The 288358-nt window shown below is 38.6% G+C and overlaps 2 protein-coding genes across 2 annotated transcripts in view; both read right to left on the minus strand.

Annotated features, from left to right (window-relative positions):
• Nucleotides 1-20035: 20035 nt before the first annotated feature.
• LOC306855463 (inactive N-acetylated-alpha-linked acidic dipeptidase-like protein 2) lies at nt 20036-229112 on the minus strand. The gene is made up of 9 exons (XM_079394206.1): nt 228957-229112; nt 125097-125589; nt 85857-86118; nt 73981-74100; nt 65124-65262; nt 41404-41541; nt 24653-24745; nt 22640-22845; nt 20036-20401 (listed from the first exon to the last, which is right to left on the minus strand). The coding sequence occupies exons 1-9, from the start codon at nt 228997-228999 to the stop codon at nt 20222-20224; spliced, it is 1674 nt and encodes a 557-aa protein (XP_079250332.1). The 5' UTR covers nt 229000-229112; the 3' UTR covers nt 20036-20221.
• Nucleotides 229113-278079: 48967 nt separating this feature from the next.
• Nucleotides 278080-288358, minus strand: part of LOC306855032 (neuroligin-1-like) — a gene marked incomplete at its 5' end in the record, with an annotated part of 138153 nt that continues 127874 nt past the window's right edge. Inside the window, 3 exons of the mRNA XM_079393418.1 lie at nt 278080-282143; nt 282853-283642; nt 287238-287450. Coding sequence (XP_079249544.1) covers nt 281297-282143; nt 282853-283642; nt 287238-287450 — 1850 coding nt within the window. The 3' untranslated portion in view covers nt 278080-281296. The remainder of the gene's footprint in view (nt 282144-282852; nt 283643-287237; nt 287451-288358) is intronic.

Here is a 288358-nt window from a genome sequence, read left to right on the forward strand (position 1 = left end):
CGATGATGGTCCCGTCCAGCCCACCTGAGTTCCCGCTGGTCCCGTCCAGCCCGCCTGAGTTCCCGCTGGTCCCGTCCAGCCCGCCTGAGTTCCCGCTGGTCCCGTCCAGCCCACCTGAGTTCCCGCTGGTCCCGTCCAGCCCACCTGAGTTCCCGCTGGTCCCGTCCAGCCCACCTGAGTTCCCGCTGGTCCCGTCCAGCCCACCTGAGTTCCCGCTGGTCCCGTCCAGCCCCGCGCCTCCCGTGCGCCCTCTAATGTCCGCGCTGCAAGAGCGCCCTCTAATGTCCGCGCTGAAACAGCGCCCTCTAATGTCCGCGCTGCAAGAGCACCCTCCTGCGTCTCCGCTGGTCTCGTCCAGCTCTCCTTCGTCTCCGCTGGTTCTATCCAGCTTCGCGCCTCCCGTGCGCCCCCAAGTGTCCGCGCTGCAAGAGCGCCCCCAAGTGTCCGCGCTGCAAGAGCGCACTCCTGCGTCTCTGCTGGTCCCGTCCAGCTCTCCTTCGTCTCCGCTGGTTCTACCCAGCTTCGCGCCTCCCGTGCGCCCTCAAGTGTTCGCGCTGCAAGAGCGCCCTCAAGCGCCCGCTCCTCCAGAGCGCCCTCAAGCGCCCGCTCCTCCAGAGCGCCCCCAAGCGCCCGCTCCCCCAAGCGCCCGCTCCTCCAGAGCGCCCCCAAGCGCCCGCTCCTCCAGAGCGCCCCCAAGCGCCCGCTCCTCCAGAGCGCCCTCCAGCGCCCGCTCCTCCAGAGCGCCCCCAAGAACCCGCTCCTCCAATGTGGCCCCCAGAGGGGAACTTTCCCAAAGAATTTTTTGGGGGGGGCCATATAACCACAGTTTGTGTGGCCAGGCCAAAGGCCAAGGCCACAAAGGACCCCGATCCGCCATGGCCTCCCGAGGACCCCGACCTGCCGAGGCCACCCGAGGATCCAGATCCGCCGAGGCCGCCCGAGGACCCAGATCCGCCGAGGCCGCCCGAGGACCCAGATCCGCCGAGGCCGCCCGAGGACCCAGATCCGACGAGGCCGCCCGAGGACCCAGATCCGCCGAGGCCGCCCGAGGACCCCGATCCGCCCAGGCCGCCCGAGGATCCAGATCCGCCTTGGTCGTCCGAGGACCCAGATCCATCATGGCCTTCCAAGGCCCCTGATCCGCCATGGACTCCCGAATCTCCAGATCCGCCATGGTCTCCCGAATCTCCAGTCCTGCCATGGCCTCTTAAGGCCCCTGATCCGCCATGGACTCCCGAGTCTCCAGATCCGCCATGGTCTCCCGAATCTCCAGTCCTGCCATGGCCTCCTAAGGCTCCGGATCCACCAGGGATTCCCAAGTCTCCAGTTCCGCCATGGCCTCCCGAATCTCCAGTCCTGACATGGTCTCCCAAGGCTCCTGATCCATCCTGGAGGCTTCACTGTCCTGGCCTGGTTCTGCTCCAGCCTCCAGGACGCCCGCCCCCCCTCCCCGATGTTACTGTTGCGGTGCGGGACGCACCTTCCGGGAGGGGGGCGATATCTGTAACAGAACTGTTTGTTTAGTTTCCTTTTTGTCCTTATTTGGTTCTTCCTGCTTTAGTTTCTGACCTAGTTATGTTAATTAATTATCGTCATCACCTGTGTTCTGTTAATTACCTTGTTTCCTCGTTTGTCCCAGCCCCTTTATAAGTCCTCAGTTTTGCCTTTGTGTTTGTCTGATCTTAAGTTAATATTGGTATAAGTGTGTTGATGCTTAATAAAGTCTCTTTTTGTTATTCTTTATCGTGCGCTCCCGTCTCTACAACCACCAACCGTAACACAAATATTGTAACTATAGGTCAAAGAAAAAAAATTCTCACTGTATTTAAACAATGTAGCGAATTCATTGTTAAATTATTTATTTGTGTATTTATTTATTGCTGGATTTTAGTTCTATCAAGCTTGCAACCATACTTTTATAATATAAACTTTATAATTATTACAATTAATTGCATGTTCTTGTAAATAACTATAACTGGAGTTATAATACCTAACAATTATTCATTTAGTATATTCATTTTTACATATTTACATATTCATTTATTCAATTATTCATAACTTTAGTCTACCTCAATGTAAATGTAGTTTAATTTGACTAAGCAAAAGGTTTTTTTTTTTTTTTCATTTATAAATGATAAAGGCCACAGGAACTGAAAAGTAAGGGAGGGGGGCACGTAATAAACTGCATTATCAGCTTGACTCATTAATATTAATTATGTGACATGATGATTTGCAAAACAGTCATATAGAGACTTCCCGTTGACAGTATACAACCCATCTTCTCATTTGTCTGTCTATTTTTGCACTGTGCATGGATTACTGTAACATTCAGTGCTTCATTCTGAAAAAAGTGGACTCCATCTTCATAGGCAAAAGCCATTAAAGTCAAAATTAGCCACAAATTCAAATGTGACAGCAGAAACAGCTTGGGACCGGCAAGAAAGAGGGAGAATAGGTAATTTCTGCACAGCAATTCTTTTTCCCCGTGAGGTGAATCAATATTTAATTTCTCTGTCTGCAATGATAACAAGATGGCAAAATCATTGTTTATATATTTGAGCTTGAATAGACCTGTGGGTAGTGAGGAGAGAGAGAGAGAGAGTTGCACTGGCAAACAGCCACAGCAAATGAAATGCTCGTCCATTCAGCTGATGGGAAGCAAACAGCATTGCCCGCTAAAGACCATTAGCAAATGAGCAGGCTTTTACCATGCCATTGTGATCACTGTGATCCAGTGACTGACAACTCACACATCTAAACACACATAATCACAGGCAGCCAAAGGAAAGATGCAGAACAATTTAGGAAGGACGGTCAGTGGCATAAACAGTGTCTCTTTAACTACAGGTATTTGTCCTGGGGGCTGAATTAGTTGAATGTTTTTGTATGTTTTCATAAATAATAATTGTAAATGGAGTCACGATACCTAACAATTATTTTTATTTTTATTCATATATTTATGTGTGTGTGTGTGTGTGGAAAAATGAGTCTCAATGATTTATTTTTTTATCACATTAAAAGTCTTTCAAAATGATATATGATTTGTTGGAATCAGATGAAAAATGACTGAGCTACACCTGTTTGAAGTCAACAAAGTCATCAAAGTCAATTCTAAGAAATATCAAGTTGAAGTTTTCTGAAGGTTCCAAAGCAAAACCACCTAGCAACGTTGCATTGTTTCCTCCACTTCCTTTCTTAATATCCATTAATCCATTAATTAACAACAACAACAGAACAAAAATAAGAAAGAAACAAATCGGCATAGTACATTTTTCATTTTACATCTAACGCGTTCAAGTAAGAAAAACAAATAATCAAATGTAAAAATCACTTCAGTGTGTCCATTACAAATAAACTGATTATTGGAAACTACAAAAGCAGTTCAATTAAGCGATATTTTCTTTTATTGTAAGATTAACATTACTGAGACATTATATTAGATCCGTGCATACAGTAGGACTTATTATGTAGGTTATATAATATAGTAAGTCCTACTGTATGCACGGATCTAATATAATGCTACACATCAGATGTTTTCCCCAACAGTTCCCCAAACATTCACTTAAGACATAACAGTTTATGTTTGCATGAATAGCCTACTTAAATATTATAATTATGTGTATAGAGTATGTGTATATTTATTGGGCTCATATGACTTAAGAATCGTGCACATAAAGGCGCTTCCACCAGCACGCAATTCATATGTCAGTTGGACTTGTAACCCAAAGGTCGTGGGTTCGAGTCTCAGGCTCGGCAGGGATTGTTGGTGGGGGGAGTGCAGCTCAATACCATGAGTGAGGTGCCCATAAATGGCTGCCCACTGCTCCAGGTGTGTGTTCACGGTATGTGTGTGTGTGTTCACTGCGTGAATGTGAAAAATGTTGATTTTAGTCAAATTTCAAGTTTTCACAAAAATGAGTTCATTAAGCTCTCTTCTATTGACTTAATTCTTCATATTAACCTAAGATGGCGCCACAGATGGCAGCAACAGTGCTTTGCTCTTCAGTGTTTGTACTGTTTTTGTTTCTTTTTCCTGTTTTTTGTTTCTCAAACACGATCAGTTTTACCAGGGATGACCTGCTGAACATTCGGCAGAACACACCACAAAATCTTTTACCAGATTTTGATTATTCGGACGTTTTGCTGGACATTGTAGTTGGCGGAGCCGTAGCTCTGGTCAAACGCTTCAGGATACGCAGACGGGGGAAGCAAGCCAGCGCGCTTGTGAAGCTTCATCAGCGCGGATTTACAACAGCATTGCCTAGCATCCATCTAGCGAATCTCCCCACTCTACCCAACAAAATGGACAAAATCCTTCTGCTCTCCCGGACAAACAAGGATTTTTCAAACTCTGCTGCTCTGTGTTTCACGGAAACCTAGCTGAATGACGCCATACCGGACAGTGTGCTACATCTGCCTAACTTCCAGCTGATTAGAGCAGATCGCGACGCAGAATCAACGGGGAAATCGCACGGTGGCGGGACGTGCTTTTACATCAATGAGAGGTGGTGTACAGATGTAACTGTGTTAAAGAAGATATGCTGTTCAGATCTAGAAACGCTCTTCATTAACTGCAAGCTGTTATATTCGCCGCGGGAGATTTGTTTGTTCATTCTTGTGAGTGTTTACAATCCACCGCAAGCGAACGCAAGATCAGCTTTACAGAATCTCGCTGATCAGATCACAGACACAGAACAAAAATACCCGGACTCTGTTTTAATAATTTTCGGGGACTTTAATAAAGCAAATCTCTCCCGCGAACTGCCAAAATACAGACAGCACATCACATGTCCCACCAGAGACAGTAATTTATTGGATCACTGTTACACAGCGATAAAGGACGTATATCACTCTGTCCCATGAGCAGCTTTAGGACTCTCTGATCACTGTTTGGTTCATCTTAAACCAAGCTACAGGCAGAAATGAAAAGCTAAACTTACTATGCATCATCTTGAAATAAAGCTTAATTTCTTTAAGTCCATACTGTATGTAATCAGTTATTTCTCTGAATAAATTGTGTGTATATTTTTAATGTCCTGATTGAGCAACATCTATTTCAGACCCTCCAAGATCGCGCAAATATATTTACTAGCATTACCGTTTGAATGTAAAATGTTATGCATGCTAAATTAATAATTAATTTACCTACCGTTTAAATCATTACCTGCTTCAAAATGAATGCTGTTAACAATATCATTTGTTGAAACACTTGCAAATAGTACGAATAAAAACACTATAACAAAATTATATAAACAATGAATAACTGTAGAAGGCGAATAGGTATATGTGTATACAAAGCATAAATCTTTCTTCAGATTTCAGAATGAGCACTTTTTATATTTTTATATATATATGTTGAGGTCGTGTCCGTCTGATGTTTATTATGTTCATCTGATGTTCGCTACACTAATGAGCGTAAATTTTTAATAAGCAGGGGAAATTCCCAACATTAAAACAGCTTCACTTTCATGACGTCAGTTCCCTTTCAGTCGGTCACTCCGAGTCACGTCGGTGACCGATGAATTGGGATCTCGCTTAGAGAGACCAATCCACTTTGAGTGTAACTAAACGAGCTAATGCACATTGGCATGCGATGATTACATCCATCTGATCACAGCGTGAGTATAAGTAGGCAGCAGGTGCAGTGCATATTCAGCTTTTTGTTTTGGAGCCGAGCAATCACATAATTTTGCTCTACTGAGAGAAGACTGAACGCTCTTTGAAGCTTTTGGTGTTGGCGTTACGGCGCTTCAGCAGTGGTGGTTTCCCGTGTTGAGTGGGTTGCACACATCAGGCTGCACTACCCCCTGTTTGTGTTGCACGCGATCATCTCCCCTGTGCACGCTAAAATAGCTTTTTCCCTAAAAGAGCATTCACGGGTGCATCTTTTTAAAGACAACATTGCATCTGTAAAACTCTGCATCTGTACTCTCTTTGTAAAGACGATTTGGTCTTGCTATAGACAACATGTCACCCATGCATTTCTGAATGCGGTCGTTACCTGGCACCGGGTGATGGTCATGATGATCATTTCGGAGTTGCGGGCCAGGCTCCGTTACCTTGACAAAGGGGCGGAGCTCTGTTGCCTCTGCCTCGATCTGGTTCTCGTTCTGACTGCAGACAGGCGAAGACTACTTCAGGTGGTGGCACGGGTGGTCTGAGGATTACAGTGGTGGCAAACCCTCCAGGGAACCAACCCTCAAGGGACCATCGCTCCTCTTGCGCACCACAACCAGTTGAGCTACCAATGGAATGTGCTGTGCCCTCTACAAGGAGCGTACCAGCAGTATCCTTGGCACTCCTCCTGACGATCGGATGTCGATCACTGCATCAGAGGGTGAGCCAGAGCTTTCTGGAGAAGAAGATTCGGCTGCGCTGCTGCTCCGGCAGTAGCAATGCCTGAGTCGGATCTGTAAATAACGGCTATGCTTTCCCAAGCCGCTAAGAGGGTAGGGCTCGAGTGGAGACCCTCGAGTTTGGACAACTGGTTTCTCGGGGTAGCTTGCACTGGTTCTCAGCGCCCTGCCCTGGTGCCTCTCTTCCCAGAGGTGCATGGGGAGCTTATCAGTTCGTGGACGGCACTTTTTACTGCCATAAACCAATCTGCTAGCTCCTCCTCCGTCACCACCCTCGATGGTGGTGCAGCTAGGGGGTATACGGGGGTCCCTCCGGTCGAGCGGTCGGTTGCGATGCAGTTGTGTCCTAATACCGCCTCCACCCAGCAGGGAAAACCATGCCTCCCCTTCCGGGCCTGTTGGTACTCGTCTGGTCTAACCGGCGATGCTTATGTGGCCTGTGGAGAAGCTGCCTCCGCCTTACGCTACGGTGTTACTGCAGGTTCTTCAGGCTAAAAGCATTCAGGCTAAAAGCACTGGGGGACCTGCACAAGGGTGGTCACAATCCGGAAGTTCTGAAAGAGCTCCGAACTGCAACTGACCTCGCGCTCCGAGCGAAGAAGGTCACCACGAGTTCTCTGGATTGTACGATGTCCACACTTGTGGTCCAGGAGCGTCACCTCTAGCTGTGTCTGGTCGACATAGAGACGCCAACAAAGTTAGGTTCCTCAAGGTCTCGGTGTCCCAGACTGGCCTCTTTGGCGACGCAGTCGAGAACATGACCCAGCAGTTCTCGGCTGCACAGGAGCAGACTGAGGCAATCCAACACGTCCTGCCCCGACAAGCAGCTGCTGCCTCCACCCGTCTGCAGCGCCCCAGCCTGCTCATCGCAGACGGCGGCCCCCTGCGCCCGCCCCTGCATAGTGGATAGTGGATGCCATCACCCTGGCTTATTAGGTACAGGGTGTGCCCTGCCCGTTCAGGTTGAGAGCTCACTCTACTAGAAGTGTTGCATCCTCCTGAACGCTGGCTCGTGGCGCATCGCTGGCAGATTTTTGTAGAGCTGCGGGCTGCGCGACCCCCAACACATTAGCTAGATTCTATAGACTTCATGTGGAGCCAGTATCCTCCTGTTCTCACCTCAAATAGGTAGAAACACTGAGGGGCCCCGGCTTTGGGTCAGCTTGCTAAAAACTGCTCCAGAGAGACCGTACTGTAGACCCTGTCGAGCTCCTCCATCCCGTCGGCAGCCTTAGACAGGCTTGGCCCCGCATCACTTCTTGCAAGTTATATTGTGGTCTTGTTGCTCTTGTTCATGATGAAATTTGATTTTGTTGCAATTAATTTATAGAATTAACAAGATGACCAGTTGCGTTCATTTTGGGAGTGATTGGGATGTATTTTTAGTCCAGTGCCTGTATATAAGATTAGTATTGACCAAGTTCAGAGGCTGTCATATGTGGATTAATTTAGTTTGTTGTGTATTTTCAACCTTTTCAATATGAAAAATAACTTTTATATTGATTCAATGGATTTATTGCATTTTGAAAACAACAACAACAACAAAAAACAACATGTCATGGATTTATTGCATTTTGGGGAAAAATAATCAGTTTTTATAATAAATCTTTGAAAATCAAAATCCGGATTTGAATTCTTAATGTTATTATAACCTATAGGTGCTATGTGAAAGTTTGAAACAGAAAATAGCGGTTTTCATCTTGCCACTTTCTTGGTAAAGAAAACACATTTTTACTCAAATTAATCAAAATGGATTTATAGCGTTATGAAACCAAACTCTACACACACACACGTTGGTTTTTGTGTATTGTGAGGACATACCATAGGCATAATGGTAATGGCGTAACCCTACACCTAAACCTACCCCTTACAGGAAACTTTGTGTATTTTTACTTTCTCAAAAAAAAAAAAAAACTATTCCCCATGTCATTATACAAATTTGTGTCCTCATATGTCACAAAAATGCGTGCTCACACACACACACACACACACACACACACACACACACACACATATATATATATATATATATATATATATATATATATATATATATATATATATATATATATGTTGCCCCCCCAACCTTCATAATCGTCAGTCACGGAATCTCTTATGTCAGCCCAGGCACGGTTGTACTAGACGATGCTAAATACCCTCAAATGAAGGCACAAGCAATTAAAGATCTGGTAAACTATCCAATGTGTTTTTTACGGCATTGAGCAACATAGCCAATCACAGACATCTGTTGATTTCTTCAACGCAATGGCCAATCAGAAACGTTAGAGTTTTCAGAATTCACTTACTGCTGAAAGCGCCTCTCATGAGTGCAGACATGATGTAAATCAGAGATTCGTTGTGTAGTTTAGAGAGCTTTATTATAACAGAACTTTGTGAGATCGCGATGATCTTTGATGAGTGATGCTTTTAGTGATAATAAAGGGAGCGCGCTTTGTGTTTTCAAGGCTATAATCCATTCAAAATTGTAATAGTTTTACGGACACATAGGCTACATGCTGCAAAGTTTTTGGAATGATGCTGGATGCTCGAAATATCAGTGATAAGCAATAGACGGGAAAAAAATGTCTCTGTGATTTAATTCTGAAGTCCTGGCCAAACTTCCACAAACAATGTGCGTCCTGAGCGAGAGATAAGCAAGTAAAGTAAGATCCAGTTCACGGAATAAAAGCGCGTGTAAATTTTATTGAGATCGGGACATATCAACCAGTAATTTCATTTCCAGTAACGGACGGTAGAAAGTGAATTGAATGGTATGTGATTTATGACAGAATAATCCCACAACCGATCGTTTATTTTTTCCTTACGTGCTTACCACAATGATTCAAAACGGACACATCTCAAGTGACATGGGAAAAAAAGACGGAAAACTTAAATTAACATCAGAAAAGCAGCACGCACATTTCTGGTTAAAAATGAAAGGCCATCAACTGACACTTTAAAAGGGAAGCATCACTATTCAAATCAGCAGCAGTCAACGCTCCACAGTTCAGTAAACGCAGGCAACCTCTTAAGGTTATTCGTCACTGCACTGTATGTATTGACACATTGCGTTGCAATATGGTAGCGCATTGTTTTGATGCATACATCCGAAAGAGATTTCTTTATTTTTTGCTTTTTTTTCAGACAGACAGACAGACAGACAGACAGACAGACAGACAGACAGACCAGACAGACCAGACAGATAGATAATAGTTGAAGAAACACCCAGAATGGCCAGATCTTTCCGTAAATGCTTTCTACTGTTCACTGTACACCGTTATTTTAGTCAGAGGCTGTGTGTGCTAAAACAATTTTGGAATGAATGGAAAAATCACTGCATACAGTAAAAGGTACCTGAAATAATACATCAAATCACAGCTGCTAAATGACTATTTGTCAAAATATGCCATTAAACTAAAATTTCTCACAGCACAAAGATAAAACGACAGCGAGACAGGGGGGAGAGAGAGAGAGAGAGAGAAGGGCCGGCAAATCTGCGAACAAAACTGTTATCTGGTTCTGAATGCGCTGGAGACGGAGAATGACCTTGCATTGTGGAGATAATTTATTCTCAGAGAAGGTGACCTTTGGAAATTACATTTGCAGAGAAGTGGAATTGGAACCGCTGATACATTTATAAAAAGAAGAGACAAAATGGATGAATAAAACTGAGATCATTTAAAAAAAAACAACAAGAAGGGTGTCACTGTGCATAATGTGAGAGGTCTGCCATCACTGCGCACTGGAGCCTTTTAAAATGAGAGGACAAATAAAGCTTCTTTTTTGCCTAATGCATCCATTTAAAATGAAAGAGTAATGTGGAAATCATTTGAAAGTGTCTCCATTTGAAATGTGATGCTGTGATGCTCAATAATAAAAAAAAAGTTTTTCCTGTTTCACGACAACTAGTTATTAGACAGAAATTGACATTACTGCTTTCTGAATGAAACCTAGTAATTAACAGCTTTTAGTGTCTGCTCTGTTTTCATGCCCATCATTCATTCCTCCTAAGTGACCCTTTTTTTAAACACAGAAACATCCATTTGTCTAGTACCAAAAGACCTTAAATGTTTTCTCGTGAAATATTTGTTTAATTAAACACCTGGATACACGTGGCAAAACTTCGAGCTTGAGCTGCCAGCGGAGCGGGTTAGATTCCTGATGAAAAACAGGTTCCTGGGATAAACAAGTGTAGTGCGAGCTGAAAGAGGCTGCTAATTTGTTGCCTGTTGGCCAGCAAGAGGCTATTGATTGGGAACTAATTGATTGCCAGCTGAAGTGATAAACCATGTGCTTGTGCAGACAGCATCACTAATACAGGAAGGGAGTGCCTGAAATCACATCGTGGCCTCCAGTGTGGGAGCAGAGCCCGGCCGTTCCGCACATGCTACAGTGATGAATGAGCTCCAACATCTGTGATCAGGCCCTGTGCTGCACTCTTTATTCAATCGATGAGATATCTGTGTGGTTAAGCACAAATCTAAGACGGTTAATGCAAGGAAATGATTTAATCTAATACTAGGCACTGCAGTGTTTCAAATGCAATGCATTTGGCTGGAAAAGGGTCCACAAATTGCTACAAAACTCATTATAGAAGTAAAACATGCCATTTTTGCCTAGTCATGATTGCAGAGAATGTAAGCAATCAAATCTCAGTGAATGCATGACTGATGTAACACAATGTAAGCGGCATTTACTACAGAAGTCATTTTATTTAATTTCATTCTGTGAGGGACAAAAATCCCTCAGTTTAATGACAACATTTTAGTGTTTAGTGCTTTCAACTCATATAAGAGACAAACAGGGCAGAAGCTCTTTTTGAAAATTAATTGAAAATGCTTACATGAAATACATTTTATGTTTCTGCCAGTGGCGAAGTGGGAGTGAGGAATCACAGATGTGCTCCCAAACTACTATAAAAGTGCTGAAATACACAATTAGGAATACAAAACACAAAATGTTCAGACTTCTACATTTCTAAGTACTATATCTACTATAGAGTTATTATTAGTTTATCAGAAGTCCCGCCCATTTAAGAGCTCAACCAATCATACAAAGAGGTCAGGCTTACAGATGTTCACTAACCTATGAAATATACACACATACATGGTTTCCACAAAAATACTAATCAGCACAACTGTTTTCAACACCAGCTATGTTTCCATCCACCTATTTTTATGCAAATTTTGAGATATCGCATTGAAAAACAAAAACAAACACGCAAAACATCAAGATGTGCTAAATTCTAAAAATGCCCATAAAAACATATGCGCTCAACTAAGTCAGATAAATTTCTTATCTGGTAAGAAAACATGCACATAAACACTTTTACCTAATAAATTCCTTAATGTGCATCAAAAAAGACAAGTGACTTCGCAATGTGACAGCGTAACTGGACCAACCAATGTTAATTCAAAATATAATGTATTCCTGTGTTGGCAAAGCTGCATTTTCAGCATCATTACTCTTCAGAAATCACTCTAATATATTTTTATATTATACACTTTACAGTGAGACACACAAAATGGTTAAAAAAAGAAATCTGACATGATGTCATTTAACCACAAAGGAGTAATCTATCTTCCTTTCATTGAAAAACGAAAAACGAATACAGGAAGAGACAATTGGGGTGGTGATGGCACAGTGGATAAGACACATGCCTTTGGTGTGAGAGACCCGGGTTCGAATCCACTGTGAGACACCAATGTGTCCCTGAGCAAGACACCTAACCCCTAGTTGCTCCAGAGGCGTGCGACCTCTGACATATATAGCAATTGTAAGTCGCTTTGGATAAAAGCGTCAGCTAAATTAATAAATGTAAATGAAATGTAAAATGTACAATTGTGTAAATAGAGCTGGGAGTGACAATGAACTCACTGTTACAGAAATCTAAGCCTGTATGCATAAGACGCCTTCCTCCAAATGCTTTCACTAATGGCTTGCAATTAGCGTGTCATGGCACGCACACAAAACATGCATTATCTTGATGAAATCCCAGTGAAAAGGGTCTAATCTAGAGAATGGTGGATGATGTTGTCGTGCTGGGGACCTGACCGGGCTTTTATGAAGTGTTGAGTGGCAGGACCATGGTACCACCGAATGAAGAGTTACAGCCCAACAGACTGCTGGGGGCAGCTGCGCATTCGTTCCTGCCACATGATTTCCTTAGAAGAGTCCGCCCTCAGTGGCCCTGCCTTCTGTTTGTGTCATTGGCTATACTGGCAGATCAAGTGTGATCAGTGGCTCTTGATGCACAAGAAGGAATTCAGGTAACAGGAACAAAAGCGTGCCGAGCTGTATTATCAGATGTTGGGGTTATCAGATGCATGCGAGTCTGAAACACAATCCTTGGTTGGTTTTTACAGTATTGACCACGGGTCTGCTAAGGTCAGTAATCTATCATTCACAAGCTTGCCAAAAATGTCAGACTGCTGTTTTCCAGCTCGTCTTATTTTGTTGTAGTCCATCACTGAGATGTTTTGACCAGCACTTGCACTGAGTCTGAGGCAAAGCCAAGCTTTTTAGACCGTTTCAAATAGAGTAAATGCTTAGAATGTTTTTCATTTTGAGATAAATAGTCTTTCAAAGAGTATTTCGTCTTCTTTTCAAATCATGAAAAGAAAGCCAGTGTGCACTGATAGAAAATGAAATGCAACACGTATAGGTGGCTTGAATTCCAATTCTGCAGAGGTAAAATGCTGAGATAATACGGTTGGTGTGATATGTGCAGAGGCAGATGATTACTCTTGAGAACAGAAATTCACATTTAGCTAGATTACGTTTTTATTACAAAAGCCTGAAAAATAATACAGAATGCACTTTGGTGAACTCAGCGAGAAACAGCAGGCATCTACACCACAGATGCAGTCTCAGCCTCCGACGTCACGCCCACGGGCCATTGGTTGAATGTCTGATGCATATAAGGCAAACAAAATAGAAACATTTCGGGAGTTTCAAAGTTGTCATCTGATTGGTAGAATTAGATTTCTAGGAGATGCGTGTGTTGTGTTCTTTGATGGTCCACGTGAAAACAAAGCCGTCATGATGGCAAACCAACTCATGAAAGAAAAAAGCTGTTGTATTTACAACTGTGACAACAAGATCAACTTAACACTGGATTTTCAAGAGTACAGTATGTTAAGTAAATTTGCAAAACATTAATAATTTATCGGTTGTGTGCGAGTCTGTTGTTGTAGTGACATTGACTTTACATTTTCACACCCTAAAGCAGAACAAAATTAACTGTTATCGGTTGATTTACATGTTCCTGGATCAACATCCATGTTGATCCTGGAACAACATTCCAATCAACCAATCAGAATTGGGGGATACGTTTACAGGAAATGTCAATTTTAGCCTTATAATCAGAGTTAGGTGCTTCTACACCCTTGTTATTCAACCATCATTTCCCTCTGATTTTAGCGATGAATTATGGGTAAGGTTAGGTTTAGGGTTAGGGATAGGGTTAGGTCTATATTTTTGGACAATAATGTTGATCCAGGATCAAAAAAAGATGTTGATCCAGGAACATGTCTTACTTTGGCAAAATCACAGTGACCGTTGTTGGTTGATTTACATGTCTGTCAGGCGGCCTCTTGGCCCATGAAAGGTGAGATCCAGTCCAAACCTTTTTTCATCAGTCTGAAGGTCTGGCTACATGAGACTACTACAGATGAAGCTCTGATCAGAGACCATATATAATAGAAATTGGAACGTTCAATACCCAATATGGCGGCTCTGGTGAATTAAGTCACAGCTTCCGATCAGAAACTGGCAAAGTCATCATTTGGTTTTTTTGGACAGTTTGCCAACACTGCTCTTGAATCTTCAGATATTATAGAAGCAGTTCTCCCAGCTAACAGGGAACATTCTCAGAAGTTTGGCCAAAATTCTGGCAGAGTTCAATCAAAGGCCTTAAAAAAGTTCTTCTGGTAAAATTGATAGAACATTCATTCAAAGTTAATTTGTCCTTAATAATGTTCTCAAAACATTAGCATGAAAACATTATGTTTACATTTTTCATGGAACTTTGTTTGCTTAGTTGGATATTTTTAAACGCTACCATTTAAAAAACGTTAACATTCCCACAATGAGAACATGGAATGCTCCCTTAAACAAGAAAGAATGGATGTTTTTAAATTTTCAGTGAAAACACACAGAAATAACTTAATATTAACTTTTGCAAAACTTTAGCAAAACAACACAATTTTGTTAGCTGTTGCAACATGGTTGGCATTGTGAAACATTGTGAGCTGCACTTGCATGACTAAAAATAGCTGCCAGAGTGCATTCCCAAGCATTGAAAGGACTTTGTCTCTGAAACTGCACTTGAAGGGAAATTGAAATCATGTGGAAACTGAGCATTCACCAGTTTCACAAATGCTTAGATTTTTTTTGGTCCACGTCCATGTGATTCACCATCCGTTGTAAACTCTAGTAGTGTGTGGGCATTTTGACTGCACAAAAGCAAAAATAGTTTCCAATCTCAAAGCTATGCTTGGCTTTGATAAACACATTCAGACTCCTTGTATAGCAATCTGCATTTCTCTATAATCAAAATGGACTTACTTTTTAGTTTGTTTTTTTTTTGGAAGAGGATTACATGTTATACTGATGTTCTCTAAACATTTCACATCTGAATAAAATTGTGCTGTCAGATTTTATATAGGTCAGATTTATGTGAACTAATATGAGGTATAGTGTGGGAGGGAATACAAGGTGGGCCTTGTAACAAATCCCAAGGTTATTACTAAGAGCACAAGATGTGATGTCCTTTATCTGTCAGAGACAACAGCGTGTGCTGATATATATTTCTTAGGACACATAAATAATGTAACAAACTTGCCTTGATCATTATTTATTGCAGCTCACATTAAGATCATATCAGATTTAAACTTGAAAAGAAAAATATCATGTAGTATTGTGGCAAACGTTGTGTACATTTGAATATGACCTATATTTTGAGCTGTATGGAAAAAAAAATCTATGAAAGAGACTACTGCCTTTTACTTGGTGTAAGAGATGTGGATTTTAGAGAGGATTACCTAAAGCTTAACAGGTTTTAAAATACCTAATCTAGAAAAAAAAGTTACACAGTCAGCTGTTTGTTATCCCAATAATCCACAAGTAATTCACATGACTTGATCAATTAAAGCTTTGTGAAGTAAAAAAAAAAGAAAAAAAAACTGCATGTCTGTAGGGAACAAATCCATTGTTAAGGAATTTAACTGTAAACTGTCACTTCTGGCCAAAGTAAAAGTCCATATTCCATAATTCTGCTTCCTCCAGTGAAAAAATCCTCTCACATCAAAATCCAACAAAACATATTTGATCAGAACAGTTTTCATTTGTGAACTGTACTTGATCTGTGCATATTTCTCTCCTGATTCAGACAAGATGTCCTTTTCACCGGAGAAAGCAATATTATAGAAAGGGGACTCATATTTAAGCCAGAAGTAATGGTTTGAAGTAAAAAAAAAAAAAAAAAAAAAAAGGCCTTCATGATGGATTTGTTCAGTACAAACACACAGCTTTTTGCTTCACAAAATACTAATTGATGGACTGGACTGGTGCGGATTACTTTGGATTATTATGATGTTTTTATCAGCTGTTTGGACTCATTCTGTGGCACCCATTCATTGAAGAGGATCCATTGGTGAGCAAATGATGTAATGGTGATGTAAATTTTTAAGTAAATTGTCATTCTTTACTTATTCCTTTAATCCTGTTAAAATACAGAAACTGGTACATTGGTATATCCTTTTCGAAAATAAATACTTTCTGAGATTACTGGCATAACAAAAGCATATTCAGTTTTTAAGGTACTGCATAACAGGATCGACCCACTGTGTTTAATGAATAGAACCATTCGGTGGAATTTGGGATGGTCGAATAAACATACTTCCTTCCAAATCAAATTACACCATTCCACGTTACATCAAAACTCCCAGGTTTTCCCACTCAAAACATTATACCTCATCTTTTGCTCTTCTCCCTGAGATATTTCAGTTTAAAATAAACAGACACGCACATGTTGCTACAACAATACCCAATTAAACAATACAAAGTATCTCAATTTACTTTGTGTTTTGCTCTGTAATGCCAACAGAAGTACTTCCTTTATTATAATTGGTTCCAGAGCACCCATTCAAAACATCACCGCAGTAGCATCTCTATTCCAAAGACAGCTGCAAAGCAAGATAAGTTGAAAGTATTACTTCCATAGCTCTAACATGATTTATAGTGTTGTTACCACGTCTCAAAATATTGAAAGTGTTGTGGATACCTGATGCCTCCAAGAGAACGTCTTCGAAAGATAAATTGCACAATTGCAGCAATCCAAGATGACTGGAAAAACTGCATGTACAATTAGAGGCAAGAGGTCACATAAAGTAAGCGCTGGCGAGAGATTTTAATGCCACCAAGGGACAAACTGATGGCTGAAATGAAAAACCTCACGTGATGCATCTGGTTAATAATATAGCACTGGGACACTGGGATAAAGGACTGTGATATTGATTTAAGCAGAATAAAAGAATAACAATCACTTCATGAAAACAAAAATGAACCTTTCTTTTATTGCACCTGACAATTGGAAGTCATTCATCCAAGTCATCCTCAAACAGTCCCTGTGCATCTTTGATTGGATGGTATTCCATTCAATTAGCATGCTAATGAGGGCATCTTGTGTCTCATTGCGTCGAAGGCTCTGACAGGACAACAGCAATTAGCATAAGCCATTATCAATTTACTGAGAGACAGAGACTGATTGGTGGAGGGGAGGCATAGGGCCACGAAGCTGGATTTTTAGACTTTTAATGAAAAGTGCTGATGCTAAACGGTTTTCCTCCTTGTTGTGAACACACTACAAGACAGCAGGTAGAATTTGCATATCGGATAAACAAGAGGTTGTGCATTCACATTCAAGGTGATTATATTTGATTTTATTTTTATGGACATTTAACTTTTGTCTGTCATTTATCTCAAACTTCAAAAGAGACCTTGAATAGCATTCATCTCAATGAAAGTACTTTATGTGAGTGTGTAGAGTTCACTGAAACTAAAAAACAGAACTATGCTATAATAAATCAATGGAATCAGTGAATGGGCCACATATTTTTGCTACTTTAAAAATATTATTTCAGGTGTTTTTAAGAACCACTTCAACAATTCATGCAGAAAGAATCTGAAAACACTATTGAGCCCAAACCTGTGACTCAGAAGGTATGCCAATGAAATGCACGAAACATTTGCAAAATATTTGCAGGCCTGGTTTGCATTCCACAAATTAAAGAAGCCAAACTGAGCTCTGTGTAAGCTAAAAAAATAAATAAAATAAAATAAAATTGTGTACGATGCATATTTTTGCTCTTATCAAGTACGTACTTAAGTAAAAGTAAAGAAACAATAACAAAATATTACTCCAGTAAAAGTATAAGCACTTTTCCTTTCATTTTTACTTAAGCAAATGTACTAAATTTTTAATCTACTTTAGTAAAAACATTGGTAACACTTTATTTTAGGGTCTCTTAACTAGTTGCTTATTAGCATGCATATTACTAGTATATTAGCCATTTATTAGTACTAATTAAGCACATATTAATGCCTTATTCTACATCCCTAATCCTACCCAATACCTAAACTTAAAGGGGTCATATGATGCGATTTCAAGTTTTCATTTCTCTTTGGAGTGTTACAAGCTGATTGTGCATATATAAGATCCCTGAAGTTGCAAAGAATAAAGTCTCAAAACCAAAGAGATATTCTTTATCAAAGTTAAGACTCTGCCACGCCCCCCTAAAACGGCTCATTTAAACACGCCCCCAACATGTCTACGTCACGATGTGGAAATATTTGCGTAAGGCGGGGTTTCAGTAACAGCAGTAGTGTTGTTTGCATGTCATCTGTGTGTGTGTGTGTGTGTGTGAGAGAGAGAGAGAGAGAGAGGGTCACATCACAGTGGAGTCAGCTGTCTTAACCGCGGCATGTCAATATATTCTGTTACACCAAATACACAAAATAATGAATTTTAAAAAAAGCATCATATGACCCCTTTAACAACTACCTCACTAACTATTAATAATCAGCAAATTAGGAATTTATTGAGGGAAAAGCCGTAGTTAATAGCGAATAAGTGTTCCCTATTCTAAAGTGTTACCAAAATATTTTTATTATTAATATTTTACTATAGTAAAACGTCAATTTAGGTAACTGATAATTTTCAATTTAAGTGACATATTTTACAAACATATAATATAAATATATAACTAGTTTTATAACATTTGAAACTGCTATGTCAGCAGGGAAGACGCATGAGCATTTCATGTGCCCTATTTTTAAACATTATTTATCATTTATGATAAAAAAAAAAAAAAAATGAATGAATATAAATGTAAAAACGTTTTTTGGAACAAGTGGGAATTTTCTAAACATGCTTCAGCTCTTCTTTTGTTACATTTATGACAAATAAATCAAAGCCTGCCATTTCATAAGAAAGGAGCAATAAGCACACATATGCACACAATTCCATCTCTAGCTGCTTTTCAAACAGGTGCTTAGTGTTATGCAAAGCATACCAAAGCCATATTGCAAAACTTCATCCTGAGTCCTCTCTGCCTATTCACATCAGATCACAGTCTCATAAATTCCTTCATCCCCAGTGAACTACTTCACAAATATTATGGCCAGATGATAAGGGAAATAATTATTCCACTGAACTCATGCCATTTCTTTCTTAAATGTTTTGCAGGAGAGATTTCCATAGTGGCAGCGGTGCAGATCAGAGCTTACTTTATTAGGTTGAAATGTCACAGGTGGACTGGCATTTAGGTTAATGAAGAAAATTACTGTATTGTCTGGTTTAAAATAATAGGGCATGCTGTCATTGGATCAGGGCCTCTGACCTACAGCACGCTATACAAAGCAACTGATACATTGGCAATATTTAAATGTATTAAACTTTGCTGTTGCTCTATTCACATCTGGTACAATTACCTGATGCTAAAGAGGCTGACAGTTTGAGTTAAAACTCACTGAAGTTGCCTTAAAGTTACACAGAGTTAATAAGCAAGGCAATACTAAGGTTATTAAAGAGTTTAGTCATAATTTCTGACAAACTACAATATATTCACACAAATCATAAATTAACCTGTCAGAATGAGTAAGACGCTCCATATATCTGGAAACTTGAGCAGAACACAAGAGCTATATTAAGGTTAGATAAGTTAGATGAGTTATATCTCGCATTATTGGAAATGCCATCTAAATGCATAACTCAGACTCAGTGTTCACTGTAAATGAGATGCAGCAAAGAGGTTTTATGCAAGAAGTTGGGTGCACACTGTTCAAATACCAAGACCTTGTTGAGTTCATTTGCAGTCTAGGATAAGTGTCAATTCTGCATTCAAAATCCAATTCCCCTTAACTTTAATGTGTACAGTAAATCACATGCCACTTTACATATAAACAAAATAAGATGGTGCCCTTTGCCAAGACAATTTCTTTTTCTTTCCTACTACAAATATAATAACCAAAATGATTGTATTTGCACTAAAAATAGCAGACAGCAAGGAGAAAATAAGGTGATATTACATGTAAACAACTGAATTAAATGTATGACATTCTCAAAAATAGATTGTATGTACACATTCTAACAATACTGCCAGATTATATTTTTCTTTGACCATAACAATTGAACTAAGTAAGTAACTAAGCCTTATATCTTTGGGAGTCTAGGCCATGTGCACAGATTTGTTGTAGTGCAAGTCTTAATAAGAGGAAGGCCAAACAGCTACAGGCATTAATGATAGTGATGGTAGGGTTTTCTGTAAGCTTTCCGCAAGTCTTCTGTAACATATGCATCTACTCTATTTAAAGTATCTTGTCCAAGTGGATATAAATGAATATTTAGAAAGTACCTTTTGGGTTTCAGTTGCCAGTTGCTGAAGGGAAGGTGACGCTATGGCCTGCAGGGAACCAGGGGCTCTGACGGGACTGTGCAGGCTGACATAAGCCACTGCCCTGCTCTGAAGAACCACTGCATTCTCCTGTACAGACACAGAACACAGCCATCTGCTGCCAACTGAAGATATGTCAGAGCCTTGACAGATATTTTGGCATAAAAGCCTGAGTAACCCCCAATGAGACACTACAATTTTGTGAAATGAGCATTGTGAATAATACGAACCATTACTGTCTTTCTCATACTCAAAAACGATAATTTTATTGTGACATTATAAGGGGCTTCTTCGGATTAATGATGATGTTTGCATTGTACTGATTAGAATAAACTCTTTTGCTGAACAGAATAATTTCATTAACACTCGAAAATCATCTATCTGTCTGATTGAATCTTCATGGCTTGCTGATCATGTTAGCAAGCTTTTGTACAGCTGCTCAAGGCTAATCTGTTCTATTTGTGTTTTTCCTCCATCGCTTTAGTTGTCAAACTGAGGAAGCGAAAAAGGAAAGTTCTTTTGACCTAACTTTGGGGTCATGACCCAGGTATCATTGGCAGATATTTATTTATAAAATATGCAGCTTATGTTTGTAAATTGTAGGCTATAATGTGACCCGGATGTCGTGTAGGAGTCATAAAGTGCACATGCTCATTTATCTTGTTCCTACATGAGTTAATGTACTGAGGTGATATAATAACAGGCTGATTTCCATCTTGAAATGTGTTTAAGGATGTTTAAGTAAGAAATAACCCAACTTCAAAAACAAACTTGTTCATACAATTGACTACAGTGTCTAGCTAAAATTAACACTAGAGACAGTAAAATGTCAAGAACCATTTCATACAAATTATGATTACAGGGGAATATTACTGATCAGAAAATACTCATTTTGCATGGTTCCTTGCATATTTAATGCTTTTACCTCAAAACACTTTTTGCATCACACAACCAGCTTCCTTTTGATAGTTTTCACATGACGTCACATCCTTATAGGAACACCCACCTGCACTCGTAAAACTGATGTGTTCGATTTACTTAAAATATATATGCACCCTTTTTGAATCATACTTTTTAAGTAAACCCAACTTGTTTCTTTTAAGTAAAATAACAAAGATAATTTTTGTTATATGAACTTAAATATTTGAGTTCACTCAACATTCTTTACTTAAAACATGCAATATGATATAATCTACTAAGTAATTTCACGTTGTGTTAACTTAACATTTAAACTCATTTATATTAAAAATATAATTTAATTGAGATAACCAAAATAACATTTGAACTTATTTTAGATCTTCAACTATTGGTCTGCTTACTGCACTGTTACATTTCACTATAACATTTACTTAATATAGCACTAGAATATAACATGCTATTAAAACATGTGGTTCACTTGCAAACATGACCGTAAGCAAGTAGACAGCTTTTTGAATATGTCCACTCAATATAATAATTACCCAAATTAACACAGAGACCTCAATACTTGGTACACCATACACAATGACGGTGACAATCAGTGGATAGTGTTTGAGTACGAATGGGTCATTTTTGAGTAGAAAATGAACTCCAGATGTCAGAAAACAGTAAATTACTAAACCTAACAACAAAAGCAATCATAAAATAGTGTAAATACAACTTTAAAACAGTGAAAACTTTTACCTTTTTAATTATTTATGCATGATGGGAAAAACGGGACCATAACTTAAAGAATCCTTGTAAACGTAACAAACAATTCTAAGTAAATTATACTTATAAGTTCCAACTTTAATTTCTACAAGCTTAAATTGAGTAATATTATAGAATTTACTTAAATTTTTTAATTATTGCCTGAACTAAATTATTTAATGTAGAAATTACATTTGTTTTTATGTAGTATTTACTTCACCACAAAATCATTTTTCTCAATGTGGAGGGCAAAATGAAGCTTCGCTCCACTGACCACCAGTTATTTTTTACGCAGATTGCATCAAGTAATAATGTAGTTGTCAGACTTGTGCCCCTGTGTCCTGTGTTTTTCCTCCCTCTTGTTTCCTCATGTACTTATATGGTCTACTTTGTTCCTGTCCTAGTTTGGTGTCATTAGTTCATTAGTCTCCGTCTGTGTTTGATTACTTCTCACCTGTTTCAGTTCTTCCTCGTTTGATTTCCCAGGTATCTGCTTCAGTTTATTGGTTTTGGATAAAGCGGAATGTGCTTTTAGCATCACTCATCGGACATTTCACCTCAAACGTTTTGTAAAATGTACAAGAAATGTAATATAATTTAGCAAAAATGTCACCCAGGCATGTTTTACCAATAAGCCTGTACTGGAATAGTCAAACATACCTTCCCCCACTCAAAGGAGCCGATGTTGCCCAATGAGGTTCCCCCCCAGGAGCAGAAGACGATGGTGCGGTCGGGCTGCCAGCCCGCACGGATTTGAGCCTTCATGGAGGCGATGATCTGAGTCATGACTGCAGAGCCTTTCCCCCAGTCCGCCAACGCACCCTCATACCAGCTGCCATGACGACTGCCAACCAGTACATATCGATCTACAAGGGGAAACAGAGCAGGAACACTTACACACAAAACAAGAAACAAACAAATGCTCATGCACCAACAAACATGTTCATGCAAGCGGAGCGTCAATCAACTACTACCGTATGAGGATCTTTTTCTTTTTAAATTCATATTTTAAATAGATGTCCTGCCATTTGGAACCTACTATTACATATAGAATAAACGAAATACCAATTTAACAGAAACCTGTTAATTCGCTAACTTTACCATACTGTAAAATAATGTAGTAATACTCAATTAAGTTGCATTTTCTACCTAATCTGACCATTACATTGAGTTTTGCTAGTGTAGCCTAATGCATTTGTGTTTATTAAGTGAAGTTAAACATAAAACCAAATGGATAAAATGTATATTATAATTAACAAAGTAATATTTATACTGTACTAACTATATATATATATATATATATATATATATATATATATATATATATATATATATATATTTATAAAGATTTATATCTCAAATAAATGCTGTAAAAACGACTTCCACAAAAATATTAACCAGCTGTTTTCAGCATTGATAGTAATAATAATAATCATCACTTTATCAACAAATCAGCATATTAGAATGATTTCTGTAGAATGGCTGCTGAAAAGTCAGCTTTGTGATCGCAGGAACAAATTACATTTTAAAATATATTAAATTAGAACAGAGTTATTTTAGAAGATAATAATCTTTCACACTATCACTCTTTTTCCTGTATTTTTCCAATCAAATAAATGCAGCCTTGTTGAGCATGAGAGACTTGTTATAAAATCTGTATGCATTGTACACATATACTGTAAGAGTTATACTTTCTCTAGATTTGCACACACTCTGCCTTCACGTACACCAACACACAGACCAGAAAAGAAACTATTTCTCAGGCAATTAGCCGCGGGCTATAAGCGGCACTGGGCCACCTCTGACAGCTAGTGAGGGTAGAAACAGACTCATCGAGCTGACAAGAGCAAAGAACTAAGGAATATTGTAACCCACCTGTACTCAGGAGTACTGCTGCGGTCTTAAGGGAAGTTATTAAAATGACATCAAAATGATAAATAAACAAGACAGTCAACTGCCAGATAAATTAAAGGTAAACATGTTATAAAAAGACAAAAGTCAAGGAGAAGAACGCCTCTGCATGATTTGTGATATGTAATTAGTGACTGGGCGACCAATTATGGCAGGAAAAGAGTGCCGTAAATCTGGGAAGTAAATCTTAAAGGGCTTAAATGCATAGACACAGTGACTTTTACAGTCATAGGGGCGGGGGTGAAAGATTAAACGCTTTCATTACATCAGACGTATGATTAAATCATCCTGAAGGTGAAAATAGTGGTCCATAATTAAAAGCCTATTTTCGGCAGCCAAGTGACCAGTATTTGGACAGTGGCGGCAGACGTTGTTTTAAGAGATTAGTTTGTCATAGCGCTGGGAGGAAAAGGGGCTGTTTCAGCACGTGGGCTCAGATTTGGCTTTATTCGCCCCCTGGACTCGTGCTTTTTCAGTGGATGAAGGAGAGAATGCTTAGATTGCACTCTTGTTTCGCTCTGCTATCACGAATACAATAAAACACTGTGACAAAGCACTGTGTCTTTGTTATGTCAGACCAAAGAGTGCAGCGGTTTAGGACTGTGCCTGGGACACGCTGGCAATATCACGCAGTTAAAATGAGAGTGATTTGTTATTTAAATGAAATAATCTTTCATTAACTATGACAAAAAACCCTTTGGGTTTGTAAAATGATCATTTGGGTTACAAAAAAAGCACTGTCTTGGTTTTGTGCTGACCTACCTGGATTGGTTTTGCCTTTGAGATATCCAATAACATTGTGCACAGTCTTGAAGGATGCCTGGTTTTCAATGGTGAGATTTATGAATTTTCTTGCTGAGGAACAAACAGAAATTCCAAACGAATTAGTCAGGGTTATGGGACATTGACCGATCCAAACGTTCAAATCCAGTTACAAGAAGAAAATGAAAAGAAGTTGAGATTTCAATCTATTAAAAAGAACAGAAAAGGAACATTTTTAAAATATTGGTACTAAATCCAAAAATGCATACTGTAAATTTAAATTTTTAAGTACTATTTAATATTTAATAGCAACAAAATAATAATAACTAATAATACATTTCAATTATTCAAATACATTTTCAGAATTTCAAATAAATGAATAAATGATTCTTCTTATTAGCAGTATTATTAAAATTTCACATTTTAAACAAAAATTCTATTATTACAACTATTCAACTAAATGGACACAAGCAATTTATTAGATGTAAAAAAATATTATAAAAAGATAGATAGAAAGATGATAGATATATATCGTATAGAACAATTGGTTACACTTGATGTTGATAGTCCACTTTAGACATTCTACTAACTACAAGTAACTTTGCAACTACTTATCAACTAATTCTCATTTATACAACTACATGTCTACTAACTCTCAAGGTAGACTGTTTATGTTAGGTTTAGGGTTAGTAGAATAAGTTGACATATACTTGCAAAGATTCTTATAGTCAGTATGTTGTCTGTTGTGGACCCATAAAAATAAAGTGTAAGAAGATATTAAGCAGACAGTCTACTAATACTATAATGCTCTAATACTATAACTGCTAGTTGACATGTAGTTGCAAAGTTGTTTACTGTCAGTAGAATGTCTAAAGTGGACAATTTCAGAAAATGTTTACATTTATTTCTCCTAATAATCACATGCTAAATTAAAAAACAAACCAAAAAGTTAGAACACACCAGTAAATGCTTATTGTTCCTGAGGTTCACTAAGTAACTGCCCATTTTTGTATCTTATGGCATCTCTTTTAATTATTCACTATTTTAATTACCCCCCCCCCCCACCCCTTTTTTCCCATTTAGATACACATAAGTCTTATTCTACAGTATATTGATATTATCACTGATCATATTGCCCAGAAGAAGCTTTCCATTGACTTTGACTTTCCATTTGGAATATCACTTACAAAATTTTTGCACATCCTTCCCTGTTAAATCCATTCCTATTATAGGTACAGAAACTATAAGACAAAGAGCAGATAGCCTTTGCTTTCACCATTCGTTTGCGTGTTGCAGAGAAAGTGTACACCATCAGAGCAGCTTAAAAGGGTGCCGCCACTGTTCGGCTCACACTCTTACCAATTACACATAAAGGCTCGGTGTGATGGAGTGAATATCAATGAGGCTGATATCCCAGCAGATAAAAAGAAGAAACACCTGGCCCTGGTACACATCCCAAGCCACTCTGTCTCCCACTCGCTCTGTCTCACAACCAAGCTTCTTTATGAAAGCCTTGGGATCGCAAGCAGATGTGTCAGCCTTGGTGTGTGATGTACACAGTAAGAGATTTTTATTAGTTCCTGGATATGTGAATATCAGGGAATAGATGAGGTTTGGTACCTCAGACGTAAGATGTAAACGCCGCTGATGTGTACAGATGTGTTTGTTTTTTTTCTCTCTTTGAGAGTAATCAAATTCACAAAAAAAAATTCAGTGGGCTTCACACAGCCCCACAAACCCCATTTATCACCCCTGACAACAGCACAGATGACTTTGGGTAAAGAGTAGAAGATGTATATGCAGTTGTAAGGGAGTGTTTAAAAGTGCTGGCGTGCACACGGGTCGCAGTGTGACAGATTTGCCCATTAATCATCAATAGGTATATGAGAGGTTACCGGCTATTGAGAGAGGTGAGCGCCTCTGCATGAGCAAAGTGAAAAAGTGATCTTGTAGGAAAAGAATGAAGTCGTCGACAGCTGCAGGAGCTCATGTTTTATAAACGACCCTGAATAAGATGTTCCTTAGAAGTATATACTGTATAAAACATAGGAGCACATTTGCAATGAAGAACACGATCCACAGACCAGAGAAGAAGCTGATTCACAACCAGGGTGAACGCGCATCAGCGGCTACTTAAGGCTGTTGAGAAAATATTTCAAATTTGTTAAAGGGTTAATTCACCCAAAAATGAAAATTCTGTCATTAATTACTCACCCCCATGTCATTCCAAACCCGTAAGACCTTCGTTCATCTTCGGAACACAAATGAAAGTAGTTTTAATAAAATCTGAGTGTTCTCTGACCCTCCATAGAAAGCAACGCAACTGTAATGTTCCCAGGTCCAGAAACGTAGAAGGGATATGGGTAAAATAGTCCATGTGACATCGGTGACTCAAGCGTAATTTTACGAAGCTACGAAAATACGTTTGTGCGCAAAGAAAACAATAATAAATCCCTAAGTTACCGTCTTCAACCATTTTGGAGAGTACCCCAGAACGTAATCGCGCATACTGAACGTAAACAACGTTGATTACGTTCTCGGGTACTCTCCAAAATGACAGAAGACGGTAACTCGGGGAGAAGAATTGTTGAATTAATTATGCTATTATTGTTTTATTTGCACACAAAAGTATTCTCGTAGCTTTGTATTGTTGTCATTGATGTCAATGTCACTGTTAATAAACGAGTCATTGCGATTGAACCAAATAATTTAAACGATTGATTCATTCAGGAATGAAACACCGTCATGTTGCTCAGAGACACAAAACAGAGGCTGCGTCCGAAATCGCATACTACTTGTGTAGGTACTACATTTGAATTCAAACGTACTTCTCGACCGTTAAAAAAGTACGTTCTATATAGTATGAATGAGGGTAGTATGAATGGAATTCGGACGTACTACATCCGCCATGTTCATGAAGTCATTTCATCGATTTACAACGTTTAAACTTTAATAAGTCAGCCGTTTACTTTGATTATTTTAAACAAGTGCAATTTAACCACAATGAACAACTTTTTTCCTTGAGGTACTTGCACTTGAAAACAGCTGCGTCGCCGCTTTCCGCCATTTTTCGAATATGACGCCTCCTCTCCCGTGGCATCATGGGATAGTAAAGTGTCCATCGTATGCCTACTACAGAATTCGGGCGGAAGTAGTAGGTCATCGGGGTAATTCTCGCCTACTGTTTTTCGAATACTATGAATTCGGACATACTACTCGCCTCGCATACTGTTTTTCGCATACTATATAGTAGGGAAGTATGCGATTTCGGACGCAGCCAGAGCTGTGGCTGTGTTTGGAATTAATTTTGTTGTAGAAATAGAGCAAAAGCAGGACATATGGAGTCTAAAACATAATTATCTTAATATGAACTTCTTGTTTATTGATCTGTTGCATAAAATCAATATCACATTTGTAACCATGCTGATTTTTTGAGAAAAAAAATGGCACTCTTCGTGTGATATTAACTATATGAAATGATATAAATATAGGCTATACATTTTCTGCCCCCATATCTTAAATAACGTGATCATTCTAAATGTATTTTAATAGACTGAATCGTGCAGTGAAACTCGTACAGCACTAGTTTAACCTGTTAACTGATTCATTCTCTGCCAGCAGGTGTTGCGTTTGGCTGAAATATAACGGTTTTCCCGGTAAAGACAGAACACAAAGCCGCTCAGCACCGGACTTTGAACTTGTAGTGCTCATGTTTATTTAATGAAATCATAACCTTTTGAAGTTTAATCATCACATTCAGCCATATAACAATTCTTGTCTTTCCGTCTCCAAATTTAAGACCTCTTGAAATCATAATTAAGACTTTCTTGTACAATTTAAGACTTCTTAAGGACTTAAATTTGATACAACTAAATTTAAGACTTTTTATTTATTTATTTATTTTGACTGTATGTGTAAATTAAAAGTATGGAGAACGTTCCCGAACTAAATGAAGATAAATGTCTTGGCGAATGATGTGTTTCTTTGAACCAATCAGATTAGGGTAAATGGAGAGTCAGCGAGAGCCTCATTTGATTGGCTACAAGGTGGCCCCACCCTCCCCCTCACGCTTGCAAATCTCAGTTAGTGAGAGAATCGTGCCAAATCTGTGAGCACAGAGAAAAGAAAGATGGAGCTGTACGTATCGAATTATTTCGGGAATTTTTTGCCCTACATACACAACAAGTCATTTAGACATTTGACAGTCAATTTGACATACAGATTGGTTTTACGCAGTCAATCCATTTTGCAATTCTTTAAACTGTTGTTTTCGCTTGCAAATCACTGTTCACAGGCTTGCAGTGCTTTTGACCGTATTTTGGCGAAAAAAACGTGCCAAAAGTGTAAGTGCGGAAAAATGAAAGTCATAAGAATGCAGATCATATTTATTTTGCGCTAGCATGAATCTGCAGTTTCACAATACATGAATTACACTTACAAGTAACAGTAAAATGCTGCAAATAATTTTTTCTTGCGCTTGAAACGCGATTTACACCTTTACAAAGCTTCTCTTGCGCATGCAAATTTAATTTACGCTTACAGTCTTATGTACACTTTCACAAATTTTACCCTGCACATGCAAATCTTTATGGCGTCAATTTACCTTCATAAACATATTTTTAAATAAATAAATAAAAAGTGTCCGAGTTACGTCCGCCTGTTCTGATGTCATGCTGACTCTCGCAACGGCTAAAATGTTTTATTTAAAAAAAAAATCTGATATCATGTGATTGTGTATTTATTTTAAATTATGCTTGCATATTAGCAAACTATGACAGTGCGATCCCTGTGTGAGATATGTGATTGTTGTCATATATTATATTTCTATAAAAATCTAAAATACATGTTCTGATGTACTGTCGATATAGTTGGCATAATCATCATTAAAGTGCATTCTGGGATCTGAGGTCTTATATCACTGCATTGGTTATATCACGTTGCGTCGTTGGGGAATCCTGGAGTGTGAAGTATGAGGGGAACCCCAGTATTACAGCACAGGGTCACACAAGCCATGATACAAAGTTACAGAAACTAAGCAACTGAAAGCAATATATGTCTTCCTCAGATGTAATGTTATTTCTGTACTTCAGAGCATTATAATCTCCTCTGTGTGGTAGAGAATGCTGCTTACATGTAGGCTACGGGAAACAGCAAAGATGTTGAATTAAACATACACACAATCAGCTTTTCCACATGTTTATACTGGCCCCGATAATCAAAACTTCTACCTTCGTCAACAGCCACTTGCACCACCTGCTGGTGAGTGGCTGACATCAGCTGAAGATCATGCATCGGTGCTCTACTGCTATTCCTGCGGGTCCCAGATGTGCACCGCTGAATTTTCTGCCGAATTTTAACCACTGAATTTGTGACAGCGAATTTGGAAATTTAAATAAAATGACCGAAATTTTCCTGTCAAATATTATTCATCGCATTTTTAAACAGACTGAATATGTTGGAAGTGAATTCTGGAAGGTGAATATAAATGATTGATTTTTTAATTATGAAAATGTGTGTGAAATATTTTGAATTGAAATATTCACAGCTTAAATAAACAACTATGTTAAATTTCAGGACCTAAAAATGCAAGTCCTGGAAATACAATGCAAGCACTGTTAATTGCAATGCATCTTTTTTTTTCGATTTGTGGAATTCAGCATGCTTTATATGTTTCAAAAACTATTGTCATTATTCTGCTTCCATAACAGGGCAAATTAAAAATTCAGTTCAAAAACAGTGCCAATGGACGTGGAAATTTCTGCAGGTGTTTTAACAACGCGTTGCAACAGCTCATTTGCATAACGGCAAACGCAATATACCAAGCGCAGCGCAAATTAGTTTAGTCGCAAATAAAGAATATAGAAATAAAGGAGACTATGTTCAAAAGAACCGGAGGCCAAAAAAAAAAAAAACGAGTGGTTTTGATAGACCTGGTATTGCTTGATTCCTAGTTCAGGGTTCCAAGTCGTCTTTTATTTCCTGAAGCAAATTAAAAATAACATGGCTGGGCAAAAAATATGTTCGAATAATGTGTTCTTCTGGTATTCCAAATAAATTGTGTGTGTAAAACAACCCTCATTCTTCTGCTTCATCTTCTCTGTGGTGCCTCCTCCTAGCAACAACAGTTGCAGCCATTTCAAGTGCAAAATAGTTTTAAGATATGTTTTTTGGGGCTTTAAATAATGGCGCAAATAACAGTAATTTGGGAGCACAAATGTTAGTAAATTCATTTTATTACTCCCATAAATTGTGCTGTGAAAGGCAAACTCCTGGCAAATACAAGGCAAATACCTACTCCCTAATGTCAGGTATAACTGTACCTATATCAAACTGTAACTGTGTCCATGCCTTATCAGTGCTAATGTCACTGCGCAGCTTTAGTAAATCCTGACAGCACTATTTTAACGCCAGAAGACGGTTTGCGCTGACGCAAACTGTTAGTAAAACTGGCCCTAAATCTGTTAACTGGAACATCAGACTCAGTGAAAGCCAGTGTAACCAGCCCTCTATCACTAACCCTAAATCTAACATAAGACCTTCTATCAAAACCAGCAAACAAAAAGTGAATAATTATTATAAAAGCGCAAAATTGTTTGACCATTATTTCATGCCATATTTCATACCATAAAGCCATCATTCAGCGTTCAGAGAACTGCACGAGCGTGTTTTATTTCTCATGAGGTGGGAAATGGAGAGAACAAAACCGATATGGGACGGGTTACCTATGCACCGCAATCAATAGCATCATAATTAAAGGAGCGGGTGTGTTTCGATAAAGCTATTCCACACAGTTTTCTGCCAGTGAGCTATAATTGCATTGAAATTTATTATACTATGAGTTTTCATCTGGAGCGCAGTGAGGAGGGGAACACGAGCCCACAGACATTCAGAGAAAGTACTAATGTATTTGGACCCTATCTTGATTTGATTTCTTTACGGTGAATAAATGGATGATGGATCTGGCCGCCTGATCCACTGGAACAAAACACACACTCACACACAATAATGAATAAATGCCATTCGTTGAAACATTTAAGATCTTTTTAATGCCATTGACAATAAATTACCAGTCTCCTAAACACGGGCAGTAAAATTCAAGGAGAATTGGCAAAGTTTGCTGCTCACATACATACTTTTGCGGCTATTGTCTCATTTCCCTGGCAGGGAGATGCTGGCGCAATTAGAGCACATTTTAGTGATACAGTGAGCCTTAATTGAAAGGGAATGGAATGAAAGAGGGGAGACAGATGGAAACAAATGATTTGAAACCTCTGGAGTGGTCAAAGCTCGGCCCAATCAATAGAGCACAGATTACTAGCTTCAGAGCGTTTGATCCGGTTAATGGAAGAGAGGTGCAGGCTTGGGACCGGCCTTGAGCGGGTCACGGCTGGGAGCTTTCAGACTGTGAAGAGAACGGGAGGGGTGGGAGTGTGCTGGGGAGAGGCATCCCTTCCTCTCCACGGGATCGATGGTGCTCATGTTGCCGCTGCAGGTTTTCAGCAGACATTGATCGCTGGACATTGGGCTGGTGACAGAAGACAGGTTGTAGCAGCCCATGTTCCAGTCAGAGCTGGAGAGTGACACACACACTTATTCATGGGGTTTTTCTTTATTACATTATTTCTTATAAATCGAAGTGAAAAGCTGAAAACTAAAATATTTCACAAATATTTATATCCCCATATTTTGAAACTTAATATGGCCGTTAGTAGCACTAACTTTTATTCAAATTTTGAAGGGATAATATTTAGCCTAGAAAGTGTGCAAATAGCCTTTACTTAATAATCACTAAAAATATGTCACTTACTTCAGTTCATCGCAATCTCACAAAGTTCCTTTATAATCAATGATATTAACATCGTGCTGTGGGAGGATTCGCAAGTGTGCGGGAAAGAAATCCGGTGTATAAAGAGTGAATGCAATGGCCAATCACAAGGGTTCAAAAAATCAACAGATATGTCTGTGATTGGCTACATTGTCCAGCACTAAGAAAACATGTAAATAGAATATTTTGGCGATTTCCAGAGCCAAACACAAATGTGCACAGGAGCCTTAATTTGTTTCACCAATATCCTATTATTACAGTTTTAACTGAAGGTGCTTTTGAGTGCGTGAGAAAATGGATGTGTGGCATGAGAGCATGACAAAAGTGTCAATTGTGTGAGTCTCACGCTGAATGCAACTCTATTAAATGCATAGTTCACCCAAAAATGAAAATTCTGTCATTAATTACTCACCCTCATGTCGTTCCAAACCAGAAAGGTAGTACTGACATTGATAAAATAGTCCATGTAACATCAGTGGTTTAACCTTAATGTTATGAAGCTATGAGAATACTTTTTGTGCAAAGAAAACAAAAATAATGACTTTATTCAACAATTTCCTCTCTTCCATGTCATTTTTCGACACGTGTTCATGAGAGTATCACAACGCATACATGTGATGCTGCTGACGCAGGAGCATACTGTTCACCACACAAAGCTGATATGAATAATATGAATCTATGACATGAATTCTGAAGCCATGGAGTATGTACATATGCAGCAATTTTATGATGCTTTTATGGCGTTTTTGCATTTATTTGTAAGCTCGAAAGTCCCAATTCATTGTGGGGAAAAAAAAACAAAAAAACAGGCCAGGGCGTTTGCCAAAAGCATTGTAAGCTTAAGTACATCGTACACCCATTGAAACCAGTGGAGCTACGATCAACTTAGGCTTACAATGCTTTTGGGAACCGCAGCCCAGAACTTTCTTAAAATTTCTTCTCAAGTTCCAAAAAATAAAGAAATTCATACTGGTTGGGAAGGACCTGAGGGTGAGTAAATGATGAGTAGTTGGCATTTAGTGTTGAACTATTTCTTTAATGTCTGTTTCGGAGCTTGAAGATTTGTTTTTAAGCCCATTTCCTTTCGTTTTGACCTTTACTTTCTATCAAGCTAAGACAACGGCTCAGTCACAGAGATGGGGTCTCCTGGGCGACCATGCAAAGATAAGAAGTGATTTTCACTCAATAGTAGGAATTAGAGACTAATAACCCCTATTAAAATCTGTAGCAAAAGTCTCCCTTCACACACATGCACATGCAGCTGGAGGGAGAGACTGAGAGCTGACACAGAGCTTAGCGTATTTCTGTCTGCGTATGTGGGGGTGGAAGCCTGTGTGCACATGTGCATATGCATGTTCCATATAGACAGAATGGCAGGTTCTGACACCTATTAGGATTTGATGAAGCTTACACATACAAGTGTCTGTAGATGTACACACACATCAGGAAACATCACAAGCACACGCTGGCATAGTGTCACTAATTGTCATCTCATAAATCAGAACACCAACGGTGAGAAAAATGTTTCTGTTTTTTCTGACAATGCAGATGGAGAGACATCTCCCTCCACTTGGCAACGTGTTGTACAGTGTGATTCATCATTTCATCTGAAACAGAAACTGATGATGTGTAAAATTTAAAAAGGTTTAGATTAGATTTATATAAGATTATATAAATTAAATACTTGTCTTTAACCCCTTAAAATTATTGGGTGCTTTGGGATACTTAAGTTATTATTAGTACTGTAAAAATGAACGCGTTAATGCATGCGCTTAATTTCAGTTTAACACATTAAATTTTTTTTATTTTTATAGATAGGACAGTACAGAGAGATGACAGGAAAGCACTGGGAGGAGAGAGGGAGTGGGATCTGCAAAGGACCTCAAGACAGGAATCGAACTAGGGTTGCCATGAGCACAATTGCGCTGTATGTCAACGCACTAATAACAAGGCTATTTGCGCCGACGCATTAAAAATATTTAACGCAATTAACAGAGCTAGGGTTGGCTATCCCACACACAACTGTTGATTCCTTCTTTTTTCTTGACACGAATTGCATCTATTTAGACACAGAACGTCTTTATGGGATTATTTTCAGATGCGTACTCCACTTCGTTTAAGCGCCAGGGGCCAGTCAAGCGAGCATGGAAACAGTACAAGTGATGAGGAGCTTAAGTAGGCCATATGTCAGTAAAAACTAATTTTCCTGTCCTGTCAGCAGTTATACTGCACTCGTAATGCGTGCTCTTTAATTGCACGCACAAATGCGGTGAAAAACACTTACTGCCTATCATTTCATATTAAAGCATAAAAAACTACGAGCATGCATTGTCATAGTTATATGTCATGAAATCATGAAGTTACCAAAAAGGTGATTAAAGCCTCAAAGCTGTGCATGCATGTGTTGAACTGAAATGCAGTGGTTTTCAAAACTGTTCTGAAGTACCCCAGCACTGTTTTCCTCATCTAACACACCCGATTCAACTTGTAGGCTCATTAGTAGTGACTTTAAGACCTGAAGACTTTACGACTGATCTTCAACGAGCCCAAAAGAGCGCATGTTACACCTCTCTTCATCTCCTTGCACTGGCTACCAGTGGCAGCTCGCATCCAGTTCAAGTCACTGATGCTTGCGTACAGAACTACCACAGGCTCTGCACCCTCCTACTTCCACTCACTATTACGAACCTACATCCCCTCCAGAAGTTTGAGATCTGCTAGTGAGCGACGCCTTGTGGTACCATCACAGAGAGGCTCAAAATCACTCTCCAGAACATTCTCGTTCACCATTCCTGGCTGGTGGAATAATCTTCCCACCCCTATCCGGAACGCCGGATCCCTGGCAACCTTCAAGCAACAACTGAAAACTCATCTCTTTCGACAGTACTTGACTTCATCCTAAACTCAAAAAAAAAAAAAAAAAAAAAACTTTCCCTCCACCTACTAGCTTGTACTTATTTGAACAATGACTGAGACTTGGTGTTACGAGCACTTCCTCTGTCTGATTGCCTCTTCAAGATTAATCGCTTTTTGTATTCCCCAATTGTAAGTTGCTTTGGATAAAAGCGTCTGCCAAATGACTAAATGTAAATGTAAATGTGAAGTGGGTCAGAAATTGTAAAAAGTGTCAGATCTGCATCATGTTTAGCAGTGGTAGCTCTTAAAGTAATAGCAGCCAAAAATCCAAATAACCCAGCTGCTGTGATGTCTGTGATGATTAATAATCTATATTTAAAGTAGAATTTAGTGTTTGATAACATTTTCTGTATATTTTCTACTTGCTGAAGGGCACAGGTAAATATGACATGTATTATAAAGGGTTTATGTGAAGACTGTTTTAAGTTCAATTAAAATAGAAGTTGTTATTTTTTAACTGTTAAAATGAATAGCTCTCAATTAAACTGTAATGTTTAATGGTATTGGTATCAGTGATACTGGCCTTCAGTCATAAAAACATGCCATGCAACAAATATTAAATGTATACTGTCTTTATGTTGTTTCTACGATAATTTGGAGATTGATTGTGAAATTAATGTAATATAAAAGTTTATTTAAAAACGTTAATGTTAGGTGTGATTCATCACAATTATGTTTTTTGAAATATTTAGAAAAAAAGTGCAAATAATTAGTTATTTTTAAATCAATTGACAGCTCTAGTTACTATACACTTTAAAAGTATGAACACATACACATAACTTTTTTCATATGTGATTAAAGACAAATATTTAATATAATCCAAATGTTAGATATAACTAAGGTAAATTTGGCAATGTAATCCATTTTACACTAATCTTTGACTACCAGACAGTATTCATCCTGAAAAGTATATCTGTTGTTTTATTATTTAAAACTTAAAACTATTTATTTATTTGGTCAGAAAAAATGTATGCTTTTATGCTACTTCTTTACAACATCACTTTTTTTGATATTTTGTTACATAATGCGAGACATTCATTCACAGAGAATGGCTTAAGTTTGAGAACGCATTCAGGCATAAACAAGCATTTTTAAATATTAGAAACAAAATGCAACACTGTTCATGACATATGTTCACTCGTTTCAAGTATCCCGAAAACATGCTAGTTATATAAAGGTTGGGTAACAAAGTTGCTTAAAAACTTTGGGCATCTTCACTTTTTGGAGTATGCCAAAGACTTTTACTCAAAGATGAAGGTCAATGAGCAAAAGGACATCTGTACATTCACCGTTGGTCGATGAAAAGCATCATCCCACGTGAACGACTTTTCCCTGGAGGTTTGTTCACTTAAATTCAATTATGTTCCGATACATGTCATCTCCTCCATCAGTCATTTTTATTTAGCCTGCAGCAAATCCACCGCTGCTCCCGTGACCACATTCAACGTTACATTTGACCTCCCTGAAAGCTCTACACGAGAGAGGGCTGTAAGATGGCTGACCAGTCTAACTCTCATGGTTTCAATTAGGTCCCATGGGCACCCGCTGACTGATGTGGGTAATGGCCTTGGATATGGCTGGCCACAGCGAGGGCGACTTTAAGATGATGTGTAAAGCCTGTGTAATTTACCACACTCAGGAGTTACACTCCCACAGCCAAGCATAAATCAACAAGCCTTGGCTTTCCAAGCATACGACCTCTCTCATCAGGACCTACAGAGCGTCATACCATCTGCCGCCAGCAGGTGGAACACTGACGTCATGTGCTTGCAGCTGCTTTTGATGGTTAAATCCCCAGCAGAAGCATGAGACTGAGAAGACTAATGAATATCTCAGGCACAAAAGATTGTATTTCAGAGCTTAGTGGAGACATAAGGATTAACACACATAAGGAAGAAATCACAAAGCTTGAGAGACACTAACAGAATGGTAGTATAATCGGTTTGTGAAATAGTAAAAAAAGACAATCTTATAAATGTCATTAAAGATCTCAAGGTGAGAACCTAAACCCTATGAGTCAGTAACACTTCATAATAGCATTAAACAACGTTATTATGAATAATGGTTTGTTCAAAAATACATTTATGTCATCACTTACTTAACCTTATGTCTTTCAGAGCCTTTATGACCTTTCTTTCTTTTGTGGAATACACAAGAAGACAATTGAATAATGTCCAGAGAGTGCCCCCCCCCCCCCACCCACCCAATAAACAAAAAACAGTTTAAACATTCTTATAATCCACAGTGGAAAGTGAGTTTTTATTTTATTTCATTTTTTAATGTTTTAAAATTTCATTTTAGTTTTATTAATTTAGTTAGTTAGTTAGTACTGTTTCTTTAACACATCAGTATATCGTATATATTAGATTCATGCCATTTCAGTATGTCAAGTCACCTTTATTTATATAGAGCTTTTAACAATGTAAATTGTGTCAAAGCAACTGTAAAATATCAAAAAAGGAAAATAGTGTGTCAATAATGTAAAATTAAAATATAAAAAAAAAAAAATTTCTGTTAAAGGCATTTAACTGAATAGATATTGAATTCAGTGATGTCATCATCCAGCTCAGTTCAGTTTAAATAGTGTCTTTGCAATCATGTCGACAATATCGCTGGAAATTAAATGTCCCCAAATAAGCAAGCCAGAGGCGACAGCGGCAAGGAACCAAAACTCCATCGGTGACAGAATGGAGAAAAAAACCTTGGGAGAAACCAGGCTCAGTCGGGGGGCCAGTTCTCCTCTGGCCAAACGAACCAGCTGTTCAGTTCCAAACTGCAGCAAAGTCAGATCGTAAGGGCTCAACTGATTCCAGTGGTCTTTCCCGATGGCTGTCTAAGTGGCGGGGTCCTCACTGGGGATCTGTCTCTGGTGCTCATCTCGGTGTCCTGGTCTCCGCTGACGTTCAGGGCTGTAGAGGTCATCTCTGGGTGCTGATCCACCATCTGATCTGGATACGGACTGGATCTGGTGACTCCAGTGATCGGGTGGCTACGGTGAAATGGTGGCTATGTGTAATAACTAAAGGTCTGTTTTGCATTTTAATGGAGACCAGGGATAGTTGTCACATTTTTTACTATAATGCATAAATGGCTAATTAGATTTTTGCATAGACACATAAGTCTTGGTTACAAAACACACACACGCGTGCACACACACGTTTGTTTCTGTGAATTGTGGGGACTTTCCATAGACTTCTATTACTTTTATACTGACCAAACAATATTTTTTCTCCCCTATTGTCTATTTTTAATCTTTTTTTTCCCCTCATGGGGACCTCAGGTCAGTCCCCAGAATGTGACATTAACAATTACACACACACACACACACACACACACACACACAAAATGGGAACCTTCCAAAAATGTGAATTTAAAAATTTAATTATTTATGAAAGATAAATCATGTAAAAGGCAATATGGGAACCTGACAAAACCCTAATTCGGGAAAAATGTAAAAAGTAAAATAAAAATAAAATGTTGTACCATTATTTTTGAAAGGATTTATGCTAAATAAACAATATATAATAAAAATAAATGTAATATTTAATAAAACACATTTTTATTTTATTTTACACATTTAATTAGATACATTGTAAAATAAAATAAAAAATAGATACAAAAAAAGTAATCTCAGGGCTCCAAACTGCGACTGAAATGGTTGCATTTGCGACCAAAAATATTAATTTGCGAGTGAAGTTTTTGCTGAGGTCGCCACTGGCGACTATATATAATTTGCATGAAACGACATTTTCCCGATTGTTTTGCGCTCACATCTTTTGTTATGTTCACGTATTAAACTTACATAAGACGATGCGCATCAAAGTTTTACTGGAAAAGAGTTTCAAACAGTCCTCGTCTCTTTCAGGTCTCTCTCACTGCGTTCAGCAGACTGTCTGCTGAACGCAGTGAGAGAGACCTGAAAGGGCCTGTTTACACCTGGTCACTTCATGCATTTTCTCTGATCGGATATCTATATGATTTGTTAAAACGTTTCCCCATTTACACTTGGCCACATAAATGTGTCTTCGCAAAACGGATATAAATCCGTTCTTCAATTCCCGCTTCATATGCAAATATAACGGAGTTCACGTCAATGAAAGCAATGGATAATTTTATTAATTATCAGCTAATTTCAATATCAGAGACCGCAACAAGAGAGTGCGCGGCATCAGCACTGGAAAGATAGGCTAGTCTCGCTACTTTTAATGAAGAAGATTGTGTGTTGAGCGTCTGCGACTTACTTTCAGGTTCATTCAGTTTGCGCGTCGCTTGCTGAAGAAATACTCCGCTACTCATCCGCGGTGATGCTTGTTGCATTGCGCTGTCATATCTGACTATAACATGCCATATAGCCTATAAAACGCTCTCACACGTCTATTATTTTAATATTATGGGAGGAGCAAAATTACCATATGTGGTTTCAACAACCAGATGCATTTACACTTGTCCGGTTTCGCCCAGACCACCTCCTGAAGTGGTTCGAGCGATTGGATTTATATCCGTCTCGAATGCGTTTCGGACGGCATTTACACCTAGTCTTTTCAGGATCAGATAGCTATCCGATCAGGAAATAATGCATGAAGTGACCAGGTGTAAACAGCCCCAAAGTGCAAGTGCAGAAAAGCCGTGTCTATTTCGTGCACAACTTGAACAAACTTCAACAGGTAAAGCTGTCAGCTCTGTGGATACTTATCGAGATCTTAGTCTATATGCTGTGTTCTGTTAATGCATGGACTTCCTGTTATTTGAAGCGCACTTGCCATCCAGTAATCGCAAAAAGCTTTGTGCTGTCTTACTTTTTAATAAACAAAGTATCAGCTTTAAAATGCTACGAAATTCAAATGATGCGGTTTGGGTGCTCTTTAATGCGGACCACAAGCGCACACTTTCGGTAATATAAACACCAGTACCCCGCGTCCACACGGTCCGTGTATGCGTACGGATCTTTAGCACCTCAGTTAAAGCAGCAAGTGAACCCATTATATATTTCGATTTACTACTATAATATGAAATGAACATGATCAAAAGGTAGGCAATAAGAAAGCCTATAGTACAACTTACTGAAATGTTTTATGGAAAATCTCATTCAGTGTTTCAAACTGAGGAAATGTATAAAGCTTGTAAACATTGCATTGTAATACATTTACCTCAGAATAACCACTCAGTGTCCATAAACTCATCAGTCAGCTAGAAAAATAACTATAAAGAGGAGCGTTTTGCTATATTTATGCGCTGTTGCATATTAATATTTTTACTTATTGTGTTGTACATGATTCAACTCCTCCTATAAAATTGCATTTTACTAATGAAGAAAAACAGACTGAATGTGTGAAAGACGTGACAACATTTATAGGATGCACTGCACTCAGTTGCCAAGTGATGCTTATGGTCCATGATATTGGTACAGATTCTGTGTAACGAACAATTCTTTGTGACTGTATATTTCAAGTTGTAAAAGACACTTAATTCACACTTTAAGTGAACCTTAGTCCCCCGGTCGACCTGATCATCTACAAGATGGATTAAAATGCTGATAAAGCCTAGAAAAGATAAGACATAAACACATGACAAAATGATTGAAATGTTAAAATAGGGGGGAAAAATAAAATGATAATATTAAAATAAACCACTTTTATTCTGTGGCACCTAAAAAAATAATTTGGCGCCTAAGTTTTTCTTTTATAGGAGCCAATGGCTCCTTACTCGATTTTTTTGTCTGGAGCCCTGAATCTGCTATATAATAAAATAAATATCGAAAACATTATGTATATTACATCCTACTACTACTACTACTAATAATACATTAATTAGCTTTCTACTATAATGTATTAATATTAGAATGTTATTGATAATATTATTGAAAGTCATTATGAAGTATTTCTAACGCCAGAAAGTTTTTGAATTACAAGATTTGAAGCCTGTAAGCACTGATATTGTATGAGGCTGAAGAGGGCTGTCTGTTGACAGCTACAGTAAGTGCAGTAGGCGTTGTTTCTGGCCCAGGGCTTACCTGAGGTTGAGGGCATGGCCATAGGGATGCAGGGTCTTCCCTGCCCCATGGCGGGGACAGAGAGCAGCATTTTCGCTAAGGAGGCAGAGATGGGCTGAACCAGCAATGATGTCAGGTTGAGGTGACTGCCTCTTCCGGCTGTGAACAGAAACAAAGTAAAAACAACTGTAGTTCTTATTTTAGAAAGGCTTTTACACAGCTATATTAAAATGAAAACGCTAATAACATCATTCCATCCTCAGAATTTCACCCTCAGCATGTCATTTGCATTGATCATGACTTTGTGAGCATTTAGAGTGTGTCATGGGGCTCTTAACACCACACATGAGCAAACCAATTACCCAATCAAAGAGCTTTTCTGCTGGTTAACACCTCCGCTGAGCCTTCTCACACATCTTCATCTAGGAGGCAGATGAACAGCATTAGTCCGTTACGTGCTGCATAAATATGGCTGCAGTGCGGCCACACGAAGATGCGTGTAGTGATGTGAGGTGAGCGAGAAGGAGCATGCGAGGAGGTTTGTAATGTGCCGTAAATCAGACAGAAAAGAAAAAGGAGCGCTGAGAGGAACCTGAACAGCCAGACAGGGATGTATCAAAGTCCTTCCTTGCTGTTGATTGCAGCTCACGGGCAGCAACTAATAGGCCTGGAGATTTTAAGTTTGAGGAAACAGTTTCTAGCAGGCCAGTGGGGATTTATATGGACGAAATGCTCCATTGATTCAGCTTCATTAAAATGGTGAAACAGTGAGCCTAATCCTGCTTTAGGAGCAAATTTATTTAGGAGCTTTAATTTTCTAGCAGCGCTTCCGCACCGGTGGGATGGGGTACAGTCATCCACGAATAACAATCAGTAGACCTTTCTGTTACACAACATTCTATTACCTTCCACAGATAAATGTATTCACAGGCCGCAATTATTTTACAGCGGTTATGCCGGAATGAACGCAGAGGAAGGTCCCCTCGAAATCAGCTTACTATTTTCTTGGTCATATGGGGATACAGGAAGTGATTATTGGGTTTTGAAGTAACACTGTACTGTAAGTGCAATTATATCCCAAAGGTCACAGGGGTCAAAGCTTTGTTTAGAGAGAGATGATTATCTCAACTCATTATCTTTAACCTTCTAAATGTGATTTAATGTTAATGAATGTGTTCATAAATATGATGAAATTTATTAAATATAAAAATCTAACTATCTTTTTTTTAAATATCTATCCATCCACTTTTTTTAAATATCTATCCATCCTGTAGATTTTAAACCCGGAAGACGAACATAGCGCAAAAAAAGCTACAAATAAAAGCCTTCTCTTCTATGATGCGCAACAAACACCTCTGTTAAAATGTAGTTTAGTGTTTCTTAATTCAAATCAAATCGGTGCAAATCCAGACACACCTGAACCCGTTAGCAGCTGCAGAGTGAACTGAATAAATGGAGGTTTTGAGAGACAAAGTGAGAACATTTAGAGTACTCATTGATGTACCTTCCAAATTTATTTTATGAGCCTAAAAGAGTACTTTCATTTGTCTTGAAAAATAAAAAACAAACAAGGTTATGGTCAATAGCTTTCATCTTTTCCTGTTCTATCTGCAGCACAGCTAAAAATGAACACAAACAAGTTTAAAAGTACAAGATGCCCTCAAAGCCCATTAGGTTGTGCTCCAGCTGGAGATATTACAGCTTTGGAAATAAAGTAGTCCTGACCTTGATGAACTCAAAGAGTGTGTGCACACTCAGTCTGTAGATACCGCACAAAGGAGAGAGGAGTCCATACCACTGGGGTGCATGAGAGGAACGTTTAATACTTCACATGTCAACTAACATGTTGGACTCTCAGTAAGAATGATTCATGATGCCAGTGAAATACGCACAAAATCTCCTCTCCTTCTCCAGAGGACAGATGTGGTCTGCATGCAGAAGTTATGAGGGGCCGTGTGTCTTTTTCATTTTCTTGTGGTGGTGACACCCATTTGTTTTAGTCTGTCTAGCAGAGGGCCTCATTATATGTATATTCTTCCATACTTTATTTTGTTTTAGTTTGGAATGAACCTAAGGCTGATAAACACACTTTACAACACTTGCTCACCAATGGATCCTCTGCAGTGAAAGGGTGCCGTCAGAATGAGAATCCAAACAGGTAATAAAAACATCACAATAATCCACAAGTAATCCACACGACTCCATGTTGTGATTGTGATAAATCCATCATTTTTCACTTCAAACAAGTCCCCTATCCATTATATTGCTTCTCCAGTGAAAAAAAAGTTGTCTCGTCTGAATCAGGAGAGAAATATGCACAGATCAAGCACAAAAGGAAACAGTCTGGTTCTAAACAGTTATAAACAAATATATCTGTCACGTTGCACTGGGAGCAAGGAGCGAGGAGACACGGAGATTCCAATAGCAACGTTTATTGAAGTTCAAAACACGGTACGAGGAGCTTGGGGAATAGACGAACAATACAGGACATGGGAGACAGGGAGACACAGGGCTTAAGAACACAGGGAAATCAACGAGGAAGAACAGAAACAGGTGCGAAGTAATTAAACACAGGGCTAGGGACTAATGAACTAATGATTACAGGGAACGAGGACAGGAACAGGAAGGCCAAATATAGACACGAGAGGCGGGGAAAAACGAGACACAGTCTGACAATATCAATGGGTTTTGATGTGAGAGGACAACAGAGGGATAGACATTTAAACTGGTGGAAGCATTATTATGGATTCTTGTGGTATTTCGGCCAAAGTTAAAACGCCATAAAGATGGATTTGCTTCTTACAAACACACAACTTTTTGCTTTACAAAATGTTAACTGATGGACTGGAGTCATGTGGAATACTCGTGGATTAATATGAAGTTTTATTATCATCTGTTATAACTGATTCTCACCCATTTACAGCAGATCCTCTGGTGAACAAGTGATGTAATGCTAAATTTATCTAAATCTGCTCCAAAGAAGAAACAGTTATCTGCAACTTTCATGGCCTAAGGGTAAATTTTAAGCAAATTTTCACTTTAATATTAGCATTACATATAATTTAAGCATCCACTAACTGTAAAATGCAGGGCTCTTTGAAGAATAAAAATAAAAATTTTCTATATATAATTTCAATGATGATATAAAACTCTAAAACACGCATGCAAAGTGACACACAGAGTCTTTCCAACATTTTGACATGCTGTACTGTACTTCACACCACCTTTCAATGTTGCGGCTTCATTTCAATCACAAAGTAAGCTCCCTTATTCCACACAGAATTACTCACCTGAGCTCCATGTGAACTTTGTGCAGTACACAGATTCATATCACAAATCAATTGGATACGCCATGTCCGATACCATAGATGCTGATGCAACGGGGTATGTATGTGTAATTTCGGTATGTTGATTTCATTTAGGTAAGCAAGATTCATTTAGACTAACTAATGTCATTAAGAAGAAAGTAGATGTCAAGGTAGCACTCACTCACAATTGTACTTCACTTTACAGTACAAACATAAGCACTTCCATATAAAAAAAAAAAAAAAAACACTGAAGATTATCCAAAATAACTGCAAGAACATCAATTTTTTTTGAGCAAACAAGCCTCCCAGGAAGAGTTATTTGCTGAAGAACGATTACCCACAGGGCTTAGACTCATTCCCTCCACACAGAGATGCTCATGAGATATATATTACACGCCTGCGGTGGGGCCATATGTGCACTGTTCAGATTATAAACACTGCAGTAGTTCACATACAAACTTACTCATTCAGTCCTGATGTGTTACACATCAAATGACACGCTCATGTCGATAAACAGCAGGGACTGCTTTCATCCTTAAGGGTGAAGAGTAAGAACTTCAAAATATCATATTAACATACTACTAGAACTACACTTGACAGAAGTTCAGTGTGCAGTAGAACACAGTCCATGCACATTTACTTACTATACATGAAAAAGTAGCAAGAAAAGCTCAGTTTGCTATGTGTCTGTTTAATCTGTGTACTGAGATTTTTTAAATAAACATTATATAGGCAGATTGAACATAATTTGAGATTAAATTGTGCTACAGTTTAAATACACATATCTACTGTGCAGTCCTGCAATATTTTGTTTACAATACAGCCATTATCTTGTTTTGTGAGTCATTTAAAGCAAATTAAATTGATCTCTCCTTATTTTTTTTCTTTGCTTTAAGATATGACATGGAGACGCGGATTTACATGCAAATTGAATTTTCAAAAAAGCAGGTCATTCATTTCCATAAGAACAATGGCAGCAGTTTTCATGCAGAGAACTCACTCATCTCTCTTGAGTTCAAGTGGTTGTACAGACTTGCTTACATCCCTTCAAGTCTTTCATGTGCAAAACCTGACGTCACACAACCATAAATTTGCTTATTGTTCTAAACAGCTTCTTGCAGCGACTACAGCAACTTAAAAAAGACTAGCATGCGATCGTGGGCAATATTACATTGTATAATGCTTTCCTGGAAACTGAATGATGCATTAATGGTGATACTTCTTATCAATTAACATCCTCTTTCTGCTTTTGTCTTTAGTATATTTTCTTTTTGAGAAGATGAAAAGATATTTTATGATAATGAAAGTGGCTTGAGCTACTTGTGGCATATTTGATTATGTTTGAATATATTCTAAAAACCGCTGCACAATTACAACAATCTGTAGTCAAACATGATGTTAAAGACATGGAATAAATGACATTTTAAAACCAATGGAAATGATCCTGATCTTCTAGGAAGATGCTGTCATTGAATTTGTGCCCTATATGTGGGCAGCAAGGCAGCTCAATAGATCTGGACAATAGAGCTACTGAAAGGGATGTATAGATTCAGATTCTTGTCACTGTGCTTTATTCTGTTTCTAAGAATAGTCAGCGCTTCTCAGTACAACTCATAGTAAAAACTTCTCTTCAGTGAGCCTAACTGCATCCTACTTATAAAAAACAAACAAAAAAACAATGCTTTCACTTTCCCTTAATCTCTCACTGTTCTAACTTGTACTATTCTAAACAATGTCTGAAATTTTGTATTACGAGCACAAACTAATGGTTCACATATTGTATGGATAAAATAGATAAAAGTGTATGCTAAATGAACAAATAACAAAAAAAGAATCAATGGTTCATTAATCAGAGAGGGGAAAAAAACAAAACAATTATGGGCAATAATGTTTTTTTGTTTTTTTAATAATCCACTTACACTGATGATACAAATTGGCCCTAAATCAAATCAAGTAAAGGCAATAATTTGAGTGAATGAAACAAGATACAAATCGACCCAGAATTTAAATCCTTCATTTATCTTTTTGTAATCAATTACTAAATCTATCACTCTACTAAAATAAAATAAAATAAAATACATTTTGTTGTTGAAATGATATGGCCCCTAACATAAACATTCTTGGTCTTACATGGGGTACCTTAACTCTGATGGAGATTGGGGCTCATCAATGCTCATTTTCATTTCTTACAGACAGCAGTTTGAATGTCGAAGACAACCTTATGTTGTTTGCATTTTTGCCGTGTGCGTGGGTTTGTGAGTGACGTTTGGATTTATGCAGCTCAAGACAATCCTTGACGTCCAGTTCCACAGCTGATAAAGAAAGTTGGAACACAACATTCTTCACTGAAACAAACCTGTTATGAGGTGACTTTGTTCCAATCTCTCTGGACCTGCTCATCCCATTTCCAAAGGAAAGGGCCGATCTGACATAACAATACATTATGGAATAATGTAACATTTCGAAATAACCACTAACCTTCTGTGGCTGAAACCAAGTTTCATTTATTAGATAAATGTATTTGTTCAGATCATCCTTCAGATCTTTCCACTGCTACAAAATCACACTCTAGATATGACCAAACCAATCTATCATCTGTTATCCATTAGGCAGTATTCAGTGAATGTGTGTAGCTCCATTGCTCTACATCAGATGAAAAATTCACAGACGGCATCCATGCAGATGAAAATTACACAAGAACTCAACAGTAACCCAACCACAGATGTGTGGGCCAAAAAACAGACAAGGGCTCCTGCTCCTCACCATGACACCCGGGGTTTTTAAAACGACCCTACTTTCTTAACTGACCTTTATTATGATTAGTTGCTGGAGTATCAGCAGACCTGAGGGACGGCAAACTCTCATTTAATGATGATTAGGATTTAATGACAGAATAATAGCTTCTCTCTTTGTGTTCTCACCTGGAGGAGCCTTACACAGCGCACAGATCATTGCATGCCCTCAATGTCACACATTTCCACTTAATTTCAAGCAACAGAAGTTTGGTACACTGAAAAGCAACTTTTGAAATCATTTTCTCAGTAGGGTATGGTTTCTAGCTGCTTAACTACAGAGAAATAAAACTTTTAAGATCTCGGTTAAGTTTGCCTCAGGACAAAATCGATCTTAAGTAGCAGAAAAAGCCTTGCATCTGTGATTTCTCTTATTTTCTCCAGTTATGATATCAATAAAGCAATACCTCTTAAGGGTCTGACCACAAACAACATTCTTGCCAAGTTACATAACTTTTGAACATATACATATGAACAAAATAGTAGCTACAGAAGTTAAAGGATCCATTTATTTGACCAAAAATGGTCAAAACAGTAATGTTATGAAATATTATTTCAACTACTGTTTTTCTATTTTTATTTTCTATTCCATTTCTATTACTGTTTCTATTTTAAAACATACATTAATATTTTACAATTTGAGATTTTTTATGTTTTTGAAGTAATCTCTTTCTCACCAAGGCTGCATTTATATGGTCCAAAATACAGTGAAAACAATTGTGAAATATTTTTGCAATTTAAAATACCTGCTTCCTATCTGAATATATTTTAAAATTTAATTTATCCCTGTGATGGCAAAGCTGAATTTTCAGCAGCCATTTCTCCAGTTTTCAGTGTCACATAATCTGATTTGCTGCTCAGACAACATTTCTTCTTCTTCTTCTTCTTCTTCTTCTTCTTCTTATTATTATTATTATTATTACTATTGTTGAAAACAGTTGTGCTGCTTAATATTTTTGTGGAAGCCATGATTCCTTGATGAATAGAAAATTTAAAAGAACTTAATTTATTTCAAATATAAATATTTTTAAAATCATGTTCACATCTTGCTATTGGCAATATTATATATTCAAAAAGATGCATGCATAATAAATGTAAAAACATAAAAAAATGTTTTAAAACATACTGTACACTAGCAATAACACATAATATTGCATTGTAAACTTCCCAAATGCTCGCATGTTTATGGATATACACTAACTTCTATAAATTCTGGTGAATACAGCTTCTCTTGAGAAACAAAACAAAGGGGGAAAAAAAAGAAAAAAAAGCGATTGCAGTTTGAATTGAAAGCATGTTTTTAGACCATAGGGCATCAAAGCAGAAGGCACATCTCACACCACTGTTGTTAAAACACATTATCCATCTCCTTCACTTTGTGTAAACACACACACACACACATCCCTGCTTAGAGCGAGTGTACCGGCTTCTTCATTACTGCCCATTTGTGAGGTGGAGGCATGTGTAAATTCTGCTTCTGGCTAAAGCCATAATCACCTCACACTCAGCATGCTAAGAGAGGAATGGTTTCAGAGCCAGAGGGCTTGAAGAGAGGCACAACTGTAAATTCTTGTCTGGTAAAATTATTCCCTATTTGCAGAGGCTAAACTGTGGCTATGTCTCTCAGGATATATGGCACGGGCCGGGCCCTGCAGCAGAGGTTCTTGAGCGAGAGGCGGCTCGACAGCAGCAGTGCTGGACAAAAGTAAATAACATTAGAACTAGGTGATTCTATACATACTGGTCCGACTTTCGCAGTACACTAAAAGCAGAGCAACAAGAGGCTTTTCTCACTTATAACACTAAAGCTGTGTTCCTCAAACGTTCAGACCATGTATATATTTCCAAAATCAAATTCAACTAAAAATAGCTAGAATAAATTAAATGATAAAATAAATTGGCCTGAACGCTTAACAAAATTCAATGAGTAATGGAGGTCAGTATGTTTTACTGTCAAATTGTTTTTTATTAATCATCAAGAAAACTGTCAGCTCACAGAAATGAAAAATTACTTGACGTGTTTGTAACTGTGAGAACAAAGGAGAAATTAATTGGTGTAGCTTGAATGGCTGCTAACTGTATTACTTTTGGATAAACTGAAATTCTCATTTATAAGTCACAAACACTTCTGTGTAATTAGTTTTTATGTTAAAACACTGAATACTAATAAATCACTGAAATGTTTGACATCAAGTAGTATATGTCAAAGAGGTTAATTAAGAATGATATTAACCCTTGTGTTAGTCGAAACTGGCTGTATGTTCTTTATGTTAACCCATCCCAAATGCTACGTGTTTACAAATAATAATTCTACTTTCAAATAATTCTACTCTTTTTATATTTTTTTGTATTCCACTCATCTCTTCCACAAGCACTTAACTCATCCAAACCCATAGGTACTTACAATAATAAAGGCATTTACTATGTGAAGAAAGAAAGAAAGAAAGAAAGAAAGAAAGAAAGAAAGAAAGAAAGAAAGAAAGAAAGAAAGAAAGAAAGAAAGAACTAATTTCACCGCTCTAGCTTGTGTAATCTAGTTTATATTTTAAACTGTACTGAAATATTGTTGGCTTTCGTAAAATATTGATTGTGACACTCCTATTTGTAATATGCTTTGGATAAAAGCATCTCTAAAATGAACATGTTTTGATGAATTGTAAAACACAAGTACAAAAAATACCATAAAACTAATTCAAATAAACAACTGGAAGGCATGTACTGATACTGCATGCAAATGAATCAGAGCATGTTAGCATTCATTGCATTTATTCATGTTTCATGCCTGGGGTCTTATATATATATATATATATATATATATATATAATGTAACATTTGTAATGTAGCATTTTTAAGTGTGGTTAAATTATGTTTATAAACAGTTCTCAAAAGTTTAGGAAAAATCCTGAAAAAATCTGATACTTAGTGCAAGTGTGTTTTTGAGCTAGTAAAAGGGGTCTTTCAAAGTCCAAACGAAACAGAGATATTTTTCTCTCATTACCAATATTTTGTTGTGTACCCTAGAGCTCATCTGCAGCACTACAGAATCTAGCCTTGTGTATAGCCCTCTGTGTGTGTTAAATACAGCTCTTTGGATTTCTTGATGCAAAATGGCAGACCTACAGCCATCTGACAGGGGCCACATTTCTGGCACGGTGGGAGTCCGAGGAACAGGACAAACCAAGCAGCCCTCCCACCCTCTGCAGATGAGATAAGGTGGTCCTAGCCGGCCCAGGCAGGGGGCAGCGCCGACCTTCTGAATGAGATGAAAGGGAGCTTATGGCCCATCCTCCATCAAAAGCACATCTAAACCTTCCAAAATGTCATTCTCATATTCCCAAACGCTATGAGCGACAGCCTTTTATTTCAGTAGAAGTCCTATAAAAACATTCTTTCTCATGATACGTTGAAATTTTCAGCGCTTTCACGCTTGAAATGTATACTAAAAATTACATTGGCGATGACGGGGGGGGGGGGGGGGGGGGGGGTTGTTGAGAGGATGTATGCGGTTCAACATGAGACTGACATATTAATCACGCCAAATGGACAGAAGTGCCGCTACTGAGACAATGTAGCCCGGCAGAGTAATTTCCTCAACTTAAGGTCTTTGTGCACTTTGGCAAAGGCACTATCGCTCTCATACAAAGAGCTGAAGAAGTAGTAGCAACATTTCCATAATGTTATTGACCAAGTGCCACATTTCTGTCTGGAGTGCAATGCACCCTCTGTTTTATTTGCATGTCTATTAGCTGGAATACCAATCAAATGATAGCGATGGTAGAAAAGGCAATTTTCAGCCTGAGTGCATTCCAAATGCTCATTGGCTTAAGGGCAGAAAGTAAAGAGAACACATGATGATCAGCTCTGAGATGCGGGAAAGGGCGTCACTGCGGTAAAGCATTCCTTTAATGAACGCTACCTTAAAAAGCGCCTAGAGCCCAGGTAATCAAGCTACTCATCAAGTAAACGAACCACCGCTTGAAGTATAATTACGATACAAAAAAGTTCTTCAAATGTAATCATACGTTGCAGCACTTTATTTTCATTCTGTTGTGATGCTCTGTGTCTTTTCTCGGGAAAAAGGGGACCTAATAAGAGGAAAATAAATGGATGGAAATTATAAAAATCTTTATGAATTAAGGACTGAACAACTGTAACATGACGTTGCTACAATAAAGAAGGAGCTTTTTAACCTTGAGCTATTACGTAGAGTATAAATCAGATGGAAATGTGATTAAATGTGTTCTGGTAAGTAAAACTTTGTTTACTTTTAAAGTCTGTAGGATTTTTTTCAAATTTTCTTTTATGCTCACTATGGCTGAATTCATTAAAAAAGCAATATCATGAAATACTAAAACTGTAGTATTATTAAATATTATGAAAATAAAATAATTTCTGTTTACTTCTAATACATTTTAAGCAGTAATTTATTTATTTAAATGGAAAAGCTGAATTGTTATTTTTTTAAAGGATTCTCTGATGAATAGAAAAAAAAACAAAAAAAAAACAAGAAAAGTTTTGTAACAATATAAATGTCTTCACTGTCACTTTTGATCAATTTAATGCAGGGGTGTCAAACTGCCACAGCCCTGCATAGTTTAGTTCCAACCCTGCTCCAACACGCATACCATGTCGTTTTCAAAAAAGCCTTAATGACTTGATTAGCTGGATCAGGTGTGTTTAATTAGGGTTGCATCTAAACTGTGCAGGACTGTCGCCCTCCAGGAACTGAGTTTGACACTCCTGATTTAATGCATCCTTGCATAATAAAAATATACTTTTTTTCTTTAAAGAAAATATTAGTCACCAAACTTTAGTGTAATTTAAAAAGACAATAATAAATTGCTCTGGCTCTAAATTGTAATATGCTCCACTCAGACTGTCATTCAATGCATTAGTTGTGAGGATTTTTAGTGAATCTTTCTGACTGCATTATTACAAGTGGCTGTCTTTATGAGTCAATCGTTGAATCATTAACTCAATCCTATTGGTTCAAAACACAGATTGATTCAGGCAGAAAACAAATAGACAATTGTATTTTAGGGAGTTATGCTGTCTCTCCAAGTAACCTGGTTGGTTTCTCGTCAAACAGATCAGCTGCTCTCCGTGTAGGACAGTATTCATTGTTTACATCTATTCATTTTTTTTTTTTTTTACTCTTGGTGTGATTCCTGCATGAACAGAAGCAGTAGGAAATGACAACATGAAAAGAGAAAGAAAGAGGGCATAAAACAGAGATACCCACAGGAGAAGTCAGACCGAGGGGAGAGATGGGACACATTGTGATGGTTTTGACTGACATTGCACAGAGGACATTTCTCTTCCTAACAGCAGTGGTAAGCATTTGTTCATTAAAGACTCCTACATGTGTCCCATAGCTGCAGCGTATTTAAATAAATATGCAAATGACTACATTTCTATTCAAAGGCGTCTTCTCACTTCAACAAGGTTTCTAAATAACCCAGGGGACACAATTTGTTCCATGTGAATAAAACCACCTGTGAGCAACTTGAAATTAACATGTAAAAATTGTTTGAAGTTCCCCACATATTTCACATATCTCTTCCTCAGATATGTGCCTGGCTTTAAAGGTTAACAAAATTATGTAATCAAAAAAGAAAATGCAACAAGCCTGCAGAGCAAAAGGCGAATAAAGAAAGTGATGTTTTTTATGCCAGCGATCCGTTTATGTCCTCCAGCACCTTATTGACTCATTTCCCAACCAGGAGGATGGGAGAATTTATCCAAAATAAGCAAAATAAATAAGATAGAGTCATGGCTCAATAAAACTGCACAACACTTGTTCTCCAGAGGCCACAATTCAGGCACACAAAGCATTTCCTCTGATTGAACCAATGCACTTGGCCTTCTCTTTTGGCGTTAGAGACAAATGTTTCCATGTGAGCCTTAAAGGCATCATGTTATTTGTTTTGTTTCATTCATAAATCATAACATCTAAAGGCAGGTGCACGCCGTTTTTTTGTACATCTCGATTGTTGTTTGTCAGACTGTATGCTGTGACCAAGGCCGTCACAACAATTCATCGAAGCTAGTAGGCTATACACTCTCAGAAAAAAAAATGTCACTCAGTACCATTTCAAAGTACTAATTGTCAGCAGATAGACACAGGACACAGATGTAAGTGCAATACAATCAACAGGTTTATTGAGTAGTAGCAGAGGGGAATGAGATGAGCAGAATGTCCAAGTAAGCAGGCGGGGAATGTCTTTAGGGGCTTATCTGAGTGTGAATGTCCTTTTTCCTTTTCCAGGGGATCCGGAGGTAACAGTGGAGCGTGGAGACGGTGGAGAACTGGAGCGGTGGAGAACAGGTATAGAAACACTGGAGAAAATGGTAAGTAGACAAAAGGTAAGTGGGTCAGGTTAGTCAACATGGAAAGTTTGAGACCAGACAGTGAGTGAACGGGTGCTGGGATATAGTGCTGCTGATTAGTGCTGACAGGTGGCGGTGATCAGAAATCAGGGGATTGGGATCTGGTGAGTGTCGTTGGTGGAGACTGCGGTGACTGTGGTGAATCTCTGACAGTACCCCCTCCTCCAGGGGCGGCTCCTGGGTGCTGGACAGTCAGGGTGGTTCTGGTGAAACTCGGCCAGGAGAGAGGGATCCAGCACATCGTCCCGGGGCACCCAGGATATTTCCTCCGGCCCATATCCCTCCCAGTCAATAAGATATTCCAGGCAACCACCTGTTGCCGAGAGTCCAAGATGTCCTGCACCCTGTAGACTAGGGGCTCCTCGATGACCTCGGGAGGAGGAGGTACTGCTGGCTCGTCGAGTTCTGTGACAGAGGGAGAGACAGGCTTGAGGAGTGAGACATGGAATGCTGGATGTATACGATACCATGCAGGGAGTTGGAGACGGAAGGTGACCTCATTAATCTGCCTCTCGATGGAAAAGGGACCAATATAGCGGGGAATCAGCTTCCGGCAGGGCAGGTGGAGACGCAGGTCCTGGGTGGAGAGCCAGACCTTATCTTCAGGACGATAGACGGGGGTGGCAGACCGACGGGCATCTGCATGGGCCTTGCGTTTCCGCACTGCCTGCTGGAGTTGGACATGAGCTGAGTCCCAAACTCTCTCGCTCGCTCGGAACCAGTAGTCGACAGCTGGAACATCGGAGGGCTCTTCTGTCCAGGGAAACAGAGAGGGTTGGTAGCCGAGTATGCACTGGAAAGGGGTGACGCCGGTGATGGCTTGCTTGATGGAATTTTGTGCATACTCGGCCCACGGGAGGAAGCAGTTCCAGCTGTGCTGGTTGTCATGACAGTAGGCCCGGAGATATCTCCCAATCTCCTGAATCTTCCACTCAGTCTGGCCGTTAGTCTGGGGGTGATACCCTGAGGAAAGACAGACAGTGACATCGAGGAGTTTGAAGAATGCCTTCCAGACACAGGAGACAAACTGTGGCCCACAGTCGGAGACGACATCTTCCGGAATGCCAAAGGTGCGGAAGAGATTATGGAAGAGGCCCTCTGCTGTTTAGAGGGTTGTGGGTAAACCCCGGAGGAGAATTAACTTGCAGGCTTTGGAGAGTCTGTCAACTGCAACGAGTATGCAGGTATAACCTTCTGACTTCGGGAGATCTGTGACGAAGTCGACTCCGACGTGGGACCAGGGGTGACGTGGAATGGGTAATGGGACTAATTTTCCGGCGGGTAAGTGATGTGGAGTCTTGGAGATGGCACAGACTGAGCATCCACGAACATAATGGAGACATCCCGGGCCATACTGGGCCACCAGTACAGAACTTGGAGGAGCGAGAGAGCACGCTGGCTGCCTGGGTGTCCAGAGCCCGGGGAAGCATTGGATTGGATTGGATTCAATTTATTGTCATTGCACATGTAGGTACAAGGCAACGAAATGCAATAGAGAAGAAGAAATACAGCATAACATGAGGAAAGAGAGGAGAAAAAAAAGTGTCCTCGCACTGCGTTCTTGGAAGAGAACGCAGCGCGAGAACAGACAAAAAACCTCAGCATAAAGCACAGTCAACACAGGAACATAACTTGCATAGTAATCCTAGTTCAGACGAAACAGCCATCCGGCCAGCCGCCATTCAGCGCAAACCCACGGACCCGTTAACGCCTGACAGGATGAACCGACGAAGGCGTGGGATGGGGTTAGGGAGGTGTATGAGTGTGTGTATGTGTAAGTTCGTGTGAGTTCGTATGCCTTGAAATCCGTTTCGCCAGCACTCCAAACCAGTCGACTCAGTTCGCAGGTTGTGATGCGACATAGCAATTGCCATGGAAACGTCCTTGGACAGAGCACAAGCGCCCGACAATAACAAGGTGTTTTTGGGAGGAGGGAATGGAAGAAAGAGCGTCTCCCTGCAGTATTCACCGGAGAGTTGATACCAGAGCGGCCTTGCCAAGCCGTTCTGTTGTGGGAAGCCGGAAAGAGATAAGATTGTTTTGTCTTAGTGCGAACAGCTGTCTTCCAGTTTCACAGCTAATTCTCATTGTCCATTCTGATCTCCATGTCCGTCGATTTTTCTATCCAAAGCCGAGAGCTTAGCCGTGATTGAATCCATATTGCGGTTAATCGCCTCAGTCTCCGAGGCGACCGCTCTGCCTACAGCCTCAATCATGACGGGCAGCCGTGAGAGGTTTTGGACAGCCAGTCCCGTCTCCTTAATTTTCTGATAATTTAGGGCAACGCCTAATCCAAATAGCAGAAACCCAGTTATCATTGTTCCGAATAAGAAGATGTCTTCAATGTCCTCCACGGAGAGAGCCGCCAGACACACGATCCGCCATCTCTCCCATGCGTCCATCGTGTAGCCAGCAGCAAACGTCCCAGCGGGACATTCCGGTTCTCCAGATCCCGCTTTCCTAGTCGAGAAGATGGTGTCAATTGCATTTAGAGACCAGTTGATCAGATCCATAATTTCGGTTTTGCAAATAGTGCAGCGAGAGTCTCTTAAGAGGACAGGACAATACAAGAGAGCAAGCAGGGAAGTTCAGGAGGGAGGGAGGGAAGAAAAATGCGACCGCCTTCGAACAGAGCCAAACGAGCATGCAGGGAGCCCAGAAGGGAAGTCCTCAAGGAGGTGGGCACGTAGGTTTTGCCCTCTGGGCCTCGGTGATGGAGGCGATGCAGATCTGTTCAACCAGGGCCCACCAGATGGGGCTCACAAGGATGGCTGGAGGGAGTATGGGTTCAGGTGTTGAGGGTTCGTCGGGGGCATGGATACGTGAGAGGGAATCTGCCTTGACATTCTTGTCTCCGGGTCGATACGTGATGGAAAACTGGAACCGGGTGAAGAAGAGGGCCCAGCGAGCCTGCGGGGCGTTCAACCTCTTAGCACTTCGGAGATATTCCAGGTTTTTGTGGTCAGTGATGACCATAAATAAAGGGGTGTTGAGCTCCCTCCAGCCAGCGTCTCCATTCCTCCAGCGCCAGTTTAATGGCGAGCAGCTCCCGATTTCCAATATCGTAGTTCCGCTCCGCTGGGGAAAGCTTCCTGGAGAAGTAAGCGCAAGGGTGGAGTCGGGGAGGCTCTCCGTGGTATTGAGACAGCACTGCTCCCACGACGGTGGTGGAGGCATCCACTTCCACTATGAATGGGAGTTGGGGTTCGGGATGTGAGTGGATGGGAGCAGTGCAGAAGGCCTCCTGGAGCTTCTTGTGGGCGGCTCGAGCTTCGGAGTTCCAGGACAGAGACTTGGGTTTCTGACGGAGCATGGAAGTGAGGGGGGCTGAGAGGAGACTGAAGTTCAGAATGAACCTCCGGTAGAAAATTTGCGAAGCCGAGGAATCGTTGCAGTTCCTTTACTGACTGAGGCTGGGGTCAGTCCCGGATGGCTTGGACCTTCCCCTGGTTCATCTGGATCCCATCCGCACTGAGGATGTAGCAGAGGAACTGGACCGTGGGGCGGTGGAACTCACACTTCTTGAGATTCAGGTAGAAGTGGTGTTTCCTGAGTTGGGGTAGGACCTGCGTCACGTGATGGCGATGTTCGGCCAGGTTCTGGGAGTAGATCAGGATATTGTCTATGTACACGATGACAAACCGGTGGAGGAACTCCCTGAACACCTCGTTCATGAACCCCTGGAAGACGGACGGAGAGTTGGAAAGGCCATACGGCATGACCCGATATTCATAGTGGCCTGAGGGGGTAATGAACTCCGTATTCCACTCGTCGCCTTCCCGGATACGAACGAGGTTATAGGCGCTTCGCAGGTCCAGGTTTGAGAAGATGCGGGGAGATTCCTCGAGGGCAGCCGGGACCATGGGAAGAGGATAAGGGAGCTTGACAGTGTGATCATTGAGGGTACGGTAGTTGATGCAGGGCCGCAAGCCTCCGTCCTTCTTGCCCACGAAGAAGCTCGAGGCCGCCAGAGAGGTGGAAGGGCAGATTAACTGTTGTTGGACAGCCTCCTTAATGTAATCCTCCATCGCCTTGCGCTCCAGGATAGACAGGGGGTACACTCGACCCTTGGGGAGTATAGCACCAGTCAGCAGGTTGATGGCACAATCCCATGGCCGGTGCGGTGGTAACTTCGTGGCTGCCTGTTTGCTGAACACATCCTGAAATGCCAGGTAGTCAGATGGGATCTTCGGAACCTCACGAGGTTCGGGGCTCTCCACTAGGGTGGAAAGAACTTGTAGCTTCAGGTTACTAACCAGGTGCACAGGGACATTGAAGAGACAGTTTTGGATGCAGGATTTACTCCATCAGAGGATTTCTCTGGTATCCCATCTGACTTCAGGGGAATGTTGAGATAGCCAGGGGCCTCCCAGTATGATTTCGACAGTGGGTCCCTCCAGTACCAGAAAGGAAATCCTCTCCTGATGAAAACAGCCTACTTGCAGAATGATCGGCGGAGACTGGAACTTGATGTCCCCATGCCCGAGCGGTTTTCCCTGTATGGTCTCAATCTTCAGCTCGGCCTGTCTCTGGCGGGGTAAATCAAGCTGTTTTAGGAGGGCTTGTGAGATGAAATTGCCGGAGAATCCTGAGTCTACGAGGGAGGGTACTGAAATGAAATGACGTGGGGTGAGCAGTTGTACCGTTAGCAGTGGTAGGGTAGAGATACCAGGCTCCAATTGGAGGGTACTCACCGCCGGGGCGTAGGGGGGCAAGAGGGGCACACTCGAATGAAGTGCCCCGGAACTCCACAGTAGAGGCACAGCCCCGTGGCGAGACGTCGAGCACTCTCAATGCGTGAGAGGCGATTAGTATCCATTTGCATAGGTTCTGGTACCGGAGGACAGGCAGCTGGTGAGGACGGAGAATGAGCTGTTATGTCCGGCTGACAAGCCGTGAGACGTTGGGAGATCTTAACGGCCTTCTGCATAAAGCTCTCCAGACCGACAGTGTCATCATAGATCGCCATCTGGGCTCTGATCTGTGGTTCCAAGCCCTGACTGTAAGCAGTGAGTTGCGCTGCCTCGTTCCATCCACACGAGGCCATCAGAGTCCGGAACTGCAGTGTTAAGTCACTGGCCGAAGAATCTCCCTGACGGAGGCAGATGAGTTGGTCGGCAATGGAGAGTAAGCCAGTGGATAGACCGAAGACCTCCTTGAAGCGGGAAGAGAAAGCATCGAAAGGGTTAATTATAGTTGTCTGTGAGTTCCAGAGGGCTCGTGCCCAGAGCGATGCCCGTCCGGTTAGCAGAGAGATCAGGAAGGCAACTTTAGCCCATTCGCTGGAAAATTTATGGGACTGCATCCCTATGTAGAGTGAAACTTGGATTAAAAAAACGCTACATTCAACCGCCTCACCCAAATAGTTTGCAGGGATGTCATGGGACTGGCAGAGGCAGGCTGAGGGTGTGTGACCGGAGAGAGAGCTGTTCGAAGAGCGGTGTCCTTTTTCCTTTTCCAGGGGATCCGGAGGTAACAGTGAGGCGTGGAGACGGTGGAGAACTGGAGCGGTGGAGAACAGGTATAAGAACACTGGAGCAACTGGTAGGTAGACAAAAGGTAAGTGGGTCAGGTTTGTCAACGTGGAAAGTTTGAGAAAGCTTGTATTATTTGAACTGCAAATCTGTGTAAACAATTTTCATTTTTACATTCATTCTAAGGTTTGCTGAAATTTGTAAAACTGCACAAAACTTTAAAAGGTCAACAATGTTTTAACACTAAAATCATTTTAACACACATTGTTTATGTATTGTGGCTATATAATTCAAACAGTGAGTATTTTATGGTTTAATGATTGGCCCTGTTCAATTCTATTCTAAGTGCCTCATTGCAACCTACTGTAGATTTTTGTAGTACAGCATTTGTAGCACATTACACACACTGTGCAATGAGCTTAAGTTATACTGATCAGAACAAGAGTGAGAAATTTAAAAGTGCATTTGTGATAAATCAACAAGCAAAATTATCAATCAAGTGTCTATCAATCAAAATGTCTGACTTGCTAATTTGTGCAGATGCATCTCATTCATTCCAAAGTAAATATCCTTTTAAATGGGGCTAACAAATATTATCTAGCAGGGGAATAAGCAAGCATGTGTTATCAAAGACGTCTGCTTAGATTGAACATAATCTGTCTCAGTAGGTATTATGTCAGTACAACTAGGAGATTTTAAATTAAAATGCAAACAACACAACCATTACTGTACAGCTGAAAAATAAACCTAAACAAAGCATAGAGGAGCTCTCACAAACAAAATTCACTGCCAAACAAAAAAGTGTCAAGGACAATAGTCCTGTTAAATAATTAATGCTCCTCTGAACTACCACAGAGAATTCGGCAACTTCACCATGCACACGTTTCCTGCCGAGCACTCTGACATAGGGCTTTGCTGAAGAGAACACAGGCACAAAACATCTGCTAAGACATCTGTTTGCAGGCCCCATCGTGCCTTGACTCCGCGGCCTGCTGTAAGCCCACGCTATCACTCCAGTAATGACATGTCCCAGTGATCCTGCACTGCAGAGAGTCAGGGTCAGCCAGGGCTGTACTGAGGTCTTCTGTCATGGGCAGCACTCTTAAATACAGTAGTTTTGGTTTCAGAACCACGGACAGCGGCACTGCTGCCCAAACATGGCTGACTTTCAGCACCATTGACAGCAGCATTGCTGCACATTCACGGCTGACTTTCAGCAGCATGGACAGCAAACAATACTTACATGATGCCATCAGTAGATGCTTAAATACAGCACAACATTAAATCAAATTTATTTTAAACACTGTAGGAAACATATGGTGCTTCTCAAACTGAGAATATTTTACCAGGACATTATCCAGTAATTTTTCGGACATTTCATTTAACCCTAAAGCACAATGCAATTAAGTGCAAAATTCAAAATACAACAATAACACCTGCAAAAAAACAAATATGGAAAATACAGTACTGTACCCTATTTTTACAGACTTTGTAGAATCCCGCTCAGCATTAAACGCTACACTGAGATGGTCTAGTAAGTGCTCACGGATACAGTCATGGTAAGAAAATTCTATTCAAATTCTAATTTAACTAATATTTTATATGAAAAATATTAGGGGTGACCGCGAAAAGTCAACGATTCGATGCTTCGATAGGAGGAGCCTGATTCGACTCCCAATCTCACAGTCGAATGTTCCAGACTCTCGTTTTCCTGATCATAATGTTATAATGTGCTGTCTGTATCTGCTTTTTGACTTCCAAATTGGTGGCACCTGTTGACTTGAAGTTTATGAATCTCCAAGGAACACAATTACAGTTAAAAATCATCTTTAGTGTTCTACTAAAGAAAGAAAGTAGCTTACATCTTGGTTGGCGAAGGGTGAGTAAACTGACAGCAAATGTAAATTTTTGGTTCTTTTTCAGTGTGTCAGGTTTATACTTGTCGAAGTTCAAAATGTGTTTTTTTGTTTTTAACAGTACACTACAGATATCTTGGCTTAATCGCTTATTAATTTGTGCAGATCTGCTTCGAGATCTCAAAATTATGAACGTCAACCTGAAGAACCAGAAATAAAGTTGATCCCACAGGAAAAGTGTCTGAAGTACTGAGTCAGCTTTTCAGGATATGTGACGCTTCAGGTCAGTGGTTACTCTTCTTAATGGCTGATAAAGAAACTTTGGTTGATTTTGAGTGATTTTGGTTGTGTTGTTATACATACAGACGTTTTAGGGTGATGCATAGTATTGTGTGGCTGTGCTGATTAGATTCCATGTTAAATCAAGATTCTCATACTCAAGTCTCTAATTCTCACTCTGAAGGAAATATTGACATCCATGCTGCTGTCAATGATGTCCATGATGAGCTGCTGTCCTCTGTGCTCCCTTCGCCTATCTGCTTGAGGATGACTCCAACGTTCTAAAGATGTGGGATGTAAGTGATCATGTTGCTTAAGCCTATGAGATATGGGACAACCTTTTGAGCAATTTTGCTGGGCAAAACATTTGACACAGGGCACATGACCGATTGAAAGTATCTGGATAGAAATTTGTTGCCCATTCTCAATGGGGAAGTGCCCAAGCAACATTGCTCAAAAATGTTGCCCCATGTATCATCATCTTTAGAATCTAGAGAGATAGATCACTAAAAATGAAAATGCTGCCTAGTCCTCATTTACACTTTTGCAGAAGACCCAAAAATTACTACAATTATAAAGGATATGTTCAAAACCTGGAACTACAGCCTGAATGACATCTGAATGGCAGGAGAGATTGTTGGTAACCAAACCGTTTTTGTTCTAACTGGCTTCCATAGTACAGAAAAAAAATACTATGAAAATCAATGCAACCTGAAACTGTTCAGTAATCAACAATCTCACCTTCCATTCAGATGCCATTCAAGTTCTAGTTGCAGGTTTTGAATATAGGCTATAAATTATAATTGTAGTTATTTATGGGATAGAATGGTTTGGAGATGATGTAAATATATGTCACTTATTAGCAGTCAGCCTTTGGAAGTTTAGAGTAACATTACAGAGTAATGTCTTCAGATAGAACAATCTGATGAACCAGACGCTGATGATTTATCACTTCATTTCCTCTCCGTTAGAGACAATTCAACAAATAAAGTTGCCACGTTCTTCTGCTCAGAGAAGACTGAAGTTGCACTTTGGGTAACATAGTTAACTATTTACCTACATTGGCTCATGCATTTGTCATGCTTTTTGGACTGCCTTAAGCCTTGGATCTAAGTTCCCCAAAAGAGTTGGACAATACATTTGAATTTACCCAGAAACTCTTGATGGGTCTGGAGGATGGGAAGCTGAGACCCAGAGTGTTGAGTCTTAAAAATGAACTTTTGTCAGTAGAGTTTCCTCACAAGGTACTCCTTTATTTGACATTTCATGTAAACTTTAACTTCTGTCACTCTTAGTGCATTGTGTATTTATTTTTTAATTTTTATACAATATTTGTCTAGTATTTAATTTGCAGAACATTTTCTCAGTTGATTTTCTGTAATGGTATACATTCCATATACAGTACCATGTGTTCATCCACTCATAGAAATGACAGTAAAAAAAAAATAAAAAAAATACATTGCTCTATTTTGAATAGTATAACTTTTATATTTCTAAAGTTACTGTTAGATGTGAATTTTGGAAGTGTTCCTATTTTGGGGAAATGTTTACAGCTGGTTGATATCCAGATATCCATATTGTCTACTTCTAAAAGTGACCGTTATTATCTCAGCTCATTTCTCAAGGGCCTTGCACTGTTTTGGAGAATGTATTTCCATGTGACAAACAATTTAATGTTGATGTTTTGTTAATGATTTGTGGTTGCTTAATAAAAGGGTAACTTGCATTTAAATTGTCCGTGTTAACCCGTTTTTGTTTTTTAATTTTATTTCAGAATGAGTACAGTTGGTGTATAGTTATTTATTAAAACCAAGATTTTTACGAAGGTAAACTTAATTGTAATGTAACAAAACAATTAAGTCATCTTTAATTAATTTTATTTGGTTCAGTGAACCCAAAAACTCCTTATAAAATTAACTTGATCGATAATGTTATAGTAACTTGTAAGATTTAAGTTAGTATTAGTTAAAATGACTTAGTAACATTTCCTTTAAAAAATGATAAAAATTCGATGTAATCAGTTTCAACTATATTTTTAAGTTAAATCAACTTATCCGGTTTTACAGTGTATGAGTTAAATCCAATTGATTAAAAACCTGCTATCAGATGCTTCATTCTACTGGTCATCTTCAGCGCATGCAGCTCAAAACAGAAATGCAGAACAATAACTTCTGTCATATACATAACGTTATAATGAGAGCACTATTTAAAAAAAATACCTTTAATGCTATCTTTTCATCAAAACATAAAACATTATTTTTGTATCTGCGAAGTGTCCGATACACATTTTCCCTGTGTGTGTTAATGTCAGTAATTATGACTGTCGAATGTATTTTGCCCCGCCCCCAAACATATGATTCGACTATTGGCAAGATTCGAAAATTCCGATTCGACTATGAAAATCCTTAGTCGGGGACACCCCTAAAAAATATTTATATTAAGTGACTTTATTAATGTAGTAGAGGTAATGGCAACTGTCTGAATGATCTCCCAGGGGTTTACATTATGCACAATTTAGCATTACAAAATTAATTTACAACAAAAGAAAACATAATGCCATCTTCTCCAAAATATTTTTTTTCTTTCTTTTCATAACAAAATTGAATGATTTATTTTCAACAAATTCTTTTTTGAGAATTAGAAAGTCTGCAAAGGATGATACTATGGATGATAAAAAGATGTGAAAGACATCTTATGCATCCTTCACAACAGGCTGAATGAACGATGCGAAACCGAAGACTGCCTTCAAAGGATCCTTCAAATTGAGATGTCCTTGTGCAGTGCAGTGCTGGGCTGGGGGACCTTAATTTAAAAATTCCATGCTGTAGGACATTTGATTCCTGAACCATAGACAGCAGCACACATACAGTTGAATCTCGGCATCATGGACAGCATACACTGTAGGTTTTATAATTGCATGATGCTGCAGCAAACAGTAGATACTTTAAACTAAGTCATTTAACATCAGTAATTATGACTGTCGAATATCTGTTTTGACTCTCGGTAATGTATTTTGCCCCGCCTCCAAACATATGATTCGACTATCGGCAAGATTCAAAAATTCCGATTCGACTGAAAATCCTTAGTCGGGGATACCACGGACAGCTGCACACACATAGCTGACTTTCAGCACCACGCACAGTGCACAATATTGGTTTTAGACTTACACGATGGTATACTGCCATGAGTGGATCCTTTTTTATTTTAATATGCATATACTGTTAGTCTAGATTTCACAATGCAAGTTATGTCATTTTCTTTCATCATTAAAAATAATAGTCTGAAATGGAACGTGTTTAATTAGCGAAGAGGTAGTTTAAGTGTGCAGGCATCATAGACATTATCTTCCTCTCACTCACTGTTGCCTAATGTGACTTCTTTTTTGATGTGAAAATTATCAGCATAATTGCAAGCATTTGCCTTGAAAGTAAAGCCAAACCACCTGAGACCTAAAGATATGTTTGTTTGTTTTATAATAACTATAATTACATTCATGTCCATCAAGTCATTGCAGCAACTCTTTTTATTTATTGATTTATTTTCTTTTTCTTTTCTTAATATGGGAAGTTTTTGATGAGAGTATAAAATGTTAATACAATCTTAAGAAGGCTACAGTGCCCTGGTGTAAGCGCAGATACTTACCAGTACTGTCGTCTTCTTGAAAAAACGGGTTCCCACCTGGGTTCAGGGTTACCCCAAATGTCTTATTCCCAAATGGGGCATCACATGGATCCACATAGAGAAGACAGCCACTAAACCCCACTTCTGCCAGGAGAGAGAGCTGTGAAGAGATGACAGAGATGAACTCTAAATACAAGATATACTACTGTTAAAAGTTTGAGGTCAGTAAGATTTTTTTTTTTTTTTTTAAGTAGTCTCTTATGCTCAACATTTATTGGATCAAAGCTACAAAAAGTTTTTAGACAGACAGACAGTCTGTGTGAGTATCTGGGTGTGTTTGGCATATGTAATGTGGGGTTTGGGTTTTGTTTCTTGTTTAGGTTTCCTGGTCTTTTATTTTGGTATTTTGCCTTGTTTCATGTTCCTGTCATGTGTTCCTTGCCCCTCATGTGATCATGTCATGTGTTACTCTTGTCTGTGTGTCATGTTGTGATTGGTTGCTTTAGTGATGTGCCTTGTTTCCCATTGGTTGGTTTGTGTCATGTGACCCTCATTGTTTGATAATTGGGTCAATATCACTGTAGGGTGCCTTTTGGTGTCCTGTACATAAATAACTCATTTGCCATGATAACGTAACATAAAAAATGACTATGAAAGGGTGTGTTATATTAGGCTAAGTTTTTATATTCATAACAAAAGCATTACTTGGCTCTTTAGATACAATTTATAGATTTTTTTGTTTTGTTTTGTATAATAGGATGCTTGTTATTTTGTTTTGTCCCATGCACTGCTCATTATATTTGAATGAGAGAAGAATATACTCAAATCATAAAATAAAAACAAACAGTTCTCTATTAAAAAGGCCATCGGATGTAAAATTCACTTTTCAAGTTGTTTGAACATACTATAATGATAAAAATCCACCTGGTGTTTTTTTTAAATCCCCTTTCTCAAATCAGGCTTTTCTGAGAGCCCTGTCAGAATGACATAGTTCTGTACAATTTTGCTTTGAAGTGAATGCGCAGATCTGCCTAAATCCGTCTATGTTCGCACGAATCATTCGTGATCCAGTTTCATCTACAGAAGAAGTGAGTATAACGTTTTTTTGTGAATCTTTCCAAATTGTCTTTCCTAATAACGTGCTAGTTAGACAGTTTCACGGTTTAAGTAAACAGTACTGCTGGTCACCCCACGGAAGAGAGGGGCGGGGCTAGCAGAGTCATGAGCATTTAAAGCAACATGGACTAAAAAACGGCTTGATGAAAACAGAGCTGATTTTGACAGGGTACAGAAGGTGTTTTTTACACTACCATTGAGAAATTTTAACCAAAGTATGTTATAGACTTTTCATTAAGACCCTAAAGAATCATATCAACCTGTGGAAAATGGTCATCTGATGACCCCTTTAATATTTTGTAAAATTTTTGTTAAACTCAGTTTGAGTGTATTGATCATTTGGTAATACAAAATTGTATTTTTATTTAATAAAAAAAAAAGAAAAGGCCATCCCCTTTAGTGACATCAGGACAACAGATTTTATGTCCCTTCAGTGGCGGGAATTTCAACGGCTGAGGTGAGCAAGTTGGTGACAAATTTTCAATTGACAAATTTTCTTCATATAAGTTTGCCTACTTGCTTTGCCAAAGCTTAACATGTCCACCCTTTCGCCATAAAATATGCCAGACTTGATTAGAATACAGTATTTTAGAAATATGTAATTTTAAATATACCAAATTCTCTTCAACAACCAGACTAACTATTTAGCTAGAATGCTCAAAATGTCCACCCTGTCAGCCACTTAGACGTGACAGGGTGGACACAGCATTCATTTGTAGATAATATTGCAATTTATAGAAATTTTATATTGTAATTTATAGAAAGATTTGCTGTAGATAATATTTTGTAATTTATAAAAACATAAAATCATTGCTCTTTCTGCAGCAGAAATTGCACTACAGATGGCAATACAGAAAACTTCGGAATGCAAACCTCGAACGAGAGAAGCATACCTTAACCCTTGTATGGTATTCGGGTCTGTGGGACCCGTTTTCACTATTTGTCAGAAGAAAAATTATACAATTAATTATTTTTTCAAACTCATACTCATTGGCCTTGGCTCATTTTCTGTGAAGAACATATATCAGAACAAATTTTCAATGACCACACACTGTACAACACCCCCCTACACATTTATATAACATACAGGGTGTGATCCAAGCCTAATAAAAGAGTGGAAATTTTTGTCCTGTGTACCTTCACTCTGTCCTCCTATTGTCTGGGATTGCTATTAGTATGGATTATGTTTATGTGTGTGTATGTGTGTGTGTGAGCGAGAGAGTCTGCGAGAGTATGAGTGCAAGTGTGAGTTTCGCTCTGTTCATAATGTGGTGTTTACATGTTTTAGTTAAGATGCATTAAATCAATATAAATTAATCTGAACTAAAATGAATGGGGGGGGGGGGGGGGGGGGTATGTCAATGTGATTGAGAATGTAATTTTATAATTTTTTCGAGGTTAAATAAATGTTTCATTGACATTTTTGTCATGCTTTGTGTATTCTGCATTGTGTGTCCACCCTGTCATGTGCTGGTCCACCCTGTCATCTTGGTATTTTAAAATAATATTTCAAATAATAATTCAATCATATCTATATAATCCAGTGTGTTCAATAGCAAGGTGTAGGAGCAATAACATGCAAACAAAAAACTGCATCCAAATATCACAGTTTTCTCCAAATAAGAAAAAATACATGTGCAAATTGTATGAGTTTCTTTAAAAGCACATGGCTTACATAAAATCTTTTATGTATTTATAATTTGAAGGCAAACAAATAACCCTGTTTAGGAAAGGGACATCTTAACTTTCAGAGAATATAATTTATCTTCTTAATATTCTTCTTAGCATCTTAATATTGCAATGAAAACGTATTTAACAGTAATATGTATGTCAACGACAGGGTGGACATATCTTATGCTTTATGCTTCAAATAATGGCCCATAATTATCTAAAAAAAAAAATGTGTGGGAGCTCAGCTAATATGTTTCTATAGTACTCGAGTGTCTACTATTTATGAAATGACAAAGCAAATAGGAAATTAAAAACAACATTTTTGAGTATTGTGAGGGTTGAAAGGCACTCTATGGTGATATTGACCCAATTATAGCACTCATGTTGCCATTGTCTCTTGTTGAGTATTGTCCCTGTAACCTGTTGGTGAGTTCTTGTTTTTGTTTATGCCAAGTCATGTCTGTTTCAAGTCAAGTCTGTCCTTGCCAAGTCAAGTCAAGCCTATATGGATTATGTTTTCATTGTAAATAAAGCTGCACTTGGGTTCTCACTACGTTCACCTCCAGAGAACTATCATTACAACATAACAACTGGGAGCGCTGGGCAGCTCTTCTCACGAGAGCTTCCAACAGCTCTGCCAAATTAGCCAAACCACAGTATCTATCACAGCAACTTACCTTGCCATGGATGGAGGAAATGTCTCTTTTATCTAGTTACAAAAACCATAATATATCACTATATACTTCAGTGTACTTGGTGTTTCTTAGACAGATTTTATCTTTCTTTCTTTTTCTTTTGTGATGCTTGTGTATCCACTGTTATCAGACAAATGAAATAAACAAGCAAGAGTGAAAACTGTGTCTAAAGAGATTTTTTTTTCTAAAAGTCTAAAATAGCTGAAGAAACACCCACATAAAAATCAATGATCTCAAAGCAGAGCAAATAATTCCCAACTTGACTGAATTTGAACTTCACACTCACTTCTCCAGGGGTAAAGAATCAGGATGTAGCCGCCTTACATGGCAGTAGACATTTATATCATCTGAGTCACTTTTCAAAGGTCCCTCTTTGCCTTGAACATCTAGTCGATAATCTTGCTGCGACCGCTAATGGCAGCGTACACCATATGCACAGCGGCACATCATTTATGCTGATGTGCCAGCCGTGTCAGCGGTTAGACTGTGTGTCAAACAGACGGGTATATTTGGTGTGAAGGCAGATGCACCACTGGGTTTTGTGCAAATGAAACTCCCTAGCACCTGACATCCATATGAGAAGCCAGCCAGAAGCAGCTCCCCATGCACGATAAAGATAAACAGGCTTGTAATAGGCTTGGAAATCTTTTCTTTTCAATACAGGAGTTGTTCACAGATAGCAATCAACACCTTGTAGGTATTTCGGTTGCTTGGGAGCGTCAGCCGATGCTGCCACTGTGGATCATACCTCTTGCTAAATGCCAACAAGAGCCAACAACTTGTCCTTCACGGGAATACAAAGGAGCACAACTAAACACACAGCACTTGACATTTACTTACAGTCTCCAATACACACGCTGGCTCATAGAGTATGATAGGAGATGCATCGCTTAGCCAATAATCTTCCTGCTTCTAATTTTTTAATTACTTTTGTCGGAGTGCCGTTATTAAATGCACTGAAATTAAATCTGCTCATGTTCATTTATTCCATTATTGCTCTTCACAAATTTGTTATTAAAATCAATCATTAATTACAACCCAAACTAATTCTTAAAGATACAAAAAAAATCACATACAATAACGAATGGGATTTTTCTAACTTGTTCAACAAAGTTGAACAGCTACTACAATTTTCTAAGCATGACAGGAGTGTAAATTTATTGTTTAAAGCTGTTGGCCTATTTGTGATTTTTCATTCACTCAAAAACCCTAATTTTTTTGTGCCAGAAAAGTGCTTGTCCTACATATATCTACATGTACTTTCCAACCTTCCTTCAAGAGCAAATTTTGAGGGTGACATTAGCGTTAATTCAGAAAAAGACATTCTGTTCTTATCTGTTGATTTACTCAGGGGAGACATTTACAAAAATACAGTAAATGTGTATACTCCTAAAATATTTTCCATTTCAGCACCTTCAGGGGAGGACAGCAACTGTCGTGCACCCTAGGGAAATCTGCTGGGGAAAGTAAGCAAAACAGAAAAGCAAATAGAACGACACCAACAGAACCGAGACAGCCACTTTGGAAAAAACTGTTCTCTGCTACATGTACCCTTGTTCATTATATTACGTCAATGAAACACATACACTATCTTTCAAAGAGAACAGCCTATTTAGATGATTTTTTTGAGACTCTATTCTAAGGTTAAGGGCTTGAATTGAATATTAAAAGGCTTTTGGATTTACCTGACATATTGTTATACTACGCTGTTAGCTATGAATGTTGCATGCTGCCAAGCATAACATCATGAGCCATAATTCTTGTTTTACTGTGAAGAGAGACACAACAAAAGCCCATAAACCTTTTAAAAATCCTATAAAAGTGTTTCTACCAAAACTGAGCTGAATGCTGCAAGTCAAATTTGCTTTAGTATCTTCATTTGGACTGTGTGAGAGTGAGCCGTGCCAGCACTGGAGTGTGCATGGTGACAGAGATGGTAGATTAAGGTATCGGATCAAAAGTGCCATCATTCTCTGGGCTAATTGTCTGAGGAGGAGCAGTCAAAACGCTTGATCCTTGCAGACTGAGCATAAGCACTCGCTTAAAGAAAATCAATAACTCTTCCCAGACAAATGACACTGAGTGCCTGCCTGGTACAGGGCTTGAATTCCTATCAAGAATCTAGTGCTCCCAAAGGTCACTATTACCTGCATCATACAGTCATATCAATGAAATCTATGCTGATGAAATGCACATGTGCAAACTCAGAGACACTTCCTGTCAAAATTCAATGAGTATTATTGAAGAGAAAAACTAAAAGATTTTTATAGTTTTTAAGTTTTCTTTTGTGTTCCACGGACAAATTAGTTTAAAGGTTCTAAACTAATTAAAAGTTCTCTCTGTTAAAGCCTTGCATTACATCATTTCTGTTTCTTTTCAGGAACTCTTTCATGAATTTAGTTGTTTAATAGCATGGTTTGTAGGAGATAAGATATTGCAGCTAGAACTTTTCTGATGACCCCGTCATGGACACTTGAAAAGTATTGCATTTCTACATTCAACAGGAAATTACTTATGTGATATCAAAAGGCTTTTATCTGATTTCATCTTCTAAATGTTCTTATTTGTGCATCCTCGATGGAAGGCACATTTGTGAGTGACATTGAGTACAGCAGTAATGTGAAGACACTGTCCCAGATCTTACTGTGAATTAATCACAAAGCTACTGAATAGCTGAACTCTTATGAAATATGAAAACATGCTTCTACATTATAACCCATCCAGCTTTAATGATTTATTTAGAATTTAGAAAAAGACATCCATTTCTTTGACGTTAAAAAGAATACATGTATATTAAAGATGTTACTATCAGAAGGCACATGTGACCTCTAATACTGAGGTATTTTTTTTTGGTGGTGCTACCCTATAATAATAATAATAATATCCTATAATAATACCCTCCAATAATCTGACTGTCATCATTTATATTTATTAATTTAGCTGAAAAGCCATAAGGCCATCCTATCACATATCAAGGTAAAGACAACAGGCATGTGATATAACGCAGAAGTTTATTGACAGGAAGGGAGATGCAGATCGTGAGGAGCAACGTTAGGTCAGTAGCAAGCACAATGAACAGTCCAATGGGTCTTAGCTGAATACTGAGAGGTGATGTCCTTGCAGGTTTGTGAGAGATCAGGGACCTGGAACGGAGGAGTGCAACGTAGGATAATCATCAGAGGTTCGTAGGAGGATCTAGGGGTAAGTATAAGCACAGGAAAGGAGTCTGGCAGAGTTCAGGGTAGTGAACTGTAGACTGGCCGAAGAGGGAGTGTTGAGAGTGAACAGATATAGACGGGCTTGATGAGGTGCAGCAGGTGCAAGGAATCAGAAGACAGGTGATCAATAATGAGGAGATCGTGAACAGGTGAGTGTCGTGACTGGGCTGGTGACAGAGACTCCCTGACACATCCGATATATAGGCCGTTTCTCAATATGCGTACTTGTCTGTACTTGTGTTCTTGTGGACTTGTGAAACGTCATCAGTTGCTGCCCAAGTACTGTTCCAATTCAAAGTTCACATCTAGCCAAGTCCAGTTCAAATCCCCGGATGTGTTCTTGATCCGCCCCTTTTACCGAGGATGCATCGAGAGGTGACTTGTGCGGACTTGATACGGGCCATAACCCAGAATTCAGTTCGTCCTCCCGTCCTCGAGAGTTCGTTCTTCTGAGTCGAACTTGGCAAGTCCAAACTCGAAAGGACGGAAGTCCAGACTCTGCGAACTTGGTATTGAGAAACGGCCATAGATTAATTTGTTCCTTCATCACAACAGATTCAGAAAAACTCTTGCTCACCAACGGATCATCTTCAGCGAATGGGTGCCATCAAAATGAGATTCCAAATATTGTACATATTGTGCATATTTCTCTCCTGATTCAGATGAGAAGACTTTTTCCACTGGAGAAGGCGCTAACTGATTAACTGAAACTGTGTGAATTACTTGTGGATTATTGTGAAGTTTTTATCAGTTGTTTATACTCTCATTCTGATGGCACCCATTCACTGCAGAGGATCCATTGGTGAGCAACTGATGAAATGCTAAACTTCCCAAAATCTTTTCTGATGAACAAACAAGCTCATTTTCATATTGCATGGCCTGAGGGTAAGTACATTTTCCTCAAATAAATAAATAAATTAAATTAATTAAAAAGCTTTTACTGAATAAAAAATAAAAAATAAAAAAATAAAACTGCATGTGTTGTTTATAGTTATAGACGTTCGCTGAATAAACAAAAATATACACTCTTCATTGAATAAAATATCCCAAAATAAATGAATACATAAAAAGTGATACTGCTTTGCAGGAGCAATATTAAAATAAGTGTTTGCACAACGTGAAATTCTAGTCATTTACTCACCCTCATGGCAGTCCAAACCCATATGACTTTATTAATCAAGAAACACAAGGATGAGGGAGGAGAGGATGGTGATTGGAATAACTGAAGCTCCAAAAAGCACATTAACTACCACAATCTAACTCATCTGTGCAATGTGTTCCAAGTCATTCAATTGATTTGTGTCTAAAATAGGATGAAATTCAAATCTGTATTCACTCAAAGTTGTATTAAATTCTGGCACATACTAGATGTTACAATGTGTTTGCACTCAACACCAAATAAGCACATGAAAGCAGGGAAGAAATGAAACTTAACACACACCACATTGGTCCTTTCATGTATAATCAACACAGTATGAAAATGGATGAGATCTGAGAACGAGTCACATTTACAAAACCTACTTCGAGACCCCCTGCTCGAATGCACAGTAATCATGTATTAGGTTTGAAAATGATTCAAACATTCTAGAGATACTATGAAAAACAAAGCCAACAGGTGTCTTTCCTCAAGTCACCAAATTATAAGATATCACCTGTGCTTTACCCACTAATAAATACCAATTACAATAATCATATTACTTTAATGAAAATATTACTCTAATGATACAAAGACCTGAGTTTGAATTAATTATCTTGGTCAAGGTTTTGAGAGATGGTTTACACTGTTAAGTAATGGTAAATGATATGACTTGAGCTGTAATTATTTATAGCCATAGTTTATTGCTTATAGCCATAATTGTTATGCATTAATCACATATAATGATTTCCCAAACAGCTGCCAGTGATTTCATTAAATGAAATAACTTGCTTAAACCTCTTGTTATGATTAAATGCAACTTTAATAATCACGGATATTTGTTGGTCTAATGAGACTAAGTCAATCTAATTTAGTCAATCATGACTCATGAGTGACTAGCATCTCTTTGAAGGGATTAAATGCATCCACTTACAATTCTGATGGTATTTATCATTTTAAGTTAATTTATTTGTCCTTAACAGTTCAGTGATAATTTTGTCAGATAGACAGACAGATAGATCAACATTAATTTAACAACATACCTTGTACAGCAAAGGTGATTGTCCAAGTTTCAACAGTGCTATTTTATTGGTCACATTTGCACTGGCTTGGACTCGTCTCAAATCCTCTGGGCTCCCATACTGAATGTCCACCACCTCTGCCTGGGAAAAAAAATATTTTTTTTTTAAACATTTACTATTTTAAAATGGTTCAGGCTGACCTCTCTCACTGTCTCTTACTGTATGTGTGTGTGTGTGTGTGTGTGTGTGAGGAATAACAAGTCTCTGATTTGCAATGTTGTGACTCACGTAACTCACCCCATAAAGCTAGTTGTCACATTCATTACAGATAGCAAAGCATGAGTGAAAACAAAGTGAACATCACAGGCTGTGTATAATGGGGGACAAGTACATATATTAGCCAGTGCACTATAAATCACGCACAAACGCAGCATAGATGTCACAGCTCTGAAAATATTCAAGGCAGATTCATAGCAGCTACAGGCCTCGGCGTCCTTTTCGTCATTTAGTCTGCACTAGTAAACAAGACCCCAGTTTGTGAGTTTAAGAAAAGCGCGTGCCTCCGACTGACGAGGGTTGATGAGGTGGGGTCAAACTAAATGCTATTTAAGGCCCGGAGACACAAAGTGGAAATGCATTACCTGAGTTTGATTCATTTTTCTTTGGGCCTAGGGGGAAATGAAAAATGATTCCGGGCAGGAGAGTACATCTAGTTGGTATCACAAAACCACAAGTCCATTGAAAGATGGGATTTATCACTAATGTCTGCATTTACATTAGAAAAGTGTTCCATTTAACCCCAAAGAAGAGGCAGAAAATTGAGAATGGATGAGATTTGCACTGAGAGGCTGTCATTAAGGTAATGAAATTAACGAGGGCACGCATTGCGGTGAACAAATAGCTTTTCTAGAAGAGTGACGGCTCCTTTCACGAGTCATCTCACCTCCGGCGACTCGAAGAAGCTAGAGGAAAATAACAATTGTTTTCACATCTACATGACTGAGGAGCGGAAAGAAATACCCACCCCATAATTAAACATTATTTTGAGGAGAATGTTAAATACCACCCCAATCACGCGGTGCCATTAGAGGCCAGACGGCATGTCCTCTGTGAATAAAAATTGTACATTGCTCAATGCTCAGTTCTTTTTTCATTTTGCAAGAGGCCGTGAAGCATTATTACAGTGAGAAGCTCTTGAAATTTCAAAGGAATTCAAATTGCCCTTCTTGTGTCCATCTGATTGAACTTTTTGTAAATATCCATGTAAGATTACAATTTGAACTATGTTAATACTCCGGCTTTGTCAGGTGTTGCAGAAACATTTCATCATTTCACCGCTTTACTTTTTATATAACACTATCAATGTTAAATGAATACAAATGACCACTCCCAACAGTATAGCTCACGTATCAAAGGAAACACTCAGAACAAGGCGTTTCATGGAGCGCATATAGAGCAGGGTTTTTTTTCTCTCTCTACACTTCTTCATTCATCAGCTACAACATCAAATACTCTGTGCGGCTGATATGTTCTAAAACAATGGCTAATATTAGACATCTATGCAATTCTTTATTTATCAAAAAAAGGCTTAATGTTGTTTGTTTTCAAAGGTTTTTTGTTTGTTTTTTGTGGAAAAAACACACACACACACACACACACATATATATATAGCTATAGTCAAGAAGATAAAGTCCCTTACTCTTAAAATTACTAATTAATGTACAAGTATATGACTCATCAGTAATTATTACTTTAAATGCAGTGGTTCTCATTCAAAGGGCTGAGGCCCACTAGGAGGCATCAGCAAGGGGGCCTCAAGATTACTTTTTTCTTCATTGAATTAATTAAAATAGTGATTAAATAAATAAATGCTATCCTGTAAATCATAAACAGAAAAGTCCTGTAAATTAATTTGCTAAAAATATTCAGTTATGTAAACTTCTGGAATCCTGCATTTAATTTACAGAATCTAAGGTTGTTGTGCCATTTGAATATTACTGTAGGCAATGAGAGGAGCCAAAAAGATTAAGAACCACCATTTTAATGGCTTTGCATTGTAAGCATTAAAGGGAAGCAAAATGCATTAATATGAAACATGTTAATATAGGTCAATGATAAAAATGCAACACTCATTTTTGTATAAAATGGGTGTTTGGCTCAAATAAAAAGTAGAAGACCCATGTCTGTGAGTAGGCCAGAAACAAAAAAGAAAATAAGAGGAACTTTCATTCTCACTACCTAACCTCACTTTCTTCGTAGAGAAATTAAAGGCAGTAATTGCCCAGCGCCTGCACCTGAACATCACTAATATGGTGTGGAGAGAAACAGCCACGGAGCATGGAAGATTTAACTCATCAAAACTAATTACCCTCGGGAGCCCCCTCAAACTTATTACTGACCAGCAGTAAAGCCTCCACTCAAATTACCACAAGCTATTATATTACCTGCAGTTTTCTGTGTTTCTTGTTTAGACTTCAAATGATTTGGCTCTTTGAATTGAGCAAATGCTGGGGACAAAGTGACATTTATAGATTCCTTGAAGAAAAGAAAATGCACAATGGGATTTATTTGTTGACTGTGCTGTGTTATAAAAAAAGGGCATTCTTTGTTGGTACAAGCAAACATTTTCAGCATCATTTGACTGATAATTATCTGTTTCCACATGGTTGACTAAATGAAGATGTCAATATCTGTGCTAACGCACAAATAATTTGTTTTGGGGGAAAAAAATAGATGTGCATTAGTAAAAATTACACACACATTCCTGGTATTATTGTGCATGAATTTTCATCGCATGTTATTCCAAATAAAGTATTAAAAAAAAAATTATAAAAAGGATGAAGGAAGGAAGGAATGACATAAGATAAAAAAATTAATAATAATAAAGTGTAATTAATAGCAGAATTTTAGGTGTAGAAGACTCAAATTAACAAATTGTATTCACAACTCAACTTGTCAGGGTTGTGGGGAGAAGGGATGAGGCGAGGAGTCAGTACTGCAGAGAATGGGCTTTTATTAATGATAAAAATAAACAAAACCAACCAAAACTACCCCGTAGGGGAAAAACAGGACAGCTGGCAGGCTTGGCAAGGCAGGGCACGACAAGGCATGGCAAGGCAAGGCAAGGCAAGGGCAAGGCAAAGGCAAGGCAAGGCAAGGCAAGGCAAGGCAAGGCAAGGCAAGGCAAGGGCAAGGGCAAGGGCAAGGGCAAGGGCAAGGGCAAGGGCAAGGCAAAGGCAAAGGCCGAGCGAACTCGAAATCGCACGCTCCCCAGCAAGAACAAACCTGGAGCTTGAGTGTCCGAACCCCGACACGAAACCAGAACAGAGTCTGAACAAGACAGGAGTGCCGGGATCCGAACACCACGCCCCAACATGAAACAGAGCACGCAGACAAGAGAGCGCGCAGCTCGAGCACACTCGAAGCCGCGCGCTCACCAGAAAACAAGACAAGAAGGGAGTGTCAGGGCTCTGTCACAAACCCATGAATAAACTAGACCGAAGTGACAGAACCCTGACACAACTATGAAACCTGTAATTTAATGCTTCTTTGATTTTACTCAATTTACTGGGGGGAATAAAATACAATTTAAATGAAATCTATCATGACACATTCCTAAAATAGGGCTTGACTCTACATATTTTTCAGTACTTGATTATTACTTTATAATTGGCACAATTAGTTATACTGCTCTGCAGGTCAAAGCTGTCTGTGGATATGTGACTGTGGTAACGCTGTGCATCTCTATGTTTTCAGTGGAAAAGATGATGAATTTTTCAGCCCAGCTGTGGAGTTGGGAGTTGGTAGAAGTACATAATGTGAAATGGCCAGTGACCCATGAGCGGCTCAGGATAGCTGGATGAATCTCTAACGCCTCGGCACGAGAGCCCAGAGGATTTCATCCATCAAGCCAGTCATATTTGTTTTTCCCTGCTGATTTTTAGACATTGCAAATGCAATTTAATTTACCTCAGAGCCTTGTGTATGTGCAGAGTTTTGATGGATGACTTTGACCCCCCCTTGTAGAGTACGGCAAGAAAGACCGACTGTGACTGACTCCAAGAACTTTTTACTGAAGCTTATCCCTGTTAGATGAAGTGTGTCTATCTTGAAACGGATAATGGCAATGCATCTTCCTTAGACATTTCCTGTTCCCTTTAGAGACAGAAAGCATAACCTCTAAAAATAGCTGGAGAATATATCACACACACATGTGTGAAATGGGTTCAGTCTTGCATAATGGATTTGTTTTAACCTTCCAACAGGATGAAGCATTCAGGGCTGTGAAAGTGAGAGTGAGAGCAGAACGCTATGTAACATAATAAAACACGTAATATTAATATGTAATTTAAAGAAATAGTTTTAGCTCAAAGGGATTCTATAGGGAATTTGAACAGAATCACTGTTTTACAGCTGATTACTGAGGCGGCAGCGATTCATTGACCAAGCCATATAACATCAACTCTGCACTGTATATTAAAATCCAAAATATAGTGAAAACACTATTTAATAGCGAAGTAACAAGATACAAGTTAATGTCTTAATCTGCCTAAGCACAAAACACAATATACTTCTCTTTTCAATATAAATAAGATTTTATTTCTATAAACCGAAGACATAAACTAATCTAACACATGAACTCAAGCATTCACGCATTCACACATTGCAGAAAGAGAGAAAGTGAGGAAAGGATGAGTTTAAGAGAATGAAAATGTGATATCCCAAGTTTATAGCAATATGTGCTATTGCATAGACCTGAACAACCATCACTTATTTAACCCTCGCTTTGAGTTTCTCAATGAGGCTAAAATTTATATTAACTGCACCGATTCAGTTAGAACCTGGAGGTTACTTGCTTGCTTTGCTAAGGGAATCCCCTTTGTTGTCGTCCTTACAGGAAAGGGGGTTCCCCGAAGTGGCTGATTGGTTGAGAGTTCAGTAGTCGTTGAAGTGACGTCTTGGGCGTTGGCTGCAGAAGCGGAGTTGGTCTGGTTGAAGTTTGAAACAAGTGCAGTCGGAGCTGAACTTTGCAGCAAACTTACATGAGCACACGAAACTCCACGGAAAGAAAAGAAACTAAAATAAAAAGAATACGAATAAAAGGATGTAATGAGACTAGGTGGTTCCTCTTCAGGAACACGAGCTGCGTCTGGAGACGCTTTGGGGAACGCCTTCAGCGTGACCGGCTCTGAATACAAATTAAATCTGTCCAATGGATGGAGGGACGTCACGGGCGAGGTGACGTAATGACCAGCTGGCATAAAAGCACGTGCGGTGAAACCGGTGAAAGCGCTCTGGATCTCCGTGAGTATGTAGTGTTATCCAGATCTCCGTGAGTATATAGTCTTATCTGTCTGTTTCTAACATGGGAGCAGGGCGCAACACGGGCAGTGTTTTCCTCCTTACAAACGTTTTTGTGTGCGGTGGATGCACACGGCTTGGTGACGTAATGGGGCTCGAGGGGGCTGTTTGTCCGCGCGGGAGCCTTCCTCTGCGCGTGCTTTGCTCCCGAAAGTCCCTCCTCTCCGGAGGTGGGTTCTTTCTTTGGAGTTCCCCGTGGTGCTGGGGAGTGGCGGCGCTCGTGGGGTTCGCGGCTGGATCTGATGGAGGGATCGGAGACGAGCGAGTCTCTATCTCCATCCTCACCTGTCGGATCCCATGACCACTCCCCGAGTTCGGAAGCCTGCCTCGCGGATACTTCCCCTCGGGCAGCGGCCTCTGCGTTTCTCTTGTCTTCCTCCGAGGAGGTTGACATGGGAGGCGCCGAGTATGTTGCACCCCCTCTTTCACCCCAATATGAGGAGCTTGTGGAGTGTCTTGTCGAACCGCAGAGAGGGTTATATGAGGGTACGCGGCAGCAGGTCGGCCTGGCTTATGTCTGCACACCATGGTGGTGTTGTGGGCATGCCAGGCTGACCTGTTCAAGGAGTTGGATGAGGGCGAGGGATTTAGTGCGGAGGACATCCGTGAACTCTGCAAAACTGCTGATTTTGTATCTTTGGTTGACCCTGTCGGATTTAAAGACTCCTCTGGGGTCTTCAGGGTCTTCCTTCTGGACGCCCCACTTTGCCTTCTGGCCTTTTCGGTTCGGGAGGCAGGCAGCGGCGTTCCAGAGGTTTCTCCCTTGCCACTCTCTAGCTCACGCTCTCGCCCAGCAGCCCCTGCTGCGTGCTGGCTCCTCGTATAGGCAAGCTCGCCCCCGCGGGTCGAGGCAGTAAGAAGGGTGCGCGGTCAAGGACATCCCAGCCAAGCAGGCGAAGAGGTCTTCGGCCAAGAAGCCCTGATGTGAGTGGGATCAGGGCTTATGAGGGTAGCCCCGCTGGGGTAGAGCACGATTCACCGCAGCGTATGGTGCTTGTCTTCCCCCAGTGCCCTCAGGAGATCGATCTGCTAACCCTGCCACATATGGTGTTCCAGGGCGCAGCGATCTCCAGCGAGCACATATCTTAGTCTCTTCCGAACCCCAAGAAAAGTGTGCTTTCTCCATTACAGAGAACCACTTATCTGGGGGTAGTGGGGATTCGATCACGGTGCAGGCACGTATGTCTCCTGCTCGGATTGAGTCAATCCTCACGAAAGTCAGGAGGGTAAAAGAAGGCCAGTCACCCACTGTCAAGCAGTTTCAGATACTGCTTGGTCTGGTGGCAGCTGCGTCCAACGTGATACCTATTGGCCTGCTGTACATGAGACCCCTACAGTGGTGGCTCAAGACCAAGGGGTTCTCCCCGAGGGGAAACCCGCTTCGCATGATCAAGGTCACGCGGCGATGCCTACGTGCCTTAGACATGTGGAGACAACCTTGGCTCTTGTCCCAGGGCCCGGTGCTGGGAGCTCCGCGTCGCCGCGTACGCTAGCGATGGACGCATCCTTCACCGGTTGGGGAGCGGTCATGAGTGGCCACCCTGCCCACGGTCTGTGGAGGGGTCATCATCTCGTTTGGAACGTGCTCAGGCTCGAGATGCTGGCCGTGTTTCAGGCTCTGAAATACTTTCTCCCAGACCTAAGAGGTTGCCATGTGTTAGTTCGCACTGACAACACATCGGTGGTCTCTTATATCAACCACCAAGGAGGTCTGCGGTTTGCGCCCCCTGTACAGGCTGGCACACCAGATCCTTGTGTGGGCTATGAGGCAGAGCTCTCCTGGTTGGTCGAGCTAGCATTGCTCCCCTCAACTTTGAGGGTCACCTTTGAGCATGCCACTCCCTTCTGAGCGTCTGAGTTCCCTCTCATGCTGAGAGTTAAGTTCTCCGCTCTCCAGAGCTCTGCCTTGGTAGAGCTAGCATTGCTCCCCTCACTATAGAGGGTCACCTATGAGCATGCTGCTCCCTCCCGGCTCTCCTGTTGGTCGAGCTGGCATTGTTCCCCTCAACTTAGAGGGTCACCTTGAGCATGCCGCTCCCTTCTGAGCATCTAGTTGGCATCTCAATGTGGGAGCAGACAGCCTGTCGAGGCAGGGGCTGTTATCCGGGGAATGGATGCTTCGCACCGAGGTGGTGAAGCAGATCTGGAGAGTGTTTGGCCAGGCTCAGGTGGACCTCTTCGCTACTCAGACAGCACAATATCCCCTCTGGTACTCTCTATGTCATCCAGGTCCGAGGGGCTGGATGCCATGGTACAGACGTGGCCGAGGCTTCGTCTGTACGCCTTTCCCCCGATTGCTCCCCGGAGTTCTGGAGAGAGTGCGCCGGGACGGACTCCGGCTGCTATTAGTAGCCTCGTTCTGGCCGGGCCGAGTATGGTAGTCTCGGACCTGATTTCCCTCCTCGATAGCTCTCCATTGGAGATTCCAGTCAGGAGGGATCTCCTCTCACAGGCAGGAGGCACCTTGTGCATCCCCGCCCGGATTTGTGGAAGCTGTGGGTGTGGCCCCTGAGGGGGCACGGCTCGTAGCCTCCGGTCCCTCAACGAGGTTGTTGAGACCATTCTTCAATCCAGAGCTCCCTCTACGAGGAGACTGTACGCCCTGAAGTGGAGACACTTCACTTCAATGGTGCAGAGATCGCCAGCTCGACCCAGTTAACTGCCCGGTTGGTACAGTGCTGGAGTTCCTGCAGGCTGGACTCTCTGCAGGGTTAGCCCACTCCACCTTGGAAGGTTTTTGTGGCTGCAATTTCGGCCTACCACACCCTTCTTGGTGAACAGTCAGTGGGCAGACACCCGCTAGTTACACGTTTCCTCCGTGGTGCACTGAGGCTAAGGCCTCCAGTACGGTCCCGGGTCCCCCCTTGGAACTTGGCTGTGGTATTGATGCTCTCTGAGCCTGTTGAGGAGATCTCAGATGAAGACCGTGTTTCTTCTGGCGATTTCATCTCTAAGAGAGTTGGGGATTTGCGGCCCTGTCAGTGGCCCCTTCTCACTTGGACTTTGCGAAGTTCCTTCGGTCATGCTACAACCTGTCGTACTGCAGGCCTTTAGTCCTCCTCCCTTTCGGCAGCCTGACCAGCTAAAGCTTAACTGTATACGCATACGTCCACAGAGCTGCCATGTGGAGAAGGGCAGCCCAATTGCTGATTTGCTATGGTCCCACTGAGAGAGGTCTTCCTGCTTCAGGCAGACCCTCAGCGGTGGATTGCAATGCCATTCATTGGCCTATGAGTCCTCTGACCGCCCCTCGCCGATGGGAGTCTAGGCTTATTCCATGAGAAGTGTGGCGGCCTCCAAGGCCTCTCTCGCAGGTGTCCCAATCAGGACATCTGCAACGCTGCGGTATGGTCTACACACCTGACTTTTGTCAGGTTGTCTATGGCCTGGACATGCGGGCCACTCCAGGCACTTCTGTTCTCGCGCCCTAGATGTGCTCCGTACGGATACACACGGGGCAGGGATTGGGAAGTCTGGTGCCATGGGTATCTCGTTCCCCAAAGCGTCTCCAGACGCAGCTCGAGTTCCTGAAGAGGAACGTCTTAGGTTATGTATGTAACCCCAGTTCCTCGAAGGAATGAGACGCTGCTTCGTGAGGCCACACTTCTGGCATCCCTGCCAGCGCTTGCTTCAGTTTAGAAGCTGACGCCGGTTTCACCGCACGTGCTTTTATGCCAGCTGGTCATTACGTCACCTCGCCCGTGACGTCCCGCCATCCATTGGACAGATTTCCTTCGTATTCAGAGCCGCTGAAAGCGTTCCCCAAAGCGTCTCCAGACGCAGCGTCTCGTTCCTTCGAGGAACTGGGGTTACATACGTAACCTAAGACGTTTTTCTTCTCATTGTGGTAGCAGCTGGCACGTGGGCCAGAGCACGCTCAAAGAGCAGCGTCAAAACGCAGTGGCAAAAGAGAAGAAGAGGAGAGAGAAGAAGAGTTTGATGGTGTCCTGAGTTTTTCAACTCGGCTTTCAGACCGTCCCATATGGACGTCTTGACCAATTAGATACTGTCCTTGCTTGGGGTGTTTCTCTGTTCCTCCACCCGATCAATAAATCAACATGTTATCTGTTCAGTCAGAGGTCTGAAATTTACAGGATCTTGCAAAGTATACTTTTGAACATGATTTCTATAACAAGACTATGATGCATTTGACAAAGATTTGATTGGAAGAAACATTTAAAGCATGATTTTTAAAACTCATACATACAAACACGCATCTGAATGCTTCAGCTATTCAATAGTGATTAAAAAACCATACATATTATTTGATTAAAACATGATAATCTAATGTGTGGGTTACAAACATAATATAGGTTATTTCTATGCAGAGAAATAATTCATAAGTCCTTTGAAGATGATTTTTAGTGCATATGAAAATATTGTCTCTGTGTGGTTCTATGGAGAATAAGAGGCATGTTCTGTGACGACCAGAGAGAGGTTAAAAGGTCTCCTAAGGAATTGCAGTCTAAGTCTTTGTCTTGTATGGGAGGAGACCTGCCCAAGAGAGTCGTGATTACTTGCCCCAAATTTGACAGTCTCCTTCCTGAATTGGAATTATCAATAAGTGTTCTTTTGTCTCAAGGTTGTAAGCTGTTCTGTGAAAGAAGCTTGCTGGTTAGTTTGCTTGCTTCAGACTAGTTGGTGCTAGGATTTGGACAGATTTATGACATTGTCCTGTTACAGCTTTGAGGCCCCTCTTTGTGGAATCTCAGCTTCTCATGTTTCGATGTTCTGATCGAATCTTAAATTTGTCTGATTCAGTCTCTGATATCCTACAGCTAATTCAGCTGCAACTGCATTTATTGTGCAGTACAGTCAATAATACAAAAGGTCAACAAGCAACTTTGTAATCCATTATTCTTGTTACTCTATTAAAAATGATAAAACAGTTAGTTCAAGTCCTCAAAATTGATTGGTTGAGTGGCATTCCTGTGCTGATATTTATTGTGACTAACATTTATTTTCATGATGTTTCAGACCAGAGTATGTGAGTAGTGTGAAGTGGAATAAAGCAGGGATTTTTACCTGGAATGAAGCTAAAAAACGTGGAAGTTTAACTTGTAGTGTGGGGTGGTTGGGTTGGGTGGTGCTTGGATCAGGGTTTTCACTCACCAGTGAGCAGGAAATGGAAAACCAGGAATGGAACAGGTGTGATTATGGCGATCGTTAAGCATTAAAACGGATGCTGTTCCACTAACATCCTCAGTTTCAGTTTATGTGCTGCTTGACGACTTGCAAAGTTTTGACTTTTTTGAATAATTTTCATTGTTGGGGCTGGGTTAAATAAAGAAACCAAGTTACTGAAACATACATTAACCTTAAGCTCTGTAAGGCTGCATTTATTTAATCAAAAATAAAGTAAAATTGTCATACTGTGAAATATTATTACCATTTTAAAATGACTATTTTCAATTTTAATATCTTAAAAAATGTAATTTAGTCTTCTGATGAAAAACTTCAGAACTTTCTGCATCATTAATCCAGTCTTCAAAGTCACATTATCCTTTGGAAATAATTCTAATATCTGATATTAGATAATATGTCTTCTTATTATCAATGTTGGAGACTATTGTGCTGCTTATAATTTTTTTGTGAAAACCATTATCCTTTTTTATTTGACAATATTATTTTATTTATTTTTGTATTATTAAAACATTGTAAATTCCTTTACTGTCACTTTTGATCAGTTTAATAGATCCTTACTGAATTAAAGTATTAATTTCTTAAACAAAATTCAGGCAAATTGGGTTACACTGAAAAACTTAAAGAAAAAAAATAGTATGGGTTACAATATTTATAAATAAATCTTTGAAGTAACATCTGCAAATGACCACATTTTAGGTTTCGTTTGCATAATCTAATGCATTTAAGGGTGTGTACACGTGGCAGGTGCAGTTTATGTCTGCACGTTAAGTGTGAACGCTGCCATTCAAACCTTAGTGCACACCAAACAAGTGGCCTGAGACCCACCTTTTCATGTTTTGAACCAAAGACATCTAAACGAAACAAGATGTGACCGAGATGTGAACAAGAATGACAAAATGCTCAAGCACACCTAGTTCTTCTTGTCATAGAAGTAATGCTGGCCAGTACAGTTTGGTACAGATCTTGTATATGTGTGCAGTAACTCCTGGCACTGTTTTGACTCCTTTGCATATTTTATAAGCTCTTTGTGAGTTATAAGCTGGTAAAAATGCCACATGTACACACAAACAACTAGCACATGAAACCCAGCACACAGCATTTTTTTTAATTGTTGGGAATATTTTTATGCCTTTTGTTTTGTATCTTAGGTTTGATGTTGACAGTGTGAATGCTAAGCGAATCGGGACTAAATGTGTCGTTTTCTTTTTTGGTCCAAAAGAATCAATAGAGAAATAAACTACAAGCTGATTACAATATGAAGGGTTGATATTATCACATTATACTTTTTTTTCAATGTTCTGGACCCATAGCTAATATTTCAATCGCAATCGTTCGTATGTCATTGATCACTTGAGTATATACTTGAGTACAACTGTAAACATGTAACTCACCGCTAGATTTCCCATAGCCGAATAGGCTGCATATGCAAATGGTTCAGTCGTAGATGCGAACGTCTGGTCACACCTCGCTCCGCTGGGCAGGTAACACTGGTTTTCACTTATATCGGTGATCGTGCTGAGGGCGGGTCCGGGATAGCTCAGCAGAGCCATGTGATTGGTCACCTGGACATCTTTTAATCCAAGCTCCTGCCACCGCTGAGCGATGTACCGGACCTTGGACTCTTCCGTGAGATCAGACAAGCTGTCAAAGTCCCTGTGTCGAAGCAGACAAAACAGCAAGGAAACAATAAATGCCTCAAGGATTTTGAAGGCTCCCTTCACGACCCAACAACAAGACGACACTTAACAAAGCATTGATGAATATGCGCGAGCCTCATTATCATTAGCGTAATTAGCACATTGTTGACTTTAGGTTAACATTTGTTTCCCTCAAAGGTATTTACATGGTCTATTGACGTGAAGCTGCAGCTAGAAACGAGGGACAGAAACGGAGAGACGGCCTCCATAATTCATATTCCGGACAAGCTTCAGTTAATGTAACTGATGAATATGGCAGTACAGGGAATCAATTATCTCTTGAACAAACGGATGCACTATTAAAAAAGTATTGCCGGGAGAGAGAGTAAATTAGCAACAGACGGTTAAACATGAGAGAGAGAAATGAAGCGCTTCTAAGGTGCTCGGCTTGGCTTCGCTTATTTCTTACCCGTCACGGCACGTGGAAGGCACAAAGAGAAACACATCGTTATCTTGTAACTTGGAAACTTTAAGAGCTCTGAGGCCCATCAACATGCCAAAGCTCACTCTGTGATGTTATAGGAGAAACACAGCAGACCTGCCCATTCTCTCAATCTTCAAAACAAAGTGAGCCATGAGCCACCAGAAACTATAAATCATTGAATTGCACTTTTTTCCTCTTTATTCACCATGATGAATTTGCACAAGTTGATCATTGCCACGACACCTTTAATATCCTCTACCCAGACGCAAACTGGGACAGATTGTTCCTCTTCTACACTAACAAACAGTTTTCTATTTTAGTTCTATAACAGTTCTCTATTATAAGCTTTTTTCGTTGAAAAAAAAAAAAACAAAACAAAAAACTAATCAAAACAGAAAAGCGAAAACATCCTGCCACATTTGTACTGCCTCATATGAAAAATACAGACTAAATCAACAATGTCTGGTCTGCTTTCTACTAAGAGTTGTTTTATACACAACAAATATTCTTTACTAAATTCTAATCTCTGTTGTGTTGCTGTCTTGCAAGTGCTATGTGTAAAAAGGAGGTTTCACAGGATGTTTTCTTAGCTAAAGTTATTTACTTGAGAACATTTCTTGACTGAACTTTGATCAGTTGACTACTTAGATGAAGTACAATGATTTCAGTTTTACTAATAGTGCAAATTAGTCAGTATTGAGTGATTTAGCCTATGTTTTCTATCAGAAATATTGTAGGGTCACACAGACCTCAATAAAAACACAATTAATCACAAGATCAGAATCCAAGAAGCTGCTAAACTTGACCAGAAAACAAGTAATTAATATAAATAAATCACACAGATATTCAAATGACTAATTATTCATGCCCATAGCGGGTGCAAAGCCACACAAAACCAAAACAAATTCTAAAACACAAAACAAAAATAAAACACTAAACACACACACACACACACACACACACACAAAAATCACAAAAATCTAACCTTTCATTGAACTAAAACAATTGAAAATGGGGGAACATCTCATTATGAAATAAATGTTTTTCTCAAATACACGTTGGACACAATTATTGGTACCCCCTCTCTGAAGTATATTCCCATTCATATTCACAATTTTGAGCACTCCAGGGTGATTATGAATATGAAATTATCCAGCCATGGTTTCCTGTTTCACAGAAATATAAATAGGAGGGAAAACAAAGCCCAAAATCCCTTAATCATCCATCACAATGAGAAAAACCAAATAATATATTTCTGATGTACAGCAAAAGATAATTAAGCTTCAAAAATTAGTGAAGTGGCTTTAAGGAAAGAGCTAGAGCAGTGAAAATTCCCATTTCCACCATCAGGGCAATAATTAAGAATTTCCAATCAACAGAAAATGCTACGAAACTGCCTGGAAGAGGACGTGTGTCTGTATCGTCCTAATGCACGGTGAGGAGGATAGTTTGAGTGGCTAAAGGCTGTCCAAGGATTTAATAGAAAGACGGAGAATTGCAGAAAGGAGAATTGCAGAAAATAGTTGAGTCTCGGGGTCAGAAAACCTTAAAAAAATGGTCAAACAGCCCTTACATCACCACATGTTGTTTGGGAGGGTTTCAAGAAAAATTCTCCTAGCTCATCTAAAAACAAACTCCAGCCTATTTAGTTATCAGACACGACTGGAACTTCAAATGGGACTGGCTTCTATGGTCAGATGAAACTAAAAAAATGAGCTTTTTAGCAGCAAACACTCAAGATGGCTTTGGTGCACACAGGGATAAAAAGTACCCCATGTGTACAATGAAATATACTGCTGTATTTTTGATGTTGTGTGCCTATATTTCTGCTGGAGGTCCTGGACATCTTGTTTAGACACATGGCATCATGGATTCTATCAAATACCAACAGATAAAAAAATCAATAAGAGACTGACTCTGTTAGAAATCTTATAACGGGCCATGTTTGGATCTTCCAACCGTACAATAATCCAAACACAAACCTCAAAAATGGGTCACTGAGCACAAAACCAAGCTTCTGCTGGCCATTCCAGTCCTCTGACCTGAACCCTGTAGAAAAAGGAGTGAGGTGAACTGAAGAGAAGAAGCACCGTCATGAAGCTGGGAATCTAAAGGATCTGGAGTGATTCTGGATGAAGGAATGATCTCTGATCTCTTGTCAGGTGTTCTCTAACCTCATCAGGCATTATAGAAGAACATTCAGAGCTGTTAAACTGGCAAATGGAGGTTTCAAAAAGTATTGAATAAAAGGGTGCCATTAATTGTGGCCAACGTGTATTTGAGAAAAACATTTATTTCATTATGATATTTCCCCCCATTTTAAATTCTTATTATCCAATGAAAGGTTAGATTTTTGTGAATTTTTTTAAATAAAAGATCAAAAGCATTAACAATGCAGATTGATTTTCATAGCCTTCTTTGATAATATTTACGAAGGGTGAGAAGCTAGAAGGAAACTTGCAAAACTGCTTGCTTCCATAACGGTGGCACATTAAGCAGGAATACCAATGTGAGGGAATTAAAAAAACATTATTTTAAAATGAATATATAGTATGTTATTTTCTGGTATGTTTTTTTTCTCATATGGACAGAAAAGTTTTAAATTCCCTCACGTTGGTATTCCTTCTTAAAAATGCACCACCGTTACGGAAGTAAGCAGTTTTGCAAAGTTTCCTTCTAGCTTCTCAAGCACAAGACTCATCCAGTGATTCAAGAGAGCGGACAAGCGGTTCAGCCCCACATTGAGCCACTGTGACCTGACAGAATGTGTCCAATCCCTCACGGCTGTGCATGGGTGTCTGGGTAATCTAATTAAAAGCGTGCTCTGCATGAGTGGAGATTATCATTCCTAACCTCTCTCAGGTAATGCTCCAACCTCCACCCCCACTGCAGCTGGCACAAGACTTAAATAGTAACCCAGGACATTATTTATGGAGGAACCATTCCCCCTAATGATTGTGTGACCAATTTTAAAGCGACCAGTTTGAAAAGAATTACAAAGAAATGTCACTTCTTGGTGAATTAGAATGAGTCTACACTTAAAAGTCTGGGATAAGTATGGAATAACTTCTATTTTTTTTTGGAAATAACATTGACTCATTTGCAATTAAAAGTAATTAGCAAATTAATGGAAAATTTAAGTTATCATATATTCATAGAGGAATCCATATTAAAATACACAGTCCATGTTTAACTATTTCTATTTACAATTTGTCATGAATCCGGTCCATGAACTTCCGTTCACTCACCACCAGAGGTCATTCGCTCACCACATTGACTCTTGCACTACACCACTGTTGCACGTCACCTCTGGACTAAAATTCCCATCATCCATTGCACTGACAACACACAGCTGTCTCACATTGCTCTGATTACACAGCTGATCACACAATCACACACGCTGTATAAGGCTTGGACTTCCTCTCTGTCATTGCCGAGTATTGTATACCGTATATCACTCTCCTAGTGATAGCTACTCTGCGGAGCCCACCTAGTTGTTGTAGTCTTGCCTTGCCTGTTTTCTAGTGTTTTGATTCTTGCCCGTGTTTCCTGGATTTTCCCTTTGCCTTGCCATTCGGACTCTGTTTGCACCTCTCTTGGACTATTGCTCATGTACCTGGATTATCTCTCTGCCTTGCCCTGTTGGATATTGTTCGCCGATCGTCGACCCACGCTTGCCCTAGGATTACTCTTTGTCTTGCCTGTGATGTTCCTGTTTGCCATTGCATGAACCTTGCTTGTTTTGTGACCTCGCCTTTGAATAAAGCCTTGCAAATGGATCCACACGTCTCATGTCTTGTTTGCCCTGTTACAAAATTAAAGACCTGTTAAACATTTACATTTACACACATTTACATTTATTCATTTAGCTGACGCTTTTATCCAAAGCGACTTACAATTGCTATATATGTCAGAGGTCGCAGGCCTCTGGAGCAACTAGGGGTTAAGTGTCTTGCTCAGGGACACATTGGTGTCTCACAGTGGATTCGAACCCGGGTCTCTCACACCAAAGGCATGTGTCTTATCCACTGCGCCATCACCACCACCACCGTTCATTCATTCATTCATTCAAAGATAAACATTTTTATCTTTGAATGAATAAATGAATGACTGAATACATGACTGAATGAATAAGTAAATATATAAATAAATGTATGTTCAGAAATATTTCCCTTTTTCATCCAAAAATTCAGATTCAACGTTTTCATAAAATATTTAGCAGCACAACTGTTTTTTGTTGTTGTTTTTTTTACATTTATAAAATAATATTATTTAACATTAATAATAATAAATGTTTCTTGAGCAGCAAATCAGCATATTAGAATGATTTCTGAAGGATCATGTGACACTGAATACACTGAATGAATCTGACTGGAGTAATGATGATGAAATTTCAGCTTTACAATCACAGGAATATATTAGGACTAAAATAAAATAAATAAATAACAATCAATCAATCAATAATGATAACTAAGCGTAAACAAATGAAAAGAAAACTAAAAGGTAAAAATGAGATTAAAAAAGGAGCCGTATCTGTAAAGGTGAAGGCCCAGAACAGATTTTTAGTATGTAGAAGAAAAGTTTGAATGATTCTGCCTGAATTAAATGGGGAAGTTTAATACAATAGAGTTAAAGCTTTAATACAAACCAGTAGAGAATGATTGAGAAATATCAATACAGCACTGCCTTGCAGCCACTATAATTGATGTAGAAAATGAACCACTACATTTAATTAGTGTTAACCTGAAACTAACCTGAAAGTTCCTCATAAATCTGTATCACTGTGGTTACACATCTCCCATTTATTAAATTAAACCAAATCCATTTATAGCAATTAAAAATAAAAAATTAAAATTAAAATAGTGGGATGGCTTTGTATGTTAATTAAATGCTCAAAAAGACAAATACATTCACTTCTTTATTAAGCTCTTCAGAGTTGTGCTATAGGTATTGAAATAAAAAAATGGAATTCATTATGACTAATAATGAGGAAGAACCAAATTGCCTATCACAGCTATGCTGATGATACTCAGATTTACCTAGCCTTATCTCCAAATGACTACAGCCCCATTGACTCCCTCTGCCAATGCATTGATGAAATTAACAGTTGGATGTGCCAGAACTTTCTTCAGTTAAACAAGGAGAAAACTGAAGTCATTGCATTTGGAAACAAAGATGAAGTTCTCAAGGTGAATGCATACCTTGACTCTAGGGGTCAAACAACTAAAAATCAAGTCAGAAATCTTGGGGTGATTCTGGAGACAGACCTTAGTTTTAGTAGTCATGTCAAAGCAATAACTAAATCAGCATACTATCATCTCAAAAATATTGCAAGAATTAGATGTTTTGTCTCCAATCAAGACTTGGAGAAACTTGTTCATGCCTTTATCACCAGCAGGGTGGATTACTGTAATGGTCTCCTCACCGGCCTTCCCAAGAAGACCATTAGACAACTGCAGCTCATCCAGAACGCTGCTGCCAGGATTCTGACTAGAACCAGAAAATCTGAGCATATCACACCAGTCCTCAGGTCCTTACACTGGCTTCCAGTTACATTTAGGATTGATTTTAAAGTACTTTTACTCGTTTATAAGTCACTCAATGGCCTAGGACCTAAATATATTGCTGATATGCTCACTGAATATAAACCAAACAGACCACTCAGATCATTAGGATCGAGTCAGTTAGAAATACCAAGGGTTCACACAAAACAAGGGGAGTCTGCTTTTAGCTATTATGCGGCCCGCAGCTGGAACCAGCTTCCAGAAGAGATCAGATGTGCTAAAACATTAGCAACATTTAAATCAAGACTCAAAACTCACCTGTTTAACTGTGCATTTGAATGAGCACTGTGCTGTATGTCCGAACTGACTGCAATACATTTTATGTATAATCATTTTCTTTAAATTTATTTTAAATCATTTTATGACATATTAACATATTCTTATTTCCATGTTTTTATTGATTTTAATGTCTATTTCACTTTCTTTTATGTAAAGCACTTTGAATTACCACTGTGTATGAAATGTGCTATATAAATAAACTTGCCTTGCCTTGCCTTGCCTATGACTGTCCTCACATTCATTTTTGCATCAAAACACATGACTTGAAGTGAAACAAATCAGGCAAATTAATCGGTAACACTTGGTGACATACGTTAACTCATTACTCAGTCACTCAATACCTCCACAGTCTTTCCACTGACCAATCCCAAAAGAGATCAGAGCTGAAGACTGCAAAACTAATCACCAATCCTACTGGTCACAGCTTGACCAAATCCAGCCTCTTGTGGAGCAGCGTTTGTGGAGGTGCTATCCACAGCACGACCTGATGATTGATGCTTTCTCCTCCGCCTGGAGAAAAGATCAGTCACTGCCTCACACAAGCCCTGCTCACGGCTGACGCCGCTGGCTAGAAACAAGAGGAGTCTGCAAACCCTTGCAACGGCAGATCCTTAGCTCAGCACCATCTGTTACTGAGACTAATATAGACATCAGGAGAGGAGCCTTGCTCTCTTGTCAAGCAACAAAAATCAGCCATTTTCACACAGGAAGCCTGTCAACAAAGCAGTCAGATGAGGCTTTATTTCTCCAAGTTTCAAAGCAATTATCCTATCAGAATGAATATGCCCAAGTCAAACTGCAATAATTCCCTTTGTTAGAAACACACCTCGAAATTGTGCTTTTGTGCGAGCATTCTCCTTCTTTATGTTGAGCAAATACAAGTGGAGGAATTAATCCCTAGCCTCTTTAATTAAATACGGTTGAGCGGAAATGATTGACAGCTGAGGTATCTTGCAGGTGGTCACCTGGGTTTTGCTTGGGTGAGGCTATATGTTATCCGGGTGGCTATTGAACTGTGGCGGTGCTATTATGGTTGATAACACTGGTGGTACTGAGTCCCACACCATATAAAAGCGCTTGGCTTTTTTTGTCCCCAAGGGTCCTTGAAGGGGCCATAGTGTGTTAGAGAGCCTAACAAAGAGAAAGATAGGAGATATCTTTGCAAGCTTTCACTCCGTTAAAAAAATGTGTGACCCTCCTGTCCTTCAAAGGAACATTTCAAAAGTGGTGGTTCAGAAAAAAAAAAAAAAAAAAAGATTCAAATCAATTTAATTTGCTCTTTTTGTCCATAAGAAGCTGAAATGAAACATGAAATTTGCATTTGCCATATCAATTACAAAAACATCAGCAATTCTTACAAATATTTCCATTTAACGCATAAAAGACCATACAAATGTCATCTTAAAATGAACAAAGGATAATTGATTATAATCCCATCAGCCACACTACTATTCAGAAGTTTTGTGTCAGGTTTTCTTTTTTAAGAAATATTGTTTTTAGCAAGGACTCATTATATCACTCAAAAGTGACAGTAAATGCATTTTTAATTCAAGAAACAATTTCTTTTCAAATAAATGCTTTTGAACTTTCCGTTCATCAAAAAAGCCTGAAAATGTGTCATGGTTTCCACAAACATATATTATTAACATATAACATATAATCAGGATATTAAAATAATGAAATTCCAATGATGAAAATTCAGCTTTGCCATCAGAGGAATAAATGACATTTTTAAATAATTAGAATTTAAATTTAAATGTCTGAATATATAAATGCAGCTCTGGTGAGCATAACAGACTTCTTTTAAAAGTATAAAAAAAATATCTTATCATCCAAAAACATTTAAATGGTAGTACAGAAGATTGTGTCATGTTTTGTGATGCGTAAAGCAAATTGGTTTTGCATGGCTGGGAAAATGCAATACCTGTAGCATGAAAGAAAAAAAAATACAGGTTTCATACATGTTTCATAAAGTGAAATGGAAACAAAATTACAATACTATGAATATGCACAGACAACATTAACAAATGCATTTAGGTCAATGACTCTTAAACAGCCATGTAACACAAGCTCTCATCTAAAACACCAAAAATGAATCATGACATCTAAACAACCCCCAAAATACACTGTTGTTGACTTTCCCACAGTCAGGAAGGAAGAAAAAAAAAGACGCTGAACTTTCCTTGAACTTAGAAAGGAGATAAAAAGAGACGTTTGTCTGGCAAGCTGGAGGCCCTGAACGGATTTCTGATACTGAGAAGACATCTGCATCAGTAATGCAAAGTGATGCTCAAGTACATCCGCGATCACTCCCCCTCTCTGAGTGGATTCATCCTAAAGAAAGCAGTCATATATAACTGGGTTTATGACAATAAAGCAGCAGCCTCGGGAGGAGGAAACATGGAAGATGTGTTTAAAAAATTGCAACCAAGGCCGTCAAAGCACTGCAAGACAAAGGGAGAGTGAGATGAATAAACGTTGGACATTAGTGAGTTTTAGTTAGGAGTGTGCAGTATTCAACAACTGAGAATAGACATTTTCAGTCATTGTTTTTTAACCACCTATTCCTATCTCTACTGCCTCTTATTACTTCAACAGCCAACAAATGCACAGAGGAAGGAACTTATGGTCTGTGTTACTGCAAATAGTAAACATAGCTAATGTGCAAATAATGTGAAATAGCTTGTTGGTTGTTGCCCGTTGCTCATTCACTGCAATTACACAGAGTATTTTGGACATTTGCGGATTTCACTGCCTTTGTATCAAGCAGTGTTTATTAATATAGGGCTTGCAAGCTGAAGAAAAGCTAATAATTCATTAAATCATAAAAATTCTAAATAAATAAATAAAAACAATCAAGTAAACTGAAGTAATGGCTGCTGACAATTCAGCTTCGACATCACAGTAATAAATAGCATTTTAAAATACATTGAAATAGAAAACAGCTATTGAAAATGTTACATTGCAATAAATAATTTAAATAAAAGCAACCAAAACAAAACATTTGAATTGTGTTCCTTTTGTTAATTTGTTTTCCATGTAACTGAAAACTGTGAACACAAAAATGCTTCATTAAATTACTGAAAACTTAAAATCTCAGGAGGTATTTCAGGTATATATTTTAGATCACTGGCTGTCAAAATGTGTTTCTTTTTTATAAATATAAATAAAGTGTTGCTATTTATATAAGTACTTTTTTTACAGAACTCTGTTACATGCACATCATCACCTTGAGTATTTGCATTTCCAAAAAAAGGCTATAAAAGAACAAGAATTTAAGAAAACTATACAAAAATAAGAATAAATCATAAGTCCCTATACAATATTAAAAATAGTAAATTATGTATAACAATGCAAACAGGTTTTCTGTAAGGGGTAGGTTTAGGGTTAGGATTGGGTTAGGGGATATACAATATTGTTTGGTCAGTATAAAAGTAATATAAGTCTATGGAAAGTCCCCTCAGTTGACAGAATCTTTTGCAGGATTATTATTTGAATCATAAAATAGTGAAAACACAGGCAGAGTGCAAATAAACACACCACCAGCAGACATAATTAATTCTTAGTGAATCCCTTTATATCAGCTGAGTTGACCTATTCATTCATCTGGAGTGTCTTGGTAAGCAGAGGGGAATACACCAACAGATAAAACTCACAAAAACAATTTAACACAAGCACAAACAAGAGTACAATGGAGTCAAACAATAAAATGGACAGAAAAAAAGAGATTAGATGTTGAGTAAAGGACAGTGAGAGAGCGGAAAAGATGTGAAATAAAGAGTCAGAGTCTGTATGTGACCAGTATAATGTACCAGACTCTTTTAAAGACTTGGCGCTCTCTTGGCAGTTGACGGTTAATAGTTTTATGCTGACCTTCTTCTATCCAATACCACAATTACACAGCTGCTGAACAGCAAATGTCTTTAAATTACATCTAACGCTTTGAACATGACAGCGAGGCCATGCTAAAAACACAACAAAGCCATAGTGAGAGTGTTCCCAACCGTGGCCTCTTCACCTGGCAGAGTCTCACACTACCTGGCACAGAGTGAGACGACGCTGCCCTTTGACACAGATCTCACTGCTGCTCAAAGAACAGCCTGTACTGGCATCCAGACGAGCCAGTGTATGAAAGGAAGAGGTGTTTCAGACCCTGATCCAGGGATTACTGGAGCTTCTGCCCTGTGGCCAAGCTTTGGCTCGAAGCTTTACTCTCTCTGTCTCATTCTCTGGCTTTCTCCCACTTTTTTGTGGGGCCACAAATACTAATTGAGAATGACAACAAATTATTTTAGTTGTCTACTATGGAGGGGGGGCAGTAAACATATTACTTTCCAGTTGAAATTATGTGGGAATTTAGATCTTGCAAAGCAGCTCTATGATGGTATATTATTACATTTAAAGCCAGTTTGACATAAAATGCATAGCGTACACGTTATGTTCAAAAATTTGAGGTTTGTAGCTTTTTCAATGTTTTTGAAGAAAGTCTTTTGCTGATCAAGGCTGAATTTATCTGACCAAAAAAAAAAAAAAATGTTTTCTATCTGAATATATTTTAAAATGTAATTTATTCCAGTAATAGAAAAGCTTCCTTCATTTCAGCATCATTACTCTTTAATCTTTACTCTTTAATATGGTAACCTAGTGCTCAAAAAACATTTTGTATTATTGAAAACTGTTGTGCTTAATGTTTTCGCTAAGTAGAAAATTCAGTTAATTATTAAAATTAAGTAAAAGCATTATTTCTCACAAAAAAAACAACCTTATTGATCCCAAATTTTTGAACAAAGTTGCGTATTACTTGAAAAACAAGCAAAAAAACAAAAAAAAGATTTTCTTTACTTTCTTCCTATTTTGTCATTCGCCACAGCTGAGAACAGAAATTCATGTTTTTGCTTACAGTTTTTACTCAAACTGTGAAACTCGTGGAAGCTTTTGAATCCAGTCAACTGTGTCTCAGTATATCAGCTAGTAAAATTGGGTCTCTGATTCAGTGTCCTTGAGTAACGCTTTATCCGTCTAACTGTAACATTTTGTGTCCGGCCATCCATAACACTAACAGTAAGAGTGGGTTATGGAAAAGTATAAACCACATCTTGAGACAGAATATTATATGGCATATATTTATCATACTATGGTTGGAAAAACTAAGAAGTCATATAATTTCAGAGGTCACAGTAGGAAAACAAATTTTAAAATTTGGAACTGTATCTGCGGCCTGGACATCATAGATGGTATTTTAAAGAACATCTTACCTGTTTTTGTCCATAATATAAAAGTCAATAACGTCTTTTTTTTTCTCTCACATCACCAAGAACAAGGTTTGACAGTAGTTGTTGTTTAAGGATCATGTGGTCTTTGTGTGGATGCACTGATCAATGATTTGATTTGAAAGTCCAGAAAGGCTTACATTTTTATATGTTCTTCATACAAAGTGTTATCGCTACCATTATGTCTATTTTGGAGCTTGACATTGTTGACTTTCATGATACAGACATGAACAGATGAAGAAAAAAAAAATCAAAAGACATATAGGTTTGCAACAACATGAGGGTGAGAATTTTGTTTTTTATTATTATTGAATTTTTTTTGTAAAGTATCCTGTAGATTAGATACAGATTGTACAGAATCAGTGTTCATGATAGCAAAACTATTCTTATGCAAAAATTCTCTAAAACAGTAATCTTAACTATGCAATATCTGCCAGTATTTGTGACAATTCACAATAAACAAGATCTAAACAAATAGAAAAAAAGAAAAAGCTAAAATATTAAAATTTTACTCTATCCAGGCAAACAGATGTTAGTTCCTTATTTTAGAACAGATATCTGGCACGCCTTCAGCCACAGCAAACCAACAACGCATACAAATCAATAAAACAACAGTAAAACCTACAAGACTTTGGGTCTCTAATTACTATTATAAATCAATAATTTGTAAGCATAAACTCTCTCCACAGTGGGTCCGCCCGGCCCTTCCTATGTCTCCATTCATCTTTATGAGAACGTTGTAATTGGCTTAATTTTGGAACAACTTTGCAGTGGTTTGCAGAGAACTGTACTGCATATATACCAGGGGCTTCAAGGAGTAAAGAAGGACAAAATCCATGAAAAAATCCCCATGCAATCTTAGATCTTCATAGATAACATGCAAATATTGCATCAGCATATTTACAACAACAGGCTAACGTTTCAGTGGCTCTATATGTTACTACTTCCTTTAATAACAGTCATAAATAATAAAAAGGTTATCAGAAGTGTGCCATCGAGAACTATAACAAACTTCATCATCATGAAATCCATGAAAGCGCCACATGCACAGGACGTGTTACACCATCAAACCCTCCGAGAGCTGAAGCGCTGATGAGAATCCAATGCACAGACTCGCAAACAAATGTTATAAATCATTTTGCACGTTCTTAATCGTGTATTTCCTTGGGAATAAGCAGTGTGATCGATTGTAGAGTTAATGAGAAAAAAAGTTTGTATTAATGTTATGATTATGTCTTAATTGTGACAACAAAATGGAAGGAAACACTGAAAATTTACTGTGATAAGAGGAGTCACGACTGGTGCATGTTGATGCCTCTATAAGCTCCACGCTGCATGTTAATGTGCTAGAGGAGGGTGTGTGTGTGTGTTTAAGTGTGTGTGCGCGTGGGTGATTGATGGTCTCAAAACCATAGCCCTGTGTGTGATGCCCTGGGGACCCAGCCATAAACACACAGCCTCGGCTCAGCAATGTATCGGAGCCTCTGACAACCTTCCTTCCTTCTTTCCCAGAACTCTTTCTAACCCTCCCTTTCTTCGCCACCATCTCCCTTTTCTCTTTTCCAAGCTTAAGTTCAGGTCTCCAACGCAAATATGCAGTAATTGTCCTTGCTTTCCCACATTCTGCCACATTAGCACCAAGGGCCACATGGTGTGTGTGTAACAGAGAACGCATTATGGATCAATAAATGCAAAAAGGGATTTGTGAGACTATTAGCACTTCAAAGGGGCAAACAGAGGAGTCGCGATGCGGTACAGTGCAAACACAAAATGGAGGTGGAGATTAGACGGCCAGGTGAGGAATTTCCCATTTGAGGGGTCATCGTTATCGCTAACCGACACACGTCGGCGGTCTTTGTGATCAGCGCAAGATCGTTTGACTGACTAAGAACTGACTGAGAGAAGAACTGTTTATTTTTTTCCTGAAACAGACAGAGGGGGAAGGGAATGGAGCTCTTGAGACTCTGGAGGATGAAGAGATCTTCAGTTTTCTCCCAGAACTCACGGCTGGTCTTCCCAAGGGCCTTAAATTGTCAAAGTGACACTTCATTTAAACTCTGCAGTATGAGAGTGTGAGTCTGTGGTCATTCAGTCTCTGTAGATAAGATTATTTAATGTGAGTACAGAAAACAATGGGCCAGGACTCTGAACCCTGATGCAATGCAAAATTAAAGAGATATTTGGAGATGTAATTAGTACAATAATTTGGTGGGTTGAGGATTAGGCTAAATATTATTTAATGTGAGTACAGACAACAGTCGGCTAGGACTGTAAAAATTGTAAATGAACAGTTTGTGAATTTAGGTATCACAACATTACACAGTAAAATCGATATACATTTTGAGATTTGTTAAAGGGGTAATCGGATCCCTTTTTGCACTTTAAAGTTAAAATCTCTCAATAGTAGCGTAAAAAACACTATTATAGTCCATGTTGCTTTAAATGCTAATGAGCTCTGCTGACCCCGCCCTTCTCTTCCGTGGGGTGACGAGCAGTACTGTTTACTTAAGCTGCGAAACTGGCTAACGAGCACGTTATTAGGAAAGGCGATTTGCAAAGATTCATAAAAAACCCTTATACTCACTTCTTCTGTAGGTGAGGCTGGATCACGAATGATTCGCGTGAACATAGATGCATTTAGGCAGATCGGGGATCAGCACATTCACTTCAAAGCAAAAGTACGTTAACGTTAATCATCGTAAACCGTCTTCAGCGGCTCAGATGTCAGGAGTAAATGCCGACTGCTAGATTCATTATTACATCCAACAACAAAACACCTCAATCACTTAATCTGAGACATCTTGTCTTCCCCTGCACCGGAGTCGACACAATGGACTGTTTACAGCTCACTCAGTTCATTCGGGGAGGGTCTAAGGTAAGACGGCCTTGTCAATCAACTATCGGGGGGGGGGGGGGGGGGGGTGTGTGTACAGTTGTGTGTACAGAATTACGTCTTTCTGACAGGAACCTCAGAACAGCCTGATTTGAGACAGAGGATTTTAAAATAGTGAAAAAACACTGGGTGGATTTTTATCATTATAGGATGGATGTGTACACACACTTCCAACACACATTTATGTTCAAACAACTTGAAAAGTGAATTCTGCATCCGATGACCCCTTTAAAGATTTAACATATGAGGTTTTTTCTCGAACATCAAGCAACCATGTTTAAGTTTCCAATGACATGTTTATACAGTATGTTGAATATTATCCCAAGGTTAAGCACATTATGAAAAGCTAATATGTTTATTTTGTGGTCCAAATCTATGCCATTTAAAGTATTATGTCACAGACGAATCTCAGAACAACATATTCTTGTGCATATTCAGTTGCTGCTTGGGTTCTTCAAACAAAACTCTGAATGTCACCTCAAGAATTGATGCTACTAATCTGGCAAACTTTGGTAAATCCACTGATTACTTTTTAATCAAAAGGGCTCATTGTTTCAACCTAGTATATTGTAAGCACGACTTCACTGGTGCTCCCCGAGTGGCAGAAAATTGTGTGGAACAGTCAATTAGACTGAAACTTCTCATTTTTGGATAGCGCTTGCCAGTATTGTGTGAAATATACATCCAATGATTAATGAACAACTGTGGGCGGTCTGTGGGCATGAGGAGACACTACACTGAACCTTGGTAGCAGCAAATGCAAATATAACATCTAGACCTAACCCTAGGTCACAGCTCTGAAATAGATAAAACTTTGTAATGGTATCCAATTATGTTTATTGATATGTATTATTATTTCATTAAAAACATGAACAATAGGCAATGCACTTTGCACTATTGAAAGTAACACTCTTTCTTAATAAATGCACATTTGATATAGCCAAGGATTTGTTTGGTGTTTGATTTCTTATGCTCAAACACCTCTATTAGTTCCAGATATTGTGTGCTAATCTCTTCATCATTTTAAGGGAATTCATTTAGCTGGGTTTGCGGCACACTACAATTGCTCAGAACCCTCTGGGAACCTGTTTCAGCATTCCAGAAGATTAATCAATGTCATCATCAGGGGGAAGCAATTAAAACCCAGGGCTAGGAAAGGTAACTGTGTAGCCCAGATGCAGAGATATAGGGAATGACTTTGGTTAGTTATGGACACAACTGATCGGTTTTTAAAACCAAGCAAGCTGCCTCTGTAAGCAGCATTTTAAGGCAGTAAAGGCAGGTTCCCAACATTTTGTAACTAACTGAAATAAGTTTATTCAAAACTAACTAAAACTAACTTATTTCATTTTTTTTTCCAGCTGTGGTCACAGAAAAAAATTCAAACTTTTCACATAAATACTCACAATAAAGCAGATTCCTATATAAATAACTGGATTTCACCTATGAAATATTGCAGAGCAATGGTAAATGTGAACTCGAACTGAGTCCTCCATGCAGTTTTCTATTTGTTCCTGCCTTTAACATTCCAAATCAACCACTTGTGAGGTTCCATGACAGTCAAGATGCTTCCTTAGAAGGCAGTTGCCTAATTTGCAGCATGAAAGCTTTTCAAAATAGAGCAAATTCTTCCCCTGCTTTTGAAAAAACAAATCTCTAAGGATTCTATGTCAGCATCAATGATGACCAAAACCACAGAAACAACACCATGTGAGAGAGCTGAAGGATTGCGGCACCAGGAAAGACTCTGCACGCTTATTATAACCTCGCCTAGCCAATGAAATAGCATCTATGTGCTAATGAGGTCAGTTCTGGAGTGCGAGACCACATTTACAATCCTTGCCTCTCCACGCACTTTCATCTTCAGCCCCTTTCGCAGTCATAGACGCAAGCATTCCCGCTCAAGCCCTGCTCTTACTCTCTCCATCATAAATATGTTTTTCCCATTGAAATAAAGGTCAGGTGGTCTCTAAGAAGACTCATTCTTATGTTTTAAAGGGAGAGGAAGCAACTGGATAACACAAGTGGGAACACTGTTCTCTTGTGTGCACGTCGCTGAGGAATCAGAAAACATGTGGAAGGTTCTGTCCAACAACACAACAAGGGTAGCCAAATGTCTCCCTGGTGATGTAAAAAAGGTCGTTGCTGCACAAGTCTTGTTCAAATGGCACTGAGAGGTACAGTCTTGACCTCATTATGCCTTTTGGACATGATCACTCACGCCCTGATTCATACAAGGCTGGACGAAAGCATGCTTCTTTGGGCTAATAATAACAAGGAGAACACTTCATAATCTGGAAGCATACTGAAAGTGTGACTTTGATTAAAGGACTTTGAGCAAATCTGGGCTGCTCAGGGAACAAGTACCAGCTTGTCTGTAGTTTTAAATAATCAAATGAACTTTCTAAGCTATTCTACAAAACACAATTTAAAGTAGAATTCTGTGTACATTCTATCTCACTAAGACCGTGTCCTAACTCCACTCGATGCGATGCTGCTACACGCGATAAAAGGTATTGGTTTTTGTCCAAACTAGCTGAGACAGCAAAATTTCTAATTTAGAAACAGTTTCTATTTCTGGAACAACAACATGCAAACTAATGACAGTGATAATCTCAGGTTAATATTGCTTTATTCAAAGTTAAATGTGAGTTTTAATGTCATATTGCGTGGCATTTATAGCCATTAGGGAAGATTCCCCGATTCGCTCGGTGCATCGACATAAAAAATGTGCATCGGCTACAAGTGGGCATTTATATCGCGATGCATCATTTCTAACATATTTGCATCGTTGAAAACCGATTTATTTATATACAATTACTAGTGGATTTGGCCGAGATACAACTATTTGAATATCTGGAATCTGAGGGTGCAAAAAAAATCTAAATATTGAGAAAATTGCCTTTAAAGTTGTCCAAATGAAGTTTTTAGCAATGCATATCACTAATCAACAATTTAGTCTTTATACATTTACAGTAGAAAATTTACAAAATATCTTAATGGAACATGATCTTTACTTAATGTCCTAATGATTTTTGGCATAAAAGAAAAATCTATCATTTTGACCCATATAATGTATTTTTGGCCATTTCTACAAATATATCCCAGCGACTTAAGACTGAGTGAAAACTGGGAGGTTTGTGACTGTTCTATTGACTGCCAAGTAATTAACACTGTCTACGTCCAGAAAAGTATGAAACACATCGCCAGAATACTCCATCTGCCATCAGTGGTTCAATTGTAACGTTATGAAGCGTCGAGAATACTTTTTGTACGGAAATAATACAAAAATAATGACTTTATTCAACAATTTGGCACAGTATCAACAATTTGGCTCCTCTGCATCAGCGTAGTGCCATTTTGGAGATTATCCCCGGACACAAAATGCGTACACTCTTCTGTGGGTGCTTCTCAATTCTTATTTGGGCATCCTCGATTCCTTTCCTTGCTTCCTTTCCTCACATCTTAGCTCCACACCTTCAGGATGCGAGGGAAGGATGCACGGAAAAGACGCAAGGACAAAGGAATTGAATCAAGTGAAATGATATATCCTCGCTCCCTTTAGCGTCACTTCAGAGCGCAGAATAGATCTGCCCTTATGTTGTTGAAGTTTGTTTTTTAAGACATTCAATATAACTATTAATAAAGCAAGATGCCCTGTTGAAATATATGACATGTATGGTTTATTTAAATTCCAAAGGTAAAATATAAATTAAAATTATTACTACAGATGAGAAGGGGAGGAGAATTTACACGTGCATCAGGTTTTTCGATGAAAAAGTCTTCCGCATAGGATACACCTGTGTATCCTTGCTCATAGCTCCTCTGGAAGACTCCTCACTCCTCGTTCCTCGCCTCCTCGCGGTGCAGTAAGATAATTGAGATGTCCTTCAAGATGGCTGAGCTTGATCGGTTTCTGGGTCATAGGATGGAGGAGCGAGGAAGCGAGGAGGGATATTGAGAAGCGCCCTGTATCAGCCTCGACAGAGGGATGCGTCTTCTATGTCGATTTATGCTTTGATTTGAACGCAAACAGCGCATCCTTGTGGCATGGCTGATACAGAAGTGTGTACGCATTTTGTGTGCAGGGGATAATCTCCAAAATGGCGCTACGCTGATGCAGAGGGGACATTACTGTGCCTAATTGTTGAATAAAGTCATTATTTTTGTATTATTTCCATACAAAAAGTATTCTCGACGCTTACAATTGAACCACTGATGGCAGATGGAGTATTCTGGCGATGTGTTTCATACTTTTCTGGACCTTGATAGTGTTAATTACTTCACAATCTCCTGGTTTTCATCCAAAATATCTTAAATTGTGTTTCCCGAAGACGAATGAAGCTTTTACGGGTTTTGAACAACATGGGGGTAAGTGATTAATGACAAAATTTTCATTTTGGGGTGGAGTATCCCTTTAATGTCGATCATGCATCAAATCGATTCACCATGGCAAACAACTAATATGTCTGTGCTGTTTAATGCATTTGAGACGTTGTGTTTTCCTCAGTGCATAACTAACATGTCACAGGTATATTTTTCATCTGTAAATGTTGTCATGCAAACATATCCATTTTGCTGTCAGGAGTGGGCGAGGCACACGAGAGCATGCGCGCTAAACAGACAGAGCACAATCGAATAGGAGTGCAATAATTCTGAGTAAAATATACATTTTGCTAAAATATTTGTTGTTGGACATTAAATGCGTCTTTTGTAGAATTTTAAACCTACATATAAGTGTATTTTTATGATAGCAGTATCTGTAAAGGGACTATTGTAATGGGTAAATCAAAGCTAGTACTAATGATAAGCTCAAATAAGTTAATGTATGTTTCTTATAGCAGTTAAAATAGTCATTTTCTTTATTATTTATTTTCATTTTTAATTCAGTGTTTTTAACTTTTAATTTAGTTATTTTAATGCTTTAAAGAGCAATTTTAGATTGTAATGTTCTAATGTTCTGCTATCTGTTCTGCAAACTATAAAAGGTACAGCTGCCATATAACCAGAGAGAAAGGCTGCATGGCAAGAAACTGTAAAAAAGTCAAGTAATAGTATGTAAAACGGTGGTAATATCATTGTGTTCCTATTGGTCAGTGTTAGAGGAGCTCAGCTTAGTCTGACAGTTAGCCTGCTTTAGACCAGGTTAGTTTCCCAGCATAAGTTGCCAAAGTGACTAAGCTTGATCTAGACCTATGATAAATTTACTTTATGAAACCAAATCATTTGACAATAAGTCAGACTAAATGAAATAAGCCTGGCTTATTTGGTTAAGTTGTTTTATGAAACAGGCCTCAAGGCATTAAAAGTGATCATATTTTCTCCATTGCTTCATATTGCATCGAATCGCACTGTGTTGAATCGAATCGAAATCAGATCGCACTGCATCGTAAAAAGGGGTGAATCATATTGCATCGCATCGGTACCTGCTTCAGATACATATATGTATCTTTAATGTATCGTATCGCTGGCTATGCATCGAGATACGTATCGTATCGGAGTCATGAGATGCACATCCCTAATAGCCATACTGAAAACCTCAGATCTTGAAAATAAATAAAAGCAAAGATGTACATTAAAACTGTGACTCACTGTGAACCAACAAGCTTATTCCATAACAAAGATGGTATCAGTCACTCAGTTTGTACATTTAATAATGTTAAAAAGGTTTTATATTTATAAATTAGATTATAAACTTATCCATTTCATTGTGAGCTTCCAAAGAGAGCCCGCCCACGCACGATTGGCTTCTGATTCGCTGTGGTATTTGATTGATTCTGTCGCGTCACGTCTAGTGTGGACACCCAAATTGCTTGTTGCTGGAATCTTGTCGCGACTCGTGTAGTTAGGACATGGTGTAGAGTGAAAAAATTAATCTAAAATGGCGGACGAGGAAAAAAAAAAAAACTTGAAGAATAGTTCAACAGTTTGGTTGAACCCATTCATTTTCTCCATAAAGGAATTTATTTTGAATGAGGATAAAATGAATGGGTAAAATTATTCCAGAGTAGGCGGGTTATGAAATTATTTATTTGGTTATGAACCGCTTTTTGAACCATACTTAAAACAAGAATAACACCTCTTAGTTTAGCAACCAAAAGGTGAGCCTTTCAGAGAGGGCATTGAATTTATTTAGATCCGTTATTTAAATCTAAATCATATACCATATCACTAACAAACAGGTTTTCAAATGTGCTTATACTCTCCATCTCACTCAAATGAGCAATGCTGCCCTTTATTTGACAAGATAAGGCAGAGAATACTTCCTGCCTTGATGGCCTAGATAGATATTTTTGTGTGTGGCAATCGCTATCAATCTCCACAGCCCTTAAGCCATGCACACTTCAAATGAGAGCGCTACATGGGGTTTGTCATTGTAGGAGCACAGAGGATATTTAGGCCCTGGGGTGAAGGTTTCTACTCTAGAAGTAAGAGAACAACCAAGATGCTCATTCGCTTCAGGCACCTTAACAACATTTTCTGCGGATCCAAAAATCCCGACCTTCCACACATACATGATGTGGGCGAGATTTTTTATTTTTATTATTTCTTTTTTTTTTACATCCTTGGTGAGTCTTTGCACTTAAGGAGACGTTTTTAAGAAATCTGATTTTAAATCAGTAAATGCCATCTTGTGGGAAGCAACTCCAATGTTAAAAATGCAAAATCAGTTGCTCCTGTTTTCTTCCCAAAATCGGATTCAGGCTGCTACTGACTTAAATCTACTAAAAGTTAAAACATTAAATTCTGCCTTTATGGGTTTCCAGACCTGAACCGCTTTATTTCTTCAGGATGTGCCACTCACTCTTTTCCATGCTTTTACAGTGAATGGAAACTACACCTTTCAAGTTTCAAAAACAAATTAAAAGCAACTTAATGTTACGGAATGTGACTTATTCCAAGTTTTCTGAAGTCCCATAATAACTATGTGAAGACTGAAAATGTATTCATAATTCATTTAATCATTTTTATCATGATTTAACAAAGCTCCCCTACTAATCACTGTGACCAGATCAGTCAGTAACTTAAACAACATCAGTCAAATTCTTGAATAAATCATTCAGATTGTTTCTTTTTTTTCAGATCAGATCAATCAATTCTTTGGAAATTCTTCTTTTCAGCTAAAGGCCCTATTTATTGTTTTTGCATGGAAAAGAGCTAACAGCACATTATTCAAAATATCTCCTTTTGAGTTCCACAGAAGAAAGTCAGCGATAAAGGTTCGGGACAAAATTAGGGTAAATGGTGATAAAAAATATACATATTTCTATAATTCCCACAAGAAAACATTCGTACTCTTGCTTAAATGACAAATTAGTTCCAATCGGCTTGAGAGTTTTGTCCATGTGAGAAAAAGGCAAAAAGAACCTCTCATGCAGCGTTCTACCTCCTTCAGGCTCAGATACAAGTCTGCTACTTCTCAAGATCTCTTCCTCGCATCTCTTAGAACACAATCAAACTCAGTCCTGCTGTAGCTCACAGCAGTGGCTCTAGGGATATCCCAATATCTCTCTCCAAATCTCCATTTCAACACAGCATACATAAAAAAAAACATGCTCCAAAATCACTAGATCTACCTCTTTCCTTTCAATAACCAGTGCTGATGACAACCCCGACCCCTGAAAACATGAATTACACATGTATCATTTAAAAGCATATGCCTGGTTAGCACACATCTACAATTTAAAAAAGGACACCTGCAGTGGAAAAATATCCTCCAGACCCTGGCAGGATTCACCACCATAGTGCCCTCTAGTGAGTTTACCACACAATACAGTTCAAATTTAAGATCATTTATTCTTATGTAGGACGCAAGAGACGCTGCATACATAAGCAACACCATGCAGCTTAAACAACACCTTTTATGAGAACATGTATATTTAAATGCAACACCTCTAGGTGCTACCACATGTTCAGTCAGATTTCTGTGCTGACTAAATCTGTGTAGGATAAATAACCATTAATTAGATCCTCAGAATGTGACCTTGAGAACAGCTTATACTATTCTTTAACATGTAGCGTTCGTGCGAAAAACGATCTACTCCATCTTTGTAAGATCCAATTGGCAGAACTTTAATAAAAATGATTAACAAATGCAGCCTGCCACGAGACTGTTGTATGGTAAATAAACAACATACTGGAGATTTCTCTGTAGAACAAATCTTCCATAATTATATTTAGTGTAGTTCAAATGTGCAAATGGTCTGCACTTTCTCCTTTTTGAAGTAATAAGTAAAACAAGAAATATTAAACAGTTTCCATGGAAAATGACAGAAATCAAATCTTCTTTTTGTAGTAAATATTTCATGTATGCACTAGGAAATAGAGCACTTTTTCTCATCCCACATGCTGTGCACTTCAACTAGAATTGCTATATAAAGGGACGATTAACATCTGTGAATTAGAAATAAAGAAAAAAATTGAAAACTGCTTTAATTTGTTAATACAAATTTGTTATGTGGATGTACTAAATGCATGTTGGCCTGGAGCACGTTGGCTGCGTGCAGTGGCTCGGCAACTGTTAATATGACAAGCCAGCAACTCGGCTGACATAGAAGAGCAATGAAAAATGGATACACAATCTGTTTGTTGCTGGCCTTGTTTCCCTAATCTCCATAAGGACACCTACATCTTGCTCTATGGCATGATGGGAACTTGGTTTGATAATAATAATAATAAAGAAGAAGGAGCGAATACAGTGGAAGACCAGCAACATTGTGTATACCTTATTAAGAGTATACCACCAGTTATACCACCATAATCATGTAGTTGACTCACTGGGGACAAGGGAGAGATGATTCTATTAGGATGACCTTTGACCTGTGTTTCTCCCAGCCAGCTGGAATCCCAGAGAGGGCAATCAGCGAAGAACTGTGGATCCGTTGTGTCCATTTCCTGAAGCAAGCATCTCTCAATCACTCAGTGAGGATTTAATGGGGTGCTATGAGTTGGGTTGCCAACTTTCTTGCCAACAAGGAAAGTAACGGACACTGATTCATAAGGGAAATGTCACTGTAGTGACCTTCATCTTGGACCACCAAAACATTGCTCTTGTGACATCCTCAAAATAAAGGATTCTGGCAAAATATCAGCAATCTTATTGGATATTATCATGTGTTTGAAATAGTTGCAAAAATTAAAGGTAACACTTTAGAATAGGGACCAATTCCCACTACTAACTAGCTGCTTATTAGCATGCTTATTATTAAAATATTGGCTGTTTATTATTGCTTATAAAGTATATATTCTGCATGACCATATTCTACACCCCTAATCCTACCCAATACCTAAATTTAACAACTACTGTACGCTATTAACAATTAATAAGCAGAAAAGGCAGGAGTTAATAAGCAGGAGTTTCCAACTATGTTTCCATCCACCTATTTTTATGCAAATTGTAGAATACCGCATAAAAAACACTGGATGGAAACCACTAAGATGTGCATACATTCCAAACACGCGCATAAAAAAACTTGTGCGTACAATTGAGTTGGATAAACTCACGAAAAAAAACTGCAAAAACTACGATGGAAACACATTTACCAAATAAATTCCACCATGCGCATCAAAAAAGTCATGTGACTTTGCACGATAAGATGGGGACTAACCAGCGGACCGATCTCATTGCACAGCATCTGAAATGTTGTTTTGTTTGTTCTGAAATGCCTGACCAATGTCTATCATATTTCTGAGAGCAATGACTGTCAGACTTTTGTCCCCGTGTCTTGTGTTTCCACGTGTTCCCAGTGTTTCCTTGTCCTTATTTGGTTTTTCCTGTTCCTGTCCCCATTCAGTTAATTTAGTCCCAGCCGTGTTTGATTTGTTTCCAGGTGTGTCTCGTTCTCCCTTTGTTAGTTCTGTCTATTTATAGTGCGTTCTGCCCCTGGTTTCCAGTCCACTGTTGTTCGTCCATCCCCTGCTGGGTGTGTGTCTCCTGGCTTCCCTATGTTTCCAGTATGGATTAATAAAGACTGTGATTGTTGGAATCTCCTTCGTCTCCTCACAGTAGCAACACCGTAAGATGTCTTTACAAATCTCGTTATTATTATTGTACACTTATTTCTTATTGCTTATCATTTCTCTTAAGTCTATTTTTACTGAATTGCATGAACTGATGTGCTCGTGTGGCAAATTAAATGCATGTTTAGGTGGTCAGTTATTTATTAATGTTGACATTTCACATGTTTCATTTTAACCTGAAATTGGCAAATTTGTAGACAAGCTGCTGATGCTGCATAGTATACTACATTGCTCTTTTTAAATATGATTGCTTATCAAAGAAAAATTCCAGTTTTTAATTGAATGGCAACCAGTAGCATAGTATCTATAACCTTTATATAAATCCAATTTAAAATCCATTTTAAGTTGGTAGGTCAACCTAGTTTATGGAATTCGGTGGCTCATCAAACAGCTAGTTACCAGTTTGAGCCAGATAATTTAATTTATATCCATTTCTACAGCTCTGTGTTTATTATTGCCTGTTCTGCTGATTCAGTCCGAGTGTGAAGAATTAAGCTGCAGCTTTTACATCAGTGTCTCTCCTCCCAGGTATGAAGTCATTCGCGGAGGCCAATTACACACACACACACACACATATATACACACGTACATGCCTTCGTTTCTGTCAGGTCAAACCATACATAGCTTCTGTTCTTTAACACTGTTACGACTTGACAAGACAGACAGGCATCAGACAAAAGGTCAGAGCCGTGGGCCAGCAGACAGCTGAGTGGAAGTGATGTGTCCCGCAGGTGGCTTTGAAAGAAACTCCCCCACAGAAACTCTTAAACAGCCTAAGACCAACTGCTCACACTGGTCCACAAACAGACTGGTCAACAACACTCAAGCAGGCTCCCTGCAGGTCCTAAACTTTACAGAGGAGCTTGAGAATACCTGGAGAAACTTATCCATTAGCATTTCTGGTCCTCTTGAAGGCAGTTGCCATCTTTCATCATGAGCGCTGAAGAAATGCGAGTATCGCTTGCCGCAACGGTGCTAGGATGCTGTGACGGACCGCTGGGGTTTAGTTAGATCATTAGTTAAGCTATTGTGTGAGGGACTAAGCTATTTGGCATCATGTTTTAAAATAACACATTTACAATAATAACCTTAGAATTAATCTTACAAATAATCATGTGCATATACAGTACTGTATGTACTTCAAGCTTGAACTGCAGACAATTAAATATTGGTTAAATCCAGCCTGATTATATTTAAAACATTTAAACAATTAAATATTACATTGAGATATCAATAAGGCAAGACCACAACCAAATAAATAGACAGTCAATAGATCATATGTTTTAGGGCTGCAACAACTAATCGATAAAATCGATTATTATCGATTATGAAAATCATCGACAACGATTCTCATTATCGATTAATCGGTTCTGCCCACAGTGCACGTCCAACTTCAGCTGGTTAGTCAAATTACGGCACTGAATAATGCATTTCTATGGACAAAATGCATCTAAAAATAGTGGAGGAAACAGAATGAGATTCTGCCGGAGAAGCACGTGATCCAAGCTGCCCAAAACATGATAATTCTTTATTTTAAGCTTTAAGTTAATGCATAAGAGTAATGGCTTGCCCTGTCAGGCGCTTTGACAGATCCTCAGCGCAAAAACGTTCAGTTTACGGTCATATCCTTATCTATAAATGCCACAAATTCACGCGAGCATTTCCATTTTTGCATAAAGGTCCGTCCTGACAAGTCTGTGTTAAGTTTAAAATACCGAATGAGCGCCGGCGCGGCGGGCGCGCGCACGCGCGTCAGACGGACAGAACACAGTAGAGAGGGAGACAATTAATAGGCTTTTCAGCGCAAACATATCCATTGTGCTGAATTATCTGTTGTTGAAAGTTAATTTAAGGTTTAAAATAAATTAAAATATTTTATGAGAGTAGGAACTTTAAAGGGATAACAGCGTGTAATTGTCTGTCTGAATATAAACATGAGACGCTCCATAACGGCCTTTTACAGGATAAAGAAATGACGAGGTGACTGTGATCAAAGTAGTTCCTGCAGAACATTACTCTTACCTGTTGGTTAACACTGAGTTTGTGTTTTTATTCGTCTTTATTATTATCTTTATTATTTTAATTTTTAATAGAGGTTTAAACTATATTCAATTTTTACAATGCTTCACAAATTTATGTAAGTTTTTTAACAATGTGTTTATGTAAGGTTTGTGCCACTGCTGCTCTAAAGTAACAGTATTGGTGATAACCAAAATCATTTTTCGGCTTTCTGTACTGGTTAGTACTCCAATATGTGTAAGCTCTTTAGTAACAGTAGTAGGCTATTTTTAATGCTATAATATCATTATTGCTGTTATCTATGAAAGAAAACCAGAGCACTTATTTTTTTTTTGTATTTTTTATTTGAGTATTTTTTTCGCGATACCCAATTGCAGTCTAAAAGTACATAAACAATACCAGGAAGAATGCAAGCTGTTATGAGGCCACTTTTTATTATTATGTCCAATAAATGACAGTAACATTTTTAAATTTAAACAAATTTTTGACAAATTTCTAAAATATGTTTTCTCTTTATTATGATAAGTGGTCTAATAAATTAAGCACTGTATGTTTTCATAGCATTCAGTTGTCACGTTTGTTTGAAGGACATTGGGCAGAATGTGGAATAGTGTTTTTTTTTTGGTCAATATTTTTTTAATCCGATTAATCGATTAATCGAAAGAATAATCGGCCAACTAATCGATTATCAAAATAATCGTTAGTTGCAGCCCTAATATGTTTGATCCACTGGGGAAATGGCATCTGTGAGTCAACCAGCTCTTATTATGCATGTCTGATTCAAAGCAGAACCAGGCAGAATGCCTGTCTAGTGCTCAGCTATGGTCTGTCATTACATATGCTGGAAAATGCTACAGTCTTCTACCAAGATTTATACCCTAACTCACATTACACAGACACACACATTCAAACCCACCCCCCACACACAAACACACAGACAAACACCTGCGTAAACAGATGTTTCACAGCAAGAGAACTGGTGCAATTTCAAAAAGCTATTTTTGTACATCTACACTCCCAAACATCAACATTTAGTCAAGGACAATTGAATCGCTCTCACTAAACAAACCACAATTACCACAAAATTGTGTAATCACAGCAGGATAAAAAAAAAGATATTTCAGTGAATTCCTTTCCATTGCACTTTCAGGTTTTTACAGAGCCTGAGGGTCAAGGCTGAAAGCTGAAATAGGATTAATTCACACAAATAACTACACACTTATTGAAAATATGATTCATTTTAGAAACCTTCCAAACGTCCACTTCTGCCACAACCATTTGGAAAGGAAACATTTTGCGTCAAACTGACATTAATTTGCTATGAAGGTCGTAAAAGGGGAAGAGATAACTTCATGATGTTGAAAACATTACACTGTTATCTGGATGCTGTATCCTGTGCACTTCTCTTTATCTGAGATCTGTGGCCAAGGCTAAATAAAGAGGTAAGTATACTGATGACATTGCCCCGGGCTGATCTGGGGAGGCTCTCCTTATCAGAACACTACATATCTGATCGCCGTTTCTGATTACTGGAAAACCACCAAAAAATGAAAATAAATTTAAAAAAAAGAGAGAATTTGAGATATTAAGTTTCTGAGATATTGTCATGGGTAGACAAGGAGTACGACAGAAAATACATTTATTTAGGGTGAAACTGGGTTTGGATCTTCTATACATTAGTTTAAGCATAAATTATTCAAATAAACCTACAATACTAGAGATGCAACCCAAATATGTTCTGACAGTTAGGAGAAAATCTACTAAGAATGAGTTGCAACCACCAATAGCATGCTCTGTTGTACCAAATTCATTAGACAAACTGTGCAAACTGGGTAATAGCACATTTCATGCAGCCTCTTAGATTCAAACCCATGCCCTTTAACTTATTACCATGCCTTATTGTTTAAAGCCATATTTGTAATGCCATATACCCCAAATATAATAATTCCTCATGTACGGCATATATATATATATATTGTAGACAAAACATTTTACATTACTCCTGTTTCATATAGTTGTGATTATGTCATAGGTTCTAATAAGCCTTTAGACATGATTGAAACATGATTGTAATAATGTCAAATTTGGTACATCTTAACTGTAACCTGAAATGTATTTTGTATATTATAACAACCAACAACAACAATTATTATTAAAAATAATATTAAAGATAGGGAACACTGATAGTGTGACATTAGTTGCAAACAGCACTGAGTATTGTGAATAAGGCACAATCTATAATGAGACTAATTTACATACAAAGAAGAGATGTTTGGGTTGAAAAGAGTAACAATGACTCAATTTAAATACTCAGTTAGCTCTGTGTAGATAACGCCTGGTTAAGCTGGATTCCAGGTGGTAAATGAATGCAATAAATTAACGGATACAGAAGGGGCGCAAGTATTTAGTGAATTTACCCCTCAGACTTCACTAATTTACATCTATGTAGCACAATAATGAAGCAGTTACACACTGTCAGGGTCATAATGAGTGCAGAACTAGTGGAGGCCAGCATGAATTATGGGATGTTTGCCTGCATGTGGCATGCATCTGGAGCCTGCGTGTCACCTTCCACCTTAGTAACTCCCACAACCTGGAGAGTCACTTTGGTAATCCTCTGAATAATCAGTGTTAAATGTCACATGCCTTACAGGTTGTTGAGAGTGTCTGTGACTTCTAATGGCCCACAATGCACTGTTACACCTCCTCACATACTCCAGACATGTCATGAAAATTAACTCAGGCTCATTCGTGCTGCTGCTCCAGTGATAAAGATTTTAAAAAGTTCATTACTTAAAATAGCTGTTCCCCTGCCAGGCTGCCAACCATCAAGATATGAAGGAAATCAACTGCACTGTTGGCCCAGAGATGTGAGGAAATGTGAGAGGGTGGGCTTATTATCTAATTTAAGTGCAGAAAGGCACTAACCAATCTAATCTAATTTAAGTGCAGAAAGGCACTAACCAATCATTTTGGTTTTCTTGGGTTATTTGTGTATCACTGAAGATTTTGATTCTTTCAGAGCAATTTAACAAATTGGTCCAAATGCTCCATCTCTCACAAAAAAAATGACTTTTCCTATTAACACAGCACTTTCAGTCTTGTTGTTTCTGTTCACCAAATGTACTTTTTTGATTAGCGTTAAAAATGAAAAACCTTTCTGTTGCTTTGGTTAACAGTCCCCTGAACTCACACCATCAGCACTGCCGCAACCCACAATTCATCTGAGAGAGAGAGAGAGAGGTCAAGTGCTGACTTGCTAGCTTGAAAATTGCTAGTTCTGAGTTGTGTTTCCCAAAAGCATAGTTCCATAGTTTGCTCCATCGACAAAGTTCCTATGTTTTTGAGAAACAGTTATGACTTACTAGTTAGTTTCTCCAAAATTGCATCAAGCTAGGGAAGTTAAGCAGCAAGTTAAAACCCCCCTCATTGACCAAAAGGTTGATACATTTGAGTAATATTTTAACATTTCAAATAATTATTGGAGAAAGGATTCTAAAATATATAACTAGTTGTGCACATACTAGTTAATGTGTGTTAAGAAGTAGATAAGTGGCTATATATTGCACTTTTTAACCTGTTAACCTTCACCCCCATTTGGGGCCTCGCAGATGAAAATAACCTACCTAAATTAAAATGGTAACAGTTTATGACAAAGTGTGCTTACACAAACAAATTAGGTATCTTTGGAAAGAAGAGACTCTGGGCTTTACTATCAATCATCCAGAGTTGATAATGCTCAAAAAGATAAAAAGTTATAGGCACTAACGTGCCTTGAAAAATATTTTTCCACACTGAATGTTTTTTTTTTTATTTCATATACAAATACATGAAATAAGTCCTGGAGCAATCCAGAAAAGTAATGGATTGAAAGCCATGTGTCTCATGAGTTCATATTTCAAATTTGAAGAAGATACCATGAAAAATGAGATTCCTGCAATATTTTTTCAGAAACTATTTATAGTCCCCCCACATCCCTGTTTGAGGAAAAATAACCACCAAATGGATTTCAGAATTATACAAACTATTTTAGTCATTATACATATTCCTGCATAGTTTTTCAACTATAAAATAATAGACAGATTTATTTGAGCACTAAAAAATACAAAAATAATTATTTGAGTAATAAAAAAGGAAAAAAAAAAATAGAAAAAAAAATGCTTTGTATATAGTATGTATACCGAAGTATTCTGATTGCCAGACATGAAGTGATGTTGCCAGACATGGTCATAGAGTCAGTAAACACACGCTGATGTGCTTCCATTCAGATGATAATCATACAGATGGGCCATATAATCAATAATAGCTGATCAATGAATCACAATAATAGCCGTCATAGAGTCGCTAATAAACACGCTGATGTCCGTCCATACAGATTATAATCATGCAGACACGGCCACATTCCCCACACAATACACACACACACATATAAAAAATGTAGAAAAAAAAAAAAAGTTTTTTATGGATAAAGCAGATCGACAGCGTCACAGCCCGAATTCAAATTCAAATAAACTATATTCCGCTTTTCTGAGACTTTTTTTTTCCGTGGATGATCTCATTCTGTTTGTAAAACCGTATGCTGCAACACCGTGTTGTTTTTTTTACCACCAAGACGCTGTTTTTGAGCGTAATTTATTCCATAACGGACGCGAACAATAACTCTCTGAAGAAATGAAACATAAACAAAGGAATATTCATCCTTATTACAACGTTATTGTTTCGCTGGACTAAAAGTGCTCGCTGGGATGTTGTTCTGTGGACCCTTCATCTCTAACTAAACTGGGATTTCAGCAGTGGACGCGTTTGTGACTCGTTATTACAGAGATAAAGGTACGTACTGCTTTTTTACTCTGCGTGTTTGGATGTGTACTGCTTACACAAATGTAGCAAATACATTCCTTATAAGCTTTCCATCGAAAAACAGCGATCTGTCGTCGATGCTTGAGGCTTAGACCCTCAGAATGATATATAGTTTGTCAAGATTAACTTTGTCCCGTTTCATTTATTCTGTAAGAGCCACATGGGGATTAGTTCATCTGAAATAATAATTTAGTAAAAATAATAAGAAAATATTTCATGAAAATTCATAAGAAATTTTTTGGTTTAAAATGCATATTTAGTAATGTTTAGATCTGATTATATTTAATTATTTTGAGCTTCCAATCAGATCGCGCTACGTCATAACGCAAACGATTGGATGTTTTGGATTTAGTTTCAGTTTGAAGTTAGAGACGTTGGAAGCAATACAGTTTTTTGACCGTGCGTACCATGTCTATGTAACAGTTTTGTTTTATGTTTTTGAAGTAAACACTGCAAAAAGAAGATCGTGGTTTGCTCGTGTTTCAAATACTGGTTACAATTTGACTGACTTCAAAAGGTGGTACAGAAGAATTAGACGCAAATAGGTGCTACTGCCATTACATATTCTATTAGAAAACAATGACACATGCAAACAAAGAGCGTTCAGTGCGACGTCGCTCTGGTGAACGGTAACAGGTTAATGTCAGTGAAAATACAACAATTTAGGATAAAATATATGTATGTTCCGACTTATTTTAGGAGATTGTGTATTGTGTATTTTTCAGAAACAACATTGTTTCTGTGGCTTAAATAAAGTCTATGGTTTATATAGAGAAATGCTAATAAAGATTGCCCCTTCTTTCCCTTTGCATGGACTCTTCTCTAATTAATTAATAGAAAAAACTTTCTGTGAATGAACACGCATATCCTTATGATAGATCACTAGTTAATATTACCTCACTTATACCATGTTTGGTCTCTATCAATTTGTCTTCGGATGATCTAATTGAGAGTGTATATTATATGGCGATACCTATGCAACATATAAGTGTTCTAATCTTTAATAGTTTGTATATCAACTTCCAATCCAGTTCATATGCAAATTACCATGCATGGAGACAAAGGGTCATAAACTTTCCCTCCAAAAGTTCAAGTCACCATAGGCTCTTTGACTCCCCAGAGGTGTGACCTCTATATCAGATAAAGCTCTCACATCAGTGACCCGCCTCCAGTCTGCGGTTGTGTTAGATCCTAAGAGGATGAGGAGGATGTGAGCTAGGACTCTTCTGGACCCTTAAGTTTTGCGCCAGGCCTTGCGGCCTTGACTTTCCATTCAGCCAAAGCTCCTCGGACCTCAGCAGATCTCTTTCTTAGCTCTTTTTCACTTTCTACCCGAGAAGAACATTTCTACCTCAGAACATCTTGGGAATTCATCACTCTTCAACCCGGAAGAACCCTGCAACCATTAAGACTTTCATCCGAGACTGCATTCCGGACACTCATCACAACCAAGGCAATGCAGGTATAACATTTAACTAAACGAAACTAAGGTTTAGTATAAGACCCCGTTATAAATGGCACTGATGGTTTTATTCAGGTGATTAACTGACTCTTTTCATAGCGTCATTCTCTGGTTTCCTGATGGTTTCATCCATCAACTCTCATTTGCCCTTTCCCCATGTATGTTTGTTTGTTTTGCGTTAGTGTTTAGGTAATACAACTCTTCTGCACAAATTACATGATTTTCTGATTCTACCTTGCAAATTAATGTCCCTTTACGATTTTTGATCCTTATTACATGCTCTAATGTATTAATACTTAGGAAGGTATTTTCTGTGGCCAAGAAAATATCCTTTCTTAGAGTTGATATGAATTTACACTGAATGTTCGCTGGATGAACAGATTAGTTGATGGCAATTTATTCCTGCTACAGTTATTACTGTCAGCCGATATAAATAATTGTAATTAATCATAATTAATTGTAATTATTTATATACAATTCCCTTTTGAGCTATAATTTGCTACAGCAGTTTTTAAATTACTTAATTCAAACTCATTGACACCACTTTGTTCATTTTTGAAGAAACTATTGCCTGTATGGTGACTGGAGAATGATTACAGAATAATGCAACTGGTGTGCAATAGGCCTAGCTGAGAAATGACAACTGACCCTTCACAGGGAGTTTGACTGACAGGCGATCTGACCAATCATAATGCTGAATCTGCCATTTTTGTCAGGCAAACAAACCAGACTGGAGAGTAGGTTAACGTTGGTGAGTTTGAACTTAGAAAAGTGTGTATTGATGTCTTTCCGCGGTTGAAACAAGATACCATCTGCTGTTCATTCATGTTTATTTCATGCAAAAAATAATAACTTTTGCAAATGGCGCTTATACTCATCACACCCTTGCGATTATTCTTAGCCTTACAATATCTTACTACTAGCATGTGTGGTAAAAACTTGAGTTTAGCTTACCCGTCGAGAGGAAACTCCCAAGTTTGGTGTCTTGATTGAAACTCAAATATTTAATTAAATTACTCCATCTTGTAAAAGCACCGCCAATGTTTACCTTTTTCCCCTATTTGTTTGCATATTTTGGCTTTTTTGACCAAGTCTTTGAACTTTGGCTTGCACTTCTGTAACCAAATCTGAATGTAACATGTCAGTGGTTATGGCTCAACCTACTACATTAGCCACGCCCCAAACTCTCACGATTGGTTGATTTGGAATGATTGATGGACTCTAAAGTTTTGATGGTGCCTGAGAGGCTCAGTGACTTTGTTTATATGCATTCTCATAATGCCATTATAATGAGATTTATGCAATATTGCAATTAAACTTTGCCTCATGCAAACACAATACATGCACCTAACATAACCAAAATTGTATTATAATATGCCGATCACAATAAACATGCATGTAAACACCTTAACTGCATTATTTTTGCTCTGACCAAAGCGCACAGGTTTTTCCTCCATTCTGAATCATTAAACTCTATCACAACTCGCTGCCACCAGTCTTTGCTCCTTATAGGAGACATACCCATGAATGGCATACATTTAATTGTCAACAATAAGCTGGGCTAACTTCATGTATTTTGACATAAAATATTTTCACCTTTAAAATCAAATCATTTGATAGGAATGTTGTTCCACAACCAACAAATCAATCATTGTCCAATGGAAACCATGCAGTGGTCAGGAAATCTTGGACAGTCATCAAGTAGAAATTAGTTTGCCCTCACAAGAACCCTAAAAGTGTCAGAAAGCACCCAGATGGTCGTGTTCACCACCAAGACAAGAGAAAGTTGCAGACCGCTGTTATTTCACAGCTGACTACATTTGGGAAAGGATCAAACCTGCTAGGTTAAAACGAACGAAAGCCACAACCATGAAGCATAATTCAGCTGTCCATTTGAGTTTAACTCCACCTTTAACTCGAAGAGACCGACATCCTATTTTCCCAGGATCTGACAATGGGAAGAGGTTACAGTGCTACTTATTAAATGGCTGTTGTAGCACGCAGTTATTAATACTGATTTCCTCTTCAGGGAATATCAATTTTGTTCTGCTGCTGCATACATATCGTAACGATGGGACTTCAGAGAAAGGCTCATTGCGGAGTCAGCAAACTGCAAGAAAACAAAGACGCACTCTTATATAAACAAGATAATGTTGCAGCACAATCATCTAGCCCGATACACACACACACACACACACACACACACACACACCAGTTGTGACAAATTCACACTGGCCATATCTGAGTGTTTCCTTATTGCATTTACTCTTCACACGCAATCATTTGCAACAGCAAACATGCAATTATTGATACTTCTGTCACACAATAATAGCATTGTTCTGTCTCAAGAATGGGACATGTTGACATCCAATTGTATCATTATTCAATTCCCATGGTGTTTCCTGACAGAAGTAATGCAGGCGGCAGCAATTCTTAAAGTTGGGTGCAATATTCTCAGGATGGTGTGCAGTGCTATTTATTCAAAATCATTCAATCATGATGTCATGGGTGTTATAGTATGCGTTGTTTCTTGAGGTTTCCAGTCTGCGTTAGAATGAGAGGTGTTCCATATTTTCCTTACAGATGAGGGCAGTTTATCTCACTTTATGAAAGTCATTCTGAGGGGCGAATTTTATCATATGGAGGAAAGGTGATAACTGCTCTGGGGAAGCTGGAGGTTATGATTGTGGTATTTTTTGACACTTATAGCTATACAGGTACCTGCGTGTATTCTATTTTAAAAGCAATGATGAAGTGAGATTACATTCCATTTTTATTGTAATTGCAAAAAAACGCACATGGCTAGCATACTCAGAAATTCCAAAAGCCTGCTTTTGATTTGCATTTATGAGTCTGACAGAACAGTAATGCCGAGGGCTGAATTCAGTCAAATTTCACTTTATTTATTCACCACTCACAATCCAGTTAAACTAGGCACTGTCTGCGCTAAAATAGAGCTACAGCTTGTAAATTCAAGTCACTGTTCATTTATTTCAGCACAAATACTCCTCCTTTTAACTGGCTCATAGATTGTGTTAGATGCAAAACATTCTCTTAACATGCCCTCATGACCTCACCCATAGTTTTTATGAGTGACTGTATTTCTCATTTTAGAGTGATCTAATGATTTATAAAAGCAGCCCTTTTGTTCTGTATCATCAGTGACTGGCACCCCACCAGCAATGCTAATATGACTTGAGTTGCATTGATTAATGGATGATTGCGTATATAAATTCAATTTGGCTGAGACCCAAAACAGATTCTATTCCCTAGTGTCTGTATTGGGTTTGCCACTGTCCTCTAACAAGAGAAAAATTAGCTTCTACATGGAAGCTCGATATAAATTCAAGGGCCAGTGATTAAAATGTGTGAGGAAAAAAACACTTTATTTTTATCGGCTTGAGAATTTTTACTATACTATAGCTATTATACAAATAAACTGCTACACAGTTTAATGGTACAGCGATTGTGTAATTTGTCAAACATTGGCAACTGCTTAAATAGGAGCACCACAATTAAATGGTCTTGTCTTTTACGCAAGGACTACACTAAAAACAATTTGGTGTAGATGCATTTTCTCCAATCCCATTGGATGATCAAAAGTTTTCAAGACTAACAGGATATATGTCAAGTGCAGAGACTACAAGTGTGGGTTTTGGGACAGGCCCAACATTTTTCTAATCGCTATGCTTTTGCCCTAATGACTGGGGTCGGGATTAAAATCTGACCCAAGATGAAGGTCCCATCACTGTCTTCACATAGATGTTGCTGGACTCCTCATTTAGCATGCTCCTAAATCTGACCTCAGGACCCTACATCTAAGCAGTCCTGGATGAAAAATGCGTATCCAGAGCCCAGCTCCATCAATTTCATCCAGTAATTAAGAGTGTGTGTCAACAGGAGATAAAGAGCACCATTAGAGAGACCCGAACAGTGGGAAACGCTCTTCTGCATGGGATTTTAGGCTAATCTCGTTTTACTGGAACTGTTCTTCCCCCGCACTCACCTTTGATGTGTAAATTAGGCCAGAATCGAAGAAATAAACACGGTCACAAGCCAAAAGAAAATGGAGGCTTTGGCAGAGCAGATATTTTTTGGAAAAAACAAATGGCATGAGTACAGAATTTCTGCTTCATCATGATTGAATGTTACTTAAAGAGATGATTTTCAGCACTGGCACAATGCAGCATGAGTGTGTCTCCCAGTGGCACCTCCAGAAAATGTTTTATGGGCCGGCCAGATGAGGCGTATGTCACACAATAAAAGCATTGTTCTATCTTGAGAATGAAACATGTTGAAAAGCAAGTACAGGTGGTGTTGATCTGAAAACGGAATTTACACAAATTTATCATGCTTAGTTTACATCGTCAATTGCCTGAAAATTCATAAACTACTACCATCATAACTGTTAAACATTTTATTTTCATTTATATGGATAAACTTATATAATATAAATGAAATAATGTGTTTTAATACGTATTAAAATACATAATTAACGTAATATTAATATTATCTAACTTTTATAATCCATCCTTCAATGTATTAAAAAAAAAAAAACATGAAATAATGTTAATATTACTTAATAGATATGTCTACACATTATCACATATAAACAGAGCAATGTTTCTGGTGTCCAACATTTTTATGTCTCAAATTGTTTTGTCTCGACTTTTGTGTTATTTTCACTTCAGACATGGTTAGAGAGAATACACAGACGCTGGTTGATGTGTTTTGTTTTGTTTTTCTCTCTCTCTAAAGAGCTTATTAGCGTGTGTATTGAAGCAGTTAGCAAAGGCCTTCAAAGTCTTTTCCAGGACTTTATCCAAACATCTCAGACATGCTGAAAGACCTCAGCTTTACATGAGGGACAAAGAGATTTACAGTGAGATTTGGAGATTAATTTTACCATCTTTGCATGCCACTGAGCTTCCTCCTACCGGGTGACTATTTTCCAAAGTCAATTGTAACCATTTCTGCTCCATCTATATAGAAATGATTAAATTATCCTCACACTTACTCTTATTTCCTCAAGCTGTGGTTTGAATATTAAGAAGCTGAATGAATGTGGGGTAAAAAAAGCCATCAAAATGTTTTGACTTTTAGCCTTTGCAGTCTCGCCACATTGTAATATCGCCTGCTCTTCCCCTCTCAAAAAAAGGATCTGAGATGAGCTGTTGGCGCTGCAGCCTGAAATATAAATGTGACAAAATAAATTATAAATTGACACTACCGCAAAGCCTGTTTCAGGAGTCTGAAACAGAGTTATCTTTTTTGACACGAATATACATGCTCGCCATGATCCGTGCTCCAAAAACAATGTGTTATCGCTTGAGGTTTGTCTGCATTTAATTTTAACATCAGTACCTGCTTGCGACTTTAGTCTGCCTGTCAGAGACTACACAGCTGGGCTCAGAGCGAACACGGCAGCTTTGTCACTAGTGGGAATAAGCTGTGCACAACTTTGGCTGTAGGACTGCTTTTTTCAAAGATGAAGGTCCCAAAGAGTCTGTCCCAGGAAACACTGTCCCTGCATCTGCTTCCTCAGTATGGTTCACTACTTCTTACCAGCTGGAACGCCCTTGAAGTTACTTCTGAGACTGTTTCCTCACCTCACCCTCTGAATGTCTTTTAGACGATACTGATCCCCATGTATGACTTGATAGTATTGACAGTTCCTTGACACACTTCATTGTTGGGTCTCTTGTAACTCTTCTACTTACCAGCCAATAATATGCGAGGATTATAAAAACTTTCTTAGGTGTTTCTTCAAATGCGGGCACTTTTATGATGTCAGCATTTTATTTAGATATGAAGGTAACATTGCTTAACATTGTCTCTCTCTCTCTCTCTCTCTCTCTCTCTCTCACACACACACACACACACACACACACACACACACACACACATGCATACATACATACATCCCCATATATTCATACTATGTTGTAATGTTGCAATATCCCCTAACAGCATCCGGAAAGTGCAAACCATTTCTAACACACAGACAGCAGACATTGTCAAACTATGGAGCAAAACCTTTCCTACTTTCCGTTATTTATTCATTACTGTAAAAGATCCACTGCATTTTTCTCCTGGGGCAAACGCAGTGAGTGTACAATGGATGGAAAGGATATTGCATTTACCTCTGCAGTGCTTGTATCTTCTCTGCTGTGATTCCCTGAACAATCTTCTCCAGCACATCTGTGTCTGCACTTGGCTCTACTTTCACTTGCTCCTTGCTGAAGGCGTATCGTCCAATGAGCAGCCCCAGAGAAAACACTCCCACCCCCACTAGCAAGTATTTGGCGAGGCAGGTCCCATTCCGTCTCTGGCCCTTGGGTACCGACCGGCTGAAACGAGAAACGTAATTAGGGTCCTCCTGGAGACGCTCGAAGCGTCCGTGGGGGGAGATGGAAGGTTGAATTGGTTCCAGGTCTGGGTCCATGCCCCCGCCGGAAGAGCTGCTCACAGGTTGATGCTCCACACATTCCAGCTGGAAGCGGTCCAGACCTGGTTCCTCCAGCTCCTTCTCCATGTCCCATTCCAGGGAAGCCGTGTGAAGCTCCTCGTTCACCAGATCTCGCGCACGGAGAGAACCATGGCCAGCACGCACTTTCCTATACGCCATGTCTGTTACTGCAAAAACACACACAGAAAAAATGCATTATAAAAATACATTTTCACTAGGGCTGCACGATAAATTGCATGGGATTGCAATGTGCATCTCATCAGTAAAGCCAGTTCTGTGATTAGTAGTAAATCTCCCATCACGTGATTTCAGATGGAATTTTCTGAATTGTTTAATGAAAGAAAGTTCAAAACAACAGCATTTATTTGGAAAAGTTTTTTAGTTTTTTGTAACCATGTAAGAAGAGTCTTTACTGTCATCGATTTAAGGCATCTCGCTAAATATATGTATTTTCTTTATATAAAACCACAAACTCTCCACTGCCACTGTTGTTATTAGCCAGTGTTTTGTGCCAGTTGGACACACATCACTCTCTACACAGACACCGAACACTCTCAGGGATAAATATACAAGCTCACAGTTTGACTGTTGCTGCTAAAAAAGGTCATTAAGGGTGATGACTTGGTTGGTTCAAATTCATAAAAGAGAAGCCAGTGTCTCAGAGTACCATCAAATTTAACTATCCCTTTAACAGACAATGCCATCAAACTCAAAACAGCCCAATCGATAATGACAAAACTCCAGACCACACGCAGGACCATTATCCAGTCAAACTGAGTCCCTGAAATAGGTCGCCTTTAAAAAATTACAGAGAAATATCTGCTGTCGGCACTAGGCGCAGCGAAGGGAGCTGGAGAAACCTTTGATAGTCACACTTAAAATAGTCATTTAGAGGTGGAGAGGAATCTGCTCTGATAGAGGGAAATAACTTCGCAACTACTAAACATTACCATTCGCCACACGTTTCATCGAAAATGGTGCCGCCGAGGATTTTGCATCACATTTTGCACATTCACTCTGAGTATTTTCGCTCCCCCTGTCCCTTTATATCATTTGGAGTACTGAATTGTTCTGGTCTCACTCTTTTATAGGAATGAAGGGACATGAACAATTTTTTTGTGCTTTCACTTTTAAATAGGCCCCACAGAATGTGAGAAGGTGGAAATGATGTGCTGTTGTCTCTCAACATTAATCTTCAATGCCCCACAAAACTTCCATTATTGCGAGCCGCCATTCCAGAGGAGCGATCAGCTTCATTTACACTCTGACCCCGGCAATGATATGGCTTGTCAAACTCTCAGGACAGCGCTAACCCTCATCTCCTCTCCGCTCCTCCTACACCCGTGCCTTCGGCTCTTTGCTCACAGACTGACAGCTGACATTCAATCACCAGAAACATCAGTAATTTAACGCCTTTCGACTACCCAACAGAGCCATCAATTAAAGTAGAGGGGAATACAGCATCTTTAGCTTTTCCCCAGTGATTGATGTTACCGTGAAAGTGTGTAAGATGCTTCTTCCCATGCTGTGCTTCAACTCTAAACCTGCACCTCATGGGTCAATGACATGATGCTAATTTTTTGAGTGTTAACAAATTTGATTACATTGATTATAAAGACGGAACCAAAGCATACACATCAATGGCAAAAAAAAGCAAGCTCAAAATTGGGTGCTCGACAAACTTTGTTTGTTGTGGTTTTCACTTTTTAATTTCTCTGTTGAAATTTATTTTGGTATTTTTGGGGGTCACAATTGTCAGGGTGGATGAACTATCCTGATGTCATAATGAAGAAAAAAAATGCAATTAAAAATAGTTTTATATATTCTTGTTACATCCTAGAGACAAAAACATGCAAAATAAGCAATATTTTAACAAAATTGTATCTTTTAATATGATAAATTAAAGTTATGTGATGTGACTAATTGTCAAGGTCAAAAAGTCTGTTAAACATTATATCCATTAAACATTAGATTAGTCTGTTCTTCCCAAGAACTTTTATGTTTATGAATTATTTGTTAAGAATAAATAAAATAATAATAATAACCTGATCTGTTACAATATTTTGGGGCTAAATAATCAATAAGATGTGTTGATTCACATGTATTCCAGGTAAAATAAAAATGTCAATTTTTTACTTTGCATCACCAAACATTTGGAGTCATTAAATTTAAAAACAGTAGTCGACGCCAGTAGCCTCATGGGCAACGTGTCGACATGCAGCGCCGTTGCACTTCGGGCTCGCAGACCTTTCCCAATCCTGTCCCCCCTCTCTCTCTCCCACTTCGCTTCCTTTCAACTTTGATCTGTCCTATCAAAATAAATAAAAAATTTAAAAAAGTATATAGGTTTTCCAACGCTATATGAAACCAACATGAAAAAAACCTTGGAAACATATTTTTTAAAACAATTTTTAAATTAATTTACAATTATTATTTTTTTTTATAATAATTCCTCTCTTAAGTTGACAGAGAAGGTTCTGGATTCCCAAAAGAATCATAACCATGTTATTTTGTTTGACCCTATTCTATTTGTTAGAGTCTGATTTACACTAGGACTAACACTGTTACTCTGTGAACTACAACCACTGGATAGAAAACACCTTTTGTTTCTGGATTTATCCCATCAATATTTATGAAACCCGTCAAAACAGCATTTATGTTTCCCTGGAATAGGTAAAGACAGGCTGAGTAGATCATGTCACCCCCAGTGGTAGAAGGCCCAGGTACTGCTTGGGGCAGCCGAGAGAGCATGCAGGGGAAAGCAAGAGTAATGGCACCTATCAGAAGATGCCAGAAGTTTCTTGGCCTTACTCCCACAAGAATCCTCCAGCATGGATGGTGTCCTCTCCATAACAACCCCTAATATACCATGGCCACCTCATGGATGTCACAAGCTGTTAGACCTACAGCAAATTGCCTGTACAGAGCATACTGTACATCGAGTTAAAATTATCTGCTGCAGTGGGAGAGAGAAATAGCCAAACACTGATATACAGTATGTCAAAATATAATTTCAAATCAATTCACTATTCATTCAAAAGCAATGACAGATAAACTATACAATTACTTTAGATCTGAAATAATGTTTTACACCACTTTATATGTGCACATGCGGATAATATTAATATCATCAGAAGCAAGGGTTATAAATCAAACATGATTATAAATTATATTAAATCATTAATCATATTATTAATGAATAATTCCCTATTGTGGTTCTTGTATTTGACCTAATTACCAAAACTTTGTAAGATATTAAGGCCTATTTTCAGATGTGTATTTTGTCTTTTTTTTTTTTATATATATACATTCTTAAAAGAAGTGCAAAAATATGGTGAACTCCGAAAACAAGCCTTATTATTTTACAGTTTTGCTTCAAGTAAATACATCTTGTTTCATGGAAGTTCAGGCAGTTTACGAGTACACAAGACAAAGATACTTATTAAGAATTATAATTTTTTGCAGTGTAGTGCTGGTAATTAAAAGAAATAGATTGTATCCGTATTAGTTAAATACAACAACATTAAATGCTATGGTGCAGAGGGAAAAAAAGAAGAAAAGAATACAGACGTCTTAATGCTCAGTGATGATTTTCTTGTTCTTTTGTCTCCGCAGGGGGTGAAGATGAGGGAAAGTACAGAAAAACATACAGGAAATGAGAAGAGAGACATCTCGGTGTTGTCCCGCTTACCTGTCATCACTTCTGACATGACCTTGTCAGTTACCCTAGTTAGAAGGCATAAGACTAGCTGTCAATCATGTCGCACAGAGCCAGCAAGCATAGGTCCAAAATAATACGTTTGCTGTTAATAAAAACGGATATCTTCCATTCTCATATAGCACCTCATAAAACACTTCAGTTACAAAAAGTTTGATCATAGAAATATTTTGGAAATCACCATTGTAAAATCCATCGTCCTCTTTGCACAAACTATGTCAGAGCTGATGTATTTGACTTCTGAAACTTGCCAGAGCTAGACACTGCCAAAACTTACAGAGATGTGTCATCATTACCCTACAAAGACAATTCTGAATTCATACAGGGTGAAACACGACCTAAACCCGAGGCAGAAATAGGCCATGCCACAGAAAGCATCACTGGGCCCAAGACACCATAGAAAAGCACTATTTTCATATGACATATGAATAAAATATGCATCCTCAGGGGTACAAGCTACATTTCTCGCAGGTCTCATTCACATTAAATTCTAAAATATACAGGCATTTCCAGGAGGTCAGATAAGTCCATAGTGATATAGGAGCAGATTTTTTCTCTGAACCGCAAGGTGAATGTTAGGGTTTAAATATTGCTTTACTGGTGACTCCCTCCAGCAATTTCTGTTAAGACAACACTTATGCATGTTTTATATTCGTCCCGTAAGGGGACATTGAAAGAAAAAACATTGTGAGAAATTAGATAATATTTGAAGTAGTGAGGGGAATTTTCTAATACATAACAGAACAGACAGCTGACCAAACCAGGTCCTCCTGGCAGATATCCATACATAAAGTGTGGTTCCAGCACACAAACATTGTTACATTTCACACAGATACCTTAAGAAAATATAAATGCATTAACAGCATCTAAAATGTGAGCACTTTGTGTACAACTTCAGATTTGCACAAACTTTATTGATGTACAAATCCTCTGAGAATAATTAATTATTGGAACAGTTTATTTTTAATAGTATTTATAGTAAATCAGCATAAATATGCTCAACTGCATCCATTTATTAAATGCATTTAATGTGTAATTCATTTAATTTTACAAACATTGCATTCCGTTGACTTAAAAAACACACCGTTTTCATAAGCGTTTCACTTCAATAACGCATAATTATTGTAGAGATATGATGATAATTAAATTATAGAAAAAAGTCCAAGTACTTGTATTTATTAGTTATTTTATTAGAACTGTATTTCATTTATAATGCATTTTAATAAGGTCTTAAAAGTCCATCTTTTTATACAATTATGTGCTTGGTTAGTTTCCCAGAAAACAACTGCATTTTATAATTTTATACAATGTAATTAAACGTTAAATGTATTTTTTGGTGTAACTAATGTAGTCAGAAGGATTTTTTTTATTGAATAAAACTTTTAGACATTTCTACGTGAAACACTTATTTTTAACCTTACCTGACAAAACACCTTTCAAACAACCTTGATTCACTGAACTTATCCTATAGTTACAAATATTTACGTTCCTACGTAGGCTACATTTCTTCCAGCAGTCAGAGAAATAGTAAACATAACAAACACACATCTATACACACACACATTATACATATACATATACATATACACACACACATACAATACACACACACACAATACACACACACATACACACACACACACACATACAGGTCCTTTTCAAAAAATTAGCATATTGTGATAAAGTTCATTATTTTCTGTAATGTACTGATAAACATTAGACTTTTATATATTTTAGATTCATTACAACACAACTGAAGTAGTTCAAGCCTTTTATTGTTTTAATATTGATGATTTTGGCATACAGCTCATGAAAACCCAAAATTCCTATCTCAAAAAATTAGCATATCATGAAAAGGTTCTCTAAACGAGCTATTAACCTAATCATCTGAATCAACTAATTAACTCTAAACACCTGCAAAAGATTCCTGAGGCTTTTAAAAACTCCCAGCCTGGTTCATTACTCAAAACCGCAATCATGGGTAAGACTGCCGACCTGACTGCTGTCCAGAAGGCCATCATTGACACCCGCAAGCAAGAGGGTAAGACACAGAAAGAAATTTCTGAACGAATAGGCTGTTCCCAGAGTACTCTATCAAGGCATCTCAGTGGGAAGTCTGTGGGAAGGAAAAAGTGTGGCAGAAAACACAGCACAACGAGAAGAGGTGACCGGACCCTGAGGAAGATTGTGGAGAAGGACCGATTCCAGACCTTGGGGGACCTGCGGAAGCAGTGGACTGAGTCTGGAGTAGAAACATCCAGAGCCACCGTGTACAGGCGTGTGCAGGAAATGGGCTACAGGTGCCGCATTCCCCAGGTCAAGCCACTTTTGAACAGAGAAGCAGCACTGGACTGTTGCTCAGTGGTCCAAAGTACTTTTTTCGGATGAAAGCAAATTTTGCATGTCATTCGGAAATCAAGGTGCCAGAGTCTGGAGGAAGACTGGGGAGAGGGAAATGCCAAAATGCCTGAAGTCCAGTGTCAAGTACCCACAGTCAGTGATGGTCTGGGGTGCCATGTCAGCTGCTGGTGTTGGTCCACTGTGTTTTATCAAGGGCAGGGTCAATGCAGCTAGCTATCAGGAGATTTTGGAGCACTTCATGCTTCCATCTGCTGAAAAGCTTTATGGAGATGATTTCATTTTTCAGCACGACCTGGCACCTGCTCACAGTGCCAAAACCACTGGTAAATGGTTTACTGACCATGGTATTACTGTGCTCAATTGGCCTGCCAACTCTCCTGACCTGAACCCCATAGAGAATCTGTGGGATATTGTGAAGAGAAAGTTGAGAGACGCAAGACCCAACACTCTGGATGAGCTTAAGGCCGCTATCAAAGCATCCTGGGCCTCCATAACACCTCAGCAGTGCCACAGGCTGATTGCCTCCATGCCACGCCGCATTGAAGCAGTCATTTCTGCAAAAGGATTCCCGACCAAGTATTGAGTGCATAACTGAACATAATTATTTGAAGGTTGACTTTTTTTTGTATTAAAAACACTTTTCTTTTATTGGTCGGATGAAATATGTTAATTTTTTGAGATAGGAATTTTGGGTTTTCATGAGCTGTATGCCAAAATCATCAATATTAAAACAATAAAAGGCTTGAACTACTTCAGTTGTGTTGTAATGAATCTAAACTATATGAAAGTCTAATGTTTATCAGTACATTACAGAAAATAATGAACTTTATCACAATATGCTAATTTTTTGAAAAGGACCTGTATATACACACATACATATACACATGCATATATATATATACATACACACATATACACATTACACACATATACATAGTCATGGCCAAAAATATTGGCACCCTTGGTAAATATGATCAAAGGCGGCTGTGAAAATTAATCTGCAGTTAATCCTTTTGATCTTTTATTTAAAAAAAATTCACAAAAATCTAACCTTTCATTGGATAATAAGAATTTAAAATAGGGGGAAATATATATATATATATTTTTCAAATACAATTATTGGCACCCCTAGAAATTCTTATGAGTAAAATATCTCTGAAGTATATTCCCATTCATATTCACAATTTCGAGCACTCCAGGGTGATTATGAACATGAAATTATCCAGCCATGGCTTCCTGTTTCACAGAAATATAAATAGGAGGGAAAACAAAGCCCAAATTAACTTAATCATCCATCACAATGAGAAAAACCATTTCTGATGTGCAGCAAAAGATAATTGAGCTTCACAAATTAGTGAAGTGGCTTTAAGAAAAGAGCTAGAGCAGTGAAAATTCCCATTTCCACCATCAGGGCAATAATTAAGAATTTCCAATCAAAATAAAATGTTACGAAACTGCTTAGAAGAGGATGCGTGTCAATATCGTCCTAATGCACGGTGAGAAGCAGAGTTTGAGTGGCTAAAGACTCTCCAAGGACCACAGCTGGAGAATTGCAGAAAATAGTTGAGTCTCGAGGTCAGAAAACCTTAAAAAAAAAAAAAGAAAAAAAAGTCAAACAGCACCTACAAACCCGATTCCAAAAAAGTTGGGACACTGTATAAATTGTGAATAAAAACAGAATGCAATGATGTGGAAGTTTCAAATTTCAATATTTTATTCAGAATACAACATAGATGACATATCAAATGTTTAAACTGAGAAAATGTATAATTTTAAGGGAAAAATAAGTTTATTTTAAATTTCATGGCATCAACACATCTCAAAAAAGTTGGGACAAGGCCATGTTTACCACTGTGTGGCATCCCCTCTTCTTTTTATAACAGTCTGCAAACATCTGGGGACTGAGGAGACGAGTTTAGGAATAGGAATGTTGTCCCATTCTTGTCTAATACAGGCTTCTAGTTGCTCAACTGTCTTAGGTCTTCTTTGTCGCATCTTCCTCTTATGATGCGCCAAATGTTTTTTATGGGTGAAAGATCTGGACTGCAGGCTGGCCATTTCAGTACCCGGATCCTCTTTCTACGCAGCCATGATGTTGTAATTGATGCAGTATGTGGTCTGGCATTGTCATGTTGGAAAATGCAAGGTCTTCCCTGAAAGAGACAACGTCTGGATGGGAGCATATGTTGTTCTAGAACTTGGATATACCTTTCAGCATTGATGGTGCCTTTCCAGATGTGTAAGCTGCCCATGCCACACGCACTCATTCAACCCCATACCATCAGAGATGCAGGCTTCTGAACTGAGCGCTGATAACAACTTGGGTTGTCCTTGTCCTCTTTAGTCCGGATGACATGGCGTCCCAATTTTGCAAAAAGAACTTCAAATTTTGATTCGTCTGACCACAGAACAGTTTTTCACTTTGCCACAGTCCATTTTAAATAAGCCTTGGCCCAGAGTAAACGCCTGCGCTTCTGGATCATGTTTAGATATGGCTTCTTTTTTGACCTATAGAGTTTTAGCCAGCAACGGCGAATGGCACGGTGGATTGTGTTCACCGACAATGTTTTCTGGAAGTATTCCTGAGCTCATGTTGTGATTTCCATTACAGTAGCATTCCTGTATGTGATGCAGTGCCGTCTAAGGGCCCGAAGATCACGGGCATCCATTATGGTTTTCCGGCCTTGACTCTTACGCACAGAGATTGTTCCAGATTCTCTGAATCTTTGGATGATATTATGCACTGTAGATGATGATAACTTCAAACTCTTTGCGATTTTTCTCTGAGAAACTCCTTTCTGATATTGCTCCACTATTTTTCGCCGCAGCATTGGGGGAATTGGTGATCCTCTTGCCATCTTGACTTCTGAGAGACACTGCCATTCTGAGAGGCTCTTTTTATACCCAATCATGTTGCCAATTGACCTAATAAGTTGCAAATTGGTCCTCCAGCTGTTCCTTATATGTACATTTAACTTTTCCGGCCTCTTATTGCTACTTGTCCCAACTTTTTTGGAATGTGTAGCTCTCATGAAATCCAAAATGAGCCAATATTTGGCATGACATTTCAAAATATCTCACTTTCAACATTTGATATGTTATCTATATTCTATTGTGAAGGTTATGAGATTTGTAAATTATTGCATTCCTTTTTTATTTGTAATTTGTACAGTGTCCCAACTTTTTTGGAATCGGGTTTGTACATCACCACATGTTGTTTGGGAGGGTTTCAAGAAACATTATCCCAGCTCATCCAAAAACAAACTCCAGCATATTCAGTTCTCAGACATGACTGGAACTTCAAATGGGACTGGCTTCTATGGTCCGATGAAACAAAAAAAATGAGCTTTTTAGCAGCAAACACTCAAGATGGGTTTGGTGAACACAGGGATAAAAAATACCCCATGTTTACAATGAAATATACTGCTGTATTTTTGATGTTGTGTGCCTATATTTCTGCTGGAGGTCCTGGACATCTTGTTTAGACACATAGCATCATGGATTCTATCAAATACCAACAAATACCTTACAGTGAGCCATGTTTGGATCTTCCAACTATACAATAATCCAAACACAAACAACACAAAAATGGGTCACTGAGCACAAAACCAAGCTTCTGCTATGGCCATTCCAGTCCTCTGACCTGAACCCTATAAAAATAAGTGAGGTGAACTGAAGAGAGGAAGCACCAGCAGGAGCCCACCAGTGCGGAGCAGGTGGAACTGGAGACCACAGACATATAATTTATGGCCCCAAGGGCCAAGGCAGGGAACACAAAAAGTTCATCAGAAGTTTCTCTGGTGACAACTGAATGGGCAGACAGACTAGTGACTGAAGTTAGACAGACAGATCATAATTAAATGCATTGGTTGGAATAGAATTGACAGATATTTCACAATCAAGGGCATTGACACAGGCTGTAGTAGACAGTATTTATTTGTTGTCTTGACTGAAGCTGGACTGGTAGACATTTCAGTGACTGAATCTGGACAGACAAACAATTCATACTCAGATTTGATTGCAAAAATTAAACCAACAGGCAGTTCGCAATTGGATGCATTGATTGACACTGGATTGGCAGACCGTTCAGTGTTTGAAGCTGGATAGACAGAAGGTTCAACATGAAACTTACTGACTGAAACTGGACTGACACAAGGTTCATTGGCAGAAATGGGACAGACAGATAGTTCAGAAGTCAACTCATCGACTGACACAGGATGAATAGGCTGTTCATTAGTGACCTCCTTGGCAATGACAGGGTTAATAGAGCATTTAAAGCTTCCATGGACATGACAGGCAGGGATGGGAGTTCCAGGACGGCCCTTGTAGCCACAACAGAACAGTCAGGAAGTTCACAGACAGCATCCATAGCTGTGACAGGACTGGACAAGGATTCATATACGACCTCCATAGCCGTGACAGGACAGGACAAGGATTCATAGATGGCTTCTATAGCTGTGACAGGACAGGACAAGGATTCATAGATGGCATCCATAGCCTTACAGGACAGGACGAGGATTCGCAGACGGCCTCCATAGCGGTGACAGGACAGGACGAGGATTCATACACGGCCTCCATAGCCGTGACAGGACAGGAAGAGGATGAGGATTCGCAGACGGCCTCCATAGCCGTGACCGTACAGGACGAGGATTGATAGGTGGATACCACTGACACCTCTGGAGGTTCTGCAGCAGTTGCCGCCACCTCTGGAGGTTCTACAGTGGTAAACACCAGACACAGGGAGAGTTCAGTAATGGTCTCTTTGACCGCAACACGACAGGCTGAGAGTACATTGCTGGGAGCCACCACCATGCAAGGAGCTGAAGGGAGCACCGCCGCTTCAGAAGGTTCTGCAGCATGTGCCACCACCTCTGAAGAAGCTGCAGCGAATGCCATCACTTCGGAGAGCACAGCAGCAAGTGTCTCTACCCCAAGAGGTTCTGCAGCATCAGCCGCCACCTCTGGAGACATCACAGTGGACATCACCACCTCGGGTAGTTCTGTGGTGGTGTACGTAGCCCAAACGCAACAAAACGTTCACCGTCATGGGAAACGCTTCAGACAGTGACGTGAAGAGACTCTGGATGGTCAGCCGTGACGTGAAGAGACTCTGGATGGTCAGCGGTGAGGTGAAGAGACTCTGGATGGTCAGCGGAGACGTGACTTGCCTCGTGATGATCAGTTGAGACGTGACTTGACTCGTGAAGATTAACTGTGACTGGACTTGACTCGTGAAGATTAGCTGTGACTTGGATTGACTCGTGATGATCAACTGTGACTTGGCTGAAATCTGGCAGATCATACGAGACATACACAGGCTCTGATGCAGCAGCCGCGATGTTAATGGGTTCTGAGGCGGCAGCAATGACATGACGGGGTGTTGTTGTGGCCGCCATTGTGTGAATGGGCTCCGCTGTCGCCGCCATTTTGTGAGCATGCTCTAACGCAGCTGCTAGCTCAGCCATAGATGCAGTGTTGCGTTCTTCCTCCGCAACACCCACAGTAAACAAAGAGCCAACAGTCAACAAAGCATAATCTATAAACTGCGCCAGTGATAAGAGCGGACCCTCGCGTCTAAGTTCAGACTGTAAAGGCTTATTTAACCCATCGCCGAAAATCTCAATCAAAATAATGTCCGGTAAATCTGAATAGTTGGCAATGGCTAAAAACTCTCTAAAATGGTTCTCCAGTGATCGTGGGCCTTGTTTAAGGGCAAACAATATTCTTGTTATGTCCATACCTGACAAATGTCAGTTTGAAAAGGTGCTGGATCCTTGTGTGGCTGAGTATTCTGTAACAGGGCGAATGAGACGTGAGGCAAGCGGATCCAAGTGCAAGCTTTTATTAATAAACATAGTCAAATCACATGCAGGGTCAAACAACAGCAAATGGATATGGTACGGGCAAGACACAAGAGTAATCCTAGGGCAAGCGTGGGTCTTTGATCGGCGAACAATATCCAACAGGGTAAGGCAGAGGGATAATACAGGTACACGAGCAGTAGTTCAGGAGAGGTGCAAACAGAGTCCGAACGGCAAGGCAAAGGGTAAATCCAGGAAACACGGGCAAGAATCAAAACACTAGAAAACAGGCAATGCAAGACTATGACAACTAAATGGGCTCCGTAGAGTAGCCATCACTAGGAGAGTGATATACGCTATACAATACTCGGCAGAGAGGAAGAGGAAGTCCATGGTTTAAGTAGGGTGTGTGATTGTGTGATAATTCTCAGGTGTGAGCGTGTGATTGAGACAGCTGTGTGTACTTAGTGCAATGAATGATGGGAAATGCAGTCCAGGGTAATATATGACAGTCTGTGTGATGTGAGAGTCGATTTGATGGAAGAGTGACCTCTGGTGGCGAGCGAATGAAAGTCCATGGAACTGTTTCATGACAGGATGAGGATTTAATCGAGGAATTCTCTTTGAAGAAGAGCAGGAAGAATCCCTTTTAGTGGTAAGTGATATTTAATTAATTTGATTTGCTGGGCTGTTTCTGATTTGTAAGATTATTACTTGATAATATTGTTTAATTTATGCAAAAAGCCTATATGGGATTATGACGTGCACATTGTTTGTTTATTTTTATTTTATTTTTTATTGTTTATTTTAAAAGTCAACAGATTTTACTAACAGACCTACCAATCTGTGTAAAAGTAACATTATGATGCTACCATCTTTCTGAAGTCATTTTTTAACCCCGTAATTTGACTCTGAATCTCAGGTGAAAACAGCCATTTTGACCCTTTCTACAAAATAGTGGCTTACTCAGTAAATATTCATCCATGAAATTTAATATTTTGGCTTTCATCACTATACATGTCTATCTTTCTTCAGAATAAATATTAGCAAAATTAAAATTTGAGCCGGGGATCTCTGGTTGAGTTGACACGGAATGACCCAATAGCAGTAGCTGGATAAACAGAAGATTGAACTGCTTTCATTGATTCCCATTAAATGACTTGACAGCGACAAAGACTTCAGACTTGACTTGGACTCCAGGTTAAAGGCTTCAGACTCGATTCAGACAACTAAAGACTTGTGAACATCTCTGGAAGGACTGCTATCAATACATACATTTTTGGGTTTAATATTTGTATTGTGTGGTAACTGTTTTATAAAAGTAATTCTCGTTGTGCCTAACAACACCCTTCAGCCCTGACTTATTCACAATTCAGCACAGCCTCTCGTACCTTATTGCTTATACAGTATGTGTACCTCTCATAAATGTATATTTACATTAGAGGTGCTGTCAAAACTTTTTATATTGTGTTTTACTGTCTATGAAAATGTGCATGTAAATGTAACTTGAATACATAGATATAGTGGGATCACTCTGAAAAGGTGCACTAAAAGATAAAATTGGTGCTGTTGCATTACTTTGTTCACCATTCTTTAAAATGAAGGAAAGCACCAGTGAAACTAATGCTGCCCAGCGGTAAGCCTGAATTAAGCATTATTTGTGCATTAAGATCAATGCGCACAGGTAAGATGGATACCGAAGCAATGAAGATAAAGCCCAATCAAAAAGACAAATCACTTGTTGCAAAAACACATCGGCCCCCAAGCATCCAATCAATTACCCACGTCCATTACGTTCCCCACTAAGAACAGGAAACAGACAGGGAGCATTCTTTTGAATGGCTCGAAAGCAGAATCGGGGTTATTGAGGACATCTATCACACTAAACTACACACAGAGATATTGTATCTGCCCGTACTGGCTGAAATGCTGGATTGGATACATTTGCTAAAAAGGCAGGCAATCCAGCTTGTTCTATTTCAAATGGATTATGGCTAGCACTCAGATCATTATAGCCGGAATTAGACTGACGTTCATTAAAATTCTATGAAATGCAGAAAAAGAAAGCGGCACTATGCAGTTAATGGCGGTGGCGGAAACGAACAAACATTCTGTTTTGCTGGTGTAAATCAATAGCATGGTAAACTGGAGTATAAAGCACAACCTCTATCTAAGACCAGGTGATCCGGAGACTCAAAGTTTTTCCACTTTCTCCCATAGGTCCCTATTATAAACAGAGATTTAAACTGGGAATTTGAGAAGATGTACTTATGGACTTAAGGTTTTATAGGATATTGTTGACGCCAAGTGTTCCTTGAAAAACAAACAGTAAGAAGCCATTGTTTAGCTAATTAGTATCATGGGGCACAAAAGGACGAGAGCTGGGTTTTCAAACACCTCATCCAGCTAGGGCCAAGAATTCGCCCTTAGAAATGACAACATGTGCATACAACTTCAAAAGAAAATATTAAAAGTATTTAGTCTGTCTATCGGGTACTGTGCAATTGCTAAACAGAATAATTTATCAAGGCAAAGTAATGTAAAAAACCTCCAAAAGCCTTCGGCTGTCTTGTTTAAAGTGCTCAAAGCCAGCGCGTCAACAGAGCTTGCTGGTTAACCCTATTTCCTGGAAACCGCAGACTCATGCAGGACTAATTGTCTTATGATGCACTGTCCTTTTCAAATGATGTAGTGATTCTATGCTTTTATGTTTCTACACATGAAAAACATGTGAACTTGAAGACAATCTTTAATTTAATTTACAACTTGAATTTAAATTAATACAGATATTTATTTTCTATAGCTGTGCCATAAAATTGAAGAGAAAACAATTGAATAACTTTCCATTAAAAATTCTAATTATAACTAAAAATAAATAAATTATAATACAGTTAATAAATAAACAAATATAAATTAAGGATAAAATATTTTGATAGTATATTTCTGTAAATAATATACATTTCATACACAGACATACCCACACAAATACATATACACTACACATTACATGAACAGTATGCATGTGTCCAAACGCTGAAAGATTATGACAGGTCTACAATCAAGTAAAATGATTTTGGGATGTAAGCAGTATGTCTGGCTATCAAAGAGCACAAACCGCCATCCGCCCCAATTTGCAGAAGGACAAACTCAAGCATGTTTGACCAAACAATGAAACAGCGACCTTGAATCCCATTTAATCTGAAGGTTGTATTCCTGGCTAAGTCATCCACCGAAGAACACAATGCGGTCGCCTCTCAACGTGATTTAGAGAGTGTTTGATCTTTGTCATTCGTGACAAATTGACACTGGCACATTAAATGGCAATACAAAACATGAACATAAATTGTATCATCTCTGTGAAGAAGCTTGTCCACATATACTGTTTAGTATTTGCAATACCTTCATTGAGTCAATATAAGCCTATAATCAGAGACTGCACAATAACAAAGGCTGGATGTCTAAGTTGGCATCCAGCCTGGTTTATCACACAAATTTAGTTCAAATGTTGATTCATATAACCAGAAGGCAAAAATGAAGACAAACAGAAGAGGCTTCCATAGTTTAGCCCAATTCGGCAACTGATATCATCTCTGAATATTTACTGATCATAGACCAGTGATCAAAGAGGACAGCACTTGCATAGCTTGCATTCCCCAAGGCCTCATATCTTATCAAGATACCTTTTCTTTAAAGTCACTTGGAGCCAAGGAGAGAGTGTCTATATATAGACAAAACCACACCACTGTTCCTGTGTACACAGATCAGTCATTATCTTCTTATTCTGTCACAAACAGAAGTCACCTTTTGGTGCAAATGAGGTCCTTCCTATCTGTAACACACTGATGGATGGGCACAGAGTCTGTCAAACATCACTAGCAAACACATACAGGAATAAAGAAGGAGCTTTTGATTCAGCAAGACCAATCTATAGGGATTTTTTTTATTATTTATTTATTTATAACAAAACGATATCATACTCTCCAGCAATCATGCACAAAAAAGTACGCACACACACAACAGACATGACACACAGGCTGTTGGCTCTGCTGTGATGGATTGGGCAGGTGTAATTGGCCGTCATCTCACGGAACTCACAGCTGACTGGAGTTTCAGGGGTCTGATGAAGAGTTCAGGTGAGCTCATGTGTCTTCTAGTCAGAGCATACAGTACGTGTCCCAAAATTGTCTGAGGCTAACCAGAGGAGGCGAGACAGCCCAGCCCAGCCCAACACATCAACGTCTTTCAAACACCTTATAAAACTTTACGCCCATTTCATTTATTTATTTTCTTTTAATTATGTAAATAAATGTACTTAACATAGCTACTTGAAAAATAAGTCAAGTCAAGTCAAGTCAAGTCGTGACGTATTGTCAAGTATGGTTACCCATACTCGAAATTGGTGCTCTGCGTTTAACCCATCCAAGTGCACACACACAGCAGTGAGTAGTGAACAAATGCACACACACACACACACACACCGTGAACACACACCCGGAGCAGTGGGCAGCCATGCTGCAGCGCCCGGGGAGCAGTTGGGGGTTCGGTGCCTTGCTCAAGGGCACCTCAGTCGTGGTAAACATATGTACATGAAATATTGGTTTGAGGTCAAAAGATTGTATTATCCTACTTTAGCTAGATTACCAAGCTATAGATTAGATTTAATTTTTATGATTAAAAACCTTTAATCCAAGTTGCACTCATTAGCTAATATGTTTATCTACCCTACAGTGTAATATATTTTCCATGTTTTAACTACGGCCCAATGAAATAGGTTTTATTTTTTCCAAAATTTTATTTTCAATGTTTTAATGGTTAAATAAAATTGTATTAACCAAAAGGCATGTCTAATTAATTTATCATGAAACTTACGCAATTTAACAAAATTAAAATTTTTAAGGTCTTATTTTTTCTCAAATTCAGTTTTATTTTGAATAAATTCTGTGTTTACTATAAATGTTCTGGATTGCATTTTATTGGGTTCATTACATTTTAATAATCAAATAATCTCTAATTAATAGATTTTATTAATGTCTTGACTTTGACTCAACTTACTCTTGTATTGACTGCAATGCCTATGTGCACCTTATCTATCTCTCAAGTTTGATATTAGTACTTTAGGGTTGGTATGAAGTGTGCCATTTCAAGTGTTCCAACAGTAGTACAACACCACATTTGTTCCAAAAAATCCCTTTAAGAGCTGCATTTTCACCCCAGGAATTGCAACCTATCACTAAAAAAGCTCCTACTTAAATAGACTGAACAGATTATTTATATTTTGAGAATGTACTCTTAAATATGTTCAAGGCCATTTGGCAATGTGAGGAGGGTGGCGTCCATGGCCATCTGGTTAGTGGGCACCCTCCCCCAACCCATTCTACTCTTGCCCCGCGTTACAGACCCCTGCGTTTCAATCCACTTCAGTGCTCCAGCTACCTGGCAGCCGTCTCCCTCAGACCTTGCCAACAGATGGCTCTGCAGCAGGTAATAATGACCCAAGACAAACTCTTAAATTGATTATGCCATCGTTAGGGCATAAATACAAAGTATCGGCCCTGCAGAGTGGAAAGATGGCTCAGAGTCAACAGGCACTCACATCAGAGGCAGATACTGATTCTGAAGTGCACAAGATGGGGGGATAAAGGAATGTGAATGCAGATTGATTGACCTAGCTTGCAACGGACCTATTGAGTAACCCAGTAAGGGAATAATGAACAATCCTAATCAAAAATTCGAAACTTCCGGGTGGAAAAAATGGTGACTCCCTGAATATCCAAACCGATAATGCCTCTTGCCACTACTTCTGTGTAAGAAGTAAAATCTGGGCTTGTAGCCAAAGATTTATTAGTTTGAACCCAACAAGGAGCAACCCAAGGTTTCTACAGGGGGATTGAACTGTAAGTTAGTTTGGGGGGAAAATCAGTTACCATAACCATTTCAGGGATATCCAATCCTGCTCCTGGAGTGCCACTATGTATACTGCAGAAATTAGCTCCTATCCTAAGTAAACATACTGGAACCAGCAAAGTCTTCAGGCTATTCTGCAAGACACTGGCCTTCAAGGAACAGGATTGGACATCCTTGGACTACTTGGAGCTAGCAAAAGACTGGTTTAGTTGCTGCAAAGCAACCAAATGACCACTAATCTCACTCCATTTCCTAGCAAAGAGGCTTACTTGAAAAGTTCACTTAAAAACAAGGCATAGAGCTCTCCACTCCAAACAATCGTCAAAAGGGTTCGGTATTTGCATAACTACTCTGTATTACGAAACAATGACAAATACTTTGTGGTATGAGAGGGCCCTGTAGGGAACAGACAGCTTTTCTTTATCACTCCTCTAAAGCCTCTCGTGCCACAGTTCTCTCACTATTCATACACTTAGAGATTGAGAATGATACAGGGGACGGTCATATTTCAGAGCACTAAACATGTCTTTAATCACGGGGAAGAGTCCTTCTGCTTGGAAAGCCATGATTTGAAGCTCCAGTGTCAGGTGCAGTGAGAGCTGATAGCTCCTCTCTGGGTGAAGATTGTTGGATCATTTAGAGAAATCTATATTCTCATTCATTTTGCTGCAGGAATGAAGCCTTTCCCCAGAGGGAGAAAGAGAGAGCTCTCTCAGCAAATAGTCCCCTTGCAGCCACTACCTTCGTATGAACCACCTTGGGAGTATTTATCTCCTTCTGAAGGAAATGTTTGCATGGGTGTCATACGTAACCTGACAACATAACCTTTAGCACATATTTCTTTTCGATCCTGTAAAATATTTGCTAGTCTAGTGAAAATTTTACATTTTAAGTTGTGCTGGTCAATATGGCTTCTTGGACGTATACTGACACCTAGTGCTGTGGATGTAGCATCATGCAAAACCAATTACTTTCAAATGGCTTAGGGTGCTTTCTCACCTGCCTCATTTAGTCCGGTTGAATCGCACTAGAGTTCGTTTTCCCTCTTGGTGCGGTTCGTTTGGGCAGGTGAGAAAGCAGCAATCGCACTCGGGTGCGCACCAAAAGCGGACCAAACAAGCATACGAGACCTCCTGGAGAGGTTCGTTTGTGGTGAGAAAGCGATCCGAACTTAAACAGACCCAACCGCAAAAAGAACTGCGCATTTTTGGACTAAACCAGCTGCCGTAGTCAGCTGCACTGTGCATTATTGGATGAGGAAGTGTTTGTTGACAGTTTGCAGTTTAGCATGGCAGGTCGCGGACAAACTTGGGGTTGTGAGGAGGTGCGGAGCCTCAAAATAGCAGTGTGCGGTCTGCTGCATTTTACTCCTGTCTTTGTTTACTTCCGGGAGCACCGTTGGAATTTTCCCGCACGCTCTTTCTGACCAATCGAAAAGCAGTTTAGGGAATGCGTTCAAAAACACATCTAGCCAACAAGTGAAGTGGATGTTGTCACGTGACTGCATTTTGGTTCGTTTCAGCTGGTTCGGACCAGAGCAAACAGTGTGGTGTGAAAAGGAACCAAAACGGCTAAAAATAGCTACAATGTATAATTTTTTGCCTTTGGTCCAGACCAAATGAACCGAACTACAGATGTGAAAGCACCCTTAGTACTGTAGATATATTCTATGTGCAACTAGTCAAACTTAATCTAAATAGCCATCCTCACGAGCAGAACCTCTCCATGTAAAATAAAACAGCTTTTATTATGCTGCTGATCTGATTCAACTGTTCATCTCATGGGAGTGCAAATGATTTTAAAAATATTTGTCAAAAGCAGTGGTGTATAAAGTATCTGAAAGCCATACTCAAGTAAAAGTATGGATACCTTACCAGGAAATGACTTTGGTAGAAGTTGAAGTCACCGTTTAGAATATTACAAATATTACAAATAATATTACTTATACTTTAAAAGTCTTAAAGTATTTGATATTTATTGAACTTAAGTACGAAAAGTATTTTTTAAATCTTAAATGTACTTAAGTATTGAAAGTAAAAGGACAAGTAAATGCAAAATGGAAAAGAAGCAAATACATATATTTAAAAAATGTTCATACGCAGCTCGAATAGCAAGATTGTGTTCAGTTTTAACTCTTTCTTCCATTTTGTATTTTTGGGTACGAATAAGAAGCATTTCATCTGGTTCTTAGTGTCTTTCATTGCAACATAAGAAAACATTTCTGGAATCTGCATCTGAAATAGCTTTTAGATGTATTTACACAGTTTAATGTATCTCAGAGGGGACATGGATGCATTTCAACTGCAATTATATAAGCATAATTAGGCCTAATGTTTTGTTTCAAACATAAAACGTTGAATACTGATATTTAAAATAATTTAAGACATGGAAATTTTTTTTTAAATTAAAACCGCTAGTAGGTGGCAGCATGTGATTGTTAATGAGTGAGTCTTTGAGATTCAACCGATTTATTCAAACGGCTGATTCATTCAGAAACCAAAAATTTGACTGTGTTAATGAGTGAATCACTGAATCATTTTTTTGCATCCAATTCGTTCAAAAAGCTGATTCATTCATTCAATAAGTAAACAGCGTCTATTGCTCAGAGAAGCAAAACAGTGCTGTGATCTTTGTTTGGAACGATTTTCGTTGGCAAAATTGATCAAAAACAAGCAATATGTCTAAAAAGTAAGTCACTTATTGTTTTACTGAACTTGTATAAATGATTATTAAATGCGTTATGCTGATCTCTGCAGAAAAATGGTTCTCTGTGTGTGATATAGATTAACTATATTAAATTATATAAATATAAAAAGCATACAGAAGCATTTTTGCCGTCTACAGTTTAGAATGCCTGGAATTCTGAGTTTTAATAGACTAATAAATCAACGTGCATGCACTGAGTGTGTGATTTGGTGATATAGCCTACTTGATCATGTCAGATCATTACAACAACTCTTACCATATTATCACAGAAGATATATTGAATATGATATACACCTCAGACTCAACTTGAGTGGAAAAGGAAATCAACCGCGGTTGTGCGCCAGACCACTGATTCGTCAAACCTGCTTTCCTGCAGTCCATGTTCTTCTGACTTCTGACTATTTTGTAGTAAGTAACGAATATGCTTCGGGGAAATGTATCGGAGTAAAAGTATACAGTTTAATTAGGAAATGTAGTGGAGTTGGCTGAAATATAAAAACTCAAGTAAAGTACAGATACTCCCAAAAAATACTTAAGTACTGTAACAAAGTATTATTACTTTGTTACAATACACCACTGGTCAAAAGTAATATTTTTGTTACGTAAAATGTTTTGTAGTGAGGACAAAATGACTGAGTGGACCTTTCAAAAGAAAACAGAAAACTAAAAAGGACATATCCGGAAGATATAAAAAGCTTTTTGGGAGTATCTTTAAGGAGAAAATCTCTTATTGCCTTCAATCCTGAGCAGAGGGATGTTCTATCTGTTCCAAGGTTCTCTTTGAAATAAGTGGTAGGGGTCATCTCAAGTGGCCTTTCCCACTACAGGCTTTGTGTCTGTAAAATATTTTACTTCGACGTTCCCTAACTACGAAACTTTGTGTCTTGGCGAGATCCTCACTTTCACACTAGATATATTCTACAACAACAACAAAAATATCAGCGAAGCACTATATCCTCTTTATTAATTAATCCTGACAAACACTTTATCTCTATCTTCTTCCTTAATTCCCCCAAGGTCTAAACACGATACTGGGGTGGCAATGAACCCATGTTGTGAAAATGAAAGACGGCAGTGGGAATAAAGATCTGCCATGGGGCTCCACTGACCTTGCGTTTATTCAGAAGTACATAATGCAATAATAACCTCCACACGTGTGATAGATTTTAGCCACCTCGCTCCATTAATCATCAGCCGTGGATGGGAATAAATAGAATTAGCACTAACGAAAAGCTCACTTCCCTCAACTGTAAGCAATAAAAAAAACAATTAGTGTGTTTGAAAATGAGCTTGAATCTAATGCAGTTGATTAACAGATTAATAAATATTTGATCTCAGCAACCAACAGCTACTTGTTTGATGTATCATCGCAGCTGTTTTATAATTAACCTCTACGCTGTGATTAATGTGGATGTGATGAATAACATAACATTGTTCTAATGTGCAGTTATGGTGTAATTAGAGATTACTTGTGACTAATTCAAAAAATATTATAGCATGAAATCATGTTTCTGTCCTATAAAATAGGTGCAGACATCAGGGCATTACTGTCAAGTAAAATACAGCAAGAGAGAAGGTAATCACATAAGCCATGAGATGGATGAGACACAAGAACAAGAGCTGTAATTACTAGGAAATTATTAACTAATAATTACAAAAAAAAATGTAAACCTATGGTTGTTAACATGAAATGGACGTCACCTAACAGTGTTTCTCTCATCTCAGACCCAAAGCTTTTGCATTTGAAAATAGAGAGCATCCGTCTCAATAAACTGTGAACATAGAGAGAAAATCATAGTATTTAATTTCATGGCTCCTTAACTTTCATACAGTTAATTTTTCCAGCACCTTGCCATGTATATTCCTACTCTTTGTGTGGAATTTCAAAAGAAATTATGAGAAATTTAAAAGCACAGCAAAAGACAACAAGTTCATTTTGCAGTAGACAAGAATAGTGGGATTTGGTTCTCAGAGCATAAATTTACATTTACACAGTATAATTCCTCAAACTGTCAATGGGAAAAATGACTAATAAATAATGAATTAAAATGACTTGTGCCCAAACCAAGGCCTCCAAAGAGTGAAAAAACAAAAGTAATCTGCTGCAATACATGAGTTGGGACAAATGCAACAAACAGTGGGCTTCACTGCTAAAGTTTTGCAGTGTACAGTTTAGGTTAGTCAAATTTTCTCTGTACTAAGATGACTGCAGATTGCTTAATCTATTTGTGATCATGGAACAAAGTTGGAACTGCAAGCTGTACATTTTCAGATGTGATAATGAGATCCCAGATGCAGAACTTTTTACAGCAGGAGAAAGAAATGACACTACTCTAAAGACTGTTTCAGCGAGAAAATGAAAAAAAGGAACCTATAAAGAAGGTACAGATGATAATAAAAGCAATAAATTTCGCAGTCATGCACACTATATTTTCAGGCCACAAACCACATGCATTACTGAGTTCAGTCTTTGGATATTAAAATGTTTTGCAGACGGTCAGTTGAGCTATTACTGTCTTCTGACAAACCATCCCAATCAGAGAATGACAATTTCTCCATAAAGAAATTGAAATAAGACCTGATGACAGTTATAACTGTTTATTTGTTTGAGAGCATTCAATTCAAAAAGCATTTCAACATTTTATTTTATTTTTTAATACTAAAGTGCAGGCAGGCTAAAAAAAAATTATGTTTACATTGTAATTGTTTAGGTTGCAGATGCTTTAAAGGGATAGTTCACACAAAAATGGCTCACCCTCATGTTGTTCCACACCAGTAAGACCTTTTTTGATGAAATCCAAGAGCTTTTGATCCTGCATAGACAGCAATGCAACCGGCACGTTCAAGGCCCAGAAATGTAGTAAGGACATTGTTAAAATAGTCCACGTGACATCAGTGGTTCAACCTTGATTTTATGAAACTACAAGAATACTTTGTGCACAAAGAAAAACAAGAATCAAAACTAAAAAAAGTAAAAACAGATAGCAAACTAAATAATCCTTCCTAGCAGCAAATAAAAATCTAAACAGAAACAGGAAGAAAATATTAAGCAAGCACTTGTGCGCTACCGCCTTCTCTGTTGCTTAGAGTCCAAATACTGCAAATTAAGCATAAGTGTTCTATATACGTACAGGACAGTCTAGGAATTGTGGATCTATATATGTAGGGAATAAAAGCCCTCAAGAATGTACTTTTGAAGGTAATCTACATGTCTCAAAAGAGGTGCTGTGGTCACATGAGGGGGGCTTATAAATTGGTTCGCAATTACCAGGCTGCAATGCTCAAATGGGTCACTGAGAAAGACCAGAGCTCAGTGTGGCAGCAGTAGGAGGTTTGAAATGTACATGCCAGTCGACAGCAAAAAGGCCAGCGTAAACTGTACTGCAGCGCTGCGGTCTGGGGGTAGATTGCGATCTGAGGTGTACGCCCCAGGTATGGGAAAAGTGGAGCGTGATGTTTATAATACCAGACTGCAGTCGTGGCTAAGAGACTTTCATGGTTGTCTGCCTACAGCTGAGACCTCACGTCTGATATTCAACCACGGCCTGAAGCTGAGAAGTGGAGAAGTTAAAAAAAAAAAAAATGGCTGACTGACTTAAAGGGATAGTTTGACAAAAAATTCTTGAAATAACTTTCATTGCATGGGCAAAAACAAGATTTTCTACTGTTTTACACAGAATAAAGTGACAATGGTTTGTAACCAGCTATGAGATCACAGAGGTCCGGATCTGGTAATTTTTCATGTTCAAAAATAAAATGTGTTCTCTAAATGACTAATCTGCTGTTTAAAACTCCTCATATGAATATCTGTATGTATAATTCAATTTAGACAGTTTGCAAAAATGTTTAGCCATGGTATGAAAATGATCGCTGTGAGATGCTGCGAGTGAACAAGGCTTCTGACTTGCGAGTAAGCGAGTTAAAAAAATGGTAAGTTGCAGTTTAGGGTTAGCGATATCTTTATCTTATTTACAAAAGATTTGAACTAATTTCGGTTAAGCTTTTTATTTATTTTTTTTCTTATTGTTTTCAATATCTGGCAACACTGCAATGATTGACAGGATACCACATTCGGTAAAAAAGGCAAAAAAATCTAAATATTATCTGGCAGAAACTTAATCAATGCTATCAAAACAGTAGCATAAAACACTAGTGCAGAGATCTGTAGAAAAAGTAGGTTACAGAATGAAAAAAAAGCAAATACTAGCCATGAAGAAGTCTATGCTATTTCATTGAGTACTGTAGTTAAATTTTCATAAAGTCATGCTCATGATTAACAACATTCATAAGAGCACTAGACAAAATTATTGTCTATATAGCAATTGGTTATCCATGAAAACTATAACGGTAATAGGCCTATGTATTGTTGAAGAAATAATAAACAAATGATAAAATGATACACCCCTAACCAACAGTAATGATGCAATATGATTTTTAACCCCACCCCAGACCTCACTAATTTTCAAACCCTGGCTACGGCCACATTTGGAACTACATGAAACTGAGAAAATGATGCTAGAAATTTCATTTTTAGATGAAAAATACTTTTAACAGATTAGTTATTGGACAATTTTTGTCTTGTGGTTTGGATTATATTTTTTATGCTTTCTGATTGTGTCAAAACGTCTACAAAAATCAAATGCATCTAGCGATACCTACAGCTCTGTGTGATCAGATAAACATCTTTAAGTCCAATCTCATTCCTCAGATCTAGTAGTGGCATGTACTTGACATTTAGTGGTGATAAGTCAAGTGCAGGATTTATGAGAGCTCAAAAAGAGGATCTAACTGGCTTCTGTGGTGGTTCATGTCTTGTAATACAGCCATCGTTAAATACATGTTGTTAATCACGCATCAACACCACACTCTGTTTATTACCAATCACGAACAAATATCTTGGCACCTCCACTGTTGTGATTTAAATATTCCCCTTATTACCTTTATAGACAAAAGTAATTGCTCACTCAATAGCGTTTTGCTGACTCATGCAGAAGACAGGGACCACTGGTTCACACCAGGGAACTCCTAACTGCAAACAATCAATTAACTGTCCAGGGGATGTGAAGAGAACTGGAGGCAAAGATGGGCTGTTTGAGAAAGTCTGAGAATACTTTTCCCTTTCTGCGTATCTGCCTGTTACTGGAGTTGTTTTTAAAGAGTAAGACCTAAAATTATGTGTAGGAAATTCAATTAAAAGACATTGGATCGTAACTAGGAATACGCAGCACTCTAAAACAATGTAAATATACACTGAAGATTGAACAAATAAAAGATTGATTGGGAAATGAATGAGCATGGCATGCATATACAAGCAAGCATGTTCATGAAGTAAGGAATAATTGATGATGGGCCATTGAATTCTTAGAAAATAATGCACACGGACCAAAGTCAATTATTCGGCATATACTATGGTCGGTTACCACACCTGAAGACATCTATCTGATGATATATTTCAAGGCATTTGTCCAGTTTTTGTACTTAAAATGCTATTGTGAGTAGGATAATTTCTTCCGCATCTCATCCAATGCCTCTGTTGCTAATTCCAAAATGTCATTTTAAACCTACTAACTTGAGCCGTTGAGAGCAGTTAATAACTTATGAGAGAGAGAGAGATTACCTCTGTAAGTCTGTACGCCTCTCAAAAGTGTTCGGCAGCAATGTCTCTAGTAATAGTGAAACTTTTAAGTTAATTTTCTTCAGGAACAGAGCCGTTATTACATTTACATTTAGTCATTTAGCAGATACTTTTATCGAAAGCGACTTACAAATGAGGACAATGGAAGCAATCAAAATCAACAAAAGAGCAACGATATGCAAGTTCTATAACAAGCCCCAGTTAACTTAACGCAGTACACGTAGCAAGGTTTTTAATTTTTTTTTATTATATAATAAATAAAAAGAAAACAGATAGAATAAAAAAAGAATAGAGCAAGCTAGTGTTAGAGGCCTTTTTTGTTATTGTTATCTCATTTGTGAGAAGTCGTGTAGTTTTTAAGTTGTTAAACTATGCTACTGATCGTCAGAGTAGCGCTAACAACACTAGCGCGCATATTAACGTGTGTGCAAACTGTATGTGCGTCTGCGAGGGAGAGAGAGCAGGAGAGATAGAATGTTTTTTTCCGTACAAAATAAAATGTAATGTTGTGGCAAAACCATGGAAATGATCTGTCGTTTTTTATCCTATTTTTACCATATTTATTTGCTTGGTCAGTGTTGTTGTGGGTTTTGGTTCTTTTGCTGTTGTAGGCTGTAAGGGCATTTGAAATAATTCAAATCATTTGGCGAACTGATATGGACATGGAATGTGGTCAAGACCTGCCCTGAAAATAATTGCACACTAGTTTCCCTGAAAATAATTGCACACCTTAGAATGTCCGTCAGCCAATCAGATTCAAGCATTCAGCGGTCCCGTAGTATAAGATAATATACTTCATGGTCCAGCATATAAACAGCAAATTAAAAAAATTAAAAAAATGTTCAAGGACAGACAGTAATTTAATGTTGAGTAGAAGAGGCTATTTACACAGAATGCCATTTTGGATTTAAAAAGCTGAACACGCATGGCAGTAAAATTAAAAGTATTTTTAAGAAGCATTTCTGAACTTGAGCGTCACATAAGATGTGAGATGCAGGCGCAGTGGTTAAAAATGTCTAGTGTGTGTTTACTTCGAAACAATAGAAAACCAGCAGAATGAAATGCAAAAGAGTTCAGTGTGAATGTCAAGAACTTGATTAGTCTCGAATTAAATTAACTTGACCTTCAGAACTTGATTAGTCCTCTTACTTACTGAATATTTAATCTAATTTACTCAGTCTTACCTAGTCTTCCCAAAGGAGGTCTGTAATAGCCTATCTGGAGAAAGCTAACCATTAGCATCTTTGTTAGCCTCTCAATGACAGTTGCTCATTGGGTGCAACTTAAAAATTTGACATTTGCTTCCTGCTGCATTTTTTTTTTGAGCCAATAAACTGAGCCATAAATATCATGTGACTAATTACAGACCCACAAGACAACACTAACTAGCTTCACCTTATTTACTGTCGACAATGCTAAGCTCCCAACTGAATCAAGGACTGGTAACATCTACAGTGTCATTAAATAGTATTGACATACACAATACCATTTTAAAGTTTGAAGTCAGTAAGATTTTATTGTATGTTTTTTTAAAGAAGTTAATGCTTTTATTGACCAACGATGGCTTTAATTGATCAAAAGTGCAGTACATATATTTACACTGTTACAAATAAAATTTCAAATAAACGCTGTTCTTTTGAACTTTCTATTCATCAAAGAATCTGTATTGCATTGTTGACACAAATATTAAGCTGCACAATGTTCCCCTTCAGGAACTCGAGCTGTGTCAGAAAATGCTAGGGAAACGCCTCACGGGCAGGTGACGTAACGACCAGGAAGCTTAAAAGCATGTGAGGTGCAACCGGCGTCAGCTTTCTGTCATTCAGCAAAGCTCTCTGTGTGTGTCAGTCACGATCTATGTTCTGTGAGTCTTATTTACTGTTGTTTGTCAAGTTACCAGTCCAGCAACATATAAAACTCCAGTATATCTAAAGCCAAGGCAAAGATAAAGCATAAGGGCGAAAGCAGATCACGTTATAGATTGTGTGTTCCTCCCTGCCCACACTACAACACGAGCGGGGATACACACAGTTTTTGCGTGGTCTGCTTGGGAGCAAAGCACGCAGAGTCTGCTCTCGAGGGGGCCGACTGCCCGCATTTTGAGTGCATTTTCACTCCAGGAAGGCTCTCTTTGAGGAGGGAGCCTTCACCAGCGTTCCTCAAGGTGCTGGACCCACTTCCACCAAGGCGGAGCGGCAGCTGCTCTTGTGGGGTTCATAGCTGGATCTGGTGGAGGGAATGGAGACGGGTGAGTCCCTATCTTCTTCCTCACCTGCCAGATCCACTGCCTGCTCTCTGGGATCGGAAGCCCATTCTGTGGTTTCTTCCCCCCGGTGATCTGGCTCAGCGCTCCACCTAGCTTCCTCCGAGGAGGTTGATGTGGAGAGCGTTGAGGATTCCTCAGGCCCCTCAGTATGAGAAGCTATTAGAGGTAATTACTCTTGCGGTAGCCAAGTTAAACATCGACTGGCCTGCCGAGAAACAGGCTTTAAACACAGAAAAGTAAACTCTATGAACGCTTTCTGCGTACTAAGCCACTACCTCCACACCGGAGACTGCTATTTTTTCCCGATCTCCACACCGAGGTGTCGAGATCGTGGAAGAGACTATTCTCGGCCCGCTTATTCATCCCCGCCTCTGATTACTATGGCAATGTGTCAGGGTTGGGTGAGTGCGGTTACAGAGCGATGCCCGGCGTAGAGCAGACGCTTGCATGCTATCCGTTCTCCAGCGCGGCATCGTCTCTGAAAGCTCCGGTCTTGCCCTCCAAGCCGCTGCGAATCACTTCAGCGCTGGTGGGCAAGGGGTACACGGCAGCGGGTCAGGCTGGTCCATGTCTGCACACCATGTCGGAGTTACAGGCGTATCAAGCCGACCTGCTAAAAGAGCTAGAAGGCGGCGAGCAAGTCAAGTCAGATGACATTTCAGAACTTAGGAGAACCGCTATTCTATCTCTCCGCGCCACCAAGGAAACCGCCGTGCCATTGGGGGGTCCATGGCAGCTCTGGTGGTGGTGGAGAGACATCTTTGCTTGACCCTGTCCGTTGTGAAAGAGAAGGACAGGGTCTTCCTCATGGACGCCCCGCTTCCGCCTTCTGGTCTGTTCGGCGACACCGTCAATTCTGTCATCGACAGATACCAGGAGGCTCGTAAACAGATGGTGGCGTTTCAGCGGTTTCTCCCTCGTCGTTCTATAGCTCTAGGTGCAGCCCCAGCCATGACCAGCTCCTCATACAGGGAGGATGAAAAACAGAGCAAGACCAAGATCGGCGACGCTCTAAGTCGGGGGCTTCTAAGGCTAGGCCCGATCTGAGGCTCGTGCTTCAGTCTAGGAAGCCCTTGATGAAGTGGTCCTGACGTCCATAAGCCCAGGACTGCTGAGGGTGTCCCCTACTGGGGAAGAGCGGGGTGCACTGCATTACATGTTGTCTGTCTCTCCTCAGTGCCCTCAGGAGATCGTTCTGCCAACCCTGCCAGACTCCCAGGGCGCATCGGTCTCTAGCGAGTGCTTCTCTCAGTATTTTGTGCCCGGAAACGTAGCGGAGCTGAGAGCCTTGCCACCCCTTCGGGGGTCTCTCGAGCAGATAGTTCAGCCGTCTCTTGCCGGTCCTCCGCTTCACAGCACCGAGCTAGCAGCTCCAAGTACACCAGAGGCCAGTCTCGAGAGACTGGTTCCCTTAATAGATTATTTAGCAGCGTGGAAACTACTGCCAAATGTATCTTGTTGGGTCCTGCGAACTGTAGACGGCTCTCCATGTGAGATTCCCATCAGGAGGGATTTCCTCTCACAGGTGGAGGGCATGATCCTTCACCCCTACCCGGAGTTGTGGAAGCTGTGGGTGTGGCCCCTGAGGGTGCACAGCTCACAGCCTCTGGTCTCTCAACCAAGGTTCTTGAGACCATCCTCCAATCTAGGGCTCCCTCAACGAGGAAACTGTATGCATTGAAGTGGAGACTCTTCACTTCATGGTGCGGAGACCGCCAGCTTGACCCAGTTAACTGCCCGATTGGTACAGTGCTGGAGTTCTTGCAGGCCCGTTTCTCCGCAGGGTTAACCCACTCCACCCTGAATGTCTACGTGGCGGTTATAGTGGCCTACCATGCCCCTCTTGGTGGTCAGTCAGTGAAAAGTTAAAGACTGTGTTTCTCTTGGCAATATCTTCTCTAAAGAGAGTTCGGGATCTGCAGGCCCTTTCTGTGGCCCCTTCCTATCTCGACTTTGCGCCCAGTCTGGCCAAAGCTTTTCTGTACCCTCGAGCGGGGTATGTCCCTAAGGTCCCCTCTTCTACATCCGACCAGTAGAAGCTTAATTGTATGTGTCCAGTGCGAGCATACGTCTACAGAGCTGTCCTGTGGAGAAGGGTGGACCAACTGCTTGTTTGCTATGTTCCCCCTAAGAGAGGTCATCCTGCTTCAAAGCAGACCCTCAGCTGGTGGATAGTTGATGCCATTACTGTTGCCTATGTTGTCCTCTGAGCTCCCCTCACCATTTGGGGTCAAGGCTCACTCAACGAGAAGTATGCAGCCTCCAAGGCCTTTCTGGTAGGTGTGCCTATGCAGGACATCTGCAACGCTGCAGGATGGTCTACACCCCTCACGTTCGTCAAGTTCTATAACCTAGATTTGCGAGCCATTCCAGGCTCTTCTGTTCTCTTGCCATAGCTGTGCTCTTCCACACTAGGCAAGGATTTGCAAGTCGCTGGGGAAGTTGTGGCCTAATGGTTAGAGAGTCGGCCTTGTAATCCAAAGGTTGCGGGTTCGAGTCTCGGGCTGACAGGAATTGTAGGTGGGGGGAGTGAATGTCCAGCGCTCTCTCCACCCTCAATACCACGACTGAGGTGCCCTTGAGCAAGGCACCGAACCCCCAACTGCTCCCCGGGTGCTGCAGCATAAAATGGCTGCCCACTGCTCCGGGTGTGTGTTCACGGTGTGTATGTGTGTTCACTGCTGTGTGTGTGCACTTTGGATGGGTTAAATGCAGAGCACGAATTCCGAGTATGGGTCACCATACTTGGCTGAATGTCACTTCACATTCACATCTCATTCACCCAAATTTTTCCGACGCAGCTCGAGTTCCTGAAGGGAAACGTCTCAGGTTGCGTATGTAACTATGGTTCCCCGAGGGAACGAGATGCTGTGTCTCAGGGCCATACTTCCGGCATCCCTACTAGAGCTTGCTTCATTCCTAGAAGCTGACGCCGGTTGCACCTCACGTGCTTTTAAGCTTCCCGGTCATTACGTCACCCGCTCGTGACGTCTCGTCCATCGATTGGAGTGATTACACATATGATTCAGAGCATGGTATCGCTGAAGGCGTTCCCCTAGCGTTTTTCGACGCAGCGTCTCATTCCCTCGGGGAACCATGGTTACATACATAACCTGGGAAGGTTTTCAACATGGATAAGATACTTTTTTTTAAACACCAAATTAGCATATCAGAATGATTTCTGAAGGATCATGTGACACTGAAGACTGGCGTAATGATGCTGAAAATTCAGATTTGCTTTCAAATTAATGAATTACATTTTAAAATATGCACTCTAATATCTTAAATGTGTTTGATTTATAGTGATATCCACCAGAACAAAAGCACAAGTAAACGGTTCAAGTGAAATGACCAGTTTGCATATATTATCTTTCCTTCCTTCAAGGGCAGATTTTATCCTATTTCAGAGAACTACAGTGTCCAGGATATTTAGGCAAATCCACTGCAATGAGAGTACCACAGTTCATCATGGGTGCTCGTCTGTGTTTACCGTCCCTTTAGACAGACCATTCACTTGGCAACCATCAGTCACTGTTTAACTTTATTCACAGAAGACTAGCTGCACCAAAAGACACAATACAGCAAGATTGAGACCTTTCTTCAGCGAATTTGGAGGAATAATGAGCGGTCTGAGGCATTTGATGACTGTGTGAAACGTTTTGAGGCTGGAGCTGTTGATAGATGGTGCCTGTGAAAGGGAAGTGTTGCTGCAGCTAAACAAAGACACTGTCGCCAAGTTCTGTTTCATGTTAACGTATTACCTATGAGGCACTGGAGTCTGTCAGGAGATTATTATAAGTGTTTGTAATGCCTTGTAGAGCAGGATACACACACAAAATAATTTCAAGACAGCACACTCCTTAGCAGGAGTTAAGACTTCCACTCTGCATTTGACTGACTGGCCGATTTCCTGCCCTAAATCTCCTTATCTCAGGAGACCTCTAAAACCCAGGATAAATTTGAGGGAACATCTGAAATGGATTTAGAACAGAACCTTCAATGTTGTTCCTGACCGGTTTACCATAAATAAAAGTTGCATAATCAACAGTACAAAGCATGTGGCATCTGGAAAGGCTCCAGCACAGACCCTCCCTGATATCTCCTGATCGTTTAACGCAGTAATTCAATGATGGTATCAGCAAAGATGGTTTTACAACAGACGTCCGAGCTAAAAATAAAAATCACCAGATCTCCATTCGGAGTGACATTCCCATGACCTCCCGTTTCTCCCCAGCAGAGAAATGTGCTTTTTCTTCTTATTGGCAGAACAAAGATCGGACCTTTATGGGTGTTCCGAAAGACATAATAATTGTTGCTGCTACTGAAAGCAACACATATACTGTGTATATATATATATATATATATATATATATATATAGATAATATATATTGAGGTTGTGTGTTTATTTTATGTCTTTCATATGCTTGGTGTGATTATTTAGATAATTGATGCATTAACACATGTAGTATATACAATTAAGGTATGTACTTTGTGTATGCTAAATACCTGTTGTTTGATTTTGAATGAAAGCTATGAAATATGAAATGAATGAATGAAAGCAGCAATAATTTGGTGTGGATGAAAGTTGACTTTTCTCATCGTAATGTATGATTAAAACACTTATAGGAATCTGCTAGGATATGTTCTTCATTTTATGAAATAACTCAAAGGATTTACGCACGGAAAACTGAGCCGGGCGGGGCTCCGCCCTACAGAAACACTTGTGATTGGATCAAACAGAAAAAGGGGCAGACTGAAATCAGCCCAATAAAGACACACACCCAACTTCGGTGTGCTGTTGCTTGCTTGCGCGCTGTTTGAAACTTCGGCTCCTCATTTGATTAAGCACTCTCAGCCATACGCCATCTGGTGAGGATCCACACATGCCTTCAAAGTTCTGACCAAAGAAACTTTAACACCTGAGGCCGAAAGAACTCTAAACAGACTTCCTAAGAGCGTCATCAAGTCACAGAGAAACCAACCAATTGCAAGAGGGCATCCCCAGTGACATCACGCAACGATGACTTCAGCAGCCAATCCGCACCCGGGGTTCCCTAAACCAGGAAAGGAACGAAACATCTCAGAGCAAGTAATCAAATAATTCTGCTGGAAACTGGTTGCATTCATCTTTAAGAGTAAAGATAGTAAAGTTCCTTGCTTGTGACTCCCTCGAGTTGAAGTTAGAGCATTCTTGGAAATGAGAATTAGAACCTTAAACTCTTTTCAAATCAAAACAATTCATTGCCTGCAGCGTGTATGTGTGTTTGTGTGTGTATGTATTATGTTTTGTGTTATTTGAGCTTAGTAGTGTTGTAGAGTAGCAAATAAACTTTGATTTTATCAAAATCATAAATCTTGTGTCTGGTGCTATGTGATTTTCAAGTCTTAAATTATTTGCCAAAGATTGCATTACCTATACTCATGAATTTTGATAAAGTATTATTTGGTTTGTTTTATCGTTGGCCACGATTAAGATAAACAAAATTGTTAAAGATATACCGAATTTAACGATTCGCTGGACGAGTCGTTAAAACCTTAGAAATTATACGTTTTGATTGATATCATATCAATATCGAATCTTAAGAATAGATTCCCTAAAAGCTAAATTAAATTAAGGGCTAATCCTTACATGTTAGAGAGTATCACTTCGGCTATGTTCATACTGTCAGTGTTTGGGACTGACAAGCGTATTTACTAACATATGTGAGTCAGATGTGAATTGTCCCATTCATACAGCAACTTACAGAAGTGTACTGAATGTGGTATGTATCAATGACAATGATATATATATATATATATATATATATATATATATATATATATATATATATATATATATATATATATATATATATATATTTTGGCCATGCAAATCTGTTAATTTCTTTAATATATGCATAATTGCATATGCATAATTCATTTCATATATGCAGAATATATTTCATATATGCAATGATTTTAAATTATACTTTGTTTTCACATGTTTTTGGTGAGGGTGGGCTTACAATTAAAAAAATAAATAATAATTGATATTTATGAATTATGAATTTACAACAGTGCTACCCAATGAGCCACCATTCCAACCTGAATTATTCATAATATTTGTAAACAAATAATTTAATCTGCTAAAATGCATAAGTGTAAATAAATGAATAAACATGACTTACTTAGTAAAATCTATTTAAAAAAATATATATTTTGAAAACAATGATATGCACACCACATATTTTGACTCATTAAATGTAAACTATTCTAGAAAGAAGTATAAAATCCACATTAAACCAACATTAATACAAAGTGTACATTTCTAAAAACTTAGCACATGCGTTTTAAACTACATTTGAAAAGATTTGTGTAAATATGAAAGATGGCTATTTCTGCTAGATGCAGAATTTATTTAACTTTTTTTATTATTTTCTAATACATTTTGTATTTAAAGATTAAAAAAAAGAAAGAAAGAAAAAAGAATACAGGGCCTCTTAGGCCCTGTAATCTTTTAGTTCTGTACATGTCTGCATGCAACACATTTGGTTTGACCCAAACACATTCAGTCATCTTTTTATTTATCATTTTCTCCACAGCTTCAATGTTCAACCTAGAGCTTCAAAAATCCAACCAGCTTCTGCTGATCAAACAAAGCCAAAAAAAAAAAAAAAAACATACACGCGCACAAGTGTTTAGGGAAGGTAAATGATGTTGACTGGAAACAAATACCTTATCAGGAACTGAATTCATCCATCATGATGGGCAGACAATACACAATGGGACACGACTGAGACAACAAAATTATGTGCAAAGAAAAAGAGGCCAAACTGAGAAAGAGACAGACAGAGGACAAACGCAATCCTGCTTTAAATCAATGTAAGACGTCAGTGAAGTGAGGAGCAGAGAAAGGAAAAAGTGTTTATGAAATGACTTGGGAAGAAAGTGTTTTGGGGGATGAGAGGATGGGGGGGGGGGGGGGGGGGTGTTGAATCAGATTTTTGCTAGCTTTAATATTTCACTGTGCTGATAAGCAACCTGTCATATCTCCTTTTCTGCCTTTCAGCAGCTGTTGCCATGACAATGGGTAGACGGCTGAGCTGTGTGTGTGTGCGCGTGTGTGTGTGTGCGTATATGTGTGTATTTCTGAAGTATTAGCCAAATGATGACTGGCAAAGACAATGACATCTCTGCAATATGGGGGAATGGGATACCAATTAATGGGAGATGAAAATGGATATAGAGGGGGAAATTTTATATTTGGGATGAAGCTCACATCAAATAACATATTCCTCACTTACTTCATAGACAAATATTCTGTCTGGCTATAAAAACAAGACCATAATTTTAATTTCATGCAAATATTTCACAACCATAATCTCAAAAAAATCACATTAGCTCTATTGGCTGTTTTATAAAGCAGAAGATAATAGTTTAATATCCAACTTAGAAGATATAGCCTAAAGAGATAAAGAAATATCTGAGAGAAGTCTTCAAAACCTCAGGCCTTTTATTCTGCAAATCACGGCCTGTTCTCTTAAAGGAATATTCCAAACATGTTAAGCTCAGTCCACAGCATTATTAAACCAAATTAAACAAAAAATTACATTTACGGTAAAAAAAAGTACTTTAATTGAACTTAAATTTACTGGAAAAAATTACCTGTTGTCCTCTCACATCAAAATCCAATAACATATTTGTTTAGAACTGGTTTGGTCTGTTTTCACTTGTAAATGGTAGTATAGGTTTGAGTCTTAATGATGGATTTGTTTCTTACAAACACACAACTTTTTATTTTGCAAGATTTTAACTGGACTGGATTCGTGTGGATTGCTTGTGGATTATTGATATGTTTTTATCAGCTGTCTGGACTCTCATTCTGATGGCACCCATTCACTGCAGAGGATCCATTGGTGAGCAAGTGATGTAATGCTACATTTCTCCAAATCAGTTCCAATGAAGAAACAAACTAATCTTGGATGGCCTGAGGGTGAGTACATTTTCAGCAAATTTTCCTTTTTTTTTTGTGAACTATTCATTTAACTTGTATTGAACCCAAAATATACTTTAAGTGTCAGGATAACAAATTGGCCCAAAATGAAACTTCACTGAAGGCATCTTGTGTCCTGCATACAAGGCCAGTGCTAACACATTCGATACTGTACTTCTTCATATGGGAAATCTTTAGCACTTCTGCCATTATTACCATGCCTCCAACTGGCCACACAATAGACTTGACCTGGATTTGGATGCTTTAAATCGCATGCAGTTGTTTTTTTCTCACACCTGCTGGAACCTATTCACTAATTTTATAAGCAATATAATTATTGCCAAATCTCGCAAGGAATTGATTCTCTTCGCTGCACTAAGCCACCAAACTTCAACTTGCAGAAAAAGAAAGCTCTTAACTCTGAGTCAAGTGTGAAGTCAAGGATAGCAAAAAAGAGTGGGCAGATCTGAGGGAAGGGGAATCACTTCATTCATTATGAAGAATATCTTTCCTTCCGAACACAGAAGAACAATTCCTAGTAACATTCATACATTAGCAAAGAGGATTTCTCGTGCTTTCTTCTATAAAGCATTGTGGTCTCAAATGGTGGGCCACAACCCACAATAGGAACGCAGGTCTGTTTCGATAAGTTAACAGAGTAAAAACAATGCAATTTTCAATAAAACGCCATTTACAGTATATGAATCACATAATCGCCAATGGTTAAGAGGACAGCAAAACAAAAAGATTATGTTGTTGAAGCCAAAAACCTTGTGTTAAAGCAAACAATGCAATCAAATGCCAAATCAGTGGTAACAAAACATGCCATGATTTTTGCTCATACAAATAAGAGTAATATATCATTACAAATTGTAAAGGGTCCAGGGCCGGATATAGGCATGGGCAAGGAGGGGCAATGCCCCCCCAAATGCCGTGACTGCCCCCCCAAACGTGATGGCATGCAAAGATCCCAAATTTAAAAAATATTTCAAGAAAAATGGTCAGAGTGAGCGCTCTCTACTCTCTATCCCTCATTCAAAGTAGCTACTGATTGGTAGATGCATAGGGAGGGCGTGGCCAGTCGCTTCACCGGCTTGTGGTGAACTTGCTGAGCTTCACGTCTCAGTCAGTCACTGCAGAGCGGAGCACGCAGACACACTGTCGTCAGCTGAGCTCAGCCCGTTTTGAGTTTCCTTCGCCGTCAGTCACTGAAATGATTTGGTTACTCTTTCTGTAAGCGTGTTCTCATTCCCTCCATATCTCTCTATCGCTTTTCTCTTGTAATTTGCACCGAGTGACGAGTCGAGTATGCGCCGATTTCTGGTTGCTAAAGCTAGCACTGGCAGCAGCAACGAGGCTGCTAGGGCATTAGCTGCAGCAGAGACCGAATCACCCGGCTCGTCGGGTGATACTGCTCCTCGTCTCGCTACAATTTCTAACCCTCGTGCCCAGTCCACTACCAGTACACCTAGTTCTAGTTGCACAAGCACCGCAGTCCCCGTCGTTCCCAGCCCATCCGTGGCTGTTGCGAATGAATACAACATAGGCTTAAACACTGAAGCACCGTCACAACCCATAGCTCTGGTTTTCCCCAAACGTAATTTTGGCAAGAACTCCCGCTCATTCTGCCCAGGTTGGTATCGTGGGAGACCATGGCTCGAATATTCAGCAAAGCTTGATGCATGCTTTTGTTTCCCGTGTCAGAAATTTGGGGGTTTTGGGGGCAGAAATTTTTCATCAGACGGAACATTAATGTTCTCCGCTGCCCGGTCGGCTCCTGCAGCCCAGACATCCACATGTGTACCGCTTGCTAATTCACAAGTGCTGTAGGTAACACAGTGGGAACATGGCTCTGTTCCCATAGTATAGTTAGTATAGATTTCTATGCATTTTAGGGGATTTGACACCCCAAAAATGACTTGCCCCCCCTGATATTCTACCTGCACCCCCTAGTGGGGCTGGCTGAATCCGGCCCTGAAAGGGTCTACTTTTATTTATGTACTCTCACTATAAATACAAAAACATTTAATACTCAACCCTTAAAATAAATAAATGAATAAATGCAACTATTATTTAATGACAAAAAATTAAACCTCTAAACACGTCAAAGACATTTTGTTGAGCATGTTGGGTTGCCAATTTATATCCAATGTAAAATCTAGGCCTAAAGATGTACTATACAAGAACCACCGCTGCAAAGCATTGTGTTCAATACCAGTCCACTTTCTTTTCATCTATAGGCCTTAAGCTTAACATCATTTACACAAATAGGACATGTTCCTGGATCAACCATTTCTGTTGTTCCTAGAACAGACTGGCTGGCTATGACTGGATGACAACAACAATCTTCAAGAAATTATATACCGCTGATCCAGGAACATGTTCTTCTTGTGTAAATCACATTAATTTAACCAAAACGACCTGCAGTGACGCATTGCCACATGAAGTAAATCTCAATAGTTCTGATTGTGTTGTTTACTCTAAACCAGTTCTCTTAATATTAGTAAATTTTTGCCTCTAGAGACAAATTGACTAAAGTACTTTACAAAAGAGGAAACAGCAGTTACCCTTCAGCAATCTGAGTTGGCTAGATTACCGCTGCTAATCTGAATTGACAGGCTGTCGATGCCTGTGTTTAGCACATTGCTGCCTTGCTAATGCATATTTTTGCATTGATTACAATTTGTTTCAATTATATGCCATACGATCAAGTTACCATATAAGATTCCCATGCACAATGAATACTAAGCAGTGCTTGTGATCTTGATGCATTCCAAAAACTACGACTATCATGCTCATTTACATGTGAACTGTATGCTTTGTGTCCATCATCTTTTTCCACTCGTCTGTGTTTTTACAACCTACTTTATCGGTTTCATTACTCACTATCATTATAGCCAGTTAGAAAGCGAGTTTGACATGTTTATGGTGTGTGTGTATGTGTTTCAAAGCATTCATGCGAACACTTTATGACATGGCACAGTATATGTCAAAACTGGAGGATCTCAACTCGTTTGCTACTTCAGTGGCCAATGAAGGAGCTCGTTTACTGGAATGATGCTGCATAATTAAGAGAAATCGTCAGGTCTACATGACTTTTCTAATATTTCCCAGTCCATCCTTTAATGATGCAGACCTAATGAGTCCATTAGTCTCCTCTGAGGGGCACGAAAGGGTTTGCCAGATGTTCCTTGACATGAATAAACAGCATCTGCTCTGCCTTAAAGCTTTCTTATCTTTTGGTTAGAATTGGACTGTTTTATAATAAACCCCATTCATACCAGAGAGAGAGAGACAGATAATTACTCCTGTTGACAGACATTTATAGACACACTGGATTAATATTAGCCACATTTAACATTTATTTAAAAACCTTTTTCTAAAATAAATGTTAAAGGCATATAATAATAACGTGAAGATTTTTTAGTGGCTATTATATTATCACAAATAACAACAACAAACAGCAACAATTAAAACCACAAATCCTTCAACATTTTTCTATTGTTTTAATACTACTACTACTAATAATATTTTTTATTATTATTATAAAATGTAATTAATTTTAAAAATGGTAAAGACTAGTGGTGGCAATTATTATGAAGATGATTTTGTCACTATTATTACTTTTATAATCAATATTATAAAATATATATAAATTTAACTGCAAAGGTTTTTCAGTGGTGCCTATTATTATCATCATCATAATTATTACTATGTAATACAACAAAGAAGATTAAGAATAATAAATATTATAAAATAAAATTTACATTTAAAAAGGTTTTTAGGGGTGGCTATTATTATTTTTATTAGTAGTAGTAGCTATAGATGTTGTGTGTCTCAAGGAGGGCTGTTGGTCTCATGTCCAGCCTAGAGAGGGCCTCAGATTCCAAGCCTAGCCCAGAGAGGGCTCCTGTTCCTGTGGATAGCCCCGAGAAGGCTCCTGTTCCTGAGTTTAGCCCACGGAGGACACCTGTTCCTAAGTCAAGACCAGAGAGGGCTCCAGTCCCCGTATCCAGGCCAGTGTGGGCTCCTGTCCCCGCAGCCAGGCCAGAGAGGGCTCCAGTCCCTGAATCCAGCCCAGAGAGTGCTCCAGTCCCCAGATCTACTATTAACTACGACTTTTCCCTCAATAAATTCCTAATTTGCTGCTTTTAAATAGTTAGTAAGGTAGTTGTTAAGTTTAGGTATTGGGTAGGATTAGGCATTTAGAATAAGGCATTAATATGTTCTTAATTACTACTAATAAATGGCTAATATTCTAGTAATATGCATGCTAATAAGCAACTAGTTAAGAGACCCTAAAATAAAGTGTTACTGTGAATTCTTATATAGTTATCTAAACATCGCTATGAAGTACAGTTTGCACAATACACCTGTGTGTGTGTCTGTAAATGTCTCTGAGTTTTGTTACCATTCTGTGCCCATCCTCCGCTATTTCCAGCACTTAATCAAGCCACTCTTCTTTAATACATGAGGATGTTTTATTTCACATGTCATAGTGTTTTCGTTTGCCCTCGATTTGAGCTATTTCGTCCGCAACCATTGAAGTATTCGGTTTCTACAGCGACTCATTTGGCATACATCATTCTCTTTCTATGAAACCTGTAAAACGCATTCACCGGTTCTAGTTCTATAGCGGCACCACCTCTATAGCGGTTTGCCCGAGCATTGCAATTATTTAGCTTTTACTAGAATTAAATCAAATGACTTTCCCAATTCATTTTTGTGTCTGCGCGGCACATTATTTCTTCTGCGCGACCACGTGTGCGTGCAGCTTAGAGGGAACATTGGTTTACACTACCTAAAACTCACACAGAATCATTATACTTTAGAAATGTTAGAAATGCATTGCTGAAACATGGTACAAAGAGTGTGAGCTGTAGTACTTAATTGTGGAGTTAGACGGTCAAATTTTTTGGCCGGGCTAAATCATGACTCGATGATGCAATCAAGCCACCAAGCACGGCACCTTTCCCAACACTATAAGAAGTGTGTTCGACTTGAAGCAGTGCTGCATACCGACATCAAAGTACAGTGAGAGCTACTGAGAGCAGACGCTCCTGATGCTTTCGAATCGCTCACGGTATTTTGATGTCATACACTGATCGTTCCGCAGCACTGCTTCAAGTCGAACACACCTAATAACTAGAGCGCATTAGCATCAGTGGTTCACGGCTCAATCGTGAGTTACTGTCATTAGTTAGAGCTTATAGTTTGCTAGCTAGCTATGCCTTCGTCACGTAAATGCATAATACTGTCTCGGTGACTGTAGTGTAAGAGCGAAAGGAGCACGGAGACGCAGGAGATATCAAACAGAACAGTATTCAATAATCCAAGAAACAGGGAAACACACTCACAGCAAACTGAATAGACGAATAGCACTGGACGAGGGAAACTCAACAGAACAGATCTTAAGAAGGGAACTAAACGAGGACATTAATCTGACACACCAGAAATTATAGATCAACACACTTGGGAACAATCGAACACAATAGGGTCTTTCGCACTGCTTTAGTTCCAGAACTAAAAGTACAGTACTAAAGTACTGGGACAATTTTGCGCGAACTATTTCCCAGTACCATTTAAAGGGTTGCATTCGTACTGACAGTGGGTACTAAGAAGTGACGTAAGCCGGTCGACAGCGACGTCATTTGTACGTGGCGTTCAACAACGTAAACGAAGAAGAACAACGTTAACAACAGGAGGATGGAGGATACTGTGATCGGAGCTGTGTTTTTGTTGTGTCTTGTTTCACAATAATGGACATGGAATTTCGACTTATACGTCAAGCGATTGAAAGAACGGATAGGAGGACTAAGATCTCCAACGACAGTTTGCAGTGCTACATTTCATTGAGGCTGATAGAAGCACAAAACGCCGTAGACGAAGTCTTCAGGTAAATGCCATTTATAAATGCTCTCAGTATGATACAATGTTTACACAGTATATGTTTACACAGTGTTTTAAATCATGGTGGGTGAGGGAGTTTTTGTACGCGTTTAGCCAATCAGCGTACAATTATGTCACAGATAGTTCCTGGAACTCTTTTAGACTCGACTCTGAAGTAGGAGCTAATTTAGTTCCTCCAAATGGAGTTCCTGGAACTAAAACCATTCCTAGTTCCCGCGGTGTGAACACGCCAAAAAGTGGGTTCCACAATTAGTTCGGGTGTGCCTATCCTAATAGGGACAGGAACAACCAAATATGGCAAAACAGGAACTAAACGGGAACATACATGTGACAGATCGCCCCCCTCCTAGACGTACCACCGGCTGGTGCAGGACGGGGACACAGAGGAGGCCTCCAGGGAGCCATGGCGGATCAGAGCTTCCGTGGCCTTTGCTGGCTCGGCCTATGGCATATGGCCCCCCAAAAAAAATTCTTGGTGAAAATTAGGAATACTGGGGGGCGCTCGAGGGCTCTCTGGAGGTGCGGGCACTTGAGGGCGCTCTGGAGGTGCGGGCACTTGAGGGCGCTCTGGAGGTGCGGGCACTTGAGGGCGCTCTGGAACGGGCCTTGGAGGAGCGGGCTTGAGTTTCCCGGCGAACGGCAGCGGGCTTGAGTCAGCGGTGGCTGACAGGCTTGACTGTGGGATGGTGGACGGAATGGACGGCAGGCTGGTTCTGGATCGGGGCTGGACACTGGGAGGTCAGAAAGTTTAGTGTAGCGTTATCCAGCGCCATCCACACGGTGAGCCTGCAGAACTCCCGTGAATACTCCAACAGCGGGAGGTCTCGGCAAACAAACACAGGGAAAATTGAGCGCCTCTTACTTTTGGTTTCCTTTGAGGTCCAATGTTCTGTCACAGTGACTATAGTGTAGGAGACGCAGGAGATATCAAACAGAACAGTATTTAATAATCCAAGAAACGGGGAAACACTCACAGCAAACTGAATAGACAAATAACACTGAACGAAGGAAACTCAACAGAACAGAGCTTAAGAAGGGAACTAAACGAGGGAATTAATCAGACACACCTGAAACTATAGAACAATCAACACACCTGGGAACAATCGAACACAATTGGGACAGGAACAACCACATATGGCAAAACAGGAACTAAACAGGAACATATATGTGACAAATACCTGGTTGAGATCATTTACAAAACAGTTCTGTCTCCTTATTAAATAAAGACATTTGAGAGAGACGGCAGCTTTCCCACGAGTGGACACGCCCCCAGCATTTGAGAGCAGAGAATACTGCTTATTATTTCAAGATTTTGATACCTTATTTTATTTACTTGGCGGTTTTTTAAGCATTCAAATTTGGCTGGGTGGTTAATAACACATTTTTCTGTGGTGTGACAAACTCAGAACACTTTACACAGACATTAAGCAACAAAGGCCATGCACACACATTGTCACCTTTTTTCAGTGCAAGATTTGTTCTCGATTCTTAAACACTCAGACAAACCCTTCTTTTCTATTCTGTGTTTCATTCTACGCTTTAGTGGAGATGTGCACTGATGACTGAAAATCTCCACCCATTACTCAAATCCATCCAACACTCAATTAACAGTCCAGTTGCATTCTGGCAGCATCTAGCTCTTGATAAATAACTCTTTTCCTCTCGTGCTAGTCAATCATGAATCATCCCCTCATCTGTGGCGTGGCAGCCAAAACCCCACCGGGTGCGACTGACGACTGTTCTTAGCATCAGCATCTCCAATAGAAGGTAACTTTCATGATCTTAATGAAACCTTCAGAATCGCACTGCAAAGAGCCCAGTGAGTTGTGACCAGGGTATTTTTTGCGTCACTGAACCACACAATATCAGCATGATTACAGTATCTAAAACATATACAACATACACAAAGAAATGTATAAATACAAATCTTTAGACATGTTCCTGGTTAAATCAAAATTAGTTAAATATTTATATATAATGCCACTAAACAATCTAATTTTTTTTAATAAAAATCAGGTAAAATACACGATGCTTGTTTTTTGACCAAATCTATCAATTCATACAAAAAATATTTAAAATTGAATTCCCATTTTTATACTCATCTTTTATGATGAGTATGTTTTAATTCATCAATTAAAATAATTTGTATTGGTTATAATTATATATACTAATATATATATATATATATATATATATATATATATATATATATATATATATATATATATAGGTGATGCATATAGTCAAAAATGTCATTAAAAGAACAATATCCTTGATACAATACTACCTTATTGCATATTAAAATATTTGTTGACAATATTGTAGAGAGGAACCCTGATATTATAGAGAAGACTGTGACACAATCAGTCGGTCTCTTATAAATATTAAAATATAAAATAAAGAGAGAGAGAGAGAGAGAGAGAGAGAGAGAGAGAGAGAGAAAGAAAGAAAATATATATTTTTTTTTTACCTTGAAATATTTATTTACTGATTGATTAAATGACTGATTAACTGATTGAAAATAACGATGAGCACATGACACTTTAAATTGTTAAAATGTAAAACCTTTCTTGAAAACGGTATGCATGTTGTTTTGAGACCATATGAATTCAAACATGAGTACAAACTAATTTTTAAGAACCTGGCATTGACTGAATAAAGTTTTATCAAACTCCAAGAAATGAATATTCTATTCTCACAAATTCAAAAACATTTCAGTGTGTCTATAGTTGTGTGTACATGAACGATTTCGGTCAGAAGCTCAGAATAAAGCTTAGAATTCATACACATTGCATATATCAGTATCTATTCAAACGGTGAAAATAAAATGCATATGTGTTATGAACACCTACCACACTGGTGTAATGGGTGGAAAAAGGAGGGAATGGATGTTAGAGAACAAGATTAATTGCATACAACACATAAACAAAGGATGCTAAGAGGAAAACGAAAACGCGAAGCTCCCAAGGCTATATTTTAATTTCATATAGCATGTATGTCAAGACCCATATGGCTGAGAGCAGTACATTAAAGATGATTACACAAAGGCATTCAGATATAACAAATTTTGTTGTTTTCCATTTGGAACAGCGGAATCAAATGTTGGAGAAATGCCATAAAACTCTTACAAACTCTCTCTTACCAGGTCCCAGGCCAATCACTCCCATCCATCCTATATTTGCCATCTTGTGAATTTTTTATCAGTCCTTTGTCTATGGCCTGAGCACAGCCAGGTGGAAAACCCCTGAGACCCTGCAACAAATGCAACTGCCTCACACACTTGAGTGTTTAACTCATCCAGGCTCATCCCCACTCAAAACTTTCCGCAGTGCCATGGTAATGTATGCGTCAAATGGAAGACATTGGTCTTTAAAATCTCTTAAAGCGTCTTCCAAAAAATGCTCTTACATATAATGGACTAGTATAGCCAGATATCAGAAGAGCAGAGGGGAAACTAAGACTGTAAATTAATTTAAATTGACTGGTGCAGTTGCATCACCTGCAGACCATAAACGTCCAAAATTGGCAGTATCTTTTAATTGCTTTGAGCATTTGGCCTTACATCTATTCTACTTGTTAGGGATTTCCAATCTTAGATGTTTTCAGTGGTAGGATGCTGAAGCAGACTCTTTGTGACAAGTAGTAAATTACAAACATTAATCATGCAGAGTCATTACCAGGTTTTGCAAGAGAAAAAAAATCAACAAAAACTGTTTATTTCGCAAAACCCTGCCACCCCTCCCCACTTTGGGACTGTCCGCAAATTTGTGTTATAATGCCAGAGATTGTGACAGAATTTAATGGACCTGATTCATATGTATTTCAGTGGCACAATAGTCAACAGTCTTTTTTTAATAACCAATAAGCAAATGTATGCGAGTTCGCATATTGTGGTATAACTCATGCCCTAATGACTTGCTGAGTCTGATTATTTGCCCTGAACACCCACTGTGCATATCAGTCCATGAACAAACTGGGCTCCGCAGCCTTGCGGAAAACTGTCATTTTGATTTTATAATATAATTGGATATAATTGACGCATGTGAAAACATTATTGGGAAATATAAAATACTAGTTATATTTATTAGAAATTAAGGTGCTAATAACCACTGCCACAGGTGTCCTATTTCCAAAACAAAAAAGATATATCTCAAATTAAGCCAATTTTAAATAAAAATAAATAAGATACATTTAAGCAAGAAAGAAAATTAAGAAAAACAATAAAAAAAAAAACCATCATCCAAGCCACATTGACATACCAGACAGAATCCAGATTGAAATCCTAGAAACAACTTTAAGCAGATGAGAAAATTATTTCCTACTTTTGTGCAAAATCTAACCATTTCATTGGATGTCGTACCTTATTTATAATAGCTGTAGTTTTGAAAGGTCTGTGACACATTTCTTGAGCACTTGTAATTTGATTGCATTTCTCAACTCATTCCTCATGCCAGTGGGGAGGGCAATTGATTCTGGATAGCGAATCTATCTAAAGTGGAACTGACATTGAATGATTGTAAGTGAGATGCAGAGCAATTCGATTCCTAGTCATTTTTTGTAATATTGTACATGTTTCATCATGACAGGATAAAACTTTCACGGATAATCTTTTGCTCCACCCTCCCCAGATATAAAAAGGCAATGAAACACAGGTATACCTCAATTGAAATGATGTAAAATGCAATATACCAGTTTGTGTTGTGGGGGAGAGAAATGCTGAATTTAGTTAGGATAACTAAATTCAAAGATAACTGACCCAAAGGTTTCCCTAAAAAAAAAGTTCAGCAAGCAGTGCAGAGGTCAACATCATGGGCACAGGAATAGCTGCCTCCACCTTTTAGCCCACTCAACCAAACTTAGTCAACTTCTATTAAAATATGTTCCTATGCTCACTTGCATTCTAAGCACATTTCTAATACAGGCTACACATAGATGGATAGTATTATTTACTATTATACAAATTATTTTTTTATTTCTATTTTTTTTGTGTGATTACAAGCGAACAAAACATTTATGCAAAGAATAAAAAAATAAAAAAAGGTAACTGTGACTTTTTTGAGTTTATATCCCACTATTCTGACTTTATAACTCACAATTGAGAGTTTATATCATGCAATTCTGAGGAAAAAAAAGGCAGAAATGTGAGTTTGTATGGCGCATTATTTATTTATTATTTTATTGTTAATTTTTTTTATTCAGTGGTGAAAATGGGCTTCCATAGAGAAATAGGTAATCACTACACTATTGACACAGTTGTCATTATTTAGGGCCCTATAATTTCTGGAAATGCAGAAAACACAGGCAGAATCGTAGAATTGAGATATAAAAATTGAATTTGGTAAAAAAAAAAATCATGTGGCCTTAAAATTCGATTTTTGTTCAACTTTTAAGAAATTGTTGTTAAAATTGTACAAATTTCATGATTTCAATTTATTAGACATGCTTTTTGATTTCTACAATTACATTTAACCATTAAAATGGAGTGTAGAAAAATAATAATAATAAAACTATTTGGAAAATAAAAAAATAAAATGGATGTCATAGGGCCCTAATTAATCAATACATTATATTTCTAATATCTTGAGTTTATTTCTGTTGTGATGTTCAACTGTTGCTCTGAAGACTTGATCTCCAGATTAAGCATTAATTAACAATTAAAAGTAATGTAACAATAACTGTGCTAGTATAAAACTGGCTTGATACTGTCTCTTAATTCCAAATGAGTATGAAACATCTGCAACATCATAAACTAATTATTATTCATGAGTTCAGTCTCCTCCATGTAGTGACATCACAACCTGCACATCTTCTGCCCCCTCCAAACAAAAACATGTTTTAGGTCTATAGTCACCATCACTCCAAGCCTCACTAATGAATACAAACCAGTTAGAGGAAGAAATTAAAATTTTAATTGCTGTCCTCAAGATCCCAATATGTTGCCTCTCACCCAGGGGTCTGCGATTAAGTGGGTAAACTGTATTCTGTATTGATGGCTCTCTGCTCTCGTGGATATTAATCCTTGCCATGTGCAAATCAGGCCCATATTGTCATTTTGATGGCTCCACAAGGTGGATTAGAATGCGTCTCCATATGGCTCGGCTTTGCCACATAACCGTGAATGTGAGCTTGTGAATTACAAATATTGTGGGCGAAATCAGCATGATTCAGTGCACCCTCGACAAAGGATACATTTAGGGTGCTAATTATTGCACTTAACGTACATGAGTGTGTCCTGCGGGATGGAGCGCCATGCGAAATTCATGGTCCCTGCAGAATTATGCTAATGATAAGCATGATATTGGGGACAATCAGACTATCATTACACAGATTTATGGCCTCAGATTAGTCTGTCACACACCTAACAGCACTTACTTAGTAATGTGAAATCAGTAAAAGACAACCATGACTTTTGACTTCACTATCTTATTCTGGAATAGATGGTTACCATCAGGTTCTAAAAGCAACATTTTCCATTGATGACCATTAGTCATGTATTCTGAACAAATGTATTTTATTCATGCAACTAATTATATGAACGCCATTGTCATAGTATAGATGTTTTATCAGTGACACCTCAAATACATGAGTGTGGACATCTTCATAATTTTTAGTGTTATTTTTGTATCACTGATATTCTGTTATAGTCAGCTATTTTAGCATAACTGATATACAATTATAGTTTTTGTTAACATTTTTAATTAGATTTTATATGATATTTCATATTCTGTTTTAACATTTCAGTAAAAGTTTTAGTCATTTTGTTTTGTTTTTGTCTTTTTAAAAAAAAAATAATATTGTTTTTTAATATATGTCTACATGTTTACATGAATTAGACTAGGTTTTAGCTATTTTAGTACTTCAAGTTAAACTAAATGAAAATGAGAAATGTTGTTTTTATCTCAGTTAGTAATTTTAGTAATTCAGCTTAAAGGTATTTTAGTTATTAAACCTTTTTCATGTTAAAAAAATGTTATTATTTCAGCTTTATTTTAACTAAAATGTTTTGTTTTTTTATTTTATTTTTAGTTTTAGTCAACAATAACAATACTGATCATATCAAGAATGTTTTTCAGTATATAAGATAAAAAAGTATTTTTACAAACATTGGCCACGTTCACACACTGTTAAAAATAAAGGTGCTTCACGATGCCATAGAAGAACCCTTTTGTCTAAATGGTTCCATAAAGAATCTTTAACATCTGAAGAACCTTTCTGTTTCACAAAAGGTTCTTTGTGGTGAAAGAAGGTTCTTCAGATTATAAAAAGGTAAGGAAGAGATGGTTATTTAAAGAACCTTTGACTGATTGGTTCTTTGTGGAACCAAAAATGGTTCTTCTATGGCATCGCTTGAAGAACCTTTTGAAGATGGCGCCACTGATGGCAGCTATTTTGCGCTGCTCTCTAGTGTTTGTACTGTTTTTGTTTGTTTTTCCTGTTTTTTGTTTTTCAAATACGATCGGTTTTACCAGGGATGACCTGCTGAACATTCGGCAGAACACACCACAATCTTTTACCAGATTTAGATTTTTTTGGACGTTTTGCTGGACATTGTAGTTGACGGAGCCGTAGCTCTGGTCAAACGCTACAGGAGGTGCAGGAAGGGGAAGAGAGCCGGTGTGCTTGTGAAGCTTCGACAGCGCGGATTTCGAACGGCATTGCCTAGCATCCATCTGGCGAATCTCCGCTCTCTACCCAACAAAACTGATGAACTCCTGCTCTCCCGGACAAACAAGGATTTTTCTAACTCTGCTGCTCTGTGTTTCACGGAAACCTGGCTGAATGGCGACATACAGGACAGCGTACTACATCTGCCTAATTACCAGCTGATCACGACGCAGAATCAACGGGGAAATTGCGCGGGATATAAGGTGCTTTTACATCAATGAGAGGTGGTGTACAGATGTAACCGTGTTAAAGAAGATGTGCTGTTTAGATCTAGAAACGCTCTTCATTAACTGCAAGCCGTTCTATTCGCCGCAGGAGTTCTGCTCCTTCATTCTCGTGTGTGTCTACATTCCACCACAAGCGCACATGAGCACAGCTTTACAGAAACTCGCTGATCTGATCACAGAGAGTGAGCAACAACACCCGGACTCAATAAAGGACACATATCACTCGGTTCCACGAGCAGCTTTAGGACTCTCTGATCACTGTTTGGTTCATCTTATTCCGACCTACAGGCAGAAACTTAAATCTGCAAAGCCTGTATTAAGAACTGTTAAAAGATGGACTAATGAAACAGAGCGGGATCTACAAGCCTGTTTCTCTCTCACTGATTGGACTGTTTTTGAAGCCGCTGCCATCGATCTGGACGAGCTCACAGAGACTGTAACATCTTATATTAGTTTCTGTGAGGACATGTGCATTCCTAACAGGACTCATCTAATCTATAACAATGACAAACCATGGTTCACTGCAAAACTCAGACAGCTCCGTCAGGCCAAAGACAATGCTTACAGAAAGGAGGATAAAGTCTTGTATAAACAGGCCAAATGCACACTGGAAAAGGAGATCAGAGTGGCAAAGAGGAATTATTCTGACAAGCTAAGGAACAAATTCTCTTCCAGTGATCCTTCTTCAGTGTGGAAAGTATATCACCAGTTACAAGACACCATCCCCCAGCACTCTGGAGAATAAACACCTGGCAGACGACTTGAACGAGTTTTATTGTCGTTTTGAAAAATCACCTCACACCCGCCCTGAACACCTCTCCACACAACCATTAACACCTCCAGCAACCCCTCTCTCCCCCACACCTACAATTCAAATCAGTGAAGAAGATGTGTGCCAGGTCTTCAGGAAGTACAAAAGAAGGAAAGCACCAGGCCCAGACGGTGTGTCACCAGCCTGCCTAAAAATCTGTGCTGACCAGCTGGCCCCCATCTTCACACAGATCTTCAACAGATCACTGGAGCTTTGCAAAGTCCCCTCATGCTTCAAAAGCTCCACCATCATGCCCGTCCCAAAGAAACCCAAAATTACTGGACTTAATGACTACAGACCTGTGGCCCTAACGTCTGTAGCCATGAAATCATTTGAAAGACTGGTTTTGGCTTATCTGAAGGTCATCACCAGACCCTTACTGGACCCCCTGCAGTTTGCCTACAGAGCAAACAGGTCTGTGGATGATACAGTCAACATGGGACTGCACTTCACCCTGCAGCATCTGGACAGACCAGGGACTTATGTGAGGATCCTGTTTGTGGACTTCAGCTCTGCTTTTAACACCATCATCACGGAAACCCTTCAGAATAAACTAACCCAGTTCTCCGTCCCCACCTCTGTCTGTCAGTGGATCACCAGCTTCCTGACAGACAAACAGCAGTTAGTAAAGCTTGGTAAATTCACATCCAGCACTCATACCATCAGCATTGGAGCTTCTCAGGGCTGCGTACCCTCCCCACTGCTCTTCTCCCTCTACACCAATGACTGAACCTCTAAAGACCGCTCTGTCAAGCTCCTGAAGTTTGCAGACAAAACCACACTGATCGGCCTCATCCAGGACAGTGACGAGTCTGCTTACAGACAGCGCAGAGGTGGGTAGAGTAGCCATAAACTGTACTCAAGTAAAAGTACTTCTAGAAATATTTACTCAAGTAAAAGTAAAAGTAATAGTCTGAATAGTTACTTGAGTAAGAGTAAAAAAGTATCGGATAAAAAAACTACTCAAGTAGTTAGTTACTAGTTACTTTGGATCATATAGGTACTGAATATAGTCTATTTTTATTTATATAGATTACATTTATGTAATGTGTATGTGTATACACACACACACACACACTGCCATTCAAATATATATTTTATAATATATATATTTTAATGTAATTTATTTCAGTGATGCAAATCAGAATTTTCATCAGCCTTTACCCCAGTCTTCAGAGTCACATAATCCTTCAGAAATCATGTTGATTTATTATCAGTGCTGCTCTTTTTAGCTTTCTATTCATCAAAGAATACTGAACAAAATGTCACAGGTTCCAAAAAATATTAAGCAGCAAAACTGTTTCCAACACTGGTAATAAATCGATATATTATAATGATTTCTGAAGGATCATATGAAAACTGGAGTAACAGCTGATGAAAATTCTGATTTGCATCACTGAATTAAATTATATTTTAAAGTAAATTAATTATTATCCTATAACCTCTGACACTGAAACCTCTGAAAACGCCTCACGACTGCTCTGAACATAACGAATCAAATGCATATTGACGGATCTTCTGTTCTGCAAAATGTAAACAAATGTAGCCTATATTTTTGCAAGCGTAAATATTGTAAAAATATGAATATTAATTGTGTCTAGAACAGGCCGCGCGCCGCTGTGCAGAGCTTGGTTCCGCGAGTGTTCATGTCATACTTTGTGACAGCTTATTTAATGTATAAATTATACATTGTATTTAATGTAAGGTACATGTACAACAAACTGGTGATGTCATAGTGGTATCGTGGCCTATACCTGTGGAACAGTAGACAGCACACGCGGTGTTCATCTAATAAAAGATCTTCATATAGCTATAGCAAACAAGCCTTTGCAGATTTGCTTTCAATTGACTGTAGATCCAAAGCCATGTCTTCAGCGCACTTGATGTTCTTAAACTCTCTGTTATCTGAGTGAAACCCGCTTCAGAGACTCAGCACGTGCGGCACGGAACTGAACGAATCATTCAAACTGATTCGCGAACCGATTCACTGGTTTGCCAACTGGTTTGATAAAGCCTTTAAACAGAATCGACTCAAAAGAATGAATCATTCGCGAATGGGCATCGTTCATTGCCCAGAGAAAAGTAGACGGCGCGTTTGGAATAAACTGAAGCATTTTTAACTTGTATTGCATTAAGATAAAGTAACGAGAGGAGAGTCGCCCACAGTAACGAAGTAAAAGTACCGTTTTTTCTCTAAAAATATCCTTGAGTAAGAGTAAAAGTACCCATTTTAAAACATAATCTAAAAGTATTAGTTACCCAAAAAATGTACTCAAGTAAATGTAACGAAGTAAATGTAACTCGTTACTACCCACCTCTGCGAGGTTAAGGAGCTGGCTGTCTGGTGCAGTCTTAACAACCTGGGCCCGTATTCATGAAGAATTTTAATGCAAAAAGTAGCTCCTAGTGACAAAATTCTAAGAAAATTCTTAGAAATGTGGGCGTTTACTCTTAAAATTAAAGAAAAAATCCTAGTAAAGAAAAAAGTAATTCAGAAAGCATCTTAACCCTTAAAAGAGGTCTTAAGGTCAAACTTGTTAGGAGTATGGACAAGGACTTTTAAGGGGCTTAAGAGTTTCTTTAACAGCGGAGAAAATGGACGAAAATGAAGAGGGAGAAGAAATGTGTTGCACACAATGCATGACAGTGAGTTAATAAGACGCTACACATTAGTTCGTGCAGGGATCATGTTTGTGACTGATCTTATTAAAGACATGCTAACATCTCAGACACTACATTAAAATATTTGGCAACTGGAAAAATGCAACTATGCAGCAGTGATGATTTGGGTCTGTTACAGCACTTATTAGGCTTATATGTCTCTGTTCATTTCCTATAAAACACAGTAAATATGCAGGGCCGGCGCCAAGGCGCCCAAACGAGTTACTGTGCCCCCCCACTTTCCATCCTCTCCCCTCCTTGCTGAACGCGATCGATTTTGAAAGCGAAAGTACCGATAAAACAGTGCACATAATGCGATTGCACGCTTTAGCGAGCGTCAGCAACTGCACGAGATCACAGATTGCAGCCCCCCCCCCCCCCCCCCGACACACACACACACACAACGTGATTTGTGCCCCCCCCCCCAGAAATTTAAATGCCCCCCGATGGAGGTGCCCTGGCGCCGGCTCTGTAAGTATGACAGCATGGTAAATAAAAAATAAAGAATATATATACATATATAATGTGTGTGTGTGTGTGTGTGTGTGTGTGTGTGAGAAAGAGCGAGAGGAAAAATTCCGCCTGTAATTTCAAAGTGAAGGCTTATAATATACCCTACTCTTAAAAGCACTCTTTTATTTCCTTCTTGACAACCAACCAATCACAGTCTTCAAAAGATTGTGTCATACATAGCAACGGGGTCAACCCCGCCTCCTCACTAAGATGAAAGTTTTTGTCTTTTCCTTACTCAGAGTTGCTCTCAGATCGGTCCCGAATCGCTCTTAAGCTAAGACTCCTACGTAAAAGTTTTTAAGCTAAATTAAGAGTTTTCTGAGAGGATTCTTAGAATCTTTATGAATACAGGCCCTGGAGCTTAACATGCTCAAAACTGTGGAGATGATTGTGGACTTCAGGAGAAACCCCCCTGCTCTCCCCCCACTCACCATCATGAATAGCACTGTGACTGCAGTGGAGTCATTCAGATTCCTGGGCACCACCATCTCCCAGGACCTGAAGTGGTATACACATAGACTCCATTGTCAGAAAGGTCCAGCTGAGGTTGTACTTTTTTCACCAGCTGGTTGTCAATCATGTATTTGAGTCCTTAATACGGTCACGTTCACACACAGCTTGGTTATTTACGGGCGTGACAACCGCATTTATGTAACCGAACTCACCTGTAAATTTTCAGGACTCACAACCGCATTCTCAGAACACAGTCACTGTGTGAATGGAACAGGACTGAACAACTAGGTGTCTGTCACATCATACAGCGTGAAAGAGAGCTGATCTGCTGCACAAGTGAGCGTCTACCATGTGTTATAAGGCTGTGTATTGGCAAGAATCTGGCGATACGATACGTATCACGATACAGGGGTTGCGATACGATATATTGCGATACTGTAAGCAATGCGATTTATTGGGATATTTCTTATTTTAGGAATAGGATATATTTTTAGGAAAGCTGTCATTAAGAACACGCCACCATATGCAAACCTTAGCAAAAAATAAATAAAAATAGTTTAACCAGAACACACAGATATGCATTTGCAATAATCAGCAGTGTTGGGGAAGCTACTCTGAAACTGTAGTTTGACAAGCTACAAGCTACTCGTAAGTTAAAGTAGTTAAACTACAGTCAAGCTACCCTTTTGGAAAAGTAGTTAGCTACACTACAAGTTACTATCAAAAAGTAGCTAGCTACATTGAAACTACTTTTGATTTTTTTGAATAACGTATATTATAAATAACTGAATAAATGTCTGAGGAATGTTTTAAGTAAAATATTTAGTGTTTAAAACAATGCAATACAATTATGATTTCAAAGAGTATTGTTTTATTACACACAACACTCAAATATCTCAGACTGTTACAAAAAGTGTAACCTTTACTTGTCGTTTCTTTGAGAGACATGAACTTGGACAAATAAGGCCATGGGTAATTAACGTTAGTTGTTTCTCCATCCTCCAAATCTGCCGACACGTCTTGCTCCATCATGGATAATATGGGTGTGTCAAGTGTCAACCCACTTCTGTACGTCAGTGAACCGTTAGCCGCAAGATGCGTGATTAAACAACAGGTGGCGGTAATGGCAAAAAATGAGTTTGTAATCTAACAAGAAGAATATCCTTGCATCGCGCTGATTCGCGCAGGCTCGACAAAACACAATGTAGCTTTTGCTCGCGCTACACCGCTACTTGCTGCAAAAAATAGTTAGCTACTAGAAAAGCTACACTGTTTAAAAAGCAACTGAGCTACTGCCAAGCTACTGAAAAATGTAGTTTAGTTAGTAGCGTCGCTACTTGTAGTTAACTACTCCCCAACACTGATAATCAGTCCCTGTAACATTCAACATTACTGAACCACTTTTTGTGCAGTAAGAGTAAAGGGGGAAAAATTAAAGTACTTGCAGGATTCTTTAGTTAAATGTATATGTATAAAATGTATTTTATAAAAAGACCATATGTATTGTTGGACCCTACTTTAAAGGTTCACAGTTTAGGTTTACAATTGTGACATTCAATGTCATGACATTTGATCTGAACAAAAAATTACATCTGCTTAATATCAATGAAAAAAACAAAACAATTGTAAAAAAAATAAAATAAATACAGATGTTGAACATTCTCAGAACATTTCAGCTTGGATTTCACAGGTTTTTCAGTATGTATTTATGTTCCGCGGACGCAGAGGCCGCGACATGAGCACCGCCCCTACTGCACAAAACGCCCCCAACACGAGAGGAAGCTACCCTGCCGCACACCAGGCGAACACTGTAAAAAAAAAAAAAAAAAAGAAGGTTGAGCCAACTTAAAATTAAGGAAACCAGCTTCAGCAGATTTTTAAGTTTTCTCAACTTGTCGTTTTAAGTTTATACAACAAAAAGTTGAGAATCTCCTACAAAAATAAGTTGAGAGAACTCAAAAATTTTTATTTATTTTTTACAGTGAAGGCTCTTCAACACGGGACACGGCAATTAGTGGAACCGAGGTGGCACTCACGCCGCGGTCCCGGTGCGGACATTACCACAAAAGCCCAAATGACACCACACTTCAGCTTTGTACACCGAAACGGGAACAATTCTTTCATCCTCCATTATTGGCAGCGAACTATATTAAATGTTTAAGTTCAGAGATGAAGACTGCTTTCTAGCGGTCGTGATATGAACTCAAAACAAAACAACTGCCATGAGTCTTGTATGATTTTTTTTTTTATATCGATATTCCGTGTTTGAGAATCGATACAGTATCGCCAAACAAAATACCGCAATACTCCCGTGTATTGATATTTTCTCACACCCCTAATGTGTTTTCGGTAACTTACAGTGACGGATAAATGAGCTGCGTGTCATCTGAAAGTTTTAGATCCCGTCAGTTTTCCACCGGAGCCGCTCCCGTCAGTTTTGTGTTCTGCTCGTGACTCAAATGCTCCGCACTCTACCCAAATGTAAAAGATGCTGTCGGTTAATGAAGACTTGACAAAATAACTCGCAGCTCGATTGGACTCTTGTCATGTCAGAAAGTGATAAGAATTTCAGTTTTATGGACGTCGCCATCTTTGATTTTACTTTGGTCACTGTTGCTATGGTTACTGGTAAGGAATATGGGATTGACTCTCGTTGCACGTTCATGCAGGCCACGTACACACTACAAGTGAGTGACAACCGCATTTAAATGCAGGAGTGAGTGCCGTAAATTATCGTTCCATGCGTGTATGGAACAGCACTCACTCCCGCATTTGTAACCATAGCAACATTCTCTCGTCTTGCAGGAGTGAGTAAAAGTTTAGCCGTTTGTTCCATTTTTTGACTAAAGACTCTTTTTGTTCGTTGATTTAGTACCACTGATAGACATGCAGCGTTGTGTTTTTGCTCGGGAGGCTGCTTCAGAGAGCGCTGTTGTCACAAGGCGAACGAGACGTGAGGCGTGCGGATCCACGTGCAAACTTTTAATTATAAACATAGTCAGTACACAGGCATGGTCAAACACCGGCAAACAGAAATGGCATGGGCAAGAGAGATCCTAGGGCAAGCATGGGTCGGTGATCGGCAAACAATATCCAATAGGGCAAGGCAGAGAGATAATCCAGGTACATGGGCAGTAATCCAAGAGAGGTTCAAACAGAGTCCGAAGGGCAAGGCAAAGGGTTAATCCAGGAAACACGGGCAGAAAACAGGAAACGAGACTATAAACAAAACAAACTAAACTTAGACTTACAAAACACAGAATGGCTCGGTAAGGCAGCTAACACTTGGAGAGTGTTATACGCAGAACCAGACTCCGAGCTAGACATACACACAGAAGGGTGAACAGCATACGCAGGACAATACTCGGCAGAGAGGAAGAGGAAGTCAATGGTTTAAGTAGAGTGTGTGATTGTGTGATAGTTCTCAGGTGTGAGCGTGATTAGTGCAATCAGCTGTATATGTGTCGTCAGTGCAATGGATGATGGGAATTGTAGTCCGTGGGTGAAGTGCAACAGTGGTGTTGTGCAAGAGTCAATGTGATGGAGAAGTGACCTCTGGTGGGGAGTAAACAGAAGTCCACAGACCAGATTCGTGACAGCTGTCTTGCAGTGTTGCCATGTGCTCATATTTACAAGCATATTTACAGGCATGTTGTTTGGTCTTAGCACATAAAGATAGGCACTTTATGGGGTTAATAAAGTGGTCTTTCGCGGATATGAGATATGATTTTTTTTTTTTTTGGTGTTATGAAACAAAGCATTTGGGTGTTTTACTGTTTTTTGTGCTTCTCCTTGTTTGTTTGTTTTTCTATGAAGACCTGGCAACACTGACACTTTACCGCAGGGCTCATGAGCGCAGCTAGCCCCATGCCAAGTTAAGACTTCTTTCACTGTTATTTTCTTGCATCTCACATACAGACGAATACACTGATGCACATTCAAATACATCATTAACAACTAGTTAACAACTCATTTCTGTAAATGCGGTTGTCACTACCTGTATTTTTCGGGAGTTAATGCGGTTGTCGAATGCGGTTGTTCACTTATTTTAGTGAACTGTGTGTGTACAGAATGTGATTAAGGAGTAAAAGGTGAACTGACAACCGAATTTATCTGCAGTGTGTACGTGGCGACAGACAGTATTCTAAACACAACTGTAAGCTACTGTGTGAACGGGAAATTGAGACTCACACCTGTAAAGAAAATACGGTTGTCAATCCCAAAAACGGACAGTTTGAACATAGCCATTATTATTATTTAATAATTAATAATTCATAAATACTGTTTTTGTCGAGTCGCACCACACAAAATGTTACAACATAATGCAACCTTGCTTTTTTTATAAAAAGGTCAAATGATCTTATATGCTTACATACTAACCTTGACACACAGTCATTAGAGTCTGCGGGGGTCCTCTCTGTGATATAATTTCCTGTTTTATGTTTTCTCCTCTCTCTCATAGGTATCATTGGAAAGTCTGAATCATTCCGAATCTTCCTGCGTTCAACACTTACTTGCTGTCAACAGCCCAGGAGGCTCTTTGGTAATATGACAGGCTTAGGGATAATGTCCACAGAAGGAGTGAGACTGATGTAGGTTTGTGTTGGGCTGTCAAACAGTGTCTTCCTGCTGAGAAGTGGACGCAGCGGAGTCGAGGCTTAACGGAAGAGGGCAAGGAAAAAGAAATCAATTTGCCATCGTTTTAGTGACCCGCGCAGAGAAGACATGCCACAAACACAAGCGAGCAAACTCCCTCCCCAGGGGCAAAACATGATCTGTCATCCCGAGCGAGTGCATAATACCAGATCAACACTCAACCTGACAAGGAAACCTGCTAGAGTGCATCCTCCCAAATAAAAACAGCAGCTTTTGCTTTGTAGGGAAACCAAGTAGATCTTCTACAGATCCCTCGCAGCGCTCAGTGTTAAATTTGTCCACCACTGAAGGGCATCTTGAATAATTTCTGCTTTTCAGATGGACTAAGCGTACTCTTCATGCTTTACTGGCTGCATGCTCTAGCATGCAATATCTAGACAAGCTTCCCAGGTTGCATTTAAACACAAAGAGGCTCTCTAGGTTTTAAAGCCCAATGCATCTTCAAGCTAAAAATTACACACACTTGTGAGCTTATGTGTGATAGACAGTATGAATAAGTAAGCAGGGTGGATGGGTGACCTCAGAAACGAACACGACTCTACAGACACAATCTGAACATAATACTTAACTGAGTTGAAAGTATGTCTGAAGTACACGGTCGTGTGGATTTAGTCTTGGCTAAAGGTCAGCGTAACCCATAAATAAAAGGGCTACAATTACCGCCATCCATGTGGAAGGCACTCAAGAACAAATCTCATGTTATGTTTCACTCCAGTCAAGTGTTTCCTTGTTTTGCATATAACCGTGGGCGATGCTAGGGGTGGGATTTGAATGCTTTTACCAAAGGTCTGAATCTTTTTGTTTGTTTGTTTGTTTCGTTTTGTTTTGCTTTACTCCCTTTTGTTAGTATTTGTTTCTATATTTGCATGCCTGGTAATTTTCAGCTATTTTAAGCTGAAATTCTGCTTTATACTTCAGACATACTGTAGCAACTAAGGCATATTTTTGTCAATCACCATTAGATCTGGTGTATTTTATAGCTTATTAAGCACACTGAACCATAAAGGGGAAAAAAAATCAGAAACTGAACTTGTGGTGAGAGTGTAATAAGCAACAATAATTGGACTTCAAAATAAATAGGTAATTAAATAACTAAATAAATAAATAAATTGCAATTCACGGATTTGACTAACTTTCAGATACAAGCCTAGACATCTACAATTATATTATTCCTTATTTAATTCCAAAATGCCAAGTGACATTAAATAGCTAGTCAATTTATTAATAAACAATAAAAAAAGTGTGTGCACGCAAGAGAGATCTATTAAAAGGGTTTTTGAACAAGTGCTTTGAAAAATGTACTTAAACTTGCTTTATATATATATATATATATATATATATACAGTGTTGGGAGTAACGCGTTACAGAAGTAATGCATTACAGTAACGGATTACTTTTTGCTGTAACGCAGTAGTGTAAGGCATTACTGATCAATTTTCAGTAATATTTAACTCTGTACATGTTCAGTAACGCTTGCGTTACAATACTTTTAGCGCCAGTTTTTTTTTTATATTTAATTTGAAGTCTGGCTCCGACTTTTTTACGTCCCTAGGCCCGGGCTTTGGGCCAATATTCACGTCATAGTTCAGACGCGGGATGGTCCTCGGGCCTGTTTTAGGCTTCTCCTAATCTTTATATTTTAGACATACATCAATTATTGATGGAAAAAAAAATGCTGCGCTGGTGGAAACAACATGAGTCCGTGCTGCCGCGACTGTCAAGAGCTGCTTGGCGGTGTTTAGTGTCCCTCAGCAGAAGAGTTCTGCGTTCAAATACACCCAATAAAGCAAAAGCCCCAGCAAAAGTAATTACTGTGAATGTGTCCGGGGGAAATAGTAAGGATTGGCCATCTCCTCGTTAGACGCGCCTTTAGAGAGAAGTGCATCTTCACAGATAACGATTATATTAAATAGTTTTTGTTTTTATTTATTTTGTTAAGTAGTAATTTAAAGCTTTCTATAGATATATTTATCATGTCTGTGAGGCATGTATTTGCTGTCTTTCGGTTCATTTTTGTTAAGCGCTCCTGTTCAAGATAAAAGCACATTTTGTTGACATTGTGAGTGCACACAAATAAAAGTAGTCCCTTTACAGTTACAAATGATGTATTACTCTTACCTTTATGATCAAAAATTACAGCGTAAGTTGTTTCCATTGAAAAAAAATTGCAATTGATTGCGCTGGTGCCTCCATGTCCTGCGCTTTAGCTTCCACTTTCCGCACAAACTGGATGCAGTGCACATTTATCTAGGTTTAACATTTAAACATTGTTATATGCTTGAACTGTTTTAGTATATCTATAGATTTTATTTTAGGCAAGTCATGATGATTTGAGAAGGCTAAATTGATCAAGCATAAGTTATGATCAGCCTGCCGGTCTGCCGCTGGCCGCTTGGTCGTTACTTTAAGAAAGAAAAAACTTATTTAATGAACAAAATTAAATAAGATACAATGGTGTCACAGTTCGGTACATTTTTTTTTAAAATTTCGGTACAAGAAATTACAGAGACATTTTCTTGATTTTTACAAATTCTTTATTTATTAAAACTAATTTTTTACTTTGAACAATGATGGAGCTATACCCATCTTCTGGGGTGTCTTCTTAGCAGCATATAAAACAAAAATAACTCTGGTATGAAATATTCCTGCTGATGTAGCCTATTGTCATGTAGCATATTCATCTTTTCCAATAAGTTTAAATTGATTTGACCTTTTATGGGCTTTTTTTTACCTTTATAAAGCCTTTTTTTCTAAAAGTGTGCATCACCTTTTGAGTATTTTTTATTTATTTTATTTTTACATTTAATCAGTCAATCAGACATTTGGGCTGTTGCCAAGCAAATTAAGTCGGTATTGACAAAGTTCATCTTTGCAATGCAGAGGAAACACAGAAGCTGCATCTGAATGGCATTTAGATGCTTTTACACACTGTTTAATGCAGCTCAGAGAAACATGTAATTCTTTAACCTGCAGATACTGAAATTAAAACTGCCAGCAGGTGGCAGCAAGTAACTGTTAATAAGTGAGTCACTGCGATTGAACCAAATCATTTAAACGGGTGATTCAATCAGGAACGAAACACATCATGTTACTCAGAGATGCATAACAGTGCTGTGGCTGTGTTTGGAATTATTTTTGTTGGCAAAATTGAGCAAAAACAGACAATATGCTGTCTAAAAGTCTCTTAATTAACTTCTTGCTCATAGAACTGTTGTAAAAATAATTTGTAATCATGCTGATTTTTGGAGAGAAAAAACAGCACTCTTGAGTGATATTGAAATTTACTATATGAAATTATGTAAATATATACATTTTCTGCCACCATATCTTGAATTTTGTGATTATTCTAAATGCATTTTAATAGCTGAATCATGCAGTGAAAGAACGCACTCTAAATGCGCACACACACTAATGTAACCTAATAGGATAATATGCTGTAATAGGATTAGTCCAACGAATCGTTCGGTTTGTAATGCGTACCAAACCGAAAGCCTCATACCGAACGGTTCAATACGAATACGTGTATCGTTACACCCCTAATATATATATTAGATCTGCATATACACTGTATATAAATATAGATAGATAGATGGATAGATAGATAGATAGATAAGGGATGCAACAAATACTTAAGGTCAGATACTTGATGTCAAATTAAAATATTGATTCCGGTGCACGTTTTTTTTTTCTTCATCTGTGAGGACCCGACCTAGTGATCTGCCAGGACCTTTCTCGCTAAAGGCACCCTAAACCCTCGAGGTCTTCCTCTGAGTCTGCACTTTCGTGAAGTAATGCCGCTTTGACTGTCGGGTAGAAGTCTGCTGCAGAGCTGCACCAGTACGGGCTCGGCAAAGTGAGTCATTTGAGTGAGTCATTGAATCATTCATTCATAAATTACATGTGATTTTGTTTTCTTGTCTAATGTTTTGTTTTTATTCTTCAGAATCATGAGAGAACCACAACTTCCATTGGGAGAAAAAAATATATATATTTTACTCAATTTATCCAGAATCAAGCAGTTCTATTTTTTTGTAGCCTGTTGATTTTTGTTCATGGTATTCAGCTGCAACTAAATGGTTTGCAAAATAGAGACAGGATAAATGTTTAATATCATTATTTAATCACATAGGAATCGAAACTGGGAATCGAAAAGAATAGGAATCGATACAATTCAAACGATACCCAACCCTAGTCCTGCATAATAACATACACTTCACTTATAACAATGAGTGCCTTTTAACTACAGCATGAGCCTAGGCATGTAAATTGTACTTGGCATAACTGTGAAATAGCACTTAAACTTCTGCCTCGAAGTCGACACAATAAGTTCATTACTCCTTTTCTTTCTCCCTCTATCTTTCTCTTTTCCTTCCTCCCCCTCCTTTCCCACCTGACAGACAGATCAGGGTAATGAGCTTCCAACATTAACAGGGGGAAGAGTCAGGAGGATGGTGGGAGCTTGGTTTCAGGGTTGGGTTCACATGCAGACAGCCAGTGCTAGTGATGATAGCATACACTGACAGCATTGGAGGCAGAGGGAAACCTCTACATTGATCATGTGAAGCATTTATAACTGCAATAAAGTGTCAATTGTGTGTAACAAGGAATGTTGGGGAACTTACTCAACTTATTTATACATATTAAGTAAGTGTGAAGTGACATTCAGTGAGTGTGAAGTGACATTCAGCCAAGCATGGTGACCCATACTCGGAATTCGTGCTCTGCATTTAACCCATCCAACATGCACACACACAGCAGTGAACACACACACACCGTGAACACACACCCGGAGCAGTGGGCAGCCATTTTATGCTGCAGCGCCCGGGGAGCAGTTGGGGGTTCGGTGTCTTGCTCAAGGGCACCTCAGTCGTGGTATTGAGGGTGGAGAGAGCGCTGTACATTCACTCCCCCCACCTACAATCCCTGCCGACCCGAGACTCGAACCCGCAACCTTTGGATCACGAGTCCAACTATCATTAGGCCACGACTTCCCCGTCCAAGTATACTTAAATATTATATATACACACAAAAATACACTAGAAAATGGTAATATTGTCAAATATATATATATATTTTTTAAATGTTATGATCTTTCAAAAATCATTTTAATAAGCTGATTTGGTGCTCAAATTTCTTATCACTGTTAAAAAGAGTGCAGCTTAATATTTTCAAAAGAACAACATTTATTTGAAAAAAAATTCTAAGAAAAACAAACAAACAACAACTATATTTTACTGACCCCAAAGGGCCTATATGCTTTCCATTTAAAACAGAATTGCAAAATCTGGAAAAAAAATTGAATTTACTGTACAACACAAAATGTATCAGAATTGTACAACATTTGAATACATAAATCAAAAAGTAGGGCCGTACACTTAATCTTTGCAATACTGACTAGTGGTGTCTGACAATATAAAACTGCAAAAATTTGAAATATGCATGCATGAATGAGCTACAAAGTTTTGTCTACTGTACACATACCGAAGCAAATGTGACACTCGTGGCGTTTTCAGAAATTATGACAGAAATTGATTACTATGGTACAGTAGAATGTACTTCTCAAATATAATATTGTAATAACAAAAATTATAATACAGATTTTATTTTTTTTTAATAATTTGATTACCAGGTAAAATTATGAAACAGAATCCAGCACAGAATCTGGCACAGATTTTCTAAAAAAAAAAAAATTTAGCAAAATTTATTTTGCAAATTAAAGTGATTAGACACCAATTTTTTTATTATTATTAAAAATTAATGGATCCATTCAAATGAAAATAAACACACATGCACAATATTTATTATAATAAGGATTCAAAAATATTTTTACATTCTTAGAGCTATGGTTTTGTAAAATAGTTTTTAGATGCTGTCAATGCATTAACACTGTTTCAGTGTGTGTGTGTGTGTGTGTGTGTGTACATTTTCAGAAAAAAAATATTTTGTGAAATATTATTGCAATTTAAAATAACAGTTTCCTATGGGGGGTGGGGGTGGCTGTAATATATATTTTTTAGGATCTCTCATAAATAAAAAGTTAAAAAGAACAGCATTTATTTAAAAAATAAATGTACAATGCTATTCAAAAGTTTGGGGTTAGTACATTTTTTCTTTTTTTTTTAAAGAAATGCATACTTTTATTCAGGAGGGATGTGTTAAATGAGTAAAAAAGTCATAGTAAAGACTTATATTGTTAGAAAAGATTTCTATTTTGAACAAATGCTGCTCTTTTTAACTTATATTCATCAAAGAATCAAAGAAAAAAGTATCACGTTCCAAAAAACAAAACGAAGCAGCACAAAGGTTTCAACACTCATAATAAATCAGCAGCATATTAGAATGATTTCTGAAGGATCATGTGGCACTGAATACTGGAGTAATGATGCTGAAAATTCAGTGCTGCGTCACAGAAATAAATTCTATTTTAAAGTATACTAAAATAGGAAACCAATATTAGAAATTGCAATAAGATTTCACAATTGTACTGTTTTTTTCTGTATTTTTGATCAAATAATTACAGTCTTGATGAGCAGAAGAGACTCCCTTAAAAAACATTCAAAATCTTACTGATCCAAACTTTTTGAGCGTCAGTGTATACACACAAAAATGTACACGTTTCATACAAATACTTAAGAAATCAGTTGTACCACATACTTTCCTGATACGCCGTAAAACACTGAACTATTTTAAACCAAACTCAAATGCCATTCTATTTTGAGAGAAACAACTAAAGAATCCCTTCAGAGCCGAGATTCACAGCTGCAAACACTGCTATTGAAATTCGATAAACATGCCATCAACCACCACAAACTAAATTACTCCCTAAAACAGCAGCCTGACAGTCACAGGAAGTGGATTAAAAACTGTGTTGCCTGTCATAACATCCACAAACTTTCTGGAGGTTTACGCAAAGTATCTCAGCACATATCCTGCTCAGTAAATGATATTTAATCATCATAAGGCAAAGAAAGATGGGGGAGAGTGTGCTATACTCCTCAACATGTCACCAGCAATTTAATTATCTAGGTAACAGATGCTATAACCAGGCTACCACAGCTCTTATCGGCTCCTCGCATGCGTTCAGTATCCATAATGCCAGCAGCGACAACCGACGAAGTTTACTATACTGGATGTTGCTTCACATAAGAGATTACAGCAATTACAGAACCATTACAACAATGAGTGCTACATTGTCCAGATTAGCACAAGCATAATGATGCATCCGCTGTAAAACAGCCTTTGCTTATTTGTGGATGACAGTTTCATTTTGATCATTAATTCTGGGGACATGGACTGACATGCATTTGTGAGGTCAATGTCTTTGTGCATTTTCCCTGTTGTAGGAAGTAACGAGAGTTAAGCACAAGCATAAAGTGATTTAAAAAAAATAATAATACGGTGATCCTGTGAAGCCAATATAATAATTATATTATATTATATTATATATTTAGTGCTGTCAAACGATTAATCACAATTAATTGCATCCAAATTAAAAGTTTTTGTTTGCATAATATATGTGTGTGTTCTGTGTATATTTATTATGTATATATAAATACACACACACACAGTATATATTTTGAAAATATTTACATGTACTTACATGTCTATATTTATATTAATATAATATATATTATAAATAAATATATTTAATATATCAAAATAACATATTTTTCTGAAATGTATACATGCATGAGTGTGTGTGTATATACATAATAAATATACACAGAACACACACATATATTATAATAATATATACACATATATTATAAATGTATAACTGTTTCTCTCTCACTGATCAGTCTGTTTTTGAAGCCGCTGCCATCGATCTGGACGAGCTCACAGAGACTGTAACATCTTATATCAGTTTCTGTGAGTACATGTGCATTCCTAACAGGACTCATCTAATCTACAACAATGACAAACCATGGTTCACTGCAAAACTCAGACAGCTCCATCAGGCCAAAGAAGATGCTTACAGAAAGGGGGATAAAGTCTTGTACAAGCAGACCAAATACACACTGGAAAAGGAGATCAGAGTGGCAAAGAGGAATTATTCTGACAAGCTAAAGAAAAAATTAACTTCCAGTGATCCTGCTTCAGTGTGGAAAGGTATGATGGTTATCACCAGTTACAAGACACCATCCCCCAGCACTCTGGAGAATCAACAACTAGCAGACGACTTGAACAAGTTTTATTGTCATTTTGAAAAATCACCTCACACCCGCCCTGAACACCTCTCCACACAACCATTAACACCTCCATCAACCCTCCTCTCCCCCCAACATAGTCTCATCCCAACTCGTCACATATTGACGCTTGGTTTTGGCGTCGCTTTTTGACGCTCAAGGTACCCCTTTAGCGTCACTTTGCGACGTGAAGGGTCCTCCATTGTTTTAAATAGGAAACACTTAGCGTATATTAATAATTTTTTAATAAATTATGACAGTAGTTGCATCTGCCTGCTATATCTTGTTTTGTGTTCACTGATGGTAGGTTTAGGGGCAGGGGTTGGGTAAGTCATATAAATAAAACTATTTTGACTGTTTACATGGAAAAATCACACCCCTACATATATGCAATAATGGCAAGCTTATTATGACGATAAAATTCCCAATATCGCGTTAGCATATCGACACCGAAAAGTGACGCTAAAGGGGTACCTTCCCTTCACGCCGAAAAGTGACGCTAAAGGGGTACCTTGAGCGTCAAAAAGCGTCAAGCGTCAATATGTGACGAGTTGGGATGAGACTGGGTTGCTCCCCCACACCTACAATTCAAATCAGCGAAGAAGATGTGTGCCAGGTCTTCAGAAAGAGCAAAGACGGCCCCAGGCCCAGACGGTGTGTCACCAGCCTGTCTGAAATCCTGTGCTGACCAGCTGGCCCCCATCTTCACACAGATCTTCAACAGATCACTGGAGCTTCCCCTCATGCTTCAAAGTCCCCTCATGCTTCAAACGCTCCACCATCATCCCGTCCCAAAGAAACCCCAAATTACTGGACTTAATGACTACAGACCTGTGGCCCTAACTTCTGTAGCCATGAAATCATTTGAAAGACTGGTTTTGGCTTATCTGAAGGACATCACTGGTCCCTTACTAGACCCCCTGTAGTTTGCCTACAAAGCAAACAGGTCTGTGGATGATATAGTCAACATGGGACTGCACTTCATCCTGAAGCATCTGGACAGACCAGGGATTTATGTCTGTTTGTGGACTTCAGTTCTGCTTTTAACACCATCATCACGGACACCCTTCAGAATAAACTAACCCAGCTCTCCGTCCCCATCTCTGTCTGTCAGTGGATCAACAGCTTCCTGACAGACAGACAGCAGTTAGTAAAGCTTGGTAAATTCACATCCAGCACTCGTACCATCAGCACTGGAGCTCCTCAGGGCTGCATACTCTCCCCACTGCTCTTCTCCCTCTACACCAACGACTGCACATCTAAAGACCCCTCTGTCAAGCTCCTGAAGTTTGCAGACGACACCACACTGATTGACCTCATCCAGGACAGTGACGAGTCTGCTTACAGACAGGAGGTTAAGGAGCTGGCTGTATGGTGCAGTCTTAACAACCTGGAGCGTAATACGCTCAAAACTGTGGAAATGATCATGGACTTCAGGAGGAACCCCCCTGCTCTCCCCCTACTCACCATCATGAACAGCACTGTGAGTGCAGTGGAGTCAGGCCCGTCGCGACAAGGCAGGCAAACCAAGCAATTGCTTGGGGCCCCGAGCTGGCCTGGGGCCCCAAGACAACGACTGGTTAAGAATAAAATGCAGCGACAAACTGTGTGAGCGCCCCATTGATAGTGAATGCAGTAAAGTGCAATGACACTGTTATCGGGATCCCCCTCAAGGGGGCCCCCCTCGCTGACAGCAGCCAGCCAACCACGCGATCTCTGCTGCCGGCAAAATACAAAACTTCCTCGGCAGTCATGAAGCGGAATTATGCTTCAGGAAGCCAAAAAAGAAAGAAGAGAAAGGAAGAGGAGGATAAGAAAAAACAAGACAGTGGTAAGTGATAAATTACACACATAAAATAGCTCTACTTGTCTTGTACAAATGGTGCAATTTTGCAGCAGGTAGGCTAGCAGAAATATGTTTATGTATGTTAGCTAAGCTACCTGCCTGACAGCAAATGCTGCTTGTAACGAACAGTTAGAGCAACTTTTTTTTTGAACGGACGGAATATGGTTACATACTGTAATATGTTTTTTAACGGGATAAGGAAGACGCAGATCTGTTCCAGAATCGCTGTTTATCATATTTAATGACATGACATTGCTATAGCTTTGTAATAGGTTTTGATGAAAGTGGCATAGCATGCTATACTAACTATTCCACTGTGATAATCTATTTAGGAAAACCACACAATAAATTCTGTGCATCAAACATTAGCTTGGGATGTTGTTAAGCATTGGTAGTCGACTCACAGCACTACTAATAATTAGTAAACATTTAATTATAATTTCATTGTTTGTTAACAGTAAAAAGTTTATTTATATAGCACATTTCATACACAATGGCAATTCAAAGTGCTTTACATAGAAGAAATTAAAATAATAAAAAGAAATAAGAATAATTAAAACAGTTTAGAAAAATGAAATAAAATACAGTACAGTCGGACGAACAGCTGCACAGTGCTCATTCAGTAAATGCATAGCTAAATACTAAAGATTAATTAACTGTCAATTTACCTTCTATTAATGATTGTTATTATTATAAAGTGTTACCATCTTTTCTTTCAGTATGTTGGATTTAGTTATTGTGCACTTTTTTAATGTATATTTGATTTTATGGTACAGTGGTGTTTTTTGCAAATGTTCAACTGTTGAAAATGTTCAAATTGTATGCACTTTATATGCAACAGCAGTATTTGCACTCTAAACATTTTTTTATTTATGCACAGTATATGCAACAGCAGTATTTGCACTGTAAACCTTTTTTATTTATATAAAGTGTGAGTGAATTTAAACTGTATGGCTATGCTGTGGTTCCTTTGCGTGCGTGCGTGCGGGGGGCCTCCATGTCCATTTTGCTTGGGGCCCCCAAATTCCTTCAAACAGCCCTGAGTGGAGTCATTCAGATTCCTGGGCACCACCATCTCTCTGGACCTGAACATAGACTCCATTGTCAGGAAGGCCCAGCAGAGGTTGTACTTTCTTTGCCAGCTGAGGAAGTACAACCTGCCACAGGAGCTGCTGAAACAGTTCTACTCCGCCATCATTGAATCCATCCTCTGCACTTCAATAACTGTCTGGTTCAGCTCAGCTACCAAATCTGACCTCAGAAGACTACGGAGGATAGTCTGTACTGCTGAGCGAATCATTGGTACAACCCTCCCCACTCTCCAAGAGCTGTACTTATCCAGAGTGAGCAAAAGGGCTGGTAAAATCACTCTGGACCCCTCACATCCAGCACACTCCCTCTTTGAACTGTTACCGTCTGGTCGACGCTACAGAGCTCTGAGCACCAGAACGACCAGACACAGGAACAGTTTCCTCCCTCAGGCAATCCATCTCATGAACACTCAACAATAAACGTGGAACACACAACTATAATACATTATCCATTTACCACACTCACATATTTTATTTCTATTTTTCTCATTTCTAATTTGCACATACTTGACCTGTACATACATCGTTGTCTATATTATATATTGTGTTTTTGCTGCTTTGTACATTGCCTGTTTGGATATTTGTATATTATTCTTTTATTATCGGTGTCCTGTCCTGTTGCACTGTGGAGCTTCTGTCACTACAACAAATTCCTTGTATGTGTAAACATACTTGGCCAATAAAGCTTATTCTGATTCTGATTCTGATTCTGATAAAAAAAAAAAAAAAAAAACATTTATTTTGGATGCGATTAATCATGATTAATCGTTTGACAGCACTAATTATAATATATTATATTATATAAATCATGTCTGACTGAAGTGTCCTTAACCATTTAAACTTAAAATATTATGTACTGTATATAAATAATACAAATCTCCAATGATACAATAAATCTTTTCCACTTTCTGTAACACCTTTTTAATATTTTAATATATTTATATGTAATATTTTAAGCTTTTTTAAGATGTACGGTAACACATTTTCAGTCTCTCTAAAACAAGTAAAGAAAACAGTAGGAAAAATCAGACTGTTGTGGCATTAATGTCATGCTTTTGTTATGATTTCAGTTCCAAAGTTGAAATATCTTGATTTTACATAATTTTACAAAAATGACCAACAAAGCCATATAGTAATAAAAAGTTGGAAAGACATTTCTTATACTCACCATAGCTCCATTTATTTGATCAAAAATACAGTACAAATAGTAATACTGTGAAATATTAACTGTTTTATATTTTAATATATTTAAAATGTTTTAAATGCAATCTATTCCTGAAATAGCAAAGCTGAATTTTCAGCATAATTACTCCAGTCTTCAGTGTCACATGATCCCTCAGAACTTATTCTAATATGCTGATTTGGTGCCCAATAATTTTTTTTTATCAGTGTTGAAAAATTATTTGATGAATAGAAAGTTCAAAAGAACAGCATTTAATTGAAATATAAATGTTTTCTTTCATTTTTTTGTATTTTATTCTTTTATCATTTTAATCAATTCAATGAATCCGCAGTGAAGAAAATTATTAAGTTCTCTCAAATAAACAAATAAATAAACAAATCAATCAATCAATCTTTCTGACCCAAACTTCATATCAAGATTCAAGAGTTGTTAAGAGTTTTTATTTGTCACATACACAATTATACAGAGTATAACCAGCAGTGAAATGTAGGTACAAATTGTAAGAATCATCCCTTTTAGGAAATCCCACAAGTTCCTGAGAATGCGTGGCCCCTACAGACTACAGCGGACTGACTCTTGCACCTGATTCACTGAAGCTGTCAACTACAAGTAACCATGTGCAACGTGCTGACACCTCTTAATACAGGCCACAGCAGAGTAATCTAATCTCAGGGAGCTTTGCATCTCCGGCCAGGCCGTTATTGACTGTACTGGGGTCCATAAATCATGGTGGAGACACGCAGTGTATGGCCCGGTAGCTCAGCCGATGTGAGCCTTCACAAACTGCTTTCAGGCCACTGACGCAGTGGCGCGTGCTCAGATCAGATGCTAAAGTAACCATCATGAACTTCACACACACACAAACATATGCAGATGCTCTCGGGCAACTCACCAATCTCTCCAAAGCACTCTAATTCCACCTCCCTGTCAATCACTGGAGCTGAGGTGGGGTGGAGGGAGAGAAATGGAGTCATTTTACTGGAAGCCATTGACACTTATATGCATTACAAGCAAACCTCAAGCAGGTCGCCCACTGTAGTCTCTGCAATGTGGCCTACCAAGAGACTGTCCGAACATCTCAGCCATCTCCCTGGTTTGCAAAATGAATTGCAGCAGATTGTCAAAACATGAAGATTTTGTGCATGGTGCCTGAAGAAAACTAAAGTGGAATAGTCAAAATTATGAAATGTGAAACACTTGAATGAGTCTCCTGTAGACCTTTGGCATAAATTCTGGGCCACACTGCAGCTTTTCCTGGTAAAGAACCATCTATGTAGAAAGGAAAATTTCAGAACGATTTGAAATTATTTTAAATAGATACAATAGACACAAAGAAAACACAATTATAGAATATATATTATTTCATATTTTATAATAAATACATATTAAACACACAATAAATGGCAAAAATGCTGCAAGCACCAGAACATTATTATTATTGCTGCTATTATTATTATTATTATTATTATTGTTGTTGTTGTTATAAATATTTAAAATATTATTAATATTAAACATTAAAAGTAGTGTTCCATGAACACTGGAAAAATTGCGGAAAATGTGTACAACTTTGCTATTAGAATTTTGGATCATTTAAAAGTAGTAATTACAAATTATTTCACAGACAAAAACAAATACAGTTCTTCTTGTGGATATATACTTCACTTGTGCCTACTGTATATCTGAGTATCTTTCAAAGATTTGGCTATTCAATTAGATACCTCACAAACACAACTCAAACACAACGCAACTGCTTGTGTCCAGAAGTTGAATAAGGTTAGCCAATCAGATTAGAACTTGGGGAAAGACGTGTCTGGTTTGGGGTCAGTCAGTGATCAGACTGTGGGTGGTCCGTGGGTGTGCCGTCTGAGTTTGAGACTAATAGCATGACAAGTCAAATATGATATATGTTACAGTTTATTAGAACAGAGTGATTCACTAAAACGATCAAGCTAATTGCATCACGTACAATCAAGTTGAAAGCAGAAAGTCAGGCATACTGTTCTCACATTACATCCCCGGGGAACGTCTCAGAAGTCTTAACCATGGTCTTGGCCATTTCTGATAATAACTCTGAGCCTACATTCCGCTGCTGCAGTGCATGTTTGCTATGGTGTTATTTGTTCTAAAGCAGCCGTCGTCCTTATGCCTGACTCACCGAACCCTGCAGCAACCAAACAACTCTTTTAAAATACTCAGGTGAGAATTCACTGAATACATTTGCTGGCCTAAATATTTTTGAAAGTAGGATTTGGACAAGTAGGGGAAAAATTTGATATTTGTAAAAATATTATGGCTGCCCATATATTTCTTATATAACAATTTAGCTTTGATTTTTTTTTTTTTTTAGTTTTTCATTATATTAATATTTTATTTCAATGTAAATTACACTACACACATGTATATTTTTTTTCATGAGGGTGGTTTTGTAAGTCACATCTATCAAGAATGTTGACATATCTTCAATCATTGAAACAATAGAAATACCAAAAAATTTGATTAGACTAAAAAGACTGTAAAGAAAGAGCAAACTAACCCATCAAAGATATAATGGTCAAAAGACAACATACACATTCAGTCAAACAAGGGTGAAGGGTGAATTATAACTACAGCATTCTTCAGTTTGCGCCATTTGTTCTGTGAAGCGCCTGCAAGGTCAAGTTTTTAAGGTTCATCGGGTACATGATTGTTTGAAAGAGAACCCTAATCCTTCCTATGAAACCAAGCAGGTCACGTATCTGCAAAACCACAGGCAACACTCTTGCTCTCCATTTCTCTTTGTTTCTTGTCTGATGGTCTCTTGGTCTCTCTTGTACACACTCACAAGCACTCTCCGACACGTATCCTTCTAGGAGTGTGTCTATACCTCTGAGACACAAAATGGAGAGCTATTAAATATTTATATAGAATATTGTGAGGCTGTCTCTTACGATAGGTATGCCCTGCTTCCAAACACTTTTCAATATACGGCACAGTTTCTACTTGTGTGAGGTGAGAGAGAATGAGAACCAGAGGTACATGCAATGTATCTAAAAATAAAGTAGTTATCTTTGCAATGGTGACAAATGATCTTTGAAATTGGAGGATCATTAGCTACGGAAGTCTGCACGGATACTCATTACAGCACATTTATGGAGGTCTCAGTACAATTTCCACAAGGTCTCCAAAGTAGGTCCACGGCCTTGGTGTCATTACTTTTGTCAAAGAAATAAAAAAATCTTGTTTTGACTAACCAAAACCAATCAGAAATGAAAACTGTGTGCCATTATTTATTCATCTTCATGTTGCACCAAACACAAAAGGTGAAACTTCACACAAAGGAGAATAATTACACTGCTCTTTTTCACACAATGACTATTTACACTGTTTATAGTGTTTATACTGTCCATGGTTTATACCAAAGTTAGAAAATCTCCTTCACCATTGAGTTCAAATCCAAAAGGTGTATGAATACAATTATATATACAGAAATGTACAAAGGTTTGGGGGCAATAAGATTTTTAAATGTTTTTGAAAGTCTCTTAGGCTCACCAAGGCTGCATTTATTTGATCAAAAACTGTAGCTAATATTGTGAAATATTATTATAATTGAAAATAAACTTAACATGTTATTTATTCCGGTGATATCAAAGCTGAATTTTCAGCATCATACTCCATCATTACTGTCACATGATCCTTCAGAAATCATTATAATATGTAAATTTGCTGCTTAAGTACTGTAACATTTCTTATTGTTATAAAGAAATGTTATGAGAAAAGTTTTAAGAAACGTTGTGCTGCTTAAAATGTTTGTGGAAACAGTGATACATTTTTTCAGTTTTTTCTTATTTTATTAAAATTAAGTTTAAAATAGATAGAAGTCTTTAACATCACTTCTGAACAATTTTTAATGCATCTTAGTATAGTATGCATCTTTGAAACAAGCTGGGGATATGTAAATGATGACCCAGTTTATCTTAATACAGACATTTCAAACAATCCACCTCTAAGATGTAATTTTTTTTTTTTTTTTTTTACACATCCCGGGCAATTTATATATTTTTGACACTATCGTTAAACAAACAAACAAAAAAATCTCAATAAGAATTTAGTCAAGTATTCTTTTGAATAGACAGGATATCGGCATCACTTTATTTCAAAGCTTTCCTGAAGTCTATTATCCGTCAAGCTGTAAATCGAATTCCCATAATGTTAATACTCAGAACTGCACATCTGAAATGATGGAAATTAATAAGTTGCGAGTTATTGTGTTATGTAGGTTATTATTTCAACGGTTATTATGTAGTTTGATATGACACTGATATGACAGCTCTATAAAAACAAAATGGCCTGACTGGTCAGGAAGTGACTCATTATTGGAGTAATAATGTGGAACATTTCACTGTAGCTGTGTTGTAAGGAACATAGCAACAGTTCTCAAGTGTTGCCTAGCATTTGGTCCCCTTGAATCGCATTGTCAGCTCGTCTTGGAGCGAGTTGTCTGGTGATTCTTGCAGCCATGTGCCTGCAGTTTTAACAATACCACCTCTGTCTGATTCCTGAAGGTCATTATGCGGGTTGACTTCCTCTAACGTGCACAAGGGCAGTGCACCTGCTGTGCATGAAACATGATTGTTGCAGAACCAAAGTCACTGGAAGTAATTAATGAGCTTGACTAAACTTCGTATGTAAATGCTATGAGTGAGCTACATGTGAATACATAATATGGTGTGCTTGCTTATCCACTGCTAGATGTAAAGTCTGCACACACAAAAGCCACAAAAAGCAAAAAGTTTGGACACTTCTGTTTTTTTATGGCATTTGGTATGATATAGTTTGTTATACAATGTACATTTTCATGCATGCATTTTTTTTTTTTTTGTCTAAATACTTTCTGAAACTCCTCTATGCAGGGCAGACCCAAGCCTTTATGGGGCCTTAAGCTGGATTTTATTTGGGGGGCCCCTCGGTGCCACCAATATGACTGGTTAAAGCTTGATTATTCACAAACTATAAATCTAACACACCCATTATCATTTCTGTTTGTTGTAGTTGTGTTGCTTACATTAAACCATTGTCTGCCTGGCATGTTTTTACCCTTCTGTGATTTTTAATTGTAACAGTTGCAAACTTACAAGAGTGAAAAGTAGCTAAATAAATCAGCAGACAATGCATTTACAGAACAGAATGTTATTTTAAAAACATAAATATCAATCGAATTTGTACTTTTATTACAAGTCATACTTTTTAAAAATAAATATTAAACAGCAGAGAGCATCTGTACATATAAAACAACAACTCTTAATCTATCTAGCTAATTGAGGCATAATGTTATTGGAACATAATAGCAAAGACCCAAAATGCAGGCTAAGATAAATAATGTTAAGCGGTTATCAGTTTATGAAACAGAAGCTTATTTTTATTACAAAAATATATAGGCTACCCAGGAAAGTTATTTTTACACAGAAGACAAAAACTTTAATCTACAACTAAGTAAAATGTTAGATTATAATATATAAAGATGTCTATTTGCTTATGTTTTGATGTTCAAACATGAACTTCCCTAAAACAAAAAGATACCCTACCTAGGCTATGCTAGTTAACTGGGGGGGTTGGGGGGGGTCTAAACCCGTACGTTTCCCAAAAGCAACTATGGTCGCAAGTTCTGTCGTTACCAATAGAGTTCAATGGAAATAACGACCATAGTTAGTTAACGATGGTGTTGAAAACGCACCCCTGATTTGTGCCACAAAACCCCCATGTTGAATTTATCCCCCCTCCATCCCCAAAATGCGATCGATTTTAACCCTTTGACGCGCCATACTTTGGCCATAGAAAGACGAGCTCAGAGAAAAAACAAGAGAAAAAAGAAAGACGCGCTCAGTGCTTTTCAAAATTCATAACTGTTCAGTGTTTTCAACCGAATAAAGTTTATTTTAGGTTTTAGATATTTAAATACACTTCAGCTAAGTAAAAATACATTTAGTTTGTTAAATAGGTAACACACTGATTTCTATGGAAAGCGCGCAATAATCCTTTCAATTAACGGACAATTTTATTCCTATCAAATATACATTGTGTAGGTTACTATAAAGTTTACTCTGTTTTTCTCCCAGCTAACTGGCCACTTACTTTTATGTATTTCAGCAGAAATAGGTGAATTTACGTGATGTAAATCCGACAGATCCACATGCATATTACATGACACGTTGCTATAAAAATAATAAAATGATATGTATAGATCTTTTAATTATTTAATATTGCACTTTGTTATAATTACCACTGTCCTTTGACATAATATATCACAAATTAAAATTAAATAAAATAAACTGTCATTTCATGTAGGCTACTCATGGGGGCCTTCTGGTGGCCACTCAGTTCGCTTATGCCTTGGGCCGGCTCTGCCTCTATGTACAAACAAAATAGTTTGCATACTAGAAATTAGGCAACTACTAGGATACCGTTACCAGACAGATACATTGGAGAAATAAAGGGGATGGACGGTGCATAAATGTGGGTTCCACAATTTCAATAAACCGTGGACCATCCCAATAAACAGCTGAAGAGAGTGAGAATATTTTATCTTTTACAAGCAGCCACCACCTCCTCTGAATGTTAAATCAAACCCACAACCTCGGCGTCTAATTCAGAATCATAAATCGCACACTATGATCTCCTTCTTAATCAACCTAAGCACAAGCTTCCAATAAAAGATGATAGTGCCACAGTTTTGCAAAGTCAAGGTAAAATATTTTGCCGCTGAGGCAAGTGGGCAGGACACTTTGCATGTCATATAAAAATTTGTACCTTGCTAAAATAAATATTGCACAAACAATAAAGCCAATTCACTCAGTCACAAAGCTACACGGTGTTCTCTATCATTTCCTTCACTGATGTAGTAGTAAATTGCCCTGATGCGGTATATGGCAGAAGAAGCAGCAGAAAAGATTGGAACATATTGTGCCTACAGGAAAAGAGCCAATTTCCTTGCTTGGCATATGCGCAAATGAGCATCACCGGCAAGATAAGGAACATAAAAGAAAAATATTGACACGCGCACACTTGTGCACAGAGTTATGGCGGACACACACAAGTCATTGTGAGGTAAATCTTTCTTCTGCTCCTTCTCTATTCTACCCTACTGTTCCTTTAAGCAGTGTTATGGAGATGCATACATTTTTCAGCAGTAGCTCAGCTATTTTCAAAACAGTGTAGCTTTACCAGTAACAAGCTACTTTTTAACAAACAGTCCATCACTGTCCAGTCTCGTATACAGTATAGCACTCTCCAAATCTTTCAAGTGAATCAATTCATCTTAAATGGTCCTTTTTAATATATAGAGCACACTATTGCAGGGTTGCCATGTCCACTTATTATAGGCAAAGCTTGTTTAGAGTCTTTGCACTTTGTATGGACACATTTTCAAATTGCCATTCAAAACTTCTTATTCACAATGTTGTAGGGCTGCTCGATTATGGCAAAAATCATAATCATGATTATTTGGCTCAATACTGTAGTCAAGATTACTATTTAACACGATAATGGGCCACATGACATAAAATTTTATATGAGTGATTTATTAAAAGATGAATATCAAATAATTTATATACATACATATATTCTGTATTACAGCTGAATCTCAAAAAATAAGAATATTGTGAAGCTATCAGCCTGTGGCTCTACTGAGGCACTATTGAGCATTCAGCTTGTCTGTATTGTTGTCATTAAAGGAAACTCAAATGTAAATATTCTAATATTTTGAGATACTGGATTTTTGATTTTCATGAGCTATAAGCTCTAATCCTCAAAATAAAAAATAAAAAAACTATTGAAATGTTTTACTTTACATGTAATGAATCTAGAATATATGAAAGTTTCACTTTTTAAAATAAGTTACAAAAAAAATTAACTTCTTCACGATATTCAAATTTTTTTAGATGCACCTGTAGTGCATTTATATATATTTTCAAATTTATAGCAAAATTTCACACTTCTCTATACAACAGCAGAATGCTAGGGTAACCAATGTGTGTAAAAAAAACTCTTATTAAAGCTGCAAAAGTCCTTCAGTCAAGAGCAGTGAGTGATTTTGTCTTTGTCTTTTGTTTGATTAATACAGCACACAGTCAGCATTAGGAACATACCCTGCTGTCACTTTAAGAGTCACATGGATCCAATTTACTGTTCTGCACATATTTGATTCTCAACTGTTTACGTTCACTTATTACATAACCGACTAGGGTTTACGTGAATAATCACCAAGCAACACATTTTGACACATTTTTGCATGCATTTGTCCTTAAGCAAAAAGTTCACTTTAAGCCAAGTTCACACTACACCACTTTAAGCATCGGAAGATCGCTGTGCTGTTCAGATTACATGGCTTACATGTCTGTCTTGAAGTCATTGTGGTGATCATACTGTGTGACACTACGTTAATGATCCGCAAAAGGGGGTCACTCACTACACGAGTTGACAACAACTGTCACCCAACGACTCCCCAAACCACGTTTTGACTCGAAAACAAACTTGAGAAGTGGAACGGGAATGACGCGAAACAAGAAAATGGACATCAGGAAGAAATTAGTGCTGCAAGCTGTTTGCATGACGATTCTTTTATGGAAAATGTAGCTCCATTTCTTGTGTCCAAACTTTTCTTAAAGCTGTGCTGTTACCGCTGACCTCAACCCATGCCTTGCTCTCTCATTGGCTGTAGCTCTTTGCAGCACCTGGCACCTGACACTGCGTGACGTTGAGTCGGCTGACTGGTCCAGATATTTGGCATGCTAGATATTTGTTTGGCGTTGGCGACAGGTCAGCGAGCCTCTTTAATGCATCGTTGAGTCACATGAGTCACAATCAATTACATAAAGATTGCAGAGCGCTGATCACCCGCTGATTTTCCCCCGATCACAGCCCAACCTGTCGGCGAGTTTGTTGACTTGCAAATCAGGCTTAAAACGGTGTGAACGTGGCTTTACTTGTCTGTGTTCTGTTTCCTGTCTGAGCCCATACACAGAAATCCTCTTGAGGAACAGCGCAATTTCTCGTTTTTTACACTTTTAAAAACAAATAAATCTAATCAACACTTTTAAAAACATAAATAAATCTAATCAACTTCAATAAAAACAAGCACGTCCCATATAGAAAAAGTCATGTTACATGATTTTACTGATTTGCATGTGAAATTTGGAAAATCTGGAAAGTGGTGGAATGGGGCGCAATAATAGTTTTTATCTCGATTATTGTATTTTCAGAATCACTGGAAGCCGAAATCGAAACTGTATTTCAATTAATTGCACAGCTCTACAATGGTGTTTATCACATAACACTAAATACAAGAGCACAGAGCTGGTTCTGAATTTCTCTTCTGCCGTTCACTGTCGCTTAGCAAAATACTCGCCACCAAGTCATGGATTCATGTAACTGCAGTGGACCTGGGCATGTGACCAAATGCTCAAAACACGTAATTTGGCCAGTTTTCTTCTCAGTGTGATTGAAAAGAAAATATATGTTGCATCGACGCACACAAATGCCTTCCAACCAAACATTTAACATCAAATTATGATTACTCTTCAAGCTTGACCATTTCCACGTAGCTCGGCCAACACTCTTTTCAAGTGCGGCTTTCCCAATCCTCTGGCCCAACTCGACACCCAAAACAGGAAGTCACCTAAGCCAAGCTTCAGTAATTACCTCCACAGTTCACCACAGGGGTCTAATATCCATTGCCTCTTGACTATTTCTAGAGTGGTGGCCACGCATGCTTGATGGTTTATAAAACCTTTTTTACAGTTCTGACATTTCAGTGAAACAAGCAAGGTCTGAACTTCCATCTGGTATTACCTGCCTCCTGTCCCCACCCTCCCTCAATGTCCTCCACTGTCCTTGAGCCGCGGCGTCACGCTTTGATCAGAGCTCTTTAGGGAAAGGGCAGGAACCCACAAGATTAATGCTTTCCCAACAGCTTATTGTTGATGCAGAGCGTGTGCAAAGCTGCTTACCAACACGACTGCCACCAATGTCATATTTGCGGCGCTCCCCGCAGGGCACTTAGCAGCACGGTTCCTCGGTGCATTAATGTTTGCGAGTCTGATGAAAGGAGGATGAAAGCGGAGAGGAAGAGAAGTTATATTGCTCCACCTCATCGTGAATCGCTCTTCTGTAACTGAAGTAGTGCGATGTGTACATAATGCCCAAAATTATGCGAGTGATGAATCCGTGAAGGTTTTCAGACACATGTATTTTAGATCCTCTTCCTAGTAATTAAGTAATTACATTCTTTGTTCTTTGTTTATAAAAGTAATAACTAATTTACATACAAATTATAATGATTTACGGGTAGTAAACGAAAGACTTTACACTGATGCTTGAGTGACGAATCATTGTTTGGGTGCAACTTCCTTTTAATCATAAATATTTACAAATCTAAGATGGACTTTAATTAATGATTGAAGATTGCAGGATGGTTTCAATTGATTTTTGGTTCATCGATTGAATCGCCATCAAATTGACACAATGGTACACATATATTGCAATTCATGTGTATTAAATATATGTTATTTGGTTTTGTTGTGTTGCCAGTTACATAGGGCAACACAACAACCTTCTAAACAGTTTCTTTAAAAATTGTCAAACAGTTGACAAATACACAACCATTTAAAAGTTTGTCTCATATGCTCACCAAGGCTGCATTTATTAAATCATAATATAGAAAAACAGTAATATTATTACAATTTAAAATAACTGCTTTCTTTTTTAAGATATTTTCAAATGTAATTTATTCCTGTGATGGTAAAGCGGAATTGTCAGTGTCTTCAGTGTGACATGATCCTTCAGAAATCATTTATCTGAAATATATATTTGCTATATTGTAATTGTCTATACTGTCTACACTTTTGATCAAATGAATGTGTGCATGCTGAAGAAGTGTCACTTGATCCTTCAGAAAAAAGTATTTGAAATATGATAATTTTGTAACATTATTATTATCTTCTTTATCACTTACACAGAGACTTTTTGGTTTTATATATATATATATATATATATATATATATATATATATATCGACCACTGTTGACAAACTGTGGCTATGGAAGAGATACTGGCATTGAAGTATTTTTAAAATGACCTCTTCCTTCTTTGAAGACATTACAGTAATATTTCTTTGAAAGATAAACATTTATATTTCTGTTTTTCATGTTTTTCTATATGAAATTTTATCTGAGGACAAATGGTTTTTAAAAACTGAAAGTCATAAGTTTCATACAAAAGAGAACATCTCTAATGAATTTGAAAATAGAAATGTTGCTTAAGTAGACAAAGTAGAAAACCAATGGCACTGATTCTTGAAACCCATCAGTGCTGAGTAACTGTGTTGACAGTTTGGTTGATAACAATGATAACAGTAGCTTATTATTAGAAGGAGTCATTTCACAGATGAGGCGCACAGGCTGGATAACATTGAGCAGCGAGTAACAGAGGGCATAATTATTTCCTGAGTGTGTCTCTGGCTGTGTTACCTCCCCCTGCCCTTGTTTAAGGTTACTGCTGCTAATTTGCACCTGCGCAGGAGTTATAAACCAATTACATGGCTGAGTGCTGTGGGAAGCCAGTAGGTGCTAACCCTTGAGCAAGGGTCAATACCATGTGTATTTACCAGCTATAAGGGATATTAGACGCAGAGATATTAGGCTAGTATTGGAAGAGTATACAATTACTCCAACACAAAGTTTTAATTTCCGAATGACCAAAAGGATTACAAATGTTAATGACCCTTATTGTCATTTATTTTTCCCTTAAAGGGTTCATATGAAGCGATTTCAAGTTTTTGAGCTTTGGAGTGTTACAAGCTGTTTGTGCATAGATAAGATCCGTAAAGTTGCAAAGTCTAAAGTCTCAAACCCAAAGAGATATTCTTTATAAAAGTTAAGACTCGTCCACGCCCCCCTAAAACGGCTCATTTAAACATCCCCCCACATGTCTACATCACTGTTTATGCAAAGAAAGAAGGCGTAACTTTTATTCTCGCTGTAGTATTGTTGCCACCGCCACCATGTTGTGGAGACGCTGTGTTTCGTTGAGAAAGCAAAACTACTTTGTTTGGCCTTCCAAAAGAGGACACAGCTAGGAATCAGTTGTTAAGTTGTATTTACAACACTGTCCCAGAACAGTTCAACCCAAATATTCGAGTGTGTGCAGCGCATTTTACGGAGGACTGTTTCCTGAACCTGAGAGAGTACAATGCTGGCTGTGCACAAACTGTCTCTATAAAGTGGGGCAATTCCAACTTTGCAAGGACAGTCTGGCACTTCTGACTCACAGCCTATAATTATGTTTTCATATTTAAAGAATTTGCCACTGACTATTCAAATGCGAATTTTGAGCAGTGTAGAGTAGCGCTTGTTGTTTGTCGCTTCTCGTGTTTACACGACGCAATGTAACGCAAAGCCTAAAAAGACAGTGCAAGTCATTATTTCTGAAATATTCAGTAATTATGTCCCCACTGGATGCGACAAATGCCTAGTTTATAATGGGTTTTATTGTTATTGTCACGTCACACACCGGGACACGGCATCACAATATGGTAAGGGGCGTAACATTTACGTCACACGCTTGAGGTATTCAGCCAATCACAATGCACTGGATAGCTGGCCAATCAGAGCAGCCCTCGCTTCTCAGAACGATGAGCTTTGTAAAAATCGACACGTTTCAGAAAGGCGGGGCATAGAGGAGCAACAATAATGTACAATATGCTGAAAATATTTAGAATTCGATAATGTGTTTTTTTAACCTTAAACTGCATTAAACACATTGCATTACACCAAATACACCAAATAATGTTCTTTTTAGCAACGTCATATGACCCCGTTAAGAAGTTCTGATGCATACATCCAAAAATTTTATCTCTTACACAGCACAATAAAGCCAATTCCACTGAGCCTTTTCTCCTAGCTGGAAATTCATTATTAGCAGAAATTATTTCCTGTAGATAAGCGGCATGAGTCTGCAATGAGTTACACCACTCAATTTTTCTCATAATCCTATTTACACCAACCCCAAACATTTAAAAAGTTGTGTATAGCTATTCCAGAAGCATTTTAACACCAAAGCCACATTTTTGCATTACATAGCAAAATATAAATTAAACAATGCTAGACCTTTTCTCGGAACCAACTACTTTTTCTTATTCCTTTTAATAGACATAAGTTGTTACACAACTTTTGACAACCTGCAAGTGTCCAAATATGTTTGTCTTAAATTTAAATCTCCTGTGCTTAAAATAAATGCCACTTAATTTGTTATCCTCTCGATTTAAAATGCTGCAACAGCTGCACTTCCTCTCTATCCTGGAGAGAAATATCAGGTAAGTATAGAGAACGTCCTGCCAGCGGCCATTAAAAGGAGAAAAACGTATTACTTTTTACTGTCATTTTGTACACATCAATGCTTGAATTATCCCCAGATAGCATTTAATGTCAAATATCCAAGTCAATCTCATAAAATCATGTTCTAACATGACATGTTTTAAAAGTTAAAGGCCCATGTAACAGCTTTCCACAAGGAGCTGCCAAGCCTGAGCGGAGAGCTTTAACTCCTTTCGTTTGCCAAAGAGCAACACACCAGAAAGAGCAAGAGATCGCGGAACAGCGATAAACAGTTTGCGCAAACGCAGCACAAGTGACTAAACGTGCCATTTTTGGCAGAGCCAGGTTTTGATACGAGGCCTACAAGGGCAATGACTGAAAGAAAAGCTGAGCGAGAGAGCGGCCAAGGATGAGAGCCCTGTATTCCTCCCCCTTCCTCCCATGCGATAATCTCCAACTGTGATGGAGTGAATTAAATTTAGATTAGACCTCATGCTTGACCTAGTCACTTTCAAGCCATAAAAAGAGACTGTGGTATCCTGACAAGGGAAGAGAGAGATGGAAAGAGTGAGAGGACTGATGTGGAGAGAAAAAAGGGTTTTCGGAAAGAGAAAGATGCCTGTCCCAACGCAATCACCCCAGAGACAGACCTCCTACCAGGTCTTTGCATCAAGCCAGGGTGTAAGACACACGAGGCTGGGCGATGTGGCCTACAAAAAAAATCCCTGATTTGAGGGTCCCTGATCCCTGATTTTTTTTCCCCCCTACTTAAAATCAATCTGCAGATGACAAAGAAATTGTTATCTTTTTTAACTAAGCAAGAAGAAGCATCCATTAAGTTGTACATATTGGATATTTTTTTCATGCTATATGCTTTTGGGAAACATGCTGTAGAGATTAAGTACAAAGGTTTTATTTGGAACTTCAGGAAGCCCAAATTTAGTGATTATACCAATGCTAACCAATGACCAATCAATTGATGTAACTTGCATCCTGCAATTGAAATACGAAGGAAACATTCATTTTTGCTTCTCTAAAGGTTCTTAGTAGCAAGAAGCTAAATTCCTCTAAAGTTTTTCATGAAAAATTAGGCACCAGACAGCTTGAAATAGACCTTGTGTTTGACGTGCTGCCCTTAATTTAAGGACATATTCAGATGTATTACACCAGGCGCTGTGACCCTCAACCCAACCTGCACAGCATTTAAAAAGAAGCGTGCCAGAAGAGGAGGTGATGCATAATGTGCGTAAAAGCCAATGGGTTAGATAAGCAGTCGTCTTTCAGGAGAGGAAAATGGTTACAAACAAAATTAAATAAAAAAATAAAAAGCCCGACACAATGCAAAAAGGGGTTTATATCTGACCTCTTTAGCAAGCTCTTAAAGCAAAACAAATAGCATTGTCACATATTTAGGTGTGAAACCCTGAATGCTAAAGTAGGCCATGCACAGGTGTTAGGAGAAGATAAGCCCTGTCCTTTCCCAGCATTTTAAGGGATCCTGCTCAAAATATGAGAGGAGACACATTTCCCCACGCAGACACTGTCAATCATCCCAGTTCCCCCACACAGATGGAAAGTTTGCGTGGGGCTGGCGTTTCAAAGCTGCTATTGCTCAAGACTATATCAAATAAAGAATAAAGATACCTGACAGGCGGCAGATTCGAGTCAGAGGTCACCTGTGATTCCTCAAGGACCTGCCATTTTCACTGCTTACACCACTTTCACATCGACTTTGGTGTTAAACCTTTAGTATGCAGATTCTCTAGTAGTATCACCTAGCCGAACTACAAAAATAAAGCTAGTTTTCGAACAACCTTTGCAAACCTTTTTCCTCCCTCAGCTCAACCATCACAAACACAGCTCTCACACTTCTATAAAAGCGAAGCCATGTCTCAACAAATAAAATAGGCTACTTTTAATAAAACGTCCAACACATTTGGAACACTTTTTAACTTGAAGTTTAGCTTGTCAGGAAACCTGACAAGAAACTCTGCAAGTTTGTTCTATTAATTGAAACTCAAATATTCCATCTAGTAAAAGCAGTGCCAGTGTTTACCCTAGTTTTACCCTGTTGTCTGTCTCTACAAATTTTAGCAAGTCTTCAAATTTTGGCTTGCTATAATGGAATCTGATTGTCTCTTTCCACACTGACTAAATAACCTCTGGTTTAGCCTGCTACAGCAGCCACTAGGGGTGTGTGATATACATAGTCTTCGATAATATCATAATTGTTGTTTAATCGATATGCCATTTTACATTATGGAGTTTATCTCAAAAACACACCCAGAAAGTTGATGCTGTAACTGTGTGATTTAGTCTATTAAAATGCATTCAGAATTTCCACAAAATCAACACATTCTCGCTCCCAACTCGTCACATATTGATGCTGGGTAAGGACCCTTTGCCGTCACATTTTGATGCACAGGGTAACCCTTCCCCTGCCACTAAACTTACCATTTGTCAATAAAACACAAGATATAACAGGCAGATACAGCTACAGTCATAGGTTATTAAAAAATATTAATATTCCAAAGTCTTCTGAGGCAAAACGATTGATTTGTGAGAGGAATAGACACGATCGCCATCTCAGTCCGCCGTAAAGCTCATCCTGTGTGCTGCGGTCTGTGCGCAAATTCAAAAAATGCGGCCAGAAGAAGCCTTACGTCAGCCTTGGTTGTGAAATGCTATTGGCTCTTGTGTGTCTCGTGACTGATTGCGTCATGTTCAACACGACTTGTTTGTAATGATTTTATACTGCTTTTTCATAGTTAGTTTTTGCAATAAATACCTCTGACTGTACTAATATTTGCCTGTTATGAGTTTTATATTGTTCAGAAGTTGGTAGGTTTAGGGTAGGGGTGGGGTTAGGTGCTCCAATGAAAGTATAAATTTATATAAAATTATTTCTATTTTTTACAAATGCATGCGAACCATTCAATTAAAACAAACGACTGAAAACAATGGAGGACCCTGCACGTCGAAAAGTGATGCTGAAGGGGTACCTTGAGCATCAAAAAGCGACGCCAACGTGTCCTGGCCAAGCGTCAATATGTGACGACTTAGGAGTGAGAACGTGTTGCGAAAATTCAAGATAAGGCAAATATGCCCCTTTATGACTTTTCTGTGTCTTTTATATTTATATCATCCAATATAATTAATATTTTTTCTCCAAATATGAATAAAAAGTTAATATTAAGTGATGTACATTTTAGACACAACAGTTCCTGTTTTTGCTCTATTTCATCAACAAAAATTGTTCCAAACAAATCCACAGCAGAATTGTAATTTTATATCTAAAATATATTTTCCCTTCTTTTCCCAAAATCATTTCAAATATCAGTATTCAATGTTTTGTTTTAAAACATCAAAATATTAATTATGCATAAATCACCCTCTGCAAGATATCATCTAATAACCGTTTGCAACAAAATTTCTGAAAATATCAAAATATAGTTTTTAGTCATTATCGTACACCCCTAGTAGCCACAACCCAAACTCTTGCTATTGGCTATACGGAGGTATGCAAACATATAGGCAGATAAGACATCCTATCACTGTCTTCAGACTAATTGCAATGGCTGGACGAAAATCTTGTCCTAAGACACTGTCATTTTACAAACCAAACTGACAGGAAACCATTTTTAGATTTTGAATATAAGAAGCAGATTTGACAATGATACACTTAATTGACCATGGAATTGGTAAAAAAATAAAGCATATCTTATACAACTGTTAATATTAATGGATTTAATATTAATGGATTATTTCATTTCACATCCATAAAATGAAATAATCTTACCCCAAACCAAATTTCTCACTTTAAAAGCTGTAATGTAATGTTTCACATAAATGTAAAAGGCAATTAGAGCTTATAACACAGCAAGCAAGCATTACATTTTTGTATAAAGTGGATACAATAAGATATTATTTTAGGCTCACAATTTATATATATTGGTTGCCACCATTGCCACATGTATTTTGGCCTACACGTTATAATACAACATGTGCATCAGTCACAAACAATTTATGTTTTGTAAATGTTTTAGACTTTTTGGCCTGTCAGTTCAATGCACACATCCAAAGGCATCGTTCAGCTCTGCTATGAAGCTCTAAGACCAGGAATCATTGATAAACTGGCTGAAGTTTTGGGGACCATCTACAAATTCCACAGCAGGCATGTGAAAATGTTGCTGAAAATCTTTAATTATAGGCTGATGTCTATTCTCCGTGCCAGACAATACAATCAGCTGGTTTTTACTGAAGTGAACAAGGCGCACAAAGACCATAACAGCTGACAACTCACAAATCATCACATGACAATAAACCGTTCAATAAGTTGCTTTAAATAAAACATGCAAGCAGGAGCTGAACAATTTAGCTGAACTGGTTGCTTTCAATATCTACATAACATCAATGTCAAGTTAAGTGATCAATTACTGAACAAGAAAAGAGCTTGTGGAGGAATAGAAAATTTGATATTTAAACTGTTAAGAAAATCAAAACAGCTGTTGTCAAAGGCCTCGTCTATTCTTAAGCAAGAATATTCTAAACTAATAATAAAATTGTTGAAGATATTTCGTACAACAGACATACAGTAAATATGCACAGCAGGGTTTTTATAGTATACTGAAACTAAATCTGAAAAAAAAAAATCATTTTTATTACTTGAAATAAAATAAAATTCATTTCATTTAGTTGAACTTGATGCACTAAAATAACTAAAATCAAAACTGAGAAAAAAATGAAAAAAATTAACATTAAAAGAAAAATATAACTAATTCAAAATATCAACACAAATTATAATAGCATGTCAATATAACTTAAGAAGATGGTGTGTTTGTGATTGTGAAGCAGCATCTGTTGACACTAAGTAGAGATCACATACACAGTTTTTTTTCCAAAACAAAAATTTCAATACAGCATTGGCAATCATACAGTACAATGCCTTAAAATGCTGTCAATGAAAGCAGCTCACTAGGTTTTTGCACTCACCAACAAATTCAGTTAAAATATTTGGCCGTTGAGTTACACATGACATTTATTTCCCAATGTTCTTCAAGACGAGTGTTAAAACAGAGAACAGAGAGGCTGGAAAATTGAGTGAGATGACCCATATTCCTATTAAACAGGCAGATATAAGAAAAGACATTGGCTATTATGGTCACCTTCATTTATTTGTGCCAAGGCCAGAGCCTTCCTCACTCCTATGAAATATTAGCTACACTTTGAAGACCACAAAAGGACATTTTTTTTTTCTTCTGTTCTAATATGCATATGTAATTACTTGATAAACCATTTATATTTGTGATTACATTATACAACAGATCCAAACACAGCTTTATTGTGTGTATATATATATATATATATACAGTATATATGAAGAGTTCATTTGCAAAATCAGATAACTCAGTTTTTAACAATTCTCAGAAATCATGTTTATGATCACATGTATGCTCTTAGAAGTTCCTTTCTTATCAAAGCAGCTTACAGTGGGAAAAAAATCTTAAATCAAATAATTTGGACTATTCATACTGGATGGCAGGGGATAATCACTTCTGATAATGTCAGACTGTGAACAAAGATCTGATAAAAGCAAAGGTAACGCCCCAGAGGAATTAGTGAACATTTAAAGTATTTTCTGCCAGCATTAATATAGGTCAGTCTTGTTTGTTCTGTGCTTTATGGAATTCTTATTATTTATTTATTTTTTGTCAAAACATCAACTATAAATCTGGGTGTATTAGTGGTGGTGAACTTCATTCCTTAAGAAATGAATTTAATGAATTTCTGAATTATATATATATATATATATATATATATATATATATATATATATATATATATATATATATATATATATATATGTTAATCAATTTACAGGTGTTATGTAACAAATAATAGAACATTTCATGTAATATAAAACAATTTATAAAACAATTTCAAATCTTTGTGGGAAAAATGCTAATTTTTAATACACTGGATGAATACGCATGAGTATGCAAGGGAACTAGAAATCAATTTGCAAAATTGATATAATTATATTTTGTCACAAAAATTGCCTTGTTGGACTAATGAAATTGTTCTGTTGTGTGTTTTGAATTTCATTGAATTAGAATTCAGCACATTTTTCTTCCTGTCATTCCAATCCAAATTCCAATACAGCATCCTGCAGTGCGTGAATAATTCAATTCAAATTCACACTTATGAATTGAAAAGCAGCCACTTCCTACATTTTAACATTATGACCAACCCATTCAGTGCAGTAATACAGTAGCCTAAATATAAAGCAGTGGCACATCCAGCAGTGTATTTCTCTGCTTATGCCTCTGCATTGATCTCAGAGTACATTTTTATTGAACTGTTGTTTCACTATTTACAAGCAAACAACTGAAAAACAAATATTCATGATTTACTGTAATTACAAAGAACATGGGTTATTTTAATTGTACGTGTTCTGAAGATGTGATCTCGAATATAGGTGCCTCAATAGCTTAAAAAAAAACAGATATAATTATAATTCAGTCTGAAAAAGCTGTCTGGGATGATAAGTATAGGCTGAAGTTTCTGGGAAGAAGGCTGCGGAGTTCACCAAACAAGAGCACATCCACTACAAAGGGGATAAATAAGACAGTCTGGCTGATGCTTTCTTCGCACAATAGAGCGGCACGAGAAAAAGTCACCTGAAACCAGAGCATTAGGCCGAGTGTGTGACTGGTGTTTCCGGCACTAATGCAGGGACTTTTTTTCATTGAACATAAATAAATAAATACATAAAACGGTCCACTTCTCATTAATTCTCTTCTAAATCATTTGTTGTCAAACATAAAATTGAGCGAAAAGAAGGAACATTGCAACTGATGAATTTACATTGACTATATATTGTGAAATGGCCAATTATAGCACTTATGACATTTTTATCATAGTTTTATTCATTTTATTAGAATCTTAATGTTAAACTGATAAAATATGTTTCTACATTTTAGGTCATGACAGGATCATTCATATTTATGAGCTCAGTCTTTGTATATGATCTCATAACCTTTGTGTCCCCACTCTAAAACTTATTCTGATGCCAATTGTGGTGATCAACCTCCAAAAAATTTTACTAAAAACAACCATAAAAATATCAACAGTAGTCCATACAACTCATACAAGTCTACTGAAATCATACGAGGGATTTGTGTGAAGAAAAAAAAAAAAAAACTTTCTTTTTCTTTTCCAGCTCTGATATTAGTAGGTTTTGAAAGATTTTCTAACATCATCCTACAGCTTCATAGTCTGATGAATGGCCATCGGCTGCTTCAATTAGGAAGTCTCTGAATGCTGAGATTTGCTGAGAAAAAAGCATCATAATAAAGATACTGTCACAGATCTGCCAGGCTCTGTCACCAACCAATCACAGCGCACTCCCTCACCTGAGTACTGATCACACGCACCTGCACATCATTGAGCCACTCATTAGCCATGCCATAAATACACACACCTCACAGCACCCCAGTGTCCGGTCTTGTTCATGCGAAGAGGACTGCCATAGCCATCACAGCGCTATGCCTACTACTTACATCCTTGTCTACTTAACTGCAGTGTCTCCTTCTGAGTGTGTTCTCGAGTAATCCCCAGTCAGTCTGCTCATGTGTTCTGTCCCTGTCTGCTATCTGGGTGAGGTGTGTGTCCAGTTCGTGTTCCAAGTTCCCTGTCAAAAGAAGATACTCAAGTTAACACTTCTCCAGTTCACCGAAGACCTCCAGGATCACCACTCACCTGTCTCACTCCTTGTTGCTCAGCTTTTGTCAATAAATACCTGTCAATTCATCCATCTCTCTGTCCGAGTCCTACTTCTGTAACAGAAGACCGGACCATCACCGACAGACAAACAGCATGAGCACTCCCGACCCCTTCCAAGAGCTCGTGGACAGACTCCGACGAGCTCTCATACCGGCACCACCGCCTGCACCTCCCATCATTTCCGTCACCAGTTCCACCAGTTCTTCCACTACAGTGATCTCCAGTCCCATGGCCAGGGCAGCGCCCTACTCTGGCGTGGTGGAGGAGTGCAACGGATTTTTGTTGCAATGTTCTCTAGCACTTGAAATGCAACCTCAATTGTACCCCAATGAAAAAGCGAAGATCGCTTTTATCATTTCTCTTCTGAAGGGCAAGGCGTTACAATGGGCAGAAACTATCTGGGCACAAGAAGGTACAGTCACTCAGTCCCTACAAAATTTTATACTTCACTTCCGTGAAGTTTTTGGCAAACCGGCACACGACACTTCGGTAAGTGACAAATTATATAATTTACGTCAAGATACCATGTCCATTAATGATTATGCCCTTCAGTTCCACACCCTTGCAGCAGCCAGCGGATGGAACGAACGTGCCCTTTTAACTGCCTACCGTCAAGGGTTCATCCAACATTCCATTCGATGCGCTACACGAATGATATCTTGTCTTGAAGAACTAACTCCCATTTCAGGTTGCAATTCCCTCCTCCGCCACCAAACAGACCAGCACCCTCCAGAACCAGTCAACGAACCTATGCAAATAGACAATTCACAACTATCTAATCAGGAACGACAAAGAAGATTTTCTCTTGGTTTATATCTGTATTGTGGAGAGAAGGGGCATCTTCGAGCGGCATGCCCCGTGCGACCCCCTCGCCTCTTGGTGAGTACTATTCACCCGGTTATACACAGTTTAAAACCACTGGAGATAGAAGTTCTGCTTACTTCCTCCGAATTCTCTCTTCCAGTCTATGCCCTCCTCGATCCAGGGTCAACCGGGAACTTTATCTCGGAAAGCCTCTGTCATCAGCTCAACCTCTCAACCACAGCCACACAGAAGAGTTACCAAATTCAATCGGTGACTGGCACCCCACTCAGTCGTAAATGTGTTAATCACTGTGCTGGGCCTGTACATCTGAAAATTGGATTGCTGCATGAGGAGAACATCCATTTACTGGTTCTGGAGGGTTCCACTGCCGACAATATCCTCGGACGGCCTTGGTTTGTTCAACATGAGCCCAATATTTCATGCCATACTGATGAGGTCCTGAAATGGGGTAACCAATGCTTTTCCAACTGTTTTCCCAATGCACCTAAACCTGTCTCTCCTCCAGTCGATTCCATCGCCTTGAACTCCACGTCCATTGAAAGCCCTCCAGAGAAGTTATCAGTAGACATTCCTGCCTGTTACTCTCATTTCAGTAATGTGTTCTGCCCCCAGAAAGCCTCCCAGTTGCCTCCACACCAGCCATGGAACTGTGCAATAGACCTCTTACCGGGTGAGCCAGTGCCCCGTGGAAAAAACTACCCACTCTCCATACCCGAGCAGAAGGCCATGGAGGAGTATATTGAGGAGGCACTCAAGCAAGGTTATATCCATCCCTCCACATCCCCTGCTTCGTCATGCTTCTTTTTTGTGGCCAAGAAAGACGGAGGACTACAACCTTGCATCGATTATCGAGCCCTGAAGAAGATAATGGTCAAATTCCGTTATCCCCTTCCTCTCATCCCAGCTGCATTAGAACATCTTCGCGGAGCCACCGTGTTCACCATGTTGGACCTCCGCAGCGCCTACAACCTCATCAGAATACGTGAGGGGGACGAGTGGAAGACGGCCTTTGTGACCCCTACTGGCCACTATGAATATCTGGTTATGCTCTATGGTCTTGTCAACGCCCCCTCCGTACTTCAAGATTTCATGCATGAGGTGCTCCGGGAGTATCTCCACAAATTCATGTTGGTCTACATAGATGACATCCTCATCTACTCCCAGAGCATGGCCGAACATCGCCACCACATTGCGGAGGTCCTGCAACGCCTGAGAGACTTCCACCTATTCCTCAAGGCAGAGAAATGCTCCTTCCATCAGTCCTCAGTGCAGTTCCTTGGATATATCATCGACAGCGGTGGCATCCAGATGGACGAGGGGATGGTGGACGCCATCCGTAAATGGCCCACTCCTGACACCATTAAAGAGCTTCAACGTTTCCTGGGGTTCGCCAACTTTTACTGCCGCTTCATCTATAATTACAGCTCCATTACCAGCCCACTGACCAACCTGCTCCGCAGCAAACCCAAAGCTCTCTCCTGGACCCCAGCCACCACCGAAGCATTTGAAAGGCTCAAGGAAGCGTTTACAAACGCCCCAGTCCTTGTACACCCAGACCCCAGGAAACCGTTCATTGTGGAGGTCGATGCATCCACCTCAGGAGTTGGTTCCATACTCTCCCAGCAGCAGGGGACACCAGTTAAACTCCATCCATGTGCCTTCTCTCGCAAGCTCAGCCCGGCAGAAAGAAACTACGTTATAGGTAACAGAACTTCTCGCCATTAAATTGGCCCTAGAAAAGTGGAGGCATTGGTTGGAGGGTGCACAACATCCCTTCAGTTCTCACCGATCACAAGAACCTGCAGTATCTGAGAGAGACCAAGAGACTGAACCCTCGTCAAGCCCGATGGACCCTCTTTTTAACACGCTTTAACTTCACGATTTCTTACCGTCCAGGTACCAAGAATGTCAAAGCCGATGCCCTGTCTCGTCTCTATGACTCCAAGGAAGAAACTAGTGAAGAACCTGAGTCCATCATCCCCGAGAAGATCATCATAAGTCCCATTCCATGGAATTCAAGTCTGTTCACCCCCACCAATGCTTCCACGGCCACTTCGCCGGTCTGCCCACCCGGACTGCAATATGTTCCCAGGGCTCAACGCACACCCCTCATTCAGTCTGTACATTCATCTCTGGGCACTGGCCACCCAGGGGCCAACAACACCCTCTCGTTGCTAAGAGATCGCTTCTGGTGGCCCAATATGGCCCGGAGATGAAGGTTCGTCCAAGGCTGTGTAGACTGTGCCATGTCCAAGAGTCCACGCCACTTACCAGCAGGCAAGCGGCTTCCTATGCCCATTCCCAATCGGCCCTGGTAACACCTAGGAGTTGACTTTGTTACGGACCTTCCTGCCTCCGATGGTAACGCATGCATTCTGGTGGTGGTTGATCGATTTTCTAAGTCATGTCATCTTCTTCCTCTCAAAGGCTTACCCACAGCAATGGAGACTGCCGAGTTGATGGTCAACCACGTCTTCCGATACTTTGGTATCCCTGAGGATCGTCTCTGACCGTGGACCCCAATTCATATCAAGGGTATGGAAAGCCGCCTTCAAGCTCCTAGGTGTGACCATCAGTCTGTCCTCCGGATACCATCCCCAGACGAACGGGGTCTGGCTGTCAATCAGGGACATCAGGATGCGCCTACCCTGCAATAATTTAAGTCCCAGATTTGTTGGCCCCTTCACCATAATCAAGCAAGTCAACCCAGTCACTTACCAGCCTCAGCTTCCCCCTCAGTACAGGATTCACCCCACATTCCATGTTTCACTGCTTAAACCTTACCACTGTCCTGTTTCTCCCTCCACAGAGCCTGGCCCGATGGAGGAACCCCCTCTCCCATTGATCCTGGAAGATGGCGCCATCTACCAAGTTAAGGAGATCTTGGACTCCAGGCACCGTGGTGGTCGGCTGGAGTATCTTGTAGACTGGGAGGGCTAAGGCCCAGAAGAGAGATCATGGGTTCCCAGAGATGATGTTCTTGATCCTGTCTTACTTGAAGAGTTCCATGCCAGCCATCCGGAACGTCCAGCACCCAGAGGGAGGGGTAGACCACCACGACGTTGGGGTCGTGGTGGGGTAATGTCACGGATCTGCCAGGCTCTGTCACCAACCAATCACAGCGCACTCCCTCACCTGAGTACTGATCACACAGACCTGCACATCATTGAGCCACTCATTAGCCATGCCATAAATACACACACCTCCCAGCACCCCAGTGTCTGGTCTCGTTCATGCGAAGAGGACTGCCAAAGCTTTCACAGCTCTATGCCTACTACTTACCTCCTTGTCTACTTGCCTGCAGTGTCTCCTTCCGAGTGTGTTCTCCAGCGATTCCCCAGTCAGTCTGCTCCTGTGTTCTGTCCCTGTCTGCCATCTGGGTGAGGTGTGTGTCCAGTTCGTGTTCCAAGTTCCCTGTCAAAAGAAGATACTCAAGTTAACACTTCTCCAGTTTTCCGAAGACTTCCAGGATCACCACTCACCTGTCTCACTCCTTGTTGATCCAATTCATCCATCTCTCTGTCCTAGTCCTACTTCTGTAACAGATACATGGTGTGCTTGTACTATCTGTGCAGCATCAGTCATAAAATCTCCTCATTATGACATACTTAATGTGGGCTCCTTCTGTTTTGTTAGGAGCTGAATTTTGTTCAGGGTCTGTTCCTAAGCCAAAATGGCAAACCTCTTTTCTGACAACCCGAACACCCCCAGCACTATTAGCAATCAAGCATGTCATAGCCGGTGATGCAGTCTCTCCTGACACATTCATAAATCTGCTTGTGGAAAGCCAAGACTTCACTGCCATTTCCAGCATTTTACAATCCAGACAGAAGCATATCCACAAATATATGAGTGCCATGAATTTGTGTAACGGCAGTGAACCGCCAAGTTGTGTTTTTTTTTTTTTTGGTGTGTATTAAATGGGTGTTTGTGAAGTATAAGTCTCTTCTGGTAGATGCAGTAACTACATTAGCATGCTGCCAAAAAGCATCTCTTTCCATTGATGGCCATTTAAATGACAAATTTGGACTGTGTGTGTTTTTGTGGTGCCACCATCCAATCATAATTATCATAATTTGTCTATCACATGGCATTTATGGCTCAGGTGATCAGCTTAAAAGAGAGACTATAAGCAAAGATAGCTGCTTGCAAATCAAATATTTCCAGGAGGCAAGTGGATTTTTCTCAAAATAGGGTGACAAAAATGTCTCTACTTTTTTTTTTGGCCATGAAAAAAAGATTTCAAGACAGAATTCAGATTAAATAAAAAAAAAATCAAACAAGCAAGCAATTAAAAAAAAAATATATTTATTAATTTTCTTTTGTTTTGTTGTATTTTTTTTGGGGGGGTGAGCAGTGCAATGTCTAAACAAAGCAATAAAAACTTGCACTGTGGAGAAAAAAAAAGGTTGTTGGAAATCGGGTCAGAAATCTAGAAACAAATGGATCCTCTGCAGTGAATGGGTGCCATCAGAATGAGAGCCCATACAGCTCATATAACATCATGATAATCCACAAGGCTACATTCTATTATTTGAATTAATGCATTGTGAAGTGAAAAGCTGTGTTTGTAACAAACAAATCTATCATTAGTACAAGATAAAAGTCTGTTTGGACTCTTAGTCTGACAGCACCTATTGATGAGCAAGTAATGTAAAGCCAAATTGTTCTAAATCTGTTCCAATGAAGAAACTAATTCATCTAAATGTTTGATGGTTTGAGGGTAAGTACATTTTCATCAGTTTTATTTATAGGTGAACAATTTATATTTAATTCATAGAATAAAGTATCATTTATTGATTTTAGTCTGATCAGTCGTACGTATTGAGATTATATTTACACCATCTTGGTAAATGTAACTGCCATTGAAGTGGACCACAAATGCAGAAATAAAAGACTCTAGAAAAGCAATGAAGAGGGCTACTAATGCACACCCTGCCTAAACCACCGGTGACTCACTTGAACACTTGCGTCACATTGACTCATCCAGTTTGTTGTGTGTGGATGAACCGGGTCACACAGAGTGAGAAAGCAAATCAAATAAAGTAGTAATGATAAACGAATTGAATCTCCCAAAGGGAAAATTTCTTCAATCAACAGCCAGAGAGGGAGAGCAGTGTCTACCTTCTGTACAGTCAAAACATTGAGAAATGTTTTAGTGGAATGCTCTCTGTTACATTTATTTAGCTGACAAATTGAGCAGGGCCAAATCGTTCTTTGCCTTCCTCTGAACGTTTGAGCTCAGGCATTTAAATGACTATTCATTAAAACATCTTTGTGCTCCTCATTGACATCTATAAGAGGAAAATGACCTCCGTGCCTCAGGCGTTAAAACAGTGCAGATAGGTTCTACGAAAACACGGATTAGGTCTGAGCGGATTATTCCAATTGAAGCACTCTTCATATCCATTTAAATTGATGTATTGTGCACATGGTTGCTAGAAAAATAGGAAGAACGCAGCTAAAAGCAGTTTAACGTTTCTTTTATGGATGAGTCAAGACGTTCCTCACACTCGCACTGCTGAAAGATTGCTTGCTTTTCGTCTCCATGTCTCGTGGTAACTTCTTTTGGTTTCAAAATCCATTACAGACCTGACAAATCCCTTACGAAGCCATGGAGAGTTTTTTATCTGCAAAAAACAGTTGAGGAGAGGTACATTATTTTTCCTTCCGACGGTTGAAGGAATATCATGAATAAATCAGGTGCTCAAGACGACAGTTGTGAAGTGTCACGCGGAAGATTCATGCAAAGAGCTTAACTTTACCGTAACAAACAACCGTTTACAGCAGCTCTATTGAAATAGTAGACACCATCTCATTTGTCCTGCCAGGCCTGTCCAAACTACAACCGGTCTGAAGGGAATGTTTCTCCCTGTTTGATCTCCCGCAGGAGAGCGGAGCGAGAAAATGTTAGGTGACACGGTGTGAATTGAGTCAGGTTGTTTCGGAGACCTATTGTGGTGATAATACACAGCTCTAAAAATGATCTCTAACGGACACGGACGCACTGAGCGGAACGAGACAGGGCTAAACAAATCAGATGACAAAATAATGCCATGAAAAGTGAAAAGAAATAAGTGTACAGTAGAAATGAGGAGACAAATGGAAAAATCCATCTAAGTCTCATTTAAAACTGATGTCTGAGTAATTTCACAAAAGGAGCAGCATTTACTGATGAGAACTAAACACAAACATCTGCTATTAGGTGTCTAGTAGTTACATTAATGGTAAATTAATTATAAATGTATTCCATTTAAAAAAAAAAAAAAACTGCATGCAATGGTGGTGAATTTTTCATAAATATTTTAAAGGAGTATATGGTATGCATTTTAACATTTATAATTTGCTATTTAATGCTATAAAACAAAATTAAATATAATATAAAATTAAATATAACCCTGCAATGTAAACCCTGAATGAATTTCCAATTATGAATTTAAATACATAAATGATTATATTGATACATTATGTTATACATTTATGTAAAACGTAATTAATACAATTAATATAACATTAACTTAAATTACATTTGATATTAGTTTGTGATACCTAATGCAATAGAAATTAGAAATATGTTGTATTTTATACTATTAATATACTATAAAACAGCCCTAGTGAAAAATAAATATACATAAATGTGTTTGAAATACATTTAATGCTAAATATACTACCAATACATTTACAAATTTATGTTCTAAATAAAAATACGCTGCAATTGTACTTTTAGTATATTAAACTGGTATACTTGCAGTCTGCTAAGTAATTTTGTCCTTAATGAACTTTAACTGTGTGGAAGTAGTGCTGAAGTCCTGAAGATATACTTGAAGTGTATTTGATTGTGCAAAAGTTAAACTATTGCAAGTATACTTCAGGTACACTTTAAATATCTTGCTTTTAAAAGGACGATATTATTCAAAGATCATACAATCCTCATCAATAGTGACATTAAACACATTTTGGGCTTAACAATAAGAAATATGCATTGTGCAGAAGTAGTACTCCAAATTAAAGTTTAATTAGAATATTTATATCAGTAAGTCTCAAGCGATATGTCAGTAAATATTTTAATAGATTTAAACTATGCTTAGTATGAAATAAACACAGAGATGAAAGTCTCTCTCTGTCATTTTGTCTTATTTTCCTCTATTTCAGTCTCTGCTCTGAGGAACTAAGAAGGTCAACATGTTCCAACTAGCCCAAGTAAGCCTCCATCCTTTTTGTTCCATGTGCTGACCGAGTTGAAGCCGGTGCACAGGAAGTGATGTATATTTCTGCACGCCTTTGTAAACCAAAGTTGTTCTGAGCTACGCTTATCAATGGCCAATGAACAACCGTTCTGAGGACAGATAACAAAAGGACGTCCCACCAGGGTTTAGATACAAGGATGGAGCATTGGCTTCCTCTCTGCCTTTGAAATTCAAAAGATCACATTTCAAAAGGAAGGGTTGATGTGTGTGGTAAGGGAAGAATGATGTGGACTTTTGAGCAGTGTGTCAGCGGGTAGAATACAAGGGCAAGGATGGGTCATTGCTTCCCCACCATAAACTGTATGTCTGTTCCTGATCACAAAAAAAGGGGTACTAAATATAGATATGCAGATGATTCAGATAAGAGGAATCATCCTCATGTCTCTTCTTTGGCATTCACAGTCACACAGGGAATGAATATGCTTGCTAAAACTGATCAGGCGTACACCTTATGACCTCCGACCTTTAGGGCTGGACAGGAAGAGGAGTGTGTTTCATCAAAATAACAAGTGTGGACAAGGTGACCTGACTTTTAAACTGCAAAGACAAAACACACACACACACATTTCCACTATTGTCCACCTTTGAGATTAAGAGGTCTGAATTAATGAGCTACCTGGTTTGAATGCAAGTAAAGAAGAGAGAGGTAATAAAGAATAGCCTACTGTACAATGGAAAGGATTCAGAGTTTGGCTGTTTAGCATTAGCAGTTACCTACTGCTGGTAGATATGATAACCACATCATTATGCTGCCAAAAACAAAAACTCCTTTGGTGGTCACTGAAAATTAGCCACATAATCTAGGAGAGAAAAAAAAAGAAGTTTGTGTTTAAGAATTGTTTTACATTTTTTTATGTTATGCTCACCAAGGCTGCATTTGTTTGATGAAAAATACAATACAATATTAATAATGGGAAATAATATTACACATGTATACATACATGTCACATGTATGTCCCCGTATAGTTCCTGTTTTTCCTTATTTGGTTTAGTTCCTGTTCTCAGTTAATCATTGTTCATTCTGTCCACATGTCCATTATCTCATTTATCTCCCTCCATTTAAGCCCGGTGTTCTCCTGAGTTTCTTTGTCTCGGATTTATGTTGTATTGAATGTCTTGAAGTCTGTTGATGTTTATTAAAAGGATCTCCATGTTTAATTCCTCTTCGTGCGTGCTTACTACAACCACGACCGCGTGACAGAATCCAAGACCTAAAACAAAAGAGTAAGCGGCGCTCCTTTTCCTTTTTGTTTGTCTCCGGCGGCATAGAAACGGCCGCTCGTTTCTCCACCCTACACCTGGGAATTCTGCGGGCTTTCTGCGAAAACGGCATTGGATGATGCCACTGTAAACTCTCTGTTCTGGATCGGGGCCAATTACCATCGCCCCGTGGACCTCCCAGACACCACAGGACTGAGCTGGAGGCAAGGGATCCTCCGGTGTCTGGAGATTGTCCAGCCCCGATCCAAGACCAGCCTGCCGTCCAGTCCGTCTGCCATTCCCCAGTCAAGCCTGTCAGCCACCGTTGACTCAAGCCCGCCGCCGTCCGCGGCTCACTCAAGCCCGCCGGCCGCTCCGGTGTCTAGCCCACCAATCGCCACACCTGTGCCTCTGGGACTACTTGTGGAGTATAATGGGATGTCTTGGAGCACAGAATGCTCCCCAGAGCATATATATATATATAAGCATGCATGCATACATACATACATACATACGTACATACGTACATACGTACATACGTACGTACGTACATACGTACATACGTACATACGTACGTACGTACGTACGCACGCTCTGGGGAGCATTCTCCAGAAGTTTGAAAGCACAGCATTTGTAGAAATATAAATTTCTTTACTGTCACTTTTGAAAAATGAAATGCATCTTTATTGAAAAAATAATAATTTCTTAAAAACTGCTAATATACCGTCAGCAAAGCAACTATCACTAAGATACCACTGAATAGGAATGCTAATAGATATCTTTATTTCGCATGACTTCACATGTCGTAGTGAGCACACACATACTGGGACACACAAAGGAATACACACAGGTGTAATAAAATTAAGTACACACATACAAATACTATGATATGGCACCTGATAAGGCACACACCCCTGCAAACAGGGCCAGAAATATGACGAGTAATTTTTCAACTGTTTTTACAGTAGTAGCTCTACAATTTTTGCAATTAAATGACGACTGTATATTCCCAGCACAGACAGACAGATAGATTTGGTTTAAAAAAACAATACTGTAACTTTATTAGTCATAGTTTATCTTTACTGTCATTTTAACAATTGCTTTTAGCCCTGGTATCCACGCGTTGCTCTCATAAAGGTACTCAGCAGCCACGAGTACATAAACAACCACCAACATGAGGTTTGTGCTGACAGAACCCTTATGGAGACATTAAGCAAATAAAAAGATATTTGCTTTTCACATCAAACCCAAGATGATAAGCTGAATCGCATAATGTTTTAAGTTAAACTATGTGCAAACACGCCAACACCATCCGCCTACGATGCTTCTGCAGCATAAGAGAAACGGAAATATAACTGCTCTCTTGATTCATGTCCTGTGCCAACTCACCTAATGAACAACACCTAAGAAAACCCAAGAGAATCCGTCACCAAAGCCACTGGAACTGGTTCTCTGCGTGAGGCTAACAGACAAGCACCTGCAGAAGCGCCCATTCAAACAGGGCAGTGAGAAAACCAACCTCTACGCTCATTACAGAGAAAAAGAGGGGTGGCAATATAAACATTTACCTTGCAGGGCTGGGTTTGAATGGAATCCCTGTGTGTCCACCATCGCAGGTACACTCTCTCCCTCTCTCGCTCGCTCTCTCCCCCTGTGAGGCGGCCGACAAGAGAATTGTTTATCTAATAGGTTCCCATGTAGCTCTGTCTCCCTCTCACGAGTTCGGCTCTAAGGAGGATTTCCTCTCATGTTGACAAATTAGCATAAGCTGCTTCCTGGCTCACCTGTACTCATCCAACCTGTTTGGCGCCTCCTCCACCCCGCTGCGCCGCGTGCACCTGAAACTAGACACACCGGCCCGAAAATGTACTCTGTGGCATGTTAGAACAGTTACTTAAGGTGAAACATTATTCAGTTACTGTCCTGGGATGCTACAATGCCCGAGCTCTTTATTGTTTGGATTTTAAACTGCCTGTAAAGTAATTGCAACTTTTAAATGGCAATTTAAAACAAGAAATAATTATAAACCTAGAGCTTCTTGTCCCCTAAGGGGAATAGAAACCCCATTCTGACTTTATCTTTGCCTTGTAAGCAGATACGACAATGAAGCCAATGAGGAGTGGAACTCACAGAGAATGGCCCAACGGCATGAATCATCGACATTCTGCTTTGTTTAGTCCTCAAATTTACTTTCATAAGGCTGATAACATAAATGATGACTTTAGCACAAATGATGAATTAGAAAACAATTGTTTTGTTTCTTTTTGTCATCATAACATTTATAATTTTTTATGATGCTTGTCCAGCTTGTACAGGCTTAAAAATGTGATTTTATGAAAGATTAATGGATATAGACCTACAAATGATGTGATAGAACCACAGATGTTGTGCTCAAAAAAAAAAAAAAAAAAAAAAATAGTTGACTGCTTAATTAACGTGATGCACTTTCATTTGCTGAAAAAGGCAAACAAAACACACCATTATCAAACCTGTAATTTGATGTTACTGTTACCTACAAGAGATACAAACAATGCTCTCCAGACCAAATGCGCAACATGTCATGTCCTGCATTTCTAACACTCAAATTCTATCATCATTTGCTCATCCTCATGTACTGTATTTCCATCTGTACATTGGAAGTCAGTGGGATCCAATGTTATTTGAGGAGAAAAATATGCATTTTTATTTTCCACAGAATAAAGAAATTCATACAGGTTTGGAATGACATGAGGGTGAGTAAATATTCAGTGGAGCATCATATTTCATTTTTGACAGGAATGAAAACAAGGCTGTGAGGGATAGAAGTATAGTGCGCTCAAAGGATTGTACTGTTGTTTAACAACATACCCATTTTCCAGACAACAAAAGGTTGTTCCAAAAAAAAAGCAAGCAGTTAAATGTTGTGAAAATTACAAGGTCTAGGACCTTTATACAGTGCTGCAGACTGCAAGTCTATACCTCACAGCCTCATGTTCATCTGTGTTAAATTCAAGTTGGCATCTAACCTGACCAGGGTCTATGATGACAGGATTTTCATTTTATCCCAAACTATCCCTTTAAGGCTGTACATTTAAATACATTTTCATGGTTGAGTAGTAGATGCTCACAAAAGTGAGACAAAACTCTTCCGATTGTCTTCAGTGAGCAACCACAATTATGAATTGCAAAGTTGACTTTCTGATCCGTGCACGGCGTAGCTAATTAGAGAGCAAGAAAGATGAATAGAAGACGTTTCATCTCGAGTATCTAAGTCTAAACTGCATTTTAAGTTGAGAAATATGGAAATCTTTTGAATGCAAATCTTCTCGCCACCCAAAAAACAAGCCAGGCATGAAGACTTTAACAAGAAGGTCCAAAGAGCGGCTCCTAGGTCTAATGAGTGTGCGATGACACCCGTTCCTTTCCTCAGCCTATCTGATGACTGCTCAGCCTCTGGAACATGCATCAGACCGATAGTTTATTCAGTATCCATCAGATTCCCTGGGGGGGGGAATCACCTCAAAGATGTTCTCAACATGAATAAACTAACTGAATTATCACAGTAACATCCCAACTTACATGCATACCACTATTATGTTACACATTCAGAGAGCGCCAAGTAAAAAAAGACCAGCAGGCCTAACATTCAGTCCAATTGTTGTGGCCCCATTGTTCAAATCCAGACGGGAATCTCAGGGGCTGGCTGAATAGAGATGCTACTGCGGTCTCCTGTTACTTCCCATGGTTTCTAAGTGATAGGGTCTTGGCTCATGTTCACCGCTTCTTCTTAATGTTTAGATGCACCTGATAATAACATCACCTGGGCCTCCTCCTCGTCCTCATCCTCTAGGTCTTTGTATAACACTAACTCATTGAAAATAAATCAATATAAGCTTAGAGACTGAGACTCTTATTTCTGGCTGTGTCTGTAGTCCACTGAAAGAACACAAAAACTGAATTCACCAAAGCCCAGTAATTATGATTAAGAGCTTAATCATAATTTTTTAAATTAAGTTCTTAAAATTAAGAACTGTTACAAATGTGCTTTAAGAATAGCAATTACTATTATTATTACTATTATTAATCACTTTTTCTAGCACATTACCAAAGATAAAGGACATTTGGCATTCATTTATATTAATACAGAAGAAAAGGAATAAATGTATGAACTTAAAAAAACAAAAAAATCCCACTGAATTTATTTTAAGTATTGAGAGCTAGCCTCTGCAAACTTTTTATTTAATTTCAGTTCAAACAGTCTCAGAAAGCATGATCTATTAACCAGACATAATGGCATAACTAGCATAACCTGTTAAACGTAAAACATATTAATTACAACAGCAATTACATGAACAATGTGTAATTACAAGCAACACTGCAATAAGAGTATTGTCCATTCCATACAGACATTTACCATGGTAACCATAGTTTCTACCAAAATACCAAATGCTACTTTCAAACCATAATAATATAATATAGGATCTGAGCAACAAAAATAATAATAATAGTGCTGAAAAAACAGCTTAGACTATCCTAAGCCAACAGGACACAGTGGTGTTTAACTGGTTTGCCTAAAACCCCTCTTTTTATTTTTTATTTTATTTTATTTTTTCCTGGGGATCAGCAACTGTTTGGTTACCCATTTTCTTCAAAATATCTTCTTTTGTGTTCAGCACAAGAAAAAAATAAAAATACAGGTTTGGAACAACCTGAGAGTGAGAAAATAATGACAGAATTTTTGGATGAACTATCCCTTTAATAACAAGCAGCAACATGTTTAGTACTATTAATCTGCTGTCACTTAATCTAATATACAGGCATGCATCTGTTTTTCTCTCAACTGTTTACTTTCACTTTAGACATAACGACTGTGTTTATATGTAAACCTTGTTTGTTTTTGACAGTATTATCGCAATCAGGTGCAAAAGATAACTAAGTGTGCGTGCACTTCAAGTGTGTACACTCAGAAAAAGTGAATGTCAGAACAGCACCCGAATGAAATGATTAACCAGTAAGGTTTTAAGCCACATGTACAAATAATGTACTCTTGTGATTGCGAAGTGCAGTGTCCCATGAGTGTAGCTGTACCGTTGAGATAACATTTGATGTGAATGTCGTGTTGTACAGTATATTGAGACGGTGGCAGCAGAACTGCAACACTACGATATTTCCTCCAAAGCAGATCATGGAGACATGATTAATTGTCCATGGTCAAAAATCATGATATCACATACCCCTATTTGAAAACCAGTTAAGACCAACAAAATAGCTTAAGCTGTTTTATTTTTCAGCAGTAAATTCCTGAAAGCTTTCATTCCCGCTTGTATAGTTGGAAAATTAATAGCTTTGTTATACCTGCACTAGCACCTACATTCTCGTCAGCACATGGTTTTCTCTAGTATTTACCTCAAGCTGCTGCCATTAGCATGTTTGTATCATGGCTAATGCTCTCAGCAGGAACAGAGGGTGGGAAGAAGCACATCACCACCACAGTCACTTGTTACTCTGATAAACAGCTGAGATGGAATCGCAGCACCAATCGATGTTTCAAGATGCTTACACTTACAGACATGTAGACAAGTAGGCCAGCAAGATTAGCATCTGGCACAACACTCACTTTATACATGAAGAGCCAGAGACACAAGAAAATGTTGATACAGCAGGCTAGAAGGTGATGTATTATAAACAAAGCTGAAAAATGCATTATAGAATTTTGCTAAGAGAAAGAATAACTTGTTAGCGTACTTGATACAATATACCTGGTCAAAAGATGTTCGCTGTTAGTTAATATTAACTGCGTTATATGCGTTACAAAAGGTTTAGTTTATATTAGTGCTGTCAAAATTAGCGTGTTAACGCAGGTGATTAATTTTTCCAGTATAACGGTGTTAAAAAAATATTTAATGCCATTAATGCAGGGGCAGAGCCACCCCACTTACAACTGCTGCTTCTGTCTCTTTTTTTTTTTCTTGACAAGAACTGCATTTATTTAGAACATCTTTACTACCACATCAAACGGGAGATAAATGTATAAAAACCAGCATATTCAAATATATATACTAAAGTTACAAAAGTGATTTATTCCAGAGCAGAGAGAGATTTTCCTGTCCGGTGGTGGCGTGTAAAGATCGCAGTCATCCAAATGATGATAAAGTATTACTGTAAACAATGTATTTTGCGACACCATGAAATAAACAATAGAGCATAATACGAAACGATAGACTTTTTATTTTGTCCATCCGATATAGATATATATATATATATATATATATATTGTAATATCCCACATTGCATCACAATGATCATTTATCGATATCTTCAAATTGCCAGAACTGATTTTGCAGTACTTCTGATTACACATGAACTCTAACAGGGCTCAATGAGTGACAGCCCATAGTAAATCTACCTTTCACTGTCTCCAATAGACTTTAGTCAAGGTAGTGCAATTTTTAATATTTGACAGGAGTGAAAATGAGCCTTTGAGGATATAAGGGTGTTCAATGGATTGGACTGCTTGTAGCGTTTGTTCAGCTGACAAAACTTCTTTCTGAATAGTAGGGCTGGACAATAACTCAATATTAATATGCATTGCGCTATTTTTTTTTCAATAACGGTGATATGATTTTTCAGATCAGATTCAGACTCAGAATCGGATCGGACTCGGGCCGGTAATAACTGTCGGACACTAGGGCCTTCAATGCTAAAAATTCAGCTTTGAAATCAGGAATAACTTGCATTTTCAAATATTTCCAAATAGAAATTTTAAATGGTAAATATTTCAAAATGTTACTGTTTTTGCTGTACTTTGGATCAAATAAATGGAGGCTTGGTGAGCAGAAGAGAATTCTTTAAAAAACAAAAATCTTACTTTTCAAAAACTTTCGACTGGTAGTGTATGTCAGCCTATAGTTTGAAGTTAAAGATATTAATATTAATAAGGTGAGTCTGAGATGTTTATTTGACAGTGATTTTACATTTCTTGTTTGTATGAAGGCTAAATACAAATAAAAGGTGAACATTTATTTATATGTGCTGTATTTATTTATACCTTTATTTATACAGTGTGCCACTGTAAAGACTGTAAGTCTATCCCTTACAGCCTCATTTTCATCCATGTTAAATTCAATATTGCGTCTAACCTGATTAATATCTACTCACATACAAATAGAACCACTTAACCCCCAATTTCAAATGACAAATTACACCAAAACAATGTCTGAAGAACAAAATTCTAATTGAAAAAATATTGATAATTTGTACTTAGGCCACGTTTGGCACACATTTTGTACCAATCAAATGAAATGTGCTGTAAACTAAAGCTAGCTATTTAAAAGAAGCTACGATCTCTCAATATGTACCGCCTAAACTTACAGTTTAAATTGGAAATACGTCAAACAAGGAATGAAATTTGCATTCATGAAGAGCTTTATCAGCAGGCAAATGTAGCCGCTCTCCTTCACCCACTGTCGATGCCTCCATCTGAGGTTCTGCATTTGCATGACTGGGGTTATGGCACTTGACACACCCCATTGATGAATATATCTATCACTCTAATCGTATTTCCATACTGTTTGCAGAGAATGAAACATAATGCAAAATCCAGGGTTACCATAATGTATTACTCTGAACATGAAAAAACCATAAACATGGCAACAATTTCCCCCCATAAAATGAACACAGTAAAAAAATACATCCTTTACATGATTATCTATGTTGTTAATAACAAACTTTACAAGACTAACAGATTATTAACAGAAGGCTTGTACAGTAGCAATAAATAAATAAACACTGCAAAAACTATTTTCTTGTATTCCAGTACAAATATATTTGATTCTTAAATCAGAATACATTTACTTAAGTAATATGATACATTAATACATATTAAGTCTTGTTTTCTTATAAATGTATCAGAATAAAGTGTTTAAACAAATATCTGTTAATGGAGTAAAATAATCTTGTTTTACCTTTGAATTAAGTTTATATTTTTATTTTAAACAGATTTAATTCTCACTTAAATCTTTTTTTTTTTTTTTTTAAGAAAACAAGACTAAGTAAATTTATTCTGATTCAAGAATGTTTGCTATGGAAAAACTAAGGAAGATTTATTTTTTTAATTTTTTTTTGCAGTATAGATAAATGTTGTGTAGAATATGATGCAATGAGCACTGGGCTCTCTATCTTCAAAAACAGCAAAACCTCCAGTTGCATTTCGAATACAAATTGACCAAAAAATATGTTTCATAGACTACAATACCCACTCTCCTCCCTACCAAGAACCCCCAGAGTAAACCCTGTTTCTATTTGAGTAACAGGACCTACTTTCGAACTATCAGGAGCCCTGTGTTTGACAGCACATTAAAAAGAGAATTTCTACAACTGAACCTAACAGAACAGCTAAAAGACTCAAAGTAACAAGAACATGAGTGTTTGAAAGAAAGAAAAAATGAAGTTGGAACCACCAGCATGCATATTTATCCTGACAAATGTGTCTTATCCAAAATTCTAGAGAGGAATAACAAGCCAGCATATTCTTTTCTGAGGCAGCCTTCCTTTTCAGCGATGGTTTGAAGATAAGAAGGATGGCATGAATTCAGAGCAGTATGGATTCACTTTGTAGTTCAGTGGTGACTGTAGAGGTAACTTAAAACAGTGGCCTGCCCTGTCACCTCAGTCCTTTCCCTTCCATCCTCTGCTCACAGATCTTGTTTCACGCTCTAGTAGACTGCCTGCTGCCTCAAAACTAATATCAAAACCCTCTGAATTAATCACTTCTCTCAGTCTTGGCTTTATAATGAGCCTCTGTGGGAATTATAAACGGAGTTGTACTAGGTCTCTGAAATGTTCTTGACGTCTATTGTGTTCTTCTGCAACAATCGACAGCAACGCTCAAATATTACCAAACTCCTCAACACTCTTGTAAATGTCAATAACAATGAAAAATATATTTAGGATACCTGACATTTCATAACTGTGAGTTAACACATTCTAAATAACTAATAGATATGACCAAACACTTGATGTATTACTGATTGATGAATTACATTGTATTCACTAGTAGACGCTTTTATCTAAAGTGACTTACAAATGAGAACACTGCAAGCAATCTGTCAGTAGAGACAACAATATTGGTTACTGCTATATCAGTACAGAAGCTTGAGCAGAGGCGAAATGCAAAAAAAAAATATATATATATACTGTATATACAGTGGTGGAAAAAGATTATTTGATCCCCTGCTGATTTTGTACGTTTGCCCACTGACAAAGAAATGATCAGTCTATTTTAATGGTAGGTGAGACAGAATAATCCAGAAAAATGCATTTAAAAAAAAAAAATATTATTTGCATTTTAATGAGTGAAATAAGTATTTGACCCCTTCACAAAACATGACTTAGTACTTGGTGGCAAAACCCTTGTTGGCAATCACAGAGGTCAGATGTTTCTTGTACTTGGCCACCAGGTTTGCACACATCTAAGGAGGGATTTTGTCCCACTCCTCTTTGCAGATCCTCTCCAAGTCATGAAGGTTTCGAGGCTGACGTTTGGCAACTCGAACCTTCAGCTCCCTCCACAGATTTTCTATGGGATTAAGGTCTGGAGACTGGCTAGGCCACTCCAGGACCTTAATGTGCTTCTTCTTGAGCCACTCCGTTGTTGCCTTGGCCGTGTGTTTTGGGTCATTGTCATGCTGGAATACTCATCCACGACCCATTTTCAATGCCCTGGTTGGCTTCAATGCCCTGGCGGTACATGGCCCCATCCATCGTCCCTTTGATGTGGTGCAGTTGTCCTGTCCCCTTAGCAGAAAAGCACCCCCAAAGCATAATGTTTCCACCTCTATGTTTGACGGTGGGGATGGTGTTCTTGGGGTCATAGACAGCATTCCTCCTTCTCCAAACAGGGCGAGTTGAATTGATGCCAAAGAGCTGGATTTTGGTCTCATCTGACCACAACACTTTCACCCAGTTCTCCTCTGAATCATTGGCAAACTTCAGACGGGCCTGTACATGTGCTTTCTTGAGCAGGGGGACCTTGCGGGCGCTGCAGGATTTCAGTCCTTCATGGCGTAGTGTGTTACCCATTGTTTTCTTGGTGACTATGGTCCCAGCTGCCTTGAGATCATTGACAAGATCATCACGTGTAGTTCTGGGCTGATTCCTCACCGTTCTCATGATCCCTTTAATAGAGTGCTCCTAATCTCAGTTCCTTGTCTGTATAAAAGACACCTGGGAGCCATACATCTTGCTGATTGATAGGGGACCAAATATTTATTTCACTCATTAAAATTCAAATCAAATTTATAACTTTTTTTTAAATGTGTTTTTCTTGATTTTAAATGTTGTTATTCTGTCTCTCACTGTTCAAATAAAACTACCATAAAATGTGTAGACTGATCATTTCTTTGTCAGTGGGCAAACGTACAAAATCAGTAGGGGATCAAATTTTAAAATTTTTTTAAAACAACGCACATATACAAATAAGCAATATTAACACAGGTTTATTATTTCAAAGCCAATTAAAGCTAAACATGTTTGTAAAATATCTACTTTAAAATGACATTAGAGGGCAGACAATAATTTCAAACTTTATCTTGGGTTGGTCTGCTAAGTACCGCTAACTATATTTAGCCTAGGTGTGGCCAATATACGGGTAGACACGATCGACCGGTAGAAATTTGTCAACCGGTATAGATTTTGGATTATCGTCTCTATTGTGGTTACACGCTCAGGTGACATTGCTGTGTTATGTGGTCATGAAAACGTATCATTTGCACACGTTTTTAAGAATTGTGGTTTAAAAAGTGATTTCAAGCCGCTGAAACACAATCAGCAGCGAAAGAGAACTCATTTGGATATATGCCGAGACGGTGCTCAGAGCGCGAGAGTATTAAACTTATTTTTGTCGCTTTATAAGACTTGAACGGTTAAATATACACTCTTGTGAGTGTCAAAATACTAATCTTTGCAAATATTCTTGTTAAGGCCATTTATGTCTTAAGTGAAAGCAAACAGCTGAGAAAGGAAGCATGTAACAGTATATTGGATCCGAGCAGCTCTTAAAGTGACAGCAGTTCTAATATTCCTGCTGTCTGTCATTCATGTTAATCAAACAACAGAAGAAAGAAAATCTCTTACTGCAATTGACTAGATTACTTTTGTAACTTTAATAAGAAATATATATGTAATTTATACAGTGAGGAATATTCAGTGTTTTTATACATTTGATTACTTTACACAATGTATGTTGTATTTCCTATTTGTTCTACTGTAGTTTTGTTGCCCTATTGTTTGTATTTTTTTTTTTTAATAAATGTTTATTTGTGTTCAGTGAGCTTGGCATAATTTTTTTAGGTTAGTGATATTGGTGACAAGAATTCTGAAATATCTATGGCATCAAAAATGTGAAATAATAAAGAACTTATTTAAAGCAAAAATAACTATATTGTGATTTATATCGTTACGGTGAAATAAAATATAAGATATTTTGATATAAGATTTTGGTCATATCACCCACCCCTAATTTAACCTGCAATAGTTTTCATGTTTAAATGAAGAATAACTCCTGACCTTAGTGTCAAAATTTTGTGTTTTGTCCTGACAGCCACCGTAACAATGAACTTTTAATTTACTAGGACTAAGTTACTAAGTTACAAGCTATGTGCTGGTTTATTAACAGGCATTGCTACATAAAACAAAATAATGTACAACATAAAGATTTGAGTATGATTTGCAACATTATCAAGAAGTTTAATCTGAAGACAGAACATTTTAAGACTTGACCTTTACTGTTTAGTAAATCCTATTATCAGTTTTATTATGCACAAGATGTCTCAACTGTTTCTTTGCGCCTGTACCTTCCTCAGCACAGAAAATACATTTTCATGACCTTATTATTTTAAATGATCACACCCTATCATCTGCTCCAAGAGAAACAACAAAACAGACCTCAAACTAATTTGATAAAAGACATCTGCAAATGTCTAAATGAGAAAAACAAATCTGAAACAACAACAAAAAAACAAGTTCATCATTCCACGGTCTCTATATATCCCTTTAACCTGTTGACGTCAATAACACATATTTCCACTTGTTTTCTCCCTTTCTGAGCAGAAAGGATGTGCAATACTTCATTAATCATGGGTGCTATCTGGGGAGAGTGACTTGTTGCTTACCATTTACATTATCAATCACGAGATGGAAGCTTGTGATTCATCACAATGTGTTTCCATTAAAAAGCCCCATGAGAACACCTCTCGTGTCCTGCATCTTTTTCGATCAATACCACCGGCACGGATAACCTTCTGTGCAGCTCTGCAAAGATGCATTAAGGAATGTTTAGATGTAAAATAAAAGAGTAAAAATAAAGCTCACTCAAACAGAGCTTCATTGAAAAGTAGCCATAAATAAAGGAACACTGATCAACAGGATACTTTTGTATGATTCAACGAACAAAAACACTGAGTTAAATAAACCAACACCAGTCGGGAATGCATCAGAACTGTTTAGAAATCAGTTTAGTTAAAATAGTGAGGGTCATTTCTTCAAGTTACTTTGGTAAGAACATTGTCAAATTAGGTGGTGACAAGTGGCCATCTTTATGAGTGAGTCACTGATTCATTCACTCAACCAGTTCTTTCAAAATTAAGGAATCAATTTTCTCATACGATTTTTTCCAAAACTCTAATTCATTCAAGCCTGTGATGTTTGGAGACACAACGACTGATTGTTTTTTGTTCGGAAATACTTCTGTTGGTGAAGCAAAATACATAAAGTAATCAACAATAATGTGTCTAAAACATAAGTTATATTAAAGTGAATTGTTGTATAAAACCAACGCCACGATTGCTTATGACAGAAAAAGTATCGTAGTATATTTTTACATGATTGCGTTATGAGTCTTCAGTTCCACTGTGAGAAATAACAAGTTGTTAATATGAGAAAATATTTTGGTTTAAAATAGCAGGGGAAAAGGTCTGCTCAGACTCATAACTGTATTTTAGATCTCTCTTAGATCTCATCTCTAACAAAGAACATTTCCTAACAAAAATGCTAGTCAAAAAAGAAAACAATCCCTGGAAAGCTTATTTCATATATTCGGAGGCAGCTTAAAAACACACAGGGATAAAATAATAATTGTTATAAGGAGTTGCTTATTGGATTACTGATATAGCTTAAAGTGTTCGTCTAAAGCAAAAGGAGTTATTAGAGAGCAGGGTTTGGGGTGACACAATAAAAAGTGCCAGAAGATAAACTCTTTAATCATAGTCTAACCAGCCCCAAAAGCTGCACAGTTTCTTATTTTCCTTCATCTTACACTCATTTTCCCCTGAATAGCGGTTGCTTGTCCTACATAACAGTCATGGGCAGCAAATCCTCTTAGCATCTAATCATTGGCTTTATTCATAAAGGAAGCTCTTGATGTATTGACAGAACTGAATGCCCCAAACTCATTTTTATGTCTCCAGTCTACAGAATGATGCTTCAGCAGGACATTACAATTCATGCCATTCAAACACCAGTATAGAGAGTTATTGGTTTAGAAACATTACAAAGAGGATAGACAGAATAGACATACTAAACAGTATTTTTTTTACCTAAGAAATAAGGCAACTAGAGACAGTGCAGGGCGATCTGGCCCAAAAAAAAATGATCACGATTTTTTTATATCAGTCGATATCAATAATTATCATGATACATTTCAAATCTTTATTTCTTTCAAGTTTAAAGGCAGATTATTATTATTTTTTTAATTGTGGTTTTAATCTACTCTTTATAGTCAAAGCTAGACAAACACTTCGCGTTTTTGAATTCTTTACACTTTTCCAGTCATATTTCCTTAACAAAATATCTAAAATAAAATATAAAATTAATTTCTTAGTTTCTGTATTTTCTAATCAGTGATATTGTTTCAAATCATGAACCAGGTGACATTTGACAGTAGCTTGAGTTTACAGTAATAGTACAGTAGCCTAAATGACCAAGATGGCGGCGCGAACACATCGCGAGGCTCAGCGTCTCTCCAGTTTTTGCAATTTTGCAGTATTTTTCCTGCTCATCTCGGGTCTGTTCTCACTGAACAGCTTTGCCTTAACATCATACACCCGACAGGAGCTTTTGGATATCGGTCTGCACTTTTCCAACAGTTTTATAACCAATCATCAACTCATCCCGGAGATCTCCAGAACACCCGAGGCTACGCACTCTGCTCGGCCGGGCAGAAGTGCTCACAGGCGGCGCCGAGATCGTAAACAAAGGCGGGGGAAGCGCGGAGGACTAAGAGCTAAGCTAAAGCTAACACCGCACCGGCTCTCTTTACCCAGCATTTTCCTCGCTAATGTGCGGTCATTGGTGAACAAAATGGATGAAATATGACTTCGCATCACCCATAGTAAGAAACTTTTGGACTGCAATGTCATGGTTTTCACTGAAACATGACTACATAGCGACATACCAAATAATGCTATTGATCTAACCGGACGCTACACACTCCGAGCAGATAGAACGGCAGATGACTCCGGCAAGACCAGAGGTGGAGGATTGTGCATTTATGTGAACAAAGCTTGGTGTACGAACTCTGACACTGTTGGAAAACACTGCTCACCTAACCTAGAGTTTCTCATGGTTAAGTGTAGACCTTTCTATCTGCCACGGGAGTTCACTTCCACCATCATAACTGCAGCCTATATTCCCCCGGATGCTAATGCCAAGCTTGCTATGAACGAACTGCATGCAGCCATTAGTAAACAACAGACTATACACCCGGAGGCTGCATTTATTGTTGCGGGTGATTTTAATCACTCCAACTTAAAGACAGTGCTCCCCAAATTCCATCAGCATGTCTCCTGCCACACTAGAGGAGAAAAAACTTTGGATCATGTTTACACAAACATCGCAGGAGCTTACATCGCGACTCCCCTCCCCCACCTGGGACAGTCTGATCACCTTTCTTTGTTTCTCACCCCCAAGTATTCACCCCTCATCAACCGTGTGAAGCCATCAGTGAAGACCATCAAAGTGTGGCCAATGGGAGCAGAGTCTGTACTTCAGGACAAATTTCAACACACGGACTGGAGTATGTTTGCTTCCCAGGCTGCCAGTGGCTCTCACACGGACATTGACATCTATACCACCTCTGTACTGGACTACATCAATACCTCCATTGACAGTGTCACAACAGAGAAACAGATCACAACGTACCCTAATCAGAAGCCATGGATGAACAAGGAAGTGCGGCTCCTGCTGAAAGCCCGCAACACTGCTTTCAGATCAGATGACGCTCAGGCCTACAGCATATCCAGGGCTAACCTGAAGAGGGGCATCAAGAAGGCCAAGCACTGCTACAAGCTAAAGGTAGAGGAGCATTTTTCCAACTCTGACCCCCGGCACATGTGGCAGGGCATCCAGGTCATCAGTGACTACAAGCCATGCAACTCCACTCCAACGGTCACAGACGTCTCCTTCCTTGATGAGCTAAATGACTTTTATGCTCGCTTTGAGAACAACAACAAGGAGACAGCCACCAAGATCACACTCTCAGGAGACCATCAGACCCTCAAACTCACCTCCACAGATGTCTGCACAGCATTGAGCCGGATCAATGCATGCAAGGCCGCTGGCCCTGACGGCATTCCTGGACGTGTGCTCAGGATATGTGCAGAGCAGCTCGCAGAGGTCTTCACAGACATTTTCAACCTGTCCCTCACCCAAGCAACTGTGCCAACATGCTTTAAGGCCACATCCATTGTGCCAGTGCCGAAACACTCCTCCCCGACGTGCCTGAATGACTACCGCCCCGTAGCACTCACACCCATTGTAATGAAGTGCTTTGAGCGACTGGTCCTGGCACACCTCAAGAACTGCCTCCCACCCACACTGGACCCACACCAATTTGCCTACCGTAGCAATAGGAGCACTGAGGATGCAGTATGCACAGTACTGCACTCGGTACTCACACACCTGGATAATAACAACACTTATGCACGGATGTTGTTTGTTGATTTCAGCTCAGCATTCAACACCGTCATTCCCTCCAAGCTGATCACTAAACTTGGAGACTTGGGTGTTAACACCTCCCTCTGTAGCTGGATTATGGACTTTCTGACCAACAGACCTCAGCATGTTAGGTCAGGCCACACCTGCTCCACCACCATCACACTCAACACCGACGTACCACAGGGCTGTGTGCTGAGCCCATTCCTCTACTCCCTCTACACCCATGACTGCAGGCCTGTGCATGGATCCAACTCCATCATCAAGTTTGCTGACGACACCATAGTGATTGGCCTCATCAGAGACAACGATGAGACTGCCTACAGGGAGGAGGTACAGCACCTGGCTGCATGGTGCGCTGACAATAACCTGCTCCTCAACACCAGCAAGACAAAGGAGCTTATTGTGGACTTCAGGAAGAAGAAAAGTGGAACGCATGACCCCATCAACATTAACGGGATGGTTGTTGAACGTGTCTCCAGCTTCAAGTTCCTGGGAACCCACATCTCGGAGGACCTGACCTGGACCACCAACACATCCAGCCTAGTCAAGAAGGCTCACCAACGCCTCTTCTTCCTAAGGACACTGAAGAAGAACCACCGGTCTCCAATCATCCAGCGGAACTTCTACCGGTGTGCAATTGAAAGCATCCTGACCAACTGCATCACAGTCTGGTATGGGAACTGCACAGTTGCTGACTGCAAAGCACTGCAGAGGGTGGTGAAAACCGCCCAACGCATCACAGGGACACCACTTCCTGCCATTGAGGACGTCCAGAGAAAACGCTGTTTACGTCGAGCTCGCGGCATTCTTAAGGACTCCTCTCACCCTGACCACAGACTGTTTAACTTACTGCCTTCTGGGAGGCGCTTCAGGAGCCTCCGATCAAGGACAAGCAGACTCAGGAACAGCTTTTTCCCCACAGCTGTTTCCCTACTAAACTCTGCCCAATGATACACACACCACCACAAACTCTTCACCCCTCCCCATCATTAAAATCGGTTAAAAAACAAAAAACATCCACACACTGAGTACTATGCACTGGAAATTTTTATTTCTATGCACTTCAATGTTCATTGCACTAGTATTTATATATCTTAATGTATAGCTTATTCATATCCATTTGTAATTATATTCATAGTTTTTGCTCATAGTGTACATACATTTACTGTACAATCCATCTGTATAGTATGTTCATATCACCCATCTGTATATCATACTGATAGTATTTAAAAATTTGTAAATTATGTATATTCTGTACATATGTAACATATTGTAGGCACTGTATATCCTGTACCTCTGCTTATTGCACTTCTGGTTAGATGCTAACTGCATTTCGTTGCCCTGTACCTTACATGTGCAATGACAATAAAGTTGAATCTAATCTAATCTAAAAAAATACATTTGTCTAAATAAATTTAGTATAAATGCAAAAACGCTATAGGTTAATCACAAAAAAACTGTAATTATATTCCATTAGTCTTTTAATACATGTCTATGTTAATAATATAATAAAATTCAATATGAATATCCCTCATTTATGCCACAATAGCATGATTCAGTTAGTGTTGGTAAATCCATGGTAAATGATGGCAAATTGTAGATTGAAAAGCCTTCTGACTATTGCGCACAGAGTTTCTCCTGTTTGTCAGCGCGGATTGAATTGAAGTGCTTCACACTAGACCACAGCACTATTTAGTGCTCGCGTGACCGTGACTCAGCAGTGAGTAAATGCATCTGCTCTAAGCTCGCGCTGCGCTGCCATTTGAACTCTCAGCCAAGCAGATAAATGGTCCGATAAGATAGAGCTGCCTCGTTACGCTTTTGGTGCATAGACATTACATCAAATATTTACCAAAGTTTTCATATCGAGGATAATTATATCGTGATAATAATCATTATCGATTTATCGCCCAGCCCTAGGTTAGTTGTACGTTGTTAATATTTAATATTACAGGGCTGTTTAATGCTTGAATCTGATTGGTTGACAAGCGTTCTAAGGTGTGCAATTATTTTCAGGGAAACGCATGGCTAAAGTACTTCCAGGCAAGTCTTGAATGCATTACATGTCCATATCCCTTCGCCCAATGATTTCAATTATTTCAAAGGTTCCTTTTCTACTTTTTTTTTTTTTGGTGGTGTAATGGCAGAAATGTAATGGTGGAACTGTTTTGTAATTTGATGTTAAATTATGTAAAAAAAAAAAAAAGAAAAAAAAAAAAAAATCAACAGCTGTGTTTGAAAACAACAGTTTAGTTACTATTTCTCATTCACAAACTTATTTCAGTCATTTTATTGTCATTGACAGTGGGCCTTTATTGCGATATTGGAAAAATAAGGTGCTGTCACATTAATTAGCCCTTGTTAGTCTATCATCAGACTGTGCTCATTAATTAAGTGATCAGTCTCTGAACAGGTTGCAATGCAACAGTCTAATGTGGAAGTGAGCCATTATTAACAGCTGCCGCACACAAACACGTGCTATCTCTGAGGGATTATCAAGGATGCAACTCAAACACTAGAGCTTTGAGCCCTGCTTATCGAGCATTTCTGCTTAAAACCAACTTTATATCAGGACAAGCATTTGTTTAAATGTGTAACCCCAGATCACCACCGTCTCAATATGCTTTTTATATGGCTATTTTTAAGTCTACTCCTGGGATGCATCTAACCACCTGTGTCTTTCAACAGCCTGTATCTAATCTGAGGAGCTAAATATAAAAGACTGTAATATAGACTGGGGAGTGTTGGAAAACGATCAGTTTAACCAATTGGAAATTAACATCACAATCACAAAAGAGACAGAAGCAATTATTAGGCAAGTAAGACGAGACAAAAAACATTATTTGATTTGTGCTTATGTTAATTGATTTTTAGAACAATTAGTTGTAGTTTTCAAATATGATTGGCAGCATTTTAGGAATGACTTTTCAATGACCCTTTCAAGTAGGTTTACTCGGTTAATGTGCGGGAAAGATTAGGTCAACGTTGTCAATAATGTAACGATGCATGTCACTTTCAAACCAATCAGCTTTCTGTTAGTTAACGCAGCACCTGCTAACAAAAACATGTTCTGTGAAGGTTTTGCTAACAATTCCATTAAGTTATGAAAATTTTATTTCTACCAACTAACATTTCTTCTAACATGTGAGAAACCAGATAACTTCCTGATACCTGGAGAATGCTATTTACTGCTACTGGAAAACATTCGTTCCTAACAACCTAGTCAGAATGTTAGGCTAAGTTTTGAGAACATTAGCTGGGGTGAATAAGTGACAAACTTGAACCCATTGCAAATTCTATATATAGACGTTTGAGACACACAGCACAAAAGCACTTTGAGTTATGCTGAAACCTAATATGTTACTACATGTTCAGGCATCCAGTTAAGATATCTATGCAACGAGGCAGTAAAGAGTCACTTCTGTCACCAATGTCAGAAGCTGCTGTATTATTTGTTGTGCTAGGCTTGATAAGGGGCCGCCGGAGTGGTGTCTGGTGATCCCACCTGTAGACTGATGATCTCTGTTCATCACTTGAAATGTCATGTGAATTATAATGCAAAGCTAGCATTTGTCACAAAGACTATTGAGCAGATACCTCCATATATAAAGGAACAAAGCAAGCTTTGTGAGAATATCTCCCCATGGTGCACTACAGTTCTCCTGATACCTGGAGAATAAATTCTGAAATCGTTCATTGTCCATGTCAGTATTTTATGAGACAGGACAATAACATCAGGGCACCACATGCCTGGCCAGTGACTCAAACTCTATCCAAAATTAATTCTATAGTATGACAACCATGCGGATGAGTTCTAAAGGTTAATGGGAAAACAATATACTTTAATTTAAAATATTTTGAAACCAAAGAGCTGTGAAAACTGCAAGACTTGAATCATTGTTACGGCCGCAGTACACTTTCATTTACTACACCATTGAACATACTGCATGAACTTTAAGAAGTGTTGTTTCAACATGCAGACTGTAAAAGCAGGTGTTATGTTAAGTTTTACTTAACTGCTAATTAGTTAATGCATTTACTTTGTTGTTGATATAGCACAACAAACTAGATTTGCATTTCCTGAAGGAAGTGCCGAAAGGCAGCACAAGATAAACGAACAGATTTCAGAATTCAGAATGCAAATACTGGCAAACTGTGAATGGCAGATTCTCTACCAGTGTCAAAGGGGGAGTGTTTTTTTTTAACTTGCATTTTGAAATTTATTTTGTATTGTTAATAAAAATCCATTACCACATGGTGAAATTTTACTTTTTTAGGTTTTGATATCATATGAAAAGCCCTTTCCAAAACTGTTTTTATTTTGTCCATAGCTTGAACGTAACAAAAGTTATGGCCATCTGAATTTGGCTGATAGCTATGATTTTCAGGAATGGAATTTTGAGAAAAACGGGTTTAAAGTGAAACAGGTTTCACTTTCACTTCACGAGTTTAACGAGAGCTGTCTGTCAGGAGTGCTATATTGCATCATTACACAAACAAACAAACGTTACCCTGAAGAGGACAGTTTTCCATTGTTTATCATGGGCATAGTCTCAGAACTTTATAATATATAACTTTATGACTTTAATATGTATATAAGCATATACATTTTGACAGAATAAAAAATTTATATTCAGTTTAGATTTAAATTATTATTTTTTTCACAATATTACGGTTTCATTGTATTTTATCTAGTAAATGGTGTTTTGGTGAACAAATTATTTTGTTCAAAAACATTTGTAAAAATGTTACCGACCCCAGACTTTTGAATGCTTATAAACATTATGTGGAAAACAGAAATAATAAAGACTTATCAGTTTATTGCTATATACTGGAAAATAGACTAGTGGTGTGTATGTGACCCTCAGTAATTGAAGTGGTCTTGTTACTTTAAAGCTATCAATGCACTGTATCAGCAGAACAAAATGAAAGATTGTTCCCATCAGCACCCAGAGGAAATCATTAATGCTCAGGTAAACACGGCTGAATGTGACAGAAATTTCCAATGTTGTCAATGCTTTCAAAATGAGGCTGTGCTAGTGTATCTGTCAAACTTTCTGCTGCTGTAACAATGACAGTCCCATTTAAAAGGTTAATTTATAACTCACAAGAGAGTTTATGGGATCTTATTTTAGCACTGAAAACACTGAGTTTTGAGCAAAAATGGGCATTTGAATAGTTACAGGTGAAGCATGTAATTTCAGAAATATACTGATAGAATTCCAATCTGCTTGATTGAGTGGCTGGACTAATAACATTGGCTCAACCAGTGACATGTTTGGTGTGGGACAGTGTTTGTATTTTACCATACAATTACATCCAAATGTAGAAGAAAAGAACATAAAAGCACTATAAAATGATCATAAAAGTATTCCATATGACTTGTGAACTATATTTCAAGCACTTTAAAGCCATATACAGGTGCATCTCAAAAAAATTGAATATCGTGAAAAAGTTTTTCTTGTAACTTTTTTCAAAAAGTTAAAATTTCATATATTCTAAATTTAGTACATGTAAAGTAAAAGTTTTTTATTTAATTTTGATGATTAGAGTGTACAGCTCATGAAAGTCAAAAATCCAGTATCTCAAAATATTAGAATATTTACATTTGAGTTTCAATAAACGACCATCCCTACGGTATAAATTTGGGGTATGTCTTGTTCTTTGAAACCAAAATAATGGGGAAGACAGCTGACTTGGCAATGGTCCAAAAGACAATCATTAACACCCTCCACAAAGAGGGCAAGTCACAGAAGGTCATTACTGAAAGGGGTGGCTGTTCACAGAGTGCTGTATCAAAGCATATTAAATGCAAAGTTGACTGGAAGGAAGAAATTGGATAGGAAAAGGTACACAAGCAACAGGGATGACCACAAGCTTGAGAATACTGTCAAGCAAAGCTGATTCAAACACTTGTGAGAGCTTCAGAAGGAGTGAACTGAAGCTGGAGTCAGTGCATCAAGAGTCACCACGCTCAGACGTCTTCAGGAAAAGGGCTACCAAGCCACTTCTGAACCAGAGACAACATCAGAAGCATCTTACCTGGGCTACGGAGAAAAAGAACTGGACTGTTGCTCAGTGGTCCAAAGTCCTCTTTTCAGATAAAAGTACATTTTTCATTTAATTTGGAAATCAAGGTCTGGAGTCTGGAGGAAGGGTGGAGAGGCACAGAATCCAAGCTGCATGAAGTCCAGTGTGAAGGTTCCGAAGTCAGTGATGATTTGGGGTGCAGTGATGTCTGCTGATGTTGGTCAATTGTGTTTTATCAAATCCAAAGTCAATGCAGCCGTCTACCAGGAGATTTGAGCGCTTTATGCTTCCATCTGCTGACAAGCTTTATGGAGAAGCTGATTTCCTTTTCCAGCAGGACTTTAACACCTGCCCACAGAGCCAAAACCACTTCCAAGTGCTTTGCTGACCATGATATTACTGTGTTTGATTGGCCAGCCAACATGCCTGACCTGAACCCCATATGGAATCTATGGGATATTTTCAAGAGAAAGATGAGAAACAGTCGATCCAACAATACAGATGAGCTGAAGGCTCAATAGTGCCTCAGCAGAGCCACAGGCTGATAGCTTCCACGCCACACCTCACTCATGCTGGAGTTTGTGCTAAAGGAGCCCTGATCAAGTACTGAGTGCATAAATGAACATACTTTTAAACATACCATTACATAACTTGAACTTTTCTGTTTTGCAAATCTTTTTTTTGATTGATCTTAGGAAATATTCTAATATTTTGAGATACTGGATTTTTGACTTTCATGAGTTGTGAGCTCTAATCATCAAAATTAAAACAAAAAAACTTTTGAAATGTTTTACTTACATGTAATGAATCTAAAATATTTGAAAGTTTCACTTTTTGAAACAAGTTACAAGAAAAAAATAACTTTTTCACGATATTCAAATTTTTTGAGATGCACCTGTAATAGTTTTGTTTGAGGATCAAACAAAACTGACGGTTATTCATTCATAAATTTTCTTCTCCAGTGGGCTGTTAACCACTACAACCAGATAATAGAGTCAGTGAGTTGAAGAGCAGTCTAATTTGTGAATGAACCATTGAAAAGATCTGACTCAAACAGGTTTCATTTATGAAATGGACAATGCTACTTTTCTCATTAACTTTTGTGACTGTGTCAAAGACAGGATGGTAAGAGTTTAAGCAAATTATAATGTGCATTTTACTCTTTTTGCCGCAAAAAAAGCTACTGTATGGCTTCAGAAGATTTGTATGGCACATGAGAATTTTTATGATTTTTTTTGTCTTTTTTTGAGTTGCCATTCAATGTAACTGCATGCATGAAAGAGCAGGAAAAAGTCTTTACATTTTCTTTTTTTGTAATCATCAGAAGAAAGGAGGATATGCGGTTTTGGATCAACATGAGGAAGTGTAAGTTTTAATCAAATGGATTTTGTACCATTTGATTAAAAATCAAAACAATGTAATGAATGAAAGGTATCTGATGCAATACTGAAAATACGTTGTATCCTAAACTTTTAAAGCATCACAAGTATGACGAAATATAACGAAAAAGAAAAGTTTAACTGAAGTTAAAAGTAGCTCAGTGTAAGGTAGTTATTACCTCCAGGGCCGCAGCTGTCAAAAATCAATCAAGGGCTTCAAAATGGTTTGAACATGCATCTGAAAATCTCTCCAAACAAGCTATCAAATGCACCTTTAACAAAGAACCAGTCATACTAATGGAATTTTATATGGACCCTCTACGGATCGAGTGAGTCAAGCATTGTAAAACGCTCCATGATGGACCAATTTTGGTCAAAAGCCTCTTGTGACAAACTTCCACGAACTCAAGCTTTGAAATGCTTTAGTTGTGTGATCTATGAAACAGAGCATGCCAAGCTGGCTCTGGGGAGAGCAGATTCAGCTTCCATGTTCGAACAATGTCCAGAGGAGATGGAATTAGTCTCTAATTCACTCTACTCCATTCAACATTCTGCTGCAGCTCAGCAGGCGGGAAAGGTCACAACAGGTGTCCCGTGCCGTCCCCTTTTAAGAGTGCTTGGCCGTGTTCCATGGTTACCCCAGTGAATGCCACGCACCATTTCCACTCTTTGAACAAACACTGCAGGCCTTTTTCTTTACAGCTTTTGTCCAGTTCCCCTGTCCAACCAGGGTCAGAGCAGGGCAGTAAGTGTCCCGAGTGGTCGCTTTTATTCACACCAAGGAACTTAGTGCTTGGTGGTCCTGTTTTGGACATACAGGTACGTAACAATATATTACTATTTGTAAAGGACTGCAATCCATTGGAATTTAGTTTGTTATAGCTTTTCCAATTTGAATATCCACAATTTACTATTGTTATGTTCGATGTAAACTTTTAAGGGATAGTTGGAACACTTTCAGAGCTCTGCCGTAGATTAAAAGGGAAGAAGATTGTCTCCGTATGATGTGTTGCACTTGACGTCATGTGACAAGTGTTGAACTGACTATTAAGTCCTGACCAGACTAACTTTATATAATTTCATGTCAAGCGGTTTTATTGCCTGTCGTCCCATTAAGAAAAGGACAGTTTCTCGGGAACCACAGCACAAAACGTAACAATGACAGCTGGTCAAAAGATGCCACAGTAAACACTAAAAATATATTTGCATGGGATAATGATAACGAGGAATAACAGACAAAATGCTTTTGTTCGACAAAAATGGATAGTGTTGTGTTGTCGAAAGGCTGCAAGCACAATGTGTGGTGTAAAATGTTTTGTGAAGATGTGGGTCATGAATTATTGTTCTGCTTACATTTAAAACCATGCATACCAGTTATGTGCCAGAATATTTTAAAATGGCGACTGAAGACAGTACGCAAAATAGATGAATTCTAACCTAAATAATGTTTTATTAGAATACTGCGGTTATAACAGCAGATAAAAAAAAAAAAAAAAAAAAAACATTCGTAAAACCAGAAAAAAATAATTTCAAACATTTGCTTATTTCGCTGTTGTTCTGTTGCGCCAAAAATACTACAACAAAAATGTATACAGCGCACTGGAAAAACTTAAAACCTTCGTTTTCTTATTTAATGCGTTAAATATTGTGAGAGACATACATTGTGAGCAGACGAATAGTAAACAGTAACTATACATGCAAATCTTTTACAATTGTGTCAAACTAACATGTTTTTGTGATAAGATTGCTTTGCAGAAGATGTTATCGATTGGTCAACAGGAGCTGCGTGAGGATTTAATACGCATGGATTGACGGAAAAGCTTAGCAATCGTAGCGCATGTTGGCACAAAGGGAAAATTTCACCACTCACTAAAGCAGTGTGATCCTCTGCAACCAGCAGGTACCGACACGGCCATTCAAGAATTCCGTCATCCAAAAGAAGATCGCAAGGATTTTTAGAATATTAGGGTTAAATGTTGCTCCTAACAGCGAGCAATGCTGCTTCTACATTTCTGGAGATGCGCTTCACCGCAAGGGTTAAAAATTCTACTACGCTTACACTCCTATCAGCATGCCACGCCATTTTCCTGCTTTATTTCCCCCTGCTGCCATGCTTCCTGCTCCGCCGTCCCCTCCTGAACGCTGATCAGTGAGGTATTTTCAGCCGGAGGATGAGACGCAGAACACATAAAAGCAACACAAATAAAAGGTCATTGTCTAAGGGCTTACCGGAGCCGAGGCAGGAAAGGGCCCGAACCAGTCAGTAACTATCGACCACGTGCGGGTGCTGGACCTGGAAGACGGAGAACAACAAAGACAGTTTGTGACAAAGCTGACACGCTGTAGTCTTGGAAGAGTATAATCAATTGTGACATTTTTCATTTATTTGTAAATGCCTCTTTGGCGGCAGACTCACTCGAAACGACAGTCTGGCTCTTACAGAATAGGAGAGGTGAGAGTAAAATAGAAGAATCCTGACAGTTGCCTTAATGAGATTCCGCATTAGGGCCACGCTCACACACTTTTCCCCCGGCCAGGAGCACGCCCTTCACTTTCAATCTCACACACAAGTAATTTGGGAAACGTTAACCCTATAAAAAACTAAATCCAGACAGCATTACTGACACTTTTCTCACCGTCCCGGATTTAATGCGAGACAAGAGCCTTAAATAGTTTGAACCCATGCCGATGAACAGAAATAGATGCATGTGTGAATATCAAATCAAACATTTGCAAAGTATATTTGATTTTAAAACATGATGTAAAAGTCAGGCAGATTTATGACAGAATTGGGTTTGTTTTTCCAGGCGTACAGACACAGAATAACTTTAATGTTAGTATGTATTATTACCTTCCCGCAAATACAAAAGCTGTATACAGAATTTATTTTTATGAAACTTTATATATATAAAAACTTTTTTATATGAATGAACTTTATAATAAAAACTTACATACACAAATACTATATAATACTACCAAAGCTACTCACAATGTAATTGACCTATTTTTACAATGTGCCTTGTTTACTATATGAACAAATTCTGCGCCAATTACATAGAGCAAAAATAATGTTTGTAATTGGGTGCGTAGATTCAGTCAATCGAAGAAAAATACAAAAAAACCAACGCAAAAAAATTTGGTTGTCACTTTTTTGTTATGTGCACCTTAGCTTTTGTTGTCACCTTCATGTAAATCTTTACGAATAAACTCTTGTTCAAAGAACCTTGAACTTTGCATTTCGCTTGGTGTGCGGGTTTTTTGCCTAGGTTTTTTTATATTTTCCTTATTTACTATAGCAGTTAATTGTTAACAGGTATTAGAACAGTAGTAACAAGCAATACACTTTTCTAATACATTGTACTTTTCACAACAATGTGATCTGATCTTACAAAAAAATTACAATGTAATCTCATCAACAATAATAAACACTGCAAATCTATTCATTGTACTGTTTTAATGAAAAATAGCAATTCTTTAAATTTAAATGATGGATATCTTTCACTGAAAATACAAATATTGGCATCCATCCTATGAAAAAACACGTCCTGCTGCAGATGAGGTGAAGTACACAGGAAATGAGACCAGTTCATTGAGTTCACTCAGACCATTCACCCCTGTACTTCACACAGGTCCTTTCTTATTGTTACGGTTGGTGGTTGTAGATATAGGCGCTCCCACAGACGAATAATGAAAAGGTAAATTTATTAGAATCAACACACATTTAACCATTATAAACTTAAGAACCGACAAGGATAGGGACAAAACTGAATGCTTATAAAGAAACAGGAAACAAAGGAGCAAACTAGATAATTAATCAAACACAGGTGACAAGACTAAATGATGATTACTAATTAACTAAATAAGAACAGGAACTACCAAATAAGGTCAAAACAGAACTGAAAGGAAAACAGACATGTGACACTTATACAGACCTGTAATATTTAAGCACAACCATTTATATCACACAATAATACATAATCATAACTTTGATGACTTGATCCTAAAATAATTGTTTACTCAAAAGTGATTCTGCCAAATAATGTCATTCCAAACCCTGAACAGAAGAATGTACTGGTTATTTCTGTCCATGAAATTACATGAATTTGCTACTACTAAAAAAAGTAGCAAATGCAGCGCACAAGATCATGTAAGCAGTCCACATGACTAATGCACTACCTTTCAGGTCAAATTTTTTAAAATGAGTAAGGTGCAAATTATGAAAATGCTGCTAGTTGGATGAAGTTGGTATCAAAGTTCCTTCTAGAAAGTATTTGATTGGATAAAAATCAGTGTAGTAAAAATGGAGAATACAATGGAGAAAACAACGCTATTTTCAACAGAATTTTAAATATATATACACGACCAATCAACTTTTTTTTAGCATTTTTGAAAGAAGTCTTTTATGCTCACCAAAGCTTTAAATATTTGCTTTTTATTTTAATATACTTTAAAATCTAATATATTTCTGTGATGGAAAAGCTGAATTTTCATCAGTTCCAATCAATGTCACATGATCCCTCAGAAAACACCCTAATATGTTGAAAACATTTAATATAAAAAAATTAGTTCAATATAATTTAACGCATCCTTGCTGAATAAAAGTATTAATTTCCTTCAATAAATAAATACATTTAAAATAATCTTGCTGACCCCAAAATTTTTAAAGGCAGTGGATCTATTTAAAGTTCATTTTATCAATGTATACAGGTAGAAGTGCACTAGCATACAGACATTTCCATTTTAGCTTTGAGCATGTAAGACAAAACGTGTTTAATGCAAATCACTGGTCCTTTAAGGTTTAGAACATTTTTTTGTTCTTTTCACACTTCAGTGGAGCTTACTCAAAAAAGGATTAAAGGGCATACTAGATCTTTTGGAAACATATCCCTTGTTCTCTTAAATCGTGAAGATGTGCAGACATAAATAAAAACAGATGGCTATAATGAGAAAGTCTTGGAGCTGAGCGTAGTAGCGTCCCATTTACTATCCATCTCTATCTGATTAGCATTTCAACTCACTTGTCAGGTTTACTTGATATGTGTTGTAATCTGATTTGTGGATCAGGAGGAGAGCATCTCTTCTAGTAAGGAACATAAGTAGCCGCAACATAATTCATTACTCAGGGTCACAGTATGGTATTTAGGGTAGTGATTAATTTCATGTTCCCTTTCCACTTTTTGAATCTAAAAATTAAAGATTAAAATAAATAATTATGAGAAAAGGAAAAAATATTATTCGTTTTTATTGAGTATATATTTACACACGCATATAGATAGATAGATAGATAGTAGATAGATAGATAGATAGATAGATAGATAGATAGATAGATAGATAGATAGATAGATAGATAGATAGATAGATAGATATAATTATTTGGAGCCGATAAAGGGTTACTTTAGACTTACTAATGGCTGTGGGGGTAAACCAAAAAAAAAAAAGACAAAACAAATGACATAAAAGGTCAGGAACCACTGTTGTAATGGAGAGTAGCTCAGGGTTTGATCAATTTGTTTTCCCGATCTCTCTGGACAGTGGTAAACACTTTGCCCCTCTTTACCTTTGCAGTCCTGGTTGAATGTAAAGTGGATTTACTTGCAGGCAGCATGCAGCGTGAGTGTCGGAGGTCAGCTCTCTCCCACTACCCCTCTGGTGAGGTCACAGCAGCCACACTCCCATACTGATACACCTGACCGTCTCTCGGAACAGCCATCCATAATCTGAAGAACTTGGGGAAGAGGCCAAAAACCTGTCAGCACGGCACTATGGTTCAGGCTGTGGTACTGAGGATGCTGTGGGGAACAAACAGAGAGAGTGTAACAGAGTAAGCAAGATATTTTATCTAACCTTTGAGATTAAAAACAAGATTTGAGTAAGATTTTTGGTTTTACATTCTGCATCTTAGATTTGTGCCTGGTAAAGTCTAAAGTTTTTGTTTACAGATGTATGTAATAAAAGATGATATTTACAAAAGCCCCTGCAGTTTTATGCAAATGGAAAAGCAACTACGTTTGCTTCAGCATTTTTTATTAAGTATAAATAAATATAACAATGAAGGAAATTCTTGGTCTAATTCAAGGTGGGAAGTAATTTTGAACAACTTGCAAATAACATTTTAAAATATGCAGTTGAACACATTCACTCTTATTTGTATGCTCAATATATTTAAAATGCAAAACATTCCATGTTTTGTCACATTCAGATAGGAATTACACAAATCGCGTAAATGATACCATATTTTCTAGGGCTGAGTTTTGACACAAATTTCTCGATTTGATTCGATTTTGACTCACAAGCTTTCAATTTGATTTCATTTACGATTTGATTATTCTGGATATATATCTGGTACCATTCATACCAAATGTTCTCAAGGAAAAACAAATCTCTTAAGTAATGCTGTAAAATATACATGAGAGTCATTGGTACTACATTTGTATAATATTGAAGGTTAAAATTAACAGTGAAGTTTTTTTAAATATAAAGTTACAATTACAAAAGTATATGTCTACCTTCTGTCAGTCCTCTGTCGTGTGTGTCATGTGTTCCTGCCTCATGTATCCATATTTGGTTTGTTTCCTATCCTTGTTTAATGTTATCATTAGTTAATTCTTGTCCAGCCGTGTTCGTCTCGTTATCTATGATTATCCCTTGTATGTTAGTCCTGTCTGTTTAGTTAGATTTCTATGGAGCGATTTTTGTGCCAATATTTATCAAACAAATCCAGTATTTTGCAAATAAACACAATCTGCTTTGCAAAGAAAAACTCGACTTTCAAACAAACGCAAAGTGATTTTCAAATACAAAACTGTTTGAAAGAAAATGAAGAGGTATTCACAAATATATGTATTGTGTGTTACAACTGTAACACAAAGCAGATTGTGTTTATTTGCAAAACACTGGATTTGTTTGATAAATATTGGCACAAAAATCGCTCCATAGATTTCGTCTGGTCTACTCGTTACTCACCGGTGTTTGATGTCTGTGTCTGTGTCTTGCCCTGCCTTGATGTCCTCAGTAAAGACTATTATTTGAAGTTATATCCTCGTCTGCATGTTCCTGTGTCCTCCCTCGTGTGTGCACCGTGACAGAAGACCAGACCTTAACATTAAGCGGCGCCCCTTCACCTAGTTTTGTTTTGTTCGTTTTTTTCTAGTTTTTATTTTTGTTCCTGTGTCTGTCCTCCGCTGGCTGCGAGCCCTCCAGCCCGCCGATCGCGGGAGATCACGCTGCTGCCCGCGGCTATCCCAAGCCTGCCGCTCGCTCACTCCAGCCCGCCGTTCGCGGGAGATCGACGCCGCCGTCCGTGGGGAAAGCCAACCCACCGTCGGCGGCTCCCTCATGTCACGCCGCCGTCCGCGGCTCACCCAAGTCCGCCGTCCGTGGGGAAAGCCAACCCACCGTCGACGGCTCCCCCAAGTCACGCCGCCGTTCGCGAGAGATCACGCCGACGTCCGTGGGGAAAGCCAACCCACCGTCGGCGGCTCCCCCAAGTCAAGCCCGCCGGATCGCCGCCAACTCATGCCCGCCGGCCGCCGCCGTTTCCTAGTTCCGGCCAGGAGTGCCGGTTTTGTGTTGTGTCCACCACAGGAACAGTTTTAATCATGTTGGTCGGTTTTGTCCACGGAGACTCGTCTGGGGCAGGCGGCTCTTCTTGTAGTGGCCGCGGAGGCCATTTCCAGTCGCCTGCCCCCTTGTCGTGGAAGTGGAGGCGGCTGCTGAGGGACCCTGTGAGGGCCCCTGACTCCTTGTCATGCCCAGGAGAAACCTGAGCTTCCGAGCTAGCCCAGGAGGGCTTCCTGTTCCTGTGGGTTGTCCTGTCCAGTCCTGTTCCTAGTCCTGTCATGTACTGTTTTGTGTGTCTAGCCCCGGAGGGCTCCTGATACCCCCTAAATTCCCCAGGGACATTTTGGAGGGGGGTAAGAGGGATCCGGCTGTAGGGGCCGAGGGGTCCGAGGCCAAGGCCCCGAAGACCATCTGCCATGGCCTCCTGAGCTCCCAGCTTCGCCTTGCAGGGCACCGGCCCTCCAGGACCGAGGTTGGACACCCCTGGGCTAGACTAATCGCTTCTTGAGATTTAAGAATTGATATTGTTTCAGAAAAATGAGAATGGATTAAAATTGAGAAATCAATATTTTTACCCAGCCCTATATTTATATCAAATTTATTTATATCAAATAAATATATTTGATATAATTTGACTGTTACAATAAAAATGTTAAACGACCTACAGTGATATTCAGTAATGCAAACAATTCTACGTTTTTTTTTCTCAAATGTTGCCGTTTTGATATAAATATTTTTTTATTTGTTTAAAAAAATATAAACAAATAAATATTTTTGGGAAACGCACGTGAAACAAGAACAAACGTTCGTAAAATGGCTCGTAGAAAACGCTCTTAAGCACTAAGATCAATCATTATCGGGAAACCCAGCCCAGAACTTTATTCTGATTGGTCGAGCCATGTTCGAAGCTGTTGTAAATTACTCTACAAACATACACCTTTGTTTACATTTGTGTTTTGCTCGGCAACCGCTTTGCTGCAACCACAACCGTTTCTGAGGAACTACATTGTTGGTGGAATATCATTACTTTATTTGCTCTGTTTTATTTTGTGAAAACTTATTACAGAGAAGGTAGTGGTTTAATAAAGCAATAAGCCCTGTGAAGCCATGGTTTACAGTGAATTTATCACAGCTAAGGGGTGCTTTTAGGCATGACGTGGAGTGGACTGCCTAAAACCCCCTTAGTTGTTATAAATTCACTATTACTGGTTGGGTATGAGAGTATTGTGGTGCTCGGTCTGATCAGTCCAATCAATTTGTGATCAAATTTATTAAACTGAGTACAATTTTTATTACTCATATCAAACTTACGTCTATAGACGAAAAATCGTAATTCCTCTGAGATTCTGTTATTGAATCACTATTAAAACCACAATGAGACAGATGAAATGATGCTCCATTGTCTCTGAAATATGTGGGTAAAGCACGTTCAGGCTAGTCTAGTGTCTCTCTTGAGACTGCTGCTCTGACCCCTCTCTCACTTTTTTTACCTCACTGTCACAACTGACAGGCTTCTCCTCTCTCCAAGCAGCAAAACAGTGACACTGACTCTGTCCTGTCAATTATTTATGTCTAAGTGCCCAGCCTTGAGTCGTATGCCCTCTCCTCTCACTGCACACTATCTGGGCTTCAGTCTCTGAGAGACCCCTCTATTCCATTCAGCCTTCTGCACTTCTGCTGATAAAATTTTGTCTTTAGTTTTGAGATGCTTTTACTTATGCAATAAGCCACGAGAGGCTGTTCTTCATAGTGATTTAACTTAAGGTAAAGGCAGATCTTAGGCATGACCTGAAGCTGAGTTCCTAAACCCTCCTCAATTGATAATAAAGTGTTTTTAAATGTTTAAAATCATGTAATGTCACCTGAGATGATGACTGCAAACAGTAGTCTACAGTGGAATCATGTGGAAATGGAAAACTGTTTGCATTTGCATGATACCGCATCCATGTGTCAAGCCAGGTGACAACTATTTGTTCAATTTTCAGCAGATTCTCACATGTGTGAATGATTCTGAAGACAATATTTTAATCCTGATTGTAAGGTTAGAATTATGACAAGACAATGCAAACCTGACCAAGATTTCAAGTTTTCTGCTACATTTCTGGATGTTTACTACACCTAAAAATCAGTGACACTTGAAAGAACAAATGGTACTTTTTGTCAATAAAAAACTTTTTGCATTTGTTAACTGCATTTGTTAAGTACTATCTATCTATCTATCTATCTATCTATCTATCTATCTATCTATCTATCTATCTATCTATCTATCTATCTATCTATCTATCTATCTATCTATCTATCTATCTATCTATCTATCATCTATCTATCTATCTATCTATCTATCTGTGTGTGTGTGTGTGTGTGTGTGTGACTAAACCAGCCACAAGGGTCTTTTTTTTTTAAGTGAGATTTATACAACATCTGAAAGCTTTATTTATCTGAATTAATTTCCATTGATGTATGGTTTGTTAGGATAGGGCAATATTTGGATGAGATTAAGTATTTAAAAATCTGGAATCTCGGGGTACCAAAAAAAAAAATCTAAATATTGAGAAAATCGCCCTTAAAGTTGTCAAAATGAAGTTCTTAGCAATGCATATTGCTAATCAAAAATTAAGTTTTGATATATTTATGGTAGGAAATTTATAAAATATTTTCATGAAACATATCCTAATGATTTTTGGCATAAAAGAAAAAATTATAATTTTGATGTTAATTTTGATTAACAAATGTTTAAACGGAGAAATTTCCACTTTTGTCCACTAAATGAGCTCATTTCAATTTGATGCCTGCTACAGGTCTCAAAAAAGTTGGCAAGGGGGCAACAAAGGGCTGAAAAAGCAAGAAAATTTGAAAAACTTCATCTGGGACAACATCTAGGAACTAGCCTAATTAAGTTAATTGACATCAGGTTCAAGTTGAAGTTCAAGTTCCGTTTATTTCTAAAGCACATTTACTAACGGCCGCTGGCCGACCAAAGTTCTGTACAATAATTACAATATAGATACACAAGAAAGAAACACAATCTATAATCACTTAGAGACAATAAAAACAGGATACAATTACATGTTAAAAGCAGAGACAAACAAATTAGTTTTGAGAGCAGATTTAAACTTAGATAAAGTGGAAGTCATTTTAATTTGGGGCGGGAGATTATTCCACAGAGTGGGGCTAGCTACTTTATTTACTTTACTTTATTTCTTTGGGACTCTATTTCCCCTTTTTTCAAGCGGGTTCTGGGAATCTGAAGGAGGAATTTGTTTCCCGATCGAAGTCCTCGCTTAGGAGTGTACGGGTGGAGTAAGTCCATCAGATAAGATGGTGCAAGAATATTTAAAGATTTATAGACAAGTAATAAGATTTTATATTCAATTCTATACTGAACAGGCAGCCAATGTAGAGATCTCAGAAGGGGTGTAACATGATCAAATTCTTTACATCCCTTCAGGAATCTAGCTGCTGCATTTTAAACGAATTGTAAACGGGAAATTTGAGTCTTTGAAACACCATAATATAGAGAGTTGCAGTAATCCAGCCAAGATGTAATAAAGGCATGGATAGCAACCTCTAAAGAGGCGTTAGAAAGAAAGGTTTTAATTTTAGAGAGCGAAGATAAAAAAAATAGACACTACAGAGCTGATTTGTCTGTCAAATTTCAAGCCGTTGTCGATTTCCACACCCAGATTTCGCACTTGGGATGAAATAGCAAAATTTAAGAAATCAAGATTAAGTATGTTTTGTGTTCTAGTTTCAGAGGGGCCAAAGAGAATAACTTACGATTTATCTGAATTTAGGAAAAGGACATTTTTTGAGAGCCACGATTTTACATCATGCAGACACACTGATAAATTATTAAGAACATGCTTTTTTTCCGTGGTCACAGGCAGATAGATTTGCATATCATCAGCGTAACAATGGAAAGAAACACAGTGTTTCCTAAAGATGGACCCCAAGGGAAGTAGATAGAGAGAAAAGAGAGTAGGTGCAAGAATAGACCCCTGAGGTACACCACAGGTTAGCTTGCGTAAAGAGGAAGTGAAATTTCCTATTTTAACTGAGAAAGTCCAGTTTGTTAGGAAAGATTTGAACCAATTTAAAACCTGTAACATCTGTAACATGATTAGCTATAAAAGGGATGTCTGAGAGAGGCAGAGTCTCTCAGAAGTAAAGATGGGCAGAGGCATATATATATATATATATATATATATATATATATATATATACCTCTACAATTAATCCAAAATGCTGCTGCAAGATTAATCTTTAATGAGCCGAAAAGAATGCACATCACACCTCTGTTCATCAATTTGCACTGGCTACCAATAGCTGCTCGCATAAAATTCAAGGCATTAATGTTTGCCTACAAAACCACCTCTGGCTCTGCACCCCTTTACCTAAATTCACTACTTCAGACCTATGTGCCCTCTAGAAGCTTGCGTTTCTGTTTCAGGGTTGGCATCATCTCTTCTCAGGTGTTTGGTCATCTCAGATCTTTTAAGGGTTGAGAAACAAATAGAGACATAATTAGCATAGCTGCTGTTCCAACCAAGTAAAAATGATTTGTTCAACCCAAGCTAAAGAATAATAATGTGAATTTGATCAGCTATAACTGCAGTACAAGATTATGAGATGCATTATATGAATGCTTGGCTAAAGAGATGTGTCTTTAATCTAGATCTAAACAGAGAGAGTGTATCTGAACCCCGAGCGTTATCAAGAAGGCTATTCTTTTTGAATAGAGTTTGGGTTTGGGAGCCAAATGCAAAAAAGCTCTACCTCCTTTAGTGGACATCGCAATCCTAGGTACTACCAAAAGTCAAGAGCTGTGCTCCTTAGGGAGCATGATGGATTGTAGTGAACTAGAAGACTAGTTAGGTACGCAGGAGCTAATCCATTAAGGGTCTTATAGGTAAGTAATAATATTTTGTAACTGATCCGGAACTTAATAGGTAGCCAGTGCATAGACCGTAAAATTGGGGTAATATGATCATATTTTCTTGACCCGGCAAGGACTCTAGCCGCTGCATTTTGGACTATCTGTAGCTTGTTTATTGAAGATGTTGGACAGCCAGCTAGCAGTGCATTACAATAGTCCAGTCTAGAGGTCATGAATGCATTAACTAGCTTTTCTGCATTTCGAAGTTTGGCAATGTTTCTAAGATGGAAGAATGCTGTTTTTGTAACATGGGAAATATGATTTTCAAAAGACAAGTTGCTGTCTAATATAACACCCAGATTTTTGACTGTAGAGGAAGTAACAGTACATCCATCTAGTTGCAAATTGTAATCCAAGAGCTTTCGTGTACTGTTTTTTGGTCCAATTAGTAATATCTCTGTCTTATCCGAATTTAATAGGAATCTATTAAATCTTTTACATTTTTAACACATTCTGTTAGCTTAGATAATTTAGAAATTTCATCTGGTCTTATTGAAATATAGTTGAGTATCATCAGCATAACAATGAAAACTTGTTATGAGCAGTTGAGATAAATCAGGCAGGTTATTTGTGAATCTGTCTTTGGTGGCTATATGGGTAAGATCAATTCCATGCGATATAATTAAATCTAGCGTATGATTAAAACGATGAGTGGGCCCGGTGACATTTTGCTTCACTCCAAAAGAGTTTATTAGGTCAGTAAACACAAGCCCTAACGCATCATTTGTATTATCAACGTGAATGTTAAAATCTCTGACAATTAGCACTTTATCGACATTGACCAATAGATCTGAGAGGAAACCTGCAAATTCTTTTAGGAAATCTGTATATGGCCCTGGCGGTCTATACACAGTAGCCAGAGCAAGAGACAGGAGAGATTTCTTTTGCATATCTAACAGTGTAACATTAAGCAGAAGTATTTTGAATGAGTTAAACCTCCTGTATCCTGTTTTCTGAGTAACATTGAGAATATCACTATATATTGTTGCAACACCGCCGCCACGACCAGTCTGGCGGGGCTCATGTTTATAACAGTAGCTTCGTGAAGTAGACTCATTTAGACCAAAATATTAATTTGGTTTAAGCCAGGTTTCAGTCAGGCAGAGTACATTAAAATGATTATCTGTGATCATTTCATTTACAATAACTGCTTTGGGTGCGAGTGATCTAATGTTTAGGAGCCCAAGCTTTAAAAATAGTTTTTGTTAATTTATTTAGCATTTTTCTGGTTTAATCACGATCAGATTTTTTCTAGATCCTGCATTAAATTTATATTTTGACCTCGCTATTCGGGGAACAGACACAGTCTGTATAGATTGCACAACGCAAGTACTTCTATCTTTTAAGTGGGTAGAACAAAAGTCATCATAGTAGTTATTTGAGAATTGGCTTACTAGTCAGATGGAGCGTAGCGTCCTGAAGATGTTTTCCGACAGGAGTTCCGCTCCGACTCTGCTGGGGTGCAGGCCATCAGCACGGAAAAGCCTAGGACGCTCCCAGAAAATATTCCAATTATTAACAAAGAGCAGATTCTGTTCTTTACACCATGACAATAACCATTCGTTTAAAGCAAAAAGTCTACTGAACCTTTCGTGTCCTCGTCGATACGTGGGAAGCGGTCCTGACACAATGATCATCATTGCGGGCGATGTGCTGCGTACCGTCTCGATCAGGCTCCTGAAGTCCCTCTTCAGTGTCTCCGTCTGCCGCAGCTTGGTGTTGTTAACCCCTGCGTGCAGCACAACAGCACCGATGCTCTCGCCGCCCTTCAGGATCGCGGGTATCTGCGCAGAAACATCGAGAACACGAGCACCGGGGAAACAGTGAGTGTGCACTTTACCTTCAGCTAACGTAGCACAGACGTGCCGGACGATGGAGTCTCCGACGAGTCTCCGACGGAGTCTCGCGTCTTCCGCTGCTGGTGCACCCAGGGTCCGTGGCGTCCCAGCGCCGGAGTGAAGGACATCTGGGAAGATCGCGTACTGGGTGCACAGGGTCTGTGCAGAGAAACACACGGAGTAGAGGTGGTGGGAGCAGCGTGCTGTATACTTACCCCGGAGTTGTGAGCGTCAGCCCGGGATGTTTCCAGTGCGGCTCTCTGCTCTCTCAGCTGGGCCTGCTTCTCCACCAGGTCATGGATCTGCTTCTCCACGGCATCCAGCTCCAGCTGCACCGAATGCAGCTCGAATGTGTCCTCACCTGCACTCAAAGGTAGACACAAATCCGCCATTTAAGCAAGTAACAGTGAAACAATGGTAATGGGTGTGAATAGAGTATTAGCAATCTAGGCGAGATTAGCGGCAGCCATGCTGCCGATGCTAACGGGCTATAAGATAATAGCAGACACGAGAAATCAAAATAAAACTAGTGATAACAAGGCGCTCTGATTGGTTTTGTTTTAGAATGCTGTAAGGGATATATTCACACGTTATAGAAACGAAAATGATAGTGTATAAAATTGTTTTTAAGATAGAAAATAGATAAAGAATCAATTTGATGGAGCTCAAACTCAAAACACGCAGTCACAAATAAGCACATCCATGTCCTCAGCACATTCAGTCTTTTCATCAAACTGTTTTCTTTCAATTAGGACAGCTTTTGCATTTCTTTTTGGAACTGATTGATTGCAAGCTTCACTAATCTAAGCACGCTCACCTCAGCATTTGAGTGAAAAAAACCCAAAAATTGTTGATAATGTTGGCAATGTTCACTCACACACTGAGATGCATTAGCTCAGATCAATGAGGCTTATGATTAAACAGTTATGAAAGGAAATACAAAACCTGTGATAACTGAAAATTAAACATTTTATACAAAAATTATACATTTTTTGGAACTTGTTATACCCTATATAAACAATTCAGTAAGATTTATTGCAATGCAATAATATTTATAGCATTTTCGGGAAAAACATGATTAAATACTCTTAAAGGTAAAGCTGGTAAACAGGTCCTATTGACTTCCATGTTTTTTTTTTTGTACTATGGACGTCAATGGGACCCAAAATCTTTTGATTACCAATATTCTTCAAAATATCTCAGTTTGGGTTCCACAGAAAACAGAAAGTCATACAGGTTTGGACTGACATGAGGGTGAGCAAATGATAACAACATTTCCATTTTTGGGTAAACTGTCCCTTTAACATTAAATCTAAAGTATTACATTGTGCATTTCATGCCAAAACCAGCAAACAAATAGGCTAGTGCTCATCTGGTAGAAGAACGTGTAAAAACAGTGATTTTTATATGAAATCCAACTGTATCAAAGTCAAGCCTAAAACAGCTTTGAAAAGCTCTCATAAAAGCATTCATTTCATCTCTAGACAGGATTCACAATATGTCACACTTGACGATTTGTCAAAGGTTAGAGAACATTGGGAGTTTGCAGTGCGGCCGCACCTGAAAGCGCAGCCTTTTTTCAGCTCGACCTTAACAAGGTGAGCAAAAAGCCTCCACATGGGTGCTTTACAGTCTCTGTGTCATTTCATCTGTCAGGCCACACAGGATCACAACACAATAAACTTGTCAACTTTCAAGAAATTACTGCAACCAAACTCATTCCCTCTCACTCAGTGAAAGAGCGGATGACATTGGGTCTTTTATAAGACCATGTGGAGGTCAGAGAATCTACTGCTTCTACGTGTGGAATTAAGGTTCCCGGTGGCTCCTGATTTATGGCTGGAGGGTCCCAAGGTTCTAGTTAAACTGCTGATTAAGGTGGCTCGAGAAAGACTGATTGAAATGCGTTATGATTACATTCGCTACACAAAGTGTCATAATTCCTATCCTCAAGAGATACACTGACACATCCTAGAGCAATTATTTACTGATTGCAATTAAGTGCAAGGTAATGTGCTCTAAAACGATCAGTATTTTGGGAAGGAAAGTTCAGCACATATTGGTAAATTGAGATATATATTATAACCTATATAAAATAGGGGTGACTAGGGTTAGTTTTCACACTTCTGCTTGACTTTGTGTGTGTACGCAATTATCTAAAAAAAAAAAAAAAGTCACAATGGAACCATTAAACAAACTGTTCATACAGTATAAATATTACAGCTAAAGCACAGAACAACACATTAAACAGCAAAATAAATAAATAAATAAAAAAGGTTTGGTCACCATTGCAATTGGTAAATGTATAAAATTACAACATATAATAAATGTTCATGGTTGGTATGGTTTTTGAAAGAAGTCTGCTCACCAAGATAATTGTATTCTATTTGAATATATTTAAAAATATATTTTATTTCTGTAATAGCAAAGGTACATTTTCAGCATCATTACTCCAGTCTTCAGTGTCACATGATCCTTCAGAAATCATTTTAATCTTGATTTTGTGCTTAAGAAACTTGTCTTGTTGTTATAAGTTTGAAAACAGCTGTGCTGCTTAATATTTTAATGGAAACTATCATACATTTTCAGGGTTCTTTGTGAATAGATAGAAAAGCATTTATTTAAATTAGAATTATTGTGTAACAAATATCTTTACTGTCACCTTTGATCAACTTCACTGAATGATTCATTCTCACTGAGAAAAAAGGCTTATTGACCTCAAACTAATGTATGCAGAGTTACATCTTGCTCTTGTAAAATAAAATAAAAAATAATAATAAAACTCTGTTTGAATGAAAGGATGTCCTAAGCCTTCACACTGGAACAGGAAGTGCTGTTCTCCATCAGACATTTTACAATAAAGCCAATGCTTTAAAATGTTTACCATTCATTAAAGCTTGGCACTGTGCAATTATATACAAATGTGTGTGCGTTTCCAAATATTCTAACTGCTTCATAAAGCTTTTATTCACTCGTATTCCCTTTGCCCTCCATCTGTCTCTATTAATATAAATATTTTCTATAATAAGTCCAGGCTTGTCAAGAGTTGAGAACAAAACATTGGCTTTCATGCAGAGAAAATTGCTGATGTATCAGCATGCAGGCTTACGTTCAAGTACCAGGGCAGGATGCATCACACTGCTTTGTTCACAGCTTAACCTCAAATACCCATTTCCCATCAGCCCAGGTGAACGCGCTCTAATCCCTGATCAGCACAATGGCATTACGGTATTAACAAAGACAAACAGGTAGGAGGATCCAATGCTAGATTACTGATGCATGTGGATTTTAGTCAATAAATATCTGTCTGTCTGTCTATCTGTCTATCTATCTATCTATCTATCTATCTGAAAAAGGGTGCAAAAGATGTCACTGGGGCAGTACTTTTTCAAAAGGTACACTTTTGTAACTTATTTACCCCTAAAAGGTACATATTACTCCCTAAATTGTACATTTTAGTATATTTTGAAAGAGTGCACTGTATCCTTACGGTAACACTTTAGAATAGGGAACACTCATTCACTATTAACTATGGCTTTTCCCTCAATAAATTCCTAATTTGCTGCTTATTCATAGTTAGTAAGGTACACTGTTAAAAAAAAAAAACAAAAAAAAATGTTTTGAAAAGTTGTTTCAACTTAAAATAATTTGTTACCCTGCTGACTTAAAATTTTTAGTTTAGTCAACTTGAAATTTTAAGATACTCAATGTTAATTTTACGGAAGCGTATTGCATTCACTTGAGGAAAAAAAATCTACTCTGTTTTTCTGAATTAACTATCTGAGTTAATTATCTCAGAATTATAGTTTTTGCTCTGTTTTAACTAAGATAATTAATTCAGAAAAACAGAGCAAAAACTTTTTTTCATGAAAAATTATCTCGTAATTCTGAGATAATTAACTCGTTAATTCAGAAAAACAGAGTAGATTTTTTTTCCTCAAGTGAATGCAATACGCTTCCGTATAATTTAAATGACAACTGGAATATTTTAGTTTACTAAACTAAACATTTTAAGTCAGCGGGGTAACTAATTATTTTAAGTTGAAACAACTTTTTGAAACAATTTTTTTTCTTTTTTTTTTTTTTTTACAGTGTACCTTACTAACTATTAATAAGCAGTAAATTAGGAATTTGTTGAGGGAAAAGTGATTATTTTTTACAGTGATTACAGCAGTTAGCTACAGCCCCCAAATTCGGCATTCAAGGAGTGCAGATATTTGCCCCAAACACAATGAAATATTTTACTTTTGTGAAACTTTGCTTGTTTTACTCTGGTTGAGTTTGCGTGCTGCTTGATGACACACAATATTTCATAAATAGGCTTCTTTTCACTGTAAAAAATGACTTAACTTAAAAAATCTTAGAAAACCTGTTGCCTTAAAATGATTAAGCAATTAATAATAAAACAGTATAAGTTAAGTGAATTGTCAATTGTCTTTTATTATTATTATTATTATTTACTTAATAATTTTAAGGCAACGGGTTTCCTCAATTTTTTTAAGTTAAGTCAGCAACACTTTTTACAGTGTAGTTGTTAAGTTTAGGTATATTGGGTAGGATTAGGGATGTAGAATAAGGCATTAATATGTGCTTAATTAGTACTAATAAATGGCTAATATTCTAGTAATATGCATGCTAATAAGCAATTAGTTAAGAGACCCTAAAATAAAGTGTAACCATACTTGCTATACTTAACACTTTATTCTGGTAACTGCAACTACATGTCAAATACCAATCATTAGAGTATTAGAAGACGGTCTGCTTACTGACCATAAGTAACTTTGCAAGTACATATCAACTTATTCTACTAACTCTAACCCTTAGCTAATAGTCTATTAATGCTCTAATGTGAGTTAGTTGGCAAGTAGTTGCAAAGTTACTTACTGTATAGTTAGTAAAATGTCTATAATATTGCATTTTATATTATCGCAATGACATTTTACTATAATTTGATGTCAGACCACCTGTAAAAGCATAACTGTGAATCCTGTCCAGTCTTTTGTAATAAATATCCCAATAAATGTGTACATTTGTACTGCTGAAAATGATATATGCCATACAGAAAAGGTGCAGGCCCGTGCATTTTCAATCATTGTCATCAAAACCATAGCCATAGTTTGCATCAGAAAATCAGATGTTTACATCATGATTCTGATATTGTCCTGTGAAGTTGTAAAAGGTGAAGTGTTTATAAATTATTGAACACTCTATTTATAAACTATTGAACTACATGCACTTACTGAGTGAGTGTAAGTATCGAATGAAGCTCTTTGCAATAAATTAACTTAAATGACATGTAATATCATGTTTAAAATAGACACCGTAAAATTGCTTAAAGTTTATGCTTAAAGTGTGCATTATAGGCCAAGAAATCCCCCTTTTACACACGTTAACATGAAACTACCATTGCTTCTGTTCTCCATCACACCATTCACTTTTCGCTACCCTTTTGTCAAAGAAATTTGCTAGTGCAATATGCTGGCAATAAATATCGCCTTCCTCCAAAAGCACAGGCTAACCTCAATAAACGTATTGCCCCAGTCAAGTGTAAATCATCTCTTATCCCCTCGCTGATACCTGATCTTTCAGCCTTCGGTCTTGAAATGTCTTTCAGAAAGATTGCAGATAGGATGTCCTCAGCATTCCTGCTCCAAGGAAGAGCCGTAACAGATGGCATCTGTGATTGAATTTATAGTGAAGGATAGAGCTTGTCTTGTTACCCTTTTTAATGGAAAACAATGAGTCTTCTAGTGGAGTCTCTAGGCTGACACATTGACCTGGATAGACCATTACGTATTTTATTATCCGGAGAGCAGCTTCTTCTTCTTTTGGTATCCGATGAAGGAATGCCACAATCCTTGACAGAAAAAAAAAGACAGACAAGACAAAGACCTGTAACACCTTCTTGAAACTAATGGGCTGCAGATTTAAGAAACCAGGAGATATTAGTGGTTTGTTTCAGTGTATCATAATCTCATTTTTTATATATTTAGATTAACTTTGCTATTATCAATGCTCACTTCTTTAAAACATATAGAATTTAATAACATTGTTAATTGTACTGTAATAATTTTCATAATATTGTGATGTATAAATTAACTTATTAGTTTGTTATTGAGCATTTATGCATTACATATGACAGTGGCCTTATTATTAGCCTTATTTTCCACAAAGAAAGAAAGAATGAAAGAATTGTGCCATGTAAAAAAGGTAAAAACTGTGAGATGTAAAGTCAGAATTGTGAGAAAAAAAGTTTGAATTATGAGATGTAAATTCAATATATAAACTCGCAATTTTGAGAATAAACATTTGAATTGTGAGATATGTGACCCTGGATCACAAAACCAGGGTCTTTTTTTTTTTCGTCATTAAATTTAATTTATACGTCATCTGAAATAAATAAGCTTTCCATTGATGTATGGTTTGTTAGGTTAGGACAATATTTGGCAGAGATACAACTATTTAGTATTTAGTTACAACTACAACTCCAGTATTTAGTTGTCCAAATTAAGTCCTTATTAACACATATTACTAAACAAAAAATTTGTTTTCATATATTTGTAGGAATGGGATGTAGGGAATTTACAAAAATAGCTTCATGGAACATGATACTTGATACTTAATATCATATGATTTTTGGCATAAAAGAAAAATTGATCATTTTGACTCGTACAATGAAATGTTGGCTATTGCTACAAATATACCCATGCTACTTATGACTGGTTTTGTGGTCCAGGGTCACATATAAACTTTCTTTTCTTTTTTATTCTGAATTACGGATATTCTGAATATATCAGAATTATGAGTTTATAACTTGCAATAAACTTGATAAAATTGCAATTGTGAGAGAATTTTTTTTTTTTTAAAGTCTGGATTGTGAGAGAAAATTTGAGATGGAAAGAGACACCTGAGCAACAAAGAGAATGAAAAGTGCATGGAAAAAAATGAGACTTCCCATTTGGAAACATCCTGATGGAAGCAGTCCATCATGTAGTGCAGCACAGAACAAAACAGAAGAAATACTGTGCTGCAGGGGTGGAGAAGGGTGAGGGTGGATTTTACCTGACAACACAGACTTCTGCAGGCCCCAAACACCAGGTGACAAGATGACATCCTTTAACAGAATATCTGATGGGCTGTCCAATCACCTGTTCCTCTCAAAGTACAGCACTGAAGACATGAAGTTCCAGAGGTAGACACATCCAGCTGATTAGTTATGGTTACAGCCATGTAATACAGTTCCTGTTATATATACTGTATACATACATATGTGACCCTGGACCACAAAACCAGTCTTAAGTGGCTGGAGTATATTTGTAGCAATAGCCAAAAATACATTGTATGGGTCAAAATTATCGATTTTTCTTTTATGCCAAAAATCATTAGTATATTAAGTAAAGATCATGTTCCATGAAGATATTTAGTAAATGTCTTGCCGTAAATATATCAAAACTTTATCATTTTTTATTATTGATATGCATTGCTAAGAACTTCATTTGGACAACTTTAAAGGCGATTTTCTCAATATTTAGATTTTTTTGCACCCTCAGATTCCAGATTTTCAAATAGTTGTATCTCAGCCAAATATTGTCCGATCCTAACAAACCATACATCAATGGAAAGATTATTTATTCAGCTTATTCGAATAATAAATAATTAATAATAATGAATAATTAACACTTAAGACTGGTTTTGCAGTCCAGGGTCACATACATATCTAGTCATGGCCAAAAATATCGGCACCCTTGGTAAATATGATCAAAGAAGGCTGTGAAAATTAATCTGCATTGTTAATCGTTTTGATATTTTAGTGGCCCATTTTTGTGTTGTTTTTGAGGTTTGTGTTTGGATTATTGTACGGTTGGAAGATCCAAACATGGCCCATTATAAGCTTTCTAACAGAGTCAGTTACTTGATTTTTTTATCTGTTGGTATTTGATAGAATCCATGATGTCTAAACAAGATGTCCAGGACCTCCAGCAGAAATATAGGCCCACAACATCACAAATACAGCAGTATATATCATTGTACATATGGGGTACTTTTTATCCCTGTGTTCACCAAACCCATCTTGAGTGTTTGCTGCTAAAAAGCTCATTTTATATATATATATATATATATATATATATATATATGTGTGTGTGTGTGTGTGTGTCATCCAGGGTCACACACTCTTTTTTTTTACTCTTTTGGAGCTCTGTAACTTTGAGATGTTACATTTCTAAATTCTTTTTTTCTAACCTAAGGTAGTTTATTGAGTATTTTTTTTTAATAATTTAAAAACTGAAATTAGGATTTAAATTTTATTTGGATTATTTTAATACATTAATTTATTATTTTACTGTAAACATTTTTAAATCATCCTGCAATCCCCTTGGAAGTTTGCTGAGGCCCCCTTGTGGGCCCTGGGCCCTTGGTTAATAATATACTGCTAATATATGGAGATATGACCACACATGAAGCATATTTCAATCTGACAAAACAATTTGTAAATAAGCACAAATATGTCTTTTTTTATTTTAAAAACTATTTTAAATAAATAAATGCTGGCAAGCAAGCATATGGTTTTGCACTGACAAAAGGGTGTGAAAACATTACAGCATCACACAACTCCCGTATATATTTTAATCTAATGTAAAACACTTTCTAGATGTTATACATGAAATTACGCACCAGTTTGACCTCAGTGTTTTCACACTATGAAATTCAACCTTTAACCAATGTATTATGGACTTAAAATCATTTAAATACCATATTAAAAAAATAAATAAATACAAAATAAGCATAGACGAGCATTTTTGCCAACTGTGCCGTTTCTTTCATCTCACCAACAGTTTTTAGCGTTCTGCCAAAGGAAGTAATATGAAGACGTCAAAACCGTCAATGCTCATGTTATCATACACCTCAAGAGCTCTCTTTGATCACTGAGAGCTGTCATGCTTGTGTTCTTAAGCAATTGTAGATGAAAAGAAATACCTGTACTTCACCAGGGAAAAAAAAAATTGAATTTGCTCTTTGCTTTAATTTCCTTACCTTGGGATCCAAAGCAATTCTGCTGGAGACTATAGCCAGTATGTAAATTCTAATTAAATTTAACAAACTGCAGACGAACAGAGGCTCTAATGAATGAATCAGAAGCACTTGGTTGGCATTCTCTACTCAAAGAGATACTATTGTGTGCATTCAATACTGTACTCTATAATTTACCACTCATACTAATTATTATGGGTAACAAGCATGTCCTTTTAGTTTAGTTATTTATGCTTGTGGTCTACTCACCACAGACATGGAAGACAATGATTTATTTACAAACTTATGAAACTTGGATGGAAGAGGCTCCATTTCCAGCTCCATTTAATAAACTACTAATTTGCCACTTATTAATAGTTAGTAATGGCATAATGTGCATAATAGGCATGCTAATAAGCAACTAGTTAATAGTGAGAATTGATTCCTATATCAAGTGTAACCTTACAACAATTTTACATACAAATGGAATTTTCTCCACTACTGCAATGTAATTTCATTGAGAAGTCACTTTACAGAGAAGTTGAATTTCATCTTATGAGCTAATTTAATTAAACATGTATCTGATTTTAGTTTTTACAATAAGTTACAAACCAAAAGAAAAGTGTCACTCTGAGACACAATGCCCACATTTTCCTGGTTTGGAGTGACATTTCATCAAGGTCCTGTAATCATAGACTAGATGAACACAGAAGAGGAAGTTAAAAAATATGGTCATATTTATTATTGGAATGGGAAATGCTCTTGATAGTCCAAACACACAAAAACAGCTGACAAGGGCCTTACAGTAATTAATTAATAGTTTAAACGGGATCAATCTTATTCAGAAAAATGTTGCAGAACAAACCAGAAATAGAGCAAAATCATGTTTGACCTCCAATAACAACACTGCTAGCTCAATTAAACACGTCTTCCACAGCTAAATCTTTTGTGTGTGTGTGTGTGTGTGTGTGTGAGAGAGAGGCACATAAACTTTGGTTAACCTTTTGGGTTTTTGTTTTAGAAAGGCATACAAGAAGTACTTCAATTTGCCAATCAGTTGAAGATGTGCAACATACCAGGATTGGAATACTCAACATCCTCCACTGAACATTTGTAATTATACCCTCACAAAACAACGTGATGATGTGTTAATCAGCAGAGAGTCGTCCAGACAACCTTGTTTAAATACACTGTGATTATCAAAGGTCATAAAACACTTGGAGACAGAGAAAATTAGAGAAACGGCTGATCAAACAGATTGAGAAAATGAAAACGGTTATCAGAGGTAAACTGTTTGATGTTTGAAAAGTACATCATAATGGGAAACGGCATTCGTGCTGTCAAACAAGGCTTGAAATTACACTATAGGTTCTATGAGTACCCTTCCAGTTAAAGTCGTTTGTGGCTTGATGAACTCATTCCTATCTTAATCGTACTTCAAATTTCCAGAGCGGTCAGTCATTTTCAAGGCTATCGTCTGTTAATAATTCAAATTTAATATCTTCTAACCGGAGAGAATTTTACGAATGTAAAAATGCCACTGGAAGAGTCTCTAATCAGTGTAGTTGAAATTGTAAGATCTGTTGATTGGTGGACTGATGCAGCACTGCATAAACTAACCATAAAAACGAAAGGCAGATCAGTTCAAACTTTTATTCAGAATGTACCAAATTTCTCTTTAAACTTCAATTATCAAGGCTACAAATCTCATTCAATTATCAAATTCATTAAGCTGCTCAACATTAATGTCTAGGTTGATCTCACGGTACTCTTAAAAGTATAGAGATAGTTATGAAGAGTTTATTTGCAAAAAGATAACTTTTTTATTTTCAAAAATGTTTTATTGTGTTAGTTATCTGTATTTTTGTCGTTATTTTTTTAGCCTAATCAAAATAACCCAACTGCAGTTTGATTGAGATTAATTGGAATGCACAATGAAAAAACATGATTTTTGAAAATGGTTAAAAATGGAGTTATCCGTTTTTGCAAATGAACTCTTCATATATATACACACACATACATACATATATAATTACAATTCTGAAATAGTGTATCTTTTAATTCTGAATTGAGTAACTTTTAGAGGGTTATATAAAACTTGAATGAAACTAGAAAAAAAATTTCAAGTCCCCATGTTACCCAAAGAAAGGCTTATATACAGTCATTTAAATAACCTTTTTACTTATTAAAAATGTTTTACTTTTTAAAAATTCCTCTTTAAAATATTTAAAGTCCATATATTCTTACTCATTAGACCATGAAAGTTTTGCGGTTCGGATCTCCTGATAGCGCCTTTAATTTTCAGCACGGAACAACTGAGCTTCAGGATCACACAATTGCTAATGAGAAAAAGACATACACCAGAGATCTGAACATGAAACACGGAAATTAAGAAATGAACAGCTTGATAAGGTGAGTTTATCAGTTTAAATGGGTCATGAACTGAGAAATTTAATTTCCCTTAATCTTTTGACATATAACAGCTCAATGTAAAAAAACATCCTGTAAGTTTCAAAACTCAAAACCATCTCATTATTTTAAAAACTCTGAAAACAACTCCTTTTGGAATGTGCCACTTTATGATGTAATACTCCAGCGAAAGCCCGCCTCTGCAGGAGAAGATCAATGCCTACTTCTACATCACTGCCTCTTTAGCCGAGCCACTGATATGCGCTGGTAGTAAAAGAAATACTTGAGAGATGCAAACACAGGATTGCTCCATCATCAGAACCTTATAGATGTCATTACAAGATTACCAGAAACTGTGTAGTGTAAATTGTGAAAAATAGTTTACTGTCTGGGATTTGTTCTGTCAATCCATGCCGCATCCAGTGTAAACAGATTCGCCAATTATAATGGGCTCTGTAAGTCACAGCAGCATCCATCTGTTATTTTAATAAGCGAAACTGTTAGCCAATCATAGCAGTGTGTGTTTACTTGCGAGTCCTGAGTGCACCTGCCTATTCATACATAGCAAAACATTTTCAAAACATAGCCTTCCGCCACTGACCGCCAGTTATTTTTATGAAATGGTAATATATGTAATAAGACACTGCTATTAAATGGCCAAATTTAGTATACACCTTATTGATGATGCATGCATTGTACAGGCAGGCAGATCAACCCTGAATATACACACAATGCATAAGGTTTCATTTGAAATATTTCTGTAAAGAAAACAACCATTTAGTGCATTGCGTTCATATTCTGGGCTCATCTGCTTGCTTATATAAAGTATGTACCATCAATAAGGCGTATACTGAATTTGAACTTTTAAAATCACTGTTTTAAGGCCCTTTAAGTGTTTTTCACATTAAACATATTAGTATGTCCCACTGTTTTTTTGTGATGGAAATATTGTAGCAGGTGCTTTTTAGGTGTATTTTGTTCACATATCTTTGATTTATTCTTTTGAGAGGTGAGCTAAATATTTTTTGATGTGAAATCACACTAACATAAGCAAACCTCAGAGAACATTATAAAACAAAAAGATGCAGTTCATGACCCCTACTGCTTTCAGCTAAATTTATTTGGTATGCTTGCACGGTTTATGTATTTTTTTAGCAAGTCAAGTGTTAAAAAGTAGACCGTGTGTGCAAATAAATGGCGCTGTATGCCATGCAAGCATTTGAACATAGATGTTTAGTTACAAAATGGATGTTGGCATGAATTTTAAAGATTTCTCCTTCAGGTCTCCTACTGTCATGGCAGAGCAACTGTTTAATGAGAATATTACTAAGCAAGTTAGTTTGTTTATAGCAATTTACCTGAATAATACAACACTTGGTTTAATAACAGAGACATTTGACAGTAACTGTCGTCCCCCTGGAGTACTGGAGGTTTGTTACCACGTTCACACTTTAGTGAATTAACCCATGACGTGTCGACATGTTGAGTGGCAAAAGTCTGGATATCATAAAAACCCTTTTGGCAAACCGGTGTCAAAGAAAGACCGATGTAAGTTGAGCTTGATAAAATCATTTATTGTGCTCCAGAAGATTAAATCCTATTTAACCAGAAAGAAAGACAAAATGACAAATAATCTACATCACAACAACCCTCTGTAGTTCTCAACAGCCATTTTGATCTTCTTTCAAGGTCAGCCAGTAGAAAATAAACACAATGAAATTTGGTTGCTGTTTGTAAGAAAATGGCCCTCAGTCTTGCATTACATTCAGTTACAAGGCTTGTCCTGGCATGTGTGTATGCGAGTGTATGTGCATGTGTGTGAAGAAACATACTGAGCTGTGGAGATCTTTGCAATTACAGATGAATCCCATCTCTCTCCTTGGAACATGTGCATGCACAAGATGAATCCTCTAAGCGCCCCACTGGTGTACGGTTCATTAAATTTTAATATCGTTCAAAGGAGCTTCCTTTGCAGGGGGACACATGGGCAGGCTGACTTTGCATATGCATACCTGCAGATGGGGACTGGCATACAGAGAAGTGACACTCTCTCTGGCCTGTTTTTACTGTGAAGAGTTGTCACAGGTGAAGGCAGAGCAAAGAGGAAAAGCCCACAGAGATTGTGTTCTAACAGTAACATGTTGTTGGGAACAATGTGTGTCACGAGTTGGCTGATCAGGAGAAGAGTAGCACGATTCTTTCAATCTTGTTCCCTTCCTTGGCTTCCCTTGTCCCTTATTAGTTCTTTGCCACTAGCTATTCACCAGGGCTCATGTATTCACTCCCAAAAGCCTGTGTTTGACCAAAGTGTTTTTTTTTTTTCATACCATCTATTAATTAATCACCTTGAGATGTAAAAGGCTGTACTGCTAGTAAAATGGCTTCTAATGTCTCTCACTCCATATCCTAAAGTAATTTTGAGCGAACGCAGCCAATCAAAACATATTTGATGTTTAATACAGCTATGTGGAGCAGGATTTTGGAAATGAATGTCAAAATGTCCTGGCTAGGACAAATTCAGTGCTACAGTAAAGAAAAAAGATAGCTTTTACTTGATCATGTCTGGTTAGGAAACAGCATTAGCATGGTTGTTGACCAAGAGAGTTTGCACCAAAGCAAAGATGAGGACCTCTGATCTGGGAGAACCAAATCACCAATCTATTGCTGTTTTTCTATAATCATACTTTACATGCTGGGAAAAAAAAAACATGTAGATATTTATGTAGAAGTTTAGCTTACACTGGTGTTTGCGCTCAATCAAATTTCCCAGGAGTAAAAAAAGGATTCACAAGAAATCTAAATTATCCCAACAGGAACTGACACCCTGAAGTGACTATCCACAAAAAAGGAACAACGGGTTAGCATCCCAGGACTTTTTAGCATGTGGTATGTAATGCAACAAGGCTCTGAGAAAATCAATCCCAATTAATCTTGTTTCTCGATTCTCTTTCTCTAGCTAGCTTCAATGGCCTCTTAAGATCAGAAGGCCTGTAACAAACGGTCTCATCAGGGGTCCTCCTGTCTTTAGCCTGGGATTCACTGGTGTTGATCATTAGTATGTACTGTAGGATGTTCTGTAACAAGGCTTTGAGAAAAGTAAAATAATCAAGGATGGATAAAACTAGCAATTACTGAGAGATTTGCAGGTGAAACTGGCTTTTAGCGCTGAGGCTACTGACTTTGAGCACTTATCTCTGGGTAAGAAATGACAAAAGTTTCCCTTTCACTTTCTCCATAGGTCTCTCTGTATTCTTTCTTTCTATAGCTAGCTTTAAGCGGTATGATCAAGGGCTTCGTAACATTAGAAGCCCCCCTAATACACTCTTTCATCAGGGGCCCTCCTGTCTCCATTCATTCATGATGATCGTTCAGGAGAATAACAGAGGGTTCTGGATGAGAGGATACCAACGCAAGTCTCCAAGTCGTACAGCGTTGGTCACTGGTTGTTCAAAGCTGCGTGGGGGACTGCCTCATAAAATACCGAAAACAAAGAAATGAGAATCAAACATTACAGATAAGAAATTTTCTAAGGTAGGGTCGTTTGACTATTAGCAAGAGGTGAAAATGAACTTAAAAATAATAATGCAATGTATTATAACTGAGACCAATGAGCAAATAAAAAAGTACATTAATGTCCCACACGTGGGAGCTCAAACAACAAGTGATTCACCACTATTAAAAAGTTTTACCAACACACATGTACAAAACTAGTCCTTATAACCAGGTTCAGTCAAGCTATTTGTGAACACAATCTAGTTAGCGTATCCACACCCCTTCCCATCACCGTCTTCAGAACCCATCATGTCCGCCCTCGTCAGCATATTCCAATTCCTCCCGTAAGCCAATCAGAGCAGTATTTCCTTAAATCCAAATGGGGAGGAAAATGATTTTTTTTTTGTTTTAAATAATGACTTAATCAGCAGAACAGCCACCAAGCAGATAAATTGTCATGCGCGTCGTGCTAAAAATATCCAGCCTCCCTTTGAGTCCACCAGTTTCAGTATAGACAGCACTTGTGTGATGAAGCTGTATCTGCCAGGAAGCCAATAAATTCCCCGTTACGCTCTTGAGGCAGATTCCTCAGTATCAACGCCCCCAGCCAGGGCTTAAAGAGCATGGGTGCTTTGTGTACATATCTATATATGTAAATACGTCCTATACAATAAAATTGTTCCCCCAAAAATATATTGACAAAAAGAATTCAAAGACATTCAGTGAATGCCTCTATTGTGCATATTCTTGAGGATTGCTCATTCTCGCCTTTTTCCCATAGTATTCCACGTTCTCCACCAGAAGGAGAATACGTGCCTAAAATGGGTAAGCAGCATCTCCCGTCTGCTCTGAAGAGAGTAGTCTACAATCCAGCGCCCCGGGAAAACGATATGTTTCCTTTTGTTTACAAAGGGCCTCCCACACGTCATCTCTTCTGTGCTTCCGTCGTTTCCTCTCTGGGTAACCGAATCAAACCATTCCTCAAAGAATTCCAGACTGATAGTTGTCCCCAGGAAATGGTCCTGGTTTTGTCACAATATAAGGGTAAAAAAATCATTTTTTTTTTTTTTGTCTTTTTGTTTTTCGCCTTTAATAAAAAACGATTGTTTGCTCTCGAGGAACAAAAAAAAGCATTGTTATTTCCTGTTCCTCTGAGCACCAGGAGTAAAGATATTTCTCACCCCAGTGCCATAACTTCCGTTCGTCATCACACCTGTACTCCACATCTGTGGGAGTGTATGTGTGTGTGTATGTCCGTGTTTGTGTGTGAGAACGTGTGTGTGTGGCTATACTCTAGTGGTGGAGTGTGAATGAGGGTGTGGATGGGGCAGGGTGTTATTCTGTCCACTGGAGTAACTGTTGAAGGGGTGTAAGGAGGTGAGACCTGGCATGCTGTTGGGTATCATAGTGATGGTGTTCGGGGTCATGAGAGGGATGTCGTCCGGCGAACGGCGCATGGCGAGCGTGTAATCGGGCGGGCAGGCAGTTCTCAGGACCACCTCGTGCGGGTGCATGGCCTCCCGGCACTCCCGCTCCAAGTCGCTGTGTTTCATTTGTAGAGACATGATCTCTTCCTCTTGCGTATGGGGCAGCTCGTTGGCTGTGGTCCTCTGTGGGCTACAACGCCGGTGGACCTCGTGCCTTCGCTTATCCTTCTTGTAGTAGAGTGCGGCGAACGCCAATATGTTGAGGAAGAGCAACGAGGCACCGACGGCGATGGTGACGCTCAGTTCGGTGGAATAGTCCCGCTGGTTCTCTAGGAAGGGTTGGTTCTGGTTCTGGTTCTGGTTCTGGTTGTGGCTTTCCTGTGTTTCAGTGGGAAACGGTGTAGGGTAGGGCCTCTTGGTGTTGACTGGGATCTTCTTTGGTGTACGGGGAGTGACCTCGGGTGGAGGCAGCTTAGTGGTGGTGGAAATGATCTGAGTGACCTCATTGAGGCTGTGGAGATGAGGCACCAGCTCCAGCCACAAGTTGACCTTATTGGCGCGGTAATGTTCCTTGACACGGGGCTTCAAGCCGATGTGCAAGTATAGCTGGTCCTTTTGGTTGTAACGTGTCCAGGCCACCTCCTCAAAACGGTTAGGCTTGGTGTGGATGAACTTGGTGTCCTGTGGAACTGGCTGGTTGGGGTCACTGAAAGGAAATAGGAAGATTTCATTACTTTTTACACAAAAGACGATTTCTAGGATTACACATGGGCACTCCAAAACTGAGCACTCAATAAGACAAATATCACACAACCCATTACAGACAAGTCTTAGGGGAGTGCTCAGAGAGCCCTAATATTCTCTCAGCGCTCATTAGGGTCTCCTGACAACGGCACCTGCTTTTAAAATGAACAAAAATTAGTCTGAGAGAAGAAATTACACATTTGCACACAAATTGATTTGTTGCCCTCCCATGAGATGATTACACATCTAGGCAGCAATGTCATATAAACACTAAACTCACTCTAAGTGATCATCAGCATTACTTTATTCACTGCATTACACCTAAATTGAAGCAAACCAAATTGCTGTTGCATAAAAAGCAGTTGCGTAAATTTAATGTAGCATAACCTTGGGAATCTTAACAAGTATTTGCGAGTGAGAATGCATTAACAAACAATTAAGCATTGATTCAACCTTAGGAACCCCGTAGCAGTGTTTCCTGGCAACAACTGGGTATTGTACGGTAATCAATAGCAAATTCAATTCTCGAATTATGAGATGGTTGCAGCGTTGGTGGTCTTACAACAAAACAAAGTCATATTCAAAATCACTTTTGAATCCTAATTAATGGCCATATTGTTTGTCTCAAGACAAACTGATTAGAAATGATGCCCTGTTGCCTAGAGACTTACCCGGTCTTGGCAAAGTTGGTCCAGTAGGTCATTACCACTGCACTAAGCATCACATCATTTTTGGAGAAGTTGCAGGGGAAAAGCTCAGTTGGACCAATCATGGGCAGCCCGAACACATATGGGATCTCATCGCCATGTGCCGCATCAGCCCAGGGTGGCACCTGTTCCGTCTGGCAGTGATGGTAGAAAGCGTAGAAATAAGTAGGCGAGCCAAAACTGGAGTGGAGGTCTGCTGTTGCCACTGCTGGTGCCACCCACTGATGATCCGTAAAGAGTGCCAGCAGGGTCTTTCTTCTGGTCTCCGGGTTGTGACGGTCAGCCCAGTCAGTGTACATAAACTTAATGGTCTCCCGCAGGATGTCTTTTCCCTCGGGGTAACCGTATAAATCATCCACAAAACTTGACACAGCATAGTCAAAATCGTTGGCTTGAACTCCGTTCTCATTGTCTACAATGAGTTCCACAAACTTTAGGCCCTCGCCTTGGTTGACGCCCAGCATGATATCGTAGTTGAGGAACTCCCCTTGCTCCATGAGGATCTGAGGGTCGTCGGGGATGACATCACCATCAATGACGGGTCCAAAGGCAATGTGGTAGCGAGCAGGCTGGATGTCCTGCTCCACTAGTTCTTTGTAATGTTTTTTCTGTAGGCACTCCACCATGTCCACTGTATCTTTGAGGTTGCACCCCACCTTTTTGGCCAGCATGCGGGCATACTTGGCCGGTTGAAAGCTGACAGCCCAGCTGGACAAGGCTGTGCCACTTTGGGCTATGGCCCTTTGGAAAAGACCTGCATAGGAAAAACAAGACAGAATCATAAAGAGAACACTCAACATGCTGCAGCACGGCCCAAACGTCTGAGACCAGTAGCAACTGCTTGGTAGCGACCGATTACGAGTTATATTAGGAGCATAACTGTGAAATTTGTGAAAAAGTTAATAGAATTTTACATGGCCAAAAATGCAAAATTTAATATAATATTAAACTGAAATAAAATGTCTTAAAAACACCACGCTTTGCTTCAGAAAAGTGTTCAAAATCCCAAACTTTTGTTTAAAATTCAGTTTTAAATAGGAAAAATGGCAGATTTTTAATGTGCGCTCAGACTTTTGGACCCCACCGTAGGCTATTTACACAAAGTGCTCCCTCTGTATGCAAGCTGGAGCAAATTAACACACATTGGTTTAGCTGTTTTTATGCAAATCTTAAATGGTTTGGGAAAAGAGGGCATGCAAGTCAACATACAAATGCTGATGAACTTGAATTTTACAAAGAGCTGATCAACATTTCAGGTTTTCATGTAATTTTAGGGGGGAAAATATGACTTTTAATCTATTTCTTGAATTTCATTAATTATATATACTCAAAAGTGAGTGAGAAGGACAGAAAGTGTGTGTGAGTGTGTGTGTGTGTGTGTGTGTGTGTGAGAGAGAGAGAGAGAGAGAGAGCGAGAAAGACAGACAGAAAGAGAAAAAGAGAGGAAAATTTAGTTACTCTGTTACCATGACAACCCCTGGGATCTCAGTCTTAGCAGTGCAGTTATGAGTAAAACATGTTCTTACTGAAGGAGACAAAAAACTATAAAAACACACATGGAAATGAAATGGAAAAAAGGGGATGTTTCAGTTCACAATTCAATGAAACGGTGACAATTTTGTATGAACAGACAAATATATTTGAAAATGAAGAATATACCACTAAAATTAAAAAGAAAAAGGAAAAGATATGAAATATATGAAAATTATTCCAGATTAAGCAGTGCATGGTCTCTTCCAAAGGTGTCTTTGGGTTCATTTGAACGATAGTGACAACCTTAAAGCAAGTCTGTGCCAGGAGACCTCTTCACAAAGTAATCTTCCAAGCCGAGAGACTCAAAATGGAATTAATGTATTTACCCTTTTTGTGCCAGTGAAAGGTGAATGGTGTATTTGGACAGTGTGTTCATGGTGTGCCTGGTGATGTGCATGGACTCAACTAAATAAAGATGGGAACATGAAACGACCTAGGAAGATTTAATTTCCATAAACAAGTGATATCAGGTCAAACTGAGTGAGTTAGCAGCTTAAAGCATGGTGAAAAATTAGGTTGGCAAATGCTGGACCGATGAAGCCACTTTCTTGGCAACATTGTTGGTTTTAGGATTTTGGTATTACACACATAAGCTCTGAGAAACTAAGCACTAAGCATGAACTAATTTATAGGGTATAAGGCAGTGCTTTTCAACTACGGGTCTGCAGACTCCTAGTGGTTGTTAAGGGTGTAATCATTAGGTCTGAGCAATATAATTATTTATATAGTTGTCATTTTCCTTTTGTAAGTATTTTTCTAGATGTTATCCATGTTTTATGTCTAAATGACATGCAAGCAAAGAACCAAATAAAGGATTTCAAGAGAAAAAAAAAGGTATTCACTTCCTTCCTGTAACATGAGTCTGTCAATTTCCTACCCCTACTTCGGGGAAGCATGACGAAGGCAAACCCTCCCAAAGAAAGATAATTTTCATGTTACTAATAAATATTTTTTTGTTGACATATATACATCTACATAATCATGAAGGCCTCCAGAATCATCCAAACAAAACAAATCTTACAAGAAATCTATAGTTTTTTGTATACTTAGTCAAAAGTCCAAGCGGCAAATATAGTTGCCGGTGGGCAAATGACTTGTAAGTGCATATAACATAGATCATGGGGAAATGGGGTATACTGTTGCTAGCATCATGCTAGTCACATTAACAGCTTGTTTAAAACATGTTAACATCATGCTAGCAATGTGCTAATCATGTTAATTTTGTTTTAACAATTTTACTGGTGTTAACATGTTGTTAGCATTATGCTAGCATGATTAGGGTTACTGTTAGTGCCTATATAGTTAGCATTATAGGTAGGGTAGTGTGGGGGGAAATGCCCCCCCCCCACCCTTAAGGACTGTGTAATTTTTTTCTGTGAAACTAAAGTTAATTGTGTTCAGAAAAGTTATCATAGTTTTAGTGACAATGACATATTATGGCCCGGTTTCACAGACAGGGCTTAGACTAAGCCAGGATTAGGCTATAGTTCAATTAGGACATTTAAGTCATTTTTATAAACATTCTTAGAAAAAAAACATTACTGGGGTGCATCTTGAGACAAAACAAAGGCACTGATATATTTTATGATCAGTCAATGCAAGTTTATTTCAGTTGAAACAGCTCAGGACTAGGCTTAAGCCTTGTCTGTGAAACCGGGGGTATAAGTATTAAAAATTTTGAGTTTTCATGTTATTAGAATTTTAACAAAAATTTCATTTGTACCAAGGGGGCATTTTACAAAACAGGCAGTTTGATCTTAAAATTAAAAAGAATCCCTGATAGCACACGTACATCTCCGAGACGTCTATTTGATGTCTGCATTTACAACTGCAAGACGTATTATTTAGGGTGTTTGCTCATCTGCAATATGTCTATAGGACGTTTCCTTTTAGATGTCAAATAGACGTCTATTAAATGTCTTTAAGATGTTTATGATTTAGAATGTATGTAAAACTGACATCTGAAAGACGTCTGCCAGACGTTTGTAGACAGCAGATGCTTTCCAGATCAAGAGATCTTTAACAGACATCTTGCAGACATACGTGTGCTACAATTATTATGAACTATAAAATTATAATAGCCTATTTGAAACATTTTGTTAACTGATGCTAACTGGCTAGCTAAATAGCTACCTGATGCCAACTTGAGGTAATTTTTAAATATAAAATCCAAATATTTTTATTCAACCAACAAGTTAGAATCCATTTGATGGAAAAACAAAGGATTTGATGTTCAGAACAGAATAAATACAGTAATAACCCATTGCCCCCTGGGGGCGTTTTACCCCACAGACTATAAGCTAGATGCAGCTTTTTTGGGTTTGCATCGAATGTTCTTCGACTTTTATATATAATATATTTGTTTATGAATTGTTTATGAATAAAGATCGGTCTTTTGAAAGCAGTTATTTTGAGTTAGATTCCAAATGTTCTCCTCCTACTCAAATTTGACATTGAGGGGTGCATACAACATATTTGCCCATTTGCCCAACTATAGTTGCCGCACATTCAAATACAATTTTCAAGAAAAAAAAAAAAGCCAAAATAAATGCAGAACATGTTCACATAAGACACTTTTAACACAACTAAAACTTTGTGCACAAATGGGTTAAAGCCATTTTTTTCTAACCTGTACTGCAGTACTTTGAATTAATGTCACAGGTTTTTCATAACTAAGATTGCAATCTGATTTTTCTAATGCAACTACAGATAGCTACAAAAAAAGCACAGAGACCGAACTTCTAAATGGGCTCATAACACAAACAACTATAGCATGCAGACAAAAATTGTCAAAAGTTAAAACCTCTGCATTGTACCTTTGGTTGAATTGCTCCAACGGTTACCTTCAGAATAATGGGAAAGAGTCAGCAGGTTGACACATGAGGCCCCGGCCCCAGAACCAAAAACAGTAATGCGTAAAGGGTCACCCCCAAAGAAAGCAATGTTTTCACTTGTCCAGCGCAGGGCCTGGATTTGATCAAGAAGTCCATAGTTTCCCTTGGCTGCCTGGTCTCCTGTGCTCAAAAAACCTGCAGACAGAAGAAAGAATCAAATGACTGTTTGTGTGCATTGCAGTCCAATTTTAAAACCATAACAATGATTGAAAGCTATTGAAATATTCAATAGCAAACTGCAGATGAAAGTACATCAGAGAAAGTGACAAATTTCTGAAATGAGGGGAAACATTCTCCTCCCTCGCTCCATTTTTAACATCCATGAAATAGATGTTCACCTAAGGAGAGCTTATGTAAACAAGTTTTTAACAGTTGTTTATGTTTTGGATCTCACGGCTGGCCTCTCCTCCTCGGTAGACAACACAGAGTCTGTATCTTTTGGTTGAATGCAGACTATTTTAGTAGGCCTACTATTATAAAAAAAAAAAAAAAAAAAAAAAATGAAATGAACCAAACATATAGAGTAAACTTAAGAAGTTCTTCAGCACTGTTCCAAAACATAGAGAACACGTTATGTGGACTGCATTGTAAGGCATTATAAGAATGACTTTATATGGTCAAATTCTAAGTCTGCATCACATGTATTCTTTGTAGGCAATCCTGTGACAAGTGAAAAAAATCCATCTAAGATGGAGTATAAAGTGAGATGGACACATTCAAAACAAGATTAGAAAAATAGTTTGATTTGATTTGAAATGCCCCTGATAGCACATCTCGGAGACGTCTATTTGATGTCTGCATTTACATCTGCAAGACATATTTTTTAGGGTGTTTGCTCATCTGCAATATGTCTATAGGACGTTTCCTTTTAGATGTCAAATAGACGTCTATTAGATGTCTTTAAGATGTTTATGATTTAGAATGTATGTAAAACTGACATCTGAAAGACATCTGCCAGATGTTTGTAGACAGCAGATGCTTTCCAGATCAAAAGATCTTTAACAGACATCTTGCAGACGTACGTGTGCTATCTGGGGCATTTC

The sequence above is a fragment of the Barbus barbus genome (genome assembly GCF_936440315.1).
Source record: "Barbus barbus genome assembly, chromosome: 35".
NCBI classification, from domain to species: domain Eukaryota; kingdom Metazoa; phylum Chordata; class Actinopteri; order Cypriniformes; family Cyprinidae; genus Barbus; species Barbus barbus.

Excerpts from the sequence above, each read along its gene's own strand:
- LOC306855463 (XM_079394206.1), bottom strand. The coding sequence starts at position 228,999 with ATGGTGGACACACAGGGATTCCATTCAAACCCAGCCCTGCAAG. Across the intron at positions 24,746-41,403 it reads GGCCATGCCCTCAACCTCAG|CAAGAAAATTCATAAATCTC; the intron begins GTAAGCCCTGGG and ends TTTGTTCCTCAG. Across the intron at positions 20,402-22,639 it reads GCTCCTTTGAGTGGGGGAAG|GAGAATGCAGTGGTTCTTCA; the intron begins GTATGTTTGACT and ends GTGTCTGTACAG.